The sequence below is a fragment of the Cimex lectularius genome, unplaced genomic scaffold, assembly GCF_000648675.2.
Source record: "Cimex lectularius strain Harlan isolate CLEC.00 unplaced genomic scaffold, Clec_2.1 scaffold86, whole genome shotgun sequence".
In the NCBI taxonomy this organism is placed as follows: Eukaryota; Metazoa; Arthropoda; class Insecta; order Hemiptera; family Cimicidae; genus Cimex; species Cimex lectularius.
In genome coordinates, this window is record NW_019392763.1 from 527,501 (window position 1) to 739,237 (window position 211,737).

At 31.6% G+C, this 211,737-nt stretch overlaps 3 protein-coding genes and 1 non-coding gene across 39 annotated transcripts; all 4 read left to right on the plus strand.

Annotated features, from left to right (window-relative positions):
• Window positions 1-15,959: 15,959 nt before the first annotated feature.
• LOC106664000 (calcium-activated potassium channel slowpoke) lies at window positions 15,960-179,800 on the plus strand. Of its 31 annotated transcripts, none has more exons than XM_024227450.1 (29): window positions 15,960-16,450; window positions 131,994-132,055; window positions 138,322-138,418; window positions 138,491-138,602; window positions 138,721-138,872; window positions 138,972-139,139; window positions 142,727-142,818; window positions 149,089-149,199; window positions 149,773-149,878; window positions 152,795-152,947; window positions 154,626-154,781; window positions 155,059-155,189; window positions 157,986-158,141; window positions 158,206-158,282; window positions 163,586-163,636; window positions 164,913-164,933; window positions 165,672-165,734; window positions 167,344-167,373; window positions 167,468-167,594; window positions 171,603-171,662; window positions 173,538-173,715; window positions 173,773-173,997; window positions 174,055-174,238; window positions 174,301-174,408; window positions 174,470-174,606; window positions 174,669-174,781; window positions 174,956-175,111; window positions 175,173-175,278; window positions 175,347-179,800. In XM_024227450.1, the coding sequence occupies exons 1-29, from the start codon at window positions 16,133-16,135 to the stop codon at window positions 175,425-175,427; spliced, it is 3,531 nt and encodes a 1,176-aa protein (XP_024083218.1). In that variant the 5' UTR covers window positions 15,960-16,132; the 3' UTR covers window positions 175,428-179,800. The 31 variants fall into 31 exon arrangements, with proteins under 31 accessions (XP_024083218.1, XP_024083220.1, XP_024083216.1 ...); XM_024227452.1 differs by lacking the exon at window positions 142,727-142,818 and adding an exon at window positions 144,605-144,693 and having other exon boundaries at window positions 15,961-16,450; XM_024227448.1 differs by lacking the exon at window positions 149,773-149,878 and adding an exon at window positions 150,131-150,236 and having other exon boundaries at window positions 15,964-16,450.
• On the plus strand, window positions 129,676-129,748 carry Trnay-aua. Its single transcript has one exon. It is a non-coding gene; the product is annotated as a tRNA-Tyr (tRNA).
• Window positions 179,801-182,235: 2,435 nt separating the features above from the next.
• LOC106664033 (DNA repair and recombination protein RAD54B-like) lies at window positions 182,236-192,900 on the plus strand. The gene is made up of 17 exons (XM_014389394.2): window positions 182,236-182,435; window positions 187,192-187,312; window positions 187,372-187,471; window positions 187,527-187,622; window positions 187,682-187,900; window positions 187,967-188,169; window positions 188,226-188,373; window positions 188,434-188,598; window positions 188,657-188,780; window positions 188,845-189,050; window positions 189,105-189,251; window positions 189,305-189,451; window positions 189,521-189,647; window positions 189,720-189,879; window positions 191,539-191,668; window positions 191,729-191,950; window positions 192,733-192,900. Exons 1-17 carry the CDS (start codon window positions 182,348-182,350, stop codon window positions 192,799-192,801), a joined length of 2,472 nt encoding a protein of 823 aa, XP_014244880.1. The 5' UTR covers window positions 182,236-182,347; the 3' UTR covers window positions 192,802-192,900.
• Window positions 192,901-193,048: 148 nt separating this feature from the next.
• LOC106664021 (probable isoaspartyl peptidase/L-asparaginase CG7860) lies at window positions 193,049-200,979 on the plus strand. Of its 6 annotated transcripts, XM_014389379.2 has the most exons (8): window positions 197,096-197,413; window positions 199,400-199,518; window positions 199,591-199,795; window positions 199,853-199,930; window positions 199,994-200,222; window positions 200,281-200,408; window positions 200,480-200,590; window positions 200,655-200,978. In XM_014389379.2, exons 3-8 carry the CDS (start codon window positions 199,618-199,620, stop codon window positions 200,855-200,857), a joined length of 927 nt encoding a protein of 308 aa, XP_014244865.1. In that variant the 5' UTR covers window positions 197,096-197,413; window positions 199,400-199,518; window positions 199,591-199,617; the 3' UTR covers window positions 200,858-200,978. The 6 variants fall into 6 exon arrangements, with proteins under 6 accessions (XP_014244859.1, XP_024083206.1, XP_024083207.1 ...); XM_014389373.2 differs by lacking the exons at window positions 197,096-197,413; window positions 199,400-199,518 and adding an exon at window positions 193,049-193,195 and having other exon boundaries at window positions 200,655-200,979; XM_024227438.1 differs by lacking the exons at window positions 197,096-197,413; window positions 199,400-199,518 and adding an exon at window positions 193,715-193,824 and having other exon boundaries at window positions 200,655-200,979.
• Window positions 200,980-211,737: the final 10,758 nt, after the last annotated feature.

Consider the following 211,737-nt stretch of genomic DNA (forward strand, 5'->3'; position numbering starts at 1 on the left):
TGAAATCCGAATCCGCCTGAATAACACCACGATTATAAAAATACCGCGGGATTTTTAAATAGTCTCGAATTTGTGTACGATCTGTACATTTGCTATTTGCAGAAGCAAACACGTTCTGTGTTCCGTCAGGTTGAAGCATAAGCAAAGCTCTTGTCGAAAAACAACATTAATCTGTCCGAGTCGATTTAGTCGCAGAATCGTCTAAACAAAAAAAATCTCATTCGTAAATTCCTTAATGGACTTTTAACTACATTTTATATAGAATTTTACAATAAATTGCTAGTATAGCAAACCATTTTGTAATATGTCTTATCTACTGAAATGAATGTATTTATTAGCGTAAGTGAAATACCCCGAAGAATATTGAATACTCCAAGGTAGTGGGAGTGATTTGTGATGTTTGAATGTAATTTATTAGCGTAAATGAAGGGGCTAATCCCTATTCACCCCGAGCAATATGTACTCCTTGGATAGTGTGATGAAATTGTGGTTTGAATTAATTTATTAGCGTGAATGGAGTGGCTTATTTTCAAGTACCTCTAGAAAAATCGATAGAAAAAATTACCATATTGCGCTTATCTAGTTAAAATATAATGAATAATTGAATCCAATGACCATATTTTTTATATAAATCAATGTTTTTTAAAATACGGTATAAAATGAAAAAATGTCGAATATTTTGGTGTACTGTGACTGATTATCTGTGAATGTAATTTATTAGCGAAAATGGAGGGCCTAATCCCCGTTTTCCCAGAAGAATATTAAATTCTCCTTGGATAGTGGGATGAAATTGTGGTTTAAATTAATTTATTAGCGTGGATGGATAGGTTTATTTTTAAGTATCTCTAGTTAAATTGATAGAAAAATTACCGGATTACACTTATTTAGTTAAAATAAAATGAATATTCGGAAATCGTGAGATGTGACGTAGGTTTCAAAAAAACATTTTCTTTATCGTGTCAACGTTTCGATCTTTACTGAGATCATCATCAGGGCCTGGGATTTACAAACATTGTTTAAATTTAACAAATACATGTAGGATGTGGAAAAAAGTGAATTTATACAATGCAAAAAAAAATTATAAATTATTTCTACTCATTCAAAGTGTTTGTTTTCAGCGTATACTTTGAATATAAAAAAAAAATGTTAAGTATAAATTCACTTTTTTCCACATCCCACATGTATTTGTTAAATTTAAACAATGTTTGTAAATCCCAGGCTCTGAAGATAATCTCAATAAACATCGAAACGTTGGCACGATAAAGAACAGTTTGAATGAATTTATTAGCGTGAATAGAGTGGCTTATTTTCAATTACCTACAGTAAAATCGATAGAAAAAAATTACTATATTGTACTTAGTTATTTAAAAGAAAATTAATATTCGTAAATCATGAGATGCGGTCTGGTGTGGCGTCGGTTTAAGAAAAACATTTTCTTTATCGCGCCAACGTTTCGATCTTTATTGAGATCATCTTCAGGGTCTGAGATTTACAAACATTGTCTAAATTTAACAAATATATGTAAGATGTGGAAAAAAGTTAATTTATACAATGCAAAAAAAAATTATAAATTATTTCTACTCACTCAAAGTGTTTGTTTTCAGCGTATATTTTGAATATAAAAAAAATATTTTAAGTATAAATTCACTTTTTTCCACATCCCACATGTATTTGTTCAATTTAAACAATGTTTGTAAATCCCAGTCTCTGAGGATAATCTCAATAAACATTGAAACGTTGGCACGATAAAGAACAGTTTGAATGAATTTATTAGCGTGAATGGAGTGGCTTATTTTCAATTACCTATAGTAAAGTCGATAGAAAAAAAATTACCACATTATATTTATTTAGTTAAAATAAAATTAATAATTGAATCCACTGACCATTTATTTTTAATAAATGTGTTGTAAAATATTGTACAAAATGAAAAAAAAATCAAATATTTTGAGGTAATGGGACTGATTATCTGTGAATGTATTTATTAGCGTAAATGGAAGGCCTAATCACCGTTTTCCCAGAAGAATATTAAATTCTCCTTGGATAGAGTGATGAAATTGTGGTTTAAATTAATTTATTAGCTCGAATGGATGGGCTAATTTTTAAGTATCTCTAGTAAAATTGATAGAAAAAATTACGTATTTCACTTATTTAGTTAAAATAAAATGAATATTCGGAAATCGTGAGATGGGGTCTGGTGTGACGTAGGTTTCAGAAAAACATTTTCTTTATCGTGCCAACGGTTCGATCTTTACTGAGATCATCTTCAGGGCCTGGGATTTACAAACATTGTTTACATTTAACAAATACATGTAGGATGTGGAAAAAAGTGAATTTATACAATTATTTTCAAGTACTCTAGTAAAATCGATAGAAAAAAAATTACCACGTTACACTTATTTAATTAAAATAAAATGAATAATTGAATCCATTTACAATTTTTTTAAATGTCAATGTTTTGTAAAATACGGTATAAAATGAATAAATATCAAATTTTTGGGGTAGTGTCAATGACTATCTTTGAATATAATTTATTAGCGTGATTAGAGGGCTTGATACCCCGGGGAATATCAATAAAAATAAATCATAACCGTTACTTATTTAGTTCAAATATAATTAATAATTGAATCTCTTGACATTTTATTTTAAATAAAACCAAGTTTTGTAAATTATAGTATAAAATGTAAGAATATCAATTACTCTATAGCAGCGTGAGTGAGATTTGGTGTAGATGTAATTTATTAGCGTGAATGAAAGGGCATATCCCAATAACAGCGAAGAATATCGAGTACTATTGAGCAGTGTGAATGCTAATCAGAATATAATGTTTTATGTTTCTGTTTTCATTTTTATTGCTGTTTTTTGTATTTACTATTTGATCCTAAAGAGCGCATGTAGTTTGCCGACGCGAAAATGTAAAAAAATAATTATCTGAAGCACCCATAATTTTTTTTTTTTTTTTTTGAAGTCATAAATATTTATTAAATCAATAACAATTTATAATTGAGAAGTCAGCTAAGCAAACGTATTCGTTAGTAGACAAAAACTGTCCACTCATTATAAAAGTAGAATAAAAGACGTAAAGAAATTTAAAAAAGAACACAAAGTTTATTTACATAAATAAAACAGTATTTTTTAATTTTAACAAAATACTTTGAGAAAGATTTGAATTTTGTTTTTTTCGTATATATATAATCTTACATTTGTCAGGGGAAGAAGTGATATTTTAACAAAGAGAAGTTTTCGATCTCTTTATGTCTCCTCCTTGTGTCATCAATAATCCATGCGACCTTTAAGGCAGATCGACAAGTTTCTCTTTTTGTGCGCGTGTTTTTGTGACAGAGGATGAAAAATTTGTTTTCCGCCGTTTGTACAAAGTCAACATTTGTACTACGGATAGGCTTTAAAAATACGATTGAAAAACATAAATTATAATATAATTATTTCCAAATCATTAACTACGAGACAAGTCAGTACAAAGAAAATGTTTATATACAGTTCACTATTGTTGTTCCTTGTTAATTTTCTAATAAGTTTGAGAATTAGGTACTTTTCTAACTTGATAAAGTGAGGAAGTCTAATTAATGTTAATTACTGAATTCACTAATTTCATGATCCGCTTGGCCAATTAATATCGTTTAATTAATAAAGGTGTTTAGTTGAGATAAAAAAGTCAATGTCACGAGCGGGTTTCGAACCAACGATCTTCAGCTAGATACACCGCTGCTCTACCACTTGAGCTATCGTGACCTCGATCCACTCGGACACTAACTTCCCAACTCAACCCCACCTTTTGAATTTTCCTTCTTTTTTGCCATTTTTCAAATGTCGTGTAATCTATTTGATTCTCGGCGACAAATAAGTTCTTATTTTTTTTTGTCATGTTGAAATGTGCCAATTGTAGATATACAAGGTTCTACCGTTCACCCATTTAATTCGGAAAAGGTTAACTTTAGGAAAAAGTTGTGTTATACATACCCGAAATTAATTTTGGTTAGGAATCGCATGGTGGTAACAGATTTAGCATAACTTTCTCAACTAGCTGGGAAATGTTACTAACTTTCTTATTTTAAATTAAACCTCAGATTTTTCTGTACAGTTCGCTTATAGAGCTTCTTTTATCGTACTGTTGTGCATGGATAGTCGTGTTTATGTCAATTTTTTTGAAGTATGATAAATTATGGAAATTCTAAATACACAATTGCTTGCAATATGTCTTGCCAATAAAATATGCAAATAACGTTAAAGTACAGTATTAATTTATTAAAGTACAAAAATTAATTTAAAAATATTGCAACATAATTTTGTTTCTTCTTCCATGGTGTATATATAATTTTTTATAATTTACAATATGATATATTTTTGATACCATGAAGTATTGCTGTTTGTTGTGTACATCTACTTTTTCATATAAATTCACTTGTTTTGGTGGTCCACTTGACTAATTAATATATTTTCAATTGACTAAGGTTTTTAATTGAAATAAAAAAGTAAGTGTCACGAGCCGGATTCGAACCCACGACATTCGGCTTAATACGCCGCTCCTTTGCCACTTGAGCTATCGTGACTTCGATCCACTCGGACACTAACTTCCCATCTCAACCCCACCTTTTTAAATTTTCCCTCCTTTTTGCCATTTTTCAAATGTCGTGTAAATGGGTTGGATTCTCGACGACAAATAAAATGGCCACGGGAGAGCTTTAGTGAAGGTATACTTCATTTAAACTTATTGAATTCACTAGTTTCGTATTCCGCTTGACCAATTAATATATTCCAATTAATTAAGGTTTTTAGCGAGGTAAAAGGAGAGAAGATTTAAAAAAAGGTGGGGTTGAGATGGAGAGTTAGTGTCCAAGTGGATCGAAGTCACGATAGCTCAAGTGGTGGAGCAGCGTCGTATCTAGTCGAACGTCGTGAGTTCGAATCCCGCTCATGACACTGACTTTTTTATCTCAACTAAAATCCTTAATTATTTGAAAGAAGTTAATTACTGAGTAGAACAATTAACCGAGAAAGAAAACCGCTAAATGAGAAAAAGTCGATTTTTACTGAATATTTTTGATAATTATAAATTAAAATAATCATATATAAAAATATCATATATAAAAATAATCATATATAAAAATATCATATATAAAAAAAATAAATATAGGCTTTTAAACCAGTTTTACTTTTAATAAGAATTTTTTAAAGGCTTTTATATGAGAAAAATAGGTTATTCTGACCTTCTCAGTGTATGCTATAAAACTACAAGATTAAATTTTTTTCTCTCTAATCTTCCTATTACGCAATATGTCACATACATCAATTTCATTTGATGAACGATTACGGTAGAGCAATTAGGTTAATGCTTCAACGTAACAGCTTGCTAACAGTGCAAGTATTCCGAACTTCAATTAAACTTAGTTTTATTAGATACGGCATGCGTACGGCAATGCTGATATTACACTTTGAACCGTTTGAAATTAGAATGTGGTATATTAATTGTTTAATTTATTTATCCAACGGTCGATCCAATTTATCCAATGGATCGATCCACACAGAATATTGTGAAAGTTGACATTACAGCTGAATATTAAGGTTTTCTAAATTTTTTGTTTATCTAATAATTTCTCTAGTTTCTCCTTGAGTTTTTAAAGACTAGAATAAAAGAAAAATGTGAGAATAAAAGAAAAAAATACTGAAATAAACAACGTAGTGTTTTATTGTAATTAGATAGGTTTTTCTTTATCTAATTACAAAAGCAAGAATATTAATTCCATTATATTTCGTGGTCCGATTGATCAAATAACTTGTTTCAATTAATGAATCTTTATGTCAGGCATTTGTTGAAATGAAAAAGCTAGTGTCACGAGCGGGATTCGAACCCACGACCTTCGGCTAGATACGCCGCTACTCTACCACTTGAGCTATCGTGACTTCGATCCACTCAGAAACCAACCTCCCATCTAAGCCTATCTATATAAATGGTCAGTGGATTCAATTATTAATTTTATTTTAACTAAATAAATACAATGTGGTAATTTTTTTTTCTATCGATTTTACTATAGGAAATTAAAAATAAGCCACTCCATTCACGCTAATAAATTCATTCAAACTGTTCTTTATCGTTCCAACGTTTCGATTTTTATTGAGATCATCTTCAGGGCCTGGGATTTAAAAATATTGTTTAAATTTAATAAATACATGTAGGATGTGGAAAGAAGTGAATTTATACAATGCAAAATAATGTTATTTATATTCAATCAAAGTATTTCTACTCATTCAAATTGTTTGTTTTCTTTTGGTATACTTTGATTGAATATAAAAAAATACTTTTTGCTTTGTATAAATTCACTTTTTCCACATCCTACATGTATTTGTTAAATTTAAACAATGTTTGTAAATCCCAGGCCCTGAAGATGATCTCAATAAAGATAGAAACGTTGGAACGATAAAGAACAGTTTGAATGAATTTATTAGCGTGAATGGATAGGCTTATTTTCAAGTACCTTTAGTAAAATAGATAGAAAAATTACCAAATTACACTTATTTAGTTAAAATATAGTATAAATAAATATAAATATATTTAGTTAAATCCCAGGCCCTGAAGAAGATCTGAATAAAGATCGAAACATTGGCACCTCACGACCTCCAAATAATCATCAAGTAACGGACACTAAACACCACACATTTCTTCACGAGAAAACTGAAGATGATCTCAATAAAGATCGAAACGTTGGCACGATAAAGAAAATGTTTTTCTAAAACCTAATCACACCAGACCGCATCTCACGACCTTCAAATAATCATCAAGTAACGGTCAGGAAACATCACACATTTCTAAACGAGAAAACTGAAGATGATCTGAATAAAGATCGAAACGTTGGCACGATAAAGAAAATGTTTTTCTAAAACCTATGTCACACCATTTCGGAATAATTATTGACTAACGGTCACTAACCACCACACATTAATAATGGTGGTAATATCCATAATAATAGAAATTAATATCCATAATAATAATAATTGATAATTAATATTCATAATAATGTTGGTAATATCCATTTTTTTACTTTACCTAAATTTTCTGAAAAATAAAAGTCGATATGTAAGACAAAATATAAAATAGACAGTGAGAAACAAGCGCGAAAAAACAAAGAGTTTTCCGGTTTATTTGTTATAAAATTGATTAGAATCCAAATCGACGAATTTGCTTATGGATTTAAATTCAAAGAAATTATGAATAATGTTTGTGAGTATGAATGTTAGGCATATTTAAATATGGGGGAAGGTATCGATACTTTTCGTGAGCTAGCGTCAAAAGGAGGAAAAAAGAAACAGTTTCCGAAATAGTTGCTTCCATGAGAGAAAAAACAGTAATAGTTTGGCCATGGCTATCATAGTTTTAGACAGCAGGGGGGTTTTATATATGGATGTTATTTTTTTCTTAGTAGACTTCTTTTTATACGGTGTCAATACGTAAAGTATTCCAATGACGAAATAACACACAGACTAACCATTGAATAAGCTGAAATGCGTTGCAACAAACAGCAATTACCGAAAAGGACCTGTGGGTTCATCACCATGCACATTCCATGAAAAAATTTCACGAGAAGCAGATATGATATTGTGCACCTCCAAAAACACGCTGGTTTGTGCCTATCAGAGATCTGTTTTCAGATGAAATCATACTGAGGAAGACGATAGCCCTAAACACGTATGCAGACCAAACAAGCAAGGATAGACAGACTAAAACGTTTACCGTGATTTTTTGTTAATTCTGTTTCCAAAAATGGCACTTTCTGGTTTTGCTTGGGTGAAAACAAAAATATTCAGTGTACCATGAATGGAAGAAATTCTTTTGGGCAGTTATGATGATCATAGTTTGGAAACAGGAAGGATGCTTCGCCACCACATTAAACCCCCTGACTTGTGCCTACCAATGATCTGTTTTCAGTTGAAATCACACTGAGGAGTGTGAAAACCCTAAAATCGCCAGTAGACCAAACTAGCAAGATAGACAGACCAAAAGGTTTGGCGTCAATTTTTGATAGTTCTATATCCAAAAATGGCGGATTCTGGTTCTGTTTTTGTAAAAACAAAAATATTCACAGATTTCCATAAGTGGAAAAAATTCTTTTGGGCAGCTATGATGATCATAGTTTGGAAACAGGTAGGATGCTTCGCCAACTCATTAAACTCCCTGACTTGTGCCTACAAGTGATCTGTTTTCAATTAAAATCACACTGAGGAGTGTGAAAACTAAAAAAACTCCTGTAGACCAAACTAGCAAGGTTAGACAGACGAGGGCGTCACTTTTTGATAGTACTATATCCAAAAATATTGATTTCTGGTTATACTTATGTAAAAAAAATTAATCGGGGGGGGACGAGGTAGCCAAGTGGTTAAGGCGTCAGACTCTCGGCTAGTAGATCCCGCGGTCTTGGGTTCGATCCCCACCGTCGCCTCTGGACTTTTTCTTACGCCTAATGGGACCGGTGGCCGCAATTGAAAAGAAATTGAAATGGCACTCATCAATGGAGCGGGATAAGATCAAAAATGAGTTTCTTCGATGGAAGAACACCGGCACACCGGGGGCTCAAATTCACACTTGTGTTGCGAGCCCCCCAAAAAATGGAGCCAGGGATAAACTACAATAAGCTGTACAGCTTCAGTGCTCAGGAGGAAACTCTCCCAGTTCCTGGTATCCATTGTTAAAAAAAATTAAAAAAAAAACTAATAGGAAAAATTTATATGGGCATTAATGACGATCACAACAGCTAGGATTCTTTGGCACATCAATGAACTTAGCAGAGGAAAAATAACTACAAATCAGAAAAATATATGAAAAATATAATTCATATTATATTGATAGATATGTCATTTTCCTCAAACAGAAAAGTTTTTTTATTTTTTTAAGAATCTTTTTGAAAGGTTTAGGTAAATTAGAAATAAGCTGCTGAATCTGATAATTGTTTTTTTTTTCAATGTTTATGTGTTTATATAATATAACTGTAATAATTTAAGTTAAATCTTAGCTTTTTATTACACTATTTTTGTGCTTTGTTTTAGTAGTGCTTTGTGAGAAAAGAAAACATGTTCTATGGATTTTATTTGGAAGTTATTAAATTCTGCGTGTAGTAAGTTCATTTTTGGATATTTAACTTAGTAACTTAAAGGTCAGTACAAGAACAATTTGTGGGGTTGTGTGTTTAAGAGAGAAAAAATTGAGCAAGTAAGTCAGAGGCAAGATGTCTTTAAACGCTTTATAACATGTGTTCAGCAACACTTCCGACTTTTCCATACATTCGGCGACGGATAAAGGGATAATACCGTCCTGTGACAGATCAGGCGATTTTCGAATTCCGCTCACGTCCATAAGCCATCACAACTTCTTCACTCTTCAAAGTGGTTTGGGAAATCGATGGTCTTTGGCTTAGACCTTTTAGTCTGTGACGGTTCCAGACGAATTCAATTCGCTGTTGAATCTACTCAAGAACTAACAAAACACGAATACATATACGAGAATTAAATATACACCATTTCCACGAGAAGGTGTCTGATTTTATTTATTGTATTTCGCCTGAAACGGCTAGGATCAAATCGCACGGCGTAACGTGCGACACTTCCGCAACACATGACAGACTTCACGGTCTAGACTACACTTAACATGGCCATGCAACGTCCACTTCGACAAAATCAAAAACAAACATCAAAAAATTAAATAACTTAATCAACAAACAAAAATCTGTTAACACAAATAAATGTTTCCTAAACCTAACCAAAACTATCATTCCTCCAGAAATCCAGAACTTCCTATCACTTGGTCCCAAACATTTCATTCCTTACAACAAAACAGATTTTTGAATAGTTAAATTAATTACCGATGTAGACTATGCAATCCAAAAATTTACAAAAACAGAGGAAGAAAAAGACATAACACGATCGAAATGCATCAACACAATAACAAATCACTACAAATCAACACAACCTATCTCAACAAACATATACCAAAACCAAAAATTTTTTCAAAAATAATCCTGACATAGTCATTCTTTCTGCTGATAAGATCAAACAAACAGTAGCAATCAGTCAAAAAGAGTACAGGGAAAAAATTAACAAAATTATCACAGACACAAACAGCAGCATAATCAAATCCTACTCCTACTCTAAACAAACAGACAAACAAAATTCTCCAGGAAATACTTAAACGAAAAGAAATTGACATATACACTTACAAATCACTTCAAAACAACTCACCAACACCCCCGAAACTATATGGATCTGTCGCCTACAATTTACACATGAAATCGAAAACAAAAAAAAAAACATTTTTAGATACACTCGTAATAAAACAACCAGATGGCACATTAATCACAGATTGGTATCAAAAACCAAGAAACACACTACCTCAACTTTACATCTCACCATCCCCTTCATACAATAATAAACTCGGACAAAGGGTTACTTCACAGAATGATTATTTTAAGCCATGAATTTTCCACCACAAAAACATAAAGATATAAAAACAGATCCTCCATAACAATCTCTAGCCTAAACACATAATTAACAGAATAATCAACAATTACAACTCAACACCCCATCACAAATGAATCATTAGGTTTCCGTTGTTTGCCATACATTGGTGAATTATCGGAAAAAGTTAAAAAAAAATTTAAACAAGAAGGTTTTAGAATAGCTTTTAGAAGTACGGGTTCACTTAAAAACATCCTCTCAACACCTAAAGGCAAAGTAGACAACTTGGCAAAAAGCGGGGTTTGCCAACTCAATTGTAATGATTGTGATATTAAATATATATGACAAAGCGGTAGAGAAATAAAAACAAGAGTACAAGAACACTTGCCTAAATCGAGCAAATTTTCGGAATTTAAGGACCATCTAAAAGAAACAAAACATAATGTCNTTTTCCACATCCAAAATGTAATTGTTATATGTAAACAATGTTTGTAAATCCCAGGCCCTGAAGATGATCTCAATAAAGATCGAAACGTTGGCATGATAAAGAAAATGTTTTTCTGAAACCTACATCACACCAGACCGCATCTCACGATTTCTAAATAAATATCGATTAACGGTCACTAATCACCACACATTACTACACTTAACATTAAATATCGTCATTTTAACACGCCATAAGTGCCTTCCATGGTACGAAGATGTTAACAAATAGTTATATAAATATAAGAAGAACGTGTGTGTTTAGTAGAGAGAAGATGAGAGTGACAGACAGAATGACAGAACAAGATAAATGGGTACACATACAGAAGTATATAAAGAGACAGCCTGAGAGAGAAATAAAATGAAAATCAAATAACCCAACATTAATTAATAATCCAGTTGTTTTTCACTTATTATTTTTTAGGTATTCATATTTTACAATAAAAAAACTAAAATAACGATTATATTATTTATATTAATTGCGTGTTAGTTACAATTATTTTTAATTATTTGTAGCACCGCTGTGTTAAAAAAATTCTAAAGCTTCAGGTTGTTAGAGGAACTTTAAACTTACAAAATGTATAAATTAAGCTTGAATTAGCAGTTTTCTAATATATTCAGAAACTCCGTTGAAATGTCAGTTTCATGCCAGTTTTCTCGGCTAATGTTGGAAAAAAACCCTCTGAAATCGATACTTGAGAAGTGTAATTATCAAGTGAATTAGATGATAATTTGACGGGTAGGGAAATCGATAAAATTTTGCATCGCGTGGTTCTAGCTAATCCTAAACTGAAATTACGTTTCAAAACAAATCTTTGCCTAATGTGGTTTACATTTATTACTAATATACTCGTCAGATTACGATAATCATAAGTTAGAAAATTGTGAAATAAAGAATCTATTAACGATGTTGTTTACTTGCTGGCGTTAAAATTTCAATCATCAAGTATTTTAACAATTTAATGGGGGTTTTCCAGCAAAAGATGTAAAATATTGGTAAAGTAACAAATATTTAATTAATTATTCATGTTTTGAGTAATATTTCCCCTCATCAGAAAAAATTCAAGAATATCTTTTTATAACAATGTACCTTTTTGCATATGTACTATTACTACATACTATTTGTATATGTATCATTATTATACATTTTTATATGTATTATTAGAATAGATATTTTTGTATATGTCTTATTATAATACATATTTTTTATATGTTTTATTATAAAACATATTTTTGGTATATGTATTGTTAGTATATATATTGTTTTTATACTTTTTTACCATACACCTTATTATATGTAACATTCAGTAGTTGTTTATTTAGTATTTTTATTGACTTTTATAACAACGATACTTGGAAAACATACAATTTTTATTATATTTTTGAAATCTTTTTGATGAGCAGTGTTATTCTCGAAACATAAATTATGCTATAAAAAATGAAAGTTATTTCATTACTATCTTCATGTATTGACTGGAAAAATTATGGAAAATTTTTTAGTTGAGATAAAAAAGTCAGTATCACGAGCGGGATTCGAACCCACGATTTTCCCTCCTTTTTGCAATTTTTCATCTCAACTAAAAAACTTAATTAATTGACATATATTAATTGGTCAAGCGGACCACAAAAACTAGTGAATTTAATAAGTTAAAATGAAGTATACTTCACTAAAGCTCTCCGTGGCCATTTCATTTGTCGCCGAGAATCAAATAGATTACAGGATATTTCAAAAATGGGAAAAAGGAGGGAAAAATCAAAAGGTGGGGTTGAGATGAGAAGTTAGTGTCTGAATGGATCGAGGTCATGATAGCTCAAGTGGTAGAGCAGCGGCGTATCTAGCCGAAGATCGTGGGTTCGAATCCCGCTCGTGCCATTAACTTTTTTTATCTCAACTAAAAACCTTAGCTAATTATAAAAAATATTGTAAAATGATACATTTTCATCAAAAAAATAAATTTAATATTTCATAAATAAAAATATTAAAAAACGAAAAATATTGGAAAATGATACGTTTTGACGCGATATAACTTTGAAAAATTTCATTACCGAGTAGCATAGGGCTGAGGCACTTCGCAGAGATAAAACCGCGAAGCTTTAATTTAATTATTCCCCTAATTTGAATTACTATTAATAGATGGTTGCTTCTTCAGCAATCTACTTTCTTCCTAAGCTTTTCATCATTAACAACCCACTAAACACAGTATTCAGTCATCAACCATCTTTTCCACCGTGAATTTCTTAGAAAATCTATTTGAGGAAACGATCTATTCACTAGAAAGAACAAAAGGGGTCAAACAAGTTGGTGAGTAACGGATTTGGATAATTCAACACTCCAAAATTTTGGACACTTCTTGTTAACAAGTCCTCCTTTCACCAAAAAAAAAAGATTTAAAATTTGAAATTTTTCGTTTTTTAATATTTTTATTTATGAAATATTAAATATTTTATCTACGAAAATGTATCATTTTACAATATTTTTTATAATTAACTAAGGTTTTTAGTTGAGATAAAAAGTTAATGGTACGAGCGGGATTCGATCCCACGATCTTCGGCTAGATACGCCGCTGCTCTACCACTTGAGCGATCGTGACTTCGATCCACTCGGACACCAACCAAAAGGACGGAAAATTCAAAAAGTGGGGTTGAGATGGGAAGTTAGTGTCCGAGTGGATCGAGGTCACGGTAGCTCAAGTGGTAGAGCAGCGGCGTATCTAGCCGAAGATAGTCGGTTCGAATCCCGCTCGTGACACTGACTTTTTATCTCAACTAACAACCCTTACATAAACATGTTAATTAATAGAAATAATAATAATCTTAAAACTAGCTTTACGTAATACTTAAAAAATAGCTTACATGATAAAAATTGAGCCAACGGTCATGGGTTCGAATCCCGCTCGTGACGCTTACTTTTTCATTTCAACCAAACCCTTACGTAAAAATGTTAATTAATTAAAAGAAATAATTTGGTCAGTCAGACAATATATATATTATTATTATTCATATCGTTATGTACCAATTTAGCGTGAATTATGTTAAAAAACGACTATTATTATTTATTATTATTATATGTGTGGTGATTAGTGACCGTTAATCGATGATTATTTGGAAATCGTGAGTTGCGGTCTGGTGTGATGTAGGTTTCAGAAAAACATTTTCTTTATCGTGCCAACGTTTCGGTCTTTATTGAGATCATCTTCAGGGCCTGGGATTTACAAACATTGTTTAAATTTAGCAAATGTACGTAGGATGTGGAAAAATTGAATTTATACAATACAAAAATATTTTTTATATTCAATCAAATTATTTCTACTCACGCAAAGTGTTTGTTTTCTGCGTAACAATAGCGAGTAGAATTGATTGATTGACTTTGATTAAATATAAAAAATACTTTTTTTTGCTGTTAAATTTAAACAATGTAAGTCTTAGGCCCTGAAGATGATCTCAATAAAGATCGAAACGTTGACACGATAAAGAAAATGTTTTTTGAAACCTACATCACACTAGACCGCATCTCACGATTTCCGAATAATCATTATTATTATATTCCATTATTATTACTTTTTGAAAGTTATGAAGCAAAATAATGATCAATGTCAGTGATGCTCGTATAAAATTTTTGTTGTAGACAGGCAGATTATCTTAGGCAACAACAGAAATTAGATGAATACGGTGAGTTTGATCTGGGATCTTTTGCAACTTTTGACTTTTTTTTTAATCAATCAATTCCATTAAGTAGTTAGCTACTAATAGTGCAAAAATTGATGAAATTAGTGAGAGGTCGACCTTGATATTAAAATAATCATCAATTATTTTTTGTCTTCCGGTCAATTAAATTGTAATACCAAACTAAGCAAATAGAAATAAATTCTTTTTATCAATTAATAAATCTTTATGTAAGGTGTTGAGATAAAAAAGTCAGAGCCACGAGCGTGATTTGAACCCACGATCCTTGGCTAGATACGCCGCTGCTCTACCACATGAGCTGAACCGGTAGAGCTGCGGCATATTTAGCCGAGGATCGTGGGTTCGAATCCCGCTCGTGACACTGACTTTTTTATCTCAATACCTTACATACCTTACATAAAGATTATAATTGAAAAAAGTTATTCGGTCAATCGGACCACGAATTTTTTTTATTGGGCACAAAAAACACATATTTTTTGATGTGGCAGAAAAACATGGTGAACTGGATAAGATGAAAAATAACACACACTTTCTTAATGAAAAGTGGTAAATGATTTTACATCATTTATATAGAAAAATAATTTTATGCCGATATGTAATTTTGAGTTAAAAAAAAAATCATAGTCGTAGTTATTAAAAAGCCAATGGGTCAATGGTCGTGAAATATCACCCGGTGACAGAGGTATGCCCTATTCTTCCGACTTGCTCTATATTTAAAGTGATAAAACTGTTAAGATCCCGAAGAATTTAATTTTCCCCGATGGGATCCACCCCGGTAATTGATGTTAATTAATTTTCCACGATAGGGACCGGGCTTATTGCATTCTGCTCCTAGAAACCGCCTCGACACGTTATAAATAATAGGATTCCTCGTCTTGATGGAGTTCCGATCCGATGAAAACCGTATGAAAATGGGTTAATTTTTACCGTAGACAATTTTAGTCGGTGAATGTCGGGAGTAGTAAGTGGGGAGGTCTTTAGGATATTAAAAATAGCGTTTCACTCTTTGCTAGTTTGTAAAGTTTTATTTTTTTTCTTTATTTAAGTAAGTAAAAGTTCATTCTCGGTGTCTCGGTACTTTGTCCGGTGTTATTATTTGTGTTATTGGTCGCGGTCGATACAAGAATAGCCGTCAATTTAAAATTTCGGACAGGTGAAATTAGGGAAAGTTGTAATTTCCGAAAAGGGGAAAGGGAAATTGATGTATTCTGAAAAGGACGTTATTTTATAGGCTTTGCAGGGGGGTGCTCGCGGGGGTCACTACATGTAGGCTAGCGCCGCGGCAGATCCGAGAATACACAGCCATTACGTCACCGTTTTCTCTTCTGCTTATTGGTGGGCACCGGTATTGATTCAACAGTGTGTGTTTCTCTCTGCAGAGCCAAGGATCTCGTAGTAAGGACTCCAGTGTGTAAAGGACAGGTGATGAATGGAGACGTATTCTCAAAGCATAAGAGTTGTCTATGTAGCAAAGGTGGATGCAGGGGCGAAATAGACAAAGCGTGTCGTAATGTCATGTTGTGAGATATGTGATACCACTACAACGCCAGGACCGTACGTTGATTGTCTTCAAGAAAGGAAATGGTGGTGCTTTTTGTTGTCTAGTATATTCACTTTTCTCGCTGGGCTCTTGATCGTATTACTCTGGCGGGTTCTTGCGTTTCTATTTTGCCGTAAAGAGCCTGACCTCTCTCCAAATGATCCGAAACAGAAAGAGCAGAAAGCCGCAAGGCAGGGAAAACAAGAGTTCGAGGGGACTTTCATGACCGAGGCTAAAGACTGGGCAGGAGAACTGATATCCGGTCAAACGACAACAGGCAGAATATTGGTAAGATTCCCTTCTTTCCCTTTTCCCTGTTGACCATCAAATAAAATATTTAACCACAAAAAATAATCAAATTAATTTTATGTCTTCGTATCAATAATAACCTTCCAAAACCAAATTTCTTCAATAAAGATTATTTTTGAATTTTTGAAAATATACCCAACCACCACCTATACGAACAAATATTCAGCTTTATTTATTATCCCTACAAACAACCTTTATATTTCGGCAAAAAAATATACATCCATAGATTTCGTATAATTTTGACTTAATTCTGCTGAAATTGGAAGAATCCATAAATTTTATTTAAACTACACATTGTTCTATACAATTTTTATTTTTATTAACCGATTCTATCTTAATTTTTAAAAGACAAATTATTTAAATTTGACGTATACTTTACGAGTTTTTTTAAAATGCTAAGCCATAAATATTCAAATTTTTCCATAAAATTTGTTCTAAACCGAAATTTAACTCAAATTTCCTCTATTTTTAATTAAATCTCAGATTTATTTCTAACCTCATTTCGTTAATATATTCTAAACGTAATAAAAATATTCAAATTTTAATATTTTGTTTAAACATTGTACACTCGCCATGTTTAAAATTATTCAAAAAAAAAATTTTTTTTATTAACCTATCGTACCTTTCGTTTTTTAAAAAAAGGCTTTTGCCATATTATTTATTGATGTATACAATTTTTATTAAACTCTAAGAAAATAAAGTGAGTGACGTTTTAATTTAATTTTTTATCATTACAAACAACTTGTAACACAAAGTTTCAAATTTAGCCCTTGATTGATTAACTGAGCTTATCTTCACTTTTAAAACAACATTTAAAACTATTTTTTACTTGATTACATGAATATGATCTTCAAATATTGATAAAAATATAAATAAAACAAAGTTTTGTTGAACCTTTTTATATAGAAAACGAGCCTCAAATTATTCCGTACAACTGAGTTAAATTTTTACTAAACTTTTCGGAATTTTTTTACTGAATAATTTATACGTTTTGTTAATTATTTACATTTAGTGTTTTACATTGAACACAAACTTGGCATTCACAACACGACACGCAAGAATGGCACAATTACACAAACAATTTGAGCCCTGAAGATGATCTCAATAAAGATCGAAACGTTGGCACGAAAATGTTTTTCTGAAACCTACATCAAACCAGAACGCATCTCACGATTTCTGAATAATTATTGAACACAAAGTTTCCATAAAGACTGGAATTGCTTTGTGTATTTTATATCTTCTTTGTATCTTCTTCTCGCTTAAACATAACATTAAAAAATTTAAAAATGTATTTCAAAATTTGAAAAACCTTATACGTAATATGACCTGCCTAAATTTCATATTCAATACAGCCACTTTTCGATTTTTATTGTTGAAAAGATAATTTTCTGTTTACTACTTTTTTTAACGTCACTTTGTTTAAATTTGATTTTATACTTTACCAAATTTTTTAAGTGCTAAAAAAATTAGCCTGGTATTTTTCAATTTAATGCTCATCCTTGCAAGCAGTTTCATAAAGACCCAAATTACTACATCCATTAGTTTTTTTTCAAAAACTTGTGATAGAAATTTATGTCGTTTTTATGAATGTATTTCAAGTTTATTGTATATCAGTTGATTCGTTTAGCTTTAGAATAAGAAAATAAAAAGAAAATGGTATAAAATAAGACTAGATGTATAAAAACTTGCAAACAAGGAAAAAAAACTCTTCATGCAAAGAAGAAGGTCAAAAATAATTTTAAAATATTTTCCATGAAAGAATCAATTTGGTTTAGATTAAAGACTTTTTTGGCCGGATTTGAAAGTGAGCATTTTTTTCGCGCCGATTTTCGATGCTCCACATAAAAATTTATGGAATTTAATCAAATTCAACGGTGTTACAACCGTTAGAAAACTTTTTCTTTCTACTTTCACGTAATGTTAAGAAAATTGAAATTTCGAGCTGTAGAACTGAGAAAAATAAGGACGAATCAATAAAAATTTTACAAAAGTTTTATTTTTTTATTTCAGATTTTGAATATTTACGTAGGCCAAATTTTTGAGATTATGACGAGTTTATAAGGTTTTAAACCCTCGTCAAGTTTTCTCTATAAAATTGGAATCATTTTAAAGTTAACTCTCATTTTGTGATTTTGGATAAATATCAGAAAAAGACAATAATTTGAGGAAAAAACAATTTCAAATTTTTCTATAATTTGTATTGAATGGCATTTTAGGGTTCATAAAACGATTATAAACTTGGTTTCGTGCTAAAAAAAAATGGCAAAAACACGAAAACAACCAATAAAATCAGTAAAATTCGGATTTCAATGTTTCAAAAGGCTAAATGAAATAATAATAAGGCATGAATGAAATATAAATTCAGCGGCGTTATTATTTTTCATTTAAAAACAAATGTTAATATCAATCCAATTTTTTTTTAAATATCGTAGTTATACATAAAAGATCAGGGAAAAGATTAATTTATAAGAAAGAAAACTACTAAATTACTTCATCAAATTTTCGAGCAAAATATCCTGTCCGTAAGGATTTTGACTTTGCAACTATTTCTAAAACTTACACACAAATAAAAAATTCTACTTGCAAAATTTGAGCTTGTTGTTGCAATCATGATGAATTTATGAGTTTCGATTATCAGAGTGAACGGGATGTAATTCTATTCTAAATATGTTTTATTTTACTACAACTATTACCATTAATCTATCAAATTGGCCTTCCTTTTAATCATTTAAACTATGCTTAAACAACTTTAAAAAAATTAAGTTTTTCTTTTATGCTTCATTTTTGTAATAAAAAATAGATTTTCTTATAATTTTTGATTTTATATAATACACTAATGCATTTACATATATACCATACTTTTGCGATGAAATGTTAATATTTAATAATAAATTAAAATAAGCCAGCTCCCGTGTCGTCCTCATTTTCATAAAAATGAAAAACCAGAGCAGAACCTGCAGTGAAAATGGAAAAAAAGTCAGAAATTAAAAATTTTAATCAGGATATTGTTATACTCGGCGAAGAAAAATTCTAATCGGCAAAATTCCTAAGCCCGCCGGTCCGTTTAAATGTACCTGAAAGAATCCGTGGCAATTTACAAAATTACTGCAAAAAAATTTAAAGTAGTTTTGTATTATTAAATTTTTAAATAAGATAGAGAGAGAAAACTCAGAAAGAGAGGAAAAGAGAGATTATATTGTAATCATAATTGAACTATAAATATTGAACTCAATTATATTTTAATCATAAAAACAAATAAAATAATAAACTATTAGAAGCATGACAATACAATTATGAATCGCCATAGCACCATAAGAAATGTGATAGATAAATAAAAAGATGGATAGATATAACGAGAGAGAGAGAGAGAGAGAGAGAGAGAGAGAGAGAGAGAGGGACGGACAACGTGATAGGGAAAGGGAGTAGATAGAGTGAAGGATGTATGCATAGAAAGATAGGTAGATATAAAGTTAAAGAAAGAGATAGATATATTGGTAGACAGATATGCATAAACAAAGAGAGATAGAGAGAGGGAAATAGAGAGAAAGGGAGGGAGAGAGAGAGAGAGAGAGAGTGAGAGAGAGAGTGAGAATAAGAAACAGAGTGATAGAGAGAGGAAGAGACAAACCAAAAAAATAAAGATAGAGCGAGTGAGAATGAGAAACAGAATGATAGAGAGAAAGAGACAAACCAAAAAATAGACATATAGTGAGTCAGAATAAGAAACAGAGTGATAGAGAGAGAGAGAGAGAGAGAGAGAGAGAGAGAGAGAGAGGAGAGAAAGGCAGAGAGAGGAGAGAGAGAGGGAGGGACAACGTGATAGGGAAAGGCAGTTGATAGAGTGAAGGATGTGTGTATAGAAAGATAGGTAGATATAAAGTTAAAGAAAGAAATAGATATATTGATAAACAGATGTGCATAGACAATGAGAGATAGAGAGAGGGATTTAGAGAGAGAGAAAAAGGGGAGACAGCGTAAGAGAGAAAGGGAGAGAGAGAGAGAGAGAGAGAGGGAGAGAGAGTGAGAATGAGAAAAAGAGTGATAAGAGAGAAAGAGACAAACCAAAGAAATAGAGATAGAATGAGTCAGTATAAGAATCAGAGTGATAGAGAGAGAGAGAGTGAGAGAGAGAGAGAGGAGAGAGAGGAGAGAGAGGGAGAGCGAGGAGATATAGAAGGAGGGAGAATGTGATAGGGAAAGGGAGTAGATAGAGTGAAGGATAGATGCATAGAAAGATAGGTAGATATAAAGTTAAAGAAAGAAATAGATATATTGATACACAGATATGCATACACAAAGAGAGAGAGAGAGGGAGTTAGAGAGAGAGAGAAAAAAGGGTAGACAGCGTAAGAGAGAGAGAGAGAGAGAGAGAGAGAGAGAGAGAGAGTGAGGGAGAGGGAGAGAGAGAGAGAGGAGAGAGACAGTGATAGGGGGTGAGAGAAAGAGAGAGAGACACCAAAAAAATAAAAATAGAGTGAGTGAGAGTAAGAAACAGGGAGATAGAGAGAGAGAGAGAGAGAGAGAGAGAGAGAGATAGTCTAAGTTTGTAACAGTGAGATTGAAAATGAGTAAGAAAGGGGAAACATAGAAAAAGAGAATCAAATAAAGAAAGAAAAAAAGAAATAATGATAGAGAAAAAAGACGCATATACTGAAAGAGAGACACGAATATAGAAAAATATGATGGAGTGAATGAATAAATAATGAATAAATAGAAACAAACATAAATGGTATTACTAGAGTAAATAAGGAAAAAATCTATAGAAGCATAGAAAAAACCGAGAACAAAAAAAACAATAAAGAAAATTAGTGTATTGTTAAAAGGAGAATAAGCATAGATAAAAGGAAATAATCTAAGTGAGTGATGTATAAAGAAAATGGTGAAAATGTTAAGTTCCAAGATAGCGTTCAAATCAAGTCAGAGATAAGCAAAGAGTGTAATATTTCTGTTACAAAACAACTGCTAATAATGATAATCCACATAAATAACTTTCATCATACAGAACAGGTTTTATGATTCAACCAACCGTGTCCGTTTAGCGTAATTATTTTCCAATTTTTCAAGTAGGATTTCGACCGGAAATAAAGTAGATAATGACAGTGCGAACTTATAACATAAATAAAAATGGGTGAAATGTCCTTTATGTAAAAGTAATAACATGTCAGGTTCGGCTTTTCTTTTGTCGTCCTTTGGCTATTTATATCTTTAGGAACTGTAATAAAAAGGACGAACACAATAACTACCCATGCGGAAAAACTGTTAAAAGAATACACTGACGTTCATAATCACAATGATTTTATAAAAAGTATCAAACCAATTTGGTATTTAAATATAATTTTGTAATAGATGGAAGTAGCTTTTAAAAATGTACAATAATAATTTTTTGGAGGTGTTATAAGCAAATTCAAGTTTGTATTTCGTAATAAATTTCCACCGAAACAGAAATCCCGTGCCAAAACAATGGTGTCCAGGATTTTTCGACACGCAATTTCACATGACAAAGAACCATCAGGTGTTTGGCCATAAGCCCTATAAGGCTTCAAACGTTCCAACGGATATTTGGGATTAATTTTGGAAACGTACCTTTTCAGTCAAATTTAATTAAAAGTATTGCAATATGGTTTGGATTATCAAGTTAAAAACTTTGCACAGCCGTTTTTGCTGACCTATTTCAATCGCGATCGATTTTCAATTTACGACATCGTCATTCCGTTTTATCGATTAGGACAGTTTCACTAAGTTTATTTATTTCTGTAAGGGATTTAAAAATTTCAACAGGAAACAATATCTGCCAATATATTCCACTGAAAAAGAAAAATCCGTATAGTTTATCAGAAAAAATCAAAATTTTAAAATTTAAAAATGCAATAACAGCATCAAGAATTCAAAGAAAAATAAGGGTCTAGCAAAGATTATTCTACTTGAAAGGAGAGTAATTTTCACACAAAGTGTAAAATTATCTAATATAGTACAATCAAAAACAACTAACATTTTACTAACATAAAAACTATCCAAATTAACCAATTCTTCGCTCTAATATTAAATTGTCTAAAGTGAATATAAAAATTTAAACAAAAATTATACTATGATTTGTCCGAAAATGATCTGAATAGACTGCCTCAATTTTGATTTAACCTTAAAAATCTATTAATATTCATGGAAGATATTTACAAATATACGGTTTTAAACGATTCTCTATAGATTTGTTTCGGTTGTCATTAGAAAAGTCAAACAGTCCATTTTGGATTAAAGATTTACTGGAGAAAATCAGTTAATAAAATCCCTAATTAACTGTTAAAGGTTCAGAATAGATTTTATAATGTACAGTCTTCTGATTGATTGGTTAGTTAAATAGGAAAAAGTGTTTAAACAAAGAAAATTCGTTTATTAGTTGCCATAAAGAAATTACAGACATTTCGACAGACTTTGTTCAATAAAAGCTCATATTAAAAACTGCATTATTATGATTTATTATTTTAACTTAATAGACTGTGCAGAACAGTCAAGACATAGATAATAATAATATCAGTCAACTTTTTGAAATAAAATGAGATTTTTTTTGTACCTTTTGTAGGTACAATAATTTTTTTTCTCTCATTTTCATTTAATTCCCATCGTAAATATGTAAATAATGTAAAGGGCACTCTCAACACGAAACGCAAGAGTGGCACAATTACACAGAAGACTTTGAGCCCTGAAGATGATCTCAATAAAGATCGAAACGTAGCACGATAAAGAAAAATTTTTTCTGAAACCTACATCGCACCAGACCGCATCTCACGATTTCTGAATAATTATGTAAATAATACTACATATTTTCTCTGAAAAGTTGTGTTTTTATTCACAAATAAAAAATGATATTTGTAATTTCGAGCAGATAAAAAGCGAGTACAAACGGATGAGGATATTTAGGAAGTTTCGGTTTTTTATTGCTAAATGGATTAAGAGTTAAAATGAGATAGTGTGAACTAAGATGGAATTCCACAAAATCAGAATAGTGACGAGCAAAAAATTGTGTAAACTAATTGATTTTTATATTAATAAATAAATATAACTAGTTAACTTTATGATGTAAAAATGTGTGGTGTTTAGTGACCGTTACTTGATTATTTGGAGGTTGTGAGACGCGGTCTGGTGTGACGTAGGACTTAGAAAAACATTTTCTTTATCGTGCCAACGTTTCGATCTTTATTGAGATCATCTTCAGTTATCTCTCGTAGAAATGTGTGGTGTTTACGGACCGTTACTTCATGGTTATTTGGAGGTCGTGAGATGCGGTCTGGTGTGACGTAGGTTTTAGAAAAACATTTTTTTTTCGTGCCAACGTTTCGATCTTTATTGAGATCATCTTCAGTTATCTCGTGTAGAAATGTGTGGTGTTTAGTGACCGTTATTTGATGATTATTTGAAGGTCGTGAAATGCGGTCTGGTGTAACGTAGGTTTTAGAAAAACATTTTCTTTATCGTGCCTACGTTTCTATCTTTATTGAGATCATCTTCAGTTTTCTCGGTTATAAATTTGTGATGTTTAGTGACCGTTCCTTCATGATTATTTGGAGGTCGTAAGATGCGGTCTGGTGTGACGTAGGTTTTAGAAATACATTTTGTTATCGTCCCAATATTTCGATGTTTATTGAGATCATCTTCATTTTTCTCGTTCAGAACTGAAGATGATCTAAAGAAAGATCGAAACGTTGGCAAGATGAAGAAAATGTTTTTCTAAAACCTAAGTCCCACCAGACCGCATCTTACGACCTCCAAATAATCATTAAGTAACGGTCACTAAACACCACACATTTCCACACGAGAAAACTGAAGATGATCTCAATAAAGATCGAAACATTGGGACGATAACAAAATGTTTTTCTAAAACCCACGTCACACCAGACCGCATCTCACGACCTCCAAATAATCATTTATGATGTAAGTCAAATTATATTTGTACCTTTTATAGTTACAGCATTTTTATTTTTTCTCCTCATTCTCACACAACACATTTCGAGGTTTAGATTGCACGTTTTGAAATTTTTTTACAGTACGAAAATTTTATTTTTATTATTATCACTGTTTTGACCCTTTTGTTAAATGATCCTCGTGCTGTAACTTGTTGAGTACTTGCTGTAGGCCTTTTTACCCTCTAAGCCCTTGGCAGAATGCCACATAATATAATTGGGTTTTGTTACAAGCAACTTACACATCATATGGTGCCTTAGGCCAATTTGACGTTTTCCTTTTGGGACGATGTTACTCGTTGTTAATTAAAAACCTGAATTATATGCCTAGAGTTGAATGGCGTAATTGAAATTTTTCTAGGCGTTTTAGAACGGAATCAGACTGTAAATTTCAATGGTCGTCGAGGAAAAGGGACTAATTGGCAAATGTCCACGATTCAAGGCAACGTTCGTTAAACTCTCGCAGTTTTCCTGCACCCAGGGAGAAGAAAATAAAGAGCTTTCCATAGACTTGATCGACTTTTACAGAATGCTTTACACATCTTGGACGTGTAAGATATAGCCTGTTTTACGAATGATAAAAGTAGATCTTAACGGTACCCCTTGTCGAAAATAGATTTCTATATTTATCCTTGGTTTATTAATTTGTGCAGTTAGTGAAGATCTGACTCACACTTTCTATGTCGTCTTAAAAAAATTGAAAGTTAAATCGTGATTCAAACAGAATGCAACATTTAACACTCACAAACCTGAGCTTTTATAAAATAAATCTTCCTTTGTAAACACAATTATGACACCGAAAATGAGTAACACTCGGTAACAATAAAACACAATATTATTTGTAGTTAATTATGTTTTCTATATAAGTTCTTGGTTGAGAAAAAAAGTCAGTGTGACGATCGGGATTCGAACCCACGACGCTATCGTGACTTCTATCCACTCCACCGAGCCGAAGGTCGTAGGTTCGAATCCCGCTCGTCACACTGACTTTTTTATCTTTACCAAGACCTTACATAGAAAGAATAATTAATTGAAAGAAGTAACTTGGTCAATTGACCACTGAAACGAAATGGATTATTATTTTAAGTGGAACTATTTTCTAAACTTTTATAATTCTATTGAATTGTTTTTTGTATCAAAGGAAAAATCAGTTCTTGAAATAATCTGTGCACGTTACCGATGAACAGTGCATGCTCGTTTTCCGCATTTTGTGCATGCAGTTTCGACCTTTTTGTCGTCAAATCGTGAACGAAAGTGATATCTTTATTGTTTTTGAAGTTTTGAAAGAAATGCCTTCTTCTTTCAATAAAATTTTCCTCAAGAAATTTTTCAACTTTTTGGGCATGTCGTCGGGTCAAATTTGTGCTTAGCCGACGATCCTGTGAGGCTTGAAAAGCTGGTGAGCTTAGTTTCTCAATTTTCTTTTGAGGTTTTTTTTGGGGTTGTTATTTTCTTCCATTTATTATATTATCTTTATCAAACATCCAAAAAACATGCCAAGGGGCCAGCGTCATATATATCGTAAAAAAACTGTATGCGAGTACCTTTGTTGAATTTATCTAACCACCCTTAGTACTATTGTAAAAATAGAAATGATAAATGATGGAGTGAGTGTGGTGTTCAATCCTTTTTAAAAAGATAGTTCCTACTCATAGTTGTTTTGCAACGATCCGGATTTCGAGCCTTTTAGCTCATCATCAGGCTGAAGGACTTCTACAACCACGTCTCTCGACGTGAATTGCAAAAGTGAACCCGCTGATACCTCCGCCAACGCGACGTTTCAATTAGCAGCTGATTTTTTTAATGGCGCTCAATTTGAACGTGCGAAACGCGGAAATTATAACACAAATAAATATTATACTAGTAAATACTTAATATTATTAAATTACTATAAAAATAATAACAATTAAAATAATTAGGTTAATTATTTGGATGTTTGATATTATTTATGTACATATTTAAAATGGGAGGTAGATCAAAATCTGTTATAATATTAATGCATTTATCACCATGTTCAATTTTACATTTTTTAATTTCAAATTTCTCAAACCAATCTAGTTCTTTCCCTTTGTTGAAACTATGTAACACTCTTGTATTTAGATTTGAATTGAAATTATGTTTTGTTTCTTCTTAATTATGTCTTGTTTCAATTGAAATCTATTTATTTTGTGTATTAATAATATTTATTTGTGTTATAATTTCCGCGTTTCGCACGTTCAAATTGAGCGCCATTAAAAAAATCAGCTGCTAATTGAAACGTCGCGTTGGCGGAGGTATCAGCGGGTTCACTTTTGCAATTCACGTCGAGAGACGTGGTTGTAGAAGTCCTTCAGCCTGATGATGAGCTAAAAGGCTCGAAATCCGGATCGTTGCAAAACAACTTACTGTGAGTAGGAACTTTCTTTTTAAAAAGGACTATTGTAAAAATCTATGATTTTTCGTTTCTTAGTGACTTCATTTATGAAAAATTTCATTCGTGATTTTCTTTAAATGAATATAATAGAATACAATAGTAAACCACAAGCTTTTGGTATTACCGAGACACATAACATTTTTCATACATACATAAGATTAAAGTTTAAAAAACTAATCACAGTACTAATTGACAGGCATAAAAGCCTGTATATCAACATCTTAAAATCATTTTTTATATATTAAAAGACAAAAGCTTGAATGTTTTGGGCACACATTGTAAAGTTAAGTAATCGACTAATTTGTACAATTTTCTAATTTTTTTAATCTACTATAAACATATACTAATTTTAACATGGCCTTATGAACTTTGATGATATATGCATATATACAAAACTTATTTTTTAGTGGGGGGAAGAGATCCGTGGAAATATGTGGGGTGACGGTGGGAATCGAACCTATGACCAAATACCGCCGGAGTTTGTGTAAATCATCTCCTTCAGCTGTAAGTGAACCAAAGTGTCGTAAATCGATTTCCTTATTAATATTTTAACAGTTTCCTTCGACTAGGGCTAATATTCTGATCGATATTTCTATTCTTTTGCCGTCCGATTAGATAATCGGGTTATTCAGACCAAAAAGTTATAGTACAACTAGGTTCTTTAAAACGCCTATAAAGTACGTGACAGCTTGCAAAAACTAATTTTTGACTTTAAAACAATGGTGAAAGTTTTTACTAAAAATGGTATGTTTAATTTTTCTTCTAAGTTGAGAAGTTTTTGAGAAAATCATCGGTGACACTATTAAATTGACATCCTGTATATTATACATTATTACAGCCTTATTTGCTCTTTCTAAGAAGTTGTAATTTTTGTAGTGACACATTTTTTTCTTTTGTGGACAATTTTATTAAAGTACTTACATATTTCTCTCTTTTGCGGTGTCTTTCTCATTTCTGCTTTCTCTTTTTCGCTCTTTCATTCTTTCCCTTATTTTGCATTTTTCATATTATTCCTCTTTCTATGTTTTATTCTTTTTAAAGCTTCTCTTTTCGATATACCAATTATCTTGTCATAGTTTTAATCTATTTTGCTCCGTTTTATTCATTCTCTCCTTTCTTTTCGATTTTTCTATCTCTTACCCTCCCTTTCATTCAAACGCACATATTCTCCCTTATTTCGTCTTTGTTCTTTTTATCCTTCTCCCTACGCTTTATTCTTCTTATAAGATATATCCACTTCTCTTTTCTCTCTCTCTCTCTCTCTCTCTCTCTCTCTCTCTCTCTCTCTCGCTTCTTTCTATATCTTTCACACACACTCATGCACTCACTCACCTCCACACATCACCCTCTCTCCTATTTCGATTTTTTTCTCTTTATCCCAATTCTCACTCTTTCTCTCTCTCCCTCTCCCTCCCTCTCCCTCTCTCTCTTCTTATTCTCTATTCAAGAAGGTTTTAATTTAGTTTTTAAGAATATTACGAAAAATCTATATCTAATTTTGTTACTCACCAATAATATGCTCTGTATAAAAATACAACTTATAAGTTCAGCTACTCGCACTTTATTCATTTAATTCCCTAGTTTCGTGGTCCGCTTGACCAAGTAATATCTTACAATTAATNTCTCTCTCTCTTTCTTTCTTTTTCTCTCCCCCAAAATGCAAAAGAAAAACATTGCCACATCCACAAACGTTTGCTTTTGAAAATAATCTTCCAAACAGAACTTGTTTATCTGGTAGAAAAAACCTATTTGAGTATTCTCTGGAAAGAAAACAGTCAAATAATAATGACAGAATGCTTTTAAAGCTTTTGAAATTGTTGGCCGAGAATAACCTAGTCTTATTATTCGTTTCCGAGACAGAAAGTAATCTTGAATGAAAAAGCGGTTACACCTGTTAAACAAGAGGTGTCTACAAGATTTGTAGTCCAAGAGCCTGTAGTAGACATCATCAAATCTACTTTTAACCAAATCAATTTAATTCTAATAATATCTCTGTTGTGTTGCGTTAAAAAAAATTAACAATAATGGAGTAACATTTATGTATATTCAGTAAATAGGTCGCATCGGATCGATAGAAATGATTAAATAATAAGTTTTGTTTTTTTTGCCGGCTAACTACCAGGGTCATCGGAGATTATCTTGTTTGTTGTTACCCTCCCATACGTAATAAATTAAAATACATAGATATACACATTCATACTAATTTACTAATCTATACTACAACTAAATTGGAGGTCGGAAGATTGTCATGATCTTGCGGCCCCCTGTCTTTCACACTAATAAATACGTTCAAATTGTATTTAAAAGTTCCACTCACACACTAACCTATCCTAATCTAAATTGTTTGACGGGCCTGTGGATTACTCGATATTCCTCGACAGCCTCCTTTCACGCATCACCTCTCACGCTAATAAATACATTCATTCTGGACAAGCCACTACACTTCGGAAGTATTGTACCAACGAAATGCCAATGACCCGTCCCTCGCATCGTACTACAAATATATAACATATCTATACTGATTTGGTGGGCGTGTGGGTACTTGATATACCGTCACACCCACACCCATGCATACTTCGACATTCACGCAAATAAATACATTCATAAAAATAGGAGGGATACCACGTGTGATGGGTTATATAGCCATACGCATTGATTAATTTTAGATAATCAATGACCTTCCGTTTATAATCCCTGTGGTGCTTAAGTTATGTCATTAGGAAGGCCACACCGTGCTCTGTGCGGCGCTAGTTGTTCCCATTCTTCTAAAATATGTCTTACAGTTCAGTTTGTTGTTTTTTTAAAACAATTCAATAAATCGTCAGGGTAATATTTCCTCCCGCAATATGTTTTTATTCGAAAAAATCCATGGAGTGCATTTCACAAAACTTTTAACAAACACGTGTAGATTTTGTTGTTCGACTCGTTACTGCAAAGTTGTCTGACAGACTTTTTTTAATTAGACTTTTTTCCCCCTAAGGAAAACTCGCATTGATCTATTAACCGAACTTTCACGAACATGTGTTGTTTTACGGTCTTCCTTGATTTATAATCCTTGTGATTTTATTAATTATAGCTAGTTAGAAAGAAAAAAAATATAACAATTTTTTAACTTGTTAAAAACACAACGTTTTGACGCGATATAACTTTGAAAAATTTCATTACCTAGTAGCTTAGGGCTGAGGCACTTCGCAGAGATAAAACCGCGAAGCTTTAATTTAATTTTCCACTAATTTGAATTACTATTAATAGATGGTTGCTTCTTCAGCAATCTACTTTCTTCCTAAGCTTTTCATCACTAACCCACTTAACACGGTATTCAGTCATCAACCTTCTTTTCCACCGTGAATTTCTTAGAAAATCTATTTGAGGAAACGATCTATTCACTAGAAAGAACAGAAGGGGTCAAACAAGTAGGTGAGTAACGGATTTGGATAATTCAACATTCCAAAATTTAGAAAACTTCTTGTTAACAAGTCCTCATTTCATCAAACAAAAGGTTTAAAAGTTAAAATTTTTCGTTTTTTAATATTTTTATTTATTATTCAGAAATCGTGAGATGCGGTCTGGTGCGATGTAGGTTTCAGAAAAATATTTTCTTTATCGTGCCGACGTTTCGATATTTATTGAGATCATCTTCAGTTTTCTCGTTTAGAAATGTGTGGGATTTTAGTGACCGTTATTTCATGATTATATGCAGGTCGTCATATGCGGTCTGGTGTGACGTAGGTTATAGAAAAATATTTTCTTTATCGTGCCAACGTTCATTCAAAACTGAAGATGACCTCAATAAAGATCGAAACGTTGGCACGACGAAGACAATGTTTTTGGGCCTGGAATTTACAAACATTGTTTACATTTAGCAAATACATTTAGGATGTGAAAATGAGAATTTATACAATGCAAAATATATTTTTTTTTATTTAATCAAAATATTTCTCCTCACTCAAAGTGTTTGTCTTATGTGTAATTGTAGTTGAAAATATTGCGTGTCGTGTCGAGAGTGCCAGTGAGATTTTGCTATTTTGTGTTTATATACGTTGGATTTTGAAGGGGTGGGGAAGGAAGTCGGTATTGAAAAGACATTTTTGTATAAAGCCCTGAAGATGATCTCAATAAAGATCGAAACGTTGGCACGATAAAGAAAATGCCTTTCTACTGGCTCAAATCAACTATGAAAGTGTGTCATTTTACAGTATTTTTATGTAGGTTGCAATAAAAACATAGTAAAAGCTATGAAAGTTTATAAATAACCAAAAAACGTCTAAAAATCAAATATATTTCCAGTGAACTAGAACCTAATTTTTTTAAAACTAATATGAAACTTGGTTTTAGCTTTAAAGACCTTTAAATATAACTTTTTAATTTAATTTATTCATTTTTTTCCCAATAAAATTTGTACGATTTTGGACAAGTCGTTATCGGAATTGAAATTGAATTTGAAAAATTGAAAATTGAATTTGAAACGGCTAAAATTATTTTAACGTCAAAAAAGCATTTAAAAGAAAAATAACGTAGCTTTTTAACGACGTTGAATCATTAAAATATTTCTAAAAGGTAAAACACAAGATATCACAATTATTTGTCAGAAAATGGGAAAAAATACTCCGACTTTAATCTTTGATAAATTTATAAAATGCATTTCGCAATTTCTTTAAAACAATTGATTAACAATGAAAATCGATCCTCTAGTTGGAAAAGTATTTATGGTATTATATATCATATAATATATCCACCATAAGTATTTATGGTGGATATATAATACCATAAAAGTATTTATGGTATTATATATCATATATAATACCATAAAAGTATTTATGGTATTATATATCCACCCTAATCTCCAAAGACTTGTCTAATGACAAACATAATTTTTACCAAATAAAAAAAAATTAACAAAATAAAATTTTCCAATAACAAAAGGCAACAAAAGTCTTTTCTTATTACAACCAAAATGTTTAAAAGTTGATATTTTTTACAATTTTTATATCCTTTCTGCTTGCCAAAATTAACTATTTATGGTATTATATATTCAAACCTGTCAACAAAAACTACTTTTCTAATAACAAAAAAATTTTACAAAACAAAAAAATTTTTAACAAAACAAAAGACAACAAAAGTCTTTTCTAATAACAACAAAATGTTTAAAAGTTGAAATTGTGCATTTTTAATATAATTTTATCGCCTTTCTACTTTCTCAAATCAACCATTTATGGTATTACATATTCACACTAGTTAACAAAAACTTATATATTCTAATAAAAAATACAATAAAAGATTTTTCTAATAAGAAACAAAATTTTTTAGCAAAGTAAAATTTTTGTGTTGTTATTGTGTCAACAAAGACACCACTTTTCTAATAACAACATAAATAGTTAATTATAAATATATTTAAGGGAATTCTTAATAATAATAAGATATTCCCATGATTTTTTCAAAAATTTTAGGGGTGAAAACATCGATTAATTTAAAGGCAAACAAAATGTATATTTGGGGGTTTCTAGAGATAATAAACAAAATTTCATATTAATTTCAAGAAAAAAAGTTCTAGTTTACTTGAAAAAAAATTTTTTTTTGTTTATTGATAAACTTTGGTAGCTTTTACTATATTTTTGTTGTAATCCGGGATGCGAACCAACGACCTTCGGCTCAATACCACTTGATCCATCGTGGCTTCGATCCACTCGGACACCAACTTCTCATCTCGGTAGAGTAGTGGCGTATCTAGCCGGAGGTCGTGGGTTCGAATCTCGCTCGTGACACTGACTTTTTCAGTCCAATCAATACCTCACATAAAGTTTTGATTATTGATTAAAACTATATTTTTATTGCAATCTACGAAAAAAAAATCTGTAAAATACTACATTCACTTAGTAGATTTGAGCAAATAGAACGGCAAAATAAAAAATGTTAAAAAGATGAAAATTTCAACTTTCAGCAAAATTCATTATATTTCGTGGTCCGATTGATCAAATAACTTCTTTCAATTAATTAATCTTTTTATGTAAGGTAATGGTTGAAATGAAAAAGTTAAGTCACTAGCGGGATTCGAACCCACGACCTTCGGCTCAATACGACACTGCTCTACTACTTGAGCTATCGTGACCTCGATCCACTCGGACACCAACTTCCCATCCCAACCCACCTTTTGAATTTGAAGTTTTAAAAAATGGCAAAAAGGAGGGAAAATTCAGATTGTGTGGTTGGGACGGGAAGTTAGTGTCCGAGTGGATCGAAGTCACGATAGCTCAAGTGGTAGAGCAGCGGCGTATTGAGCCGAAGGTCGTGGGTTCGAATCCCGCTCGAGACACTAACTTTTTCATTACAACCAATACCTTACATAAAAAGATTAATTAATATTCAACAAAATTTTTGGCGAAATTAGGGCCCGTTCTCAAGAAGTGCCGCATACGTGTCCGATATTTTTGAGCAAAGAATTACCCAAAAAAGCTTTTGGTCCAAAGCCGTGAGCATGTCGTTCCATTATGAGTTGTTTATGTCGGATTTAAAAAAATCGAGCTTTGGTGACAAAGTTATTCAAACAAACATCCGTCTATTATCTCCTGTTTTCAGTGTTTTTTACATAATAAAAAGTTCTTTTTCATTTTTAACAGAATTTCCGTAAATTTTTTCCATCGTTGTGTTTATCTACGGTTATCGCTAGGAAGACGGGCGGAAAATGATATTAGAATAAATGAAAGGGAAGAGAAAGGAAAATAGATAATGGCTATCGACGTTTCATGTCGGGCAATACTGTCACCGGCTAGAGGCCTTTTAAATATAAATGGGAAACGACCAGGCCACTATTGATTTCCTATAACTCTTTCCGAAACGTTGATACTAGGTCTGTACGTCAACATTCAATTCTTCATTCCAACAAGAAAAATAATAAATCTGTAAAAATTTAGTTTTCCCTTAATGAACCAGTGATTGATCTAGGTCTAAAATGGCTGTCACAGTGTAAAGTCAAACATCAAGCTTAAAAATTTTGTGGGCAAGTAGATACATGGTACTACTGTCACAATAGTATAGATATAAACAAATAAAATTCTAATATCCGTTATATTTTGTTCTGGGCATTCAAACCCCAAATTTGATCGTTTTTGGTATAATGGTTCCTTCGATCGCGTCCAAATCGAGTAAGTCATCCCCTTAAACCGCCAACACTTCCCCATAATCTCGTAGGTTCCGACACCCCATTTGTCAAAACCATTAACATCGCATTCAGGTCACATTAAATATTGCCTCCGTCCGCCTACTGAAACCTATTTTTAACCGCCGCCACAGGAACTGGTCCAAAGCCGATCAATTGAAATGGAACGTACGCTGTGACACGAAATAGAATTTGATATTTGAATATGCTCCAAATACGATAAAACTGATCTTTTAAGGTGGGGTCCTTGCTCAAAAAATAATCATTCCGATAGCAAATTGGGAACAAATGATTATCCGAAAAGGTTCTTTATTTATAATGCTTTGTGTTAACTAGTCTAATATGAAATCATGTCTAGCATTGGTGTCATTGAGCGCATTTTAATTTACCTTAAAACAAAAGTATGTAAAAAAATGGATTAAACAGACACACTACAAACAATGAAGAACACACTAAAAATTAGAAAAGTCAACATATTAACAAAAGAAATAAACAAAAACTAATCTATGGAAAACACATTAATTTAGGAGAAATAACTTAAGCATTAAAAAAAATTTAATATCTATAAAATCATTAATTTTACTAGGTAATGAGAAGCTAAATTAACTTTCTTCAAAAAGAGAAAAATAAAGAGAGTATGAAACAGCCAAAATATTGAAAGAGAAATATTAAAAAAAATTCCAATTATTAACAAAAGACATAAACAAAAAAAATAATCTAATTGGAAAACACATTACTTTGGAAGGAATAACTTAAGCATTAAAAAATTAATTATTTAAATAAATATAAAAACCTTAAATTTTGTACGTGAAGAGAAGGTAAATTAACTCTCATCAAAAAGAGAAAAATAAAGGGAATAAGAAACAGCCAAAATATTGAAAGAGATGGTGATTGAAAGAGAAAAATTCAAAAAGTCCACTTATCAACAAAAGCTAGAAACCAAAAAAATTAATCTAATACTCTCGTGAATTAATAATTTAAATATCAATAAAATCATTAATTTTACTAGGTAATGAAAAGCTAAATTAAATCTCGTCAAAAAGATAAAAATAAAGAGAGTAAGAAACGGCCAAAATTTTGAAAGAGAAAAGTTCGAAAAAGTCCATCTATTAACAAAAGAAGTATACCAAAAAAATTAACCGAATTGGACAACACATTAATTTGGAAGGAATAACTTAAGCATTAAAAAAATTATTTAAATATCCACAAAAGCATTAAATTTAGTAGGTGAAGAGAAGCTAAATTAATTCTCATTAAAAAGAGAAAAATAAAGGGAGTAAGAAACAGTCAGAACATTGAAAGAAAAAATTCAAAAAAGGCCATATATTGACAAATGAAATATACCAAAAAATTAATCCAATTGTAAGACATAATTTGGAAGGAATAACAAGCATTAAAAAAAATTCTAATTTAAATATCAATAAAACGATTAATTTATGTAGGTGAAGAGAAGCTAAATTNGGTTCTGGGTTCGAATCCCGATGCAAGCCAGAGCATTTCCGCGATACCCAGTTGGTAGTTGAATGTTAATCCCTCTGTATGTACTTTGCGCTTAATTAACAGAAATAGATGGAATATTCGACAGTTAATTTACAATTTAAAAGCTAAACGTAGTGATTAGCCTATTAATCTAAGTTAATTTAATTGAAAGCAACAATTTCGTATCTCTCGTTTCACCTGAAACTTAAAAAAATGTTCACTCTTTACACTATTTCTATACGAATTTTATAGTTACAATATTTTAACTATCTTTCCTAATTATAATTGTGAAAAATAGCGTAAAAGTCTACTTCACGCCATTCTCGTCCTCAGTCTTTTCAAAGGTGAGCCATTAAAAAAACTTTCGATTTATAACAGCCCCATAAAGCATTTGTAAACGTTTTAGTATAAACTAATTACCAAGAGAAAGTCGAGCCGGGCACCCGGTGTCCTCCCGGAAACTTCGTGATTCCGTTACTCTATCACAACCGAGCCCTGGGAACTTTCGTGGAAGCTGAAAAAAGTAACTTAAATCCATCCCCCAACCCTCGTCGCGTGACGCTGAAAATTAAAATGCGCAGCATGGCTCTGCAATATCTCGCGATTACATCCAACCCCTGACACCGTGGGTGACTCCTGTATTTATTCATTATTTAAAAGACCCACAAAAAATGTAATTTAGCTTTTTATGATGAAACAAAACAAGTGACAGTACTCACACAACAAATATAAGACACCATTAGTAGTTTTTTATCGTGTTATTTATCAATTTTTTAAATAATTGTAATGAAATTAAGGAAACATATATTTTAAAAAAAGACTTTCTCATCTAGAACCTTTTTTTTGTCGAGTAGCATGCTTTTATAATATTTAATGAGTTCAGATTTCCCTCTTGGTTTGTAGACGAAATGTACAACGCACCAGAAGTTAAATAATGTATAGAGTTAACATCTAAACAACCCATTTATGTTTTAGTGGTCTAATCGACCATATTAATTATTTCAATTAATTATTCTTTTTATGTAAGGTCTTGGTTGAGATGGAAAAGTTAGTGTGACGAGCGGGATTCGAACTCACGATTCAATACGCCGCTGCATTAACCGTCTGTAGTCACGATGGCTCAAGTGGTTAGAGCAGCGGCGTATTGAAGGTCATGGGTTCGAATCCCGCTCGTGACACTGTTTCATCTCAAAAGACCTTACATAAAAAAGAATAATTAATTGAAATCTAAACGATTTCCAAAAATTAATTTTTAATATTAATTCGACAGGACTAATTATGTAAAACAATTTCTAAGTTATACATTTTTTTATCACCATCAGTTAGTTCCTTCATCGAAATTTTCAGTAATAATAAACATTAATTACTAATTTATAATGCTAATGTAAACATGTATTTATAATTTTGAATTATATCCCACTGAAGATGAAAAATTTGATCATCCTTTAGTATTCTTGCTTTATGGAAGAACATAAAATATTTCTCTGATGATGATGGTGGGTTTGTGTTTGTAATAAAATAGAGAGCAGAAAAAACATTGAAGGTCATGGGTTCGAATCCCGCTCGCCACACTGTTTCATCTCAGCCAAGACCTTACATAAAAATAATAATTAATTGAAATCTAAACAACGATTTCCAAAAATTAATTTTTAATATTAATTTTACAGGACAAATTATCTAAACAATTTCAAAGTTATACATTATGTTAAATTATGTTAAAAAGAATTATGTTAAAAAAATTTACAGTTATACATTTTTTTATCACCATCAATTATTTTCTTCATCGAAATTTTCAGTTATATTAATTACTAATTTAAAATGTTCAAATAAACATGTATTCATAATTTTGAATTATATCAAACTGAAGATGAAAAATCTGATCATTTTTTAGTATTCTTGCTATTATGCAAGAACATAAAACATCCCTCTGATGATAATGATGAAGATGAGAGGACAAATTATGTAAAACATTTCAAAGTTATACATTTTTATCACCATCAGTTAGTTCCTTCATCGAAGTTTTCAGTTATATTAATTACTAATTTAACATGTTAATATAAACATGTATTCATAATTTTTGAATTGTATCAAACTGAAGATGAGAAATCTGATAATTCTTTAGTATTCTTGCTATTATGCAAGAACATTACTCATCCCTCTGATGATGATGATGTGTTTGTAATAGAATAGAGAGCAGAAAAAATCATTACTTTATGAATTTCTTTAGATTGTTGTTTTTTTATTCTTCTCGGTACAAGTCAAATATAAAAAAATATAGTGCTAAACCGTCCATAATCCGCAGTGGCGTATTGAAGGTCATGGGTTCGAATCCCGCTCGCCACACTGTTTCATCTCAACCAAGACCTTACATAAAAATAATAATTAATTGAAATCTAAACAACGATTTCCAAAAATTAATTTTTAATATTAATTTTACAGGACAAATTTTGTAAACAATTTCAAAGTTATACATTATGTTAAAAAGAATTATGTTAAAAAAATTTACAGTTATACATTTTTTTATCACCATCAGTTAGTTCCTTCATCGAAGTTTTCAGTAATAATAAACATTAATTACTAATTTATAATGTTAATGTAAACATGTATTTATAATTTTGAATTATATCCCACTGAAGATGAAAAATCTGATCATTTTTTAGTATTCTTGCTATTATGCAAGAACATAAAACATCCCTCTGATGATGATGATGATGATGGGTTTGCGTTTGTAATAGAATAGAGAGCAGAAAAAAATCATTACTTTATGAATTTCTTTAGATCATTGTTTTTTTTTATTCTTCTCGGTACAAGTCAAGTATAAAAAAATATAGCGCTAAACCGTCCATAATCCGCAGTGGAGTATTGAAAGTCATGGGTTCGAATCCCGCTCGTGACACTCATCATTTCAACCAAGACCTTACATAAAAAAGAATAATTAATTGAAATCTAAAGAACGACATCCAAAAATTAATTTTAAATATTAATTCGACAGGACGAATTATGTTTAAAAAAATTTAAAGTTATACATTTTTTATCACCATCAATTAGTTCCTTCATCAAACTTTTCAGTTATATTAAACATTAATTACCAATGTAAAATATAAATGTAAACATGAATTCATAAATTTGAATTATATTGAATTATATCAAACTGAAGATGAAAAATATGATCATTCTTTAGTATTCTTGCTATTATGCAAGAACATAAAACATCCCCCTGATGATGATGGTGGATTTGTGTTTATGAAATTTCTTTACGTCATTGTTTTTTTAATTCTCTTCGGTATAAGTCAAGTATAAAAGAATACAGTGCTAAACCGTCCATAATCCTGATAAGAAATCTTCGTAAAATTACACAACCTGAGTCAAATTAATTCATGCGACTTTGGAATTTTTCTAGTCGTGGGCCTTCCTGATCTCGAGAATTGTAAACCTGAGAGGTCAATTTGTCAGAGGAAGCAGTCTCTGTGGACTTCTCTCAAGTCCAATTTGACCTATTAAGCCTTCCTTTTCTCCGAGGAGTTACTTTCCAGTTGTATAAGCCGTTTCTAAGATGTTCGTGAAAATTGGTCTGAAATGTTCACCCGTTAATATCCTAGTAATGTTTTTTTCGTATTCTTCGGTGAAATTTTTTTCTAAACTAAAACCTAAAATTGAACGGTTAAAAATGGTTATAAATGTGTGGTGATTAGTGACCGTTAATCGATATTTATTTAGAAATCGTGAGATGCGGTCTGGTGTGATGTAGGTTTCATAAAAACATTTTCTTTATCGTGCCAACGTTTCGATCTTTATTGAGATCATCTTCAGAGCCTGGGATTTATAAACATTGTTTACATATAACAATTACATTTTGGATGTGGAAATGCGAATTTATACAATGCAAAATATATTTTTTATATATTCAATCAAGGCCCTGAAGATGATCTCAATAAAGATCGAAACGTTGGCACGATAAAGAAAATGTTTTTCTGAAACCTACATCACACTAGACCGCATCTCACGATTTCTAAGTAAATAATGGTTATAAACTTTTCTTACACTACGAGAAAATTTATTTTTCTCCAAGAAAATTATATTTATTATCCAAGCTAATTACAATAGTATAATTTATCCAATAATTTATTCATTGTTTTTAATTTTATATTGGGATTGTGAGTTTAGGAACTAGGCAGGAGCCAAATAAATTCGAAAAACCGTTGTCAGCTGTTTTTTCATTGCTGATCGTATCTTGGTTCTATTCTCTCTGTTGTCCCTGTTTCACACTCGTATCGGCTTCACGCCATATTCAGTCGGTTCTTGCACCCAGGACAATCGCCGAATCTTTCTCCTGGCCATTTTTCACGTTTACCTTTTGTTTCGATTTTCCCGGATTTGGTGTAAATAATGAAAAATGACAAAACACTCAATGGATCAGAAATAAATTATATCGCAATGTTTTCTTTGTTTGCTTTTAGAACGAATAAACAATTAACATTCTATTGTTTTTGCTAATAATAATAATAAACAAATAATTTATCCAATAAAGAATGAATGAATATTTTTTATTCGTGAACAATTTTTACATTTTGTTTGAATATTTTACATCTTTAAATATGTACATTTTATTATTTTGCATTGTTTCAACCTCTGCGTTAAAAAATTCATTCAGAGTGTAAAATGGGTTGTTTTGTAGGCATTTGCAAAATAGTTTGTATTGTTTAATAAACAGTTTGAATCCAAGAAACTGAAAACTATGACTAATTTTAGCCTTTGAACATAAACAATTTATTTTTCGCTACATTATTTACATATGTATAATTTACAATTTTTTTCTTAATGAACAATAACGTGGTATAAATTTACAGATTCATCACAGTCATATTTTATATTTACAAAAGTCTAATCAACTGGACTCTTTTCTTTTCAAGTATAACATTATTCTTACACATATTTTTGAATATTATTATTTATTATTTATAAAGCATAGTACAGGCATGGATCACAATCCGTCTGCCGGAGGTCGTTGTTAAGAGAAAAAGAATAAGAGAAAAAAATAACAATGAGGAAATAATAATAAAGAGATAAAAATTAACGCGAGGTTATAATATTATTCGCTATTTTAATTAATTAAGGTTTTTAGTTGAGATAAAAAAGTCAGTGTTACGAGCGGGATTCGAACCCACGATCTTCGGCTAGATACGCCGCTGTTCTACCACTTGAGCTATCGTGACCTTGAGCCACTCAGACACTAACTTCCCATCTCAACCCAACCTTTTGAATTTTCCCTCCTTTTTGCCATTTTTTTCAAATGTCGTCAAATTTGATTCTCGGCGACAAATGAAATGGCCACGGAGAGCTTTAGTGAAGGTACACTTCCTTTTTACTTATTAAATTCACTAGTTTTACTGGTCCGCTTGACCAATTAAAATATTCCAATTAATTAAGGTTTTTAGTTGAGATAAAAAAAAATGATGAGATGGAAAAATGGCAAAAAGGAGGGAAAATTCAAAAGGTGGGGTTGAGATAGGAAGTTAGTGTCCGAGTGGATCGAAGTTAAGATAGTTCAAGTGGTAGAGTAGCGGCATATCAAGCTGAAGGTCCGTAGGTTCGAATCCGGCTCGTGACACTGACTTTTTTATCTCAACTAAAAACCTTAATTAATTGAAAGATATTTATTGGTAGATCGGATCACGAAACTAGAGATTTAAAAGTTATACTTACTATCGTGGGTAAACAAAAGAATTTTAAACTTAGATTCCTATTATTTCAGTAACCTGAGCATAAGATTTATGTAAACTAATAAAAATCAAAATATCCTTGAGTATGGTATTGGCTTCGATGATAAATAATTAAAAAAAACATGGGGGATCAGGGATGAGGCCATCTAAATATTAATCTATTAAAAAATACTACTTAAGCCGAAACCTAAATAACCTGAGCAAATTTTGTGTTTATAATAAAAGATTATAGGTTAAATTTTTATTTTACTTTTTCGGACTAGGAAACTAGGGAAAACTCCAATTCCAACGAAATGATTGTAAACCTTAATTAATTGTACTATTAATTGGTCAAGCGGATCACGAAATTAGTAAATTTAATTATTTAAAATGAAGTATACTTTCACGAAAACTCTCCGTGGCCATTTCATTTGTCGCCGAGAATCAAATAGATTACACGACATTTGAAATAAAATGGTAAAAAGTAGGGAAAATTCAAAAGGTGCGGTTGAGATGGGAAGTTAGTGTCCGAGTGGATCGAGGTCACGATAGCTCAAGTGGTAGAGCAGCGGCGTATCTAGCCGAAGATCGTGGGTTCGAATCCCGCTCATGCCATTAACTTTTTTATCTCAACTAAAAACCTTAATTAATTGTAAGATATTAATTGGTCAAGCGGACCACGAAACTAGGGAATTAAATGAATAAAGTGCGAGTAGCTGAACTTATAAGTTGTATTTTTATACAGAGCATATTATTGTTGAGTAACAAAATTAGATATAGATTTTTCGTAATATTCTTAAAAACTAGATTAACACGTTTTAGAATTGAGAATAAGAAGAGAGAGGTGAAGAGAGAGAGAGAGAGAGAGAGAGAGAGAGAGAGAGAGAGAGAAATGGGATAAAGAGAAAAAAACCGAAATAGGAGAGAGTGTAATATGTGGAGGAGAGTGAAAGCATGAGTGTGTGTGAAAGATATATAAAGAAACGAGAGAGAGGGAGAGAGCAGAGAGAAAAAGAAGGCAAAAAGGAAAAAAGAGTGAAGGAGGAAGAGATAGTCAGATATAGAAAGAAGAGAAAGAGCGAGGAAGAGAGAGAAGATGGGGATAAAGATAAAAAAAAAAAATAGGAAAGAGTGTGATTGGTGGAGTGAGTGCATGAGTGGGTGTGAAATATATAGAAAGAAGCGAGAGAGAGAGGGAGAGAGAGAGAAAGAGAATAAAGACGAATATAGCGTAGGAAGAAGGATACAGTAAATTTAATTATAAAAAAGTTCTTGCTTTGTTTAAATGTTTGTGTGATAAATGTGACAAGAACCGGTTATTGAATAGTTTAATTATTATTCTATTCGTTTAATTAACATTCTTTCTAGATATTACAACTATTTGTAGTATCCGCCAAAAGTAAATTTAATTATAAAAATTTTTTTTGCCTTGTTTAACTGTTTGTGTAACAAATGTCACAACATGATGATAGCTCACATGGTAGAGCAGCGGCTTATCTAGCCGAAGATCGTGGGTTCGAATCCCACTCGTGCCATTGATTTTTTTATCTCAACTAAAAACTTTAATTAATTGAAATGTATTAATTGGTCAAGCGGACCACTAAAACTAGTGAATTATTCGCTATATGTTAGCATAAAGTCAAAAAAGGTTAAACATAATAGTAAAAATACTTGTAATAGAAAACAAACAGAGGGGAAAATTCTTAATCGTGAAGCGACAAAAAATCGAATATAATAAAATCATATAATATATGAAGGAAATTGGAGTGAATGAATTGGAAGGATCAAAAATTGAATTCCATAATTAGGTCTAATCTATATTTCCGGGGGTGCAGGACGCGTACTGCGTGAGCGCCCGTGCATCTGAGCCATCCAACAGATTTAACAGTTTTTCTAGAGAGGGTAAAAGATCCCAAGTGCAACAACCTTATTTCGCCCAATAATGTACATTCATCCATAAAATTCAGTTTCCACAGATTGAGAAATCTATCTACCTATCTTATCTATCTATCTATTTGTCTGTCTGTCTATCTAACTACCTACATATACATATGTGTCTAAATCTATCTCATTTATTTTTTATTACAATGATTTTTTATTGATTATTAATTTAATTACAATTAATTAATGTTTTTAGTTGAGGTGAAAAAAAGTTTATGGGATGAGCGGGATTCGAACCCACGACCCTCACGGAGGTCACGATAGCTCAAGTGGAAGAGCAGCGGCGTTTCTAGCCGAAGATCGTGGGTTCGAATCCCGCTCGTGCCATACACTTTTTTCATCTCAACTAAAAACCTTAATTAATTGTAATGTATTAATTGTTCAAGCAGACCACGAAATTAGTGAAATTAATTTAATTGATGTTTGTATTGACGATTTCTTTATCTTTTTTATAAGGTTTACTTTTGACTTGGCCTAAATATATATGTCAACAAGCAGATAATTTTTTCAGGTAATTGATATTCTTCTGATGGCTTCTAGTGAGGCTCTGCAAAAGGATATCGATTTTCCAAGTAGACGGCTTGCCCACAATATTTCTTCTTTTTTTCGATTAAACTGATTTTATGTTCATTAATTTGGTCTTTTTGGCCGATTTTCTTCCTGTCATCATCATTTTTAATATTTTTAAGGCTGTAAATCAAAGAGTATATCATCTACGAATTATGTTTGAAAGTTTTTGTTTAAGAATTTGTAAGGCAGTTACTATACAGACATGATGGTATAAAAAAGTATTTTGGAAAAGTTGTTTTTTATTGAAGATGATGACGTGTAGTTAAAAATAAAGATGGCCTTATATTGTGATATTTCGTTGGTGACGCAGTAAAAATTGCTAAGCTTGGTCTCTTCCATAAAATCGCGTGACATTGAACATTCAAACAATCATATTACCATATATTCCCCTAGGGTGTAATCTTTTTAAGCATGAAAATAAAAACTTTGACTAGTCAATGAAAAAATCCCATACCGCAGTGCAGATGTACTTGGATCAAAGAAATTGTATTCCCTTTTTATCAAGTCAGTACTTCTTGAAAGCAATTCGTAATTACAAATTAGTATTAGAATGATATAATAGCAGAATTGTTGTGGTTTAACATCAATAAAACACGTGCTTGATGTTTGCTCACAATAAAAGTTTTCTACGTTTTACATAAGGCAAAATGATATCAAACAATATTCAAAATGGAAGAAACGATGAAATAAAGTCCGCCTCAACTGTTTAAATTATTTATTAGGCTTGCGGTATCATTTTCAGAAACGCGATGGCCTTTTTTACATCGATAAAATATAAATAATTAAACAGCAACTTTGATGTGATAAAAAAAGAGGAATTTCGTATTAAAAAGTCGGGTTTTTTTCCAATTTATAGACGGAATGGTTAGGAATTCTGTTTGGTTCGTCCTGTTTACACGGGAGGGTAAAAAATAAAACCCAAACCGACTTGCACGTCGATGATGGCTCAATATCCTGCTCGTACTATTTTTAGGGGGGGGGGATGTATAAAATACCTACGTAGCAAATCGTTATGAAACAAATCTTGGCCTTATGACTAAAAAGGGGACGACCAGGTTGGTATGTCACGGATTTGGACCAAACGTTTTTCGGTTGTACACTTCAAAAGTTCAAAGATCGGAGATTTGTGAACAGGCACTTGTTTTGCCAGAAAAAATCGTTTTAAGTTGAAATTTAACGTTTTTTAATGTTTTATTTCGCCGATCAACTTTCTCAAATCAACTATGTGAATATATCATTTTACAGCATGTTTTATGTAGATTATTATTTATTAGCATTATAAGTTGTAGATAGCACATATTTGTTTTTAGGTTAACCAACAATGAAATTATTACACCAAAAATATTTTTTTATCTATAACATCATTTTTCTCAAAACTTGGAAAATCGATATTCATGATTGATAATTTTTTTATATATAATTTTTTTTAAGAGGGTTCGCAACAGCAGAGGTTATATATACTTTCGGGGAATAAAGCTCATTTGTAAGTATGTCGGGTTTGAATGCAGGGCCGCTGGATTCGAACCCGGGACCTTTACCTTACAGCGATGAGCGCCGTGTCTAGCCTAAACCGTTGCGCCCCCCCCCCGGTTGATCATTCTTTTGAAAGAAATTGTCAAGTGCATTTCATTACTTTATCAAACATTAAAATCGGTGTATTATTTTCATTTAAAAAAAGACGATAATTTTTGACAAATAAATTTCCTATTTTGTGTTTATGAATCTTCTATATAGTTCACTAGTTTCCGTGGTCCGATTGACCAAATAACATCTTTCTATTAATTAATCTTTATGTAAGGTATTGCTTGAGAAAAAAGGAAGTGTCACGACCGGGATTCGAACCCACGACTGCTGTTGCTCTACCACTTGAGCTATCGTGACTTGGATCCACTCGGACACACTTCCCATCTCAACCTACCGTCGTGGGTTCGAATCTCGCTCGTGACACTGAGTTTTTCACTTCAACAATACCTTACATAAAGTTTTGATTATTGAACAAATTTTATAGCCTTTACATTATTTTTATTGTAATCTACTTTTAAAAAAATGTGTAAAATAGTACATTCACATAGTAGATTTGAGCAAATAGAACGGCAAAATAAAAAATGTTAAAAAAATGAAAATTTCAACTTTCAGCAATATTCATTATTTTTCGTGGTCCGATTGATAAAATAACTTGTTTTAATTAAATAATCTTTTTATGTAATTTATTAGTTGAAATAAAAAAGTTAGTGTCACGAGCGGGACTCGAACCCACGACTATTGGTTCGAATCCCGCTCGTGACACTAACTTTTTCATTTCAACCAATGCCTTGCATAAAAAGATTAATTAATTTTCAACAAAATTTTTTGCGAAACTAGAGCCTGTTCTCAAGAAGTGCCGTATACGTGTCCGATATTTTGGAGGGAAGAATTCAAAAAAAAACTGAGCCATCGTTTCTATGCAAATAATATTAATTTTGAACCGAATATTTCATACTCACATAAAGTGTGGTGCTATTCTTGTCGTGTCATGTTTGTTTCTTGTGAAATTGTGAAAATCGTAAGTTAAAATACTGAGTTAAAATAGTTTCAGTAGTGAAAGAAATTTTTGACACAGGAATTTGTAATTCGACCAGTCCCTGAGGATGACCCGAATAAAAATCGAAACGTCGGCCAAAAATTTAAAAAGGTATTTTTCTAAAATATTTCATTCCGCTCTTCACTATTTAAACAAACTTTTTGTGAAATTAAATCCATTACATTTCGTGGTCAATTGACCGAATAACTTCTTTTAATTTATTAATCTTTATGTAAGGTATTGGTTGAAATGAAAAAGTCAGCGTCAAGAGCAGGATTCGAACCCACGACCTTCGGCTCAATACGCCGCTTCTCTAACCACTTGCCACGACAGCTCAAGTGGTTGAGTAGCGGCGTATTTAGCCGAAGGTCGTGGGTTCGAATCCCGCTCATGACACTGAATTTTTTATCTCAACAAATACCTTCCATAAATGTGTTGTAAACGTTTTTATCATTTAATTTATTATGTACAGTTTTTTTTAAATAAAGAATTTAACAAGAAAATGAATTATTATTGCGATAAAAAAATCTTTGTGCTGGATTTGCTTAGGGCAAATTATATTTTCTAAATTATTATATATGTTATCTAATTGAATGCAACCATGCTCAGTATTTTCTTATTTTAAGGATAAAAACAAACGATATATAATAACTTTTAAAAAAATGCCCAACAAAGGCAGAAAAAACATTTACAAAAATTATTGAAATTACTAAAAATATTTTTTTCTTGGCTCATAGAAGCCATTGGCAAGATCGCTCAGACACGAGTCTAGTATTTTTCGACCTAGTATCTTTAAAAAAAAAAGATTAATTAACATATAAAACCTACTTAATAAATACATTAATCTATTTTTAAAATATCCTTACACATAATTTTAATTTTATTAAAATAACTATTTCCTCTAGTTTTGCACTATAATAACAAAATATCATTGAATGTTGGTAAACCAAAGCATAAAAAAATATTCCGGATAAAACAATATGAGAAAATTTCTGGAAGGAGGTTCTGCCTCTTGAGCTCGTTAACCACGTCACGATATCTCGACAATCACGGTTTGACAGTAAATGCAAAAAAGGGAGGGACGAAAGGGCGAAATTAACCTCTCGATGAGTATAACATCCTGGTGGAGAGAAGAAAAAAAAATAAAAAGCTTCTTTTTTCCTTTCCCAACCCCTTTGGGGGTTTTTTAAATAAATATTTTACCACCGTTTTAATATTTAAACAGCAATCCACTTAGGTTGGGCCTGTGCGCCCCTCTTTCTTCAATCTTCCTAGGATCCATTTTGAGGAATATTAATGCGGATCGGTCTATACTAACTCTGAAAGGGAGACGAAGTAAACATAACAGATTATTTTTTTTGTTTAGTTACTGATCATTAAAGTCGTAAACTTTGAGATTAGATATTCCCCAGTGCTGAGTCTTTAGTCATTTTATCCTAACAAATCAATTTTTTTTATTATGTGTGGTGATTAGTGACCGTTAATTATTCAGAAATCGTTAGATGCGGTCTGGTGTGATGTAGGTTTCAGAAAAATATTTTCTTTATCGTGCCAACGTTTCGATCTTTATTGAGATCATCTTCAGGGCTCAAAGTGTGTGTCTTCTGTATAATTGTGCCATTCTTGCGTCACTCTCAACACGACACGCAAGAATGGCACAATTACACAGAAGACAAACACTTTGAGCCCTGAAGATGATCTCAATAACGATCGAAACGTTGGCACGATAAAAAAAATGTTTTTCTGAAATCTACATCACACCAGACCGCATCTCACGATTTCTGAATAATTTTTTTTATTATATTGTTTGTATAAAAATACGCTAATAAAATTTACAACATACATAAAATCTTAGTTTATTATTAAAACGAACTGGGTGGAGTTGGTTTGATTAATATGTGCCACGCTAGCGGTCCGGAGTTCGAATCCCGCCAAACCTTTTGAAATTTTATTTTAGATTAATTATTAACAATTGTTAAGTAGTTGGATTTTTATGTCTTGTATGGCAGGATTTTAATTTACTTTATAAAATCTGTGTTTTAAAAAATGGCACACGAATTCACGTATGACGTATAAGAATAAGCGGGTCAACAAGGTTAAATTATTGATCGTAACATAGGACAAAAGACAGAAAAAGTCGACAGAAGAATAAAATCGAATGTTCTACTATTTTTCAGTCCAAATCTTTTACAACTGAAATCAGCCGAAGAGTAAGATGTGTGACAACGCAAAAACCATATTTCTTTGAAAAGTTCCACAGTCAACATGACAATAAATTAAACCTAATTTTAAATATAAATTTTTTTTGTAAGACAGGACGATAAAAGAGTAAAAAGATAAGTTAGAATAAGAAGGGAGTCTCTCGTGTCAGTTTAAATAGGTTTCGGGTCATTAGTGGTCCTGTGTTTGATAATAGCAACCTAATGCTGATTACACGGTTGGTTCCACGCACTTTAGCCAACCCCTAATCTACATCCTTTTTTCCCTCCTTGAACTTCCGGCTTTTTTAATCAAAAGATCTACATTCCATATGGGGTACCTATAAAAACAGGTTCCTTATCTCGAAAAAGCACTAATAAATTTATATCCGTCAAGAAAAGCGATAAGAAAATCTGAAAGTTGTGTTATCATATCAAACAACATGCTTTTTATATTGTACATAAATATACAATATCGTAAGGAACAAGTCTATTTCCATATTTAATGTTTTAATACAATTCTTGGCGTACTTTCCTGGATTCCCTTTTATTACAGAAAATCAAAGAAAAAAAATGGCACTATTAATAAACTACTTCTTGACACATTTATTACAAAAACAGTTAAACAAGACAAGAATTTTTTTTATAATTAAATTTACTTTCGGCAGATATTACAAATAGTTGTAATAACAAGAAAGAATAATAATTAAACGTTCTGGCATTTAATTCCATTTATTAATTTCGTGGTCCGCTTGACCAATCAATATATTACAATTAATTAAGGTTTTTAGTTGAGATAAAAAATTCAATGGAACGAGCGGGTTTCGAACCCAAGAGGCTAGATACGCCGCTGCTCTACCACTTGAGCTATCGTGACCTCGATCCACTCGGACACTAACTTCCCATCTCAACCCCACCTTTTGAATTTTCCCTCCTTTTTGCTATTTTTCAAATCGACGACAAATGAAATGGCCACGGAGAGCTTTAGTGAAGTATACTTCATTTTAATTCATTAAATTCGAAAAATACGAAAAATAGTTGTAATAACAAGAAAGAATTTTAATTAAACGAATAGCATAATAATTAAACTATTCAATAAACAGTTCTTGTCATATTATTTACACAAACAGTTAAACAAGGCAAGAACTTTTTTTGATTAAATTTAGTTTCGGCAGATAGTACAAATAGTGGTAATAACTAGAAAGAATTTTAATTAAACGAATAGAATAATAATTAAACTATTCAATCACCAGTTCTTGTCACATTTATTACAAAAACAATTACACAAGGCAAGAACTTTTTTTTATAATTAAATTTACTTTGGGAAAAACCAGAAAAGTTGTAATTACAAGAAAGAATAATAATTAACTATTCAATAACCAGTTCTTGTCACTTTTATTACACAAACAGTTAAACAAGGAAAAAAAATTATAATTAAATTACTTTTGGCAGATACTACAAATAGTTGTAATAACAAGAAAGAATGTTAATTAAACGAATAGAATTATAATTAAACTATTCAATAAACAGTTCTTGTCACATTTGTTACACAAACAGTTAAACAAGGCAAAAAAATTTTATAATGAAATTTACTTTCGCCAGGTACCACAAATAGTTGTAATAAATAGAAAGAATTTTAATTAAACGAATAGAACAATAATTAAACTATTAAACAACCAGTTATTGTCACATTTATTTAACAAACAGTTAAACAATGCAGGAAAAAAATTTATAATTAAATTTGCTTATGACAGATGCCATAAATAGGTGTAATGACAAGAAAGAATAATAATTAAACGATTAGAATAATAATTAAACTATTTAATAACCAGTTCTTTTCATATTTATTACACAGAACAGTTAAACAAAGCAAGAACTTTTTTATAATTAAATTTACTTTCGGAAGATATTACAATTAGTTTTAGTAAGAAGGAAGAATGTTAATTAAACGATTAGAATAATAATTAAACTATTTAATAACCAGTTCTTTTCATATTTATTACACAGAACAGTTAAACAAATCAAGAACTTTTTTATAATTAAGTTTACTTTCGGCAGATATTACAAATAGTTGTAATAACTAGAAAGAATGTTAATTAAACTAATAAAATAATAATTAAACTATTTAATAACCAGATCTTGTAATATTTATTACACCAATAGTTAAACAATGCAAAAAAAATTTTAATAAAATTTACTTTCACCAGGTACTACAAATAGTTGTAATAAATAGAAAGAATTTTAATTAAACGAATAGAGCAATAATTAAACTATTAAACAACCAGTTATTGTCACATTTATTACACAAACAGTTAAACATTGCAAAAAAAAATTTTATAATTAAATTTACTTTTGGCTGATACCACAAGTATGTGTAATGACAAGAAAGAATAATAATGAAACGAGTAGAACAATAATTAAACTATTCAATAACCGGTTCTTGTCACATTATTATTATTACACATTACAGTTACATTTATTACACAAACAGTTAAACAAGACAAGAACTTTTTTTATGATTAAATTTACTTTCGGCAGATCGTACAAATAGTTGTAGTAACTAGAAACAATTTTAATTAAACGTATAGAATAATAATTAAACTATTCAATAACCAGTTCTTGTCACATTTATTTAACAAACAGTTAAACAATGCAAAAAAATTTTTATAATTAAATTTATGTTTGGCAGATACCACAAATAGGTGTAATGACTAGAAAGAATTTTAATTAAACGAATAAAATAATAATTAAACTCTTTAATAACCAGTTCTTGTAATATTTATTACACCAATAGTTAAGGCAAAAAAAAAATTTATAATTAAATTTACTTTCGCCAGGTACTACAAATAGTTGTAATAACTAGAAAGAATGTTAATAAAACGAATAAAATAATAATTAAACTATTCAATAAACAGTTCTTATAACATTTATTACACAAACAGTTAAAGAAAGCAAGAACTTTTTTTATAATTAAACTTACTTTCGTCGGATATTACAGATAGTAGTAATTACAGGAATGCAAAAGTGAAAAAAAATTATATAGGTCATTATTTAGAGTTATTATTATAATGTAATGAAACTACAATATAATAAATACAATAAGAATATCTGAAAAGAAGAGAGTTACCAGTTTTAATTAACATTATTAGATAAAACGAAACGATAAATTCGCACCAATAAAAAACGAACTTTTTTACGTTTAATTCAGCATAATGTTTAATTACAAAAAAATCAAAAATTTTAATAGAAATTATTGTGATATTTATGTGTGTTTTTTCTTTGACAGGTAAGTTCCCGTTTGACATCGACAATTTTTTAATACTGTGGAATACTAGTAAGAAGATATACTGTGGTAAGTTTAAAAAAAAATTATTTTAAATATTGTCACGAATAATCTGAATCACGGTATGATCTTGTTAAAAAAAAATCATTGTTATTGGCATGCGTTCGTTTTATTTTAATGTCAATATCAGGGCAAAACAATTTTAAATTTGTCTACAAATTGACATAATTAAATTTTTATTTTCAAATCTCTTTCAACTTTGACTTGAACTTTGGACTGAAAAACTCAGTCCTAACATTGACATGATCTCCACGAAAAAAAATTTTATGTTAGTATTATTTCCATGTCTTATTCATTTCTATAATTAACCATTTATTTTTTTAATTGTCAAGAAATCTGATAAATGATTTGCCGATATAGCCTATTACAAAGGCCTTTTTTTTATTGTCGTATTATAAAGTGTATGTGACATCAAAAATAATTACGTAATTATCACAATAATATGAATTTTGGTATGAGTTCATTTATTTGGCTTCCCATGTCAAGAAGGAATTCAACCTCAAAATTTTTACTGAGCCGGCCCAAAACAATTCCTTACTGCCAATGACAGGGGTCAAATTTATCATCGTTGAAATTCAAGTAAACTGTTTTGTCCTCACTTTACTTGATGTAACGATTCTTTTAAATTTTAATTAAGTTTAGTCACATGTGCTGTAATGATAGTGGCAACATCTGAGAATTGAACCAAAACCAACCTAAACACAACTGAAAACGCTAAATAAAATTGGCCCCAGATTTGACCCCTGTGGGACCCCCTGCAATAACAGGAATTGTAAAAAATGAATGCCAATTTACAAATACTTTTTGAGATCGTTCAGAAATGTATGACCTAAATCCAGGCAAACACCATAAAATATTAAAGTTTCGTGAACTAATATCATAGTTGACAAGCCAGAGGTCGTGGGTTCGAATCCCACTCTTGTCACTGACGTTTTTATCTCAGCCAATACCTTACATAAAGATTAATCAATTGAAATAGTTTACAAGGTTAAAAGCCTTTGTTAGGTCAAAGAAGGTACTTATCACTAAAGGGTTTTTCATTTTTGAACATATTATTTTCTCAGATATATAATAAAGGGCATCTTCGGTGGACAGAATTTTCTGAACCAAAGCTGAAATTTTAAAAATAAATCAAACCTTTCAATGTGGTCTATTAAGCGGTTATTTATTAATTTTACAATAAATAATGATTAAAAATAACAAATTTAAAGCCGTACCATGCCTGCCATAATTTTTTATGAACTGGCACCTTAGCTGTTTTTAGGATTACTGGGTGGACTGCAGAATTCAAATACGTATAAACATTAAGGCTTAGTAAAGCGAGAAGTATATCGTTTTAGGGAAAGCTAAAAAAAATCATCTAAGCCAATGGAAAACCCATTTTTACGAAGATCAATAACATCAGCAATATCAAATTCAGTGCAGAGTTAAGAAATAGAAACTCAGTTTGTTACAGGACTGTCTTTTTTGATATATGATTTTGTTTATGTATCTTTGTCTTTTGTAAAAACGTATTGTTGTTTATTTTTATTTTAGGATAATTTGGCCCATGTATCAACGTCTTATGTTTTAAAATATTTTAGCTAAAGGAACGTTAAAAAAAAATCAGGCTTTCGAGTCAATATATCACGTCTACATATTGTTGATTTATATTATCACGGTATCAAATTCTGGCTCCCGTACTCAACACGGCCGGACGCAAAGCGCGAGAACGAACGGATCAGATAAGTTTTAACAAATTGCCCTTTCGACTAAAACTTCTTAGATGTTTTGTTTTGACACAACGCAATTATTTTTGAAATTCTTGAAACAAAGCCTTTTTCAGAGTTGTCTGGCTTCTTTTAAAACAGTGAAAGTTAGGGGTGTCGGGCGCAACGGTTTGGGCATTGACATGGCGTTCATGTAAGGTAAAGGTCCCGGGTTCAAATTCAGCGGCCCGCATTCGAACCCGACGTACTTGGGCTTTTTGGGCACCAGCACCTTGAGCGTTTATATAACCTTTACTGCGATATAATAAATTCACTAATTTCGTGGTCCGCTTGACCAATTAATACATTACAATTAATTAAGGTTTTTAGTGGAGATAAAAAGTCAATGGTACGAGCGGGATTCGAACCCACGATCTTCGGCTTGATACGCCGCTGCTCTACCACTTGAGCTATCGTGACCTCGATCCACTCGGACACTAACTTCCCAACTCAACCCCACCTTTTGAATTTTCCATCCTTTTTGCCATTTTTCAAATGTTGTGTAATCTGTTTGGATTCTCGACGACAAATGAAATGGTCACGGAGAGCTTTAGTGAATAGCTGTAGAAAATGTTATCAAACAACGTAAAATTTCAAGCTTTAAAAGGATTTTTTCCAAACAGGAAAATCCAAAAGTTTCCTTTAATATAAGCATCACCCCTGAATTAATTAAAAATAATTGGCAATCAAAATACGTTAAGTAATCTCATTTTACTCTTTCTTCTTCGTTTATGAATCTTCTATATATTGTGCTAGTTTTCGTGGTTCGCTTGACCGATTAATATCTTTCAATTAATTAAGGTTTTTAGTTGAGATGAAAAAAGATAATGGCACGAGAGGGATTCGAACCCACGACCTTCGGCTAGATACGCCCCTACTCTACCACTTGAGCTATCGTGACTTCGGTCCACTCGGACACTAACTTCCTATCCCAACCCCACCAATATTGAATGTTTTCTCCTCTTTGTCATTTTTCAAATGTCGTCCATTGTTCAAAAGGTGCGGTTGAGATGGGAAGTTGGTATCCGAGTGGATCGAAGTCACGATAGCTCAGGTGGTAGAGCAGCGGCGTATCTAGCCGAAGGCCATGGGTTCGAATCCCGCTCGTGACACTGACTTTTTTATCCCAACTAAAAACCTTAATTAATTGAAAGATTTTAAATTCAGTAAAAATTAAACATTGAAAAATCTTTTATCCTTATTTTGGATTAAGGATTAAGTGTTTTTACATCTAATTGATATTCTCAATTTAAAACATAGCATAGACAAATATTTATTGATGAAAACAGTGAGACAAATTAAGAACAGAATTTTCTTTTATCGAGAAAATGAAAAAAATCAGTTGGGTGGAATATTTGCCTGTATTTGTAATTATTCAATCATTAATTATTGAAACATTGAAATCTGAAATTAAAAACAGTAATTATTGATTCAAAATAAATTTGATTAACCTGTTACAATTATGCGCTCAATTTTTGTACCATTAAAATTAATTAGTATTCAATTAATCAAGGTTTTAGTTGAGATAAAAAACTCAGTGTAATTAATTTTGTTACTCAACAATAATATGCTCTGTATAAAAATACAACTTATAAGTTCAGCTACTCGCACTTTATTCATTTAATTCCCTAGTTTCGTGGTTCGCTTGACCAAGTAATATCTTACAATTAATTAAGGTTTTTAATTGAGATAAAAAAAGTTAATGGCACGAGCGGGATTCGAACCCACGACCGTCGGCTTAATACGCCGCTGCTCTACCACTTGAGCTATCGTGACTTGGATCCACTCGGTCACTAACTTCCCATCTCAACCCCACCTTTTGAATTTTCCCTCTTGGCAACTTTTTGCTATTTTTATAATAAAATATGTTTATATAATAAATGTTTTTGTGTTGAAGAGAGAAATTGTCCTTGGTGGAAAGTTTGAAACGCATTTTATCGATTTTTTTTTAAATAATTAAACTACATTATCTGGTAATTCTATCGATATTTCAACGGGAAAAATCTAATTTATGGACTGTACAAATTTAATCTGATAAATAAAACTGTCCTTTAACGATGGGAAGTGGTTGATAGAAAGTCAAACACGCGATATTACGTTCACGAAAACGAAATATTTCCCCCCGGATAAGAGTTAAGTACTTGCGTTTCACATCGATAATCATCTTTCTATTTCGTCCATTATTCAATTTTTGCGTTTCACGCCTCGGCTTATTGGAATTTCGGCTGGATCGGGGCCCCGAATTTGCACTTAAGGAAATCCGATGAGGCGAGATTATTAGATTTGGTGCCGACGGTTGGACGGTCAACCAGCCCTGACCCTGGCTGAGAGCGAACAATTTACGGCCAATCACTGGACCTATCGACGAAACCGCATGACGCCGGACCTTCATCAACCTCCGACGTGGTTAAGTGATTTTCAGTCAGTATACAAAAAAAAACCTTTAAAAACCCTGCTTTCCAATTTTAACAAAGTTACATTACAATCTTACCAACTTAAAATCCTCAAAAAAAGCAATCATAAGTACTATTTTAAAAGCAGTTATACAATATGTAAAATTAATGTACTTCTGTTTTTCACAGAAACTACACAACCTAGAAATAAATTAAAATTTTTTGTATAAGCTGAACTTCCGAACACTGTAACACTTAGTTTTTCCAAATTTTAATAAAATGTATTTTTTTAACACGCTAGGGGTACGTCAGATTGTTATAATAAAAAAATGAGATTAGGCTAAAATATCAAATCTTTTTGGCCTTTCGGAAGTGTTCTATTATACGCCTTATGATCGGACAAGCATAAATAATTAGTAATTATTTTTATTATTTTTCATCTTGTTATTCTTATCTTAAACTGTTTTTAGTATATGTTAATTTTTATGCACATAAGGTTGAGATGAAAAATTAGTTTCAGGAGGTCGTGGGTTCGAGACCCGCTTGTGACACTAACTTTTGAACTCAACCTTCTTTGTATAAAAATTAATATTTAATAAATCATTCGTTTGCAGTATTTACAATAAAAATGTTTTATAAGAACCTCTGAATTTGTCTATAATTTCATTCTCTGATTTACGTCAACTTCATTTCTCTCTCTCTCTCCCTCTCTCTGTCTTGCAGTTTGTTTGTCTGTCTACCTCGGTTTTGTTTCTCTCCCCCCCTCTCTCACTATCTCTCTCTCTCTATCTCCCTCTCTCACGCTCTCTCTCTCCCCCTCTCTCTCTCTCACTCTCACTCTCTCTCCTCTCTCTCTGTCTTGCAGTTTGTTTGTCTGTCTACCTCGGTTTTGTTTCTCTCCCCCCCCTCTCTCACTATCTCTCTCTCTCACTCTCTCTCTCCTCTCTCTCTCCTCTCTCTCTTTTTTTCTCTCTCTCCTCTCTCTCTCTCTCTCTCTCTCTCTCTCTCTCTCCCCTCTCTCTCTCTCTAATGAAAATGTTTTTCTGAAGCCTACATCACACTAGACCGCATCTCACGATTTCTGAATAATTTTCTTTCACTATTGAAAGCATTTTAAATCGCTTAATGAAACGTGAGATGGTGATATTGATTAAAACCAAGATAACAGGAAATTTTGTCGAAGTCTGAAACGATACTGTTCAACTGGATCTGTAATTTTCGAACCTCGAACCACCAGGCCGAAATTTAACAGCTGTTCAAACAGGCACTCGGTGTGTATTTTCTATAGATAGAGATACATTGAACGGAAAAACACTGTAATAGAACCAGATTGTCGGCGGAATTGGGTTGGGGGGTGGGACTCCAGCTCTTCTCTCCGTTCTAGCCCACATTCACAAACCCCTACCAAAACTCTCACCAATCAATATAAACCACCCACCGACCCTCGCCCTCATTCATCTCGACAGTATGCCCTCAAAACTGTCCTTCGCTCACCCCGACAACAACCTGCAGCGTTTTTTCCCGCTTTTGGCACTCTTTTATGGCTTTTTCTTGAATCTGTTTTTGATTTATCGTTTAAGAAGATAGTATATGAATGCCTGCTTTTAATATATTATTTTAGGTGCGGACATAAGAAAAACATATAAATAAATTGGGTATTTTATTATAAATAATTAATAATCCGATCATAGAAATCATCATGATTGATTTTCCATAAAGTTCAGAAGTGTTTAGATTAATGATCAGATTTGAGCCGTATGTGATTTGTAATTAAAATTTTCAAGGTTAAAACCCAAAATCTTCCGTTAGTCATAAAAATTTCTGTTTTTCAAATTATTCTCGAAATTTGTGATGATTGGTGACCGTTAGTCGATAATTATGCAGAAATCGTGATGTGCGGTCTGGTGTGATGTAGGTTTCAGAAAAACATTTTCTTTATCGTGCCAACGTTTCGATCTCTATTGAGATCATCTTCAGAGCCTGGGATTTACAAACATTGTTAAAATTTAACAAACACATGTAGGATATGGAAAAAAGTGAATTTATACTATGCAAAATAATATAAAAAATATTATTTTATATATTAAATTTTTTTATATATTATATATTAAAAAAATATATTTTATTTTTTATATGTATATTATGAAAAAAAAAATTTACATTGTATAAATTCATTTTTTACCATAAACCATTGCAATTAAAAAATATATTTGTCTAAATTAACTAAACAATACAAAAAATGAATTTATTGATTAGTCCAACTGTCACTAATAAAACTTCTAATCGGAATTAGAATCTCTAAGATTATTGAAATTAAATGATTGATGTTAATTAAATTGAATCCAATGTTTGATGTCGAGGAAATTACTAAAGTTCCTAAGGCGATAATTACTTTAGAACAACCATATAGTTCGTCAATTGAATCAAAGTTCTTTTTGTATTGAACGAAATTGCACAAGTTAGTATCGTCTTGATTAATCGAAGTTTCGTCTCGGATAATAATTGTTTCGTTTAACCTTATCCTGAGAGTTCTAACTTATACTTAGGTTAAAATTTAAGTTTAAACTTAGTCGAAATCCTTCAGCTAAATCAAAGTATTTTCTTGATAACTGTTGCTATCATTTGCACAAAATTACTTATTTATTTTGGTTATAATTCACTAATTTCGTGGTCCGCTTGACCAATTAATATGCTACAATTAATTAAGGTTTTTAGTTGTGATAAAAAAGTCAATGGCACGAGCGGGATTCGAACCCACGATCTTCGGCTGGATACGCCGCTGCTCTACCACTTGAGCTATCGTGACCTCGATCCCCTCGGACACAAACTTCCCATCTCAGCCCCACCTTTTGGTTATAATAATGTTTCGTTTATCTAAGAATTGGTAAAACATAAATTATTATTGTTTATGTTAGCATAAATCTGAAAATTGTAAACTATGGTATAAATAGTATTTTTTTAACAGATTTGAATAAGATTCGCCATCGTTTCAGTTACCCTGGTCAAAAAGTTCAATAGTATAACACTGAGGTTATAAGCCATAAGGTTCAGTAAGACGAAATTTTTTTTTAGCACTTTTTAAGTTAAAAATTGATCATTCTGTCCTATTTATTAATTTCATGATTCAGTTAACCTAAAATAAAACTTCAAGTAAGATTCTTTATTTCTGATCAAAATTAAACTTTAATCCGTTAATGGTTTAGAATCATTTCGTTGGAATTGAAGTTTTCCCTAGTTTTAAATCCTTGGCGTAAACCAGCTTCTGAAAATTGAGTTAAAATTCTTTGGCTAGATCTAAGTATTTCTTGATAACGGACTTAACTATTGTCATCATTTGTCCAAAATTACTTATTTACTTTGGTTATAATATTTTCCTTATCTAAAAATTGTTAAAAAATAAATTATTATCGTTTACGTTACTACGGTTTAAATAATATCTTTGTAACAGATTTGAATAAGGTTAGCAATAGTTTCGGTTACCCTGGTTCGAAAGTTCAATCGTATAACACTGAGGTTATAAGCAATAAGGTTCAGTAAGACGAAGTTTTTTTTAGTACTTTTTAAGTTAAAAACGGATCATTCTATCCTATTAATTAATTTAATGATTAGGTTAACCTAAAATAAAACCTCAGGAAAATTATTTGTTTCTGGTCAATATTAAACTTAAATCTGTTAGGTTTAGAATCATTTCGTTTTAATTGGAGTTTTTCTTAGTTTTAAATCCTTGGCGTAAGCCAGCTTTCGAAAATTAAGTTAATTACACTAAGTTGAACTGAATTTAACCTTATACTTAGGTTAGGATTTACGTATAACCTTAGTCGAAATCCTTTGGCTAAATCTAAAAGTGCTCTTGATAACTTGCCTTACTATTGTAAAATGGCAAAAAGGAGGGAAAATTCAAATGGTGGGGTTGAGCTGGGAAGTCAGTGCCCGAGTGGATCGAGACGATAGCTCAAGTGGTAGAGCAGCGGCGTATCTAGCCGAAGATCATGGGTTCGAATCCCGTTCGTGACACTGACTTTTTTAACTCAACTAAAAACATTAATTAATTGTAATAACTTTTAATGTTAACATGTTTTTCTCGTATCGATTAACCTTTCATTTAAATTATGAACATTACAGTAATGTCAGGTTAAAATGATATTTTCTAACCTGAATTTAAAAATAGAATTCTTTGTACTGTATAAAATTTTTATTCCTTTTAACAACGTTTTTTTAGTTTATTATCATTAAAGAAGTCTAGAAGCCTCAGGTTAAGATGATTTTGTCTAAGCTAAATTTTAAAATAGATTCATTATTAATATTTAGGTTTTTTTCTCCCTTTCAACAATTTTTTTTTGTTTACTATCATTAAATAATATACTACTATCAAACCAGGACCATACATGCAGTTTAATATTTTTTTAAATCGTCTCGATTATCTTTATATTTTGGTTTTTTCTTTACGGAATCTTTTAGGTTACAAGATTTCTCTAACCTGAGATATTATTGCTTATTGACAAATGTAATAAGTTCTTTGATATATAAGTTTGAAATTTCAAATCAAGCAAAATTTTAGTTGTGCAATACGTTTATTATTATTTTCGTACATTTTAAATATGTTTTATGTCGACCACTTTTCATTTCCTTTTTCAAAAATTGACTATGAATTGGTAAAACATAAGGTTTATGTATGCATCAATCTCAAAATTGAAAACGAGTTAATATTTGATTGGAATAGTTAGATTTAACTGTATTTATACTATTTCCAACTATACTAAACTTTTTCTCTCTTGTTAACTTTGATACTTGTTTTTGGTCAGGCAGTTGTGAAAATTTAAGTTTTAACTTGTTTATGTTTCTAAGGTGTCTTGTTAATCTCGGTCCGAAAAAAGTAAAATAGCAATTTAATTTATAGTATTTTGTTATTAAAACAAAATCTGCCCGGATTATTTAGATTTCGGTTTAAAATTTTTGAACAGATTTAAATAAGCCATTGTTTTGGTTACCCTCCCTCAAAAGTTCAATCATATTACACTAGAGTTATAAGACGTAAGGTAGTAAGACGTGTGCTTTTTTTTAGCACTTTTTAAGTTAAAAACTGATCATTCACTCCTATTTATTAATTTAATGATTCGGTTAACCTAAAGTAAGTTTTTTATTTCTGGTCAAAATTAAACAATAATATATTATTAGTTTTAGCATCATTTCGTTGGATTTAGATTGTTCCTTAGTTTTAAATCCTTAAACCAGCTTCCGAAAATTGAGTTAAAACCCTTTGGCTAAATTTAAATATTTTCTTGATAACGGACTTTATTGTCATCATTTGTCCAAAATTACTTATTTACTTTGGTTATAATATTTTCCTTATCTAAGAATTGTTAAAAATTAAATTATTATCGTTTATGTTACTACGGTTTAAATAATATCTTTGTAACAGATTTGAATAAGGTTAGCAATAGTTTCGGTTACCCTGGTTCGAAAGTTCAATCGTATAACAATAAGGTTATGAGACACAAGGTTTAGGAAGACATGAGCTTTTTTTAGCACTTTTTAAGTTAAAAACTAATCATTCTCTCCGATATATTAATTTAATGATTCGGTTAACCTAACGTAAGTTTTTTTAATTTCTGGTCAAAATTATACTTTTATATTCTTAGTTTTAGGGTAATTTCGTTTGAATTGGAGTTTTCCCTAGTTTTAAATCCTTGGCGTAAACCAGTTTCCGAAAATTTAGTTAAAATCCATTGGCTAAATTTAAATATTTTCTTGATAACGGATTTAACTATTGGTAAATACTTTGGTTATGATATTTTCTTTATCTAAGAATTGTTAAAACATAAATTATTATGGTTTATGTTACTATGGTTTATGTTTTTTATTATATTTTTTTATAGGCAAAAACCAGCAAGGGTTATCATTGCCTTTATGAAGCTATGTGTGCGTTTGTGTACAGTGTTGTGTGAGTGTGTGTATGTGGATTCGCATGTGTGTCAGTTCTGGGGAACGCGTACAGCCAGCCGCCCGGCCACCACCGCCGAAAAAGAAGGGACCCAGGGGCTTCTCCGTCTTTGGTTTTTCTTTTAATATGATTGACCTTACGGAGCTTCCTTTGGAGGAAGTGGATAAAAACCACTTACATTGAGACCTATATGGAAAAGTCCAAGCTCTCAGGAGGTCCTGGGCTTTTGCCCTGAGGTGCCACCGTGTCCCCCACCGAACCAGCAAAAGCACGCCAGCCCACTTGCCCGCGCCCCCAGAGATGGTTCAATTTTGTTGCTTATGTTATTTGTGTGTTAGTGTTCTTGTTATATGTAGTTGTATAGTTTTATTTTTTTTAAATACCCTATGACTTTGTCAACCATTTGCTACTTATCCTGTAGGAGTTGGCAGTTCCTGGGGGGGGGGGGGGGGCACAAGACGTGTTCGATAGTTAGGCGTTCACCACACAGGCAGACACGAGGGTCAGTACCTTCCAACAAGAACCCGTGTGTTATTCTTGTGTGCCCAATTCTGAGTCGGCAGATGATAACCTCTTCCCTACTATGGTTTAAAAAGTTTCTTTTTAACAGATTTGAATAAGGTTAGCCATAGTTCGGTTACCCTGGTCCAAAAGATCAATCGTACAACACTAAGGTTATGAGACATAAGGTTTAGTAAGACGTGTGCTTTTTTTAGCACTTTTATGAGTTAAAACTGATCATTCTATCCTAATTATTAATTTAATTTTTCAGTTAACCTAAAATAAAATCTCAAGTAAAATGCTTTATTTCTGTTCAAAATTAAACTTTAATCCGTTATTAGGTTTAGAATCATTTCGTTTGAATTGGAGTTTTCCCTAGTTTTAAATCCTTGGCGTAAACCAGCTTCCGAAAATTGAGTAAAAGTAATTACACTAAGTTACAATCGTTTCGTTCAACAGACTTCACCACTAACGATTCGGTTAGTCCGATTTAATCGTAGTACATATTTAGATTAAAACCGTTTCGGTTCAGCAGAAAGAGTTCCAGCAATTATTTAAGTTAGAATCGTTTCGCTGAACTGACTTTCCTGATGTTACTAATTTACTGTTACTAATTTTACGGTTAATCTGATTAGACAAGTTTCGATTCTTGCTTAGCAATTTCAAAAGTTTCTTTTTTAACATTTAGATTAATCGTTCAAGCCTTGCAGTACAAGTTTAGTTAAGTAATTATGATCCGTAAAATAGTCTAGTTTTTAAATTTTATTTTATTTAAACTGTTTTTTTAACGTCCTAACTGGAAACTTCGATCCAACTGTAATATAACATTTTATTTTATTGCATATACTTATTTTGACTGAAAATTAAATTTAAGTAAAAACTTAAATTAGCATCATTTTTATTTAAACTGTCGTAGGAAACTTTACTTAATTAAAGAGAAAAGTTTGATTTAGGGTTTCTAAGGTAACCAAAAACAAAGTTTTGTTACACTAGTCATAATGTGCTCAGACTTCTTTCACCCTAATTTTTTTGTCAATAAGCAATCATAAGCACATCCATAAAAACTTATTTCACTAGCGCAGCAATGATGTAAGTTAACCATCGTGAACATAAGCATTGCAGACAAAGAATGAAAATCATATTGGTCTAAGTCATTTTTGTCTGTTGAAACAAAACACTGATCAAAAATTTTCATTGATCATACAATCTACAGATTTTTATGTCTCACAGGAATTTTATCAAATCTAGTAAACCCTTCAATTACTGAAAACCGACTATACTAGATATACATTTCTATGGTTTTACCCCTTCATATGACAATAAATATTTATCTTTTTTAAATTCATTTAAATATATTGTATTTTGATTAAACCTAGTATTGTTTCGTGGTCCGCTTGACCAATTAATATATAACAATTAAAAGGAGGGAAAATTCAAAAGGTGTGGTTGAGATGGGAAGTTGATGTCCGAGTGGATCGAGGTCTCGATAGCTCAAGTGGTAGAGCAGCGGCGTATCAAGCCGAAGATCGTGGGTTCGAATCCCGCTCGTGCCATTGAATTTTTTATCTCAACTGAAAACCTTAAGTAATTGTACTTAGTATTTTAATTTATCCGATTAACCTTTCTTTGAGGTTATTTATATTATAACAATCTCAGATTAGAATTATTTCATCTAACGTGAATTCAAAAGTATACATTTTAATTTTATTAACCGATATTTTGTTATTTAGGTCATTATTTTGTTTAAGGATGCGACCTATTTAGATTATTAACTTTATAGTAATTTTATTATATTATTATATACGATTATATGAATAGCATCTAATCTAAATTCAATAGTATACATTTTAACATATAGAATAATCTTTCAATTAATTAAGCTTTTTAGTTGAGATAAAAAGTCAATGTCACGAGCGGGATTCGAACCCACGATCTTCGGTTTGATACGCCGCTGCTCTACCACCTGAGCTATCGTCCACTCGGCCACTAACGTCCCATTTCAGCCCCCCATTTGGATTTTCCCTCCTTTTTGCCATTTTTCAAATGTCACGATAGCTCAGGTGGCGTATCTAGTCGAAGGTCGAGGGTTCGAATCCCGCTCATGACATTTACTTTTTTATCTCAACTAAAAACCTTAATTAATTGAAAAATATTAATTGAACAATCGGACCACGAAAACTAGTGAATTGAATATAGAATAATTCTTACCGATTAACCTTTTATTTTGGTTATAGTCATTATAGAAATCTGCCGTTAAAATATTTCTTCTGACTAAAATTAAATTTTTTTTTTCTCTCTATTTACATTTTTTTTATATTTAAGTAACAATGTAGTAATTTTAGATTTCGATGATTTCATCTAGCCTGGATTCGAACGTATGCATTTTAATTGTTAAATTATTCTTTTCGGTTAAACTTTTTTTCACTATCATTATAGGAATCTCATCCTAGTACAAAGATTCCGTCTGACCATTATTCGAAAATATACATTTTAACTATCATTCCGTTATCATCATTATCATCAAATTTAAATCAGTGAGGACCATCCTTTGAAAAATATAATCGACGTAATCACCCCACTTTTATTATTTCTATTAAAATGATAAATGATTAATAATTAGATGGGTTCGTCCCTGATCCCTCAGTTTTTACCGATGACATACCAAAGGATATTTCGATTTTTATTCGTTTTGATAAACCTAATTCTCAGATTTTTAAAATAATAGGAATCTAAGGTTAAAATTATTTTGTCTAACTTCGATTATAAGTATAACTTTTAATGTTACATGTTTTTGCCGTACCGATTAACCTTTTATTTATACTATGAATATTACAGTAATCTCAGGTTAAAATGATTTGGTCTAACATGAATTTAAAAATAGAATCGTTTTTAGTATTTAGATTTTTCATTCCTTTCAACAATTTTTTTTTAGTTTACAATCATTAAAGAAGTTTAGAAGTCTCAGGTTAAAATGATTTTGTCTAACCTAAATTTTCAAATAGAATCCTTTGTGATATTTAGAATAGTTATTCTTTTCAACATTTTTTTTAGTTTACTTTCTTTAAAGAAGTCTAGAAGTCTCTGGTTAAAATGATCTTGTGTAACCGAAATTTTAAAATAAAATCATTTGTAATATTTAGATTTTTTATTCCTTTCAACAATTTTTTTTTACTTTACTATCATTAAAGAAGTCTAGAAGTCTCATGTTAAAATGAGTACGTCTAACCTAAATTAAAATAGAATCATTTGTAACATTTAGATTTTTTATTTCTTTTAACATTTTTTTTTTTTTTAGTTTACTGTTTTTAAAGAAGTCTAGAAGTCTCAGTTAAAATGAGTATGTCTAACCTAAATTAAAATAAAATCATTTGTAACATTTAGATTTTTTATTTCTTTTAACAATTTTTTTTAGTTTACCGTTTTTAAAGAAGTCTAGAAGTCTCAGGTTAAAATGAGTATGTCTAACCTAAATTTTAAAATAGAATCATTTGTAATATTTAGATTTTTTATTCTTTTCAACATTTTTTTTTAGTTTACTTACTTTAAAGATGTCTAGAAGTCTCAGGTTAAAATGAGTATGTCTAACCTAAATTAAAATAAAATCATTTGTACCATTTAGATTTTTTATTTCTTTTAACAATTTTTTTTAGTTTACCGTTTTTAAAGAAGTCTAGAAGTTTCAGGTTAAAATGAGTATGTCTAACCTAAATTAAAATAAAATCATTTCTAACAATTAGATTTTTTATTTCTTTTAACAAATTTTTTTAGTTTACCGTTTTTAAAGAAGTCTAGAAGTCTCAGGTTAAAATGAGTATGTCTAACCTAAATTTTAAAATATAATCATTTGTAATATTTAGATTTTTTGTTCCTTTCAACAATTTTTTTTTAGTTTCTTTCATTAAAAAAGCCTAGAAGTCTCAGGTTAAATTGCGTTTGTCTAACCTAAATTTTAAAATAGAATCATTTATAATATTTAGATTTTTTATTTCTTTTAACAATTTTTTTTAGTTTACTATCATTAAAGAAGTCATGAAGTCTCAGGTTAAAATGAGTTTGTCTAACCTAAATTTTAAAATAGAATCATTTATAACATTTAGATTTCTATTTCTTTTAACAATTTTTTTTTAGTTTACTATCCTTAAAGAAGTCTAGAAGTCTCAGGTTAAAATGAATTTGTCTAACCTAAATTTTAAAATAGAATCATTTATAATATTTAGATTTTTTATTCCTTTCAACAATTTTTTTTTTTACTTTACTATCATTGAAGTCTCAGGTTTAAATGGTTTCGTCAAACCAGGATTCATACATACAGTTTAATAGTCAGTTTTTTTTTTTTTTTTTTTTTTTTTCAATGATCCCGGTTAACCTTCTACTTAGGTTCTTTCTTTAACGAATCTTTTAGGTTACAAGATTCGTATAACCTGATATATTATTGCTTATTGACAGATGTAAGTTTTTGGAGGTAAATGTTTAAAGTTTCTAATCAAGCAAAATTTTAGTTGTGCAATATGTTTATTATTATTTCGTACATTTTACGTATGTTTTTTGTCGACCATTTCATTTCCTTTTTCAAAAATTGTTTAGGTTAATATATTGACAAATTGTATGTTGAAAGGGCCTTTACATGTCAAAATGTTGCACGGTTTATTATCTTTGTCGAACTTTTTTTAAGTAATAGTAAAAGTCTGTTTTGAAAAAAATAAACGTGTTATTCATTTTTCGTATGCTGTCTTTTTCTCACTCAATCCGGCCTGCAACGAATAAACCGCAATGATATAATCTAACCTTAAATCTTGCCCTGTCGTCCTCGCCCGTCACGCGATCCATAATAAAATGAGCCTTGGGATATAAAAACACTGATTTTCACTTTTTTCTTGCAAAATAGAAAAACTGATTTATTTTATATATTACGATCCGGGGAGAAGTACATTTCTTGCATAAAGTAAAAGTTTATACAAAATATTAACGAATTATGTGAGGATAATGTTAAGCGAAGCAGACAGTAAAATGTATCCTTGTTATGTTGCACCTTGTTTTTTATTTTTTATTTTTATTGTTATTTTATTATTCTTATTATAATTATTGTCAAAAAACACCATATTTATAGTGTTAGGTAGTAAATAAACCAAGTTTAAATGATCTCAGATAGAACCTTCTCTCCAATAAAGTGTGAGCGATTTGTGAGGCCGTGTGAACAAATGACCTGGCAAGAAGATTTATGATTCCTGATTATCCCATGGTTTGTGTGTAAACTAATTTGACTTTCATCCCAGTTTTGTCGAAATTATTCATTCCAAGGCGTTTTACACGTTGAATTCCGACTTCGTTTATATTTTCCACACGAGCAAAACCGGTTTGGCAGAAAAAGCGCCAATTCAGTAGCAACCTAGGTTAAATAAAGATGTTATTGTTCGAAAAACCGAACAGATCTGCACCATATTGTCCTGTCAGTCCTTGGCAACATACGTTCATGTGGTGTTTCCGCATGAACGAGCCGAACGATCCGTCCAACTTTTCTCTACTTCAAATAAATAATAATCTGACAATTTTGTCAAATAAAGTAACAACGTAACCGTGAACTACATTTTCCTCTGACTTCCCATCACAGACGATAAATGAACGAATAAAAATGATCACTTTACGGTCAAATCAATAACAATATTTCTCAAGCATGATTTTTTTCTTTAACCTTTCGGTTCTAAAAACACTACGGTTTATTTATCTTGCACATAACGTGGATATTTTTATAAATGCAGATTTCAGTCTTTATTTTTTTATATGATTGTTTGTTGGAAATGAACATGTAATCAAAACAGGAAGGCAAGGTTTTAGTTTCTAGCACTAAAATGTTTTAAGTGTTTTTGAACCAATTTAAAACTTCTACAACAAAGATAAACGATTTCCGGGATGGAAAAAAAGCGGATTTAAAGGCAACATTTCCGATTTAGCCTACTGGGCTGAATTCCAATAGGTGGCCGACCTGCCCCCGTGCCAAATGGTTGGCATTAACAATGTTCACCGGATATTTTCGCTAAGACTCCTGCATTCTCTGATGTTCTTTATCGAAACGATAAAAATAAATATCAGGTAATTCTCGTTACGGTCCTGGCCTCAGGCCCGTCTCGGCATCTTCATTATATACGTAAATATTTAAACAATTACGAGATATAAATCCTGCTTTGTTTACTCTGAAAGGAAAACCAATTGTTAATTTGAGCAATAAACTAGTGCTTGTAAAAGAAGAACCCCATGCAAGCATAACTTTTTCAATTTTGACATTCATGTTTAATTTTATTACCCAAAGAGATTTTTTTATTCAACCAAACATTTTTCGCTTGTTACGGGATGTTTTTTGACTTATTAGTTAAACAGATGACAATACTGATTATTATTTCATTGTCATTATGCCAGTATAGAATAACAGTCGAACTCCATTTCAATTTTAAAATATTTGACGTATATAGACAATATTTTGTCATATAATCTGACCAGAGCGTAGTCAAGGGCGAAAGCAGGGGCACAGATCACGTTTCCTCAGAACTATAAGGATTTTTAAATATATGTTGTGTTAAGTTATTGGAATGAATCTAATTAATTAGCCAGGAAGAAAGAGGTTGTCTAACACCGCCCCGAAAAAAATATAGTACTCTGGGGCGAGTGTGTAATTTATTAGCGTGAAAGGAAAAGTTTATCAGTCAGTGGAATTATGTGAATGTGACTTGACTTCTAGGAATATCGGATACTCTGGTGTGAGTGTTTACTGTCTGGAGAGTGAACATAAGTTATTAGGAAGAATGGAGCAGGTTCGACCCCCCCCCCCCGAGGATATCGAGTACCGTAGGCAGTGAATATGACCAGACTACTATGTTTGTATGAGGTGTTGAGTTTATGTTGATTCATTGGAATGAATGTAATTTATTAGCGTGAAAGGAAAAGGTTACCAGTCAATGGTATTGCGTGAATTTGATTGTTTTTTTAGGAATATCAAGAACTCCGAGGTGAGTGTGTGACGTCTTGAAAGTAAATGTAAGTTATTAGCGAGACTGGAGCAGGGTCAACTACTCTCCTAGGAATATAGAGTACCGTAGGCAATGAATATGACCAGACTACTTTGTTTGTATGAGGTGTTGAGTTTATGTTAATCCATTGGAATGAATGTAATTTATTAGCGTGAAAGGAAAAGGTTATCAATCAATGGAATTGCGTGAACGTGACTAGACTTCTAGGAATAACAGATACTCTGGGGTGAGTGTGTGACGTCTCGAAAGTAAAAGTAGGTTATTAGAGAGAATGGAGGGGTTAAACCACGCCCCGAGGAATACCGAGTACTCTGGGGTGAGTATGTGACGTCCGGAGACTAAAAGTAAGTTGTTAGCGAGAATGGAGTAGGTTCAACCCCGCACCGAGGACTATCAAGTACCGTAGGCAATGAATATGGCCAGACTACTACGTTTGTATGAGGTGTTGAGTTTATGTTAATTTATTGAAATGAATGTAATTTATTAGCGTGAAAGGAAAAGGTTATCAATCAATGGAAATGCGTGAACGTGACTAGACTTCTAGGAATTACAGATACTCTGGGGTGAGTGTGTGACGTCTGGAGATTAAAAGTAAGTTGTTAGCGAGAATGGAGTAGGTTCAACCCCGCCCCGAGGAACGAGTACTCGGGGGAGGGGGGGGTGAATATGACCAAACTTCTATTTTTTTAATGTTGTGTTTGTGTTATTTGTTGGAATGAAGGTAATTTATTAGCGTGAAAGAAATAGGTTGCTTGTATCCCCGCCCCGTGGAATACTTGGTACCGTAAGACAGTGAATATGACCAGACTCCTCTGTTTGTATGAGGTGTTGAGTTTATGTTAATTCATTGGATTGTATGTAATTTATTAGCGTGAAAGGAAAAGGTTACCAGTCAATGGTTTTGTGTGAATGTGATTGTTTTTTTAGGAATATCAAGTACTCCGATTATCCGAATATCAAGTATCCGAGGTGAGTGTGTGACGTCTGGAAAGTAAATGTAAGTTATTAGCGAGACTGGAGCAGGGTCAACCCTCTCCTAGGAATATAGAGTACCGTAGGCAATGAATATGCCTAGACTACTTTTATTGTATGAGGTGTTGAGTTTATGTTAATTTATTGGAATGAATGTAATTTATTAGCGTGAAAGGAAAAGGTTATCAATCAATGGAATTGCGTGAAAGTGACTAGACTTCTAGGAATAACAGATACTCTGGGGTGAATGTGTGACGTCTCGAAAGTAAAAGTAAGTTATTAGAGAGAATGGAGGGGTTAAGACACGCCCCGAGGAATACCGAGTATTCTGGGGGAGTGAATGTGACGAAACTTCTATTTTTCTATCGAATGTTGTTTTTGTGTTATTTGTTGGAATGTAGGTAATTTATTAGCGTGAACGAAATAGGTTGCTTATATCCCCACCCCGTGGAATACGTAGTACCGTAAGACAGTGAATATGATCAGACTATTATGTTTGTATGAGCTATTGTGTTCATATTAATTCATAGGAATGAATGTAATTTATTATCGTGAAAGGAAAAGGTTATCAGACAACGGAATTGTGTGAATTGAGTGAATGTGACTAGATTTCTAGGAATATATATGTATTATACTCGGAGGTGAGTACCTGAAAAGTAAAGGTAATTTATTAGCGTGAAAGTATGATTTTTACGTTTTGTGTCTATTCTATCCTGAAAATGTCAGATGAAGAAAAACGAGAAACGTTTGTGCATTTTAGGATTTGATGTAGTATACATATAAAAGAACAGAGCCAAAAACCAGATCGAAACTCTCAAGTGTGCAGGTTAAAAAAAAATAGGCGTGAAAGCCAGGAAAAGAGGTACAAACACGCAGAGGGCCGACGATGACTTCAGCTGTTTGGTGGCTCATAAACCTCCTAATTTATATTTCAACAATATCCAATAAGTCCAAGACCCCTTCTGTAGAATTTCTTGATCAAACAATACCCTAGGATAAAAGTAGCGAAAAAAATCAGCCAATAAAATAGAACAGTTCATGCTCACCACCACCACACCAATGTAAACATTTTTCATTGATAATTATTAATTTAAGGTTTTATAGCGTTCTTCCTTTCCTGCAAAAGTATGCTGTAAGTAAATGACTCAATTTTGTTAATCCAAGAGCGGACTGCAGGGAGAATAAGAATAATTAAAAGAATATAATATTTTTGAGCTTGAACAAAAATTCTATACGACCATATTATCATAATTTTACCTCGAAATAGATTTTGAAGCATCTGGCTACCCACTTCAGCCTCGTTCGCTCAAAATTAACAAATATAGGAATAAATTTTCATAAAATTACGATAATAACATAAACACAAGTAGGCTTCATAATAAAATGTCAAATACTAATATTCTTTGTTAAACACTTGATTTTTTTTTCGAGGGTTCGCACAGCAGACGTTATATAAACCCTCGGGGCGCCGGTGTTTTGGAAAAATACATAAATTATAAATATGAAAAAGTCATTAAAAAAATCAATACTACATGATAAAAATTACAATCTATTATATTTAGTGGCCTTTTGACTAAATTACTTCTTTAAATTAATTAATCTTTTTATGTAAGGTTTTTTTTTATTAAACTTTCCTATAAGGAAAGCTAATTTATGGCCTTATGTTAATCATATTAGCCAAATTATGTAAGGTTTTGGTTGTAATGAAAAAGTTAGTATGACGAGCGGGATTCGAATCCCGCTCGTGACACTAACTTTTTCATTTCAGCCAAAACCTTACATAAAAAAATTAAAAAATTATAATATTTTATTATATCCTGACCAAATGAAAAATAAATGTAGAATGGCTAAAACTTCAGATTTTTTTTTAAATAACCTATGCGGGTAATTTTTGATCTAACGTTTTGCTTTTATTATAGTAATGTGTGGTGAGTAGTGTTAGTCGAAAATTATTCAGAAATCGTGAAATGCGGTCTGGTGTGATGTAGGTTTCAGAAAAACATTTTCTTTATCATGCCAACGTTTCGATCTTTATTGAGATCATCTTCAGAGCCTGGGATTTACAAACATAGTTTACATTTAACAAATACATGTAGGATGTGGAAAAAAGTGAATTTATACAATGCAAAATATATATGAGTGAGATATTGCTGTTTTATGTTTATCACTGGCACTCTCAACACGACACGCAAGAATGGCACAATTACACAGAAGACAAACCTTTAAGTGAGTAGAAATACTTTGATTGAATATAAAAAAAATATTTTGCCTTGTATAAATTCTCTTTTTTCCACATCCTACATGTATTTGTTAAATTTAAACAATGTTTGTAAATCCCAGGCCCTGAAGATGATCTCAATAAAGATCGAAACGTCGGCACGATAAAGAAAATGTTTTTCTGAAACCTACATCACACGAGACCGCATCTCACGATTTCTAAATAATTTTATTATAGTAAAATGCTGTAACTTTCACTAGTTGAATTTTCATTCAATAAAATGAGGTTTTTGAACGAATCATGCAGAGGGTTTTACGTGCGTTCAACAGGTAAACCAATAGCATCTCAAGGGTGAAAGGTTTAGCCAAGATTGAGACATTAGATGAAGAAAAAGCCCTTTTAAACGCTACCGAGGGAAATAGAACCCGATATCAAGGATCTATTTTCGTACAATTGTATTAACCTTAACTTGATCAGCCCTATTCAGCCCCCTCTTTCTAAGTCCCATCCCACAGGTTGATAATGTCTCGTCTAAATTTTCCTAACCAGCACACGTCTTCTTGTATGAGAAAACGTGCCCAGAGAATGTCAAATAGAACGGCGTAAGTTAAATGAAAAGTCCAAGGGACAAATTTTTGCCCTAAACGATGAACGATAGGACTAACTGAAGTTGAACTGTACCAACGAAAACTAAAAAAAAAAAGTTTTAAAATTTAATACAACAATATTACGTTAGATATAAAGATCATAATTTCTTTCAATTAATTAATCAATATGTAAGGTATTAGTTGAAATGAAAAAGTTAGTGTCACGAGCGGGATTCGAAGTCCGAGCGGATCGAATTGACGATAGGAGTGGTTAGACCAGCGGCGTATTTAGCCGAAGGTCGTGGGTTCGAATCCCGCTCGTGACACTAGCTTTTTCATTCCAATTAATACCTTATATAAACATTAATTAATTGAAAGAAGTTATTTGGTCAACCGGACCATGATATATAATGGATTTAAAAATCATCATTACTTAAAGATCATGAGATTCGATCTGGTGAGATAGGTTAGCAAAACATTTTCTCTATAACTAGATGTATAATATAAACAATTTTTATAAATCCTAGGACCTGATGATGATCTTAATAAAGATCGAAACGTTGGCACGATAAAGAAAATGTTTTCCTAAACCTACATCACACCAGACCGCATCTCACGATTTTTCAATAATCAGTAATTAACAGTCACTAAATATTACAAAAAATCATAATAAAAACATGGTAAATATTAACATAATAATTTTTAGGAACTAAAAATTTTTAAGATCTGAACTTTTGGAGAAGATCACGTCAAGAGCGCCCTCCGGTCTGATCAAATTTTTTGAGCAAATTTTTATCATTGACCCTGAAGTTTAAAGTTGGCGTGATTCAAATTTAAAATTTAAATCAGACCGCATCTCACGATTTTGAACTAATCGGTGATTAACGGTCACTAAATATTACGAAAAAATCATAATAAAAACATAGTAAATATTAAATATAATTATTTTAAGAAACTAAAAATTTTGAAGATCTGAACTTTTTGATAAGATCACATCGTGGGGAACGCCCTTCAGGTCTGATCAATTTAAGCAAATTTTTATCATTGACCCTGAAGTTTATAGTCGGCCTTTTTCAAATTTGAAATTTAAATCAAATATTTAATTGGTTGATAAAGAAGAAATGCAAAACAATTATACATGAGTTTCATTCGGGTGAAATTTGTGGTAGGAATTGGCGTCTTGCCTCTCCCTGCTTACATCCCTGATGCCACCCGACTATTTTACACACAACAGCATCGTTTTTTAAACATTCTTTTCTTAAAAGCGATTAAATTTTGACACGTAAACTTAAATTGTCAAAGTATATTTTCTCTGTTCATACATTTTAAGCTATCACCTACGAAATTCTGGCCGAAAATAAATTAAAAAATTTATGCGTATGTTTTATATTTTTGGATTGTAATGCACAATCTTCAATTTGATATATGATGAATCTATTTTACGTATATATGGCAATAAATGCACTTGGTACTGAGCAAATACATGAAGATACATAAATATTAATGTAGTTTGTTCTTCTTCTACCCCTTTTATCCGTACACAATCACTCTCTCTCTCTCTCTCTCTCTCTCTCTCTCTCTCTCTCTCTCTCTCTCTCTCTCTTTTTAAATACAAATCCATTAATGTTTCTATTTTTTTAGCTTTTTATCTACCTAATGTTTCTATTTTCAACCTTTCTTTCTATTTATCAATTCATAATACATCTATCCCTCTTTTCGTAGTATGTGTTTTTAGGGTTTGATATACTGATGGCTTATTATCTCATATTTTATTCACACTTTTGATTTAATTATTTGCTTCAAGAATCTGATTATTTTTCAGATGATTGATTTTTTGTCTACTTATAAGGATCTGATTTAAAATAATATCGATAGTCCAAGATATGTTAGACAAATATTTCTAACAGCTTTTTAAGTTATTGAGAAGGGGGCGCCGGTGGCCGCAACGGTTTAGGCGTCGATACGGCGCTCATAACTGTAAGGTAAAGGTCCCGGGTTCGAATCCAGCGGCCCTGCATTCAAACACGACATACTTCATTCCAAAACACCGGCACCCCGAGGGTTTATATAACGTCTGCTGTTGCAAACCCTCGTAAAAAAAAAAAATAAAAAAAAAAAAAAATAAAAAAAAAATAAAAAAAAATAAAAAATAAAAAAGTTGGTAACTGGAAAGAGTGATTGTAAAAATTATGGAAGATCCAAGTATTGATTAATCATAACTTTGATTATTATGTTTTGCACTTATGGAAAACAATTGTAAACAAAAGTATGTTAAGTTTTTAGGTTTTACCAATGTTTTGATCCATACTTTAAATTCACAGCAATTGCTTAATAATTCGGATTGTTTGTTTAAAAAAAAAAAAATAAATGACCCGAGTACCTTAGATACCTATCAATTTACATGTAACAAAAGTTGTGGAAAAGTTCTGATCCATGGTGTTAGAACGAGTCCCCCTTTTGCAAACAAGAGGATCAAATAAAACAAAAGTTTCACTTTGTTAAATCCCCAGTTTTAGGCTCATCAGTCTGACGGGGAGGGGCCACCATTGTACCTCTCCGTTATTTGTTCTTATGACGAACAAACCATCTTTCACTAATCTTTTTGTCAGCACTGAGGTGGAAAGACGTAGGATTCTATTTCAATAACTTATAAACTATGTATTATACTCGTGCCTAAACTTGATTAAACCTGATACAATCAAAATCAGAAATGAGGAAAGTTCGTAACAATACGGAAGATTCAATATTTATTATAATATACACTGACAGGGAAAAAATTCCGCCCACTTGTAATATAATTTGATTTGTATATATTTTATATATTAATCAAAGTTTCACATTTTTTAACATTTAGCGATTGAATCTTTTTCTAAAAGAAGGTTAAAACAACGTAAATTGCTAAGGAAAATGAAAAAAAAAATTTAAAAAGACGGACAGATAAAGTTGGTTTTAGATTTTTCATTAACATTTCAATGTAATCTGTTTCTTCCTCTTGCCTTAATTACACCTCGAGGACGCCTCAGCATACTTTACACCAGTCTGGAAATGTCACTTTTTTGGAGGTTAGTAGTAGAAGACGTAATATTGTAAACTCGGACGCTCGATCCACTGAAACGTGAACGATTAAAATATACGCCATAGTAAAATCGGACGCCGAACCCACTCACAACCAGAAAGGCTTACTTTCTACCAGTCTGGCAATGTCACTTTGTTGGAGGTTAGCAGTAGAAGAGGTAATGTTGTAAAATCGGACGCTCGATCCACTGAAACGTGAACGATTGAAATATACGCCGTAGTAAAATCGGACGCCGAACCCACTGACAAGAAGAAAGGCATACTTTCTACCAGTCTGGAAATGTCTCTTTGCTGGAGGTTAGCCCATTCTTCACGAAGAGATCTTTCAAGATCGTGGAGTGTTGATGTGCTCTTATTCGTCTTTTGAGGTTATCCCATAAATATTCGATGGGTTCAAGTCTGGAGTATGGGCTGACCAAGCTAATAGCCTGATGTTATGATGATGAAGGTACATTTGCACTATGCGAGCGACATGTGGACGTGCATTATCATGCATTAGAATAGGAGTGTCGCTGATTTCATCGAGGATATGCAAAGCATGATGTTCCAAAATTTCATCCACATAGCGAGCGGCCGGCACAGACCCTCCATGAACAACAACCAACTCTGTGCGACTCTCCATTGAAATTTCAGCCCAGACCACACTGAGCTATGTTGAAAAGGTTAGCCCTGGGAAAAATTACAAGCTTAGTACCCTTCATTTTGCCTTCTCCTTCTTCCACGCCCATCTCGAGATCGTAGAGCAAATCTACACTCATCTGTAAAAAGTACAGCAGACCAATCGTCCAAAGACCAATGGCTTTGTCCTCGAGCAAATGAGATGCAACTCTGTGTTCTGGTCAATCCTGGTCCTCTTACGGGGCCATCAGTCCATACTGATTTCATCTTCGAACAGTGTGTGGACACTTCAAACTTCCTGGAGCTTGAAAGAACAGTAAGGTGGCGGTTTCGCAAAATTTTCAAAGTCAACCTGTGGTTCTGTTACCCTACGGCGTCCACAACCGAGCCTTCCATGGTAGGATCCAGTTCCTCGAAAACGTCATACTTCATACCTGATGGAACGTCCTTCATCAATAAGTGCCACACCACGCGCAACACCCTCAGCACTACGTGGCATTTTTAAGTTGAAAAACTGAAATTAAGAAAACAAAGCTGAAAACTAAATAGTTTATTCCTTCCTATTTCAAATGAGGCTGAATAAACATTTTAAATTCCGTAAAAATTAAACATTGAAAAATATTTTATCCTTGTTTTGAATTAAGGATTAAGTGTGTTTGCATCTAATTGACATTCTCAATTTAAAACACAGCATAGACAAATATTTATTGATGAAAACAGTGAGACAAATTAAGGGCAGAATTTTCTTTTATCGAGAAAATGAAAAAAATCAGTTGGGTGGAATATTTGCCTGTATTTGTAATTATTGAATCATTAATTATTGAAACATTGAAATCTGAAATTAAAAACAGTAATTATTGATTCATAATAAATTTGATTAACCTGTTACAATGATGCGCTCAATTTTTGTACCATTAAAATTAATTATTATTTAATTAATCAAGGTTTTTAGTTGAGATTAAAAAGTCAGTGACAGGAGCTGGATCCGCTTGCCAATTAATATCATTCAATTAATTAATTATTATTAATTAATTGGTCAAGCGGACCACGAAAACTAGTGAATTTAATGAGTTGAAATGAAGTATACTTCACTAAAGCTCTCCGTGGCCATTTCATTTGTCGTCGAGAATAAAATAGATTACACGACATTTGAAAAATGGCAAAAAGGAGGTAAAACTCAAAAGGTGGGGTTGAGATGGGAAGTTAGTGACCGAGTGGATCGAAGTTAAGATAGCTAACGTGGTAGAGCAGCGGCGTATCTAGCCGAAGATCATGGGTTCGAATCCCGTTCCTGACATTGACTTTTTTATTTCAACTAAAAACCTTAATTAATTGAAATAACTTTTGATGTGGGCAAAAGGGCTCAAACAAGTTGGTGGATAACGGATTTGGATAATTCTACACTCCAACATTTCGGACACTTCTTGTTAACTAGTCCTCCTTTCGCCAAACAAAAGGTTTAAAAGTTGAAATTTTTCGTTTTTTAATAATTTTATTTATGAAATATTAAATATTTTATCTATGAAAATGTATCATTTTACAATATTTTTTTACTAATTAACTAAGGTTTTTAGTTGAGATAAAAAAGTTAATGGCACGAGCTGGATTCAAACCCACGATCTTCGGCTAGATACGCCGCTGCTCTACCACTTGATCTATCGTGACCTCGATCCACTCGGACACCAACCAAAAGGAGGGAAAATTCAAAAGGTGGGGTTGAGATGGGAAGTTAGAGTCCGAGTGCATCGAGACGATAGCTCAAGTGGTAGAGCAGCGGCGTATCTAGCCGAAGATCGTGGGTTCGAATCCCGCTCGTGCCATTGACTTTTTCATCTCAACTAAAAACCTTAATTAATTTAATGATATTAATTGGTCAAGCGGACCACGAAAACTAGGGAATTAATTAGTATATTTTTTTTTATATAGTGTATTTTATTTAATTCCACAAGACTTTACAGCCATTTACACTGATTTTCATTTTACCTAATTGCTCCTGGCACAGCTGACATCTCTCTGTATATACTACAATTTAAACGTTAAAAGAAAAAACTCGGAACCCTCCTTTGGCTGAAAATAGCCGGGGATTTTTTTTTTCATTTAGGGATCCCTGGGAAAAGTAGTCTTTCGGTCTGGAAATTATTTATAAATGGTTAGTTTTGATTAAAAATTTTATTTAAACTATGTTGACTTTTTAGACTGAATTGATCAAATCAATCAATATTTATAAACTTTCACTGGGAAAAGGTGTCTAGGAATGAAAGAAATGCGTACAAGTTGCCAAGCATCTTTCACTTTTAGTTGTCTATAATACACGTTGCTATAAAAAGAACATCTCAAATATAAATACCATCTCATATTTTATTTTCCATAATAAACATATTTGAAAAATAGGCTGAATAAAAAATGAAAAAATACAAGTCTAATACTTTCAACCGAAAAAGAACGAGTTCTTCGTATTGGCCGAAAATTTAAAATAATTTTGGTGAAATTTCATGTAAAATATATACTCAGGAGAAAAACAAGCTCTTTCCCTGACTGCACTGGTGAAATTGAAAAGATTTACGAGGCGTTGAAACAAGCCGTTTACTATTTCAGCTCGGAATCACCGAGCTTAAGGATCCGCGGTCTAAATCCGGTCAAAGTCAATAACCACAGAACGTTTTCAGCTGGTTACATTGCGTTTAAAAATGAAACATTTTCATAAATTTCTAAAAAGCTTCTATACAAATGAATATTGGATTTTCGTCGGTTTTAATATAAAAAGATCAATGAACAATCAAAAATATTACAAAAAACGCCATGCCTAACTAAGGGTCTCACTGCTGCAATTGAACAGGACCAGATTTAGAAGGGAAACAGGGCTATTAACCGGTCACTGGCATCTGAGAAAACATGTACAACATCGGCATACTCAATGATGATTCCATTTGCAGATAATAATGAAGAGGGAAAAAACCACCCCCTGAATTTCCCCTTCTTTTTGCCATTTGTCAAAATGTGGGTTGAGATGGGAAGTTGTCCGCGTGGATCGAAGTCAAGAAAGCTCAAGAGGTAGAGTAGCGGCGTATTAAGCCGAAGATCGTGGGTTCGAATCCCGCTCGTGACACTGACTTTTTTATCTCAACCAATACCTTACATAATTGAAAGAGGTTATTTGGTCAATCGAACCACGAAATCTAATGGATTTACTAAAAGTATTATTTAATTTTTTTTATATTAGTGACTTGAAACAATAGACCAGACCGCATCTCACGATTTCTGAATAATTATCGATTAACGGTCACTAATCACCACACATTTTAAACCACCATTTTTTTTAGTAGGGTATTCTACTAAAGTACTGTTATTTACAATAAATTTACCATTAGAGTGATGATGATTTAATGACTTTTACATAGTGCTATGTCGGCGAAATTATATAATTGTTTGAAACACAAAGCCGACATCTGATCGGGTTTATCTAGTTTGACAACTGACCCGGATTGCTATTGATTTCTCCCTGATGTCCAAGAACATTGCAAAATTGAATTTCCAAAAGTTACTATTAAATGAGCTATTACAGAAAAAATATACATATAATATCAAAGTTTGGTTCATGGATGTTCAATCTTTCTTCTTTTTTTTAATACCATACATTAATATTCTAAACAAGGGCCCACTTGATATAGTTTTAACAGTAGACAACCAATAAAGCAGATAATGAAACAATATTTACTATTTACTAAAAAATCTTTATGTAAGGTATTGGTTGAGATAAAAAAGTCAGTGTCACGAGCTGGATTCGAACCCGCGACCTTCGGCTTGATACGCCGCTGCTCTACCACTTTGAAAAATGGCAAAAAGGTGGGGAAATTCAAAACGTGAGTTGAGATCGGAAGTTGGTGATCGAGTGGATCGAGTCACGAAAGCTCAAGTGGTAGGGCAGCGGCATATTTAGCCGAAGATCGTTGGTTCAAATCCCGCTCGTGACACTGACTTTTTTATCTCAACCAATACTTTACATAATTAAAAGAGGTTATTTGGTCAATCGGACCACGAAATTTAATGGATTTACTAAAAATATTATTTAATTTTTTTTATATTAGTGACTATTTATCTTAGTAGACGGGTCTTATTTAGTTTTTTCGTCTCGATTGAAACTTCCTGTTATAAATAATTAATTACAATTCATGCATAGTTTTATCGACGTATGTCTGGGGTTACACTGGCATAAAAAATCCTCATAAGATCTGATAGCCAAGCCGCTATTCAAGTATTAGCATGTACAAAAATCACATCAAAATTAGTCCCTGAATGCATCCTAAAAATACAAAACCTGGGAAAACAGAACAACCTGACATCAGGGCACAGAGGAATTTTGGGTAACGTGAAAGCAGACACACTGGCCAGAGGAGGATCGGCAAGGCCATTCCTAGGTCCCGAACCTATTCTTGGGATAACAAAAACAAATATAGAATCCTCCATCGAAGAATGGAACCAAATAACACAAAAGGGGATCTACTACTAGCGCTAAGCACAGTAAAATTAGGATGAAACAATCCTCACCAAGACTGCCAACAGCTGCCATTGGACCTAGAGGAGTGGTAGGACTACTAACCGGTCACTGGCATCTGAGAAAACATGTACACCACATGGGCATATACAACGAAGAACCCATCTGCAGATTATGTAATGAGGAGGAGGAAACAACCATCATCTTTGAACGCGAAGGAACAGCACAATGGAGATTTAACCTAACAAACGAACAAAATCTAGGGAATGAAATTGTAGCAGCAACACTCAATGACCTGATTCTTCTAAGAAGAAGTTCTATTGCACTTAACTAGATAACTGGGAGGGTACAATAAACGAGAAGCCTGGAGAGCACAAACTCAGCTTCTTCGCATCCATCTCTGCCATCATCATCAAGAGCCAAATTTAAACGCAGAAAACATTTTCAAAGAGAAACATTGATAAAAACGCAAATCCCAAAAAAGGAGGGAAAACTCAAAAGGTGGGGTTGAGATGGGAAGTTGATGTCCGAGTGGATCGAGGTCACGATAGCTCAAGTGGTAGAGCAGCGGCGTCTCTAGCCGAAGATCATGGGTTCGAATCCCGCTCGTGCCATTAGCTTTTTTCATCTCAACTAAAAAACCTTAATTAATTGTAATTGATAAAAACAATTAATCTTGAATAAATAAAAGCAAGATTCAGTCAGTTTTTTAAATGATCGACCATTAACTGTTTAACCATCGTTGTCTTTACGGAACAATACGAATTTTACTTAATTTATCCAAGCAGAAAGTTCCACTGATCCAAAAGTATATAATTTAACTGGGAAAATATTTTATTATATTTTTAACTATCTTTTTAGGGTACCGCTGTGACCGGTCAGGGCGTCTTGCCACTCTGGCGGTCCTGCGTTCAAATCCCGCCCGTGTATTTTTAAATCCGAACAATATTGAAAATGTATTGTTAAGTGGTTTGACCCCTCGTCTGCGACAACGGATAGTTGGAAGTTAAGCCCTCCTGCATGACCATAATAATTATTAATAATAATTAAAATAATTATTTGTCCATTAATTATTCAGAAATCGTGAGATGCGGTCTGGTGTGATGTAGGTTTAGGAAAAACATTTTCTTTATCGTGCCAACGTTTCGATGTTTATTGAGATCATCTTCAGGGCCTGGGATTTACAAACATTGTTTAAATTTAACAAATACATATAGGATGTGGAAAAAAGTGAATTTACACATCCTACATGTATTTGTTAAATGTAAACAATGTTTGTAAATCCCAGGCCCTGAAGATGATCTCAATAAAGATCGAAACGTTGGCACGATAAAGAAAATGTTTTTCTGAAACCTACATCACACCAGACCGCATCTCACGATTTATGAATAATTATCGATTAACGGTCACTAACCATCATATTTGACCATTATTATTTTTTAAGGGGAGACAAGACCAATCTTATTAATATGGGGAAAATCAGCCCACATTTGTTCACTTTTCTCAAAGACTGTTGAATGCATGACACTTTTGTTTAATCAAATTTTCCTAAGGTAACTTCGATTTTGTAAAAAACTGGAGATTTTTCGAACATGAAACATTTTCTCGTAAACTGTACTTAATTTTTTGAAATTCCTTAGCCTGGAGAATTATTAACCCTGTACTCATCTATTTAATGATTATAAAAATTAATTCAATATCGGTTAGTGACATTCCGAAGTGTTTTAGAAAATAAGCATCTATCGTACCTCGCTAGAAACTTTTCTAGGTCAGTTTCGTCGCATTTTCTTTTTTCTTTTCTTTCCTTTATTTTTACTGAGATAGGTCGTAAAACGAGTTTTCAAAGAGGCAAGAAACGTGTTTACCGGAAGCTATTATCTTTAGCCAAGAAGCCGCCAAAAAAACACGTAAATCAAGTACCAAAGCCAAAAAGAAGTTGGAGGATTCTGGAGCGTTAAAAAAATATATTTATAACGGGATTATAACGGGTTTTTATTTAAAAAATTAATATCCCTAAGAAAATCAAAATGAGTTTGATAGAAAAATATTTTGAAGAGAATGTTCTTCACACTTCATACTCTCATCTTCAAAAACAATTAAAGTTAATAGTTTTATATATACTTCAGAAATGTCTTTTGAAAACACCTCTAGACGCAAAGAGCCAAATTTTTTTAACGACAAATTTTGACTTTCATGCCGATTAGTTTAAAATTGAAGAGAAATTATAGGCTTTTCAGTGTTTTTTTATTTTTCTTCTGTCGGAAAATTACTTCCCCGTGTTGAATTAACAATTGTTTTAATGGAAATTGTTTAAAAATTAAATTTTTTGGTAGGACAATAACTTAAAAGTAAATACAAAGTCTAAATTATTCTAATTTGGTATTTTTTCAGAACTTTGCTCAGCCCAAAATGCTCTTTCCTTGAGGCGCGTTAAGAGGCTTAAAGCCCCAAGGCATTCGGACGGTCTAATCCCGAATCAATATCGGAACCGATTTGGATTAAACTAATCGCAATTTGAATTCCAGTTGGGTTTTCAGACCCTATCGGCCAGTTCCAACTTTAATTTACAAAATCCTTTTCACCTCGAGTTCTATTTTTTCAGCGGTATCGAGACCGAGATCTGTTTTATAATGTTTGCTCATCTCACACTAGCCCTTTTTTTTACATTCTAAGTATCCATTTTAAAAAGGGCAAGTGTACGTGTGGGCCGATCTTGAAATAGACGCGAGCGGCTGAGGAGAGAAGTCACGTGACGTTTATATTTAGGTTTAGAGCCGATTACTATTTCTACTAGATCGTAGATATTAAAACACAATAAAAGCGAATCGGATAAGATTCAGTTAACTGATCATTATCCCCCCCCCCGATAGATAACCCGAATACTCATTCAATATTGAAGGATTTTGTTTGAAACAACATAAAAACCTGACATAAAAGGAAGAATGAAATTGGCCATATTGGACAGATAGTGATAGAAAGAGAAAAAGGGATATTGCTGAACAGAGATAGTGACTGAGGAAAAACCGAATAATTCCGTGTGTGTGTGTGTGTGTGTGTGTGTGTGTGTGTGTGTGTGTGTGTGTGTGTGTGTGTGTGTGTGTGTGTGTGTGTGTCATAATGTGTGTGTCCTTGCAAAGAAGGGCCACTCAAGTAGTCAAAAAATACTTAAATAAAATTCGTCGTAAAGTGACATAAAATAATGCAAGAAACAGATAGATAAATGAATAAATAGAAAGATAAACAGAAAAAGAGAATGACATATAAACAGATAGATAGATAGGGAATTAGAGAGAGAGAGAGAGAGAGAGAGAGAGAGAGAGAGAGAGAGAGAGAGNCAGACAGACAGACAGACAGAGAGAACCAGAAAGAAAGATTTAATAGGGATAGACAAAAAATAAAGTTGAAAGACATTTCAGAAAGACAGTAAGAAAATAAGGGTATTGATTTGATTTTATAAATGATTTATTTTTACAAATCTCGCAGAGTTAGGTCAATTTGACCTTTTTTACATTTAACGAGAAACAAACATTTTACAACTTGAACTTGTTCACATGCGCTTCAAGATGATCATTTCAAAATAATGATAAAAACAAACCAATAAAAATAGAAAATTTAAGCTAATGTGGAACAGTAATAATACCTAATAAAAAATTTAAGTTCTTTTAACTGAACAAAAAAATAAAATAAAAAATAATTATTTATTTACAAAATTTACTAACCATATAATAAATTACATACATATAAAATTAAATTTTCATCACTTTATTAAGAACTGTAATAAATCTATTAAGAAACAAATCCTGAAAATAACTTACAAATTAAAAATAACACACAATACTCTACAATAATTTGAATTCTTGACATAAAACTTTCAGTTTTTATTTTTAATACTTTTAGTTATTAATTTGAATAACTAAAAAATTTAAGCTGAATGTAGACCAGAATAATAACGGGATAAAAAAAAAATTACATTCATTTAATTATAACAAATCAATAAAGAAAAAAATTATAATTACAAAATTTACTAACAATGTTATAGATTTTATATACACAAAACTAAATTTTCATCACTTTATTAAAAACTGTAATAAATTTATTAAAAACAAATCCTGTAAAGAAGTTACAAATGAGGAAAATAACATACAATATACTATAATAGTTTTGAATACTTGATATAAAACTTTTAGTTATTTTGTTTTAATACTTAATTTATTAGTTTGAACAACTAAAATATTTAAGTTGAATGTAGACGAGTAATAATAACCAGATAAAAAAATTTACTTTCTTTTAAGAAAAGAAAGAAAATTTTATAATTACAAAATTTATTAACAATTCACTAATTTCGTGGTCCTCTTGACCAATTAATATATTACAATTAATTAAGGTTTTTAGTTGAGATAAAAAAGTCAATGGCACGAGCGGGATTCGAACCCACGATCTTCGGCTTCATACGCCGCTGCTCTACCACTTGAGGTATCGTGACCTCGATCCAATCGGACACTAACTCCCCATCGAAATTGAATTTTCCCTCCTTTTGCCATTTTTCAATTTTTTTTTAGTAACAATTGATTTTATATAAACAGAATTAAATTTTCATCACTTTCTTAAAAAACTCTAATAAATCTATTAAGATACAAGTCCTGAAAATAACTTACAAATTTGTGAAAAATAACATAAATACACTATAATAGTTTGAATACATGACATAAAACTTTCAGTTTTTTATTTTTTATTCTTTTAGTTATTAATTTGAATAACTAAAAAATTTAAGCTGAATGTAGACCTGTAATAATAACGAGATAAAAAAATTACATTCATTTAATTATAACAAATCAATAAAGAAGAAAATTATAATTACAAAATTTACTAACACTGTTATAGATTTTATATAAATAAAACTAAATTTTCATCAATTTATTAAAAACTGTAATAAGTTGTTTGTTAAAAACAAATCCTGAAAAGAAGTTACAAATGAGAAAAATAACATACAATACACAATAATAGTTTTGAATACTTGACATAAAACTTTGAGTTATTTAGTTTTAATACTTTATTTATTAGTTTGAACAACTAAAATATTTAACTTGATTGTAGACGAGTAATAATAACTAGATAAAAAAATTTATTTTCTATTAACAAAATAAAGAAAATTTTATAATTACCAAATTTATTAACAATTCATTAATTTCGTAGTCCGCTTGACCAATTAATATATTACAATTAATTAAGGTTTTTAGTTGAGATAAAAAAGTCAGTGTCACGAGCGGTATTCGAACCCACGATCTTCGGCTTGATACGCCGCTGCTCTACCACTTGAGCTATCGTGACCTCGATCCACTCGGACACTAACTTCCCATCTCAACCCCACCTTTTGAATTTTCCCTTCTTTTTGCCATTTTTCAATTTTTTTTATTTTTATTAACAATAGATTTTATATAAATAGAATTAAATTTTCATAACTTTTTTAAAAACAGTAATAAATCTATTAAAACCAAATCATTAAAATAATTTACAAATATGAAAAATAACATACAACACACTATAATAATTTGAATAGTTGACATAAAACATTTAGTTTTTTAATTTTAATACTTTTAATTATTAATCTGAATAACTAAAACATTTAAGCTGATTGTAGACAAGTAATAATAACGAGATTTGAAAAAATTACATTCATTTAATTATAACAAATCAATAAAGAAAAAATTATAATCACAAAATTAACTAACAATGTTATAGATTACATACATATAAAATTAAATTTTCATCATCTCATAAAAAAATAATAAATCTATTAAGAAACAACATTGAAAAATAACATACAATACAGTATAATAGTTTCAATACTTGACAGATATACTAAATTTAATTATTAATCATTCTTTATCAGTAATTTTTAAATTAGGGAGAGAGAGAGAAAAAAGGAGAGAGAGAGAGAGAAAGAGAGAAAGAGAGAAAGATAGAAAGAGAGAGAGAGAGAGAGAGAGAGAGAGAGAGAGACAGACAGACAGAAAGACAGACAGACAGACAGACAGTCAGACATACAGGCAGACAGACAGACAGATAGATAAAGAATAAGATAATAGTCTAAAACCATGAAAGTCACAGAGAGAGAGAGAGAGAGAGAGAGAGAGAGAGAGAGAGAGAGAGAGAGAGAGAAAGACAAATAATTAATTAATAAGATAAACAACCAACAAAGTGAAATACAGTGTGAGAGTGAGAGGAATACAGAGAAATATAGAATTGTGAAAAAAGGAAGTAGTTTTTAATTATTTCGTAGGTGTAGATTATCCAAAAACAGAAAAAAATTTAACAAATAAAATATTTAACATATTATTTTTATGTCAATATTTAACAGAAATAAAACTTTACAAAATTAAGTTCTTTGCAAGTAAATATGACTTAAAGTGATATTCAATCAATTTTTATCGAATTGTCAAACTCTTTCTGATTATTATTTGTAAGATAACAGCTTTTCAATTATTTCTAGCTTTAAGTAAACTTAAAATAAAACAAAGTTTTAAATGAAATGTTAATGAGAAAATTGCTCAATTTATTTACTTTGTTTCATGATATTCGAGAACATTTGTATTTCTTATAATTGTTTTTCCTTTATTACATACATATTACAAATTCAAGTTCAGTCTGAATTTATTTTTAGAAAGAAAAGCATGTACTGTAACAAATAAGAGTACAATGACTTCTAATTGTTAACTTTTAAGTTTAAACTTTACCCTTCTCTTACCAGTGCATACGACAAGTTTTAGCAAAAGGTATTCCCAGCTGACAACCTGAAAGGCGTAGAAGTCGGAATTAAACAATTAAAAAATTTAATCAACCGCGTAAAATTAATTAAACAAAGTCTAATACCGAATTTTAATTAAGCTGTTCTAAGCACCAGGAAAAACTCCACTGTGGCTTAATTGTTTTGTTCAGATTAATGAACTTTTAGATTAATGAATTAACTTTCTAATTTTTTTCGCAATTGTATTTTTTTTCTGTTTACTTAATTTTTTATTCCATCAAAAAGAATTTTTAACAAGTTGGATATCTAAAACTCCGATCAGAGGGTCAGGAAAGTCAGTTGATCGATCATAACTTTAGAGTTTTACACATGCACGCATTAAAAGTTTACTCCATTATAAATGTAAAAAATTAAAACTGAAAAAACTTACTTTACCTAAAATTAAAAAAAAAAATCTTATTATAGATAAACTGATAAAATATTATCATTTTTCATAAAGAACTTTTAACTTAATTTAAGAATTCAATTAATCCTTAACTTTTTTTCAGATAAAAAGTATAACTAATTGACTAAATTTAAGAAATAATCTTCTTATTTCCTTCACGTTCTACAGTTAAGCATTAATGATTTATATATTCATATAAATCAGAAAAATAGATATCTTTTCTTTATATAACTGAAGATCAAACTACTTTACATCATTATTTTAATAAATAATATTTTATCATAATTGCTTTTTTGGTCAAGATGTTAGATGTTAGATTACAATTAATTAAGGTTTTTAGTTGAGATAAAAAAGTCAATGGCACGAGCGGGATTCGAACTCACGATCTTCGGCTTGATACGCCGCTGCTCTACCACTTGNATATTTAACAGAAATAAAACTTTACAAAATTAAGTTCTTTGCAAGTAAATATGACTTAAAGTGATATTCAATCAATTTTTATCGAATTGTCAAACTCTTTCTGATTATTATTTGTAAGAAAACAGCTTTTCAATTATTTCTAGCTTTAAGTAAACTTAAAATAAAACAAAGTTTTAAATGAAATGTTAATGAGAAAATTGCTCAATTTATTTACTTTGTTTCATGATATTCGAGAACATTTGTATTTCTTATAATTGTTTTTCCTTTATTACATACATATTACAAATTCAAGTTCAGTCTGAATTTATTTTTAGAAAGAAAAGCATGTACTGTAACAAATAAGAGTACAATGACTTCTAATTGTTAACTTTTAAGTTTAAACTTTACCCTTCTCTTACCAGTGCATACGACAAGTTTTAGCAAAAGGTATTCCCAGCTGACAACCTGAAAGGCGTAGAAGTCGGAATTAAACAATTAAAAAATTTAATCAACCGCGTAAAATTAATTAAACAAAGTCTAATACCGAATTTTAATTAAGCTGTTCTAAGCACCAGGAAAAACTCCACTGTGGCTTAATTGTTTTGTTCAGATTAATGAACTTTTAGATTAATGAATTAACTTTCTAATTTTTTTCGCAATTGTATTTTTTTTCTGTTTACTTAATTTTTTATTCCATCAAAAAGAATTTTTAACAAGTTGGATATCTAAAACTCCGATCAGAGGGTCAGGAAAGTCAGTTGATCGATCATAACTTTAGAGTTTTACACATGCACGCATTAAAAGTTTACTCCATTATAAATGTAAAAAATTAAAACTGAAAAAACTTACTTTACCTAAAATTAAAAAAAAAAATCTTATTATAGATAAACTGATAAAATATTATCATTTTTCATAAAGAACTTTTAACTTAATTTAAGAATTCAATTAATCCTTAACTTTTTTTCAGATAAAAAGTATAACTAATTGACTAAATTTAAGAAATAATCTTCTTATTTCCTTCACGTTCTACAGTTAAGCATTAATGATTTATATATTCATATAAATCAGAAAAATAGATATCTTTTCTTTATATAACTGAAGATCAAACTACTTTACATCATTATTTTAATAAATAATATTTTATCATAATTGCTTTTTTGGTCAAGATGTTAGATGTTAGATTACAATTAATTAAGGTTTTTAGTTGAGATAAAAAAGTCAATGGCACGAGCGGGATTCGAACTCACGATCTTCGGCTTGATACGCCGCTGCTCTACCGCTTGAGCTACCACCTCGATCCACTCGGCCACCAACTTCCCATCTCAACCGCACCTTTTGAATTTTCCCTCCTTTTTGCCATTTTTCAAATGTCGTGTAATCGGATTGGATTCTCGACGACAAATGAAATGGCCACGGAGAACTTTAGTGAATAGTTGTAGAAAATGTTATCAAACAACTTAAAATTCCAAGCTTGAAAAGGATTTTTTCAAAACAGGAAAATCTAAAAGTTTCCTTTAATATAAGCATCACCCCTGAATTAATTTAAAATAATTGGCAATCAAAATACGTTAAGTAATCTAATTTTATTCGTTTCTTCTTCGTTAATTTAACAAAAAATGCTAATTGTTAATATCTAAACATTAGTTTTTTAGTAAGTTATTTTAAAAAAATCATTTTAAAAAACCAGATTATTAATACTTATAAAAACTTATCAATTTTCTATGCATATGGATAAATGTATATTTAGGCCTGTTGGAGTGTAAGAGAAAATTTTGATAAATTTTGTTTTCCTGTTTGTTTACTTCATACTAGTTATACTTGATGGATTTTAATTTTGGTACGCACGTCCTCTGCATGAAAGTCTGGGTTGTTATGGTCAAGGTTCAAAACCTTAAAATTTTACCGTATTATAGTCATTTTATTAAGGTCGTTAAGATGTTCAAAGTGTGAAAAAAAAGTTGCCCCATTTTTTTTTTTTTTTGAGTAAATGAAGAATTTCTAGCACCTTTTTTAAAATATTGGTGATTATTTCATTAAACAAGAGCCACCAGAGCACTTGATTCTTATCGTTAAAAATATATTTAAACTATGTCTAAAACTCGAATGAAATAAAAACAAAAGTTAAAAAATGTAAAAAAAATTAGTTTTTAGTCTGTAAAAGTATTCGGTACCTCTTAAATAACAAAAAAAACATTATTTTGTTGAAATAATATGATTTAAAAAAAATTAAGTTTCATTTACTAGGTAATAATAATCGTTGAATAAACTAATAAGTAAAAAATTTGAAAATTTTAAACCATCATTTTTTTAATAGGGTATTCTACTAAAGTACTGTTATTTACAATAAATATAAATATAAAAATAGAGTGATGATGATTTAATGACTTTAACATTGTGCTATGTCGGCAAAATTATATAATTTTTTGAAACACAAAGCCGACATCTGATCGGGTTTACCTAGTTTGACAACTGACCCGGATTGCTATTGATTTCTCCCTGATGTCCAAGAACATTGCAAAATTGAAGGTGCCCTTGCAAAATTTAATTTTCAAAAGTTACCATCAAATGAGCTATTACACAGAAAAATACACATATAATTTCAAAATTTTATTCATGCAAGTTCAATCTTTCTTGCTTTTTTTTAAATATCCCATCATCATCTAAACAAGGACCCCACTTGATATAGTACTAACAGTTGACAACCAACCAAGTAGATAGTGAGAAAATATTTAGAAAATAATAATAATATATAGAAAATATGTTTCTGAAACCGATATCACACCAGAACACATCTCACGATTTCTGAATAATCGTTTTTAAGAAAAGAATATTTAAAAAAGATACTATTGAGAGCAAAATAGTATAGTCGGATGGCATCAGGGTTGTAAGCAGGGAGAGGCACAGAAGCCAATTTAATAGAAAAAGTTTGTAGAAATGAGATAATTAGGAAAGGAAACGATATAAACAATGTGAGGTGAAGTGGAGAGAAAGAAGAAAAATACAGGGAAAATAAAACATAAAAAGATACAGGGGGAGAAGAAAAAGGCAAAATCAGAGAAAGTGCGAGTGAGTGAGAGAAAGAATGAAAGAAGAGAGAAAAAATTAAGGTAAGTGAATAGAAAAAGAAGAGACAGAAAAAAGAGCAAAAAGGAGAATAAAAAAATTGAAAGAAAAAGTGACTAAGAAAAAGTAGGAAGAGAAAAAAGACAGTATAGAGAAGCAAGAAAACAGCAGAAAGAGAGGGAGAATATTAAATAAAGAATAATCTGAAAAAAATCAAAATGAAAAAATAAAACAACGGAAGGAAAAGAACAAATTGTGTAAAATAGAGAAGTAGAGAAAATAATGTGAGTGAGTGAGATGGATAGTTACGATAGATAGACAGAAAGAGAGAAAGATATAAAGAGATGCAAAGATACAACAATTTTATTGTGTTAAGTAAACAAAATACAACTTTTGTCATTACAACCATTAGATTTATTGATCCGATTGACCAAATATCATCTTTCAATTAATCAATCTTTATGTAGGTATTGGTTGAGAGTAAAAAAGTCACGAGTGGGATTCGAACCCACGACCTTCGGCTCGATACGCCGCTGCTCTACCACTGAAAAATGTCAAAAATGTGGGGAAATTCAAAAGGTGGGTTGAGATCGGAAGTTGGTGTTCGAGTGGATCGAAATCACGATAGCTCAAGTGGTAGATCAGCGGCGTATCTAGCCGAAGGTCGTGGGTTTTTTTTCCGTTATGATCTATGCACATTAGCCATGTGACAATTCTTATATGTGTGTTCAAATTGGGGGATTATCGTGAAAAAAGGGCCAGAGGCGACGGTGGGAATCGAACCCACGACCGCGGCGTGAGAGCCTCTCATGCTAACCACTCGGCTACCGCGGTCCCCAAGGTCGTGGGTTCGAATCCCGCTCGTGACACTGACTTTTTTATCTCAACAAATACCTTACATAAAGATTAATTAATTGAAAGAGGTTATTTGGTCAATCGGACCACGAAATTTACTGGATTTACTAAAAATATTATTTAATTTTTTATATTAGTGACTATTTATCTTAGTAGACGGGTCTTATTTAGTTTTTTAGACTCGATTGAAACTTCCTGTTATAAATAATTAATTATAATTCATGCATAGTTTTATCGACGTTTGTCTGGGGTTACACTGGCAAAAAAAATCCTCATAAGATCTGATAGCCAAGCCGCTATTCAAGTATTAGCATGTAAAAAAATCACATCAAAATTAGTCCGTGAATGCATTCAAAAAAATACAAAACTTGGGAAAACAGAACAACCTGACATCTTGGTATCAGGGCACAGAGGAATTTTGGGTAGAGGAGTGGTAGGACTACTAACCGGTCACTGGCATCTGAGAAAACATGTACACAACATGGGCATATACAACGATAATACCATATGCAGCTTATGAAATGAGGAGGAGGAAACAGCCACCCATATCAACATCGAATGAGAAGCAACAGCTCAATGGAGATTTAACCTAACATACAGAAAAAATGTAAGGAATGAAATTGTAGCGGTGACAGTCAATGACCTGATATTTCTAAGAAGAAGAATTGAGTCCATTGCACTGCACTAAGAACTAGGAAGGTACAGTAAGCCAGAAGGCTGCAGTGCCTGGGGAGCACAAAACAACCTTCCTAGTATCGTCATTACCATACTATACGATACCGTAGTCTTTTAGTCTCGTTTGAAATTTCCTGTTATAAATAATGGTATACATTTCATGCTTAGTTTCATCGACGTATTTCTCCGGCGTTTCCCGAATTTCCGTTCTGTGTACGTTCCTTGCCGAAGGGTTAAATCGTGGCTCGCTGGTATGAGATGAATCCGTCGGAAACGAGGCGCAATCCCGTCCAATTGTATCCGAGGCACCCGGGGAATGTTTCACCCATTCGGATTTCACCGGCATGCGACCTGCATTTTCGTTCAATAAAACGCTAATTAATTGCTATTCGTCAGAGCCGCCAACCCCCTAAATCTAAATATAAATTGAAGTTATTGCCGGCCTTTTGGGCCGCCCGCCGACGTGGTTAAATCGCCCGGAAAATTAGTACAAGTCATGAAAAATTGACCGCGCCCTGGAAACAAAATTGTATCCTATTACAGTCTTTGCAAAAAAATAATTGTAAGTTACTTCAGCGAGTTGCTTTTTATGTATCTCCATTATAATTATCACAATCTGTACAAAAATCAATTCAACATAGAAAGTTGACACATTAACATCACAGAAACTGCTGAAAATAACATGATTTTATTTTTTTTTTAAATCAAATTATTTAAAGAAAAACAAAAACTAAATTTATATAATAAACCTTTTATTCAAATATAGATTACTTCTTTAACTGAAAAATAATTTTTAAGGCAAACAGGACAATTTGTTTGTGGCGTTTCGACCTTTATTCGAGTCATCTTCAGGTCATAATGTGTAGTACTATTCTTGTGGTGTCATATTAATCTTGTGGATTTCAAAATTTCACACAAAGCCAATATGAAACAACAAGAATAGCACCACACTTTATTCCCTGAAGATGACCGGAATAAAGGTCGAAACCTTTGGCAAAAAAATGAAAAAACGTGGTTTTTTACCTAACTACCTTCAATAACTATCTCATCTAAGTACCTCATTCATCTATTCAACATAGAAAGTTGACACATTAACATCCCAGAAACTTTTGAAAATAACATGATCTTATTTTTAATCAGATTATTTAAAGACGAATAAAAAACTAAATTTATATAATAAACCTTTTTATTCAAATATAGATTACAACATTAATTGAAAAAAGAGTTTTAAGGCAAACAGGACTTTTGTGACGTTTCTACCTTTATTCGGGTCATCTTCAGGTCATAATGTGTGGTACTATTCTTGTGGTGTCATATTAGTCTTGTGTATTTGACAATTTCACACAAAACCAATATGACACCACAAGAATAGCACCACACTTTACTCCCTGAAGATGACCGGAATAAAGGTCGAAACTTTTGGCAAAAAAATGAAAAAAGGTGTTTTTTTTACCTAACTACCTACAATAACTATCTTATTTACCTCCCTCATTCATCTATTCAACATAGAAAGTTGACAAATTAACAACACAGATACTTCTGAAAATAACATGATTTTATTTTTAAACAAATCAAATTATTTAAAAAAGAACTAAAAACTAAATTTATATAATAAATCTATTTCTTAAAATATAGATTACATCTTTAATTGAAAAATGAGTTTTAAGGCAAACAGGACAATTTGTGACGTTTCGACCTTTATTCGGGTCATCTTCAGGTCATAATGTGTGGTACTATTCTTTTGGTGTCATATTGGTCTTGTAGATTTCAAAATTTCACACAAAGCCAATATGAAACTACAAGAATAGCACCACACTTTATGCCCTGAAGATGACCGGAATAAAGGTCGGAACCTTCGGCAAAAAAATGAAAAAACGTGGTTTTTTACCTACCTACTTCTTTCATCTTATTTACCTACCTCATTCAACATAGAAAGTTGACACATTAACATCACAGAAAGTTCTGAAAATAACATGATTTCATTTGTAAACAAATCAAATTATTTAAAAAAGAACTAAAAACTAAATTTATATATTAAACCTTTTTATTCAAATATAGATTACATTTTTAATAGAAAAATGAGTTTTAAGGCAAACAGGATAATTTGTTTATGACGTTTCGACCTTTATTCGGGTCATCTTCAGCTCATAATGTGTGTTGCTATTCTTGTGGTGTCATATTAGTCTTGTGCATTTGACAATTTCACATAAAACCAATGAGACACGACAAGAATAGCACCACACTTTATTCCCTGAAGATGACCGGAATAAAGGTCGAAACCTTCGGCAAAAAATGAAAAAAATGTGTTTTTTTACCTAACTACCTTCAATAACTATCTCATCTACGTACCTCATTCATCTATTCAACATAGAAAGTTGACAAATTAACATCACAGAAACTTCTGAAAATAACATGATTGTATTTTTAATCAAATTATTTAAAGAACAAAACCTAAATTTATATAATAAACCTATTTCTTCAAATATAGATTACATCTTTAAATGAAAATTGAGTTTTAAAGCAAACAGGACAATTTGTGACGTTTCGACCTTTATTCGGGTCATCTTCAGGTCATAATGTGTGGTGCTGTTCTTGTGGTGTCATATTGGTCTTGTGTATCAACAATTTCACACAAAACCAATGAGACACGACAAGAATAGAACCACACATTATGCTCTGAAGATGACCGGAATAAAGGTCGAAACCTTCGGCAAAAAAAAACGAAAAAGGGTGTTTTTTTATATAACTACAATAACTATCTGATCTAACTTCCTCATTTATCTATTCAACATAGAAAGTTGACACATTAACACCACCATAACTTCTGAAAATAACATGATTTTATTTTTAAACAAATCAAATTATTTAAAGGAAAAAAATCTAAATTTATATAATAAACCTTTTATTCAAATATAGATTACATTTTTAATTGAAAAATGAGTTTTAAGGCAAACAGGATAATTTGTCTATGCGTTTCGACCTTTATTCGGGTCATCTTCAGGCTATAAAGTGTGATGCTATTCTTTTGGTGTCATATTAGTCTTGTGCATTTCAAAATTTCACACAAAACCAATGAGACACCACAAGAATAGAACCACACATTATGCTCTGAAGATGACCGGAATAAAGGTCGAAACCTTCGGGAAAAAAAAACAAAAAAGGGTGTTTTTTTTATCTAACTACAATAACTATCTGATCTAACTTCCTCATTTATCTATTCAACATAGAAAGTTGACACATTAACACCACCATAACTTCTGAAAATAACATGATTTTATTTTTAAACAAATCAAATTATTTAAAGGAAAAAATCTAAATTTATATAATAAACCTTTTATTCAAATATAGATTACATTTTTAATTGAAAAATGAGTTTTAAGGCAAACAGGATAATTTGTCTATGACGTTTCGACCTTTATTCGGGTCATCTTCAGGCTATAAAGTGTGATGCTATTCTTGCGGTGTCATATTAGTCTTGTGCGTTTCAAAATTTCACACAAAACCAATATGACACCACAAGAATAGCACCACACTTTATGCCCTGAAGATGACCGGAATAAAGGTCGAAACCTTCGGCAAAAAATGAAAAAAATGTGTTTTTTTACCTACCTACCTCTTTCATCTTATTTACCTACCTCATTCATCTATTCAACATAGAAAGTTGACACATCACAGAAACTTCTGAAAAAAAACATGATTTTATTTTTAAACAAATAAAATTATTTAAAAAATAACAGAAAACTAAATTTATGTAATACACCTTTTTATTCAAATGTAGAGCTTTAATTGAAAAATTTACGGCAAACAGGGCAATTTGTTGTGACGTTTCGACCTTTATTCGGGTCATCTTCAGGTTATAAAGTGTGTTGTTACTCTTGTGATTGCATACTGCTCTTGTGTATCAACAATTACACACAAAACCATTATGACACAACAAGAAGAACACAACACTTTATGCCCTGAAGATGAACCAAATCTTCAACCCGTTTTTCCATATAACCTCGTTCTTGGCCGCTCCTCACTACTTCAACAAATTATTAAACAGGCAAAATTGATTGATTTTTTAATTATAATGCCAGCCATATTGCCAGCAGTTTTGTCATTGCTAAAAACCTCAGTGTCAGCCAATCAATTGAATCAATATTGACAAATTATAAATGTTTATGTGAATGTCAATTGAATTGTGACGTTTCCTTCAACCTTGCTAATAATAAGCTATATTGATTAAATAATGACCCAATGAGTGTATTTGATTTTATTATCTAAAGTAAAAATCGACAGGAGAAGAAAAAAGGAATATCTACCATAATTATGTTATTATTACCATCAGCTTAAAAGGCAATAAGACGTGTCCTCAAAATGTAAACCCCAGTCCCATGGGGAAAGCGTGAATCATCCGATTTTGGCCAACTATTTATAAAAAGGCCCGTTTGGCATGTACCCCTGCACAAATCTTTGTTTATTTTTATCTATACTTAAACGAGGGGATTTTTATACTTAACGACAAATTACTTACCGATTATTCGCAAAAACTCTGTTCAAAATTTAAAAGCGCGCTCTCGAAAAATAGATTTTATCAAACCCAGCGAGAAAAAACCGTGCAATATCGATACCGCCATTATTAATTCATTCACTCTATAAATACGAGATGTGGAAATCGGGACCGAGAAAAAGAAATATAAATCGGGACAGAAAGACAAGATGAAAAATAAACAATGTGGGGTCAAGCACAATAAAGAACCGTGTTAATATGAATGGAAGGAAAAATTATAGCAACGGACACAACTTCAGCCATGCTTCGGGTAAAATTGATGTATCAACTACTACAAAATGTATCTTTGTGTAGATTGTAAATATCAACTTAAATATACAACAATAAATAAGATTATATTTATAAAAGTAAACACAGTGTGAAGGTATACAAAAATTAATACAATAAAAATATGTAGCTAAATATACAGCAATATCATCTCATAAAGAATTTTTAGTAAAAGAAAAAAGAAAGACAGAGAAGAAAAAGGAGTTTAGTGGATAAAACGAGAGAGAGAAGTAAAGATATCGGAAGAATAAAACTTAAAGAAAAAGATAAAATAAAAAAGAGATGTGTGGTGATTAGTAACCGTTAGTTGAACATTTTCTTTATCGCGCCAACGTTTCGATCTTTATTGAGATCATCTTCAGTGTCAAAGTGTTCGTTTTCTGCGTAATTGTGCCATTCTCGAGTGCACTCTCAGCACGACACAAGAATGGCACAATTACCAGAAAACAAACACTTTGAGCCCTGAAGATGATCTCAATGAAGATCGAAACGTTGGCACGATAAAGAAAATGTTTTTCTGAAACCTACGCCACACCAGACCGCATTTCACTATTCCCAAATAATCATAAAAAAAGATAGTGTATGTGGTAAAATTAAGATAGAGAAAGGAGAGATGGGATAAAACAGAGAGAGAAGTGATTATGAGAAATAGAATGATATAAATGGAGTTAGATACATAGATCGATAGAAAGAGATAGATAAATTTATTGATAGCTACATAGCCATAAATAGATAGATAGATAGATAGATGGAGAGTGATAGAGAGAGAGCGAGTAAGGGGAAATGGAATAGAGAAGAAAAAGACAGAAAGGCAAAATGGATCAGGAAACCAGAAAGAAAAATAAAACAATGAAAAAGACAAAATAAAAAGAAGTGTTAGTGAGAGAATGGGAGATAAAAAAACAGATAGTGAGAGAGAAAAAATGAAAATAGAGAAAGCATAGATTAGAAAAACAAAAAAAGTAAAAAAATAAAGTTATAAAAAAATATGTAGACGAGACAGAGAGACGATAAAGTAAAACAATAGTAAAATATAGAGAGAGGTAAAACGAAAAAGACAATATGAATGAATGTATGAGTAAGAGAGAAAGAGAGAGAGAGAGAGGGAGAGAGAGAGAGAAAATGTAGAAAAACAAAGAATGATTAGGAGTTGAACTAGTAAAAGAAAAGTAGGTATTCAGAAAAAAATAAGAAAAGAATGACAGAAAGAAAAAGATAAATAGACGGAATAAAGTAAACAGAAAGAAGAAGAAGCATAAAATGAAACAAAAAATAAATAGAGTGTAAGACGAAATAAAATAGAGCAAAAATGTAGAGTGAAAGAGATACGAGGAAAGGTGCATAGTAGAGAAAGAGAGAGAAAATTGGTTAAGAAAAATATAAAACAGAAGCATAGAGAGAGTGTGAGTAAGTCGGTGAGAGAGAGAGTGTAAAAAGACAAAAAGAGAGAGAATGTGAAATTGTGAGAAAATAATGAGAAAGGTTATATACATAAATTTATAGAAATATTTTGAAAATGATTAAGGTGAAAATGAGAATGGACGAAGTAGAAAAAAAGAACAAAAAATATCAAGTAGAATAGTAAATATTAAGAAAAAAATAAAGTAGAGAGAGAAGAAAAGAAAATGTGACAAAAAAATAAGAAAGGAGAAAATGGTGAAGTAACATAAGAATAGTAAAAGAAAGAGAAAAGAGAAAATATATTTAAATTTATGTTAGATAATGGGGTTTGGTCTGCGAGTTGGCGAACTCATGTTGAACCGGCACACGGGCACTACTGGGTCTGTCTTCACTCGCGGGTTTTTTGTTTGAGTTATTCAAACGCGTTTCGGCTTTACGCCATCTTCAGTGAAAAACTGTCTGTCATTTAGTCTGAATAGGGTCCGTCGCTTGTCGCTGGGGGCGTTGCGTTAGGGGGCGTGGTCTTCATGCTCGTTGGTCGGTCTCGGTGGCGGTTATTTCCGTTGTCAGTTGTTTTTTGTTTTTTACTGATGTTGGTTACGATGTTTTGTTCTTCCGAACATTTTCGTTTTTTGTTATGAAGTGTTTTTAATGGTGTAAAGGGGTGTGTGAATGTGAGATTTTTGTGCGTTTATAAGTTTTCGTCTTTAAGTGTTATTTGTTTGTATATCTCGAGGTTATCCAGTATGTTTAGTTTTCGTCCTTTTTGTGCGTTGTGTATTAATGGCATGCTTGTTTCTATTGTGTTTGGTTCGTGGTTGTAGTGTATTAAGTGTGTGGCGTAATTTGATTTTCCGTCATTGTCTCTGAAGGATCTAAGATGGTTTTTGAATCCATCTCGTTTCTTTCCAGTCTGTCCGATGTTAGTGTATCCGCATTGACATGTGATGCTATAAACACCGTTGCTGTCTAGCGGCTTAGTTGTGTCTATGATTCTTTTTAGTAGTTTACCTGTGTTATTGTTGGTCCATTAGTGCTGTTTTCAGTCCGAGTTTGTTGAATAGATTTGTTAGTTTGTAGGTTTCTTTTCCTGTGTATGTGAATGTTGTCCATTGTTGATTTGTGTTTCGTTGTTTTGTTTTATTTTTGAGAAATTTCTGTATGGTGTTTGTTTTGTATCCGTTTTTTATTGCAATGTTTGTTATTGTTTGTAGTTCTGTGTTGTAGTTTTCGGTGTTGAGTGGGATTGTTTTTAGTCTGTGTATCATGTGTCGCAGTGCTGAAAGTTTGTGTTGGTGTGGGTGGTTGGATTATGCATTTATTATGTTGTCTGTTGCAGTGGGTTTTCTGTATATTTTGAAGTCGATTTTGTTATTGGTTCTGGTGAGTGTTAAGTCCAAGAAGTTGATGCTGTTCTTGTTTTCGGTTTCTATAGTGAACTGTTTTTGTGTATTTGAGGTCTCTGAGTGTGTTTTCTTGGGAAGAGTTGTTTGTTATGGCTAGTATGTCGTCGACGTACATGGAGTATTCCGTTTTTCGCCATTATTTCTGGGAAGTGATTTTCTTCGAGGTTTTGGAGAAACACTTCTGCGAGAATGGCCGATGTTGGGTTCCCCATCCCTAGACCGTCTTTTTGGGTGTATATGCCATTGTTGAATTTGAAGTAGTTTTGTTACGTGGTTAGTCCAGTGAGTTGCGTAAGTTGTATCGCGTATTCTTTGTCGCAGTTTTTGTGTAGAGTGCTTGTTAGTACATCCATGATTGGCATGGATGGGTACAGGTTTGTTATGTCAAAGGAGACTAGTTTGGCAGTTGTGGGTATTGTTAAGTTGTTTTGTTTTTCTACTAGGTCTAATGTGTTTTTGATGCAGAATGTGTTTTTCAATTTTAAATTGGATTTTAGGGTGTTTGCAACGCACTTTGCTAGTTTGTATGCAGGGGCTGGTTTGTAGTTGACTACTGGTCTGATGGGAATATTTGGTTTGTGTATTTTTGGGAGTGAGGTAAGGATTTAAATTTATGGTTAAGAATACAATATATATTTGCATTCCCCTATTCATCCTGGTAACTTGTACTAATGATGAAGTGGTGGGGTATCAACCAGAATTTGCATAGGTACTCATTTTTGTGGCAGATGGTTATTGTACATTTCTATTAATAATTTATGTTGCCGTGGTAACAACGTGTTTTGCAGGTGTGTATTTTAATGTATTGAACGAATAACAATTTTAAATATAGTGAGGATCTGTTGGTAATTGAACTAATTTCAAGGTTTACGCTGTTTTATGTTTGTGGGTGTTAGTAATAGTTACTGATCATTTTACTGCAGTGTGGATGGCGTTGTTGGCATCAAAATTAGACAAGACTAATGATTGTTGTTTTTTTCTTGCCCTTAGAACGCTGTGATCCGTTTAATATCCTGGAAGAGTAGGGGTGGCGTTCGCTATTAGTAGACGGGGGTCGTACACCTAATTTACAGGCCTCGTTTAAATCACTATGGACTCTTTTCCTTTTCGGGGGCAAAGAGTATTCAACCCCGCCATTCCACCCCGAGGATTAGTATTCGCAATGATGATGACGGGGAGGGAAAACCCCATTAGGAATTTTTCGCTGACGTTAATTAAAAATTAATTCCTTAGGAGAGTGGAGGTCTTGGAGAAAATTAACGGGCTCCCTTCTTCACATCTTCACATCAAGAAGAGTTAATTTATAAAAGAGCCGACGGAATCTGGAGCTTCTTTTGCGAAAAAAAATTTCATACACTTTGATACTATTTCTTTCTGTTCTTTTTAAAAAAAATTATATTTTTTTGCGATTAGGACGTGAGTACGTACAGACAGCTATTTAGTTTTAGGTGTAACTTATTTTGCTGATATGAGAGAGATAAGTATGACAGAAAAAATTAAGTGGAGAAGTAAAACAAATAAAGGAAAGAAAGGAAAAGAGAGAGAGAGTGAAAGGGGCGAGATAAAGAGAAAGAAAGAAAGAGAGAGAGAATGAGGTTAGGTTAGGTTAGAAAGAGTGGAGAGATTGAATATAGTAAAGAAAAAAGCAAGCAAAGGAGAGAAAAGAAATAGTGAGAGAGAGAGTGAGTGAGTGAGAGAGAGAAAGACAGAGAGAGGGAAGGAGGGAGAGAGAGAGAGAGAATCAGACAGACAGGTAGACAGAGAGAAAATTAAAATTGAGAATTAAGATAATGAAAGAAGAGAAGAAACAAAGTAGAAAACAAGCAAACAAATGGGAGTGAGAGAGAACAGAGAAGACAGACAGAAATGTGAGGGAGAGAGAGAGATAGAGCGAGACTGAGAGACAGAGAGAAAATTAATATTGAGAATTAAGATAAAGAATGAAGAGAACGAATAAAGTAGAGAAATAAAGTAACCAAAGGAAGCAAGGCGGAGAAAGAGAGAGAGAGAGGCAGAGAATTAAGCTAGAAAAAAAAGAAAGAAGGAATAAAGTAGAGGAAAATAGCAAGAAAAGCCGAATGGGACGAGCGTGAGAGAATAGAGAAAAAAAGAGATGGAATAAAACTAGAACAAGATGAGAAAAATAATAAGAAGGGAACAGAGAGATAAAAGGACAGTTTACAGAAGGAGTAAAGTAGACAGAGTGAGAAAAAGAAAAAACAAATCCGAAGAAGAAAGAAAAGAAAGCCAGAGAGGGAGATAGAGAAGAAAATATATGAAGTAGAGAAAGAGAGGAAAAATGTATCAAGAAAAATAATATGAAAAGTATAGAGAGAGAGAGGGTGAATGAATTTGAAAGAGCGAGAATATTAGATAATAATAAATATTGCACAAATAAATTTATAGAATTTGATGAAAATGAGACATAATGAGGAAGAGGAGTAAAATGAGAGAGAAAGAGAGAGCGAGAAGAAGGGAAAAATAGATTAAAAATGTTATAAAGTGGACTTCGTTAAGAGGACAAAAATGAAAAACAGACAAAAAACGATTATAAATGGTACAATAAAAGAAAAGGTGAGAAAAGAAGTTAAATGATGAAAAGAAAGTACAAGTAAGACAAAGGAAGACATTTGAAACGGTCTGAAATCAAGAAGACAAAGGAATCTAGTAAAGAGGTGTTCTGAAACAAAGAATAAGAACAAAAACTTGAGAGGTTTATTAAAAATTGTAAAAAAGCCCAATGTGACATTCATAAATATTTATAAACTGTCAGAGTGTTTTATAGTTTCTTTGGCTATCAAGATATAATAGACAGTTGGACGAATTTGGTCACAACGAATACAGTATTTCTTCAATAATTTTCTTGTAATTAAGTTCCGGTTTAATGGTATGTGGATAATGTTGTGAAAACTTAAAATGCTAAAGTGCATTTTAAGTTTCATTTTCTTTTTATAACAGCTTTTGAGGAGAGAAAATTGAACAGCTGCTTACAAAAAAAACGTAGTGGGATGACTGGAGAGACTGCTAGGGTTTCCTGGTAATGAAAAACAAAATTAGGGCATATTTTTTCTTTTTCTAAAATTACCCATTACCAGGAAACCCTAGCCCCTTACAAAAAAACCTAGTGGGATGACTGGAGAGACTGCTAGGGTTTCCTGGTAATGGGTAATTTTAGAAAAAGAAAAAAATGGCCTAATATTTTTCTCATTACCAGGAAACCCTAGCAGTCTCTCCAGTCATCCCACTGCGTTTTTTTGTAAGGAGCTTTCCAGTTGTCTCTACGCAAAAGCTGTTATAAAAAGAAAATGAAACTTAAAATGCCTTTAGCACTTTACGTTTTCACAACATTATTTATTCAAAACTATGAAAAAATAAGCTCAATATGTTTCCATAAATATTTATAATCCGTCAAAGTGTGTTTTATAGTTTCTTTGGTTATAAAAATATGATAGAAAGGTGGTCGATTTTGATCAAAACGAATACAGTATGTTTTCAATAATTGTCTGGTAATTAAGATCAAGGTTTGATGGTCTGATAATGTCTGAATAGTTTCTTGTTTTTCTGGGTCTAATTATTACTTTTTTCTTTAAAATGTTTAAGTCCTCAACAAATTGTTTCAAAACTGTGGAAATAGACTTAGGGAGTTAAGAGAATCCAATTTTCAACTTCCTTCCTGTGACGTTTTAACAGCTTGTCCTTTATCTAATCAAAATGAGTTTGGATCAAACTAAAACTTCTGGTTACACTTTAAAATAAAGTTTACTTTCCAACTGTTTTAAACAAAACATTAGGAATTATAAAATTATATATAATTACAACAACAAAACTTCCTATTAAGACTTACAATTACTTAATTAAGTGTTTAGGAAGATTTTGTCCCACGCGAGCCTGATTGTTAGGGAATTAGATTAGGCGCACGCTACCGTCCTGTTAAGTCCGATTGTAAGCGACGAAACGAAAGAAGTCCAATGCGGCTTTACACGCATTGTAGATTCCGTTTAGTATTCGACAGAAGTCGACCGAAGGGGGGTGAAATCGGGGTGGAGGCGTGCCCTACTTACTACCCTCGTCCTACGGCCCTTCAGCCTTCCTTTTCTCCAGCCCCGATTTCTTTTCGAGCCACCACTCCTCTGATAAAGATCCAAACGTCAGCAGTTTTATCACAATACCCACCTTTTCACCTTGCCATGATCAATACAGATTTACCGCCGGATAAGGCCATATCGCTAAAAACGAGAATGAAAAAGTCACTTAAATTTTTTGTAAGCTCCCTATCATTTATTTTAGAAAATATCGTAGATTTTCTTTTATATTAACAATTCTTACCCTAAGTTAATCCGTTAGCTTTTTTGTATATCATAAAACCCTAGTTATTTATTATCAAAATTACCATATAAAAATCCTATTTTTCATTCATTTTATTTATATTTTTATAATAGATTCCACGTCTATACATTATTATGCATATTTTTTTACCTTTTTGATTTTTCTAAAAGGATTTTCTTTAAAATCTTGGTGGACAAAGTGAGACGTAGTTTTTGTTGAGGTTAATTGATTTCACATTTTTTCTTGTACGTTTTCCTGATGACATGTGGTCGATTTTGGTCAAAACGAATGCCGTATTTGTTCAATAATTTTCTTGTAATTAAGTTCCCGGTGTAATGGTATGTGGATAATGTTGTGAAAACTTAAAATGCTAAAGTGTATTTTAAGTTTCACTTTCTTAGAAACACCTTTTGAGTAGAGACAATTGGATAGCTCCTTACAAAAAACGAAGTAGGGTGACAGGAGAGACTGCTAGGGTTTTTTGATGATGGGGGAAAAAATTAGTCCATTTTAGAAAAAGATGTCCTAATTTTTTTTCTTTTTTATCCCATCACTGGAATCCCTAGCCGTATCGCCTGTCATCCCACTGCTGTTATAAAAAGAAAATGAAACTTAAAATGCACTTTAGCATTTTAAATTTTCACAACATTAATCCACATACCATTAAACCGGAACTTAATTACAAGAAAATTATTGAAGAAATACTGTATTCGTTGTGATCAAATTCGCCCACCTGTCTATTATATCTTGATAGCCAAAGAAACTATAAAACACACGTAAATATTTATGGAATGTCACATTGGGCTTTTTTTTAATTCTTAATAAACTCTCACGTTTTTGTTCTTATTTTTCTTTTCAGAACACCTCTTCACTAGATTGCTTTGTTTTCTTCATTTCAGTACATTTTCAAATTTCTTGTTTTATCTCACTTGTAATTTTCTTTTCATAATTTAACTCCTTTTCTCGCCTTTTCTTTCGTTGTACCCTTCATAATGGTTTTTAGCATGTTATCCATTTTTTTTCTCTTAACGAAATCTACTTCACGACATTTTTGAACTATTTTCCCTTCTTCCCTCTCTCTGTTTCTCTCTCATTTAACTCCTTTTTCTTATTACGTCTCATTTTCATAAAATTCTCTAAATTTATTTATCTAATATTTACCATTATCTAACATTCTCGCTCTTTCAAACTCACTCACCCTCTCTGACTCTGAACTTTCCACATTATTTTTCTTGATCCATTTTTCTTCCTTTTTCTACTTTATACATTTTCTTTTCGCTCTCTCTCTCTCACTCCGTATATCTTTTCTTTCTTCTTCGGATTTTTTCCTCTTTTTTCTCTATTCTCTCACTCTCTTCCCTTTTCTTTTCTTTCTTTTTCTACTTTCCTTCATTCTTTTCTTTGTATCTTAATTCTCTGTCTCTATCTCTCTTTGTCTCTCTCTCCTTCTCTTTTTGCTTTCTTTGTTTACTTTATTTATCTACATTATTCGTTCTCTTCTTTCTTTATCTTAATTTTTTTTCTCTCTCTCTCTCTCTCTCTCTCTCTTTCTCTCTCACTTCGTATATCTTTTCTTTCTTCTTCAGATTTTTTTCCTCTTTTTTCTCTATTCTCTCACTCTCTTTCCTTTTCTTTTCTTTCTTTCTTTCTCTACTTTATTCCTTCATTATTTTCTTTCTATCTTAATTTTCTGTCTCTATCTCTCTTTGTCTCTCTCTCATTCTCTTTTTGCTTCCCTTGTTTACTTCATTTATCTACATTATTCGTTCTCTTCTTTCTTTATCTTAATTTTCTCTCTCTCTCTCTCTCTCTCTCTCTTTCTCTCTCTCTCTCTCTCTCTCTCTCTCTCTGTATCTATCTATCTATCCGTGTCTCTCTCTCCTCACTTTCTTCCCTTCGTTTGATTTATTTCCCCACTTTGATCCTTCTCTTAAAGTTTAAAAATATATGCATGTAAAACTACTTTCATAACATGGACTGACAAATGATAAATCATAAATTTAAATCTCTCTATAATTTTAATTTATATATTTTAGTAGGAATATAAGTAAAATTTCAGTTTTTTATTATCTTTTCTGATCTCGACTATCTTTACTGTTTTTGTCTCTCAAGTGCGTTTTCGTATCTAACATCTAATATTTTTAACAGGATATAAAGTTGATATTATTTCTTCCGACCAGAAAAAATTCTGAATACAATTTTTTAACGAATTTAAAAAATTCATTTTTTTCAAATTCTTCACCCTCTGTTTTTGGTCTGCGATTTTTTTCTCGAAAAATTACAAATGCCTAACTTTGAAACAACTTCACCATCGTTTGGAAACTTTATAGGGGCTTAGAATCGTACGTACTGTATGTGATGACATAAACAGAGTTTCTGTAAATAATTTAAAATAGTAGATATAAAATAAAATTCTGGTTATTTTGTATTTCACAAGTTTATTAATTGTGTTTGTTACACAAACAACTTTTATCTAACCATCCTGTTCTCAATTCTCAAGTAATATGAAGATAAAACGAAACAGTTATTTCTTTGTGATGTGCAAGACAATTTATTCGGGGCTTAGGCCAAGCACGAAGGTCTGTTGCTAGCTGGAGTTGATCCGTCTACAATATTAAAGTCCCCGAGGTCCCCAAGAGCTGGTAAATAACTGAAGAGACGGTTCCTCACGTCTTATACACACTCAACCCACGTTGGCAAATACAAATTTTCCTACGAAGCACCTCAAACCAATCTCCGGCCTACCAATAACTTCCTATTTCACCCTCTCAGAAACGTGGGGGACGCCTTTCTGTCATAATTTATCGATTCATACTGGAAACCTTTTCGACCCTTGCGTGCTATTCTCAAGTCGAAAACGATTTTTACTTTTGACAGTAGAAAATTCGGCCTTGGAAATGTTTAAATCTTTTAGATTATTTTAGAAAGTTTGTGTTTTTTTGAAAATTATCTGGAAGGGTGCAGGATTAAAGGCTTCCGTGACAGGATAATCGTTTTGCGAAACGACTTTAGGTAGTTATCTCGATCTGGTTAGTTCAAAGTAATATTTGATCTTTCAATTAATTAAGGTTTTTAATTGAGATAAAAAAGTCAGTGTCACGAGCGGGATTCGAACCCACGGCCTTCGGCTAGATACGCCGCTACTTTACCACTTGAGCTATCGTGACTTCCATCCACACGGACGCTAACTTCCCATCTCAACCCCACCTTGTGAATTTTCCATCCTTTTTGCCATTTTTCAAATGTGTAATCTATTTGATTCTCGGCGACAAATGAAATGGCCACGAGAGCTTTAGTGTAGTATACTTCATTTTTAACTTATTAAATTCAGTAGTACTCGTTGTCCGCTTGACAAATTAATATCTTTCAATTAATTAAGGTTTTTAGTTGAGATAAAAAAATCAGTGCCACGAGCGGTATTCGAACCGACGATCTTCGGCTAGATACGCCGCTACTCTACCACTTGAGCTATCGTGACTTCGATCCACTCGGACACTAACTTCCCATCTCAACCGCACTTTTTGAATTTTCCCTCCTTTTTGCCATTTTTCAAAACTTCAAATTGAAAAAGAAAATTCAAAAGGTGGGGTTTGGTTGGGAAGTTGGTGTCCGAGTGGATCGAAGTCACCATAGCTCAAGTGGTATAGCAATGTCGTATTGAGCCGAAGATCGTGGGTTCGAATCCCGCTCGTGACACTAACTTTTTCATTTCAACCAAAACCTTACATAAAATTTTAATTAATTGAAAGGAGTAATTTAGTCAACAGACCACTAAATAAAATGGATTATAATTTTTACTATGTAACATTGATTTTTTTAATGACATTGCCTTTTTATATTTATAATGGCAAAAACATTTTTCAAATGTCATGTAATCTATTTGATTCTCGGCGACAAATAAAATGGCCACGGAGAGCTTAAGTGAAGTATACTTCATTTTTAACTTATTCAATTCACTAGTTTTCGTGTTCCGCTTGGCCAATTTTTATCTCTCAGGTGGGGTTGAGAAGGGAAGTTAGTGACCGAGTGGACCGAGGTCACGATAGCTCAAGTGGTAGAGAAGCGGCGTATCTAGCCGAAGGTCGTGGGTTCGAATCCCGCTCGTGACACTGACTTTTTTATCTCAACTAAAATCCTTAATTAATTGAAAGATTGGTCAATCGGACCACGAAAATTAGTGAATGTAATATTTTATATTAAAATCGGCGGATGGTAATATTGGAATGACGATGTTTTGGAGGATTTTGTTGGACGTTGGAACCCCATCATCAGTACATCAAAATCGATCTCAGAATGGCGTCTACATTCAGCTTATTTTTTTTAGTTATTCAAATTAATAACTGCAAGTATTAAAAATAAAAAACTGGAAGTTTTATGTCACGTATTCAAACTATTATATTGTATTGTATGTTATTTTTCACAAATTTGTATGTACTTTTCAGGATTTGTTTCTTAACAGATTTATTACAATTTTAATAAAGCGATGAAAATGTAATTTTATATGTGTTTAATTTATTACATGGTTAGTAAATTTTGTAATTTTAAAGTTTTCTTTCTTTTTGGATTTGTTATGAATGTAATTTTTTTACCTAGTTATTATTACTTGCCTACAATCAGCATAAATGTTTTAGTTATTCAGATTAATAATTAAAAATATTAAAATTAAAAACTAAAAGTTTTATGTCAAGTATTCAAACTATTATAGTGTATTGTAGGTTATTTTTCATATTTGTAAATTATTTTCAGGATTTGTTTTTAATAGATTTATTACAGTTTTTAATAAAGCGATGAAAATTTAATTCTATTTATATAAAATCTATTGTTAATAAAAAAAATTGAAAAATGGCAAAAAGAAGGGAAAATTCAAAAAGGTGGGGTTGAGATGGGAAGTTAGTGTCCGAGTGGATCGAGGTCACGATAGCTCAAGTGGTAGAGCAGCGGCGTATCAAGCCGAAGATCGTGGGTGAATCCCGCTCGTGACACTGACTTTTTTATCTCAACTAAAATCCTTAATTAATTGAAAGATTGGTCAATCGGACCACGAAAACTAGTGAATGTAATATTTGATATTAGGATCGGAGGATGGTAATATTGGAATGACAATGTTTTGGAGGATTTTGTTGGAGGTTGGAACCCCATCATCAGTACATCAAAATCGATCTCAGAATGGCGTTTGTTTTTTGTAGTCACGTGTGTGAGTCCTATATAAGTCTTTTGTCAATGTATAGCTCAACTATAATAGCTGATTGGAGTGCTATTCTGGCAGCTGGGTGTGGTAATCCTTTCTACGTCGATGTGACATGGTTTTGCAGGTTTTTTGGTTGAGATGGCGGGATCTTTATGTGAGCAAAAGATGGTAGTATCATCCGTATAGGTAAAAATATTTGTTCGATCTAAATAAGTTCGTAAATTTGTATGAATTTTAATCTTACATACGCTTATTTCATTTTATATTTTAACCTTTTTATTATTAGACGGTATTTTTTATTTAAACAAACAAAGAAAGACTAGAAAGCAAATTTAATTTCAACGTTTAATATTCAAGATCAAACGTTATATATTTCACATTTATTAAAGCTTTTGCATTTCGATATTTAGTTTTTTCTCCATTCAAATAAAATAAAAACATTTTATTGATTTTTTTTTATTATATTGTAAATGTTTCGAAACAATAATGAATTTTCATATTTAAAAATTCACATTATTTCATTGTTTTATTTGGAACTTTATTCAGTGTAAGTTATAAAGGGTTTCAACTTGCATGTGTAGTTACCGGGTTTTTTCAAAAACTACTAATCATGGAAAAAATTGAACAGTATTTATAGCAGAACGTTTATTAGGTTTCATGGTCCGATTGACCAAATAAATTCTTTTCAATTAATTAATCTTTAATTAATGTTTTGGTTGAGATAAAATGATGATTGAAAAATGGCAAAAAGGAGGGAAAATTCAAAAGGTGGGGTTGAGATGGGAAGTTAGTGTCCGAGTCAAAGTCACGATAGCTCAAGTGGTAGAGCAGCGGCGTATTTAGCCGAAGGTCGTGGGTTCGAATCCCGCTCGTGACACTGATTTTTTATCTCAACCAATACCTTAATTAAATATTAAATATTTATAGTATTTATTTACAATAAGTAGTTTAGTACAAATATAAATAATAAAAATGAATTAATTTTACTCCCATTGATGAAAAAATAATATAGAGGAATTAACTTACCAATGGTCAACCATTAAAAAAAAACAATAAAATTTAATAATTTAACTCCCATTAAATGAAAAATTATTATAAAGGGTGTCAACTTACTTGTGGCACCCCTCGTTTTCTCAAAAACTAATCAACAAAAAATTGAGCAGTATTTGTCTAGAATGGTTAGTTTATGAGAAAACGAGGAATGACACTTGTAAGCCGGCACCTGTTTAACTTAGACTTCATAAATAATAAAATAACTATTTAACCAGCATTAATGCATAAATAATATATAGTGTATCAACTTATCTGGTCATTCTTGGTTTCCTCAAAAACTACTCAAATACAAAAAAATTAAACAGAAATTACAGTTTTTGTCTAGGATGAATAATTATTGAAAAAACTAGGAATAAAATGACACTTGTAAACGGACAACTTGTATAACTTACACCTAATAAATATTAAATGGAACAATTTAACTTGCCTTAAATGTAAAAATATTATATATGGTATCAACTTACTGGTGGCACTCCTGGTTTTTTCAAAAACTGCCCAACATAAAAAAAAAACTGCACTGTATTTGTCTACGATGAGTAGTTTATGAGAAAATCAGGAATGGCACTTGATAAGCAGACACCCTGTATAACTTACACCTAATAAACATTAATGATTATTTAGAAATCGTGTGATGCGGTCATGCAACCTGAACATAAATTCTTTATCACAGTCTTTAAATATTAATTAATTAACAATCACTAAATACTACTCAAAAATAAATATTAAATTGTATAATTTAACATGCATTAAATGTAAAAATAATATACAGGGTATCAACTTATCTGTCACCTGTGGTTTTTCTCAAAAACTACTCGACATAAAAAAACTGAACAGTATTTGTCAAGGATGAATAGTTTTTGAGAAAACCAGGGGAGACATTAGTAAGCTGACACCCTGAATAACTTGTACCTAATAAATAATTTATTATTATTTGGAGATCGTGAGATGCATTCTGGTTTGACGTAGGTTCAGAAAAACTTTTTTTATCATGCCAACGTTTCGATCTTTATTGAGATCATCTTCAGGGCCTTGGATTTATAAACATTGTTAAATTATACAAATACATGTATGATGTGAAAAAAAGAATTTCTATCATTGTATAAATTCATTTGTTACACAAAAACTACTCAACATAAAAAAACCAAATATATTTTCTGAGATGAACGGTTTGTGAAAAAACCAGGAATGACACTTGTAAGACGACACCTAGTTTAACTTACACCTAATAAATTTAAATTGTTCCTTGCATTACATAAAAAAATAATATACGCGGTAACAACTTACAGTTCTCTCCTGTTTTCTCAAAATCTACTCAACATAAAAAACTGAACAGTATTTGTCTAGGATGAGTAGTTTTTGGGAAAAGCATAGATGATTAGTAAGTTAACACCCGAGATATTATTTTTTATTTAATACACGTTATATTGTCCAATTCTATTATTTATTAGGTGAAAGTTGTACAGGGTATCAGATTACAATTGTCACACGTGGTTTCCTCAAAAATTATTCAAGCTAGATAAAAACTGAAAAGTATTTGTCTAGGATAAGCAGTTTTTGAGAAAAAGCAGGGGTGAAATTAGTAAGCTGACACCCTGTATAACTTGCACCTAATAAATAATAAAATGGAACAACATAACTTGCATTAAATGTAAAAATAATATACAGGATATCAACTTACTAGTGGCACCCCTTGTTTTCTCAGAAACTGCTCAACTTAAAAAACCGAATTTATTTTCTGGGATGAACGGTTTGTGAAAAAACCAGGAATGACACTTGATAAGCAGACACCCTGTATAACTTACACCTAATAAAACTTAAATTGTTCCTTGCATTACATAAAAAATAATATACATGGTAACAACTTAGGGTCACTCCTGGTTTTCTCAAAAACTACTCAACATAAAAAGTGAACAATATTTGCCTAGGATGAGTAGTTTTTAGAGAAAAACCAGGGATAAAATTAGTACGCTGACACCTTGTATAACTTGCACCTAATAAATAATAAAATGTAACAACACAACTTGCATTACACGTAAACATAATATACAGGGTATCAACTTACTAGTGTCACCCCTGGTTTTCTCAAAATTACTCAATTTAAAAAACTGAACAGTGATATTAGTACGTTGATACCCTGTATATTATTTTTACATTTGATGCAAGTTAAATTGTTCAAATTAATATTTATTAGGTGTAAGTTATACAAGTGTCATTTCATTCGTGTTTTTTTTCATAGATTATTCATCCTAGATAAATACAGTTCAGTTTATTATGTTGAGTACTTTTTGAGAAAACCAGGGGTTAAATTAGTACGCCGACACCCTGTATAACTTGCACCTAATAAATAATAAAATGGAACAACGTAACTTGAATTACACGTAAATAGCAATATACAGGGTATCAACTTACTAATATCACCCCTGATTTTCACAAAAACTACTCGACATAAAAAAACTGAACGGTATTTGTCTAGGATGAATAATCTATGATAAAACCATAAATGAATTGTATAACTTACACCTAATAAATATTAAATTGAACAGTTTTACTTGCATTAAACGTAAAAATATTATACAGGGTATCAACTTATTAGTGTCACTCCTGGTCTTCTCAAAAACTGCCCAACATAAAAAAAACTGCACGGTATTTGTCTGGGATGAGTCGTTTATGAGAAAATCAGGAATGACACTTGGTAAGCAGACACCCTGTATAATTTACACCTAATAAATACCACCCTTGGTTTTCTCAAAAACTACTCAACATAAAAAAACTGAAAGTAATTTCTGGGATGAACGGTTTGTAAAAAATCAAGAAATGACAGTTGTAAACCGATACCCTGTTTAACTTATACATAATAAATATTAAATTGTTCCTTGCATTAAATAAAAAAAATAGTATATACGGTATCAACTTACATTGTCACTCCTGATTTTTTCAAAAACTACTCAACAATAAAAACTGAACAGTATTCGTCTAGGATGAGTAGTTTCTGAGAAAACCAGAGGTGACATTAGTAAGTTGACACCCTTTATATTATTTTTTTAATTTAACACAAGTTATATTGTTCAACTGTATTGTTTATTAGATGCAAGCTAAACAGGGTATCAGATTACTAGTATCACACGTGATTTTCTCAAAAATTATTCAACCTAGATAAAAACTGAACAGTATTTGTCACGGAAGAATAATTTTTGAAAAAAACAAGGTATCATCTTACACGTATCACACCTGATTTTCTTAAAAACTCATCATAAAAAAAATTGAACAGTCTAAGATGAATGGTTTGTGAAAAAAAAAAACTGGAATGACACTTGGTAAGCCGACAACCTGACAACATAACTTGCATTATAAGAAAAAATATACAGGGTATCAACTTACTATTATCACCTCTGGTTTTTTTCAAAATCTACTCAGCATAAAAAAACTGAATAGTATTTGTCTAGGATGAGTAGTTTTTGAGAAAACCAGGGGAGACATTAGTAAGCTGACACCCTGTATAACTTGCACTTAATAAATAATTTATTATTATTTGGAGACCGTGAGATGCGGTTTGGTGTGCGTTCAGAAAAACATTTTCTTTATCATGCCAACGTTTCGATCTTTACTGAGATCATCTTCAGACCCTGTGATTTATAAACATTATTTAAATTATACAAATACATATATGATGTAAAAAAATGAATTTCTATCGTTGTATAAATTCATTATTTTATATCGTACTGGTATTTTTATAATGTAAATAATGTTTATAAATCCCAAGCCCTGAAGATGATCTCAATAAAGATCGAAACGTTGGCATGATAAATAAAATGTTTTTCTGAACCTACGTCATACCAGAACGCATCTCACGATCTCCAAATAATCATTAACGGTCACTAAACACTACACATTTCTTAAAAACGATTAAATTTTTACATGTAAAATTAAATTGTTAAGATATATCTTTCAACAAATAATCATTTGTAAATTATGCAAAATAATCATTAATTAACAGTCACTAAACACCTCACATAAATAATAACTTACAATTAATTAAGGTTTTTAGTTGAGATAAAAAAATCAATGGCACGAGCGGGATTCGAACCCACGATCTTCGGCTTGATACGCCGCAGCTCTACCACTTGAGCTGCGCCGTATCAAGCCGAAGATCGTGGGTTCGAATCCCGCTCGTGCCATTGATTTTTTTATCTCAACTAAAAACCTTAATTAATTGTAATATATTTATTGGTCAAGCGGACCACGAAATTAGTTAATTTAATAAATAATAAAACTGAGCAACATAACTTGCATTAAATAGAAAAATAATGTACTTACTCAGGGTCACCACTGTTTTTTTCAAAAACTGCCCAACTTAAAAAAAAACTGAAGAGATTTTTCAAAGATGACATTAGAGCCTGTATGTTATTTGTCATTTAAAACAAGTTAAATTGTTTGTTTTGTTATTTTTATTGTAAATTTATTAGAAAATATGGAGTAAGGTTTTCTACAGTTGTACGAAGTGTAAAGGCTGTTGTTTTTCTCACTAAACCACTCAGCCTACATGTCCTTTTGTGTATACAGGGTCGAATTTACCATCGATTCCAAACCCTCATTTCATAACGACCTTTCTTTTCCATTAGTGAAACACGATAGCGTCAAATTTCCCATGTGCAAACCCCCATTCGGTGTAATTACACCCTGAAAATGAACGTACCCGGGTAGAAAAGGCCTGACATAGACCGAGATAAATCGAGGATCGATGGTTCCTGGCTTTCCGAAACGAAGATTTGCCACAACGAGGTCATCTCAGTCTCCCGTAACGGGCGCTATTCCGCCGGGCCTTATCTAAGAGCGCGGTCCCCCGCCTGGGATTAATATCGATTCGCTAAGTCCCTGGAAAAGATTCAACGATGTTATGGAAACTGCGAGCGTCTCAGACAATTTATTGCGTAACATAATAAGCAATAACAATTGACCTCGTTCCTTCCAGTTACAACACCCAGATCTTCTCCCTTAAGATAAAATCAATGCAACTTTGCCCCCAAGCTGATAGCTTACTAAGAATAATCAAGTATAAATCTTTTATCAACTTATAACCATTTTTATCTAGACAATATTAATTATCAACAGCTAATCATTGTTGTCACATACAACAACCACGAGAGGTTTTTTTTCTGAGAAATAAAAAATAGAAATACATATTTGTTTAGAAAGAAGGGTGGTCTGTAAAAATGGATAAACAATTAAATGAACAACAATTGAACAAAACGTGTTAAATAATAAATATAAGTTGCCATTCTCACACTCCATATCCACACTAATACCTGCATCTTGACTAGACTGTGAGGTCTATGGTTACTGAAAAAAAAGAAGACTAAGAAGAGAGAAAGAGAGAGAGATTGTGTAAGGGATAGAAGGGTAGAAGAAGAAAAATTGCATTAATACTTATGTATCTTCAATCCTTTCCAAAAAGATAGTTCCTACTCACAGTAAGTTGTTTTGCAACGATCCTGATTTCGAGCATTTTAGCTCATCATCAGGTTGAAGCACTTCTACAACCACGTCTCTCGCCATGAATTTCCAAAGTGAACCCGCTGATACCTCCGCCAACGCGACGTTCCAATTAACAGCTGATTTTTTTAATGGCGCTTAATTTAAACGTGCGAAACGCGGAAATTATAACACAAATAAATATTATACTAGTAAATTCTTAATATTATTAAATTACTACAAAAATAATAACAATTAAAATAATTAGTTTAATTATTTGGATGTTTGATATTATTTATGTACATATTTAAAATGGGAGGTAGATCAAAATCTGTTATATTATTAATGCATTTATCACCATNACATTTTCTTTATCGTGCCAACGTTTCGATCTTTATTGAGATCATCTTCAGGGCCTGGAATTTACAAACATTGTTTAAATTTAACAAATACATGTAGGATGTGGAAAAAAGTGAATTTATACAATGCAAAAAAATATTTTTTATATTCAATCAAAGTATTATTATTATTATTTTTATATTAAAAGAGTAGAAATAGTTTGATTGAATATAAAAAATATTGTTTTGCATTGTATAAATTCACTTTTTTCCACATCCTACATGTATTTGTTAAATTTAAATAATGTAAGTCCCAGGCCCTGAAGATGATCTCAATAAAGATCGAAACGTTGGCACGATAAAGAAAATGTTTTTCTAAAGCCTACGTCCCGCATCTCACGATTTCCGAATAATCATAGACTATCGGTCACTAATCACCACACGACCACCAAAAACGATTAAATTTTGACATGTAAAATTAAATTGTTAAGATATATTTTTACTGTTAATAAATTTTATGATATTATTACCTACGATATAAGATGATCTCAATAAAGCTCGAAACGTTGGCAGAATAAAGAAAACGTTTTTCTGAAACCTACATCACACCAGACCGCATCTCAGAATTTCTGAATAATTGTTTTTAAGAAAAGAATATTTAAAAAAGATGCTATTGAGTGCAAAATAGTATAGTCGGACGGCATCAGGGTTGTAAGCAGGGAGAGGCAAAACGCTAATTTAATTGAAAAAATTTGTAGAAATAGTTCTGAAATGAGATAATTAGGAAAGGAAACTATATAAGCAATGTGAGGTGAAGAGGAGAGAAAGATGATAAATACAGGGAGAATAAAGCATAGAAAGATACAGGGGGGAAGAAAAAGGCAAAATGAGAGAAAGTGCGAGGGAGTGAGAGAAAGAATGAAAGAAGAGAGAAAAAATAAGTTAACTGAATATAAGAAGAAGAGACAGAAAAAAGAAAAAAAAGGAGAATAAAAAATAGAAAGAAAAAGTGACTAAGAAAAAGTAGGAAGAGAAAAAAGACAGTATAGAGAAGCAAGATAACAGCAGAGAGAGAGAGGGAGAAAAATAAATAAAGAATAATCTGTGAAAAAATCGAAATGAAAAAAGAAAACATCGGAAGGGAAAGAATAAATTGTATAAAATAGAGAAGTAGAGAAAATAATGTGAGTGAGTTAGATGGACAGTTAGATAGACAGAAAGAAAGATATAAAGAAATGCAAAGATACAACAATTTTATTGTGTTAAGTAAACAAAATACAACTTTTGTCATTACAATCGTTAGATTTCTTCGTCCGATTGACCAAATATCATCTATCAATTAATCAATCTTTATTTAAGGTATTGGTTGAGATAAAAAAGTCAGTGTCACGAGCGGGATTCGAACCCACGACCTTCGGCTCAATACGCCGCTGCTCTAACACTTGAGCCATAATGACAGCGGCGTATCGAGCCGAAGGTCATGGGTCGAATCCCGCTCGTGACATTGACTTTTTTTATCTCAACCAATACCTTACATAAAGATTAATTAATTGAACGAATTTTGTCGTTACATTCTTCAAGATTACTACAAATTAATTCATTTATATCCCGATATTAGTACATGAAAACAACTCCTCAAAGTCATAAAAGGCATTAACATTTGAGAAATTTTGTAACTTTAAATTTAATTTTTTTCAGTTAACAGTTTGACATCATCTGGTAGATTATTAAAAAATATTATAGCCCAATATTTACAAGATTTTTCATATCTTTTAAGGTTCAGCCGATCAGGAATTATTTTATTACAGTTTCTCATATAGTGTTTATGTACAGAATTAATTTTTTTTAAAGTCTCAGTTTATCGGTTGATTGTCTAGACTATTTCTTGAATTAGGATTTAGGTTTTTAGGTTCACAACCTTTTTCTTTTCTTTGTTTAGCAATAGACCGCTCTCTATTGATTTGGTCCAACCAACTGGGAACAGCAATCATCAGCATACGCTGTAAAGTGAATTGTTGGAAAGTAATTGTGAAGGGCATTCGTGAAAATTATGAACAATATGGGGCCTAGAATCGAACCCTGAGGTAGTCCGATTTTTCTCCAGATCCGATGAAAACCATTATACTTTACCACTTGTCTTCTATTTTCCAGATAAGACCTTATCATACTTATTGCATCATTATTAAAATATAATGGTAATTTTTCTAAAAAGTAATCTATGAGATACATAGTCGAAAGCGTTACAGTCTGTGAAAGTTGCAAGGGAACGGAAAAGTTTACTAAGTTTAAAAAGGCCTGTGAAGTGTTCTTTACAAATCTGTACCCGAATTGCGAGGCTGAAAACAAACCATTAGATTCAAAATGCTTAAATATTCTAGATTTCATTAAATTTTCCAAGAGTTTAGAAAACGCAGGCAATAGTGAGATTGGTCGGAAGTTTTCAATATTATTTGGGTCACCAACTTTCTGAGTTGGGCTAATACTAATTTTCAGAGAGACAGAGAAAGAGTGAGAGGGGAAAAAGAAAGAGAAAGTGAGAGGGAAGTTTGTAGTGGATTGTGAAAGTTGAAAAGAAAAAACGCAGAAAATGGAAAGAAAGATATGAACAAAATGAGAAAAATATCTAACTGCAAGAATGAGAAAAAGTGGTATAAAGAAAATTTGAAATAAAAATAAAATAAAAAACTAGTAAGCTAGAAAATGTGAAAATTAGAGAAAAAATGAAAAAATTATTCAAATCAAGCTAGTCTTATCAATAAATTGAATACTTTTCAGTCAGAGATAAAAGTTTGAAGTTTTTTATCTGCCTGTTTGCTATCATGATTTTTCCATTGATGTCTGAAGATGAAATAAAATGGTCGAGCGAGAGAAAGAAAGAGTGAGTGCGTGAGTGAGAAAGAAAAAGATATTAATATAGAGCGGGATAAAAACAGACCAACTGGGAATAGAGAAATGCTGCCAGCAGACAATTAGACAAAGAATTAGAGATTGACATAGACAGACAGGTAGACTGACAACACAGACTGACAAGTACGAGAGGAAAAAGGATACAAAAGCCAGTTGTGAAACATAAAACCGATGAAATTCAGATTAGTTCGTCCCATAACCTTCGAATTATGTCGCCCTCGCATTGATTTAAAGATCTGTTCAGTACCAAGTCCACCGGAATGGAGTCCAAGTTCTAATCTGGCACGGTCAATTTACTTCAACGAACGGCCCTTAGGATTTTCCAAGCTATGAAAAATGGTCCGATTACGACGAGGTGGAAAACATGTTTTCTGGCAAGAGTTCCGCGATGGCAGCCGCCCAAACACACCGGCACCGTCAAGACGAGGACGTGAGCCTCGAGGGCCCTTCTCGCCCGATCCCGAATCCTCCATTACGCAGGATAGGAAGGGATAAAGGGCCGGAAGTTGAAACAAAAGCGGCAAAACGGCGGGGAAGTAGCGGGGTTCGAGCCTCATCGATTACAGAGCTTTCCATGCTCCATTCATTCCAAAATACTTAGCGATTCGACGGCCCCTTATTCGATAAACGTGCTAACTTCGAGTAATAAATCTCCGAATGTTATTTACTGTTAAATGCCTTTATACAATATGAAAAAACCCATTTTTCTTAACCCCGCTTAACGAATAATAAATCAAGTTACATGGTGTACTTAATAATAAGAATAATTTAAATTCCATCATTGTAGTTTGAAATAATTAAAGAGAAGTATTTTCTCTGACACACATAAACATAAAAGTTCTACATTAAGCAAAGACAAAGCTAAACTGGAAAAAATACTCTTGGCCCGCTTATTGGACTGGTATTTTCACCTGGAGCCACAATTTTATATACTTCATCCAAAGTAAGAATAAGAATCCGTCATCATATTTGAAACGAAACGTTTAAACGTAATCTTTAATCTGCAGCGAAACATTTTCAATAATTTAAATTGGACGAAAATGGCAACACCACCCGAGGGCTTTTCGACCACCCTGAAAAATGTCTGGTACACTAGAACCTATCATACAACAATAATAAATATACGTATGTTTAAAGTTAAGGTTATAAGGAGTCCGCCTCTTTACGACCTAACGCACCACGACCAATATTGGTTCGGCCCTTAAAAGGACATGAGGATCTTTAACGTCAGTACCTACAGGACGTTTTGATTCTCAAGATGAGAGATGACGCACTTCCGCTCGCGATTGGATGGGTGTTACAGCCGCAAGTTTTGGTGTAGAACTCACTTTCCGCTTGTACTTTCCAAGCGGATGGGGTTCGATTAAGTACTAGACCGTGTGCCGCTCGGAAAGGGTATCCCCAAATGGCTGAGATGCATCAGACTGAGTCGTCCCGCCGAGCTCCCTAGAGAGAAGGCGACTCTACCTCCCAGAGTATTGGGGCTCCTCCAGAGTAAAAACTACAGGATCCGCTCCGGCCGCGGTTTTGTGGAATGTCTAACCACCCCCTAGAAGAACATCGCTCTCGGAAGGAAACCGATAACAGCACCCCCCCCCTTGAGCAAAGGTTCACACTAAGTTCTCGCCAGGAGCTCACCACTAAGTCACTATATTCCCAAGTAGCATGGTTTGGACATGGAACATTTTCTGCTACCCCATCTTTACTCATGGGTGTTGAGACCTATAAGGAATCTCAAAGAGAACACCAGGAAGATTTTACTAGAGAGAAGGCACTCTATCTCCGGCTCCGGTTGGCCGGTACCCTCCAGCTAAGGTACAATTTGTTTGCAAACCTCGACCACCACAAGTCCAACCTCAATTAGCAGAGCCGCTTGGATGATCTACTACCGTGGTTCATTATTATTTTTAAGATGGGACTGATCGCCCACCCGGGAGTTCGTACGAACCCCCTGCTGATGCATCCGTTGCTTGAGGGGTGCGGGTTCAGAAACACAGGAAGCCTCTGCCAAAACAGGGGGTAAGGAAAGGAAAGGAAAATTAGGAAAGAAAGGATATGGGAAGGTAATGGGGGAAATTTACCTCTATCATTGGTTACCCCCAGGACCAGGGTTGATGGTCGGACTTTGCCTGGGCCCATAAGGAAGGTGTCCCTGTGGGTAAAAACCCCAGGAGCCTCACCACTACGAGTCCATTCCCATGTAGCAGGGTTTGGACTTAGAACATTTTCTGCTACCCCGTAGTTCAGATGGTTATGCACCCTCCCCACGTCTATGCAGATCTGGTACCCTAACCCTCGTGTGCCTCTGATGCAGCACCCGCCGTCCGATGCAACCCGGAGGCCGACACGAATCAGCTTGTGCTTTAGAGAGGGTGCCATGCTGACAAGGCTCCACCATTATATTGCGCCTGGATAGTCCCCTTGCATCCAAGGATTGAGAGAGGTCTCTAGAAAGTATTTCGAAGGATCTGGATTGAGAAAGGGAAGTGACCGAGGACACAAGGTTCACCTTTTCAGGTTGCACCCCCGCCTCGGCCACACTGTACGACCCATTGTCGCCGGAGTCCTACATTTAATGAGGTATGGCTCCTCTGGGTGGAGTACTTTAGTACTTGGTTTGTCGTCTCCCAGGAAGGTGAATTTCAACCTGCAAAGCATCACCAATGTCCCGGTGTTTCTTCAACTCCCTTTACAATACTGCACAGACCTCCGGAGTCTGCAGAGGAGTCAGCGGTCTTGTCGTTCTAGTCTTAAGTAGGTCTGCCGTTAGTTTCTGTGAATGGTGGGAAGGTTCTTGGATGAAAGTTTTACCATGCGTGTCAAATCCCATTGAAACGAGGTCTCTTCTTAAGGTTAACCCTCTCTAGCGCACAATTATTCGCCACCACATGGCATACTAAAATGATCCAAATTTATTTGTCCTCTTTTTTCTATGTTTTTCCAATTTTTTTTCTGTAAATGGGTTTATTTTCCCTAACGCTTAGAATTCACGCTAATTCGTTTAGCGTTAATTAAAACCAATTAACGCTGTAATTATGTTATTGGCATAATAAATCAGTGAGTAAATATATTTGAGATGGTTCAAATATGATAGGTCAAGTAAATTTGACGATTTAGTCCTGCTATCTTTTCAATTTGATTCATAATATTGTTTGGGTAAATTTAGCTTTAATCCACGGTCTGAAGGATCTGGGTTTTTTTGTAATTTTGTTTGTTGCAAAAGCGTTCAAGATAGGTTACTTATTGAGCTTTTCTTGGCCAGTTTATCGATCTGAGTAAGGAAAAAAGTCAGAAATCTTGCGATTCCTTCAAAATAATATCTCGAATTGTATATATATTGTTATAATAAACAATCATTGTATTATTTTGTACATTTCTTCCCCCCCTCCACCAAAGGGGATAACCTAGTATCATTACCAAATTAAACAATGAATATGTAAACTAACTTCCAATACAAAAGGAATATTAAATGATAAAGAGGCAGGAATTCCATTTAGCCGGAGGTAATAACCAGACGAGGCGAAATTATATTACAAAGGATATCTGGTCGATACGAAACAGGCGGTAAAGTTGCAGGTGGCTGCTAGACGAGATACAGGGTATATCGTATAAGGCTCTCTCACAGCATACATAATACATGTGTACATATTGGAAGGCCTCGTCGCGATATTTATGGACTACCTTCTCAGCCTACTTACGGAATTGCTTAAGTTTATCTCGGTTAAATATTTCTCGTTCGTATGTTCGACAGACGTTTATTTAGGCGACAAGTTGAGAAAAACTCCTTTTCGTACTATTTTACGATTAAAACTCTGATCGAATAAAACCGCGTAAACTTGATTTCTTTAGAAATTAGTTTATGGAAATATTAATTAAATCGCTGGAGTTCTGTATAGGGAAACCCACCTGGTGATGTGTGAAACCTAAAAAAGAGCTTAAAGCAAGTAAAAGTCCTTTTATGCCATAAGGGTTCTTGATTCTATAAAAATTCACAAAATCGGTTAAATTTTTCTAGACGTTTTTAAATTTTCTGTAAAATTAATTAAGGTTTTTAGTTGAGATGAAAAAAGTTAATGGCGCGAGAGGGATTCGAACCCACGACCTTCGGCTAGATACGCCACTGCTCTACCACTTGAGCTATCGTGACCTCGATCCACTCGGACATCAACTCCCCATCTCAACCCCACCTTATGAGCTTTCCCTCCTTTTGCTATTTTTCAGCTCAGGTGGTAGAGCAGCGGCGTATCTAGCCGAAGGTCGTGGGTTCGAATCCCTCTCGTGCCATTAACTGTTTTTTCATCTCAACTAAAAACCTTAATTAATTGTAATGTATTAATTGGTCAAGCGGACCACGAAATTAGTGAATTTCTGTAAAATCTTCAACTTTTCAACTTGTCAAAAATTTAATATTATTCCAAGAAACTAACTAGCTTTCCAACAATCTGAATAACTTGTGTATTAAATACAAGTGAAACTGATATTGTAAGTTTTTGGCCAAACAAACTGGAAATAATATATGATCTACTTAATTTCATTATATGATTGAGTTCAGTGTGATTACTGCTTTTTTATTATAAAATTGACCAAATATACAGGGTGTCCTTTTTAGATTGCCCGGCAGTATTTCTCTTGAACCAATGCTATTTATCACTCAACTCCCAGGCATTTCAAAACATCTCAAACAATTGATAATGCCTGTTTTTTTAGGTTACTCTTCTACAAATTTAGCTCACTCAACTTTCCATTGTTATAATTGTATTCTCTGTCAGATTGTCACGCTCTCTTTTCACACTACCACATACTCTCACTCACACACTATCACAAAAGTGTACTTCCTCACACGATCTCACAAACTCTCTCTCTCTCTCTCTCTCTCTCTCTCTCTCTCTCTCTCTCTCTCTTTCTTTCTCTTTCTCTTTCACTCACTACAACTGTCACTCAATCATTTTCTTTCTCTCATTTTAATTTACATCACCACTCAGTATCGCTATCAGTAATTTTGGTCACCCTCTTTAACGATTCTTACTCTCCTTCACACTCTCTCACTCCCTCACTCTCACTCTCAGTCTCTCTCTCTTTCTCCATCACTCTCAGTCTCTCTCTCTTTCTCCATCTCTCTCTCTCTCTCTCGCTGTCTCCCTCTCTCTCACTTTCGCTCTCTCTCTCTCTCTCTCTCTCTATATATATATATATATATATATATATATATATATACACATATTTCTCTCTCTCTCTCTTTTTCTACCTATCTACCCATCCATCCATACATCTATCTCTATAAACATATATTATACTATTAATAGTATAATAAACTATAATTTTCTTTTTCTGTTTATCTTTCTATCTACCCTTCCTTCTATTTATCTATCTATCACTTTTCTTATATTCTGGCACTCTGGCGATTCACTTTTTTTCTCTCCCTTTCTCTCTCTCTCTCTCGCTCTTTTCTCTCACTCTCTCTCTCTCTCTCACTCATTCACTCACTCCACTTATCTATATTTCTCTTTTTTACTTCTCTCTCACACACTCTCTCTCTATCTCTATCTCTCATTCGCTATCTATCTATCTCTGTCTCAAATATCTGTCTTAAATATTATAACATAAATTATTGTTTTTTGCCACTTATTTTAGTCGTATTTTAGGAAGAAATTGATTAGGGTGAGAAAAGAGTTATGAAGAAAGCAAGAAAGGGGAGAGAAAAAAAGGATAGAGATAGAGAATATAAAAGAGAAAGAAATAAAAGCAAAATGAACGAATAAAAAGAGGGGAGAGAGAAAAAAAAGAGAAAAGGAGGCTAGAGAAAAATAGAGAGACAGTCAGCAGACAGACAACGAGAGAGAGACATAGATAGATAGAGGGACGGAGAGAGAAAATAAGAAAAAGGAGAGAAAGAAAAAAGAATCGAGAGGGAAAGAGAGCCAGAGAAATAAATTGGGAGAAATTATTACATTATGCTTTTTATTTAGGCAAAGTTAAAAGAACCAAAAATTTATCACTTGGCCGAAAGTGGTACTGCTCGTAAAATTAATGATTTAATGCTCTAATACTGTCAGTAGGTGCTGACAGGCCGTTCAGGAAGGTATACGTTCGAATTTTTGAAAACATCGGCCTGGGTCTGTTGATGCCATTGACGTTGGTAGGTCTCAGGACTTTTCTACCACTTAACGTGGATAGTAAGGTATATAGAAAGAGAGAGAGAGAGAGAGAGAGAGAGAGAGAGAGAGAGAGAATTAATTTCTTTAAATTATCACTTTGTTATGTTGTGCTGTTAATTCGCCCTTCATCTCTTTTCGCTCTGGCTATTTTTAATGTCCGATTCACAGACGACAAAACCTGGCGCTTCAAAAACCTTCGGTGTCAATCTTAACAAAATAATTTATAATATTAATTTTCTCATTACAATTAATCCCTCCGAACAACTACATAAAAAATTCTGTCGAAAAATATGTTTCTCAAGGTTTTGACACGATGGTTAAGTGAAAAGTATCGAAATGTAAATGTAGATGTACTTAGAAGGTTGAAACAAGTCCATGCTAATGGTCCATCCGGTCACGTATGTCTGATAGGCCCGTTTGCCATACGCTATTTGCCGAGGGAAAGAGGACCTGTTTGAATGTTGTTTGCTCAGTTGAACAGAGCCGCTACGAATCACTAAATAGGCATTAGCATGAATGGGATAAACTTGTAAATGAAGATTTAGCGTGGCAATTTTCATTAAAACTCGCCTCTAGGACTTTAATGTATTAGCATAAGGGCTGACTATCACGAATCATTTTATGTAACGACCGATTGCCGTTACTCTTTAGCTAAGCCCTGGACTCTTAATGGTATTTCAAAGGTTAAACGGTTGATTTAGAAAATGATCTTTAGGTTTTATGTTGAATCCGACCAGGTACCAGTTCATGGTGATACTTGGTCTGTTAGACAAGTGGCAGCCCCTTTAGTTAGATAAAGGCATCATTGTGTCCAGTCAGATCAACTAGATTACCTAGGGTGTCGCCCACTTGCAAAACTGTCAAACTTTATTTGACGTTCTCTTGTTCGTGAAACTTCATCAACTATCTTGGCACTGGGCCTATGGCCTGACAGTGGATTTTTTTTCCGGGCGTTTGTTTTGTTTTTTAGACTACGTGAGGGAAATTTGTCGTTGAATGGATGGATGTATGGATGATTGATGGTTTTTTTAGGAATGCCGTGGTGTATCAATGTGTTTCAACCAACGAAAATAAATTGAATAAAACAAGATTAAAGATAAGGTTATTTTTTTTTTAAATGAACATTTTACGCCTATATAAAACATGAAGGAAATAGCATATCACGTCCCTTATGCTTTATGAGTGTAGTTGAGTCTTTTTTGATCATTTTTATCTGCCGATCCTCACTATTTTGGTCTGCCGGATGATGTCTTTACTCCATTTAGGTTTTTGTGGTCAATTGACCGAGTTAATTTTTTCAATTAATTGTTCTTTCTATGTAAGGTCTTGGTTGAAATAAAAAAAGTCAAGTGTCATGAGCGGGATTTGAACCCACGACCTTCGGCTCAATACACCGCTGCTCTACCACTTCGATCCACTCGGACACCAACTTCCCATCCCAACCCCTTTTTGGGGGAATTTTCTTTTTGAATTTGAAGTTTTGAAAAATGGAAAAAATGAAGGATTGATTTATTGATCAATTATTTGACCGATTGATTAAATAACTTCTTTCAATTAATTAATCTTTTTATGTAAGTTATTGGTGATTCGAACCCACGTCCTTCGGCTTAATACGTCGCTGCTCTAACCACTTGAGCTATCGTATTGAGCCGAAGGTCGTGGGTTCGAATCCCGCTCGTGACGCTAACTTTTTCATTTCAAATGTCGTGTAATCAAATTGGATTCTCAGCGACTTATGAAGTGGCCACGGGTGTTTCGTGAAGTGAGGGAAAATTCGAACGGTTGTAGGTTGAGATAAAAAGTTGGTGTCCGAGTAGATCGAACTCACGATAGCTCAAATGGTAGAGTCGTGGGTTCGAATCCCGCTCGTGACACTGACTTTTTTATCTCAACCAAGACCTTACATATAAAGAATAATTAATTGATTGAAAATTGTCTTTATTTTTTAATAATAATTTTGGTTAAAACAAACACTGAATACGGTGACGGGGCGAATGAAGAAATTCATTCCTCATAATTTAAGGGGTTAAAGTGGATTAAGGAAAACCACAATTACTGTATATGAATATCTTTTAAATTTAACTGGTCATTTGATGGATCATACTCAAACGAAACACTTCACTCCGAAAATACTACAAAGTGACTTTATACCGAAAAAAAAATTACTTGGAACCACCATAGGCTTAAAAAGAATATAACAAAAAATATAACCTATAAAAGTGCTTGACAACAGACTGAAACTTTCGATACAAAACAAACGCCTGTTTACACATAGATACTATACTGATTTTTGGTATAAAGTATACTGATATACTGATTTTTCTAAAGCTTTTGATCAAGTAAATCACACAATACTGTTAAGGAAACTAATGGATTATGGTTTCACCGGAACTATCTTGAATTGTTATCCAGCTTTCTCTCCGACAGAAAACAAATAGTCAAAATAAAATCATTTAAATCATGTCCCTTTGCGGCTTCCTCGGGAGTCCCGCAAGGGTCTCATCTTGAACCAGTTTTGTTTCTCTTATTTATTAATGATATCCATCTTGCTCTCCCTTCTGCTCAATTTTTATTATTTGCTGATGATCTGAAAATCTATTCCTTAATTACTTCTCCTTCTGATTGTTTACAATTACAAAATTCTATCAATAATGTGCTAACCTGGTACTCTAATAACAATCTTGCTCTTAATCATTAATTCACTACTTTCGTGGTCCGCTTGACCAATTAATGCATGACAATTAATTAAGGTTTTTAGTTGAGATGAAAAAAAAGCTAATGGCACGAGAGGGATTCGAACCCACGACCTTCGGCTTGATACGCCGCTGCTCTACGACCTGAGCTATCGTTACCTCGATCCACTCGGACATCAACTTCCTATCTCAACCCCACCTTATGAGTTTTTCCTCCTTTTGCCATTTTTCAAATGTCGTGTAATCGGTTTGGATTCTCAATTGAAATGGCGACGGAGAGCTTTACTGAAGTGTACTTCATTTTTAAATGATTAATTCAATTGAAAAATGGCAAAAAGGAGGGAAAACTTTTAAGGTGTGGTTGAGATAGGAAGTTGATATCCGAGTGGATCGAGGTCACGATAGCTCAAGTGGTAGAGCAGCGGCGTATATAGCCGAAGGTCGTGGGTTCGAATCCCGCTCGTGCCATTAACTTTTTTTCATCTCAACTAAAAACCTTAATTAATTGTTATTTATCATTTATATTTACAATTTACATTATTACCATGTATGTACGTCCTTATTCTTTTTATATATATTATTTGTATTTTTACATATATTATTTATATTTTTTGTTATTGTAAAATGTCTGTTTTGATTGTGGATTTCGATCCGTAAATAAATAAATAAATACAACAAACTGATCGGAATTGAACTTTGAACTTGAAGCGTTTCGGTCACACCAGTCCAAAATCCATCGGACCTTCGACTAAAACAATCCAAAAATATTAGACACAGAAGAAAACAAACATTAACGTAATTTTTTAAAAATGGTTTACATCAACCGAGATAAACACAGCATCAATTACACAACAGACACATGTAAACTCAGTCGCAGCTACGCCAATATCATTATTCAAATTCAAAATCGATAACATACATCAGCACATCACACAAAACGTATAATATAACATATAAAACATTCATCACATTCCACACATCAAAAATTTTTACATAGTCTAATTTTTCAACAATTTAGCTTTCCTTTTCCTATTTATCCCGTCTATATAATCTGGCCGAACTATTACCAACTTTTTTCCCTCCGTCGGCTCTTTTCACCTCAAAGACGCCGACTTCTTATACAAAAATGTCTTTCTATACCGACTTCCTTCCCACCACTTCAAAATCCAAGGTATATAAAATAAACATAAAACAGCTCTCACTGGCACTCTCAACACGACACGCACGAATGGCACAATTACGCAGAAAACAAACACTTTGAGTGAGTAGAAATACTTTGATTGAATATAAAAAATATTTTTGCATTGTATAAATTCACTTTTTTCCACATCCTACATGTATTTGTTAAATTTAAAAAATGTGTGTAAATCCCAGGCGCTGAAGATGATCTCAATAAAGATCGAAACGTTGGCTCGATAAAGAAAATGTTTTCTGAAACCTACATCACACCAGACTGCATCTCACGATTTCTAAATAATTTTATTACAGTAAAATAAGTAAAATTCTGTAACTTTCACTAGTTGAATTTTCATTCAATGAAATGAGGTTTTTGAACGAATCATGCAGAGGGTATTACGTGCGTTCAACAGGTAAACCAATAGCATCTCAAGGGTGAAAGGTTTAGCCAAGATTGAGACATTAGATGAAGAAAAACCCCTTTTAAACGCTACCGAGGGAAATAGAACTTATAAATAGAATTTATACAATGCAAAATATATTTTTTATATTCAATCAAAGTATTTCTACTCACTCGAAGGTTTGTCTTCTGTGTAATTGTGTCATTCTTGCGTGTCGAGTTGAGAGTGCCAGTGATAAACATACAACAGCTCATATATATTTTGCATTGTATAAATTCACTTTTTTCCACATCCTACATGTATTTGTTAAATTTAAACAATGTTTGTACATCCCAGGCACTGAAGATGATCTCAATAAAGATCGAAACGTTGGCACGATAAAGAAAATGTTTTTCTGAAACCTACATCACACCAGACCGCATCTCACGATTTCTAAATAAATATCGATTAACGGTCACATCCTTCGGACCATTGCCCAAGCTCCCTACTTCGTTTTGGGTTGAGACCTTTCTAGCCAGACCTTCAAGTCTCATTTATCCTCCAACCTGAATAAAACCCTGGGCCCTCATTCCAACCCTCTAGTCTACCATCTTTCGTTACAAACCCCTATCTTCCAAAACGTCAAAAACGCCTCGTGAATTCCTTCTCCGTGAGGAAAGTGTATAGTTTCATGAACTCAAAAAAAATCCTCTACCGTCCGAAACGTTTTCTAATTATGTGAACTCCCCTGCATGTATAGTCATATTCAATTCTGTTATTTTTCAATTATTTAATAGTTCAGTTTTTGCCTTTGAAAAAATGCACACAATAACAAATATACAATATGTTTTATTAGCAAATTTGTTGTCTTTTTTGACTTAACTAAAAAAGAACTATGTTTAGTTTAGTATCCGTCTTTCATGATGGCTAACCAAGGAGTGAAATTGAATATTTTATGCCATCTGATAACATTGAGCAATGAGGATGTCTTGTATATCATGACTTTGTTCGAAAATCTATCAAACAGCGTATATAGCATAAGCAACATTTTCGTATGAACTTAAGTTCAAATATGAAAACTAGGATAGAAATTATACAAATTAAGTTGTTTTTTGTCTTGCGGACGAAAAAAACTGACTGTGTCATATTTGTTGCAGGTAGTGCTAGTGTTTATACTAAGTATAGCATCGCTGATAATCTACTTCATAGATGCCTCAAGGTAAATATGCTCTAAATATAAATAAAATGTCTATACTGTTGAAAAAGGAATGGCTGAAAGTTTAAAATTTTGTTAGAGGATTGAAAATTACTTACAATTCACTAGTTCTTTCAATCTTCTTTTAATTAAGGTTTTTAGTTGAGATAAAAAAGTCAGTCTCACGAGCGGGATTCGAACCCACGACCTTCGGCTCAATACGACACTGCTCTACCACTTGAGCATTCGTGACCTCGATCCACTCGGACACTAACTTCCTATCTCAACCCGTAACTTTTGAATTTTTCCTCCTTTTTGCCATTTTTCAAATGTCGTGTAATCTATTTGATTCTCGGCGACAAATGAAAGATGAAAAAATGTCAGCGTCACGAGCGGGATTGAACCCACGACCTTCGGCTCAATACGCCGCTGCTCTATCACTTGATTCGTGACCTCACGTGAGGTGGTAGAGCAGCGGCGTATTGAGCCGAAGGTCTTGGGTTCGAATCCCGCTCGTTACACTGACTTTTTTATCTCAACTAAAAACCTTAATTAATTACAATAATTCTTCCATAAAAACACCAAAAGTAATAATTTTACGTCAATAGAAAACATTTTTGTTAATATTTCCCTAGCTTGTAAGAACTACAAACATCAATGAACTGGCCTTTTTCCAGTTATAACCTTCGGTGAAAGGTCAAAATTTAAAATAACCAGAAATATTTACACCATTACATAAATTTACGTTGTTGGGTCTATTAATTGAAAGACCCTTGATTATTCCTACATAAATTTCTCTTGTATGGCCGAACATGGTTCAAATCTTTAATCGATATGGGCACACATTCATAAAAGGTCATATGCTTCTTGAGCATAAATGCGAACTGCTTTAGTAAATTAATTGTAATTCGAGATAAAATTTGTTTAAAAAAAGCGGCATTTTTACGTCACGTCACACACCTCTAATGCGAATTTATATCAGACAAATTTTAAATTTATTAGTCATAAAAATACAATCAAACTGCGCTTTTTTCGTGAAAAGTCTATGAAGTTTGCTAAACGCCATTGAATCGTACTTGATCGCTCATTTACTATAAATCTTCCACTCACATTCACCAAATAAAACTTAATAAAAAACATTTTTGAACAAAATATGTTTCTGTACGATAACAACCATTCACCTATAGAATAATCACTCACTTGGTCATTCATTCACACTCACAATTATTCAATTTCTCATTTATTTACTCAATCACTATTTCACATTCACATTTGCCTCATTTCAACTGCCGTTCACATTCCCTCGCTTACACGCACAGAATCATTTGGCTCATTTGCACTTCCATTCAACTTCACTCACTCGTACACAAATTCAATAAAAAAATAACCTACTCATTCATTAACTTTCACGCACACTATAATTGGACTCATTCGCCCAGCCATTCACATTCACACAATAACTATACTCTCAACTCAAAAATACAGAAATTCTCTCACACTAGCTCAATCAATTATTCATTCACTAACACATTTACACAATAACAACATAATATAACAGGAAAATATTTTTGGGAGAAGAAAATATTGCGCTGTACAACAAATATACAACTACAGAATATCTATTCACTTGATCATTCGTTCACATTCACAACCATTCACTTACTCACTTGTTTTATTGCTCGGCAATCACTTAATATGTATCATTTGCTCTGACATTGACGTTCACTCGCGTACACACTTACAAAAATTCGGCTCATTCACATTGTCATTCACGTTCACTCGCTAAATAAACTCTCCACTCAGTATTACAGAAAATCTCTCGCTAGCTCAATCATTTATTCATTCAGTCACACATTCATTCCATAACTTAACTATTTACATTCATTTAATAATAACATAATGTAACAATAACACACAAACATTTTCTGAGGAAAAAATTTACGCTGTACGATAAATATACATTCGCTCACAGAATAGTTACTCATTTGGTCATCAATCACATTCACCATCATTCACTGACTCATTATCAACCTAGACTTTCTTAATCTAATCTTCAGATTTAGGTAAAATAGCTGCCTATGTAATAAAAACTGAATTGAAAAGAAGTTTGAAAAAGATTTTTTCTTGCCGTTAAAAAAATTTATAATTTTTTGGGAGTTCACATTCACACAGAAAACTATACTCTTAACTCAGAAATACAGAAATTCTCTCAAACTAGCTCAATCAATTATTCATTCACTCACACATTTACACAATAACAACATAATATAACATGAAAATGTTTTTGAGAAAAAATAATGCGCTGTACAACAAACATACATTTACTACAGAATATCTACTCACTTGATCATTCGTTCACATTCACAATCATTCACTTACTCATTTGTTTTATTGCTCGGCAATCACTTAATTAGTATCATTTGCTCTGACATTGACATTCACTCACTAAATGAACAATCCGTTAATTAGTACAGAATTTCGTTTATTAACTAGTTCAATCATTTGTCTGTTCACTAACGCGTTCATTCATTATCGTTTCACATTCACTCGCGTACACACTCACAAAAATTCGGCTCATTTACATTGCCATTCACATTCACTAAATGAACCCTCCACTCAGTATTACAGAAAATCTCTCGCTAGTTCAGGCATTTATTCATTCACTCACATTCATTCCTTAACTTAACTATTTACATTCATGTAATAACATCATAATATAACAAGAACACGCAAACATTTTTCTGAGAAAAAAATTTTAGCTGTACTTAAATTATTTAAGGTTTTTAGTTGAGATAAAAAAGTCAGTGTCACGAGCGGGATTCGAACTTACGATCTTCGGCTAGATACGCCGCTGCTCTACCACTTGAGCTATCGTGACCTCGATCCACTCGGACACTAACTTCCCACCTCAACCCCACCTTTTGAATTGTCCCTCCTTTTTGCCATTTTTCAAATTTTACGCTGTACGATAAATATACATTCTCTCACAGAATATTTACTCACTGGTCATCATTCACATTCACCATCATTCACATGCCCATTATCAATTTTCAACTTTCTTAATGTAATCTGCAGATTTAGGTAAAATACATGCCTATATAATAAAAACTGAATTGAAAAGATTTTGTCTTGCCGTTAAAAAATTTATAATTTTTTGGGACATGTACATTTGAAAAAACTAAGTTCTACATATCGAGCATTTATCTCAATCTGCACAAGAAGTTAAACTGACCCATTTTTAAATCAGAAGATTGTTTTTTGACGAATGTCTGAATTTCAAAGGCCATAAAGTAATTGGTCAATTTTAAACCGAACCGTTTTCCCCTTGAAGTTTTGGACGTAACCTGCCAATAAATCCCTTGAACCGTTCGATCGGACTAAAAATACTCACTGTGTCAAGAATGAAATAAATGCATCGAAAGGGTTGGAACCATGCCATCTGTGACACATCCCTACAACCAGTCGACCGTTATCAAGTGCTGTACCTGTTTTACCCGGGTAGGAAATATTTCAAATACCAAAATAAATTTACAAATGTTTCAAAAAATGTGATAAACACAATTAACGATGACATCCTCATTACAATAATAATGAACGTAAATTACTTTGATATGTAAGCTAAATTTTGCTAATGAAAGAATATTTTTGTTAAAAATTATTGACAAATTTTAGTCATTTTATAAGGGATTTCAATATAACATAAAAGTACGCCCAGAAAATACTTTTTTCTACATCCTACACGTATTTGTTAAATTTAAACAATGTTTGTAAATCCCAGGCCCTGAAGATGATCTCAATAAAGATCGAAACGTTGGCACGATAAAGAAAATGTTTTTCTGAAACCTACATCACACCAGACCGCATCTCACGATTCCAAAAAATAGTTATTTTAGAACAATTCAGCTTAAGTATTTAGAAAGAGCAATAATTATTTATACCAAATGCATTTTTAAAAAATCAGCTGATATTGTTTTATTGTAAAACTTATGATTGGCCGAGAAACTATTCCCTTCGTTTGTTGGTGCACCCACATTTCAAACACTTGTTGAATGGCCGCTGAGGGTGTTTGACCCCAAATCCAACCCACCCCTTGGCGCGCCCTTATTCCAACCCACTCCTGCGCATTCTAGCAGGTAAATTGCTAACCAGAGTGAACAAACGGGGTTGTTCGTATAACTGGTGAAAAAAAGCATCATCAGATGGACTAAATAACTCTAAGTATTAAATGATGTGACTGTGTATTCTTCAAACTTCTCTAAAACGTTTTTTACATAATTTTATAGTCCTAATAAAAAAAAAAGAAAAAACATTTTTCTCAATATTTTTTTAAATATTAAGTTAATTACTTTTGTTATTAAATTTTTGCAACAACTGAGCCTAGGCTGGATGATCTTCGTAATATTTTATTGATTGTTTGGTAAGAAATTAAACCTGATAAGAATCATGTTTTAATTATTATTTCCGTTATTTGCTTCATTTGACAGACCCTTTTAAATAAAACTAACAATAAAATATTTTTGGAAGAATAAAAACCATGAAACTAATTGAAGGATCTAAAATGGAACATGGAGTGGGTGCAGGGGTCAAAGGCTCAAATTTTGACCTAGCAAAACTTCTAAGCCTTGCAACATTAATTTTCCAAACTGAGATCTTTGCAATAGAACTTTTTGCAGAAATATTTAAAAAAAGGATGAAAAAATAATTATCAAGCAGCTAAATAAAACTTTAAATGTATGTTCAATTCAATTAGCAAATATTAAACATTCAATTAACAAAATTTCCTGGGGTGAAATGAAACTGGATAACTCTGATGTGAGTACCAGGAAATGACGGAACTGAAGGCAACAAATAAGCTGACACCCCCTTTGGGCCACAACCACAAATTGTCATGCTAAAAGCAGAAGTGACCAAATGGACGTAGAAAAAATGACGTCACACTGATGAATCTTGGTGAATTCACCGGGTACAAAATAATCGAAGAAATTCTTCATGATCTCAACCAGGAAAACAAACATCTTAAGAAGCAAGAATTAATGAAAATAAGAAAATAATAGGTCTTTATACTGACCATTCTGACCAGGGATTCAAATTACTATATTAAAAAAATTTAAAACAGACAGAAATCTGCTGCCCCTGTCATGAAGAAGCAGAAACATTGAAACATGTCCTTTGTGACTGAGATTCATTAGCCTGTGAATGGCACAGCCTCCTCAGAAAACAGCACAGCATTATCTAAAGAAATAAGCAATGAGGAATCTCAGACAGTTTGTAAATAAAGAAGGGTCAAATCCACAACAGATCTTTTAAGTTGTACTTGATATAAAGTAGACTTTGGTAACAATGACCCTGAAGGAGTAAAAACAATTGTTTCAAGTACTAAAATAAATTATTAGAGGGCAACTTTTGATTATTATAATACAATAAGAATAAGTCAAAAAATTCCGTTTGAATTTTCAAGTTCCTTGTAGATTATAAGGGCCAATACTTTCAAAATGCCTTGACCAAACGGCCAATATAAAAAACAGTATAGATAACACAAAGTGAAATCATTGGCTAATGAATTTTGCTTTTCCTAACAGGAAAATTTAGCATTTATTACTTCAACCACCTTAATTTTGGGAAGTTTGTATTCAGGCGAGAGTGTCTTGCTTAAATATGAAAAATTAAGTTTTAGCATATATAAGAAAAGTCAGTTGATACCTCTAAGAAGAGTATGTAGTTGGGCTAAATTTTTTATTTTATAAAATATTTTACAATTAATCCAAGATTTTTTCTTACACAACTCTCCACAATCTTTCTAAAAATTTACATGCTTACATTTAGATCATAAAATGTAAACTCATCCAATTCAACTTGTATATTCACAAACATATTTTTTGGTAAAAAATTTGGATTTTTAACATTTAAATGAATTGTTTTATGAACAGTGTACCCATTTCAACAATTGAAACTTATCCTGAATTTAGCAATTACTTTAAATTTAAAGCTTCCATAAATGATTTATTTATTTTGCACATAATTGCTATGAATTTAGAAATATCGTTGTTTGCATTGAATAATTTAAAATTGTTATAAACCAAATGCCAGTGTCATTAGCAGAAATGTTAAAATGAATAATGGACAAGTTGCCAAATGAAAATAACAAATTATATTCTTTATTTATAAATGGAGATTTTCTTTCCCTATGATTTAAAATTATTGAAACTCTTTAATAATATGTTTTTAACTTGACCCAATGAAATGAATTTAAAAAAAAATTATTAATAATTAATTGCACTGTTGTTTTTCAGTGAAGAGGTAGAGAGGTGCCAAAATTGGAGCAACAATGTTACTCAGCAAATAGATTTAGCTTTCAATATATTTTTTATGGTCTACTTTTTTATACGTGTAAGTACTCTTGTGCCTAAAAATTTTGTCAAAATTTTGACTCCATGTCGTTAAACGATTGTTTTATTTTAGTTTATAGCAGCAAGTGATAAATTGTGGTTTATGTTGGAGATGTACTCGTTCGTTGACTATTTTACGATACCTCCGTCATTTGTATCAATATATTTAGACAGAACATGGATAGGTAAGATTGAAAATTATGAAATTGTTTGGACTTGTAAATTTTATTCAATTTTACTGGATTTTTTTTTAAATATATATTGTCCAATTTAATGTATAGTAAATTCATATTTTATTTACAGGTCTGAGGTTCCTTCGAGCCTTAAGGCTAATGACTGTTCCAGATATACTTCAGTACCTAAACATCTTAAAAACATCAAGCTCAATTCGCCTCGCTCAGCTTGTTTCTATTTTCATATCAGTGTGGCTTACAGCAGCAGGGATTATTCACTTGGTGAATATCTCTTTTGGTCTTTTATGAAATTTCTCAAATTTTGAGATCACTGATCGGTTCAGGGGAAAAAAACTAACCGATGAAAATTTACAATTCCAGCTGGAAAATTCTGGGGATCCGATGGACTTTGCAAATCCTCAGCAACTTTCATATTGGACATGTGTCTACTTCCTAATAGTTACCATGTCTACTGTAGGGTATGGTGATGTATATTGCCAGACAATCCTCGGTAGAACTTTTTTAGTGTTCTTTCTACTTGTTGGTTTGGTAAGTTTTATTTTTTACAATAATAATAATAATAATAATTTGATTTTATTAGTAGTATAAAATAAATTGTTGCAAACATGATAGAATTTAATCATTTTTGTCTAATTCGATTAAAAAATAAATAACTTAATAGAATAAATTCTATCATGTTTAAAAAGTGACTTAGAATTTATATTTAAATGTAAATTGATCATGCTAGTACAGGAACCATTTAGGGTCCCGTTAAAATAATTATTTAGCTTTAATTGAGGGTTCTCTTGGAAGAAATTCCAATCCTTGCTGGTTAACTTTAAGATATATAATGTGTTAACTGCTCTCATATCACTTTCTTGACAAACTTTCTTTACCAAACTATCCTTTTTCTATTTCTAGGCCTATATGTAGCCTTTCTCTCCTTTAAAGTATCTTTTCTATTTAATTTTCTAAGAGCCTACATTTATTTTCCTCCTGATGTGAACATCAAAGGTGGCTTAAAATCATATATAAACCTTTGCTTAACAAACGCTAACACCTAATTTTTACATTATTATTTTATTTATCTTTTTAATAAAATTCAATCAAATGGCTTCAAGCTTGGTAAATACTATACTTTTTTTAAACGCTGATTTGTTAACTAAAAACATAATACTAAAAATTAACAAAAACTGGATTTATATTTGCTTAACTTTTTTATCTATATACGTACTGTATAGATATATGCTAAATAATTCATACAGAATTCGATGAACAAGTTTTCTCCATTCATTCACGTTTTACAACAAAAATAAATAAAAGTCAACATTTTTATCATACCTGATATTTATACCTAAAACATTTTGAATAAAAACAGTAGACTAGAAATAGTTGGATTCGATCCAGCTGCTATTGTCCATCGACTCACTGATCACCCTGAACAATACCGCCAAATACATAATCCTCATAATTTTTTTTTTAATTAATGCATACATGTTAAATTCAACTTTATTTGTTAAATTGTACGCCTACAAACTTATTAGGATACAAATTTAAAAAAATAATAATGTGTGTGGACAGAATGAGTCTGTGTGAAAAAGGGATCTTTTTTAATTTAATGTTTTCACCTCCAATAAAGTAGAAAAAAAAGCTTAAAATAACGTCACTTGCATGTGCTAATCAGGCACTTTTAGCTAAACCTAGTTTCTTTGAAAACTAAATAATGAATGAATGCTTGGTTATTTTCTTTATTTTGTTTTTATTAATTATTAGGAATACTGAGTAACGCTCAACTCCTTTATTAACTGTATTACAATTACTCCATAAAATCGTTAAAATATGCAAGTGACAAAATTATTTAAACATTATTATCAGTAAATTCACTAATTTCGTGGTCAGTTTGACCAATTAATATATTACAATTAATTAAGGTTTTTAGTTGAGATAAAAAAAGTCAATGGCACGAGCGGGATTCGAACCCACGATCTTCGGCTAGATACGCCGCTGCTGTACCACTTGAGCTATCGTGACCTCGATCCACTCGGACACCAACTTCCCATGTCAACCCCACCTTTTGAATTTTCTCTCCTTTTTGCCATTTTTCAAATGTCGTGTAATCGGATGGGATTCTCGGCGATAAATGAAATGGCCACGAAGAGCTTTAGTGAAGTATACTTCATTTTAAATCATTAAATTCACTAATTTCGTTTGAACAATTAATATATTACAATTAATTAAGGTTTTTAGTTGAGATAAAAAAAGTCAATGGCACGAGCGGGATCCGATTACACGACATTTGAAAATGGCGAATGGGGTTGAGATGGGAAGTTGGTGTCCGAGTGGATCAAGGTCACGATAGCTCAAGTGGTAGAGCAGTGGCGTATCTAGCCGAAGATCGTGGGTTCGAATCCCGCTCGTACCATTGACTTTTTTTATCTCAACTAAAAACCTTAATTAATTGTAATTATTATCAGTTTACAATTTTACATACTATCTGACATTGTAAAACAGTGTTTGGTGAGATCAATCTGTAAAGAAATTTTTTTTTTTTTTAAATTTCACTTTTGATGCTTGTTTTTTTAAGACAGCTTAAAATTGTAAACGTGCACTACATTGATTCATCCTATACACAAAGAAAATAAATAAATTTAAAAAAATTACATATTCAAAGCTGATAGTTTACAATCAATGAAATAACATGGGCAAATTAAAAATGTAAAAAATTCTTTTGTCTCATAAAATTTAAGACAAAATTGATTAAATGTCTCAAATCGATGTACAAACATGATTGTTTAAGAACAATTTTAATCCATGTGGTCATATTCATATTACAATTAATGCATTAGAAAAATATTTCGTTTTCTTCATTATTCTGATTTATATAAAAAAAAAAACAGCACTATACAATGTCACATTATTTCATAACATATGATTAGTGTTATACGTAGAAAGTTTTATTTGAAAATACACACTGCACAATATACACCCATTTTTATTATATATTCACTGATAATTTATATAATTAATAATTTCAGTAACTCAGAATGTTAATAAACGTATTAATATAATTAGTAAATGTCTAATTAGTTTGATTTTGAATTATAAACTGAACATAGTACACAGTTGCCACCTCATACAATCCAAACCAATTTCTTGTATGGTAATTATAAAATTAATAGCTTGTTTTTTTTAAGTATTTAATAATAATTGAGTAGTTGTTTTTTTCAGTTAAATTATAAACTTAAATCACATTTTTATAACATGTGTAAAGAAAAAAGATCAGTAATGAGTCCGAATAATGTCAAATGGAAATAAAAACAATGTACGATCATATAATGTAAATTTGTAAATAAATCTTCCCTAAAATAAATGGAAGATGTTTAATAGCCAAATCAATAGAATTAGCTTATTCTGTAGGAAAATATTTTCGCATGAATTCAAATAACCATAAAAAACGCAACACTTGATTTGTTTCAAATAGCACGCTTCCGAATCTTTTTTTTCTCTGATTTCTCAACTTGCAAATTCATGATGCGACCTATTCTGCTTCAATTTAGCAGTAAATCTCATGTTTTCAGAGGTCAGATCCTAGACTCATGCACTCTGAAGGGTTGTAAGCATGTAATTCTTACTTTAGAATTAGTTTTAATTTAGATTTGTAGACAGTAGTTAATAACACATTTTGAAAAGTTAAACTTTTAGAAAAAGAAGAAAAATGTGTGGACATTTTTTTTTTTAAAGTATTTGTATCTTTGTAATATGTTCATTTTGAAAGTATCATAACTAACTGAATCTGAGATATTTTGTGTGCCAATAGTTTTAGAAATACTGTGTAAAATATTTTCCAGCTTTAAAAACTTCTTATACAAGATAAAATCAAACGACTTGTGTTTGGGTGGTAAGTAATATTTATGTTATTTTAATAAACTATCGATAGTTTTTTTTTTTTGTTAAATATTGCAATAATAAGATATTGTTAATAAGTTAATCTTTACAATATAGTGCGCACAAATGTTCACACTTTTCTTCTTTAGGTTTAAGTATTATGCATAGTTACATCATTTGTATATGATTTTGTTTGTATCTTAAGAAAATCACGTATTGTTTACTAATAAGCATGGTGTTATTTTTCATAGGCAATATTTGCCAGTAGCATCCCTGAGATAATAGAACTTGTAGGGACTCGCTCAAAATACAGTGGTGAATTCAAAAGGGAACATGGAAAGAGGTAGATTTATATTTGCTGCCACCAATATGTGTGTGTAAAAATGTCTAGTATACACTAGATATTACAGTTAATATAATATATAAATTAATTATAAGCTGCATTTGCTATTTGCTAGCTACAAAGATCTTGATCCTATGAACTGCTTAGTCAATGTTTAATTGTATTGTTTCTTCTATATTTTAATTAAGTGCAATGGCAGCAAATATTTAGTATGGGCGTGAGTGTAAGAACAACTTCCACTTTACAAATAAAAAATAAATTTTAAAAAAAGAACGAAAGAAAATTTAACAAGCATGAATCTATGGCATTCCTGTCTGAACCAAAGGTCAAATTTAACTATCAGTTAAAACATAAACAAAAATTGAAAAAATAACACATTTTAACTTGCATTTTTGTCTTCTTATCAAAAATTTTATCATAGCTTTTATTGTTTTAAATATATGGAATAGTGACATAAAAATTTGTTAAACAGTGAGATTTCTCTGCAATTTTATCATCTATCCTCACTGGGTTGGTCTGTCAGACTAAGACAAACATACAGAAAATGAGGAAATGCCAAAACACAAAATGATCGGTAACGAACAAATGTCAAGTCTATCCACAACGTGTAGAAATTGTCCAATTAAGCGTTAAATTAATTGACTCACTTTATTGTGGTTCTGTTATTATCTGAATTTAGTCTTATAGACCAACCCAGTGCAGACACAAAATGGCCAGTTACAAATTGCATAAAAATGTGTTGAATGAAATATTAAAAAAAAAAAATTAAAGTATACATAAAAATAATTTTATTTTAATTGTACCTATTGATTTGACCTATGGGGATCAGCGATTTCTGCTTTATGCCAACTTCATTTCAATTAACGACACTACAGTGACATTTCCCGTTTGATTCTTTTATCAAAACACAAAACATCCAGTTATTTCAATACAAGACCCACCTCCCGTAAATGAGCGATTGAAAACTTGCCTCATACACTCGAAAACTCACATTAGGCTCTTTAAAAGTTATTTTTAACAGTCGTCCTGTATAAAGGATAATATAGTTGTATAAAGCAAGGTAATTATGATCTAAAAGACATTCACTGCCACGAAATATGTGTAAAGCTTTCTTCTGTGAATTTTATGTTATTAATTTTTTCTCTTGTGTTTTTGTTTTATCATGTAGAAAGTTTGCTTACTGTACTGCATGACAAAATAAATAGTTTAAAGTGCCGAAATGTTTAGGAAGCTTTGATTAAAATTTAAAAAAAAATATATATATATAATAGAAATAAATGTGTAAGCTCTTAATCGCTACTAACAAAACTGTAGGACAAAAAAGTACATTCATTCACCCATGCTTGTAGCTTAAAATTAAGTACGTTCAAAATTATTCTTTTTTTTTAATTGTAGAGTCATAATGTAAAATAACAAAAGAATAAAAATTTTAATGAAATAGTTGTCATTTTAAAATAAATAAATGTACTTCGTAACGTTATTTTGGAATATAATACCATGTAATAACGTTATGACAGGGGTAATCACTAAAAGCTTTCAAAATAATGAAATGCACTTTAAGTTGAACTGAGTTCAACAGGTTTTTGTTATTTATTTATTATTCTATCTTATATATTCAAAAGTATTTTTAATTGATTGTAAAAAAAAATGGTTAACTGTTATAAATTTGCACTGGAATTTTAAAAGTTTCAAAAAGTTAACTTTTTATTAAAAACAAAAAAGTAAAAGAAAACACATTAGCAGCATGAGGAACGTATAAATTGTGTACAAGTATTTTCCTGCATAGGCTGTGATGGCTAGCTGGATTCCCGAAATCACTGAACTCGCAGCAAATCGCTCCAAGTACGGTGGCGAATACAAACGAGAGAGACGGAGGTAGCCAAATCGTAGCCAAAAAGAATTTGATAATATTTTTGATATTCGTGCTCACTTAAACCGCTTTTAAGTAATACTTTTATAATTATTTTCATTGTAGATGCAAACAATATTGACATGTGTAATATAATTTTATTTTCTAATAATTTAATTCCCCATCAAAAAAAAAAAAATGCATATTCTTTTGGAAACCAAAAGAAACGTTCAGACATTGATTTGGCATATTAAAAATTATATGGAAATTAGTCGATGAAACTTTTCCACATTCTCCTTTCTTAAAATTGATTCTCAAAGAAGGGAAGTCAATCTTTATGCATCAAACTGTATGATTGTACTTTTAAATTTTTTAAATTACAACTGTCAAAAGTGTATCATTAAATGCAAAAACTGATGGTGCTTTGAAATTTAATAATAAACTGACACAATTTGAAAAGGTATACATTACACGGATGAAACTCGACACAGTAACAAATATAATATGAGTTAACTTATCAAATGGTATTTATGAAAATTATTATTTAATATAATAAAGAAAATATTATTTTAAAAAATGCCACCTTTTAAGCTTCCTTTATTTATGTACATTTTCTTTTTCTATTTGTTTATTTATTTTTTTTTTATTGGTGTTTTAACTCTTCAACTTGTTTCTTCATTTAAAAACTTCAAATTGGTGTTCCTTCAACGTAATTGACTTTTACCTTCTGTTTATGAGAATGTGGAGGAGTTTCATCCACATTAGCTTATTATAGCTGTTTAGCTGAAATGTTTCTTGGTGGCATGCAATAGTTAGACACGAATGCGTTTAGTTTTCCTCAGGTTTCCTCCAAAGTACATAATGCAAGAAATATTTTCATATCAATTTAAAAAAAAAAAAAAAAAAACCCCATACCCTTTCATAAAAGTTAATAATACATTCCAACTCTCCAGTTATTGTAGAAATGCACCAGCTTTTTTTTACATCCGTCACACTCAACTTGCAGATCTGATCTAGTATTTTTGTAATCTCGTTTGGGATGATCGAGGAAGAGTTGACAGTTTCAATACGAAAAGGGGAAATTTAGATTTTTTTAAATTATTTCAGTTTGTTTTTATCGTGTGTTGGATGGACTCAAGGATTGTTGAAACCATTGTGTATTTTTCACTTTTTGTAAATGATCTACTCGCAGATTTTTTATAATCCATTAATTACTTTATCTAGCAAATTAATAGAAAGAAAAATTAAGTGGGGTGAGTAAGCAGGTTTACTTTTTGTAAATGGTTCTACTCACAGATTTAATTTTAATAATTTAATTTTAAATCTGTGAGTAAAACCATCATTTACAAAAAAAAATTAACATTCATCATTTCTATTAATTTGCTAGTCAAAGTATTTAACGAATTATAAAGAAATCTGTGAGAACTATCATTTATAAAAAATGAATTTACATACTCACCCCACCTAGATCATTTCTATTGTATATTTTTGGTGTGATTTTGATTGCAAACATTAAAATGAAACTGGAAATCATGAAAACATCGGCATAATCGGCACTTGTAAATCAGCAAACCAACTTACCTACATTTCCCTCTAAATAAAAGTGTACTCAATTCACACATTCATTTATTAAAACTTCATTAATCAATACTAATGCTGAAATTATTACACAATGTTTCTAATTTTAATAACAATTATTCTTTCCTTTTTCTAAATTTTAATATTTAACACTTTGAAAATAAATTATTTAAATAAAAAAACACTAATAGAAACCAAATAACTAAAACTGCTTGCATATTAGACATACACATACACACATATAGGGATTAACTGGCAAGCGAACTTTTTTAAAAATTGAATGGCACCAAGAAACATTGGCTCCTTAACACAGTATTATTTTATTTTTGATAATGAAAAATAATTTTTAAATCTTTAAGCGAAATTAGTCACATCTAATTATGCATTTTATTTCTGGGTGTGGTTGTGTATGTGTGTGTTGCTGTTAATATAACATCTTTTACTGGTAACGGAAACAAGCCTTGTTTCTTAAAGGTGTGTGCCTTTTAATTTCTTTCTAAAATCTGTGTTCGACTAATTCATCACCATCACAATTTTATTTTATAAAAAAAATCAAATACTCGAAAACACTGAACAACTTTAGGGAAAAATTGTTAATATTTTAAAACAAATTTAAATTTTTGTCATCAATCATTCCTATCCTCCTCCTGAAAATAAATGTAACGCTTTTACTTTAACAGCCCAATTAAACTTTAAATCTTTAACAATGATTACAAATATTATTAAAATCTATCATTTCAATTTCAACAACAATTTGGGATTCCCATATAAAAAATTTAATGTATGCATTTATAATATAAGAATTGTATATGTAATATTAAATTTTTTAAAAAATATATTTGCATACATTATTTAAAACTTAACATGTTCTACTTTTGAATAAAAATAAAAAGGGATTCCATTAAAATGTTGTTAAAAGTAGGAAATGTTCTCCCCCTCACACGGCACTAATACAATTAAATTATTAATAAAAGTAAATAATAGAATTTCCCTTTATAAAAAAATATACTTTTTTTTAAATAAATACATAATCATAAAAACTACTCATAAAAATATGAAACAAGTTTTGGAACCAATTGTTGGTTTGCATTTAGGCGATATTCGCCAGTTGTATACCTGAGATCATAGATCTGATCGGAACTAGACCAAAGTATGGAGGGACACTGAAGAACGAACGGGGACGAAGGTGAGAAAAGAGATTAAACAAAGTTCTTGTGAAATGTGAAGCAACTTAGAGATAAAGCATTGTTGGTTATTCTTTTAAATGTTTCCACATTCATTTCTAGGCATTTAATTTTTAGTTTGCAACTCAATATTGTTTATAAATGTTGTATCATTTTTTGGCATTGGACTAAATTTATTTATAAATTAATACACAAACCTTCAAAGTTTCTTTTTCCTCATCATTTGTTTTCCTTTTGGTTTTCCTACATTAAAATTGATTCCAAACATGTTTATTTATTAATAAAAACAGGATTGTTTTTTTTTCTAATTAACATGAAACTGAAATGATAGTTCTAAATTATGAATTGTTTACTTATTTAAGCAGCATACATATTTTTTTTCTTATATTACGAATACATAAAATGTTCTAACATGTTCTGCAAATCCATTATTCGATGTTGTAATATTTGTATCCCCTTTCTGTGTGCTAATTTGTGTGTGTGAGTGTGAAATACATTTTAGTTTCTTTAAAATTTTATTTGTATTTAAAACCATTGAAAATGTCCTCTACTTATTTAAAACAAAAAAGAATTTATATAATAAACTTTTCCTTGCATCTATTTATTATATCTTTAGGTGAATGCTTTATTCCATTTCAACTATAAAATCTCTTTTCGTGGTACTTTCATATTCAACATGACAATTTTTCAGACTCTCGTAATAAATTTAAAAAAAAAAATTCACACACAAATGAATACAACAATGAATTTTTGAATAACCAACTTTCGGAAGCTTACTCTTTGTTGTTAATGTTAATCTTTATTTTTCTGCAAGTTACGCTAATTAATTTAAAAAAAAAAATTATATGTGCACTCTCCCAATTTGTTGTTCCCAATTTGTTAAGACAATATTCATATTAAACTCACAAATAACCACCCACAACATTGATTTTATAAAATTATTAAAAACTTTGCATGTCTTTTAACTTCAAAACTTTTTAGACTTCTTTATGCACGATATTTCATTACTAAACACTTGTCGTAGTTACTAACAAGTGACTTCGTACAGGAAATATGTACTTTCAGTTTAATGCGCTTTTATTAAATTATTTATTAACATTAATAATAAGGCTTAATTTTTAATTAAAATACTAATGGATATATTTAATCAATGTTTCGTTAAATTTTTTATTTACTTATGATATATAGGTTCATATCTCCAGGTCAGTCACTTTTAATTTTACAACCAACTTGTATAAAAAAAATGATATTTTAGATTGACAATATTGATAATTAATATTGATTTTATTTAAAGATACATTGATTTTTAGCATAAAATAGACAAGTTTGTACTGCATGTGTTTTGGAATGGATCAAATGCTTGATAGTTGCACAACTGATGATAGACTAGTTCACTTTAATTTATTTGAAAAAAATATATATATGTATATCTATTAATAACAAATTGCTTAAATTCTTTCTTGCCATTATTAAAAAAATGTCAATTTTTCAATAAAAAATATAGAATTTTAAAAGTTTTTGCTTAGATAACTGGATTACAAAACAAGATCTATGAATATGCACAAATTTAAAATATTTTTTGAGCAAAAGAAACAAGAAAAAAATGTAAAACTTCTTTTAAATGTACAATTTTTCCAATAAATTCTTTTATAATTTCAGGCATATTGTTGTATGCGGGCATATAACATATGAATCGGTATCTCATTTCCTTAAGGATTTTTTACACGAAGATAGAGAGGATGTCGACGTCGAAGTCGTCTTCCTTCACAGGTGAGAACGAATCAGTTTTATATTAGTAAGACGCATTGAGTTCAGTTATATCACGTTACGACTAAGTCGTAAAGAAAAAGATAATTATTTAAAAATTACTCAGATATGATCATTACGCTTGGAAAACATATATTTCTGATTTAGTCTGTACAATTTAATTATTAGTGTAATTATAAAAAAATGAAAGTCAGTAGTTAAAAATTTGACTGTTTACACATTTTCAAATGAATAAGAAAGCACACTGGATTGAAGAAAAATATATTTCTTTAATTCTAATTTTTTTTAAAATTATTGTGTTATATTTTAATAGTGCAAGTAATATTATATGCGACCAATAAGAGATGAGAACTTTTCAACTGGTCAACTTGTGAAATGGCTCAGTTTGACTAAGAGCTATGATTACTTTAAAAAAATGCATTATTTAGATTAAACATTCTGATCAATTGATTTGTTAGATTATTCAGGTAATACGTAAAGAATTTAAAAAGCAAAATTTAAAAAAAAAATATTTCCAAATTTTTATTGTAGAACAATTGGCAATTTTTTTCTTTCGAATTTGGGTTAAACTTACAGAAAGGAACCTGATTTGGAGCTTGAAGGCCTTCTAAAACGCCACTACACAACAGTGGAGTTTTTTCAGGGAACGATGATGAATGCTGTAGACTTAGAACGTGTGAAGGTAACTTCAGGTCAAGAAAGAGAGAACAATAGCAACGGCACGTTAGCTGCTTGCCCGGGTACCATGTAAATGAAAATAAATTTACCATCAGGGCTGTGTGACAAAGCCTTAAATTTATTTTCAATGATATGGGACCGATTTTTATTTTGTCTTCGCATGAAAAACGGCGAATTTAGGATATGCCGTCGTAGGATTTTTTTTTTCTTTTATTTTTGTGTTTTATATACATCTTCTTCTCGTCACACTAAATAGGAAACCACCAGACTTGGAGCTGGAAGGACTTTTCAAGAGACACTTTACAACAGTCGAATTCTTCCAAGGCTCTATAATGAACCCCATAGACCTTCAAAGAGTTAAGGTAAGTCACCAAATAGAAAATATCGTTCTAAAATATAAAATTTTAAAACAAGGTGTTATTTGACAACTTTTAAATTATTTAAAATAATAATTAATGCAATGAAATGGCTATTGCTCTTACTGAGTTAATTATTTAATAATTCAACTCACTCGGGATAAATCAATTTTTTTCTTTTTTAATATTTTGGAAATTTATATCTTTTGATATAATAATTTTTTCTTTATTAGTTTTAGGATTTCCTAACCAATTAGTTCAAAGCCCACACAATAGGTGTAGTTAGGTAACTCATAGCACTATGATCTAATGAAAATTAAAAACATAGGTAGCCTTAGGACCTTAATAAAAAAAAATTATAAAACTGCTGTGCAAACTTATCTAATTTTTACAAACAAAAGGCAAATTTCTTTCCCAAAAATTTTGAAAGTATTAGTCATTTAAGGAACCTATGTCTGCATTGGTAAGTTTTAACATTACAATTTCACTAATAGTAAGTTATTTTATTCTCTTTCTTTATTAAAAGCATGATTTTTTTTTTTATTTAGACATGTGTAGATGCGTAGAGGCACTTGTAAAATCATAACAGATTACTTTAGGTACCATTTTATGCATATGTTCAAAATCCAATATAACATTATTATAATTTTACTCATCAAATACTTTGGTTGATTTTATAAAACCATTATTGTACTTACTATAATAAATAGCTAAAATTAATCACAACTCACAAAATTCCCTAGTAGACAATACAAAAATTGTTTTTTTATTTATAAAACGCATCATTTTCTGATATACAAATACCAGCCTTTTTTCTGTTTTATTATTCAGGGATGTTAATTTTTTTTTTTTAATGAAAAGCACGATTATTTTCTATTTAGCATTAAGTTTTAATCATATTTTATATATTTTTAAATACATAAGCACTATATTTAAAAATTTATTTAGCTGTCCCCACATAATTGTCTCTAAACATTTGAACATAATAGAATTATAAATTAATTAATTAAATTTTTGGTTAATATTTTTTTTTTTTGTTAATATTAAATATCTTTGTTTTTTACTAAATTAACCCTAAATGCCTCAGGTACATCTCTGAGTCGTATATTTTTAAGCTAGTTTGGGCACAACTATTGGTTTTACGCTTGTCAAAAATCCACATAAATTTCATGCCAGAATTTCAGGTCATGATATCTCGTCCCTCAAGCTTCTGCATCGCATTTCGTGTAAAGTTATTTCTTAGAAGTCTGTGAAACAGACCTGTGGGACTTAACAGTTCAAAGTATATATATCAAATGTTCTTTTTAAAATATTTCAAAATTTGTATCTTCTTGGATTTGGAAATTTTCTTTATTTCCTTACAATTTACGGAAAGAAAAATAAAAAGAAGATGGACTATTTAACTGTATTCCATATAATTTTTACTTCAAAGATTCATGATTTTTTTTTTTTAAATCCTAATGATGAGTTTATAACTTTTTAAGCAGTTTTGTGTTTTGCTCATCGCCTTCAAAGGCAAGAATCTAATTGAGCGGCAAAATACTCATCTGTACATGGTCTGAGTATATCTGAGTGGCATCCGATGCAGCAAGTTCAAAGCCCAGCATAGCCCATAGCGTTTTTTTAAGAAAAAAAATTTAAAATGGACCTAATGGCCACAACACCCAATTTCCTTCTTGTACATTTCTCATCTCTACACTCATATTTCCATCCAATTAACATTACTTAAATACTTTTACATTTTTCAAAAATTAGTAAAATATTAAAAAATTAGTAAACAGTAAATAATTGGAACTGAGCTGTAAATAAATCACATTTAAGAGTACCTGAGGTGTTAAGGGTTGTTCTTTTTACACTTACAACGGTGCAAAATATTTTAAATTTAATCCTGATTGGCACAGTTACACCCAATCTTACTTTAAATCATAATCATCCTTCTTTATACAAAAATTAAAAAAAAAATAGTACAAACAAAACAGTACATCCATAAAATCATTGCATTCCATTCAGAAAAAAAAAAGCCATTGATCATTGATTCAACACTACAACAAAACCCTTTAAACGATTAAAAAAAATATAAATATATGTTGTATTTTTTTCAAAAAACACAATATTCAAAAAGCATGGCTGCTAAAAAACCATAGACTTTTTGTTTGTTTATTATTTTTTTATGCAGTAACATAAGATCTCTTGATGCACAAATTCTTGGTACATCGTATTTAAACTTGAGAACTCGATGAGATCTTTTGTAAATAAGGACTCAAAAAAGCTTTCCTTTAGTTTAGAAAAAAATATTTGTGTTTATTAATTGATAGATTTAGTTTAATTTATTTGCATTTGTAAATTAAAAAATTAAATTATTTGATATTTGAGTGCTATAATTAATAGTTAAATTAAAAATGGAAGTGCTTAATTTTACTGTTCTTTTTTAATTATTTAAATAAATTTAATTTTTTTTATAAGGCACTTCCTTTATATTTCAGCAATGAATAATTAATTTTAATGTTAATATAGTAATGATTATGAGAAAAACGTTTTTCTCACATGAACTGGGTCTTCCATAGGTACATGAAGCTGATGCATGCTTGGTCCTGGCTAATAAATACTGCCAAGACCCAGATGCCGAAGATGCTGCCAATATCATGAGGGTAATATCGATCAAGAATTATTCTGATGACATCCGGGTTATAATTCAGCTAATGCAGTACCACAATAAAGTGAGTAGATTAATTTTAAAAATGTTTATTTGTCTGTGGTGCGATGAACATGAAATTGGGTCGTTACCGGTTATTTTGGTCTGCCTGTTTCAATTGGATAGGATGTCAGTCCCGTTTCAGCATCAGCAGCTTGATTGCTAATAGGGTGGTTTTATATTAAAAATAATTCACTAATTTCGTGGTCCACTTGACTAATTAATATATTATAATTAATTAAGGTTTTTAGTTGAGATAAAAAAGTCAATGGCACGAGCGGGATTCGAACCCACGATCTTTGGCTTGATATGCCGCTGCTCTACCACTTAAGTTATCGTGACCTCGATCCACTCGGACCAACTTCCCATCTCAACCTTTTGAATTTTCCCTCCTTTTTGCCATTTTTCAAATGTCATGTAATGAAGTATACTTCACTAAAGCTCTCCGTGGCCATTTCATTTGTCATCGAGAATCCAATCCGATTACACGACATTTGAAAAATGGCAAAAAGGAGGGAAAATTCAAAAGGTGGGGTTGAGATGGGAAGTTGGTGTCCGAGTGGATCGAGGTCACAATAGCTCAAGTGGTAGAGCAGTGGCGTATCAAGCCAAAGATCGTGGGTTCGAATCCCGCTCGTGCCATTGACTTTTTTATCTCAACTAAAAACCTTAATTAATTATAATATATTAAAAATAATACTGTGACAATATAAAAATGTTTATTCTATTGCCTAAGAATTATCGAGGTTAATATAAACTATCAAAATTTTCTAAGTTTGTGGCTTGATTGCCCCTCATCATCCTGGTCAGCCTATTTTAGCTAGTTTTGTTAGACTAATTTGATATTTCCTCATCTTTAGTAGTTGACCTGAGCCTTATTTTATTAAATTGTGCCCTTTTATAAGTTTGAAAAATAAGAAGAGGTGAAAGGGTTTTATCAGTATTATCGATGAATCTTAAATTCTGAAATCTATTGGTGAAATTGCTGATTATTGATTTATATAAGCTCAATTTTGCACATATATGTACATATTTATGTGTACAGAATCGGGTCTGGGTCAGATCTTGGTCTTATCGCAAAAGTCAAGCTAGGTCATTTTAGCTCCGACACATCCAGTTTTTACTCGTACTCTCTTATTTTTCCCTATTTATATATCATCCGTATTATAACTAATCTAAGTAGGGTTGGTACTGGGGTTATTACTGGGTTACATTTCACCATCAGCCCTCTCACATTACACATTCACACTAATAAATTCATTCACTTTCATTATACCCAAAAGGTAACACAAAACGAGATATTTATCAGTATTATATCCAGTAAAACCGTCCTGTTTACTCTAAAAAGGGAAAAGGTGACTCAAATACTCAATGTTTAAGCATGGGTTCCTACATGCTCTCTATACAGAGCCAATAAATTCAACAAGAAAGTGTGTAATGGTGATTTGTAGAAAAACAAATCTAGCAAGAGTAGGAAGATCGGGGCAATTATTTCCAATATAATTAGATTGATTATAATTATATATTTAAAAACAGCCCAGGAAGTGAAATATTTTTTTAATGTATGATCAGGACAATCAGAGATGACCGACCTACTTGTTCGTCACTTCACACATTTGACTAAAATGTTTTATGATTTTTAAGTTTGTTGCTCAATTCCTGTCATTTTGTATTATAAGTAAATTTGTCATGTTTATTTCCAGGCCTATTTGTTAAACATCCCGTCGTGGGACTGGAAACAGGGTGATGATGTGATATGTTTGGCCGAGTTGAAACTCGGCTTCATAGCTCAAAGCTGTCTTGCACCTGGCTTTTCTACAATGATGGCAAATCTTTTTGCGATGAGATCTTTTAAAACTGTGAGTATGCCTGTGCACATTGTACTCATGTTTTACATATTCATCATTACACTTCATGTGTCATGTAGATTTGGTTCATTGATTATTTTTGATTTATAACAATTTATTGTACGGTTTGGGCAAATATCCTGATTATACTTGGTGGTTTGTATATTTATTTTTATTTTTAAGCCCTTTTGGGGTTTTAAAATCAAACTCAGTTTATAGAATATAATTAATCTTTGATCGGTAAAACAATTAAATGAACAAAACATAGCTAACAAAGAAGATTTTATAGAATGCACGATGTGCTCAAGCAGTAGACATGCAAGCTTGGCAGAATGATTATCTGCGAGGGACAGGAATGGAAATGTACACAGAATCATTAAGTCCTACATTCATTGGGATGCCATTCGCACAGGCCACAGAGTAAGTCATCAGTGAAGTCACATTGTGGCGCTTCATCTGTTCAAGCGGTTGGAATGATTTTGAGATCCTTTTCATTGCTGCTGTAGCCTGTGGATTTGACACGAGCAATCCTTCATGATTTTGTGGTTTTATTGTGTAATAAATATTTGCTATTAGTGGTTTTCATATTCCTCCCTAAGTAAGTTGGATTTGTGTTTAATATAGATTTTGCAATATAATTACCCATTTGTACCCTTTTGTTTGTATTTTGACACCCTTGTAATTTTAAATTAACGCAGATTTAAAATAATTCTTCAAAGGAACAAATGCACCGTCATAAAATTTCAAAAACAAACTGGACTGCAAGACTTTAAATCATTCCAAATGTTTGTTAATAGATGCGTCACTTTGCTGCTCATATGTATTGTGTCACTACACTTTGCTATCGCTGATACTGCAAACCTTAAATCTTGTCCTCTGTTTATTTTCTGTTGACTGTTTTATATACCAGCCAACTATGTCTTCCACTGGTTCATCACATTGTTTGCCAAAAATTTGGAATGTCGGGATACTTTTGTAACTACCCTGTCGCTTCAGTTCATTGCAAATATGCTTATATATGTTAGACATGGCTATAATTTCTTGGATGTTCTTTATATGTCAACACCTGTTATATTCTGTATGAATTTTAAAAATTAAAAAACTGTCTTATGCCCTGAAAAGATAATTCTATATGCGATAAGTGATTGTTTTATGTATGTTTGCATAATTTTATGTTCAAAATTGAGTAAAAACCATGTTGTATTTTGTAAAGGTTAGTTTAACCTATTTAAATTATTTTTCACTAGGACATGGTATTTCTATTCGATTTTGAAAATAACATTACAGTCACTTCAAAAATAAATGACTGCATTTTCTTTTTGTTTTTCTTTTCTTTTTTGTACTGTTTTCTTCCAAGACTTAAATTGGAGCTGCTAAGTTTAAATGTGAGTTTGTAGGGCTAAGGTGAGAACTAAAACCATTCAAAGTCTTGAAAATGTACAACAATCAATTTTTACAAAAGTGTATATTCAGATTTTAGGAAAACCCTTATAAAGTTTATGTTTTTACGTTGGTAATTTTTTTTTTTTTTCGTAAGGATGATTATTTTTTAAAGTTTAATTTTATCAGTATTCCATTTTACTCATTCATTATTCAATTCCAATCATTTATTTCATTTTTTAATTATTTTCTTTTTAAATCTGTGGGTGTAAAACTGACGACCAAGATTAGTTTTGGTTATTAAGAATTCTGTCAATTTGGACTTTGAATGGATTTCAGTCACCAGACACTCAGGCATGGCAGAACGATTACCTTCAGGGAACTGGTTGTGAGATGTACACAGAGACACTGTCCCCCTCATTTACTGGCATGACCTTCCCGCAAGCCAGCGAGTAAGTTCCCTTCCTTCTTCCGATAGAAAGAATACATGTTGATATTTTTAAAACTTTTTTTTTTTTTTTTTTTTTAAATTAGAAGGATTGGGCGAGTTTTTCATGTCAGTTTAAAAAAATTAATTACAAAATCGCCGGTCGTTTGGAGTTCAATGTTGGACTAATCACTCTCCCAATCCGATCAATAATTGTTTAAATAATTTTTAGTGTTCTGACGGTGTGCATTTTAGTTGGAGCATTTATTATTTAACGCTTCCTAACAGATTTTGGTACACATGGCAAAAATCATTAATCTACTCATGCACTTCTTTTTACAATTATAAATCTCTAAAATATTTTTTTTTTAAACACATTCTGCACAATTTTACAAAAATAATCGTTTAAAATACAAATTTAGGTCACAATGATATAACTGAGATGGTCAGGCTCTTGCAAGTAAATTTCTTTTTAAATTAAAATTTTATGTATTATTTAACACTATTGCTAATGCTGGTTCTGTTAGCAATAAGCTGTAAGTACAATAAGCTTTGTAAAAATTCTCGTTGATACCTTTAATTAATTTTTTTTAAATTAAATTGATTGAAAGTGCATAAACTAATTTATTTAGTATTATTTTAAATTTTTAATAAAAAGGCACTTGAAAAACCTTAACCTTTACCAATATCTGCCATGAAGCATTTGTAGAGTACAATCAATCGCACGACCCTTAGTGAAAAGTTTTCATATTTAGTTATCAACATAAAAACAATAAAACATGCTTTTAATTGATATAATAAATTGCATGGATTTAACATTGTTAAGGAAATTATTAGCAGTATTTGTCCGTATTTGGATTTTCGACTTTCACTAATAATTTAATAAACAACACTCATTAATCACATGTATTCCATAAATCAAATCCTTAGTACAATTTTCTTTCTCTATTATTTTTCATCCGTCTTTCTTTGCATTATTGAAGGAAGAGGAAAATACAGGAATTTTTTTCAATGCATGTATCATCCTTGTAACGCATGTGTGTTTTTTACTCTTGAATGTTTGTATACAATTTTATTATATGTGTTAATATTTGTTTTTTAATGTTTTATTATATAAAATGATTTTTTATTGTCAATTATTATGAAAATATTATGTGAAATTATTGTTTTTGCATTATACATTTTAAAATTTTAAAACCTTAGTTGTAAATATTTTAAAATATTACAGTTTATAATAATTTTAACAGACTTTCGCTTGAATGTAAATAATTTTAGAATTTATTTAATTAGAATTATTTTTGATACCGATTTGTTGATACTTTATGTTCATTGTTCATAATTGTGTAATTTTCAGCAGGATTAACATTTTTTTCTTTGACAAAGCGTTTTAATTATATGTTATTCCTTAGGCTTTGCTTTACCAAACTTAAATTGCTTCTCCTGGCAATCGAAATAAAAGGGGAAGACGGAAGCGATAGCAAAATATCTATAAATCCACGCGGTGCAAAAATATCGGCAAACACTCAGGGATTCTTTATAGCGCAGTCCGCTGACGAAGTGAAGAGGTATCGCCATCGTTGACGATTCATTTGAAAAATATATAAAAACATGGAATTTTTTTTTTTTTAGGGCGTGGTTTTACTGTAAAGCGTGTCACGATGATATTAAAGATGAAACACTAATTAAGAAGTGTAAATGCAAAAACTGTAAGTAAACGCTTTACAATTTTTTTTATTGTTTTAATATTTTTTTTAAAATAAAATTATTTGTATTTCAAAATTTACAAGGTCACAATATTTTAAGTGAAAAAAAAAAACAATAAAATCTTTGCTTTAAATCAGTAGTTTTGTATTTAATATTTTATTTTAAAAAACAATGCATTTTCAAAGATGCCAAGCGAAGTACTTTCTACCCACATTTTCTCCTATGCGTTGTTTGAAAAGAAAACATATGAATAATTACTTTTGAATATAATAAAATCATAATGTGCAAACTTTAAATTGTTCTATTTGTTATAGCTTACAAATTACAAAAAAAATATATATATTCATGTTGGTATTTTGTTCAATTATTTTATTTTATTTTGTTTTAATTTTCATTTTTTGTTATGCTCTTCAAACCAATAATTTATTCCATGTTCAATAATTCTGTTCAGTGCAAGTTATACATATATTATGTGGCTTAGTGTTTAAAAAATCAAGTTTTCACTTTTCACTAGTTTCTTTTTTTTCTTTTTTTTTAACTTGAGTAGAGAAATTTAAAAAACAATATGACAGATTAAAAAAAATCATTGCATTAAATTTACTAAATCTAATATTTTTCATAAATATGCCACTGAAAAGTTTGCTTTTTGATTTTTAAAATGCAACCCAAATAATAAACATAATTTTATATTAATTTATCAGGAAAAAAAAACTGATTCTAAAAACGATTATTGGAGCAGAATTTGAACATGGTCTCTTTGTTAAGACAACTTGAATCACCATTGATTAAAAAGGCAACTTATAGCACCTGCAATTTTTAGCTACATAGTTAAAAAATATTAAAAAATTAAAAAATTAAAAAAATGTATGTAGACCACTATTAATGCATTTTTAATTCAGTGCGTTTATTTCTTCTTTTTATTTATTTTATTTTTCTCTCTGAAATTATATATATTATACATATATATACATTTGATTAAAAAAAAATCTTAAACCTCTAGTCTACTTCTGGCTATGTATGCTGCATATGATTTTATTACTAGTCCTTTATTTTTGGTGGATGATGTAGTTTACTTTTGCATTTAAAATGCACCTTTCATATTTAAAGAGATTTCATTGTAAAAAAAAGTGCAACTCACTGTTTTTGTTTGTTAAATTGTTTCCTATTCTATCGTAGAATATAAGTTGCTGTGTACCTTTCTTTGAGGTATGCTTGGTGTACATATTACAATTCTTGTAGATTTAATATTTAAAAAAAAAGAAACAAAAAAATCCTTAAAATATATTTTAATTTTGTTTATTTTTGATATTACCAATAATTCGCTTGCTATATTGACTTTTGAATTGTAATGATTTTTATTGAAGAAAATTTGTTTTTAAAAAAATCAACTATGTATAGTGGAATATTGGTAAGTCTGAATACAAGACATTCAAATTGTTTTTTTGTTTTTTTAAATCAACTGACCATTCCAATAAAGCAGAAGTGGGCATGGGCATTCAACAAATTAACTAACCACTCCTTCTCCAGAAAAAAAAAACTCCTAAAAATAATCTCAATAGTTTACAGAAAATTAATAATTAATAATTTTTCTACGATTTTTGTTTTAACGATTAACTAATTATAACATGCAGGATTTTGCATTCTTGGATGTACTCAACCGTAACAGTTAATTTTATTAGGTTGGCAGGTGATTTTCTGAAATGGCAATTTTTAAATAAAAATTTTATTTATTGTGTTGATAAATCTATTGATAAACTAATTTTATCTGTTCTTACTTTTTTTTCAGAAGTATCTTATTATACTAAATTGTAATATTTAAATTCTTATGAATATTTAGGAGTTGTTCATTCCCCTGTTTCCTTTATTGATGACTATTATTTATCACAGTTTTAGACTTTTTATTTAGTCATTTCATTGGCATTCTATACATTTGTCCTGCACATTTCTTTTCACATTGATTTACATCAGCCTTGATATTATAATTGTATATAGAAAATCACTGCGAATTTGAAATAATGAAAAACGCTCAGTTCCTTTGTCAAGCTTTCAAGAAATAATATATTCATCAGAACTTTATAAACTATTTCTAATAATTAACGTAGTTTAAAAAAAAATCAATTTCTACTTACAATAAAAAATACTATCCATCCATTTTACCTCATAATTTTTAATATTGTAAGTAGATTTTATATTTAATGGCTGTGTAATTAGTAAAAATAGTTTCAAAATTTTGATGAAAGAGATTCTTCCAAAGGTTGAAGGAACTGAGAATTTTTCTTTCAAATTTGCCTTATCCCTGACTTTTTATATACAATTATTTATTTTTAGATAAATCCGGGATAAAATTTTTGACCTGACATGGTTGCAAACAATTGAAATGGTTAAAAAAATTCCCATATTTATATAATTGATAAATTAATAATTATTCAATATTGGCATTAAATGCAAATAACAATCGGTATAAATTTAATATTGTACTCAGTATTTATTTAAATAGTTTTGTTTTTTATTTTGTCAGTTTATGATACAGGCAGATTTTGCAGTAAGAAATAAACATTAATATAAAAAATTTATATATTATAAAAATTCAGGTCACAGATTTTATATTTCAGTTTGGCATTTTCTTAGCTAAACTAATAGACTTTTTATTGTCTTTGCAAAATCTGTGCCATTTTATTAGAATATCACATTTTTTTAATATTTCAATAAAGGCATAACTGAAGTGTTATAGTAGAGTGTTAGTGAATTTGTAAAAAATTTAACATTCAAATAGATTGAAAATTGCACATCAAAGTGTAAACTATGCAAGTTTGATTTGTTTTCAGACGGCACTTTAGTTTTCTTTCGTACCTGTTTATTACAGGATGAAATGCACTTAGTTACTTGATTAAAAAAAATTTAGATGTTGAATTTAAAGTAGCGAGAAAGATGGTTTCTCCCGCCCCATGATTTATATTGTTTTTAGTTTGAAAAAGGAACATTAGTTTTAATTTTGTTTAATTTTTTGTTGATGTGTATTTTTGATAAATTCACACGTAGATCGTCGTAGAATTCTTAATGCGACAAAGTGTTTCCACTCTGCTGTTTTGTTTAGAGCCGGATTATAATGTGGGAAGTGACTTGGATGTTTTTGCAGATGTTGGAATGTTGATGATGCAGACCGGAATGGTCAAAGGGGACCTTAACCAGAGTTATATAGATGGTAGGGAGCAACATATAACTGCCGTTCGCAAATTGCCTGCCATGCAATTCCTTTAAGTCATTTCTTGTCCTATTGTAGAGTGAGCCCGCTAGCTTTTGCCGTACTTAGCCGGCTTTGCCTTTGGTTGCTGATGTCTGTAGACTTATTTTTTATTTTATTTTATTATTATTATTTTTTTAAATTAAATAAACTTATGATTCCCCCTTGCAATTTTTTTTTTCAACAATCATTATTAAGCAAAACCTGTATCAATAATGTCAGAAACAACAAATCTATTAATTTAGTTTCCCTTTTATTTTATTTTTTATTTATTTTTTTAAGTATGAAAAAGAAAAACATGTATCACATAAAAAGAAAAAGTCATAAATTCAGTTGCTTACTCAGATAATAATTTGAAAAAACTTTATCAAAATTATTATATTGTCAGATATACAACTATCAAGAACAATAAAAAAAATTAAATACTTTTATAAATTAACAAATAATGAAGTTAAGAATTAAATTTGGGTAAACTCAAGTGGGTTTCTATTCCAATCTGTTGCCATAAAAAATAAAATAATTAATTAATGACACTCTGAACGCGACACTCAACCGTGATCTACACACAAAACACACTTTGAGCCCTGAAGATCTCAATAAAGATCAGAACGGTGGCACAATAAAGAAAATATTTTTCTAAACCACATGATCTCCAAATAATCATTAATTAATGCTCAAGTCCTTCATGAAAGTTATTTTATTAGGTTATATTTCAATTTGGTTTATTTACCTTTTTTAATGTCTCCATTTTGTTTAGATTTATTTTTAAGGCAAAGCTGGCTTTGAATAATGCTCGGGGATTGTTTACACATCATAAAATAGACGAATATTTATAATCATTTTTTGCAATAATTCTTAAATGATTAATAGCATGTTATATGCAAACTTTATTTAATTTTAAAAAATTTTAATAGGATGTTTTATTTTATTACATCAACAAATAAAACTTAATAATTTAATAACAAAACCATTTCCACCCCAAGAAAAAATTTATTTTATTATTTCTAGAAATATTTGGAGCTGAATTTAAGCATATTTGTTTAATGTATGTTGTGGAAGAGAGCAAAACCGAATATTTCAATGAGTAATAATATAAATTTTAACTATGGTAGTTTAAAAATAAAATCTATGAAATTTTTTTATTAAGATCATTTCTTTGGTATGTTTTATTATCATATTGCACATGCTGATTAATATAATCAATTCACGGATTTTTATAATTAATTTTAAACTTGAATTATTTTAATATTAATCCTTTAAATTACTTGGTCAAGGCAGTTTAATCACCAAGCTACTAAGTAAAATTTTTGTTATGAATTTCACTAAATCAATCGCCTTTTAAAAATCTTGCAGTAACATGCTTCTGCATACTCGCATGGTGAATATTCTTTATCTGGCTTAATTATATCAGCTTTTGTTTTACATATCGAAAAAGTTTAATTTGTTCTGCTGGTATTGTAGATGTAAATTAATTTGGTTCAATAAATTTTAATAATTATGCCTCATATCAAACCATAGGGTATTTTTTTCAGGCGCTTTTCACAGTATGAGATCTTGCTCTTTGAATGATTCATTTATTTATATAGTTCAATTTCAAATTTATTTTTTTCATATAACTTATAGTAGATCTAAAAAAAAATCCTTACCGAACCTACACCAATATATCCTTGACGTTTAAAAATTTTTTATTCATCGTATTCCTGATATTTTTACTAACTTTCAGCAATGACAAAAATCTTGTGTGAATAACAACGCTCAATTATAATTGAGATAACTCTACAGGGAAAAATAACCAATTCTGGCAAGTTTTAAGGAATGGGTTTGATCAAAAAACATACATTAACACGACTTGTAAACAAAAAAAAAACCCTTAAAACGAAAGTGAAATATAATTCTGAGCATTTAAGGAGTTTTTTGTTTAAACATTTTGTTTTTTTATTTATTTTAAAATGATATTACACATGACCATGTATCATTCACCGAAAATTGTCTTTAGTTTTGTGCAATGAATAATTGTACAAATTTGGGAGTGACTAACATTCTTGTGTGTTTGTGGATGAGCAGTGGCAACCTTCAGGAAGGGCGTGAGGGCGGTACAGATGGTCGGCCGGGCAAGTAAGGACCTTAACCCTACATTCAACCTACAATCATTTTCATGTTGACACACACCATATCTTTCCAAAGTTATTCACTGAATTCATTGTCTTCTTTCCACTCTGTCTGTTTGCAATAATTAAAAGTCTCTTACACAAAAAAAAACTTTGGCAGTTTATGGTGACACCGTTAAAAACAACACAGAATACATTAGAATATTGTTTGTGTTTATTGATGTTTGTAAAATACACTAGGGTTACAAATATTTTTATATGTATATATATGTTTTAATGAAATTGGAAAAGGGATGTTATAAAATGTCTACACTAAGGGAGAATATAACTTTTCTTTCATAAACTATTTTCTTATCAAAAAATTTTTAAATTTAAATGCATGAGTCAATTTGATCAAAAACTCTAAAATTAAATGCCCACTGTTTAAAACTTAAAAAGTGCACGTCCTTCAAATTCATTCTTGAAAGATATTAAAGTGTAAACTATCCCTCTTAGTTTTGCAAATTATAAAACTGATAAAAATATATACATATATGTTATAGTGTGAGGGCATGTGAAAAAATTATACAATAATTTATTTTAATTACTTTGGTGTTGTTTTTAAAATAACTGTTAGTTATTTAAAGCTGTGGATGCGAGAATACATTAGGAATACAGTGAGCTAAACAAAAAAAAATTTACTCGAAATTTAATGGCTAATGTAGAAAATAGTTAAATTTAGTTTTTATTTTAAAATATTAGCATTTTTTCATGCATTATGGTTCAACAAGAATTTTATAAAGATATATTGTAATAATGAGAAAAGCCACTTATAAAGTTTTTCTTGATCAAAATTAAATTACAGAAAAGTTACAGGTTTATAAACTTTTTTTTTCAAAAACAGTTTTTTTTAAGACAGACATTATCTGTACTTAATGAACTTTAATTGATTAATAATTTATATAATTTAGTTTTTCATTTGCCATGCTTAGTTTATAAAATGGGATTTTCAAGAAGTCTAAAGCCACTCCGCTCACCTTTTCAAAATTGATTACTTCTTGCATTCTGTTAATTTAATTTAGTTCGTAAATTACAAATTGGTTATAATTAAATAATATTTACCATAATTAGACTGAGAGTTTATCTTCTCTTGCTTTTCTCATCGTTAAAAAAAAAAAAAAAAAAAAAGAGATATCTTTATAAAAGACAGATCGGTTCATATTGTAAAGTGAAGTATTAAAGGGGAATTAACAATTTTATCATTTTGAATTTCTGTTTTCTTTTTGTTTCTCCTGCCTTATTAGGCGAGGACATTTCATATACAAGTAAGTTAGGCTTCAAACTTAGCCTTCCCAACCATTCCTGCAAATGTTAGTTACATTCAATTTATTAATTTTCTGGCATATTTTTTGTTCAATTTATTTATTTAATTTTGAGCATATGAACAACATTTTCCATTAATAACTGGTAGACTTTTATAATCTGCACTTTTCCATTTAAGAAAATATACATTTTTTGCACCTTAGCACACTGTTATGACGAGCACAGCTTTTATAGCTACAGCATGTTGCATATTTGACATTTTTTTTATCTAAAACCTTTTTTCAAATTAGTAGATATTGCAGTGATACTTAATTTATAAATTTTTATCAATTTTATTTTCTTCTTGATTTTTCTATTAAATATTTTTATTGGCAATTTATTTTTTAAAATTTACATTTCAGTTTTTAATTTTGGTTTTTATTTGTTATATATTTTCTTTTTATGAAATTTTATTTATTTTATTTTTTAATTTGAACTAAATTCATTTGAATAAAGCTGAGTTGCTAATTTTTCAATCAGAGAAATGATCAAACGAGGAAATACGATCAAAATCTAGTCAAGAAGGTAGACGTTAAAAGAAATCAATAAAAAATAATAGAAAACATAAAATGTAGTTGTAGATTTAAAAAAAAAATTGTTATTGTCTAGATTTTAGTTTCTAGAAGACAAAACGAGTAAATATTTTTATAGAGGGTATGAAAATGCACAGCATGACATTTTGGGGTGTTTCTCTCTTGCAGATGACCACCATCTTCCCCCTTCGTTCACAACACCAGAACTTCCAAAGAAAGTCCAGATAAGAGGTATTAGTTACCTATATTTAACAATGTTTAAAATTAAAACCTTAATATTGGATTGTTTTAATTGATTATGAATCCTGAAAAATATTAACACCCACCGTTGAAGTATTAATGTTCAAATAATTTCGGCGTTTTGTTTTATTGAAGAATAATCGACTGCTAATTTCTTAAATTTAAACACACAAAAACATTAAAAATTCATTTTTGAGTTTGTTAAAAAAATAAATAAATAATATAATTGTGATAACATAACACACCATGATATTATTGAAAACATTAAATCATTTAATTTTTTTAAAGTATCCAGTTATAAAAATCTCTAGTTTAGATGTGCTCTATTATGTTTAACTAGTTCAATATTAAATTAAAATGTTATGGAGAAATTAAACTAGCATTGTAATTAATAATTACAATTAAATTGACCACCTTTCTTGAAAAAAAAAATTCATTTTCAAAATTCTCTCTCCCTCTCCCGCTCCTTCTCCCACTCTCTCCCTCACCCTCTCACACTCTCTCTCCCCTCTCCCTCACCCTCTCACACTCTCTCTCCCCTCTCCCTCACCCACTCACACTCTCTCTCCCCTCTCCCTCAGCCACTCACACTCTCTCACCCCCTCTCTCTCTCCCCTCTCCATCACCCTCTCACACTCTCTCTCCCCTCTCCCTCACCCACCCACACTCTCTCTTTCTCTTTCTCCCCCTCTCATCTCTCTCTTTCTCTTTCTCCCCCTCTCCTCTCTTTCTCCCCCTCTCCTCTCTCTCACCCCCTCTCCTCTCTCCCTCTCTCTCCTCTCCCCCTCTCCTCTCTCACCCCCTCTCCTCTCTCTCTCCCTCTCTCTCCTCTCCCCCTCTCTCCTCTTTCTCTCTCTTTTTTTTTTTACTTTTAAAATAAAACATAAACTAGGTAATAATGGTCATCTATTTTAACCTAGGTAATTGTTGTATATGTTTGTGTCTATGTGTTTTACCTTTGTAATTGTTATATTGTTGAGATTCTTTGCTATGAATTACACCAAACCTCATTCAGTGTGTTCTGTCAATTCGTAAATAGAGTGTCGTATGTTCATTTATTAAAACTCCTTACAAATCTGCATGTAAGTGTTGTGTATTACTTGTCACAACTGAAACGACAACATGCAAACGACAGCTATCTTGCCTGTTTGAATGTTGTGCATGGAGTGGGGCGGAATTTCTCAATATGTGCACTTATTAAGTATTTTTTGTTTAAATATAAAGTCACTAATGGGAAATTACATTAAACACAAATTAAAAACAATTTTAATAGTAATCTATATTGTTTTATAATTTAAAATCTGTGGAAATAGTAGACCATTTTTTTTCTTATGTCTAATTACGTTCCAATTGCTACTATATTCTTAGCAAATATAATTTTTAATTGTTCAAAATAACACATTAAAACATAAAAACTGAATTTTTCTAACCAAAAATTTTCATAGAAAAATTTATATTTGCTTTAAAACAGTAATTGCTGAGAAAAAATTAATACACACACTATATAGAAATACACAATTTTTGACTTTATACTTTTCAACAGATAACTGATTATTTATTTATTTTTGAGCTGAAATTAATATCATGTGGGTTTCGACAGGTGAAGCCGGGCGTGAAAGAGAAGATTCAAGTAAGTTTCTTAATTTTGATATTTTTCGTTTTCCGATTAATGTTAAACTGTGCTTGGGATTCTTTGTAATGATTTTTTTTAAATCAATTTTCAGTTACAAACAGAAATCTTCGGAATTCTACTCCAATAATGAATTCAACGAAGCAAGTAAATAAAGTCAAACCGACAGTCAATAGAGCGTTGAATGATGCGACGAGTCCGAATCAGCAGGGTTTCAACAGGTAAGTCTATCATCTCATATTCAATTTCTTACGAGAGATGAACATTAAATAAAATTATATTAAAATGGCTTTAACTGTTAATTATAATGCATACGGCTTCAAGCTGCTAATAATTAATTGTGACAGTCAGAGTACAAGCAAATATCTTTATAGTGACTTAATGGCTGATTATTTATACATACGTAAATTTATTTCATTCAGTTCAGCAGAGAGTTAAAAAAAAAGCTTTGCAAAAGTGGAAGAAAAATCCGCGAATTAGTGTAATTTTAAATATGGGTTTGGGCGCTGCAAAAATTTAATAAAAACATTTTAAAAAATAACTGAAACAATTTAAATACAATTTTAACTTTTAGGATAAAACAATTCTTCTCATTGATTTTTTTTTCTTTTTGGAGTGAATGACATTTTTTAAAAATTTTTATGCTGTGTAACTTTTTACACACTTTACATTTCAGTGCACTTTGTAGCGTACTAATAAACTCCTTACGTAGGTGAATGTCTCTCCTTAGATAAAACTTCACTAACAGATGCTAACATTTGACTACTTGGTGCTAACAAATGAGTGCTATGAATGCTTTTTTATTTATTTTTTAACGCTTGTTTTTGCTTAATTAAGAAACGGAAATGTGCACTCTGTCCGGCTAAGGGTTACCGTAAAAAGAAGTGTATAAACTTTAAGACAAGTGAACAATGTTTCAATTTATAATGAATACAAGGATAAATTATTTCAAATATAGATAGGCTTATAAATATTATATTTTAAATTATGATTTTTTTAAATGTCTGCCTTAAACATTTGAAATTTAACTTCTTTAACGCAAAACATCAAAAGTATAAACAAAAGGTAAGAATATTTAAAAAAAGGTATAAAAAAAAATGAGAGTAGGATTTGTATTAAAATTTTGTAAACTGCATAAAATAGGTATTTTACGATTGCATTTATGTAACATTTTGCATTATATAAAATATTTAGGAAAGTTAACATAAAGATTTTCTTCTTCAAAATGGCAAAATTGAAATTCAAAAATTCAAGTTCAATCATTACAATAATCTTGATATAATTAATATAAAAATTAATAGTAAAAAATCACGTATAAGATAAATTTGAAAAAAAAAACTTAGTTTTTACATCAAGCTTTCATTCATCAGGATTTTAAGATATTAATAATTCAGAAATTTAACAAATATGAACATGCTGAATTTCCGATTTGAGAGTGGAACGAGATCATCAACAGTAACGGTCATGATATGTTCTTTGTAAGCTTGACGAAGGAATTGAATCTTTTGAAAAAGATAGCTCCTAATCACCATTAGTTGTTTTAAACGATCTGAATTTCAAGCTTATAGATCATCATCAGTTGGTAGAACTCCTTCAACCTGATGATGAGCTATAAAACTGAAATCCGGAACGTTGAAAACAACTGTGAGTAGAAACTATCTTTTTAAAAAGATTGAACAACTCACTCCACCATTTATCATTTCTACAAGGAACTGAATATTTTCTATTTCCTTAAAATTGGCCTTAACTTTTTACTACAAAATTACCATCAAATTTGCAACAAAAAATAAATAAATAAATAAATCTAGGAACGATTCATCCTTAATATTTTACAAAAAGATTTATTTTTAATAAATAATATGATTTTTCAAAAAGGAAATATTTTGTGACAAAAAGGGAAACAAATAGAAAAAAATTGCTACCCTGGTATAAAGTAAAAGGATTTTCTCTATTTTTAAAGAAAAATCCTTCCTTGTTTAATTATTTAAAAATTTATAATGATGAAAAACAAATTAAATTGAATTGAAGAATATGAGATATGCCATATTATGATGATTGTAATAACAACATAGCTGCCACTGGTTGAAACAAGTTTTGCAATTCATATATTGCATATAATTTAAAATTTTGAAAACTAAAAAAAAACACTTGTGGAGTATGTCAACCACCAAGGCACTAAAAATCACTATTCTCAGATACCTGTGGCACACCCTTGACACATCGTCACCGATCCACCGTGTCACATCATTTCTGATAGCTGTTTTGCAAATATATGTGCACATAAATTTATACAATCAGTGCTGTTTACTTAGTAAGCACTTAGCAAAAAAAATCTAAATTTATTTAGAAAGAAACTTCAAAAAACAACATTGTCCTCTAGTTCTTCTCAAGAATCTTTCTATCTGTTAAAACTCCCGGTTCATTGGTGACTAGGATTTTTCCCATTCTTCTATAGTCAATGATTGGTGTTCCCTTGCAAATTTTAGTCTCTCTTTTTCTTCTCTAGCCTTCTCAATCATGATGAATGACGATTCTAATTCATCGTGGCTTAAATGGCTCATTATGAGACACAAAAAATTGACAAGGCAGAGAGAGTAAAAAAATTGCTACACCGGTCTAACATAAAGTAAAACTCAACCCGATTACACGACATTTGAAAAATGGCAAAAAGGAGGGAAACTTAAAAAGGTGCGGTTGAGGGAAGTTGGTGTCTGAGTGGATTGAGGTCACGATAGCTCAAGTGGTAGAGCAGCGGCGTATCAAGCCGAAGGTCGTGGGTTCGAATCCCACTCGTGCCATGGACTTTTTTATCTCAACTAAAAACCTTAATTAATTGTAATAAAGTAAAACATTTGACCATATTAATTATTTCAATTAATTATTCTTTTTTTGTAGGGTCTTGGTTGAGATGAAAAAGTTAGTTTCATGAGCTGGATTCGAACCCACGACCTTCGGCTCAACCACTTTTGCTATCACGACTTCAGAAGTGGTTACAGCAACGGTGTGTTGAGCTAAAGGATGTGGGTTCGAATCCAGCTCGTGAAACTAACTTTTTCATCCCAACCAAGACCTTACATAAAAAGAATAATTAATTGAAATAAAGTAAACCCGGACTGAAAGGATCATTGAAATTAACCAAGAAAAACTTGAGTTCAACAACCAAAAAGCAACGAGATTTATAAGTGTTATGATATTTTTGACCTAGAGTGTATATATTTACTGTTTTTAATCCAATTAAAATTAATTAAACTATTTTAAACAATTATCAATGCCTAAATAGTGTAGATACAGTAATTCAAGCCAAGAAGTCTTCCCCTAAATTGAATTTCATCGGGGAAGAAGATTCCATGCAGGTTGTTTTTAGTGATCTTGAATAAATTTAATAATACAAAGTCCAAAGTCCTTGGAGCTTAAGCAGTACAAATGATATATATTTAATTGTTTATAATTTATTACATGATCATGAAAATTAAAACGACACGAGGAAAAAAGTTTATAAAAGGATGAATGTTTTGAATTCAATCAATAAATTGTATAAATTCTTTCTTTCTTTATTTTTTAAACATTCTTAGGATGATTTTTTTTTTTTTTTTTTTTTTATTGGCCTTATGATCTTGCATATTAGCCATAGTACGAATTCTTGTGTGTTTAATTTGGGGGTTATCGGGAAAAAAGGGCCATAGGCGACGGTGGGAATCGAACCCACGACCGCGGCGTGAGAGTCTCTCATGCTAACCACTCGGCTACCGCGGTCCTCAGATATTTTTTAATATTAGGGTTCTTTCCTATAAAGATTATCCTGCCTTAATTGTTATATTTAAATGTATACTTATATTATTTAACTTCATGTTTAATTATAAACAGTCTTATATTTTAATGTTCTTTTATTTGTTATTTAGCAAGGCACAATAATTCTTTGTTTCACGATTTTTTAAGAGGCTTGTTTCGCTTTTTAATGTAAAAGAAAAATACTATTTGTGTTATTCTCACGTTTTTTTCTTCATTCCATCTTCTGCTTTCTTAACAAAATGCTATATCGTCATTTAAGAGCAACAGTATGTAAAATCGACAGTAAATTTTATTAAGACTTTTTGAAAAAGAAATTAAATTCATTAAAATCTCAATTTAAATATTACATTCAAAGTATAAATTTTGCCAAAAAGGATTTTAGTTGGGCATGGTTATCACTAGACGAGCACCAAACAGTGATGTTTACCGATGTTTTTCAGGCCTCAAGAGGAATCAGCATATGCGGGCTACCATCTCGCTTATGAAGTCAAAAAGCTCATGTACGCTCTATCTGTCTTTCACTCACACACCTCTGTATCTGTCTCTCTTTATATCTTACTTTATTTCTTCTCACTCTATGTGTATTCTCCCTTCTATGCTTAATCCTATGTTTGTATTTTGTTTTTATTAATGGTTTTAAAATAGGATAGGAACTAGGTGTGATCCCTTTCCATGTTATGGAATTTAATCGTGTCTATTACCAGGACATGTCCTAAACATGCATGTAGCTTGCAGCTTGCTTCAGTGCATTTGGCTGATCCTTTTTTTATATATATTTTTTTAACAAAACAGTAGCTTTTTAACATCTGTGTTCTGCTTTTATTAACATTTAAATCTTTTAAGGAATGGTAAACGATGATTTTTGAAATATCAATAAGAAAATTTCTTCACTTTAGAAAGGCATGGCTGATATTCTAACCCTTAATTGTAACCCACCAAAAAGAAAATCCATATATACAAACAGCTTTAGATTAAGAATGTCCTTTAAAGAACAAGTATTTAAATTGTCACTTTACAAAGAAAAATTAGCTTGTTTTTAACTTATATAATTAAAATTTTGGCAATTATTTTTTGTCAATTAAATCATGCATATTATTGAAATTTTTTTTCAGGAAATTGTGTTTAAATAATGTATTTTTTTAAGATAAAAATATTGCACTTATATGTGTCATGGTTTGATTAGTAAAGTTGCTTTGTTAATAAATTTGGCATGACCGTTAGTGGACGTTTAATTTGTTGTGGTGCATAAAATTGAATTGCCATTTTTATGAAATGTACCAAATGAATGTTATTTAATATATTCAAGTATAAAAATGTTTAAAAATAAATATAACTAAAATCTGTATGTAATACTTCAAATAATAAGATAAGGTTGAGCAAAGTGTGACTTGCAATATGTGGCTGATGCAGATTTCTTCTCGATTTATATTAAAATAATAAATATATAAATAAAATAGTTTTTAGTTTAAATATGATTTATAAACATTTGCCGTCTGATCTAGTTAATTTCATGGTCTATTTTTAATTATAACTATTCAATTTTAATATCAATAAATTCATTAATTTCGTGGTCCACTTGACCAATTAATATATTACAATTAATTAAGGTTTTTAGATAAAAAAAGTCAATGGCATGAGTGGGATTCGAACCCACGATCTTCGGCTAGATACGCCGCTGCTCTACCACTTGAGCTATCGTGACCTCGATCCACTCGGAGCTAACTTCCCATCTCAACCCCACCTTTTGAATTTTGAACCTTGAAAAATGGCAAAAAGGAGGGAAAATCCAAAAGGTGTGGTTGAGATGGGAAGTTAGTGTCTGAGTGGATTGAGGTCACGATAGCTCAAGTGGTAGAGCAGCGGCGTATCGAGCCGAAGATCGTGGGTTCGAATCCCGCTCATGCCACTGACTTTTTTATCTCATCTAAAAACCTTAATTAACTGTAATTTAATATCAATTCTATTAAAAACTGAACATTACAGTTCATTGATTTCTTTTTGAAGTCTGCCAGTTAAACTTGTAATTTGATTGTTTTTATTTATTTATACAGGTAAATATACCCAGTTACATTTTTGATCATCTTGGTGCTGAATCTCATAAAAAATATCAAAACAGTGAGGATAGGCAGATCAGAATAATTGTGCGAAACTACAACTTATTAAATTTTTATAGTTTAATAATTTTCGTATTTAAATTATAAGGAAAAGTTTTTTTTTAATAAGATGAATAAATTGTAAACACTATAAAAAACCAAATCTGCAAGAGCCATGTTGCATATGTATGTTTGTTTGTTAAAAACTGCAAATATATGTTCAAAAATAACACTTCAAAACGCTTATAAAATTACGGCTTAACATAATCATTCTTTTATTAGGCCAACAAGCAGGTCATCAGGAGGAAATAACGTGAATAACAACAGCGGAGTAGGTTTACAAGTGGGCATTGCTGACGATCAAGCGAAAGATTTTGACTTTGAAAAAACCGAGATGAAGTACGATTCGACTGGAATGTTTCACTGGAGTCCAGCTCGAAATCTCGAAGACTGCATTTTGGTAAAAGGTTTTGAAAAATGTTTACTGAATTATTTTTTAAAATTTTTTTGTCTGTAGGATCGGAATCAGGCGGCTATGACAGTATTGAATGGACATGTTGTCGTGTGCCTCTTCGCTGATCCTGATTCTCCACTTATTGGGCTAAGGAATCTCGTAATGCCTTTGAGAGCTTCAAACTTTCACTACCATGAACTGAAACATGTAGTGATTGTTGGTGCTGTCGACTACATTAGAAGGGAATGGAAAATGCTTCAAAACCTTCCCAAAATCTCTGTTCTAAATGTATATTTCTTTCGCATATTCTCATTTATATGATGTAATGGCTTTTTTTTTCCACAGGGTTCACCTTTGAGCAGAGCTGATTTACGCGCTGTAAATGTTAACTTATGTGATATGTGTGTTATATTGTCTGCTAAAGTGCCTAGCAATGATGACCCTACACTTGCAGATAAAGAAGCCATCTTAGCTTCTTTAAATATTAAAGCTATGACATTTGATGATACAATTGGTGTACTTAATCAAGGTAATATTATTCATCAAATTATTAAAATTTAAAAAAAAAAACTCAAAATTATTATCATTCAGACGAGTCTGGGGTTGTATCAACAAATGAAAATTTAAATTCAGTTAGTGGTCCTATAGTTCTACAAAGAAGAGGATCAGTTTACGGAGCCAATGTGCCTATGATTACAGGTAGAAATATAAAAAATAAATAATTTAACAAAGTTTTACAACAAACAAAACTTTATTGCAGAATTAGTAAATGATAGCAATGTTCAGTTCCTAGACCAGGATGACGATGATGACCCGGATACCGAGCTGTATCTCACACAACCTTTCGCGTGTGGCACTGCATTTGCAGTCAGTGTTTTAGATTCTCTAATGTCAACAGTAAGTTTTTTTTAGGTCTTTTCAACCTGGAAAATATTTTATAATATTTTTTTTTCCGTCAGACCTATTTCAATCAAAATGCACTGACGTTGATAAGATCGTTGATTACCGGCGGTGCCACACCAGAACTTGAATTGATTCTTGCTGAAGGAGCTGGATTACGAGGTGGATATAGGTATGTTTTAATAATAATAAAGATAAATTTGTTAAATTATCAAATGAGCCTACGGTTCCATCAAGAATATTTGTATGTAATAATAGGCAGAAAAGAACTGAATTTAATTAAACTGTGGGCATCTTCAACAAACTTTTTTTTTTTTAAATAATAAAATAATCATATTTGTTGTAGCACATCGGACAGTTTATCTAACAGGGATAGATGCCGTGTGGGGCAGATATCATTGTACGACGGGCCTCTTGCTCAGTTCGGAGAGGCTGGAAAGTACGGTGATTTATTTGTAGCCGCATTGAAATCATACGGGATGCTCTGCATTGGACTGTACAGGTAGAAAAGATTCTAGATTGTAATTATTTTGACAAAATAATTTAAATAATAGTGAATAAAGAGATATTTTTAGGTTTCGAGATACCAGTTCTTCTTGTGATGCATCGTCCAAGCGATATGTGATAACCAACCCGCCTGATGACTTTTCTTTGCTACCAACAGATCAGGCAAGAAATCATATATTGAATTTTACTAGAATATATATAAAAACCTCTATTAATTTTAAATTATTTAGGTGTTTGTACTTATGCAGTTTGATCCTGGAATGGAATACAAACCAAACAGGGGGCAAAAAGGAAAGGACGATAATTCCTGACTATTGCTTTGTAGCGCCCTTACTGATGGACCATATTCTTACATATAAAAATGTCACACAGAGGTTACCAGAAATCCCTGATATTATATTAAGTACAATTAAATCAATTCTCATAAAATATGTAAATAATTTTGATGCTTCTTTTTTTTTTAATTTTAGAAATGTTTAGTTTAATTTAATTTATTATAGCTTGTAAATCAAATCAACATGAAACACACCTAAGTTTTTTGTTTATTCTTCCTACTTAGATTAAGATACAAGACAAAAGTTTCTTAGAAACTTCATATGAGTTTGTAACGAACCTATACTAGCAATTGAAATTATATACTTCTGTGTGAATAATTAGAACTGTAAGTCTTCTGCACATGGTTGATTTTTCAGCAAAGCATTTGTAAATAGAAAAAAAAACAACATAAAGGTGTGTCCAAATAATTATCATGCACTAAAGATGAGATTTCAGAACTTGAAAACATGTCCTTTGATTTTCAACGTTTCGTTTTTTGAATCTAGCTTGCAAGCTTTTTAATATTAAGTTTAAATTGGATTCAGGGTTACCAACGTTTTGCGGCGAAAATTAATCCGCAGCAAAGACTACTTGCATTTGATCCTGAAAAGCCGTTTCTTTTAAATTTTTAGAAATTTCGTTTCAGTGTAATTTCAGAAAGACAAATGGTTTAAAACATTCCTTTGAGACTTGATTTTTTATCCTTTAAGTAATCATTTATAAATTGCCTTGGTAACCCTCTTTAAAAAAAAAGTCAATTTTTATCTTTAGCTTAAGTTTATTGTTATTTTAATTTAGTTTATTTTGTGTTTTATTTATAATTTTAATTCAACTAAGTAAGTGTGTGTAATCATAGAAAAAACATTGTTAAAAAAAAAAATATGTGCTGGGCTGTGGACCAAATAGTTTTATGTAATTAGTTGCCCTCATTAGTTTTAACTTTTGTCTTGCTTCTTAATTATCAACAAAATGTTTTTCCTCTACTTACTACAATGATTAATCTCAATATTTATTATCGCAAAATTTATGTATATATTAAGTTTCAAATTTGTAATTTTTAGAATTATTTTTATTTTAGTTTTTGGTTTTGTTTTTAAGCTGTTTACATTTTTTTTAATTTTTTTTTAAGGGAATGATGGATATTACAATATGTGTGATGTTTTTGGTAAGTTTTGGGGGTGCTACAAATACAAGAAAAATAGCCAATTAAAAAAACAAAACAATGAAAATAAAAGATACAAACGGTAATAAAAACAAAACATCAACGAACTGTATGTGAATGCATAGTGATAAAAATAAATGAGTGTTCACAACATGTACATAAAAAAAACTATCACTGTATGAAATATTGGCAATCAAATCTTTCATATGGTGCATAGTTAATATTGTAATTAAACCAATGATTTTTACATTGGAAAGTTTATAGAAATTATATATAAATATAATATTTTATATTGTTTGTACATACATTGTCCTATGTAAATTGCGAACGTAGCTATTGTTATTACATAGCAAAACTCCATTGGTGTTAAATTGTTGTTTTCATGTGTATATTAGTGTTAATCGAAGACAAAAATTTTGCAGAGCATTTTTTTTCTTCTTTTTTTTGCGTTCGTCATCATCCAAGTATTTATTTTCATAAAATCATACAGATTTTAACGTTATAATTTAAACAAATTTGTAAAAATGCCTTCACCAATGGAACTGACACAAGCATAAATTTGCTATATATCAATGTTAATGGCCTAAGTGTATAAACACTTGTTCATTTGTGTGCATTGTGTTTCTCATAAGATAAAACTTGCCTTTTGCCAACAATCATGCAAAACATTTTCATAAAATTGTAAATATTTATTTGTTAAAAGTTCACTCAGCCTTGTAGATTTTTGTGTGTTTTTAGCTCAAACAAAATTATTTGTATATATGAGGCGATTGTCATTTTGTTAATGGTGTATAGCTATCTTTAATCTCTAAGCAATGTTCAATGTTTTGTGATTTTTAATAACGTTAAGAACTGACTGATTCATATTTTAAAAGCGGTTATAAATGGTATTTGAAAGTATATACAAGTTGTTTTTTCAAATTGTTTTTAAAATTGTCGTTTGGTTTTAGAATGAAGCCCAAATGAATAAGTGACAATCCAAAGTTGTATATTAAAGGTAGTTATGCACTGACTGTTGCTGCTTTGATTTCAAATTTTGGGTATAAAGCAGTCTCACTTGAATTATCCTACACAGCTCTGTTACATCAAGAAAATATTTATATGAATAAACACGCTTTATTATTTTAAACAGCAATTTAAAAAAAAAAATAAAAATAATTTTTTGGAAATTAAACATACGTGTATAATAAAATTATATTTCGATAAATTTGCTGTTTCAGAGTACTGCTAGAATTATGGTTGTATGGCGTGAGGATGATTAAGAAAAAACAAAACAGTAATAGAATGTGTGTATGGTTGGTTTTACAATAAAAAAGAGCAAAAACTAGAAATACAAGAAGATTGGAAAAAAATACGTTTATGTAGAGCATTGCAGGTCAGGCTCTGCATTTACATCGAGCTTTATAGATTAAATTTCATATGTTTCTAGGAAAATGAATAAAGTGCTAATTGCTTGTGTCACAAATTTGTCAATCATACTTGAATTTACACTATGTTTTTTATTAAACATTAGAAGAAAAAATTAAATAGTGTTACTATTACAATTTTATAAAAATTTCAATATATATCAAGCGGCACCTTATTTATTTCTGAAGTAAACGACTGCATAATGTTAAAATTTAAAATATTATTTATAATTTTAATTTTTAAAAACTAACTTAAACTCTACCCCTTATTGAAACCAAATAAAAATTAGTAAAATTATTTAACATTTTATACGGCATTGTTAATAATACATATTAAAAAAAAAAAACATTATTTAAAATAGCTTGTTACATTATCTAAGCTTTTTTTGAGACTATTGTGCCAGTAGCTTTCAAAATGTGGTTTTGTATAATAATTTTCTACAAATCGCAATAAGTAGATTTAAGGGTGTATGGTTGGCAGGTTTGTAACCCTTTTTTAGAAATGCAGCTCAGCCAAATTAATTATTCTTTATGACACAATCATTTTTGATAAAATCTCAATTTTATGGAGTAATTACAAAAAAAAAAAAAAAAAAAAAAAAACGACAACAAAAATCGCATAAGTTTGTAAATATATCTATTACTTTTTCACCCACGATTTGTTCACAATCAATACATCATATATAAACGTAAACTATATATATATGTGTATATATTATACATAAATATATATAAAGAGTGTAAATATATTTTACACCTAAATTACCTTTATTATAATCACGTTAAATATTGTTTTATAAAATGTCTGATAAAGCTCATCATGTTCTCTGCCATTTGATAAAAATTGTTAAAGAATAGTAATGTAATTATAATGATTATTATCATTATTATTCTTATTCCATTTAAAATGTTTGTTGTTAAAGTTGGAGGAATGGTCTAAAATATATTTATTTAAAAAAAAATGAATTTAAGGAAAATAGATTGTTGGCATTGAATAGTCTAATTATTAATTTAAGTGTTAGCTGTTTTGTTATAGCTATATCTGTTCATTTGAAACATTCTAATTTTTATATTTTAAAAGGCTTGAAAATAGTTTTCTCAAAATGTCAAATTTGGTTGTTTAGAAAATGTGATGTAACATCAGATTATAGTTGATAAAATTATAAATTATGACATCACAAAAGAAAAAGTTAATAATAATTTTAACATAATAATTATATATTCCTATTACATAAACTGATAAACAGTATTGACGGCTGTATAATTGAAAAAAAAAAATCTCAAAAATATTTTCACACAATTGTTTTGTAATTTAATCTCAATTATGCTGAATCAATTGTTTTATTCACTATTATCCATTCTGTATTTAATTGTAAATGCAATTCTAAAACTTTGTTTATAACATGATGTATTTATAAACAAAATTATAGTTTTATAATCGAACATAAAAACACATTGTACCTGTTCAATGCTTAGCATATAACAAATTTCTCTATACGTTTCTTATAGTTTTATAAGATAATTTCCACTTATACAGTTTGTCTCAGAGATGAAATATTGGCCTTTATTCAATGACGGTCTTCCCACCTTTGTTCAAATATTCGTGAAATTTATAATATAGACGATTAAAATAGGCCGCAATTCAAGTTTGTCAATCATATTGACTTTTCTGCCAACTTTAAGAATGTCATCATTAAATCGGACATATCAAAAGTTACAAAAAGTTTTATTGTGATGTGTGTGTTTTGTGTGTTAGTAAAAATATATTTCTGTTATATCAAAATGGACAGTTGAAACATTACAACTTCTCAATTCTTGCATTTGAAACAAAATCCTGTTTTAATTTTTCTCTTTATAAAACAAAAACGATCTTTTCATCAGAAACATAGGCCAAATTCAAATACTTTAGTTTTTATATAGATATTTGAATTTGTTCGTTCAACCACTACAATTCTATAATTAGTTCTTTACAATAATTTAATATTTATTGAAAGAACAGAACTTTTCTTTCATTTTCCAGGTAACTGGTGAGTACGACTGAAAAGTTCTATTGTGGAATTGAACCTTCTTTATTTTCATACCCCAGAAAGTGCACTGCCTTTGAGGTAGTTGAGCACTTTCTAGGGATTCTCTTTACCAATTTCTCTAGGAATTAGTGTTATATTTGGTGCTTTGCTCATCAAATAGGACATGTTCCAATTCTCTGCTGTTTCACGATATAGTCAGCAGGTTTCTGCCTCATTTTTCCCAATTTTTTAAGGTGGTAATTGAATGCACAGTGGCAGAGATGAGATATGTAGATTTTTGATTTCCTGAATGAGGAACTAATATGAACATTTCGCTCCGGTGAATTCATCCAGTGTGTGGTAATTTCTTACTCCATATATTTATTCAGTTATGTTTTTAGCATGCTGAAGCAGCTCTGGTTCATGGGATGTGAGGGCTGATGTGTCCTGGCACCCATAAGTAAGTTTTAGTCCATGAATAGGAGATAAGTTACACATTCCCAGACCAGCGTTGAAAGAGGAGTGTACAAAGTCTTCAGTGCTGCTTAGGTGTTTGACAATGCATATCTTCACCTTTGTTAAACTCTTTTAAGTATTTATTGAACACAGTTGGAATCAAGGATCTAAGTTTGGATAATTGATATTTAGGGATGGGGGGTTTCTCTAGGTCAAAATTTGGGCATAGGCAAATCCTGCTCCTAGTCCAGGTTCGATTTAGAAATCCATCTGTTATTTTCACAGTTTTTATTTTTGTTATTTTATAGTAAAAATTATTCAAGGCTGGTCAGTAGATTTCTTACAACAAGTCACAACATGATTGTTATCAGCTTTATTAATTATGATTTATTATTATTATCTTAACTTTTCATTAACCCATCAATCATTAAAATATGTTATCTTGCAGTATAAACCATCATATTGTGAAGATCTTTCAAAAAAAAAAAGAAGCAAATACGAGGAAAATAAGGTCGCCATTAAAAAAAATGGATTTTTTAAAACTGTAACTGGAAAATTTGCATTTGTTTTTGGGTTTCAGCTTGGTTAAGTTCTAGCAGAAATTTAATAACAAAAATTATTAACTTAATATTAATATTAACTAGATAGTTAGACAGTCCTTGGCAATGTTGGGAGTGAGTCGGTCTTCAAAGCAATTTGATACAATCTATTAAAAATTTAATTATGCCCATTGAAGAGTATTTAAAAATGTTTTGCCTTGATAGTCACATTAAAATAGGTTGAAAGCTTGGCAGTATACCAAGATCCAGATTATTCGTGAATTCTCTAGAACGTTATAGCTATACCCAATTGTTATTTTTAAAGGAAAACCCGTTAATAAACGTGACTTTTTGAGCTGCTGTTAGGTATCTGTGTTTGGCAAGAGAAATCTCGCAATTTTCAGCTTTGAAAGAGGAAAAGTTTAATCCTCATTTGCATGGAATATAGCATTGGCCATAGCACCGCCAACCAATCGATAAAACCCACGGTCACATAATTCATATTATAAAAATAACTAATTGTGCAAATGATGAAAGAACTAGGGGTTGAGACAGACTAGATGTTGTACAAAAAAGAAAAGTAAAAAAAGATATATATATATATATATATATATATATATATAGAGAGAGAGAGAGAGAGAGAGAGCGATATTTATTAGAAGTAAGAAGTATTCAGTTTGACGAGTGGTGCACCATTATTTTGAAAATTGCTTGCATGATCACAATTTTCCAGCCTAATAGAGCAATAATTTATTTGGACAATTTTTTATAGTATAAAAATCTACAAGCCAAATCAGTAAATAATAATAATTTTGTTTAACCAGGACTGATATAAAATAATAATAATTAGGGCAAAGGTGAGACCGGTGAGTGAACCAACACAGAATTTGAAACATAAAAATAGCCAGCAGGATCAAAATATACTAAATTTCTTGTTATAGAATAAACTATAAATATTAATAATACAAATTCTCTATAGTTCTTTTTTGGCAAAAAATAATCTTGAATGAATAAAATCACCCAACACAGATTATTATCAATAAATAATTATTAATTTATATGTATGAGTAGTTATAACAATATAATTAAAAGAACAAATATAGAACAGAATGGGAGTTTAAAAAAATTTATTTTTCTCAAAAAGATCATTAATATTATTGGTTAAGAAAAATATGTTTAAAAAAAATTGCATATTTTCTCAAGAACTGAAAATGTCTCTTATCAACTGTGATAACTTATAACTTTCCCGCCGAACTGATAACTCGTTTCTGTTTTCTATTTTGTAATGGAGAAAATCAAATCGTGAAATCGCTTTTTTTATTTTTTATTTTTATAAAATACTTAATTATGAGGAAATCAAACGCTCCGTCGAAACGAGGCGGTTTCGTTTCACCTATCATCACATCATCAAACATTTCGTCGATCAATCAGCTAGGTAATGTATGATTAGATAGCTTATGCTGTTTATGACTTATAGAAGTCTTATAACTTGAGAAGGAAATGGATTACTTTTCTATTGTCTATGATTGCTTCATTGCAACCTGCTAGCCAATGAATGTCCATTCTATATATTAACAATTTTATTGTCTATTAATTTTACTATTTTATTAGTTTCACAAAACTAAATTACAGTATTGACTGGCAGCCAAGAAATACTCTCATTTATAAATTCAGCCCATTGAGGGATTGTATATACAAATTACATTTAAGACATGCTTTCAACTCAACAAAATCAAAATTTGTTGCGTTCAAATTTGAAAATTATGAGCTATCAAACTTGAAAATAAGAAATACAAATATTTTGTCTTGAGTAATCAGAATGTTAAAGGATTGTTAAATAAATAACAAAGAGTGTAGTGTTATCATTGGGAGAACATGCATCTATATATAGAAATTTCTCAAAAAAGAGATTAAAAGGGGAATATTCGTTCTGTTAAGCTGCGTTATGTCATTTATGTTTTTATACCTTGTTTGGTAGCATGTAACAATTTTTTAATGATTAAAAAACTATTCATAGATTCACACATATAAATAGCAAACTGCTTCGACCAATTTATTTATTGATGCCGATGTGTCTCAATTTGCTATTAAGCTACATTGACCCTAAAACGCATCAACATCAATAAATAAATTGGTTGAAGCATTGTGCTATTTATTCGTGCGAATCTATGAATAGTTTTTTAATCATTCAACCCGCCGGACTGATCACCTATTTCTGTTTTCTATTTTGTAATGGAAAAAATAGAATTGTGAAATCGCTTTATTTAAAAAAAAATTAAATATGAGGAATTCAAACTCTCATTCGAAATTAGATGGTTTCATTTTACCTATCATCAAATTTGTTATGACTTATAGAAGTCTGATAACTTGAGAAGGAAATGGATTCTTTTTCTATTGTCTATGATTGCTTCATTGCAACCTGCTAGCCAATGAATGTCCATTCTATATATTAACAATTTTATTGTCTATTTATTTTAGTATTCTATTAATTTTTGTGAAAGATTGTGACTAAATTACAGTATTGACTGGCAGCCAAGAAATTCAGCCCATTGAGGAATTATACATACAAATGGTACAAAACATGCAATTTAAGATTTGCTTTCAACTCAACAAAATCAAAATTTGTTGCGTTCAAATTTGAAAATTATGAGCTATTTGTTTCGTTTCACCATTTTGTCAATCAATCTGCTAGGTAATGGGTAAATTGATTGCTTATGCTGTTTGTTATGATTTATAGAAGTCTGATAACTTGAGAAGGAAATGGATTCCTTTTCAATTGTCTATGATTTGCCTCATTTCAACCTGCTAGCCAATGTCTATGTTAACAATTTTATTGTCTATTAATTTTAGTATTCTATTAATTTTTACAAAATATTGTCACTAAATTACAGTACTGGCAGCCAAGAAATACTCTCATCTATAAATTCAGCCCATTGAGGAATTATACATACAAATGGCATTGAAAATATGCTTTCATCTCAACATCAAAATTTATTACGTTCAAATTTGAAAATTATGAGCTATCGAACTAGAAAATAAGAACTGCAAATATTTTGCCTTGAGTAATCAGAATATTAAAATGGTTTGAAGATTAAAAGGTGCAAAATTCATTTTCTTAATCTGCTTTATGTCATTTATGTTTTTATACCTTGTCTGGTAGCATGTAACAATTTTTTAATGATAAAACTAATATAATAGATTCACACAAATAAGCAGCAAACTGCTTCAATCAATTTATTTATTGATGCCGTCTCAATTTGTTATTAAGCTAGAATAGCATTATTAAATAAATTGGTTGAAGCATTGTGTTATTGTTTGTCCAAATATCACCGAAGAAAATGCTGTCAATCAAAAAAGGATGAAGAGTAGTAATTTATATTATCATAACTTGATAATATTTTTATTCTTATTTTTCTTAATAGGTTTTTATTAAAAATTTATTTTTTACCTTATTATCTAATCTATTCTGCAGGTAGAAGGAAAAAATTTATAACTAAAAATCATTCCATGAAACAAAATCATTTACTTTCAGCAAGAATGACCTAGGTCAAGTAAACTACTGTTGTTTATGGCTAGAAAAGTTTTAAAAAATTAAAAGCCTTGGTTTTCAGCATAAATCGACCTCAGACAACCTAACTACAGTTTTTTACAACCGAAAATTTTAGCATAAATCCAAATGCTTTGATTTTCAGCTTGAGCGCATTATGAGATGTAAAACTACTGTCATTTACACACGACACACACACACACACACACACACACACACACACACACACACACACACACACACACACACACACACACACACACAAATGTTTGATAGTTATCTATGATGTGTGGTGATTAGTGACCGTTAATCGATAATTATTCAGAAATCGTGAGATGCGGTCTGGTGTGATGAAGGTTTCAGAGAAACATTTTCTTTATCGTGCCAATGTTTCGATTTTTATTGAGATCATCTTCAGGGCCTGGGATTTACAAACATTGTTTACATATTACAATTATATTTTGGATGTGGAAAAATGAATTTATACAATGCAAAATATATTTTATATATTCAATAAAGATCGAAACGTTGGCACGATAAAGAAAATGTTTTTCTGAAACCTACATCACACCAGACCGCATCTCACGATTTCTAAATAAATAGTTATCTATAATCTTGGCCTGCCAATCGTCTTGACTTTTACTGGTGGTTGAATATAACAGTGTTTGGGTGATTTTTGAAATACTGAAGATGGCGATATGCGAAATTTGTCTGAACACCAACAAAAATCATCAAGACATAGTTAACTATCAAACAATCAGTAACTATCAAGTTAATCACCCTGCAGACCATAAAAAGTAATTTAAAAAAAACTTATTGAAACCCATAGTTTAAGGAAAAGTATGAAAATTGTTGTAATTTACACAAATTGCAAATTGGAAAAAAATTGATAAATAATAAAGCCTTGATTTTCAGCTTAAAAATCCTAAGACCCCGAACCTACTTTTTGTTTAACCAAAAACCTTGTTATAATTTCAAAAAGTTTGAGTTTTAGCTACACAACTTATTAAATGTAAAACTATTGTTATTTATTCCAAAAACATTTTATAAATCCAAAAGACCTGATTTTCTGCCTAAATGTTCTAAGAGAAATAAAATTATTATTTATCCCCAAGGACTGCTGTGGCTGAGTCGTTAGGGTGTCCATTCTTGTATTTTACAAGCTAAGGTTCTGGGTTTGAATCCTAGCAAAAAGCATAGAAATTTATTTGAGAATAATGCGATCTATGATATCCAGTAAGCAGTTGGATGTTAACCCCCCTCTATGGTAGTTTACTTTTTTGCTTATATACTTACTTATAATATAATAAGAATCTTTTTTCTACGTGCATACTTATTTGTAGTCAGAAAACAGTTTATAAGTACGAAATACTTGATTTTCATAATGATTGTTCTTGAAAAAAATTCACTTTTTTACCACTAAAAATCTTTTTTTAAATGAAAATGCTTCAACGATTTAATAGATGTAAAACTACTGTTATTTATGCTAAAAAAACTGTTGCTTAAAAACCCAAGATTAAAGTAAAGTAGGAAAAACTACAATAATTTACACTGGTAAAACAGTTTATAAATCCAAAACATAGTATTGTTGGTTGTACATTTATATCCAGTGGCTAATATGGTATACAAGGAAAAAATCCAAAAGACTTGATTTTTCAGTCTAGATGTACTTTTTCCCTCTATTTTTATTACTACCTGTAATAATACATCTTATAATTTGAGGTAATTTACATATTTACATTATATACTGTATAGTCTTGAGGGGAGTCGCCAGGCTAGTTGTACTAAGAAAGCAAAACTCCCATTATATATGCCCAGGAACTGCTGTAGCTGAGTCGTTAGGACGTTCGACCCTTCTATTTGCCATGTTAACAGTTCTGGGTTTGAATCTGAGCATAGCCCTTAGAATTTTTATTTAAGAATAATTTAATCAAATCGGTCTGAGCCCTCATCCATGATACCTAACAGGTAGTTAGACGTTAAGCCCTCCTGCATGATTGGAATTATTTTATTTTTTCTACTTACATAATTTTTTTTTACCAAGAAAATACTTTATAAATCCAGCCTTGATTTTTAGTCTATGTTTTAAGAAAGTAAAACAAATATTATTTAAACCAGGAATCCCCGTGGAACAATGTTGTCTGATCCCTCGTCCACTAAACTGAACACGTAGTTGGAAGTCCTGCATGACAGGACTGACTTTATTTTTTACTTACATGTTTATTTTTTACCTCAACATCTTAATTTTTAGCATAAATATCCCAAGAAAGCAAATCTTCTGTTTTTTACTATGATCTACTACAAAAAACCATTGGATAAGTCCAAAAATTTTGATTTTTAGATTCAGTAATTTTGTGGTCCGCTTGACCAATTAATATATTACAATTTTTAATATATTACAATTACAATTTTTATCTCAACTAAAAACCTTAATTAATTGTTTGATTTTTAGCTTCAATGACCTAGGAGATGCACAACTACTGTTATTTATGTGAAAAAACTGCTACTTAAAATGTATAGTTTAAAAAAATATATGAAAGATTACTGTTTTTATTTTCAACTTAGCGATCCACAAAATTTGTATCTACATGGTTGTAGTGGATTTTGGTCAATATTTACCATTTAAAAAAAAAATTTCCTTCAGGTAATAATGCACTTAAGGAACGGCAAACATCAATCTTGGATAAAAAATCAAATCCAGGAGTTATTCACAAACAAGACCAGAAACCAAATTTAGATTCGACAAAATGCTCAGTTAAAACAAGGTTGAAAGAGAGTATGACGCTAAAATCAAATTGAATATTTATCGACTTCGACATTTTAGATATTTTACTGTTGTTTATGGTAAGCCCACAAAGAAAAAGCACAAAACATGGGAAGGCGATGGGACGTTAAAAGTTGAAGAGAAATCCGCTATTCTGAAAGTAGGTCTGTCCGTTAAAAAAATTAAACAAATTATTTATTTTATTGTTTCATCAGGATGATTCAGGGGTAGTAATCGGTCAGTCGTCAAAACTATCAAATCCTGTTTTTACTGACGGATCTCAACTTTTCATCGGTGGAAAGGAAATAGAGGTGCATAATATTATTTTAATTTTTTAGTCATTTTTTTAAATTGATGTTTTGTTATGTAGATTGTCTGTGAGATATTAACAGACGGTCAAAATATTCCAAGTAATAAAAGAACCTTGGATGAGAATGTAGAGGAAGAGGCAAAAGAAGAATTCAGTTCAAAGAAAAAAAAGTTATTGGATTCACCCTTGTCAAGATCTTTTAGCTTACCAAAAGATATAGTTCCTTTAAGTAATGGTTTTACTCCTTTAGTAATGCCAAGGCCTGATGATCAACACCAAGTATTTACAATTATTTTATATTAGGTTAAGTTTTTGTTTTCCACATTTCTCATGGATTTTTACTAGTGGCACTACAATCCCGGCCATCTTGCTGTGACTGATGTCAGTGTAGATCCTTTTCTCTGTAGAGTCTTAAGACCTCATCAAAGAGAGGGCGTGGAATTTCTTTATAGATGCGTCATGGGAATCAGGTCGCCTGGTTGGACTGGGGCAATACTTGCTGATGAAATGGGTCTTGGAAAAACAATCCAATGTATAACACTTATTTGGTGAGTATGATATTTAAAAAACAAAAAATGTTAAAATTAATTTTTTTTGGCCATAGGACACTTTTAAAACAAGGTCCATATGGGAAAGTACCAGTGGTACAAAAAGTCCTAATTGTAGTGCCAAGTAGTTTGATCGAAAACTGGAATAATGAATTTATCCGTTGGCTTGGTTCACATAGAATAAAACTTTTTCTCGTTAACAAGGTACATTGCAAAATAATCTAAAAGTTTTTATATTTTTAATTTTTGTTTTAAACATTTTAGAAGCGTAAACCCAAGGATTTTAAAAGCTACCATCAAATCCCAGTGATGATTATTTCATATGAAATGTTCTTGCGTTGTTTCGACGAGATTAAAGACATTAAGTTCGATCTGATGATTTGTGATGAAGGACACAGATTAAAAAACAGCAATATACGGACAAATAATGTTCGTCTTTTTTATTACCTGCATATTAATTTGGTATTTTAATGATTGTAAATTCTAGGTGTTAAACGAAATGAATTGCAAACGGAGAATCCTCCTCACAGGAACACCAGTTCAAAACGATTTACAAGAATTCTTCTCTCTTGTAGATTTTGTAAACCCTGGCATACTTGGTACTCTTTTAGGTAAACCACCTATATTAGTAAACACATATATGTGTTTTATTATTATTATTTTTTTTTTTTTTAGAATTTAAAACAAATTTTGAATCGTGTATAATGGCTTCAAGGGAGCCAAATGCTCCAAAAGAGTTGGTCGATGATGGAGAAAAAAAGGCCGATGAGTTAAATAGGGCAACAAATAGCTTTATATTAAGAAGGACACAGTCAATAATAGGAAAATTCCTTCCTAAAAAACACGAATATGTTGTATTCTGTGAGCCGTCTAATCTGCAGGTAATGAATCATCATAGTAAAAATGATTCGAACTAATATAATTTTCATATTTAGAAATGCATGTACACGATGGCAACTGATTATTGGAATGAAAGAGAAACCGGGGCAGAACAGATTTCTCATTTGGCTGTAATTTCAGCATTGAAGAAAATTTGCAACCATCCAACATTAATATTTAAATCAAATAATGAAAACGAAGAGGTATGATTCTTGTACGCTCAGATTAAAAGAAATTTTTATTATATCATTTTTAGGAAAATGTCATAAATTGTTTGCTAAAAACATTGGATGGATATACTTTTAGAATAGAAGATTCTGCTAAGCTTAAAGTCACAGCCCAATTATTAGAAAACTTAAAAGGCTCGAAGGAAAAAATAGTAATCGTTTCCAATTTCACACAGGTTTGCATGCTTTTTTTAAAAATAAATATTAATAATATTACATTTTATTTATATTTTTACACTATTTAGACACTTGATCTTCTTGAAAAAGTATGCAACGTGAAAGAATATAAATTTTTAAAATTCGACGGATCGACGGTTTCTTCAAAACGCAATGATATTGTCAACACGTTCAATTCAGTCAATTCTGATGTCTGTAAGTATTCCGAAGGATATATTTTTTCTACACAAAGAATATTTTGTAAAGAATTCTATTTTAATTTATTAGATGTTCTATTACTAAGTAGCAAAGCAGGTGGCGTCGGTTTGAATCTTATAGGAGGTTCTCGGTTGATCCTCTATGATTCCGACTGGAACCCGGCTACCGATCTGCAGGCCATGGCTAGGATATGGAGAGACGGACAAAAAAAGACCGTTCATATTTACAGGTTTGACCAATAATATAAAATCATTTAAAAGTACAGTGAAACCTCTTGGAAGGGACAGATTTTGCTCTTTTTCAGGAAGTGTCCTCTTAAAAGAGATTTTTACTATCTGGTAACACATAGAAGTCTATGTGAGGTTTAGATGTTCATTTTCAATGACTTTTTGTTCTTTTAAAATTTTCCCTCCTATTATTTTGCCACATTTATTAAAGGTATATTAATAGATAGGTTTAGAAAATTTATCTTACAGAGAAATTTGGAGCTTTTAGCACAGTATAAGCGACAATAAAATTTAAAAGTTAACCTTTCCAAAACTAAAATAGTTGTTTTTCGCAATGGTGCTAAATTAGCCTTTTCTGACAAATGGTTTATAAGGAAGAAAAAGTTAAAGTTGTGAATCAACATAATAAGCATTTGGGACTTATCCTAACTTCGTGCTAAATGTGGACATAACAGGGTGTGGGCCAAACTTACACAAGATAAACATGTCTCCCTGGTCTCTAAAATAAAAGTTTACAAAAGTGTATCTAGGACAGTTGCCAGTTATGGCTTAGGGGGTTTCAGCACTTCAAGAATTTTGGAAAAATGAAAGGTACTTCCTCAATATGCTACTTTTGGGAATTGAAACGAATCCTGTATTTTCACATAGCCTCTAGATTCAACTAAAATACTATCTGAAAATACTAAAGTTGCTAGACCGACCACCATTTACCAAAAACTGACATAGAAGTTATGTATAACTTTAGTGGTTCAAGCAGTGGACAGTATGACACAAGAGTATTGTTCTGTCTTTTCAGACCTTTTGAACAATATTTCTTCCTGGAAATCCTAGTTGATTGATCTGCCTGACAAAATAAAATAATCAAAACTCAAAAATCAACTAGTTTTTATTTTAGACTACTTTGTTTTATTCAAAGCTCTCATGGGAAATAACAATAAAAAGATCATCGATAGAATTAACAACCTATATTTTTTTGAGCTTTATTTACTTTTAAAAAAAGGTAGAACTGTTGTTTCTAAACCACAAACCGTGGCCCATAAAAGGTACCACTGCTGAAAGACGTTGACTTTATAACTATAACATTCCTGAACATATAATTCATTTTTGTGTTCATTTTGCTTGTTGAAGTCGGTTTCAACTATTTTGAAATTTAACCCATTCAAGGGTGAAATTATTTTATATCGGACAGGTCAGTCTGATCCTCGGCCACGCATTAATTATGCACACCATGCTTTGAAAATTCGAAGTGGGTGGTCCATTTGATAGAGCTTTGTAATTAATTTTTGCTTCGCCTCATGCATATTTTCAATTAGTGATATTCCGTAAAATTTGGTTATTAAGTCTGTTATCACTTTTTTTTATTTTGGTCCTAATGATCTACTCAATTTTGTCAGTTTGCATTTATAAATATTGTTTTTGCTAATTAATCAAATCAAACATGCATTTCTCTTGCAGACGGCCTTTGCCACATACATATATCCTTTTTTTTTTTTTTTTTTTTTTTTTTTTTTTTTTTTTTTTTTTTTTTTTTTTTTTTTTTTCAAATAAAAGTATGTTGTAATAATAATTAAACTTCAATGTTGGTGGTGTATAGATAGGGGTGCCCCTAAACAGACCCTTATTGAAGATTTCACTGTATTTATTTATATTAATGTTTTTAGGCTTTTAACTTCGGGAACACTCGAGGAAAAAATATTTCAGCGTCAATTAACCAAAGCAGGCTTGAGCGAGGCTGTTGTTGATTCCACGAGTAATTCTGCTTCGATAAAACTTTCAAAAGAAGAGATAAAAGTATGACAAGTACATTTTGTCATCCTTCAAAACCCAATAATGGGATTTTTTTGTTTAAAGGATTTGTTTACGTTTACTGGAAAAGATAAGTGCTTAACGCATTCCATGTTGAACTGCGATTGCTCCGGTGATGGCGTGATTCCGGAAGACGGTTTAAAAGAAGAAATTGAAAATGACGATTCGCAATTGTTGTCGAACAAGTCAAGTCAATCTAGCTTAAGAATGAACCAGCTGTTACAATGGGAGCATCATGATGTGCCCATTGATCCAGAAATAATCGACGTATGTTTTGTTTATTTTTTATTTATTTTAATAATGATTATTCGGAGATTATGAGATGCGGTTTGGTGTGATGTAGGTTTCAGAAAAACATTTTCTTTATCGTGCCAACGTTTCGATCTTTATTGAGATCATCTTCAGGGCCTGGGATTTATAAACNCTAGCATTGTATAAATTCATTTTTTTATCTAAAATTTTCTAGCATTGTATAAATTCATTTTTTATCTAAAATTTTCTTGCATTGTATACATTCATTTTTTTTAATCTACAATTTTCTAGCTTTGTATAATTTTTTTAAACTATATTTTTCTAGCATTGTATAAATTCATTTTTTTAATCTACAATTTTCTAGCATTGTATAATTTTTTAATCTATAATTTTCTAGCATTGTATAAATTCATTTCTTTTTAATCTACAATTTTCTAACATTGTATAATTTCATTTTTTTATCTATAATTTTCTAGCATTGTATAAATTCATTTTTTTAAAACCAAAATTTTCTAACATTGTATAAATTCATTTTTTTAATCTAAAATTTTCTAGTATTGTATAAATTCTTTTTTTCACATCCTACATGTATTTGTAAAATTTAAACAATATTTATAAATCCCAGGCCTTGATGATCTCGATAAAGATTGAAACGTTGGCACAATAAAGGAAATGTTTTTCTAAAACCTACGTCACACCAGACCCCATCTCACGGTCAACAAATAATCATTAACCAATGGTCACTAAACACCATATATTTCAATAATTATTAATTCGCTGAATTTTTCTTTTTTCAGGGTATGAAGCTCAATAAATCAGAATTCTACATAAACTTCATCTTCAGAAACACTACACAATGTAACTAAACATGATTTTAAATAATTTATTGACTGCTTTCATTAAATTTTTTCTTTTTGTCAAAATATGTTAATTTATTTTTGTTATTGTTGTAATTTTACCATTGCACTGTTAAAATAAATAAAGAAAAAGGATTATTTTTAATTATTTAAAACACAATCCGATGTACCACGTGGGGCTCGTAGTGGAAATTCGTTTTTCTCTAGGTAATTCCACACCAAACCACCAATGTCGCTAGCACCTTTCTATCGACATTTGTTCCACGACTCCCGTAATATTTAATAAGAGCCGGTTTTTATCGCCAGATCTACAAGCAGACCCTCTTTAAATAATTCTAAACAGGACAGAATTATCAGTCGACTTTTGTTACCAGAGACCAAAACGTCGAGAACAATGGAAAAGGTGAGTCGGTATTTCATGCTGTTGGCTACCCAAATCGGCGAATATTTTTATATACTCATTTTTGTTTTTATTATTTAACAATACAGTAAATTTCTTACCTTTTTAACCCTTCTTGTATGTAAAAAAAATCGTAGCGGTTAAATATTTATAATGGGTTGAGAGGATATCGCCAAGATCGAGGTATTGATCGTCATTTACTTGGCAACATGGACGATGACGGGTGAGAAGGCGTGTAAAAATAGTACGCACGCCGAAAATCTTGGAACTAATCAGCAACGAATTTCAAATTCAAGACGGAAGTCAACAAACATAAAATATACAATGATGGACAAATTTAACGCACCACTCAATTTATTTAGTTTAAAATTAAATCTATTATCTTTCCACATAGTGGAATTAGGAGCTCAAAGTAAACAGCAAATAGTGCTTTGTTTACTTTTGTATTGTTTAATCTTGTTTGCATTAAAAAAAAACCGGTCTTCCATTCTGCTATGCCAAATGATCGCTTTCAGATATTTTTCCGTCGTCGGATTTCATTTGATATTACTTTTCGCGTGCCTCATGCTTGGGGTGTTGCTCTACCGGTGTTGGATTCATTAAGGATCCATTTTAGGGCAGAACTGATGAAGGTGGGGTGAGTATGTAGATTCAGTTTTTGAAAATGTTCACAAAGTTGTAAACAACAAATTACAAAAAGTCCATTTTTGGGGAGTTTCCTTTTTTTGTGGAGGACACACGATTCGGGGCTACCTTTGTTGACCAACCTGTCCACTTTTTCATTGCTTCAATATCCCGAATGCCTAGCGACCCATACCAATGAAATGCCTTCGTATAAAAAGTAATCTTTAATTATTTAATGGGCAGCCTCCATTTTTTAAAATGTACAAAATGACCACTTAATGGACAGCATGCTGTAAAATATACACTCATGCATAACTTCTTTCTTTAAAATATTTGCTGTTGTTTAAAAAGAAATGTTAACTTCGGTGTTTCGTCAATTCGAGGACATCGGTCTTACCCGTCCTACCGTCGTATTTGGTCTTCATCAACAGCTAGGTCAATTTCAGTCCCAAATTTTTAAAACTAGACACTTTACTTGATATTCTTCCATCACCCCTTACATATAAACTAACATAATTAAGGGTCGATGGGTCACTTAATATTCCGCCATCGGTTCTCTCACATTACACATTCACGCTACTACATACATTCAATCTCAATATACAACACAAAAAGAAACAAAAAACGGGATATCTACCAAGTACATAAACAATAAAATAGCTCTGTTTATTAAAAACAAAAACCAAATATTTCGTCATCGGTCTTTTCACACTTCACATTCACGCTAATACATACAATCTCAATGTACAACAAAAAAATAAACAAAAAACGAGATATCTACGAAGAACTATAAACGATAAAATAGCTCTGTTTATTAAAAACAAAAACCAAATATTCCGCCATAGGTCCTTTCATACTACACATTCACGCTACTACATACATTCAGTCTCAATATACAACACAAAAAGAAACAAAAAACGAGATATCTACGAAGAACTATAAACAATAAAATAGCCCTGTTTATTAAAAACAAAAATTAAATACTCCAAACATTCCGTCATCGGTCTTTCACACTTCACATTCACGCTAATACATACAATCTCAATGTACAACAAAAAAAGAAACAAAAAACGAGATATTTACCAAGTACCTAAACAATAAAATAGTTCTGTTTATTAAAAACAAAAAACAAATACTTCAAATATTCGGCCATAGGTCATTTCACACTACACATTCACGCTACTAGATACATTCAATCAAAATATACATAAAAAAAGAAACAAAAACGAGATATCTAGCAAGAACTACAAACAATAAAATAGTCCTGTTTATTAAAAAAAGAAAACAAATACTTCAAATATTCCGCCATCGGTCATTTCACACTACACATTCACGCTAATAGATACATTCAATCTCAATATACATCAAAAAAGAAACAAAAACGAGATATCTACCAAGAACTTCAAACAATAAAATAGCCCTGTTTATTAAAAACCAAAACCAAATACTTCAAATATTCCACCATCGGTCACTTCACACTACACATTCACGCTATTACATACATTCAATCTCAAAGAAATTGTCAAGTACATTTTATAACTGTATCAAACGTTAAAACCGGACTATTATTTCCATTTGAAAAAAGAGGTTAATTTTTGTCGAATAATATTCCTATTTTGTGTATTTTCTTAAAGAAATATTTTATAAATTTTAACGGTACATATGTCGTTCCGACCATTCCGACTAATATCAAAATACTAGGGGTCAACAAATCGATAAATTTAAATTAAAACGAAAATTCATATTAAAGGGTATCTAGATGTTCTAAAACAAAATTTCATATTAGTTTCAATAAAAAAGAAAAAAAATTGATACACAATTGATTTGAACAAGTAGAACGGCGAAATAAAAATATTTAAAAAAACGGAAAATTTCAAGTTTTAATTTTTTTGGCGAAAACGGCCTATTCACAAGAAGTGAACCATCCTGGTGTCCCCTTATTGGCCTATTAATTAACCTTAAATGTAATCCATAATATTTAGTGGTCTACTGGCCAGATTACTTCTTTCAATTACTTAATCTTTTTATGTAAGGCTTTGGTTGAAATGAAAAATTAAGTGTCATGAACGGAATTCGAGCCGAAGGTCTTGGGTTCGAATCCCGCTCGTGACACTGACTTTTTCATTTCAACCAAAACCTTACATAAAAAAGCTTAAATGTAATAGTAAAATTGATGCCAAAATAATTAAATACTAGTCTTGTAAAATTAAAAGATCCCGATGTTTATTTAATCTTATTTTGCCACGTATACCTCTGTTGCTTTCGTTGTTGTTATTTTAATGTTTCACTATACGCAATATTTGATAACGGGACCGGTAATAAATAATAAAATTATTCGATAATAAAACGAGTTTTAAACTGGGCGTCCTTTTCGGTCAACAACCTCTTTATTGGAGAATAAAATGCCTGCTGACTCTTCCTTAGAATGCTCTTCTCAGTGGTCAAGCAGGATTAGGACAAGAAACTACTAGCTAATGATGGATTTCCTTTTGACTCTGTTTGTCGCGATTTTTATATTTAGATACTCTAATCCTTCAGAAATTCAAGTTAGTATTTTAACAAAAATAATCGACCAGATCTTTTGTTAATGTGTGGTGTTTAGTGACCGTTAGCCAATGATTAATTGGAGATCGTGAAATGCGGTCTGGTGTGACGTAGGTTTTAGAAAAACATATTCTTTATCGTGCCACGTTTCAATCTTTATCGAGATCATCTTCAGGGTTCAAACTTTCAAAATGTTTATTTTGTTTTGTGAGGGCACTCTCAACACGACTCACAAGAATGACACATCTACACGGAAAACAAACACTTTCAGCACTGAAGATGATCTCATTAAAGATCGAAACGTTGGCACGATAAAGAAAATGTTTTTTTAAAACCTACGTCACACCAGATCGCAACTTACGATCTCTGAATAATCTTTTGCTAATCTACGAGATAATCTTTATTTTCAATATAAAAAACGTTTTTGTGCTAAGTAGTGCAAAAGATAAAAATTACCCATTATCTTTTTCATTCTGAATATTTAGCTTTAATCACTTCAATCCAACAAAAACACTCGAATTATTCATTATTTTTTATTAATTAAGAATTTGTCTATATAACTTTGGAAATTATCGTATTTTTATTGAAAGTGATTTAAAATTTAATAAAACTGACTTTTATTAATTCATTTGTCTAAGACCTTAATCACATCTGGCTTTTATTCCTATGCTGTTGTACTTATCGTTCATTAATGAAGATTCGCTACAATCTTCAACTATTTTTAGAGCTGTTGCGAGATGTGACGTAGTGGTTGAGACTGATAGGAGGACCCGGGGTTGGGTCTTGGCGGTTAATGAGTGTTTTATTATTACCTTTTATGTTGTAGAGTGATGTTAATGTATGTATAGTAGTGAGTAGTAAAAATACTGGTTTTTGATACGAGTGGTTTTTATTAAAATACTAAACCCGTAAACATGGCGCAGTCGAAGTGAACGGGGCAAAAACATTGTCTTGGTCGTGTGCGAGTTAACGAAAAAATAATTCTTCAAAATCATGGAGCAGGAGGAAAAACCAGGGAAAGGAAGCGAGGTGAAAAACCTCCAGAATATGCAGGTAAAATCTCCTGACAATTTTACGTTCAAGCCCACCGATTGGGCAGCTTGGAAAAGACGATTCCAACGTTATCGTGCGATAAGCGGTTTGGAAAATACGCCGGGAAGGCACCAAGTCAGGGCGCTGACACACGGAGCGGTTTTGACCGAAGCGTTTACCGCTTCGGTTTTGCTAGGTTGTGACACACGCAGCGGTATGATGTGCGTTTTGGCCGAAGCGGTTTTGTTTTCTCTGTTATTAAATGTATCCTATAGCAGTGCATATAAGCATTGAACGTCGCAAGGTTTTGCAGTTTGTTTAACAAGTCCTGTTTAATAAATATATTGTTCTGTAACTGTATGTAACTTCGTGTATTAGTTACAGCCTTACAGACTATTCCCCCATGTAGTACTTTTTTTTTTCTTTGATGAACATTCCATGGAACTGGCTACAAAGTGAAATCTCACAGTTATCTACACACTACGTCTCGTTCGGTTTNGGTCAAAACCGCTCCGTGTGTCATCGCCCTCAATGTCCTCATATATTGCATGGGCGAAAAGGCGGAAGAAATATTAGATTCATTTCATCTCGAGGAAGATCAAATCAGTTCTTACGAATTAGTCGTCAAACGGTTTGAAGATCACTTCATTCCAAAAAAGAATATAATATATGAACGTGTAAAATTCTTGCGTAGGAAACAAGGCTCGTCAGAACCTGCTGAGGACTTCATCACAGATCTTCACACGCTCTCGAGATCCTGTGAATGGGGCACTCTTGAAAACGAAATGCTGTTGATGGGTATTATCATTGGAATGAGAGACCAAAGTTTAAGCGAATACTGGTTAAAAATACTGGTTTTTGATACGAGTGGTTTTTATTAAAATAGTAAACCCGTAAACAAGAGCACAGTCGATAAACTGCATGCTGTATTTATTGACCTGCCAAGGCACATTTTATGATAGGTTTTAAAACTGTTGGATGCCTGAAAAATATATACATTTGCGTTTTGTATCGTTTACTGATTACTGATTTATGTAAGCTCAAATCTGTGTATACTGAGTTGGGCTTGCCACTTTTCACAGTACATCGGGAATTAACAACAAATTACCGGTAGCCACTGACAATCACCATCCCGAGTGTTGGCAGTTTGGTGTCAGACCAGAAACAAACAGAAAAACTACTAAGATGATCCATGATCAATCTGCTTGCTTGACACTGCATACTCCGGAGGCACATGTATAGACAAGAGTAAGTGTTGCCGGGCAGAATAAAAAATAAATAAACTGCGGAAAAAGTTCTCTGTTGGTATATGTATGCATTCATACACCTAGGAGAGGAAAATTTAAATTCTAAAAGATACATGAGACCTGATAACAAAACTTTAGTGTCCGGTAAAAAGACTTAAGCTTAATTAAATTATCTAGATATTGGTAGTATTGGTTGTAGTGCCTTGTCGTAAAGAGGCCTCCTTTTAGCATTAGCAAAATTAATCACCAGTAATGTCTGTATGACATCCGAAATACTGGCAGTAGAAATCCTGCAACTGACTAATTTATTAGATTCATGCTTATTTTCTTTTTCTCTAATAGGTCTAAGAAGAGTGTAAGATTTAGAAAAATATGAAATATTTTCCAGTAGGGGTTCATGCTATACAATTCACATGTCTGCACTTCATGCCAAGACTATTCATGGGTGAATGTCATGGAGTAGGTATTTTTTAGTTAGTTATAATGCAATAAACACACATTAATAATACATTAATGTTCTCATAGAAACAAAATGATTTGATTGGCCGTTTTCTATTTGATAGAACAGGATAGATAGACCAGGAAATGGCCAAATCAAAACAACATTTATTTGACTATGCACAAAATTCAATAATAATTTTTTCAAATTTAACTGCAAGTGTTAGATAAATTTTATAAAGCCAACTATTAATTTTTTAATATGGTCATAATCTATTATTTTTGTTTGCCTGTCCTCGCTGTGTTTATCTGTCATATACAGACGATGACTTCAAAAGTAATTGGACCCAACACTGAAGCTGGCGAGATGCTGAAAAGCTTCTGATAAAGCAACACAGCAAGTTTGGCAGTTCAAATTGATTTGTAATGACCTAATTACAGGTTAATCACCTTGCAGACCACACAGACAACTCTAACTATTAACATTTATTTAGGAATTTTATATATTTATAGGAGCTGACTTTACCTGGAGGTCTGCCTATGCTTGTCGTACATGGTGGTGCCGGAGATATCCCAACTTCAAGGATCCAGCCGAAATTAGACGGAGTGAAAAAATCCGCTCTAGCTGGGTATGAAGTATTGAAGAAAACAAATAATGTTTTCGATGCGATAGAAGCTGCCATTCATGTAATGGAGGACGATGAAGCGTTTAATGCTGGCAAGTCGTTACCATTTATTATTTGTAATTTTTTATATTTTTAAAAATTTTATGCAGGCAGAGGTTCGGTTTTGAACTTAGCAGGAGAGGTTGAAATGGAAGCTTTAATAATTGAAGGCAAACACTTCAATGCTGGTAATTAAAATGTCAATTTTAAATAAATATATTATTTTATTTTATTTTAGTTTCTTTTAATAGGTGCAGTCACACTTGTGAAAAACATTGCCCATCCAATTTCTTTAGCGAGGATGGTCTTGGAGAAAACACCACACAGATTTTTAGGAGGTGCAGGCTTGGAAGAATTTATTGTTAAGAACAAAATCCCTCGAGTGAACGATAGTTACCTTATTACGGAAACTGCAAAAAGGGCTCTTGAGAATTTTAAAAATATGGATTCTCAAGTTCCTACGAAGACTGAAATTGGCCCGTACGAATTTAATTTAATTCTCCATTGTTTTTATTTTTGTGCTTAATGTGTACTTTAGTGATGAAGGTGGTGTCGGTACTGTTGGATGTGTCGCTGTGGACACAAATGGCCATGTCGCTTCAGGAACTTCAACAGGAGGAATAACAGGAAAGTACAAAGGAAGGATAGGCGATACTCCTATAATTGGTGGGTAGATATTAATATCAAGTATTCTATTTAGGAAAACAAAAATATTTAAACGAAATTTTTGAAATTAGGCAGTGGGGGTTACAGTGATGATGATATCGGTGCTGTTTCAACCACCGGCCATGGTGAATCCATCATGCCATACAACCTTGCTCACAGGATTCTGACAGAAATAGCATCAGGTAGTGAAATTTGTTATATTTATATGATTATGTAATTTCAGATTTTTTTCTTTTTCTTTTAAAGGAAATTCAGCACAAAAAGCTACCCAGGTCTCATGTGAGAATATGACTAATCGTTTCAAGAATACAGCTGGGGCAATAACAGTAAGCAACAAAGGTGATGTTGGTGTTGGCTTCACGTCGAAGAGGATGGCATGGGCTTATGTTCATAATGGCGAGGTTCATTATGGTATCGACCATGGTCAACATCTAGTGGAAAAAATTTAAAAATAATACATTAACTTATTAACTATTGTAAAAATTGATTTCTGTGTTAAAAAAAGTACTGACAAAAAATTTGTTAATTCAACTATTTCAATAAACCGGGTTTCAATTGTAATAGAAAATTTGTTGCAAGATTTCTTCATGGGGTCTATCGGCTATGAACCTATCATTTGGCCATTTAGATTTCATATCAAACCAACAAGGATAGACAAAACAAAATGATCAGAAATGACTGAACTATAGCAACATCTATTCTTAACAAAGCAGTATTCTTCCCAAGATACTGGAGGTCGATTGGTTTATTGTTTTGAATGTACTCCAAAACTGACATTCTACCGCTGTTGAGATCAAACAATGACTTCAACAAGTTTGAAATGTTAATTTCAGTTGACACACTATAACGCAAAGACTTTCAGAAGCTACGTGCGAGAAGGCCACTGGCCCAAAACTTCTGACAGGCACAAAATAGCTCAGTTAAGTTTTACAAGAAATCACATCAATTGGTCTAAGCAAGATTGAACTAAAGTCTTGTTTCCAGTTTAGAGACAAGGTTTTGTTTGAGGTCTTCTGACAGCCAAGAGAGGGTTTGGAAAAGAACAGGAGTGCCATATATCCCTGCAACGTATTCGCTCCAGAGAAGCTATGGAAGTGGTGGTATGGTTTGGGCAGGCATTTCTATGGAAGGTCGCACAAACTTGATTTTTATTGAGGATTCATTAAAACAGCTGCGTGATATATTGAACATGTCTTATCAGAAGTTCCTTATATGCTATTAATTGGTGACGGTTTTTTTGCATGAGAAGGTAAGGCCCCTTACAGCTAGGATCTACTTGGAACGGGCTTCAATTTAATGTTTGGAGGTAGGTTGTTGGTTTTATGTCAGGATTACATGCTGGAATACCATTGAATCCCGTTCCAAGTAGTCACCAAGAATCTTAGCTGTGGCCTTGCATCGTCATGGTCAAAATCAAACCATAGGCAGTTAGTGGCATATAAGGAACAGCTTCTTCTGATAACACCTCTTCAATGTATCGCACAGCGGTTAGGGAACCCTCAATGAAGATGAAGTTTGTGCGACTTTCCATAGAAATGCCTGCTTAAACCATAATACCACCATGACCATAGCTTCTCCAGAGTGAAAATATTGCGGGAATCTTTGTCCTATGCTTCTCCAAACCATCTCTCTGTCAGAAGACCTCAAGCTAAACTTTGACTCATCCAAAAACAAGATTTTAGTACAATTGATGTAATTGAAAGATTTACAGTGTGGGGGTGTCGGTGATAACAATGGTTTAGGCGATGGTCACTGTAAGGTAAAGGTCCGGGGTTCAAATCCAGCGACCCTGCATTCGAGCTTGACATACTTACAAATGGGCTTTTTGTTCAAAAACACCGGCACCCTGAAGGTTGATATGACCTCTGCTGTTGCGAACCCTCATAAAAAATAAATTCTTTCTTTACAGTGTGTAAACTAACATTAATATTTCTAACTTGTTGAAGAGGTTGATTGATCTCAACAAAAATAAAATGATCATCCCTCTGAGATGTGACATGATGGTGTCCTGACCCGTGCCTTCTTGAGGACAGTTGTACTGGGAATGTTAAGCACCATGGCTTAAAATACGCTTGTCTTTTTCCATCTTCTAGCAATACTATGATTCTTGTAGAACCTGTATCACTTAAAGTCATTACTCAAACAAATTTGAAACTTAAAAATGGTACAACAAAAAAAAATCAATCATTAGAAAGAAGTTTTTTAGAAAAATCAAAAAAGACGAGATTATCTATTCAAAGAGAGACAAAAGACAAAATCCAACTGTAAACACAAGTGGGAGATCTGTGTTTTATTTACCTCTAACCCCTTAAAACAAACCAAATATTGTTGTAATTGTAATAGAGGATTTTATAAGAGATAATCAGAATATTAAAGGTAGACACTTTTTTGTATCTCAGTGTAGTACAATCTTTCGTTGGTTTCCAATATCGCTTTTCAACATCAGCAGTAGATCAATGTTTCCCACAGTTTGATCATCCCAGGTCTCCTTTCCCAAAGAGGTCCAATAGGTTTCAGTATATGTCCGCGTGTTTTGTCTCAAGCTGATACATTTCCTATGACCATCCCAGATTTCTTTATCCTAAGAATAGCGCTTCTGATATTTTCAGATGTCCGCGTGTTTTCTCACGAGCTAGTCCTTTTTGTGTTCCTGAGCAGCAACGACTTTTCCGCAATTTTATCATTCACGTTAATCTTGTTTGAAGAACTTCCGCCATTTTCAGCAGTTGTCTGCGTGTTTTCTCTCGAGATAGTACTTTCTTAGGTCACCGTCAGCAATAAATCAATATTTTCCTCAGAATGATCATCCTAGATATCGTTGTTCTAAGATTTGAGCTACCGCCATTTTCAATAGATCTGCGTGATATCTGTCAAGCTAGCAAATTTCTTATAATCATTCAAGATTTCCAGGTCAGAAAATCGCGCGCCCGCGATTTTAGATAGGGGAGATTTGCGTTTTTTTTAAGCTATACCTTTCTTAGGTCCCCAACAGCAGAAATAAATTAATATTTTTCGCAGTATGATCATCCTAGATAGATGATTCGCTCTTCCATTGTTTCTTAACAATGTCCGCGTGGTTCTTCTCGAACTAGTCTCTCTGTTAGGTTACTAACCTCACTTCTCAACATCAGCAGTGAATAAATATTTTCTACAGTTTGATTATCCCACATTTCGACCATTTCAGCTACCGCAATTTTCAATAGATGTCAGCGTGTTTTGTCTCAAGCTACCACCTTTCCTATATTAATTACAGATTTCCTTGTCTGAAAAATCGCGTGTCTTCCATTTTCGGTTGATGTCTACGTATTTTTTCTTCATGTAGTACTTTTCTTAGCTCCCAACATCAGCAATAAATCAATATTTTACGCAGTTTTATCATCAACGATAGCCTTGTCCGAAGATTCGCACTTCCGCCATTTTCAGTAGATGATCGTTTTTTTTTTCGCCAGTTCTTTTTTAAGTCTAAAGTTAAAAATTGGTCAACAGCTAGTTGATCAAGCAAAAACGCTTCTGAGCATAAATAACATCACTCTAAACTAAGAGTGTTTAGAAATGAATAACAACTTGGGAATTTTTGTGATACATAGTTCTATGCTAAATTTTTTTTTTAGCAGACTGATTTCTACGTATTAGCTCTACAGCAATTGGGTAAAAAACCTTGTGGAAAAATCTAAATTAAATTTAATCCTTTCCTAAAGGTTAGGACTAATTTATTAGCGTAATGAATGTGCTTTTAGTTAGAGTTTCAGCCAGGCTCTCTAATAAGGCGGCCAGAAACAGATATAGCAGTGATACGACGCTTTTAACGTCTCAATAGATCTTAGTCTTGCTTTATATCCTCTGTGTACCATACAATCGTGACCTATACTCACGTACACCTTCATTAACCACCTGGAAAAACCATTTCGACTCATACGAGTCAGATAAAACCAAACGTTATCGGCTTAATCTGTGAGCTTACCACGTTGAAAACAAGAAAAAAAATTACTTTTAGTTCATTGGGTCATAACATTATTTAGATTTCCTAATCTCTTAATTTTTCTTTCTCATCATCCTCATACAGAGGAAACAATTAGCTTGCAGTTCGTGCACGTACGAATTATAATTCATAAAGTTTACATTTTTCCTCGCTAAACAGAAGATACAATTAGCATGTTGATTACAAAATACAGAAGAAAATAACCTGAGGAAAACGTAACATAATAATTAAATTAGTATGATTTTGGAGTTTATAAGTAAACGTTAACATTTTACAACATTGTTTGCATTTGTTAGCTATTTGGGTTGTAGAATATTTTTAATTATAATAAAACAATAAACTTAACCTTAAGATTAACTGTTTTTTAAGTAATCCTCATAATTATTGCAGCTGATAGTTTTAACAACCTTGGAACATTCGTAAATAATGCTGCTACAGCAAAATTTAACGGAAGAGAAAGAAATTTACAAAAAAATTTACTGATTCATGCTAGCCTAAGTTTTCCCGATTCTTCAACGAGCTCAAGATGCTCCTGGGGAGGTGGTAGGTTTAGAGTTAGGGGATAAAATTGCGGCATCGTCCGCCTAAGGATGGGACTGCCAGGCCAGCAGTATAAATGGTGTATAGGATGGGACCAAGAATACTCCCTTGGGTGACGCCAGACCGGATCGGTCTTATTTCAGAGAACTCATTTTAGGATTGGTAATTTATAGTGGGTAAAAACTGCTTCAGTTTGAAGAGAACTCCCGGGTACCAGACCTGTCAAAAGTTCGGGACAGTTCTAAGAATGCCCCGTGATGTACTGTCACTATGATAGTAGCCATCAAAATTTATAAGTGTGTGTGTCTGTACATATTCGACTTTGCTCAGAGAATTCCAAACCTCTTCATCATGAAGTTCTGCACGCTCAATGGACAGAAAGATTAACCAAAAAATGTTTCGCGATGGGGTGGATGAAATCCCAACAGTCATTCTTTGGGGCCAACATGGGCATGTACAACGATGATCCCATGTGCAGATTATGTAATGAGGAGGAGGAAACAGCCACCCATGTCATCTTCGAATGCGAAGCAAAAGTTCAATGGAGATTTAACCTAACATACGAAAAAACTTAGGGAATGAAATTGTAGCAGGGACAGTCAATTACCTGATACTTCTAAGAAGAAGGATTAAGTCCATTGCACTGAACTAAGGAACTAGGAAGGTACAATAAGCCAGAAGGCTGCAGTGCCTGGGGAGCACAAAACCAGCTTCCTAGAATCGTCATTACCATACCATACCATTTATTAATGTGTGTGTGAATGTTTATCTGATTGGCAATAATGATGCCAAGATCTTTAACAATTTCACGTCTAATTATTAGCGAGTCTGATAGCGTAGTTAAATTTGATACGATATTTTGTTTTATGGAATGTCATAACTGGAAATTTGTCAGAATTTAAAAGAATATTATTAGTTGGACACCAATTATTATGCTTTACTGTGGCATGTTGAAGTTGTAAGAAGTCAGAAACAGGATTAATTTTTAAGAATATTTTTAAATCATCTGCACAAAGTAAGGTCATAACGAATGGAAGGGAATCAGCGTTTATATAGATTTTAAATAGAAAAGGCCCTAAGTGCGACCCTTGAGGAACTCCAGAAGTTGCTAGAAAACTATGCGACAATATAAGCCTCTTTGGTAGTACCTCTGAAAATAATATAAATATAATAAAAAGAATATTATCTCAACCAAGAACTTACATAGAAAGAGTAATTAATTAAGACTAACTAATATGGATTTTAAACAGAAAAGGCCCTAAGTGCGACCCTTGAGGAACTCCAGAAGTTGATAGAAAACTATGCGACAATATAAGCCTCTTTGGTAGTACCTATGAAAATAATATAAATATAATAAAAAGAATTTTATCTCAACCAAGACCTTACGTAGAAAGAATAATTAATTAAGACTAATTATAGATTTTAAACAGAAAAGGCCCTAAGTGCGACCCTTGAGGAACTCCAGAAATTGCTAGAAAACTATGCGACAATATAAGCCTCTTTGGTAGTACGTATGAAAATAATATAAATATAATAAAAATAATTTTATCTCAACCAAGACCTTACGTAGAAAGAATAATTAATTAAGACTAATTAATATTGATTTTAAACAGAAAAGGCCCTAAGTGCGACCCTTGAGGAACTCCAGAAGTTGCTAGAAAACTATGCAACTCGTACTTTGACCAATATCTAACAATTTGCAAAAAATTTCAATAAATGTTGTTTCTGGTAATTTATCATAATGCATTCTGTAAATACATTTTTTAAATTTACTGGCTTATGGGTTGTCTTATATAAAAAAGTTGTATGTATTTTTTTTAGTAAATATTTTAACAACTGTACTAAATCGAAGTACTATAAGATAAGTAAATTGTGTAATCCGTGAGGTAACTGGTCGCTTTACGGTTGTTTAGTGGGTTGAAGAAAACGGTCGATTTCTCTTTAGCCAGGTTTTTAGGTTTACACCCGATTGGTTTTCAATGGTAATTAAGAAATGAATGGGAAAAAAGTCAAATAATGATCTAAAGCCTCGGTTTAAATAGATTTCAAAACGTGGTCAAAATTGTTTTCCCAAAACGCTTTTACCACGTCCCGTAAGCCCCTTTTTCAAACGGATCTCTGATGAGAAGGCCATTTCCAAGTTTTATTCCAAGAACTAGAAGTCCTAGTTCCTCCTCTTAAATATAACATGTACGTTTCCATTAAGACTTTCAAGCATTCCAGAAGTTGGCCTTTGATGTCCTGAAAGTTTCAGAACTTTACGAGGGCCCGCATGGAATCCGATTTACATTTCCAGTCACACCTTCCAGTTTGTTGAACTAGCTAGAATTGCACGTCGATGTAGTTGCCCATATTCCAAATTCTATAACCCGTATCCGCTAAGAACGCTACAAAACTCCTCTTTATTGCTTGGTTAATTGCCTAATTTGAAGTAGTATAAAGTTCATTGAGAATAGCCATTATCATAAATCATTGTTGCAAAAAGGAGGGAAAATTCAGAAGGTGGGGTTGAGATAGGAAGTTAGTGTCCGAGTGGATCGAAGTCACGATAGCTCAAGTAGCAGAGCAGCAGCGTAATTAGCCGAAGATCGTGGGTTCGAATCCCGCTCGTGACACTAACTTTTTCAACTCAACTAAAAACTTTAATTAATTGAAAGTTATTCTATATGTCAAATTGAACTAAAAAGCCTCTATTGTTCAAAGTCTGATGCTAAATTGTAGCTTTGATTTAACACATTCGTGATTTTTCATATCACATTGTTAAAAAATGATTGAAAAAATAAAAAAACTTTAATGATATTTATTATTTACCGTTTAACAGTTTATTTTTTAAATAACTTAAGGTTTTTAGTTGAGATAAATAAGTCAGTGCCACAAGCGGGATTCGAACCCACGATCTTCGGCTAGATACGCTGCTGCTCTGCTACTTGAGCTATCGTGACTTCGATCCACTCGGACACTAACTTCCCATCTCAACCCCACCTTTTGAATTTTCCCTACTTTTTGCCATTTTTCAAAGGGTGGGTTTGAGATGGGAAGTTAGTGTCCGAGTGGATCGAAGTCACGATAGCTCAAGTGGTAGAACAGCGGCGTAATTAGCCGAAGATCGTGGGTTCGAATCCCGCTCGTGACACTAACTTTTTCAACTCAACTAAAAACGTTATTAATTGAAAGTTATTCTATATGTCAAATTGGACTAAAAAGCCTCTATTGTTCAAAGTCTGATGCTAAATTGTAGCTTTGATTTAACACATTCGTGATTTTTCATATCACATTGTTAAAAAATGATTGAAGAAATTAAAAAAACTTTAATGAAATTTATTATTTACCGTTTAACAGTTTATTTTTTAAATAACTTAAGGTTTTTAGTTGAGATAAATAAGTCAGTGTCACAAGCGGGATTCGAACCCACGATCTTCGGCTAGATACGCCGCTGCTCTACCACTTCGACCCACTCGGACACTAACTTCCCATCTCAACCTCACCTTTTGAATTTTCCCTCATTTTTACCATTTTTCAAAGGGGTCGTTGTGGATTTTATCCTCGTTTTTATCACTTATATCACTTATAATGACAAGAAAATTGGTTGGTATTGTGAAAGAAGAAAAAACAGCTTTCCAACAGTTGTAATAACGCGATTAGGTTTCGTGGTCCGATTGACCAAATAAATTCTTTTCAATTAATTAATCTTTAAGTAAGGTATTGGTTGAGATAAAAAAGTCAGCGTCACGAGCGACATTCGAACCCACGACCTTCGGCTAAATACGCCGCTGCTCTACCACTTGAGATATCGTGACTTCGATCCACCCGGACACTAACTTCCCACCTCAACTCACCTTTTTGAATTTTCCCTCCTTTTTGCCATTTTTCAAAGGGTGGGGTTAAGATGGGAAGTTAGCGTCCGAGTGGATCGAACTCACGATAGCTCAAGTGGTAGACCAGCGGTGTAATTAGCCGAAGGTCGTGGGTTCGAATCCCGCTCATGCCATTGACTTTTTTATCTCAACTAAAAACCTTAATTAATTGTAATATATTAATTGGTCAAGCGGGCCACGAAAACTAGTGAATTTAATAAATCATTGTGATGGCTATAAATAACTTCTGTCAAATAAAAAAAAATTATCAAATGTTTTCAATTGTAGATTATTGAGTTAATTTTTTATGACAAAGTTTATTTTGAGTTTAAAAAAAAATAAATCTAGTTTAAAAAGGGGTGAAGTGAGACAACCCACAACTTAACAAGGTCGCTTATTCGTCAGCATAGCCAATGTGGTTATTGTGCAATAGCTGAAGCGTGGCCAGGCCCGACAGTGAAACATAACCGGTACCAACCCCCATCTGGGGAACGTATAGAGGATCCTTTGACAAAATAGGGGTTGTGACAAAGTAATTTTTCTCGGTCGTGATTTGTGGGCCTCGCTAAATAGAGTGAGGCCGTCGAGGGCGGCATGAAGATTTGCATATAGAGTAGCATCATCCTCTCTCTCTGCCATTAAGAGCTACGTCACCTCTTTGATAAATATGTACAATTATTACGAGATAATGCCATGTTCGTTTCACAAACAGACAAAAAATAAATAGTTAAAATTGTGTCTCAACCCTCTTCCATGTTGGGTCCTACTGTTTCTTTGACTGAATCGATGAACGTAATTCCTGAAGCGTCTCGGCCCGGTAAGACGATCTAACAGTTTCCTTCCCGATTTCCCACAACTTAGAAGAAATGATGCGGAATTCCCCTGAACTGTATGCACGACCGGTGTTCCCAAGGAGTAGAAGCATGTGATAATTCTTTGTCACTCACTTTTTGTCGCCTTTTTTTTTATAAACATGTACCTTTAAATGTAAATGTGTAGTGTTTAGTGACCGTTAATTAATGATTATTTTAGTGATTGTGAGATGCGGTCTGGTGTGATGTAGGTTTAGAAAATCGTGCCAACGTTTCGATCTTTAATGAGATCATCATCAGGGCCTGGGATTTAATAACATTGTATAAATTTTACAAATACATTATAACAATATTTTTAAAAACGTGGAGCTTATCTCAAAGGATAAGCTAATCCCCTACCGCAGGCTCGGGCAGTGCGAGCTGAGCTACGAAAGGACGAGGAAGGACTCTCTCAATTTTGCTTGAAGACTCCTGCTATTTTTTATGTAAATGGCAAGGAGAGTGCGTATGTCATAGATCACATATTTTTACTTTTATTTTTTCAAATCGAAATACATTTATTTTTTTGAAGGCTTTGTTAACACGTAATAACATATAACACTGAATGTGAATTTATACAATGTTAGAAATTTTAAGTTTAAATTAAACTGTTTAAACTAAATATTTCACTAACACTCTATACGACCACAACCGAGTCACATCTACACAGAAAACACACTTTTAGTGAGTACAGGATACTTTTATTATTCGAATAAATTCATTTTCATATCTTATATATATTTGTATAATTTAAACAATGTTTATTAATCCCAGGCCCTGAAGATGATATCATTAAAGATCGAAACGTTGGCACGATAAAGAAAATGTTTTTCTGAAATCTACGTCACACCAGACCGCATCTCACGATCTCTAAAATAATCTTTAAATATAAACATAAATGTATATAATTATATGTATGTATACATTAAGAATATTGTGGTGTGTGTGTGCAGGCGTATATAATTGTGAGGTTAAAAGATTTTTTTTGCAAGAAACATGTTAATATTGGTTTTTCGCACCAAGAATAGCCTTTATATACCAATTTATGAGAAAATCAAAAAATGAATTTTTGTGTACATCATACAAATACATGTAAGATATGAATATGAATTTATACAACGATGTACACAATATAGAAATTTTAGGTTTAATCAAAGTGTTTGTACACACTCAAAGTGTGTGTTTTCTGTGTAGATGTGCCACTATTGTGTGTCGTGTTGAAAGTGTTAGTGAAATATTAATGTTTTTTTGTGTATAAATGTTTGATTTTGAATGGGTGGGGAAGGAAGTAGGGATAGAAATTCATTTTTCTATGAGGACTCGGCTTCTTTGAGGTGAAGTCTGATGTAATTTACAAAATCAATTGTATAAATTGTCCGGCAACTTGCATCGGAATTACATCTCAATACATGGAGAGGGTAAAACAGCATAACTATGATTGCAAATAACCCAAACAAAATCCTATAGGCTACCCAATATTTTGAACACCAACACAACTTCGATTTCAACAATCCAAAAATATTAAACACATAAGAAAATAAACATAAACGAAACTTTTTAGAAATGGTTTGCATCAAGTTACCATTGAGGCATAAACACAGCATCAATTAGAGGACAGGCCCATGTAAACTCAGCCGCAGTTAGACTAATGCCATAAATCAAATTCAATATCAATAACAAACATAAAACACACAAAAATATTTTTAAAATTTGTAGTACATTACAAATACCTTCAAGTAGGTAACAAGTAACAATGAGCAAGGTAATCTATTCAAAATTAAAAACAAGAATGAGGAAATACCCATTGGCTTACTCCAGTGTTACTAAAAAAATGTCTGTTTTATCAATTATTCTATAGTGATTTTCCCCAAAAAATTTAACTTTATTACGTGAGCTAATATTATAGATTATGTACGTCGGGGTTGAGGGGTGTGACAGAAGGAATTTGAAAAAGTCTTTATGGGACATACCACAAAAAAGGATGGGAAAGACTGCTTCAATGCAATAAAAAGCATAGGAGATTGTATGGTATGTAAGCGTGTAAAGTACAATTCCTGTATATTTGAGATTGTTTTTTTAAACAAAATAAATAGGCTCTTAAAAAG

Excerpts from the sequence above, each read along its gene's own strand:
- LOC106664033 (XM_014389394.2), top strand. The coding sequence starts at position 182,348 with ATGAGGAAATCAAACGCTCCGTCGAAACGAGGCGGTTTCGTTTCACCT. Across the intron at positions 188,170-188,225 it reads CAATGTATAACACTTATTTG|GACACTTTTAAAACAAGGTC; the intron begins GTGAGTATGATA and ends TTTTGGCCATAG. Across the intron at positions 189,452-189,520 it reads TCGTTTCCAATTTCACACAG|ACACTTGATCTTCTTGAAAA; the intron begins GTTTGCATGCTT and ends TACACTATTTAG.
- LOC106664000 (XM_024227450.1), top strand. The coding sequence starts at position 16,133 with ATGTCATGTTGTGAGATATGTGATACCACTACAACGCCAGGACCGTAC. Across the intron at positions 163,637-164,912 it reads ACAGATGGTCGGCCGGGCAA|GCGAGGACATTTCATATACA; the intron begins GTAAGGACCTTA and ends CTGCCTTATTAG. Across the intron at positions 175,112-175,172 it reads CTCTGCATTGGACTGTACAG|AGATATTTTTAGGTTTCGAG; the intron begins GTAGAAAAGATT and ends TAGTGAATAAAG.
- LOC106664021 (XM_024227439.1), top strand. The coding sequence starts at position 196,291 with ATGATGGATTTCCTTTTGACTCTGTTTGTCGCGATTTTTATATTTAGA. Across the intron at positions 196,363-199,590 it reads CTAATCCTTCAGAAATTCAA|GAGCTGACTTTACCTGGAGG; the intron begins GTTAGTATTTTA and ends ATATATTTATAG. Across the intron at positions 199,931-199,993 it reads AGGCAAACACTTCAATGCTG|GTGCAGTCACACTTGTGAAA; the intron begins GTAATTAAAATG and ends TTCTTTTAATAG.